This window comes from Cinclus cinclus, chromosome 5 (assembly GCF_963662255.1).
Source record: "Cinclus cinclus chromosome 5, bCinCin1.1, whole genome shotgun sequence".
NCBI lineage: Eukaryota > Metazoa > Chordata > Aves > Passeriformes > Cinclidae > Cinclus > Cinclus cinclus.
Window position 1 is genome coordinate 51,568,340 of NC_085050.1, and position 243,793 is coordinate 51,812,132.

A 243,793-nucleotide genomic window follows, 5' to 3' on the forward strand; every position below is an offset into this window, starting at 1 on the left:
AAGAACCTCCCTCCCCTTCTTCCCACCCCAGAAAGTGTCTCAAGTCCGAAATCTGCAGTTGTGATCTAAGACTTGTAGGAAATAGACAGTTCCAAACACCAGCACAAAGCACCTGAACTGGCAGTGGTTCAACGCAGCATTTTCTTCGAAGATGCACAACTGCCACACCTTCATTGCCAGAAATTTGGCTTTCTCCTCTTAAGTATCAAAACCCATCATGTTCTGATAATACTGGCAGGTAAGAAATCATTTATCAACATCAATGAAAATTATTATAAATTAGAGATACAGAACCCAGGAAGCACTAATCATGCTATCCAGTGCAATTCTTAGCCCATTACACAGTGACCAAAGCCAGAGAAATACCATGACCCTCATTAATAGAAATCACATACACAAAGACATTACATTCCAGAGTCTAAAAAACTATCAGCTTCAATTTCCTGCGCTTCTCCTAACAAAACTCCTCACCGTGTCACTGCAATAACAGTTTGAACAAAAACCTTAGCTTACAATAAAGCTTTAGAACTCAGATTGCCAGGTAGTAAAAGGTTTTCCCCCTTGAAACTTCACTGGTCCATGCCAACGCTGCTGCCACTGCACCATTACTTGTAACTCATGGTGATTTTCTGAACTCGGGGAATGTAAAATACAGAATTCGCACATCAGGATGCAAAGTCACACTCTGCATTAACCACAGAAACTCTCCACCAGTAGTCAGAATTAAAACCAGTTTCTCTCCCTGCATATATCCTCGCCTATGTCGAAACATGAAAATGAAATGACAAAGGACCTAATCTCACTTTCACAGAAGTCAGTAGCAAAGCTCCCGCTGACTTCAATAAGAGCAAAAGCCAGCACTAGATCTTGAAAAATCATTATTATTTCCTTCAGAGCACCAAATGTATTTCCTATCAGTCCCCTGCAGAAGTATGACAGTCTCTCAGCTTTCCAATAATATTGCCTCATATAGAAAAGAATCTCAGACTGACAGTGCTAATCTAATGTCTATGACCACCTGAGGAATACAGTTTGACTTCAGCATACAGCCCAAAGAAGAGGAAAGCATCAATCTCCCTATGGGAGAAGAAAGATGCATGCCTGCAGTAATGACTCAGTGTAAACTTTGGAACCAACAGGAAAAAAGTCTGCCATATTTTAAGGAGAGCTTGTATGAGTAGCTCTTCCTCTCCGCACAATAAACAGTTAAGATTCCAGGAATAATATTTATTTTTATATACACAAGACCTTCCTTAGCTATTTTACTGGAAAATACTATCAGAAGTGACATACAGAGAAGAACTTTGACCAGATGGAAAACTATATCCTGAAAGTAATGCAGAAATACACTTTTATCCTCTTTGAGTTCAAAAAAATGAATAAAGTGAAAACTCCATTGCATAATTAAAAACATTCTATGTTTAACTAAGCAGAGAAATTGCATGAGGTGTTTTTGGAACTACAGGAGAAACACACGACTCTGGCTTCTGAACTGAATACATTTATAAAAAAAGATTAAAAAGTAGTTATGTAGTTAATAGCCTTTTAACAAGAACTAACAAATGTAGCAAGACAAAATCTGTACTCTCCCAGTACCTTTTCTCTTGAGGTCACTTGGAAGTAGTCAAAGCAGGCATAAGTATTTAACTGACAAATACAGTGCAAAGGAAAAGCTAAAGATCATCTTCAGATCCTCAGGAACTGGAGTCTTGACCACAACATGTAGTTTGAAACCTATGCCATGGGAAATCCAACAAGAACCTATTAATTTTGCCCTCCTCTTAAGAGAGCTGCTAGCACACCTGCAACTACTTGATGGAACAAGCTCTGAGCAGAAAGCAACCACAGCTGTTTCATATTTTATAGGCTGGAATTAAGTTAAATTTGCCTTGCCAGCTACACAGGAGAGACCAGATTCACCTCATTAGTACTGCATTTTACAGGTGCTACTTACTGGTCTGGAGATGAAGGCATTTTTCTAGGAAGACACAGGTGGGACCTGAATCTGGGCTTTCTAATTCAATATTTCTTTGCAAAGAAATTAATAGAGCACAGAAGAATTATCAGCTGAAAAGGGAAGCTTTCTTCATGTTGCCTGTCATTCCCTGCCCACTACAAAATTCACAAATGAACCTGCATAGAAATGCAACAGATGTCCAATTCTATGTGCAACATGTTATATCATCTTTGGATCTCCATTTCAAAGCCAGTAACAGGTAGAAGTTCAGTTAAAAAAAAAAAAAAAAAAAAAAAGCACTGCTAAGAAGCAGAATTAATTCCACAGGACAAAAAACAATGGCTACTGACAATGATCAGAGTATGATTATACTGCAATATTGCACATATCCATTTCCTACTTTTCTCTATCAACAAAAGACCATCATAGCACTTTGGTGAAACATCCTTCTGCATTGATGTCTTGTTTGTCCTGAGCTCTTGCACATTTTACACGTATTTTAACTTAAACAACCTCAGTATAAGTGTCCCCCGCTTTCTTTCTTTGCTGAGTAAAATTGAAAAGATAAAACGCTTGCCCTTTCTTGAGGAGCTACTTCACTCAACACAAGCAGAAAGGTAATTTAGCTCATACAGTTTTATTATAAGTGAATTACTAAACGAGTTTTCCCTCCAAACATGAGATACGAAAAATCAAATGAAAGGGAATCCACAAGTAATTTACAAGTATTGTATCGCCCTCTGCAGTCAATGGGTAAGTTCTGCAAAATGAACCTGGGCACATTCCTTGCAAAGGAAAAAAAAAATCTACGAGTAGAAACCCAGCAAAACCAGCTTTTTTTTTAATGATAATGTCTTACATGTTGGAATCATAGGAACGCAATGCAAAAAAGTTTTAGTTCTTGACATAAATGCTCCACCAGTTAAGGATATGGAAAAGTATGTTCTGCTGCTGCTTCACAAAGGGTCAGATTCCTCAATGATACTTCTAGCATTTACTCTCTTGGAATGTGAAAGAAGTTTGCCATAGCTATTTCATATTTCTTTTTCTGTTTGCTTCTAATAAACATCTAAACCACACTTTTTAAAAATTACATTAGCTGATCCATCAATGACAGAGCAGTATATTTCACTACTTTAACACAACTTACAACTTTAATAAATAGGGCATTTTACTGAGATTTTTACAGCACTATACTCGTTTCACCCTAGCTGAATGCTAGGTGCCCCCCCAAAGTCGATTTTCTATCACTCCTACTTTTGAACTGGAGAAGGGAAAAAATCCACAGCGGGTGAGAGCAGGAAGATCATTAACCTATTACTGTCACAGGCAAAATAGACTTGCCTTGGAGAAACAGACCAAATCCTTTACCAATGAAATCAGAATAGGATAATGGGAAATAAGACCAAATCTTTAAAGAATGTGGTATATGAACACTGTTGCAAACAAAAGTTAACTCACATTATGGCCACCTGTCTTTTTAATTCTTCACATTCTCAGCCTGTGACAGGACTCAAGGAAACAGCATGAACCTGAGTCAGGAGACGTTTAGGTCAGATATCAATAAAAGGTTTTCCACCCAGAGGGTGTTTGGACACTGGAACAAGCTCCTTAGGGAAGCAGTCACAGCACCCAATCTGTCTGAGTTTACAAAGCTCAGGGCACATGGTGTCACCCTTGGGGTGTCCTGCGCAGGGCCAAGAGTTGGATTACATGATCCTCATGCATCACTTCCAAATCAGCAGATTCTACAATTCTCTTATTAATAATGATTGCACTGCACGATAAAACTGCTTTCTATCCAACCACCTTCATTCCAGCTTACAACTGCTTGGGATTTTTTGCCCTTGGATTCATGAACAGGGTCTTTTAAAGCAAATATCAGGTTTTACAGTATTTTCCTTCTCTTAAAAGAAAAACCTTTGTACTTTATGAACAGCATATCACCACAAAAACCCACATGAAAGCAATGAAGGCAAATTACCAACCTTTTAAAACAAGATTAAACTTCTGAGGACCCACTCTTTTGGCCTCAGCAGACGGCTGAAAGACTCATACCACAAATGTTTAAGGGAAAATATTAGCAGCATTTTATGACTTCAGAGACCAGGACTGGTTTGGAAGGGACATCAGACATCACCTGCTTCTCACCTAATGCCTTGAGCAGGGACGCCATTCACTAGACCAAGTTAGTCAGGACTCCGCACAAACCAGCCTCAGCTACCTCCCTTGCACTATCACCGCAGGGACCCCGCGGGCACTAACAAAGGGCTTGAAAGCCCCTCTGGAGAGGGGAGTGGCAGCTGGGGCGGGTCGCTGGGGCTGCCCTCCCTGCCCGCGGCCGCGTTCCCCCGGTGACGCCCCGCCCGCTGCCGCCGTCGCTGCTGAGGAGCCGCGCGGTGTCCCCGGGCCGGGCCGGGCCGCGGGCCGGGCCGCACGCCGGGCCCCCAGCGAGCCCCCGCCCCGGGCAGGAGCGAGCCCGCCTGTGCTCCGGACACAGCCGCCACGCTGCTCACCCGCCCCAGCCGGGCCCCGGGCAGCCGCTCTCTGAGACCCTCATCAGCCTCAGGGCTTCGGAACCGGGAGCGCCTCCCTGGGAATACCTGCCGATAAGGCGGGGGTCTGAGCAGCCACGAGGACTGAGGAAAAGCGTCTGTCAGCCGCACCGGGACCCCCACCGAGCACAGGACCAAAGGGGAAGTGTCGGCCACACCCGTGCGGTAGGATAAACACGGTGTCGGTCACGGTGCCCAGCCGAACCCCTCGGCCCGCCACGGCCGGCAGCGCAAGCCGCTGACCTGCTGCAGGTGCCACAAGGAAACATTAGCCAGAGACGTGCCGGGACCAGGCACAGCATGGATCAATCACCGGGATTAGACATTTCACAGGAACCAGAAAGTGCCGACCCACAAGATGCCTATGAACGTGGGCATGGCCCTTATCAGCCACACGAACCGGGTTATGGTCTTGACCAGCCCGGATACAGCCCATACGAGGATGAGATTCCCGATCCCCAAACCCGGATGCTGGCAGTCAAGAATGCAAAAGCCTATTTACTGAAGACCAGCACAAAATCTGGCCTGAACTTGTAAGTCTGAAAAATAGTCACAATCATATAGAGTAGGAAGTATGAGTGTAGAGAAAGGTAAAAGGACAGAGGGAGGTACATATAGAATGGGATAATACTATACACCCAGTATTTCATGTCTAGTGATACTTGCACGTGTCCAACGTCTTTCAGAACCAAAATTCCTAATGGAATTTTATAGAGAGTTCAAAAATAAGTTGATATGATTGAGAGTAAGTTTAAATTCAGATTCTGCTCATAGGTAGGTGGAGTATATACTAGAAATGGAAGATGGAAATGCTCTGAAGTATAATCAGACTAGTTTTAACACTAATTTGCCTTAATGCTCCATGATCCCCTTTCTTCTAACTATTCCAATGATTTCTACAAAGATCAGATTATTAGCCTTTACTTTTTTTTTTTTTTACTAAAAGCATAATATTCTCAGACTTCTGTATAGTAAGCCAACAATATTTACATTTATATGACAGATATGATCATTTTGCTAATATACTAACAAAGATCCTGGATGAACAGCCCACAAATACGGTAGACATAATTGAAAATATCAGCAAGGATGTGAAGTGGGCTCAGTTTCGGAAAAAAATGGACACTCTTCGAGATGAACATTTGATTCTTCCAACATTTGAAGCTGCAGAAAAGTATAAAGCTTTGTTCATCAAGGAAGATGGAGAAGAAGAACATGAAGAATTAGAAGAAGAGATGGTGAGTTATTAGCGGAGTGAAACAGGTACCAAATATACCAGGGAAGGAGCGGGCGGATGGTGGGAAGGGAAAAGAGAAAAGGAGGAAGTTGTGGTTTCTTCTGTAGTGCTGCCTCTCCTGACCATACAAATAATTGCAGTCACTGCACCATGTACTCTCTTCGCAGCTGAGCTCGTCCCATGTCTAGTTCCGAAGAAAAAACCCATCTGGTTACTTAGTTGAGTTTTTTTTTCCTGTAATAAATCTAATACCCTGAGCCTTTATAATCAGGGATGTTCTAAAGGTGATAAACAGGAAGTAAGGTTTATAACATCTTCCATATGCCAGTTAGCACAGAATATTGCAATATTGCATATTGCAAGTTTATTTTCTTTATATAAAAGGGATGTTTCTTTACCTGAAGTGACCATAATTCTTGATACCAGTTAGACAATATTGTGCACAGCTGCTACTGTAAAATAGCAGAATGCAGCATTTTGTGATTCTTCCAGCTCCTGGTGTGGTTCCAGTACGTCCTTCTCCAATTGAAACAAAATATGGTTTTAATGAAGAACTATTATGATTGAAAAGCCACTTCTTAAAACAGGATTTTTCATTATTCAGTTGCTTATATATAGAAGCATTTGTACCCAAGGAAAAATGATAATTCTTATAATGAGAAATATAAATGAGAATTATAACAGCCAAGGCAAATCATTCAACAAGACATTGATTTTCCTATGAAGTTAACCAGTATATATTCAAATTAATTGCCATTGCAGAGTACAAATACCAACCACAGAAGAGACTGTCCTTCATCTTTTCCATAGACAGTTATGTATCTTACATTAACAGTATAGGATGCTGAAAATGGAAAAAATGTAGGGTATTTCAGAAAGGAATTCTGAATTTTTCATTCTCCTGTCAGTTTTGCTTTGATACAAGAAACCTGTCAGATCCAAAGAAATTCCGTATAAAACTAGCACTAATTCTTCACAATTCCCTACCCTGTCACGTCAAACTTCTAATAACTGTGTTATATGATCACCTACCCCCCATTAAATCAGAGATGGGTGGTAGAGCAACTGGAAATACTTAATTATTGGCCTAGTTCTGCTTCTGCTGAAACCAGATGGAGTCTTGCAATGGACTTTGTTAAGAGCAGGGGTCAATATTTTAAAAACTGCAGGGAGCTGTATGCCAAGCAACATTCACCTCAGAGAAATGTTATTGGTCTGATGCCTAAATATATAAAATCTATATATAAAAAAAAGTAGTGAATGAATGTCTGCAAAGCACTTTGAGATAATGAGTGGCACTACAGGAAAGTGAAGTATAATGTTCAGCAGATAACATGTTCAATGTTTAAAATAGATAATTATCCTATTCTTTAGTTCTAACTCTGAATCTTCTTTCTTAGGGACAGCCCTCTCTACCAAACGTGATGGAAACAGCCTTTTACTTTGAACAGGCTGGAATTGGCCTGAACAAAGATGAATCCTATTACATATTCCTTGCCCTTAAAAACCTAATTAATGTTCAGCCAATCCAGACCTGTCGCTTCTGGGGCAAAATTTTGGGCCTGGAAATGAACTATATTATAGCTGAAGTACAGTTACAGGAAGGGGAAGAGGAGGAAGAAATAGGAGAGGAAGGAGAGGAAACTGTTGATGAAGGACAGAAAGAGGTGGGTGAGGCTGAAGAAGAAAATGAGCAGAAAGCAAAAGAAGCTGAACCACCAAAGTCCACCTATAAACCACCACCTGAGATCCCAAAAGAAGCAAATGGGACTGGGACTAATAAATATGTCTACTTTGTCTGTAACGAGCCAGGCACACCCTGGGTGAAGTTGCCTCCAGTGACACCAGCCCAGATTGTCTGTGCCAGGAAGATCAAGAAGTTCTTCACTGGTCGGCTGGATGCTCCTGTTGTGAGCTTTCCTCCTTTTCCTGGAAATGAGGCCAATTACCTGCGCGCTCAGATAGCTCGAATCTCAGCAGGAACCCATGTCTCTCCCACTGGATTTTACCAGTTTGCAAATGAGGACGAAGAAGAAGATGAAGGAGCAGACACATATGAAGAAAACCCTGAGTTTGAGCCTCCTCCTGTGGCTGAAATGGTGGAGTCCCTCGCCACGTGGGCACACCATGTCAAGGGCATTCTAAGTCAGGTGTGTGACAGCACAGCTCACATGGACCTTGGATACCACTCACACTGCAGTGCTTATAGGGTTACAGAATGTGAATGACACTCCTCACCTGCACATGCAAACTATTCAGCAGAAATGGCATTGGATTGAAAGATTGTTATATAGAAAATACATTTTATATCATATATAATGCCAAAATATCTTACACATAAAACATGTATTTTATATGGCATATAATATGTCAATATCTTGCATGTATTCACATATACCATCTATTTTTATATGTGTATATATATATTATATATTTAGGACTCCCCTAAGTTTAGTGCATTTTCCAATGATGTGTTCTTGAAATTGAAACCTGTCTTTAAATAACAGTATGGAGCTAGGCCCTGATAGATAACAATCATTTCTTGCATTCTTTTGTATTAGGTTTTCTGCTTTGAGATCCTTATTTGACAAAACTGTTAAAAATTCTCTTTTCTTGGGTAGGATGCTAAAAAGCAGATAGTTTATGGTTGTATGCTAAGTGGAATTTACTTGGTGTTTTCTTCTGGTTAATTTTTTGTTTTATATTTTCTGCTGTGAAACATTCAAATGAAAAAAACTTAAAAACATGTTCTATCAGACTAGTGCTAGAAAGAGGTATTACTAATTTGGTTTTCATTCCTAGATGCTTTGATGGCCAGTCTACCACTTCAAAAATGCTACTGTAGAATAACAGCAAATGCTAGGAAATAAGGTTTAAACTTACTAGCAGCAAAATAATAGTTGTAAAAAATAAAATGTATGTGCATTAGAATCCTCAGAACATTCTGTTTGTTATGATCCTCTAACTGGTTGCCGAATAACTAGGCAGATTTTAAAAATAAGGGATAGTTTGCAGTAACTGGTAAACTAGCAAGGTTACAAACCAAACTGGCCAGGAACTGAAGAATACAAAATGACAAAGGGCTGATGACAGAGGTATAGGGTTATTCTCAAACAGTAAGCAGGAATGAATGAGGGGAACATTCTGCCAAGAGAATACAATATTCTGTTAACAATAAGCCAGTTATGGAATATGTATTTTTCTTCTCCTCATCCCTTAAATGTGTGTGGGTCTGAGCTAATTGTTTTAACTAGTTTTAATTTGCATTCTTTCAATATTGTTACAATGCATTTATTACTTTTCCTCATCAATTATAGGGTCGCTGCGTTTGGATTAATCCTTCTCAAAAATCAGAGGAAAATGAAGAAGAAGATGAAGAGGAGGAAGAGGAGGAGGGAGACGAGCAACAGGAAGAAAGAGGACCACCCCTTCTTACTCTAATCTCTGAAGATGAAGGTATTCTTCATGGAATATGAAGTTTTTGATAAAGAGTCACTAGGAATGTTGTCATTTAGCAGTAAATGTGTGAAGTTATAGAACTCTGATACTTCTTGGAGCAATATACTTTGCCTCTGTAGGGGAAACACATTTTACAAAATTAATCAAAAGCAAAATGCTTAATAATATTGACATTAAAACTGAAATAATCAGGTTTACTAGATAACCATCTTGTTGAGATAAAAAGGAAAAATAACTTTGATTTGTTGTTGCAAGTTCAAAACATCTCCTTACATGAAATACATTCGACTATTTTTATCTCATCTTTTTTAAAAAAAAGAAAAGTATGTGCAAATATATGTATGTGTAAATACAATAATTAATATGTACACACATGCACTGATATATATTATTTATATAAGAATTTAGATCTTTTAGCATATCACTGCAGCAAATCATGGGAATAAGGGAGCCTGAATATTAGATTACATCAGTAATTTGTTTATTTTCCTACATTCCATTTTTTAATCAAGGTGAAGTATAGCTATACAATTTATCCATAAGTGATAAAAATTCCTTGACAAAAGAACCAGGGATGAATGGTACCAATTTTTTTTTCTGTATGTTGGGGGTCTTTCAGCATTCCTGTGCTACCTATGCATACATGCTAACCACCTGTTTGAAAACAGTGCCTACCCTTACTGTTTCTGACTTCTGGCTCTTCTGTTGTGCAACTTAGTATAAACCTTGCTTGAATTCTGTGCAAGTCCTGTAGCTCAGTCTTAAATGTTTTGTAGAGGCTGGTCAAGTCTGTTTACTCATAGACAGTGTGTGTTTGGCTGTCTCCAGGCATGAAAGACATCCCTGCTTGGACAGCTCAGGCTTCTACAGACCTGATCCCACAATATTCTGTTGCAATCCTGCAGTCTAACCGGTGGCCTGGAGCTTATGCTTTTGCATCTGGCAGGTGAGAGTCCACCTGACATGGTTACAGCACGGACTGTATGTGCTTCACACAGGTGCCTCTTTAATGCAGGCAGAGTTACTTTATTATTAATTCATTGACTGAATTCTAACTATTCCAGAGACTGATGGAGAAGGCCGTTTAAATGTGCACAGCAACAGTAAATATGTATTTAAGACTGAAAAAAAATTATCATTGGAAAGGCTGGCATTAAGTTAATGGATGTAAATGCCAAGTTAGTGTTTGAGCACAGTCCTTGATTTAAAACACATATTCTTGTGTCTGTGGGACTTTTTACAAAACCAGCTACATTCTGTGATTCTAATGTAGTAATAACTACACATGGTTCTTACCTCTGTGTATATTTCCTCTACACATTCATTCCTCGACACTGTACTGCAATGCAGTGCAGTGACACTTCATCATTTTAAATAGAAGATGTATTAATAACCATTAGAGCAGTTTAAAGAGGCGCCATGTTTAGAATTCTTCTGCTATAGGATATCTGTGCCACAGTGACTTCTTGCACAGCAGAGTAAGGATTCCTGACAGTGTCTCTGCTAATATTTTGTCAGGGGATGAGTGTGTGATCTTTCACTTCTCTTTCTTAGGAAATTTGAGAACATCTACTTTGGCTGGGGTCACAAATACAGTCCAGAAAGCCTCACTCCTGCACTACCCCCGCCAGCACAAGCAGAATTCCCCAGCGGGCCAGGAATCACTGAGACTGTGGACCCCACTGTGGAAGAGGAAATGGCTTTCAAGGTTGCACAGGAAGAAGCCTTAGCCGAAGCTGGGGAAGGGGAAGATGAGGAAGGGGAGGATGATTAAAATATGGAAGAAAACAGATTATTTTAAAAGTTTTAATATAAACAGCATTTTCATAACATAGTCATTTATTTGCTGACCTCAAAAGAAATGCATTTGGAGCATGCCTTCTTTTTTGATTTCAATAGACTTTTCTTTGCAGCTATCTTCCTCTCCTCAAACCTACCTGCACTGGCATGAAGGCTTTTTCTGTTTGTTTGACTAAGCAAACATGGTTTGCATCCTAAAATTATTCTGCTTTGAACTAAGAGCTACCTCCCACCAGATGTTCACACTGTTTTTCTAGCCCTCGCTTTAATACATATATACATTTTACTTAAATAAATTTTTTTTTAAATCCCACGACCGTGTCACTTTTACGTGTAAAAGCATACTATTCGGATTCAGTAGGCAGCTTATTGAGGTACAGGCTCAGTGCAGGGCAGTGTAAGAACTGCTCATCATTGGCACTCGGGGGCTGCACCTCCAATCCTGTGCTCAGTTCTGGACCCCTCACTGCAAGAGACTTAGAGACGCTCGAGCGCATCCAGAGAAGGGCAATGGAGCTGGGGAAGGGTCTGGAACACAAGTGCTCCAGTGAGGAGCGGCTGAGGGAGCTGGGGGCATTCAGCCCGGAGGAAAGGAGGTTCAGGGGAGACCTTATGGCTCACTACAACCCCCTAAACAGGAGGGTGTAGCCAGGTGGGGCTCGGCCTCTTCCTACCCAGTTGCAGGCTCCATGACAAGAGGAAGCAGCCTCAAAAAAAAATAAAGTTTAACAAATAATAAATTAATTTTAAAAATAACTGAAAGAGTTGTCAGCCTTGGAACGGCGGCGCAGGGAAGTGGTCGAGGCACCACTCCCCGAGGTGTTTAAAGACCTGCGGGTGTGGTTGTGAGGACACCGTAGGATTCTCGGACCGGTGCCATCTGGGCGCTGCCGGCAGGCGGGGGGGGGGGGGAAGGTGTCGCGGGAGAGTCAGAGGTTGCTCAGCCGTCTGTTCCTGACCGCCCGCCCCCCCCACACCTCCCCGCCAGCTTGTGCGAGTGGTGCGCTCCACGCACGGCGTGCGTTCCTCGCGGGCCAATAGGGAGCGGCTGCGGGCGCAGTTCAAACTGCGGCGGCGGTTGGGGCGGCGCTCCCCGGTCCCCAGCAGGTCCCGTCCCTTGTCCCTGTTCGTTCCTCCTGTCCCGGGCGGGCATGGCGGACGAGGGTGCCGTCACAGTGTGCGTGCGTGTGCGGCCACTCATTGCCAGGTGAGCCGCCGGGCTGGCGGCAGGGGGAGGCTCCCTCCGCGCCCCTGGGTGCAGCCGTGACCCCGCGCCTGGGGCGGGGAGGCGATGGAGGGATCCGGAGCGAGGGGCTGGCGAGAGCCGGGGAAAGGGGGTCTCGGTAAGGGGCCCGCGTTTTGGGAGCAGAGTCCTCGCCCAGTAGAGGTAACAGAGTGTCTCTTCTTTTAGAGAAAATGCCTCGGGAGATAAAGTGTCCCTGCACTGGAGAAGTGAGAATAATACTGTTTCTGACGTGAATGGTACCAAAATATTTAGTTACGGTAAGAATGTGAAAGCAATTGCTTTGCTTAGATGCTTACGCGGTACTTTGCTACTGTACTCTTGAACGTGTCTGTGGTGAATGCCCTGAGCCTCTGGAAATGTCTCCCAGCCTTCCCAGCTTTGTAATTCCGAAAGAGTGTCACTGGGGTACACAGGATTTCTGGTGTAGGCAGTACTGGGATGTGCTTTTGTGGTCAGCTTCCTAACGGATGTTGCTTTCTCTGTTCTGGTTCATGCTGTAGTGGTGTAGTGGCTCTGGAAGGTATTTTTTTGATCTGAAATCCAGCCACAAATGGACTAAACAAGGGCCAGTCCAGAGCATTTGGGGAGGAGGGTATGGGAGAACACAATCCCAAAAGTCACAGATGTGAATGTTGGATCCTCATAACTAACTGGCTCCCTTTGAGTCTTTTCCTGCTGATCGACTCTACTTGTTAATATGAACGTAGCCACTACAAAAATTTCTCCCAAAATATAGATTCAGTAAAAGAAAAAAAACTTCTCTGCCTCAGCTAGCCAGAAACTAACCAAGAGCAGAGGAGGGCTCTCCTGCTGCCCTTCAGACAACACAGTCTGTGTGAAGGATGCGGGGGAGCAAATGCAGTCTCTGATAACAAACTCTGCACCTTTTCTGCCCCCCTTCACTCCTGGAACCAGTCTTAAAGCTGCAGAACTCAATATCCAACACCAACAGAACAGACGACTGGGGATGCAAGCATCATAAAGTCACCCCAGGACAATTAGCCAAAACTTTTATAGGATTAAATGGGATGACCATTTAACTGTGTTCATCATTCTTAGGCTTTTTTTTTTTACTTGTCTGTCTGTGCATTGTGTCTTTCTTGATTTTGTGTTTAATACTTATTTTAAAGCAAAATTTTAAAAGCATTAGTGGTGCTGCAATATTTATATTTGACTTACAAATAATTATTTAAATTTACTGTATTTGAAGTCAGCAATACTGAATGACGGCTTGTTTTGGCTTGCAATAGAGTGGATTCACATGCTTTATTTTCTTTTGTTTAAGATCGTGTCTTTCACTCGAGTGACAACACTCAGCAGTTGTATGATGGTGTAGCTGTTCCAATTATACAGTCAGCTGTGCAAGGCTATAATGGTAATTTTTAAAACTGCATTTAAATCCCTTTTGTAATGTATTTCAGAGATAGTTGGTAAAACTTACCTATCTTTCTAGGCACAATTTTTGCTTATGGACAGACTGCTTCAGGGAAGACTTACACAATGATGGGGAATGAAGATTCCATGGGCATTATCCCTAAGGCAATTCAACATGTGTTCAAAATTATTTGTGAGGTGAGCAATTCTACTAAATTGAAGAGACTGAAAGTACTAGTAATATATGTGATGTTACATAAAAGTTAATTTCAATATCAAGAGGCTTAGGAAGGAAATTATTTTATATTGGATTATATGTTGCAGTTACTTTGCTAGCCTGGTAAAGATGAGTATTTCAAACAAAGAGCTAATGGGATTCTATTAGTTGAAATCAAATCAGAACAAAACTGAGGAGGATTCTTAACCTTCCACATATGCTAAACTGATTACAAATAAAAATAGCCACTCACTTGTTAATGTGGTAGATAAGATAATGTGAAACTTTGTGTTTATTCTGCTATTTTAAAAGTCCAAAAAGTTAACAATCAATTTTTTTTTTAAGTGGGAAGAATATGGCACTATATTTACTTGCTTCAGGCTTACAAAAAATTGCTAATTGCTCAATATTAATAAAAGTAAGGAGAAAGTGTACATTAAAACAGTGATTCCCTAAACATGATTTGCAGAGTGTTTGCTTCTGCCTTGAGGGCTTCAGGTAATTATTACCAGTTAAGTGAAATGGTCACTGCTCTTATAAGAAGGTGCAGAGTACCCTTAGAGGGTTTATAGAAGTAACTGAAGACAAGAATATTTTCCTTGAGTCCATTGTGCAGCCTTTCCTCACCCCAACATTCTATACCAAGGAGGCAGGGGAAGAAGCAGCAGCCACAAACTAAATCCAAGCAAGCAAAGAGAGAAGACAAGGTATACAAAAAGGAAAGAGCCTAAGCAGGAGGAAATTGGTTTTGGAAATGGCATTTAAGTAGGAGAACTATTGTTATGCTTCTGTAGGGCAGTTATCTTAATTTTATAACCTCTTAGAAGTGGTATACCATTAATGCAGCTGGAAAGAGGTGGGATAGAAGAAAAATTATTCTGTGTTGGTAGATGCTAATGTACAGAAAGGATGAAGGGAAAGAAATCTGTGGAACAATATACAAACCTTTATCTCCAATTAATAAATAGTTGCATTAAAAAATGTCCATCAGTTAGTCTGTTTGTTGTTCGTTTTTGTTTTTGTTTTTTTTTTTCCTTTTCAACATTAGATTCCAGATAGAGAATTCCTGTTAAGGGTTTCTTACATGGAAATCTACAACGAAACGATTACCGACTTGCTTTGCGATAATAGGAAAAAGAAACCTCTGGGAATTCGTGAGGATGTTAATGTAAGTGGATGTTATATATAAGTGTTGCATCTACTTGGAGTAAAAGATGTTGGGGGAAAAAATGCCTTCAGAAGCATCCAGTGAAAAGCTTTTCTGGGACAAACTCTGTAATTGTATCTTCAGCATTAGCAGAAGGACACTTAATGTAGTAGGATAACAACAGTGACTTTGGGCTTCCTATTTCTAGTTCACATTTCTAAATCTTTGTAAAAGTAGACTTAACCCTCAAGTTTTGTAGGATAGTGTATTTTATTTAACTTTCTTAGTAAAGACTCAAGAATTGTTTAGTTAAAAACACTTCTACAAACCTGACCTTAAGCTCCAAGTGTTACAAGTTTGTGACAGATATACAGAGTTGCTGTAATATGATCTTCATATAATCTACCAAGTAGATACACTTTTCTTCTACTGTGATCATAGAATAATCATGACACTATTCAGTAAGATGATCACTATAGAAAAATAAATCTGTATTAGCACCATCTTTAGTTTCTTTATATTAAGTATTGTAGGAAATAATAAAAATTGTTGTTTTGGGTTTTGGGGTGGTTTTTTTCCTTTGGTTGCCTTAAATGATTATGGGTTTGGAACACAGGAAGAAAGGAAATTTACCATTTGTATGACTATGTCCATGTAAGAGTTACTGAGAAATAGACTCTTAAATTCTCTGAGAAGATGTCAAGAAGGATACTTCACTCAGCAGTTCTGTTTTCAGGAAACTTTCTAAATCTGTTGTTTGATTGTTGTGCCCTTAGGCCACAATTTTGGTCAAAGTCTAAACTTTACCCGTCCCTAGTGTTTGCATTAAAAAGGCATTTGGCTGCTGAATAAATATCATAATAATTGCTGGTAATGTTAACTTTATGTATTGAAGTGTGTTTTGGAGTTCGGTAAAATTTATTACAGTGTTTATTCTATAGAGGAATACATATGTAGAAGATCTGATGGAAGAAGTGGTGGTTTCCCCAGAACAAGTTATGGAATGGATCAGAAAAGGAGAAAGTAAGTATTTAGATGATGTCAGCTGATAGCTTAAAAAAAGTTTTGGTTAATCAGGTATCTTTAGAAACATGAGGTATCCCTTTGGGCTTCTATTCATAAACCAAAGTTTTTCAGAAAGTTTTAGAATTGTGATTTTTGTCCGTTTATCTCCAGTTTATCAGATTACAAGAAGTATTCTAATAATGTTTTTTGACAGGAAATCGGCATTATGGAGAAACAAAAATGAATGAACACAGCAGCCGTTCTCACACCATCTTCAGAATGGTAAAAACGGTTTCACTACTGGGAGTGGTTTTATTGTTTTCAGAGTGACAAAAATGTCATTGCACTTCATTGCATTTCTAGATCATTGAAAGCAGAGAACGAAGTGACCCTGCAAATGCAAACTGTGATGGAGCAGTCATGGTTTCCCACTTGGTAAATATCTATTTAATAACTTCTTGGAGTACAGGTTAACTAGACAATTTACTGTTACTGCTTGTTTGAGACGTTAATGATACTTCATAATTACTTACAAGAATTCTTTGTTGTTAGCTTAGTATAGAGGGAGACTCCTGTGGCATTATCTAGAGAAGATGTTCCCACCAGAGGGGATTCTACATGAGAATTATTCATGCTAGATTGGGGACTGTTATGACCTTCTAGGAGCATAAGGGACTATATCAGAGTGCTCTTGCATTTTGCTAAATGTGCTAAATTCTTCCCTACAATTATTTCTGACTACTGACAATAACTTGAAAATAACTTGTAAAATGGGTAACCTTAAGACCTGTCTTATCTTCAAATTTAGTTGTTGTTAAAATAATGTGTGGCCTACATCTGCAGTGGCCAAAATGTTCATGTTTTTTCAGAAGTAACCCCACTTAGCATCTCTTTGGTGGATTACTGGTATATGAAATACCATAAACTGAGGGGAATACCACTGAACCTCTCTAGGGAAATATTAAGATTTCAGAAGCTTTTTCTACAGCCTTTTCTTGATTCTCAGAAAATGATCTGAAACAACTGCAGGAATGGAACCAATGTGAAACTGTTTGATTCTGCTAAAATCTGATGAGCCCTCTTACTCAGAATTTGAAATAGCATTGAGTTAATCATATGCATTATGGGAAGAGCTTTCTGTTCTGGCTTCATGTGAAAAAGCTCTGGGTCTGAATGTAAACACTGCTCATGCAGTATCTCAACAAACTAATCACCCACTTTCTGTGCTTACCATAACTTAGAGTATCCGCTCTTCCTACACCACCCCCTCTGCCCCATCTCAGTTCCAACTGACTTCAGAGTAACCACAAGTAGCAAGGATGAGGGGAGAGGGGTTTTGGCCCTCTTGGTCTGTTTCTGCTTGGTGGTTTAGTACAGGATTTTACTCTTCTGAAGCAAAAATCAACTATAGCGAGGGCTACTTGCTCAGGCAAATAATTATGGGATTCCTTAGTTCTAGTTGGCTTTGAAGCAGGTTCAGAGTGAGGCTTTTCCTCTGGTAGTTAATTTCTTTCCCTTATCGCCACAATAATAGGCAAGGAGATTCATACAGCCAGTTTAGGAGAGGACACTAGATAATCTCACCTAGGCTCTTTCCCATGAAGGATTCCTACAGCTGGAATTTTAGTAATTAACACTTATGTACTGAGAAACTGTGTTTATCTTTTTGTGACCAAGGGTAGAGGTTGCATTGCAAGTTTGAAACACTATTTGGGGTGGAATATTATAGTTCATACAAACTTACTCCATGCACTTATGTATCTTTGAAAGTATTGGTTGTATTTAGTAGCTATGCGTTAATTCCAGTAATGACAGACTCCTTGCTTTTTGTTTTTGAAGCTCAACTTTAGTTTATTAAATTCTTAGTAGAGATTTAGAATTATGAGGACTTAAAGTAAATTGCCTCAGAACTAACCTGTGAAATATTTAATGAATTTGCAGAATTTGGTAGATCTGGCAGGCAGTGAAAGAGCTAGTCAAACAGGATCTGAAGGTGAGTGTTAAATGCGGCTCCACTGGCAACAACGTCTGTTAATTAACCCTTATGAGAAACTGTGATAGAAGGGAAATTATTTGAACCATGTGCTGTTGTGTTATTCATTGTTTATAAATAAGGCTTTTTCCCCTGGGTAGGACTGGATCTACTCAGAAAAATACTGTAAATGCTGTGAAGAGCAAATAATTAAGCAGTAGTATGCTGTTTCTAGAACTGCTGGCCCAGCAACAGTCCTGCACTCAACTAGTAGAATGGAGATGACTCAGTGAAGATGCACCTGTAGTAACAAAATCACAAGAAGCTTTTTAGGAACTTGTGTGTAAAGGTGAAGAGTGAATAGATGGCTTACTCTTTAGTTCAGAGGAAGCTTGTCTGTTAACAGTGACAGCATGACGCTGCACAGAAGTGCCTTGATCAGAAAAAAGTGATCTGAGAGGGACACAAGTAATAGTCTCTCTTACAAAGAATGACTAACTTGAAGCTTGTATCTAAGACTGGTTTGTTGTATGTGTAAATATGGGCATTTGCAAAATTTAAACAGGAAGCAAAACTGTAGTTCTTATGGCTCCAAATGCTTATGATGTAAAGGTTCTAAATGTTTATTTTTGATTACTGTTTTATTTCAATGCATTTTGGCTATCATAAAGGATTGGGTACTGCCTGCTGATGGGTCAATAGTGCATTGTGGCACTCAAGGTTTAACTCTTGGACAATCAATGCCTCTGAGCGTTACATAGCACAAAAGCTTGACATGTTGAAAATGTATCTTAATATTGTTTTAAAATTAATAATAATAAAATGTGTGGTACCTAGGTGTTCGACTGAAAGAAGGCTGCAATATAAATCGGAGCTTGTTCATTCTGAGTCAAGTTATCAAAAAACTTTGTGATGACCCTTCTGGGTAAGCAACTGTTTGTATACCTGTTATAAGACAAGACAGTGCTAAACTAAGAAATTAAAATCCTTTATTTATGAGGTCATGTAGGTAACTGTTTCAAATAACCTATTACCTCTAGAAAATATATTCACTGTTTATGCAGAAATCTGAATATTTTTGTTGTTTTTTCCTCTTTTTTATTAGATTCATAAATTACAGAGACAGCAAGCTGACTCGAATTCTGCAGAACTCCCTTGGAGGAAATGCTAAAACAGTTATTATTTGTACAATTACTCCTGTTTCTTTTGATGAGACACTCAGCACTCTTCAGGTAAAGCTTCTCACATCTTCTCCAGCACTAGTCATTGCAGATAGGTTTGAGGGGTGGAAAATGTAATCTTCTGCATCTTTAATGATCTGGCTTTTCTGAGGGGTTTCTGTAAACTCAGAACTTGAGATATATTTTTTGTACACAGCATCTTTTCCCAGTCATCGTGTGCTAGGTTGTCTATGTAGAGCTTTTTGGAAGTTGCAACAAGGCTCCTTCTCTCACTTTGCAGGCATGAGATAACCACTCTTGCCTCAGTTGCCTTTTCCAAATGTAATTACAGAAGTCTTTGCTAGCACAAGATGCTAGGCACTACAGGAATTAAAATGTTAATGAACACTATGCATCCTTTAGGTAGGATTGTCTCCCTTTTCAATGATCTTTTGATGATCTTTTATTAAATAAAAAATAACTTGGACACTCTTAAATGTTATGCTTCATGTTTTAGGTATTCCTATCAAGCAAGCAAAGGAAAGCTTCACCTTTTCCAAGCTTAGAATACATTAAAAATAAGCTAATTCAAATATTTGTGTCCTATTATATGCTGTTCTTTATCTAATAAAGATAGATAAATCTTTAATTCTCCCTTTAAATCTGTTGGGAAATATGGGACAAAGTAAGTCTCTTTAGATATTTGTTCTTCAACTATTGCCCATGAAAGACTGTTCTTCCAGTTTGCCAATACAGCCAAAGGAATGAAGAATACACCAAAAGTCAATGAAGTACTTGATGATGATGCCCTCCTGAAGAGATACCGCAAAGAAATTCTGGATTTGAAAAAGCAGCTGGAGGAAGTATGTAATAAACTCAAAATAAATCAATTATTAGTACTGATAGCTATTTGGAGACTACCTGTTTTAAACCAAAAGCAGTTAAATTTGGAGGGGGAGGTGAACTCTTTAAAGTGATATCTGCCATTATTATTGAGAGAATAGAAATTGGTGATGAATAGTCTTGAGCAACTAATGATAGTCAATATCTCTGTGTGCAGACTGAGGCTGAATGTGATAAACTGACAGACTTGTTAATTGGTGACACCTAATCAGTAGGTTAACATAATTAAGAAATAGAAATTTGGGATGCCTTATAGCATCCTTTAACTGATCAAAAGAAACAATTCATATAATTAATGTAAGAAGTGACTGAGTGTCTCTTAAAGATACCAACTGCATATTATTTCCTCTCTTACTGTTGTCTAACTTCAGTTTGAGTTGCAGGAAGTTGCAGCTGCATGAATATCACTGGCAAAACTTAGGTTATGTGAACATGGAAATTGCATTTTGAAAATGAACAATAGTAACTTCTCACCAAACAATGTAGTCTGACGTTTTTCCTTCTCTAAAAATCAATGGGGCTGTGGAACAAACAGTCTTGCAAGTCTTGTTAGACCACAGACAATAAAACATAAAGCATAGGAAAATAACAATGCTGAACAAGTGCATTAAATCAAAGAATGCACGTTTTTTATTGCAAATTATAAATATTCTTAGAGAAAATTTTTAGAAAAATTATTTCTTATTTTTAATGATAGTGAATTTCTAATGTGAACTTGGAGTATGTTTCCTATCTTCTGTGATAGCAGGCAGTGAGTTATATTTGAAAGAAGGCTTTTTTTTTTTTTTTTTTTTTTTTTTAACCCGAAAAATCAGAGGCTGTATTTTTTCTGGCAGTTTTGGGCACTCTTAAATACTAAATCTGCAGTCAAATTGTAGACTAAATTGTTAGTTTCATTATTAAAGACTAAATTTTTCTCTTTCAGACTTGAGAGGGTGTGTGGGTAGTTGTTTTTAAGTATCAGTAATTGTGTATCTTCTATAGGAGTGGTTTCTGCTCTTAAAATGTCAGTTTGATTAATATTCTGTTTATGGAAGGTGTCTTCAAAAACTCAGATTCATGCAATGGAAAAGGACCAATTGGCCCAGCTCTTGGAAGAAAAAAATTCCCTTCAAAAAGTACAAGAGGATAGAATACGAAACTTGACTGAGATGCTGGTGACTTCTGCTTCCTTTTCCTCAAAACAGGATGTTAAAGTAAGCACCTGTTCCAAATCTTACCTAATAATTCTGAAATGCTTTAAAAAGGTAACATTAAATACATAGGTTTGTATTGATAATGACGACTAATGATGGGCAATTTTCACTTTTTTCATCATCTTTTCAAAGGACTAACTTTTAAATTAACTTTTGACTGTCAATTCAGTATTGCTTTGTGGTGAACAGACTGCAGGGACTTTTTTATTTTCCAGCTAATTTTGAGGAAACTGCAAAATACTGTCTAGTTGACTGCTGATACAAGTTCTGATACAGAACTAACCTGAGGCAACATTTACTGTCTACCTAGTGGTTTTGTTTTATCACTTTTTTTCTAAATACTCTTAAAGGCCAAGAGAAGAAGAAGAAGAGTTACTTGGGCTCCTGGTAAAATAAACCAGGCAAACATGAGCTTTTTTGAAGACTTTGAAAATGCAATGCCAACTGAAACAAAAAAAATGAAGTTGTCTCTGCCAGCAGTACCAGATGTGGAGGACTGTAAGTAACCAGATGGTCTTTGAGGTCCTTTCCAACCCAGACCATTCTGTGGTCTATTTAGTTTTCTGTGAAATTCTCGATAAATATCTTTGCATGCATTGCATTACATTTCCCAAAGGGAATAAGTTGATCCTTTGATAATACAAATGAAAAAACAAATTAACAAGACTACAAGTGTTCTTGTACACACTTTTCAATGAAAAGTGCTTCTACCACCTCAGCTTCCCTGGATATTGAGCTTTTGATTTCTTAAAACTAAAGGGGAGAATTGTGAGGCAAATGGCAGGGTCTACAAACACTTGCCATACAGCCTACCCACATCCCCTATTTTTTGGGAAAGTGTTCTTTAACACAGACTATCCATTTCAACCCATGTTCTCTTCCCAAAAAATGGAGAGGTGTGTATGTAAAATCCCCAAGTCCTGAACAAGAATAGGAAGTCATTACTCAAAGAACAGATTGAGACAGAGAAATTCAAGATTCGTAAGAGGAGTGAACTGAAAATTGAAAAAGAAAATTTCTAAGGCAATTGAACTGAAGGCAAGTGGAAAATTTAGCAGTATTGTTGCTGAATTGTATCTTATATCCTTATTATCTCTCCTGTCAAACATATTTGCTTGTACATGGATTGTTTCTGGGCTTTTTTCCTGTTTGGGGGTGGGGTGCTTTTTTTTCCTTAGATCTTGCAGGTTGCTGTTGAGTGGTTCTTTCCTTGATACTCAAACTTTTCCTAGTCTGTAGTTAAGTATATATTCTGGATTTGGTTTTTGGTTTTGTTTTTGTTTTTTTTTTACTTCATTAACTTGTGATGATGGTCAACATAAGTAGAGGGACTTCAGTGGTGTTCCCTACAATAACAGAAAATCATGAGAGTCAGAAGTCTGACTCAGTGTACTGTCTTTTTGCCATTGAATGATTGTTTTCAATGTGGTAAAATTATTTCATCAGAAAATTCTTAATGTTTAGTTTAAAATCTACTGGTGCTTTTTTTAATATACCTTTCTTTTCAGCTACCTTAGAGAATTCTGAGTATGAAAGCACTTGCCTGCTGGCTCCTGATCAAATTTCAGAAGCAGAATGGATTGCTGGTCCTAATATGAATTGGGTAACATCATAATCTGTTTTGACTTTCTGGTACTGTGCATATGCGTAACACGCTTCTCAGTAAGATCAGCATTATTCTTCTGTAGAACACCAGTAGTCTGTGTCTGCAGAATTATTGAAACTGGTTAGAAAGTCTCTTGGACATCTCTGTGAAGGTGTGGTATGGTTCTGTGCTTCTGTGGGTTTGTGGCAAATGATCCAGTCAACTTTGGTCTTTAAACAGGACTAGCTATGAAAAGAAAAGCAACAAGGAATATTATACTGAACTTGTTAGATCTTACAGATCTGCTGAGAGTGTTTCTTTTTCTAGACCCAGAAAGACTTTGAAGAATCTGTGCAACTCTGTGAAGCATTAGCACTAGAAAAGGTAGGACTGTTCTGGATTTTCTAGAAATAAGGCTGACGTTGCAGCAACAGCTTCTTAAGTTCCTTGTTCCACTTCTTCAGGATATCGCTGTAAATGAGGTCAATGCCCTGCAAGCTAACTTCAATAACTTAGTGCTGGAAAATGAGCAGTTGAAGTCAGAAATAAATGAAATGAAAGAGAAACTGAAGGAAAAAACAGAAATAGATGAATTTGAAGCCCTGGAAAAGCAAGCACAAAAAGATCATGAGGTATGGTGCATTGAAATAGAGAGATATGAATTCTCTATGCTCAAATGCTTCCTAGAGTTTATTCAGTGTGCATAGCCTTGAATATTGATTCAGAAATAGATGGTGTTGTAAGCTACATTCAGCAAAAGAAGGAGTGAACCCAGGATTTAAACTGGATTGACTTGGAGTGTAGAATTCAGACAAGTTTTCAGAGAGTTGCATACTGAAGCCTGGTTAAACATGTATTTATGTATATATATGTATATGTATGTTATTTTTATAAATGTGTGATCTGAATTTCATTCTAGACTTCTGTGAGGCAGTTGTTTTGCTGTATAAATACATTTTAGAACTGTTTTGAAGTTAAAGTATGGTTGCTAATCCATATTTCCCATTTTTCTTGGGCAAAGCATCTTGTCTTATATTCCAAGATAGATAGTTAATGCTCATTTTGGTAATCCATGGACTATATGATCATTAACTTTTAACATATTATTTAACTTAGTCATGAAACTCTTTTAAAATAATAGAGTAGCAATAGGAAAATCAAAACAGTATTTTGTGCCAGGAAGTCACAAAATATGTGAGGTTATCTACTGGGTAATTTAGAATATAGGAAATGCTGACTTTCAGTTCAGCGCTTTGTGTAGTTGCTGGAGATGCTCCTTGTTTGTCCAAATGTTTATGCTCTGATTCTGTAGTGGAAAATACTTACTGCTTATATTAGGTTCTACCTGCCTGAAGTCTGGACTGTGAAATGAGTTATGGCAAAAAGAAGCAAACAATTTTTTAAAAAAGTAACTTGAGGTATTGAGACATGGATGTATTATTCCATTTCTTTCCCAGTACCTTTGCTGGACATTACTTGTGCCCATTAGTCTGTATAATATCTTCTGATCATGACACTAATGTTGAAGTTTGTTACAACCATTTGCCTATTTCAGGTTACAAAATAACAATGTCACTGCTTATTTGCATTGTGTTCCCTGCAATGATTTATGGATCTTAAAGAAAATGGTTCCATAACATTACCATTTAGCTTAGTATTCTTTTTAGAAGACCCCTTCAATGCTAGGCTGAATGTACTGTCTTCCTTAGCTAATGTTTAACAAATCCTAAGTTACAGTGCTCCCTGCAAAGCTTTTGGGTATCTAATAACAGATGTAATGTCTAAAGTAGTTTCCATTGCAAGAATTGGTTTTTTTTGAATGGATTTGTTTTCAGATGTCTGAAGACAGTCCATAAAATGTAAGCATTTATTGATACCCATGTAGTAGATTAATTATAGCAATACTGAAAGGTCACATAGTTCACCAAATACATTAGATGAAATATATCAGGTTATACAGATAAACTACATAGGAATACTCACAGGAGAGTGCTTTTTTAAAGCTTTAAGCTGGTCTTAAATTTGTGGATTGCATTTTCTTACCTTTGCTTGTGACTATACATAAGTACTTGTAGGTGAGTGCTTATTGTAGAACTTTTCTAAAAAAGACCAAAAGAAAGAAATTGAAAAAGCTCCTATCTGGTCTTCTACTTGTGACTTCTTTCAGAGAATGTCACTGAATGTGTTCATGGCTTGTTTTACTTCCATTTTGGCTTCTCATTCCTGTTAGTGAATATATTAAATCATAAATATCTGCATGTGTCATAAAAAGCTGCTTTACATGACTAGAATTTGAAGTGTTGTATCTGTACAATTTCTGCATTAATTGCTTTGATCATGTTGCTCTTGCTTGTCAAACTATTGCAGATTAAATTGCACTTGAATTCATTCTAATCACTGGGAAGCTAAAACAGAGTGTTGCGTCTCATGTATGCATTTTGAAAGAATATGTAGCATCTTGCTTTGTAGCTGTTTAAGTAGATGTGTGAGTATATACTAATAAAAAAGAAAACACAAGATAGACATGGCTTGTTTTCATGTTTTTGGCAACTAAAACTACTGGTGTGGGTGCTTTCTAACATCCTCTGCAATTATGCTTTAATTTGCTCCACAGATTCAACTAATGCATGAAATTGCCAACTTAAAGAATCTAGTTTCAAATGCTGAAATGTACAATGAGGAACTTGAGGTGAGCCTCTCTATGAATTAACAGGTAGTAAGACTTGTATGAAATATGCTTGGTTTGTTTAGCTTGAAATACCATACATGCTGAGGACAAGCTAGGCATCACTGTGCTTGGGTTAATCTTACCAGCTATGAGGAGGATATGTCTAAAAACCATGAATGCTTTCTGTGTAGGTTTTGATAAATTCTGACCTGAAAAACCAGACAGCACTAGAATCTTCTTTCCCCCCTTTTTTTTCCTCCAACTTTTAGGCAGAAATAAATTCCAAACTGGAACAGCTAAAAGAGAAAGAGAACAAAATAAAAATATTACAGAATCGTGTGGAAGAATTGCAAAAAGGAGGAGTGGGGAAAAAGGAGACATCTTTTTCAATGGTAAACTTGATTTTTCTGCTGGGTTGAGAGATGACTTTGTTTTTTCTGAGTTGGGTTAAATTTGGGTATAGCCTTGGTATGATGAACTTCTGCTTCCCTACAGATCTTAGGAAATTTTGTTTTACAAAGCTTAAAATGCTAATTGCTACATATCATACAGCAGTACTCTGGGGAAGTCTACTCCTCCTCTGAAGAGTAAAGCTATTGAGTTTTCTAGGCCTTCATTTACATTTTAACCACGTTAAAATGAACACATTTGCCTTATTATCGCTCTATAGGCTTGTGCTTCTTTGAGTGTTGTCTTTTTCAGGGAGATTCTGATAAACTAATAGAAGAAATTCAGCAGCTGAATAAATCCCTCTTAGACAGTGAAACCATAGCCTTGGATGCCAAAAAGGAATCTGCTTTTCTCAGAAGTGAAAATTTGGAATTGAAGGAGAAGATGGCAAGTACTTGTTGAACTGCATTTATAGCTGTACAAAACGCTGTTAAGGGCCTGTCTGTTTTCAGACTAGTGAAGAAGACCATCAGTGTGGTGGACCACTCATCCTTAGCTTTCTCCAAATACTCCAAGTAATACTTTTATTATAAAAAGAAAGTAAAGGCTTTTTCTACAGGAGTGGATGGTTAGTTTTAGATTTACGAGGAGAGACAGCAAGCAAAGAAGCAGTCTTAAGGGCGTTATTAGTACATACAACTTCAGACCTAATTTTACCAGAAAATGAAAGAGAGTAAGAGATGTGGACTCAGAAGTGGGATGGAACTTACTTTGAGCTTTGAAGGAGTGAAAACAAAATAGTAGCAGCAGTTATGGCCCTGACCTCTAAGGCATGTTTTGTTAGAGGACTCTGACAGGAATGCAGTTGTTAAGATGGGCATTATTCTCCCATATTTATCAAGGTCAGAGTGACCACAGAAATTGTACCGGATTCATTATTTAAATGTAAAGTACATAGACTTTTATTTTGTGTGTGACTTGCCTGTTGTATTGTTTTCTTGAAGAATGACATCCTAAACAACCACAACAAAATGCAAAAGGATGTTCAATTATATCAAAGCCAAATAGAAGCGGGAAAAGCCAGTTACCGAAAAATGCAAGCTGACTTGCAGAGAGAGCTGCAATCTTTGTTTCAAGAAAATACAAGACTAACTTCACTGATGGAGGGTAAAGTTCCAAAAGGTACTGTTCCAGGTGGTGCTTTTTCCCTGCTCCATCTCTACTCCCTTTTCCCTGTAGTGGTGGGAGGATAGGCAAGGCTCTTGTCTTCCTCAATACATGGAGACTCTGTTGGCATAAAACAACCAGAGTATCTGGTATTACTGGCATGGAGTAACTACTTGAGCACTTCCTTGAACATTCTGGAAAATTGAAGCTTACGGAATATTTTGCATTTTGCACAGTCAAGTTAATGCAGATTGTTGGAGAGAATCTAAAGTAAACTGGATATCAACCTAATGAGCGCTGAGAAAATTCCAGACTAGGAACTTAGTCTTTTAACGGTGGGCAACAGTAAAATGTACTTTTCTGGAATTATAATGATTCGACGTCCAGAATGCATTTTAAATCTTGTGCTTAATTTAAAATATGTTTTTTTTTCTCTTGCACCCACTTACTGGTCTAAACTTAATTTTCTAGATTTGCTTTCTCATGTGGAACTGGAGAAAAAGGCAGCTGACTTAAAAGGAGAACTAGAAAGTGCTTTGAAAGAGAATGCGCTTCTACAAAAACAAGTAAATGAGCTATCAGAATTTCAATCTCTGCAAAATACTGTTGAGATGCAAAAGAAAGAGGTAAAAAGAAAATATATAACCTTTTTTCTTGGCTTTGTATTGTACTTCATTGGTTATGTACTAATGAAGGTCTGTTGGATATGAGGTTTCTAAAGTCAAAAATTGTTGCGTCAACCTGAGATTTTACAGTTAGGTTTGTTAAATTATTGATTCTTAAATATTTAATATTTGTACCTAGGAGTAAGTTTGTTTAGTTTAATATGTTTAGTCACTGATTACTACACTTAATCATGATTTTCTACATTTGCATGTTTATTTGCTATGACAAATACTACAACTGAATGTATTGATAGAATGGTGTTTGATCCTGGACACTATTCTAAAACTGATTTTTTTTTATCTGAGCAAAGAGAAAATGTTAAGATGTCTTAGCAGAAATTCTGCTTGAGAATTGAGAGATTTACTTTGCAAATTCTGGAAAACTTGCTAGGAAACTTCTTTATATCCTGGCAGGTAAGGGTAGACTGAGTATGCTGAAAATTTTTAGAGGGCTTTTTGCAGATACTTTCTAGCTTACTTTGTTCTAAGAACCACTTGCTACAAAGTATGTGCAGTGAAAATTATTCAGGGCAAGTAGTCTACAAAGTCATTAATGCTTTGCAAAGTTCCAAACCCTCCAAGGGTCTATTTCCACGAATCAGCAAAATGTAATTAGATGTTAACTTAATCTCTGTGCTCATGTCCTTTACTGCATTAGTGTATAACTCTGAACTCTGTATCAAATGCTGGTTAGCTTTCTTCACATTTTGGTCAAGCTAAACAATCCTTCTGGACCTGGGAACCAAGGTCACGCCATTTGCCTCAGGCCCTGGAAAGAATAAACAAAAGTAGATTGGGGAAGGAAGAGAAGCAAACCGGGGGAACGTGACTTCATTACTTGAAGCTATAATTGGACAATTAACCTCTGATATGCAAACTTACATCTGTCTGAGAAAACTTGTGACTGTTTTCCATCTTGGGTTTAGCCTCTGCCAGGCTTTTGCAGTGCCCAAGGTGTATCCTTTGAAGGCCTTTAATAAATACTTTATTCTCCAACTCTGTCTAGCCTCTGTTCTAGGTAGCCAGTCCAAGGCATCAATATAATGAAAGTATTGATACAAGTAAATATCCAGTTTAGGAGTCCAGTCTTCGCTCAAACACAGGAAATAGGAAGTACTGAAGAACATCTAGAGTGAGAAGAGAGATTTCAGGACTTGGGAAAGGGGCTTGACTTGTCTTCCTTATCCTTTAAGGATTGTTTGCTAGACAGTTCCCTACCAACAGAGCAAAACCCAATGTATTGTGCTGTATGTTTGCCTGTACTTTATTTCCTGTATCTTCACATGGATCTGGTTTTTGTTATGTAGTTCTGACAATTAGTGATTTAGAAACCACCATATATTAATATTGTTTTTCTGTTGGCAGATTCTTGAAAAATGTGAGGAGTTACGCTTATTAAAATTGGAAAATGAAAAACTGCTTTCTGAAGTAGCTGATAATGAAATTAGACTTAAACATATGTCTGAAGAAATTGAAAAATCAAAAGACAGTCTCACAGATGCACAACTGAAATATGTGAAGTCTAATGAGGAATATGTAGCACTTAAACAGCTCCATGAAGAAATAGAACAAAAATATATAGCTGTATCAGAAACCAGTGAACTAATGAAGCTCCAAATAGAATGCCTATCTAAAGAAGCACAAGAGTCTAAAACAATTTTGGATGAAGTGAAATTAGAGGTCAGTGTCAGCTTGCTCCTTTTTATATATGAGACTTAAGAAATTAATTGATAATACTAAAAAAAAGGTTTTGGAGAAATACTCTTAAAGGTATAAATGACAATTATCACTGACTTCCTCTGGCATGAGTGGGTACTACTTATTCTGTGACAGGAGTATATCGAAGGATTAGTCAGCTCAGTGGTCTCTTTTTGTAGGCAAAGAAATATGTGTTGCTCCAGATTCTTCTGTAACTGACCTTTTAATTCTTCTTTTCCCATTCTCAAGTAATGTCTTTATTATGTAAAGTTTTTTTTCTATCTCACCTACTCTGTATAAAGTCATAGAAACAAAGCTTGCTCATTGGGAACTGGAGATCTTTTAGAACACAAATTTGTTCAAACCAGAAAGAATCACCATGGAAATTTGCCATTGGAATGGAAAAATAAAAATAAAAAAATTTAAAAGAGAGCAAGTTAAACATGCATATTTTTGACCAAGCTTTGGGCACTGCTCTGGCTGTCCTATTTCAGCTGTGGTTTTGATAATTCCTAAGCTATGCTACATTTTCATGTGTATGTTTTAGTAAGACTTTTGCTGCTAGGGAGCCATCACAGGAAGTTTCCATAATCAAATGCGTATTTATTGTAGGCAAGAGTATAAGCAGTGACTTAAAGAGAAATTATAACCTTTCTAAGCTCGTAAAAGAACATGTATATATAATGGAGTTCTGCATTACAGTCAAAGTGTCTGTCCTTTTCCTTTGCAACCTAAAGCTCTCTAGCAAAGTGAAAGAACTGGAAGAAAAAACAGCAGAACAAAAACAATTTCTTGAGCTAAGAGAAGATCTTATTCGAACTCAACAGAAGTTAAATGAAATGGAGCAATTAAAAGAGGAAGAAAGGATTAGTGAAATGAGACGGGAGGCTGAAGATTTGGAGATCCAGGCGGTCTTGCAGCAGCTTACAGAATGCCAGGAGGAAATAAAAACTCTAACCCAAGAAAGAGATGACCTGAAACAAAAAGAGAAATCTCTCCAAGCTGAGACAGAACAACTCAGAGAGGATATAAAGGACACTGTTTCAATGGTAGGGATTTTGCATTTTTAGAAACAGATCATACATGTTAGGAGAAAGACTTAGACTTATAAATTATATTCAGCTATTTAGGAGAAGGAGTTTGTGTGGTTGCTTATAATCAAGAAATGCTTACTAATGTTGCAAAATATATGTGTTTTCTTTGTGGATTTTTCTCTCTTGTATTCTAAAGAACATCTTGGCACATGAAGATTTGAGAAATACGCAGAATTCTCTGAAGGAATCCCAGAACACTATCAAGAAGTTAGAAAAAAATATTTCTGAAAAAGAGTCTCAGATTCTGAGTGTTGAAGAGGCACTAGGGAAAACCATTAAAGAACTCCAAATACGGGTAAAACTTTATGCAATAATTGAAACAAGTGCAGTTAATCTGCTTGTAGTGTCTTCTGTGTGTCCTTGAACACTCTGTAGGCTCTCAGTAGCAAGTGAGCAAGAAAACAGGACTGCTTAATTCAAGTCTTTGCCAGCTGCTGATGTTTGTGTAGAGCTTCAGGGTTCAATGTACAGTCTAATAAACCTTTGCTTAACTTATGTGCCCAATGGTTGTGGATTTGAGTGGTGGCACTGGATGGGATATGGAAGGGGACAAGAGGGTTACTTAAGTATAGAAATTAGGTTGATTTATATTTAAAATATAAATAATTTCATGTTTATAAGTCCCAATGAGAGGTGTAGCAAATGATTGTCAATGGCAGCTTAGATCCCAACATATTGCAAAAGACTGTTAAAAATACCATAGGAGAGTGAATCAAACAAAATTTGGCATTTAATTTTGAATTGATGAAAACGCTGTTTTACATATTTTTAAATAGATCTCACAAATGACTGAAGAAATTAGAATCATCACATCAGAGAAAGATCAGCTTGCTGAGGAGAGATCAGAAAGTAATAGATCTCAACAAAGTGATCAGCTTCAGGTGCAAAAGGAACAAATCAATTTCCTTACTCAAGAGAACCGTTCATTGCAGGAGAAGCTGGACAGTCTGCTTTTGCAAAAAGAAGAGTTTGGGGAAGGAACTTTGGTAATTATATTAAAGCTGTAATGGGAAGCTTGCTTATTAAAACTTAGACTTCAGTGAAGTAATTTCAGAACACACAGCAGAAAAGGGTTCTGGGTAATAGACTGCACCTCATTGAATTCCAAGTTCATTATGGTTTACTTGAGATGTAGGCCACCCATATTGTTTATATAAGATAGAGAAGTATCTAGTAGGATAATGAATATACATGGAATATTAACATGATGCAGGGTAGTAATGATCTCTACTGATCTGCACAGGAATGTTCTATAATTAAATCGATAAAACTAATAACGGCTCATCTGAAAAGGGTGATTCAGCTCTTTTATAACATAGCTGAAACCAAATTTTTCCTGGCCCTGAAAGGGACACTGCACCCAACATTCCTGTATTTGGATGTGCTGATTGCACTTCTGTGTGTGTATTTTTATAGCAGTGTTGATGTCTGTTATACAGTGGTCCACCTGTCAAAGGTGTCAGGTAAGTTTTTCCTACAGCTGCTTCCTGAATATGTTTGCTTGAATCTCTTACAAAATAGATACCACAGGTTCAAGCACAATCTACGGAGCAAGAGTTACTCCTTCTGAGAGAAGAGCTGAGCCAGGCACAAAGGAAATTGCATGAAATGGAGGGCGCAAAGGCCAGTGAATATCAAGAAGAATCTGAAAAAATAGAAAGAACAGATGCTATTCCAAAACCACATGACTCGCAGGAAGTCGGCACCCAGACGAAAAGAGGAGATGATGAAGATTTTAAAATGCAACTGGAAAATCTCCAGGATGAGAGAGACCAGCTAAGAGAAACTCTGCAGGAGACAATTAGCAAGGTAATAAAAGTAGTCCTATTCCTGTAGGGGAACAGATTTAGTAGATTTCTGTCTTGGAATTTGGAAGAGGTGTTCAGGTGTTAAACGTACTTTAATTGTGTCCAAAGAACTCGGAGATGCAGGAGGAGTTGAGATGTGCTCATGAATCTCTTGGACAACGTCAGGAGACAATTGTGGCGCTGAAGGGAAGTATTTCAGAGAAAGAAAATCAGCTCTCAAAACTTCAAGAGGCATTGGAGGAAAAAACTGATGAACTGCAGCAGAAGGTCAGAAGCATTTTTGGCAAGAAAACCAGAAGTTCTCTTGGGTTTTGCTGCTTGTGTCTACAGCCAACTTCAGTTTGTAGGGCCCCAGTAGATGTAATGAACAAACCCATTTTTTGTAACTAAGTAGGTGTTGTTGCTGAATGACTGAACTTTATTTGGAATCAACAATGCACTTTTGAGTTCTGTGCATTTGCCCAGTCTGGAAGTTTTTTACAGTCCTGTAATGGAATGTAGCTATGTAATTCTGAAGATCCTTGAGCAGCTTTAAGACAGCTAAGCTCATTCTTTACTTTATTTCACTATTATGAATTTGTTCTCCACTTTTTGTTTTTGTGCCTGAAGCCAGTGTGGATTGTAGGCTTCATTGTAGCATATCGTAATGTCTCCTGTCTGCTGTGGATACAGCAACTGAGGCATTTTTATGGCTTTAGGATGTCTTGCATGCTTTTCCACGTTTACTTTTGCCTACCGCTGAGGCAGAAGTGCTGACATCTGATTGGCTTGAAGAAAAATTGTTATATCGTTTTTGACTTAGTAGAATGGGAAACCATTGGGGATGTCTCCTTGAAGCAATCCATCTACAACAACCCATGTGTACAGGCAGTGCTTCTGAGTGATGATCCAAGAACAGTCTTCAATCCAAACCTCATTGGTGGGACAAGAAAATTTAGGAACTTAGAATGTTACTGGTTGTGTTTTTCTCCAAAGTGTCAAATCATTTTTGCCCGTGAAGAAGGTGATTATAAATACTAATCCGGGTTTGGATTTGTTCTTTCCAGCTCACTGAAGTCACTGAAAACCTGACTCGTGTCTCAGCCGAGTATGGCAACCTCCTGGCAGAAAAGGAACAAACTGAAAGGGCAATGAATGAGCAAGTGTGTCAGCAGCTTGAGAGAATCACTTTACTTAACAAGGAGAAAGATGAGCTACAGCAAATGGTACAGACGTGTAAAGAAAGGGAAGAACGTTTGTTGAAGGTTCAGAGGCAGTCAGAGATTTTGACGGACAGCCTAACAAACAAGGTGAGGAGCTTTGGTGTTTCGTCACTGTATTTGTATTCTGACGTTTTGTCACTGATGTGTCAAATTCTTGCTCAACATAAATCCCATTGAAGTTTTCATTCTCAGCGCATCATTTTTATGGTTGGCAAACAATCATGAATATGGGCAAAGGATTTTGTCCTAAGGTTCCTTTACCGATATTTAGCCGTGACATCCTCAACCTGTCTCAGCCTTGTAACCCGCTGGATTGGTCCAGATGTGGAATGAATGTGATTTTATGATATGTGTGTATGTTTAATATAATGATCAGTACCTGAACATGTATTCCAGCTTTTTTCAAAGGCACCGCGTAGACAGCATGAATTTAGCTGGGTTTTGAATCCTTGGTGCTTTTCACATTTTGTGAACAACAGGTTTGTCTTGGAAGATTTACTACTTTGGTTATATTATTTTGATGTTAAGAACACTGTAGGAGAGTGAATCAAACACAACTAGGCCTTCAATTTTGTTTTGAATGGATGAAAACACTGTCTCTACATATTTTTAAATAGATCTCAGAAATGACTGAAGAAATTAGAATCATCACATCAGAGAGAGATCAGCTTGCTGAGGAGAGATCAGAAAGTAATAGCTCTCAACAAAGTGATCAGCTTCAGGTGCAAAAGGAGCAAATCAATTTCCTTACCCAAGAGAACCATTCATTGCAGGAGAAGCTGGACAGTCTGCTTTTGCAAAAAGAAGAGTCTGGGGAAACAACTTCGGTAATTATGCTAAAGCTGAAATGGGAAGCTTGCTTGTTTAAACTTATGCTTGAGTGAAATAATTGGCAAAGGACACTGCAGAAAAGTTGCGTACTTGACTGCAGACCATTAAACACCGGATTTATTGTTTACTTGAGATATAACACCCCATATTCATATATATATATATATATATATATATATAGATATAGATATATATATATATATATATGAACATCTGGTACCAGAATGTGACGGGTGCTTTTCTGTAAGTAAAATACTGACTTGATACAGGATGGTGATTTTCTGCATCTGTCTGCACATGGATGTGGTTCTTAGAATCAAGTAAGTAGAAGCTACAAGTTGCTCATCTGGAAAGGGTAATTGTGCTTTATTTAACTATATGTAGAACTGACTTTTTCCTGGCAGTGAAAGGGACATCGCAATCAACACTTTCTAGAACTGCATGTGCTGGTTGTACCTCTGCGTGTAGGTATGCATACATGAGCATATAAAATGTGAACTTCAAAAGAAAAGTAATGTATGAGCATTTATTGCAGTATTGAAGGGGCACTGGACAAATGTCAAGTAAATTATTTTCTGGACCTACCTAGCATTATATAATGCTGAGCCTTAAAATTGAGATAAGGTCTCGAGTTTTGAGACAGGAGAGGTTTATTGTTGGGCTTTTTTGTTGCTGATTTTCCCCGCTCCAGGCTTAAACTATGACAGTGGAATTCTGCTTTTGGTACTGTCTTTCAGAAGTTTTTGCTTCAAGTTTTGTTTTTACGTGTCTATTATTTCAAGAAACTTAAATTGAATATGGTGGTTGGTCCAATTTTAATATTCTGAAAAATTACAAATCTCTCTAAAGTAGTGTTGCTGTCTGTTGTACAATGGTCCACCTGTCAAAGGTGTCAGGTAAGTTTTTCCTACAGCTGCTTCCTGAATATGTTTACTTGAATCTCTTACAAAATAGATACCACAGGTTCAAGCACAATCTACGGAGCAAGAGTTACTCCTTCTGAGAGAAGAGCTGAGCCAGGCACAAAGGAAATTGCATGAAATGGAGGGAGCAAAGGCCAGTGAATATCAAGAAGAATCTGAAAAAATAGAAAGAACAGATGCTATTCCAAAACCACATGACTCGCAGGAAGTCGGCACCCAGACGAAAAGAGGAGATGATGAAGATTTTAAAATGCAACTGGGAAATCTCCAGGATGAGAGAGACCAGCTAAGAGAAACTCTGCAGGAGACAATTAGCAAGGTAATAAAAGTAGTCCTATTCCTGTAGGGGAACAGATTTAGTAGATTTCTGTCTTGGAATTTGGAAGAGGTGTTCAGGTGTTAAACATACTTTAATTGTGTCCAAAGAACTCGGAGATGCAGGAGGAGTTGAGATGTGCTCATGAATCTCTTGGACAACGTCAGAAGACAATTGTGGCGCTGAAGGGAAGTATTTCAGAGAAAGAAAATCAGCTCTCAAAACTTCAAGAGGCATTGGAGGAAAAAACTGATGAACTGCAGCAGAAGGTCAGAAGCATTTTTGGCAAGAAAACCAGAAGTTCTCTTGGGTTTTGCTGCTTGTGTCTACAGCCAACTTCAGTTTGTAGGGCCCCAGTAGATGTAATGAACAAACCCATTTTTTGTAACTAAGTAGGTGTTGTTGCTGAATGACTGAACTTTATTTGGAATCAACAATGCACTTTTGAGTTCTGTGCATTTGCCCAGTCTGGAAGTTTTTTACAGTCCTGTAATGGAATGTAGCTATGTAATTCTGAAGATCCTTGAGCAGCTTTAAGACAGCTAAGCTCATTCTTTACTTTATTTCACTATTATGAATTTGTTCTCCACTTTTTGTTTTTGTGCCTGAAGCCAGTGTGGATTGTAGGCTTCATTGTAGCATATCGTAATGTCTCCTGTCTGCTGTGGATACAGCAACTGAGGCATTTTTATGGCTTTAGGATGTCTTGCATGCTTTTCCACGTTTACTTTTGCCTACCGCTGAGGCAGAAGTGCTGACATCTGATTGGCTTGAAGAAAAATTGTTATATCGTTTTTGACTTAGTAGAATGGGAAACCATTGGGGATGTCTCCTTGAAGCAATCCATCTACAACAACCCATGTGTACAGGCAGTGCTTCTGAGTGATGATCCAAGAACAGTCTTCAATCCAAACCTCATTGGTGGGACAAGAAAATTTAGGAACTTAGAATGTTACTGGTTGTGTTTTTCTCCAAAGTGTCAAATCATTTTTGCCCGTGAAGAAGGTGATTATAAATACTAATCTGGGTTTGGATTTGTTCTTTCCAGCTCACTGAAGTCACTGAAAACCTGACTCGTGTCTCAGCCGAGTATGGCAACCTCCTGGCAGAAAAGGAACAAACTGAAAGGGCAATGAATGAGCAAGTGTGTCAGCAGCTTGAGAGAATCACTTTACTTAACAAGGAGAAAGATGAGCTACAGCAAATGGTACAGACGTGTAAAGAAAGGGAAGAACGTTTGTTGAAGGTTCAGAGGCAGTCAGAGATTTTGACGGACAGCCTAACAAACAAGGTGAGGAGCTTTGGTGTTTCGTCACTGTATTTGTATTCTGACGTTTTGTCACTGATGTGTCAAATTCTTGCTCAACATAAATCCCATTGAAGTTTTCATTCTCAGCGCATCATTTTTATGGTTGGCAAACAATCATGAATATGGGCAAAGGATTTTGTCCTAAGGTTTCTTTACCGATATTTAGCTATGACATCCTCAACCTGTCTCAGCCTTGTAACCCGCTGGATTGGTCCAGATGTGGAATGAATGTGATTTTATGATATGTGTGTATGTTTAATATAATGATCAGTACCTGAACATGTATTCCAGCTTTTTTCAAAGGCACCGTGTAGACAGCATGAATTTAGCTGGGTTTTGAATCCTTGGTGCTTTTCACATTTTGTGAACAACAGGTTTGTCTTGGAAGATTTACTACTTTGGTTATATTATTTTGATGTTAAGAAGACTGTAGGAGAGTGAATCAAACACAACTGGGCCTTCAATTTTGTTTTGAATGGATGAAAACACTGTCTCTACATATTTTTAAATAGATCTCAGAAATGACTGAAGAAATTAGAATCATCACATCAGAGAGAGATCAGCTTGCTGAGGAGAGATCAGAAAGTAATAGCTCTCAACAAAGTGATCAGCTTCAGGTGCAAAAGGAGCAAATCAATTTCCTTACCCAAGAGAACCGTTCATTGCAGGAGAAGCTGGACAGTCTGCTTTTGCAAAAAGAAGAGTCTGGGGAAACAACTTCGGTAATTATGCTAAAGCTGAAATGGGAAGCTTGCTTGTTTAAACTTATGCTTGAGTGAAATAATTGGCAAAGGACACTGCAGAAAAGTTGCGTACTTGACTGCAGACCATTAAACACCGGATTTATTGTTTACTTGAGATATAACACCCCATATTCATATATATATATATATATATATATATATATATATATATATATATGAACATCTGGTACCAGAATGTGACGGGTGCTTTTCTGTAAGTAAAATACTGACTTGATACAGGATGGTGATTTTCTGCATCTGTCTGCACATGGATGTGGTTCTTAGAATCAAGTAAGTAGAAGCTACAAGTTGCTCATCTGGAAAGGGTAATTGTGCTTTATTTAACTATATGTAGAACTGACTTTTTCCTGGCAGTGAAAGGGACATCGCAATCAACACTTTCTAGAACTGCATGTGCTGGTTGTACCTCTGCGTGTAGGTATGCATACATGAGCATATAAAATGTGAACTTCAAAAGAAAAGTAATGTATGAGCATTTATTGCAGTATTGAAGGGGCACTGGACAAATGTCAAGTAAATTATTTTCTGGACCTACCTAGCATTATATAATGCTGAGCCTTAAAATTGAGATAAGGTCTCGAGTTTTGAGACAGGAGAGGTTTATTGTTGGGCTTTTTTGTTGCTGATTTTCCCCGCTCCAGGCTTAAACTATGACAGTGGAATTCTGCTTTTGGTACTGTCTTTCAGAAGTTTTTGCTTCAAGTTTTGTTTTTACGTGTCTATTATTTCAAGAAACTTAAATTGAATATGGTGGTTGGTCCAATTTTAATATTCTGAAAAATTACAAATCTCTCTAAAGTAGTGTTGCTGTCTGTTGTACAATGGTCCACCTGTCAAAGGTGTCAGGTAAGTTTTTCCTACAGCTGCTTCCTGAATATGTTTACTTGAATCTCTTACAAAATAGATACCACAGGTTCAAGCACAATCTACGGAGCAAGAGTTACTCCTTCTGAGAGAAGAGCTGAGCCAGGCACAAAGGAAATTGCATGAAATGGAGGGAGCAAAGGCCAGTGAATATCAAGAAGAATCTGAAAAAATAGAAAGAACAGATGCTATTCCAAAACCACATGACTCGCAGGAAGTCGGCACCCAGACGAAAAGAGGAGATGATGAAGATTTTAAAATGCAACTGGAAAATCTCCAGGATGAGAGAGACCAGCTAAGAGAAACTCTGCAGGAGACAATTAGCAAGGTAATAAAAGTAGTCCTATTCCTGTAGGGGAACAGATTTAGTAGATTTCTGTCTTGGAATTTGGAAGAGGTGTTCAGGTGTTAAACATACTTTAATTGTGTCCAAAGAACTCGGAGATGCAGGAGGAGTTGAGATGTGCTCATGAATCTCTTGGACAACGTCAGGAGACAATTGTGGCGCTGAAGGGAAGTATTTCAGAGAAAGAAAATCAGCTCTCAAAACTTCAAGAGGCATTGGAGGAAAAAACTGATGAACTGCAGCAGAAGGTCAGAAGCATTTTTGGCAAGAAAACCAGAAGTTCTCTTGGGTTTTGCTGCTTGTGTCTACGGCCAACTTCAGTTTGTAGGGCCCCAGTAGATGTAATGAACAAACCCATTTTTTGTAACTAAGTAGGTGTTGTTGCTGAATGACTGAACTTTATTTGGAATCAACAATGCACTTTTGAGTTCTGTGCATTTGCCCAGTCTGGAAGTTTTTTACAGTCCTGTAATGGAATGTAGCTATGTAATTCTGAAGATCCTTGAGCAGCTTTAAGACAGCTAAGCTCATTCTTTACTTTATTTCACTATTATGAATTTGTTCTCCACTTTTTGTTTTTGTGCCTGAAGCCAGTGTGGATTGTAGGCTTCATTGTAGCATATCGTAATGTCTCCTGTCTGCTGTGGATACAGCAACTGAGGCATTTTTATGGCTTTAGGATGTCTTGCATGCTTTTCCACGTTTACTTTTGCCTACCGCTGAGGCAGAAGTGCTGACATCTGATTGGCTTGAAGAAAAATTGTTATATCGTTTTTGACTTAGTAGAATGGGAAACCATTGGGGATGTCTCCTTGAAGCAATCCATCTACAACAACCCATGTGTACAGGCAGTGCTTCTGAGTGATGATCCAAGAACAGTCTTCAATCCAAACCTCATTGGTGGGACAAGAAAATTTAGGAACTTAGAATGTTACTGGTTGTGTTTTTCTCCAAAGTGTCAAATCATTTTTGCCCGTGAAGAAGGTGATTATAAATACTAATCTGGGTTTGGATTTGTTCTTTCCAGCTCACTGAAGTCACTGAAAACCTGACTCGTGTCTCAGCCGAGTATGGCAACCTCCTGGCAGAAAAGGAACAAACTGAAAGGGCAATGAATGAGCAAGTGTGTCAGCAGCTTGAGAGAATCACTTTACTTAACAAGGAGAAAGATGAGCTACAGCAAATGGTACAGACGTGTAAAGAAAGGGAAGAACATTTGTTGAAGGTTCAGAGGCAGTCAGAGATTTTGACGGACAGCCTAACAAACAAGGTGAGGAGCTTTGGTGTTTCGTCACTGTATTTGTATTCTGACGTTTTGTCACTGATGTGTCAAATTCTTGCTCAACATAAATCCCATTGAAGTTTTCATTCTCAGCGCATCATTTTTATGGTTGGCAAACAATCATGAATATGGGCAAAGGATTTTGTCCTAAGGTTCCTTTACCGATATTTAGCTATGACATCCTCAACCTGTCTCAGCCTTGTAACCCGCTGGATTGGTCCAGATGTGGAATGAATGTGATTTTATGATATGTGTGTATGTTTAATATAATGATCAGTACCTGAACATGTATTCCAGCTTTTTTCAAAGGCACCGTGTAGACAGCATGAATTTAGCTGGGTTTTGAATCCTTGGTGCTTTTTACACTTTGGGCATACCAGTCAACATTTCTAAGTGTTCTTTGTTCTCACCAACTTATTCTTGTCATGGTGTTTGCTTTTGAGCTTTTCACTTGTTGGTTTCTTTTCTAGATCAAAGAGTGTAATTGAGTATTGCTTCTCTTTAGGAAATATTACTCTTTAGTAGAGGAATTATAATATTTTTGTCTTATTTTTTATGCTCATTTTCTTTTTGTCTTACTTTTCTTGTTTTACTGACATAGGTTGATTGGCTTTTCCTTTGATTTTTCTTGCTTTATAGAAGACCAGAATTGACTGCTGTTGACTTTTTTGGGTGTCATGCTCTTCTTCTTCCTTGTAAATTTTTTTTGTATGTTATTAGAACACAAAAATTATTTTTCAACTTTTTTTTCTTCAAGTGTGAATTTTGGTAATTAAGAATTGTGATATTTGTATTTTACACAACCGATTGTGTACTTCATAGTGTGTATAAAGGCCATGACCCCCAAATTTTGATTTGCTTTTTTTTCCATTGTTCACTGTAGATTCAGGAGTTAACTGATACACTAAATAGTTTATCATGTGAGAAGGACAAGTTATTAGCTGAAAGAACTAGTCAGTCTTTACAATTTAAGGAACACATCTCTTTGGTTAATCGAGAAAAAGATGAGCTCCAAAAACTTCTTCAGGATGTCAGGTCTGAGCGGGACCAGCTCAAGACAGAATTGTATATAAATTCTAATATGGTGAGTTTCAATTTGCATACCTGAGTTACTCGTAATTTCTCATGTTGAGTGTTACTTAAATATGTCTGCTTTTACTTTAGTGTGTTGAAACAAAGACACGACTGGAAGATGCTTTACAACCACAGAAGTCTAGAAACCTGAATAATATATCCATTGAGGTAAACCCAGTGGATATTGCAAAGCCGGTGGCTGATGACAGCTTGAAAGAAAAAGCATTGAAGATTAAGGTGGGCTTATTTTTCTGCTTGTTTTAAGGATGCACATAGGAACTTATGGACACTTGTCATGGAGCCTAAGCCTTTTTTGCATTATATGTAGAATGGTTTGCACATCTTGCTAAGATGCTGCATACCATAGGATCAGTTGATTTGCTGTTGTTGTTCTGTGATTGCACATCTTGTGTTAACTGAGAAGTTCAAATTTAATGTTCACAGAACTTCTCACTTGCTTTCATTACTGTCCAGCCACCCCAATGAAAATAACTAGGCCATGTAGGATCATAGAATCGTTAAGGTTTGAAAAGACATCTTAGATTTCAACCCTTAAACCAGTACTGCCTTGATCGCTGCTTCACTGTGTCCCTAAGTGCCAGATGTACACATCTTTGAAGTGGCTACAGGGATGGTGATTCCACCACTTCCCTGGGCAACCTGTTCCAGTACTTGACAACCTTTACAATTGAGAAGTTTTTCCTAATAACCAGTCTAACCCTCCCCCAGTGCAACTTACTACATGTTACTGGAGAGAAGAGGCCGATCCCCACCTGGCTACACGCTCCTGTCAGGGTTGCAGAGCAGTGCGGTGCCCCCTGAGCTGTCTCTTCTCCAGGCTAAACAGCCCCGCTCCATCAGCTGCTCCTCACAGGACTTGTGCTCCAGACCCTTCCCAGCTCCACTGCCCTTCTCTGGACACGCTCCAGCACCTCAATATCCTTCTTGCAGAGAGGGGCTCAGAGCTGAACACAGAATTTGTGGTGTGGCCTTGCTACTGCCCATCTGTTTCCTAGTCCTGCTGGCCACACTATTCCTGGCACAAGCTAGAATGCCATTGGCCTTCTTGGCCACCGAGGCACATGCTGGCTCACCTTCTGCCAGCTGTTGACCAGCACCCTGAGATCCTTTCCTGCTGGGAAGCTTTCCAGACACTATTCCTCCAGTCTGTAGCACCACATGGGGGTGTTGTGACCCTGCAGTTCCCCTTTTTGAACTTCAAACAGAAGCACTTTGCCACTTTGGTTTTGTAAAATCCCCCAAATCCTTTATATTATTCTCCATCAAATATTAAATGGTGTAAAATTAATTTCATTAAAGCGCTTCTCCCCTCAAACTAGGAATTCCTCAGACTTTGTTAGTTAGCTATCCTGAGTATATTTTCACACAAATATGAGCAGTACTAGCAACTTACCAAAAGCCAAAATAAACAGGATTTAACAATGTGTATTGCTGCATGTAGGTAAAACCTTACTTCAAAAGGGCCTTATTACCCCTGTAAAATCATGGCTCAGGCCTGCTGCTTTGGCTAAAGTAGAAGGGAACAGTGGGAGAGTGACTCAGCTGGAACAGGGGTAGGGAGATGAGAGATGTGCTGCATGACTGCCTCATGTCCGTGTTGTGGTGTTTGGTGGTTGGTTGGCTTGGGTTTGTTGTGCCTTAAAAGGCCGTGTAAAAACCACCTAACTGCCTCAAGAGGCCTGGATTTTGCAATAAATGGCTATCCTTTGTACTGTCTGGGGACTCTGCATCATCACATCTGGTGCCCAAACAACAAGAAATGAAAAAGTAAACTACAACCAACAACAGAGCCCCGCAATCCCAAAATACCGAATTACAATGAAGAAATAAACTACCATTCAACAAAATAAATCCTTACAACCCTAAAACTACAGAGCAGAGCTCAAACTCTACTACAACAACATAGAACTTTCTTTACGAACCACAATCCAATGGAAAACAAAATACCAGCACAACTGATAAAATAAAATCATAATGAAGTAAACATCAGCTGATCCCTTTTAAGAGCACTCTCCACTTCTGACTTCTGTAATTGATAGGATCTTGTTTGCCTCTTCCCAGTGTTCCAGAGTTTGTACTGTGAGGTGAAGAGTTAAGAAAACTGGTGAATCTTGGTTCTTTCAAGCAAGAACCAGTGCTGGAGGGAGTATGTCAGGGGAGTTTTATACTTATTTTAAAATGTATAACATAGACATAATTAAACATGATAATGGAGTTGCAGTTTACTGGGTCTTCAAGCCTGTAGCACTACTGAGCCTGCTTACTGCTTGTTTCCTTCAGGAAAGAAGCAGATAAACCTAAAAGTCCATCTTGAGGGGAAGGCCAGCTGGCAAGCTTGTGAACAGGCAAGAATATTTTTTCATGCCTGATTTACAAGTCTTGGTGTGGCCAGGCAACCTAAACCCTAAAAACAATTTGAGTTTGTAAATTTACTTTTTGGAAAACTAAGAAATTGTCTGGGTTTGTGCCTGGATTAGTTTTTTGTCATATCCCTGTGTCAAGTCAAAACTGAAGTCTTAATCATAATATAACCTTTCCTCTTGTAAAACCAGTATATACTGTAGGGGTTAGTCCTGAAGTCAGGTAGTGTATTTTATGTTTCTGTTTATAGCTAATCACACTTTTCCTTATTGTGAACTAAATAATTTGTTTCACTTGCATTTAGGAGCTTCTTGATAAATTCCCAACCATAGGGAAGAGATATGAATGTCTCTCTACAGTGTCTCTTAAGCTAAAGAGTGAACTGAATAGTCAGAAAGCACTGACAGCTGTGATACTGCCTCAGCTTACATTGGAGCAGAGAAAACAAGTCAAAACACTGCAAACTAAAAATGAGGAAATGAACACTCGTCTCCAGAAGTTATTGACCAAATTGAAGGTACCAACTTAAAATGCTGAATATGTTAGATGCTTCATATTGCTTTGATTTGGATTTGGGTTTTTTTTAATGAGCTCTCAATGGTAACAGCTAGGATTTTATATACCCTAGCTTTGGATTTTGAGAATCCATACATTGGAGAAAATAAGTTGATAATTGTAGTAGCCTGGATAGCTGTTGAGATGGTAGAGGTGAAGAAGCAGGAAGGGCTTTTGTAAGGGTTCCACAGAGATGTTTATTTCAGCCGCACGCGTGGGTAGTCCAGGGTTTGGAGCAAGGGCAAAAGGCCACTCCTGGTGAGGGTCCAGGTCTAAGTACATGGGATGAACAGGGTGGGGGGAGCATCAGAGACCAATTATGTGGGGACATGGGGGTGTCACAAGGGTGGGGTTAGGGCATGGGAGCCAACAGGGACACAGGGTGGGAGTGACCGAAAGACTGAGGGACAGGGAGAGGGCACAGGGGCCGACCCAGGCAACAGAACAGGTGTGCATTGGTATTTGCTGTGAGAGAAGTCTCTCCTGTCTCCCTAACTAGGGAATGCCTTTCAGGGTTTCCACAGATAATGACTGCTTTACAGTCTTAGAAAACTGGAACTACTTATGTATGTTATGTAAATCAAACTTAAACTGTAGTTCAGCTGCTTTGCACAGAATTATTTCATTAATAATCCATTTTAATTGGAAATGAAATTTTCTTTCTGTACTCTGTAAATCAAATAATAGATGACTAAGTATGTATTTCTCTATGGGGGAAAAGAGACATGCAAGATGGTTTGGAGATGCATGTTTACTCTGCAAAACTACCCAAGTAATTTGATGGTTTTACAGCCTTGCAGATCTTCCCTAGTATGGAATCAGTTTCTCCACTGAACTAAAATTATCAGCAAAATGGTTAAGGGTAGTTGGGAAAGAATTCCTGTTAACATATGCAGAAGTACAGTAAACAATAAAGTTTTTTCTCTTTCTTTATTTACCATTAAATATTAAGGCCTGGGCTTGTTTTTGGTTGGAGCACAGAAACATGCACAGGCCTGGAGGGAGGGATGAGGTGTTCTTGAGAGGCAGTCATGTCTATAATAATCCATTAACTTGGAAGTTCAACTAATATTCCAAAGAGCCTCATTTTACAACTTAATGCAGCCATTTTAGGTTTAGTTTTTTCCATAGATGGCTTTTAACTTTCATGGTTAAAGATGTTTAAGATCCAACTAGCAAGCTCTGCTAGAATAAAGTTTTAAATCAGCATGGATCACAGATCATCTGCACCTTTCAGAACTCCAAGAGAAAATAAATATAACAAAGAACAATTTACTTTATTTTTCAAAGTTTAGATTTGTGAAAGGCTGTCTAGAGCCTCTTAGAGTTCTTGGCTTTTTTTGGAGTCTGCAAAAAATAGGATACTGAAAAAGTGCTGTCTCAGCTAAAAGGCTTACATGCCATTACTATAATGCACATATGAACCTGGTTTTCTTGGTCATGTGTTGGTGATCCTGTACGTTTAGAGGCTCAGAGAATAAATAGATTGAATTGTAAAATACTGTATTTTAGCTGGATGCAGGGTACCATTTTAAAACAAGGCTTACTGATACATCCTGTGCTTCTGCAACAGCTTCTGTTCAGTTCTGTTTGCAACAAGAAAAGAGAATATCACACTGCTGTTCACAAGTATGAAATGGAGTTGCTTGAGGAAAAGAGAAAACAAGATCACCTACAATCCCAGATACAATGTCTCAGGAAGATTAATTTGAAGCAGAATGAAGTGTCATCTCAGGAGTTAAACAGCAGTGAAGGGCTGCAGAGTTTCCACTTGGATGCAGAGGTAATATCTGGGAAAAAAAATAGACATAAAGATCCATTCCAAAGGCATGGGGTCATGTGGTGGTGGGAATCTAATGGCATTGGGTTTATCTGTTAAAACTTCACTTAAGGAGGGGTGAGAAATAGAGTTATTTTTGTATGCTACTCATTCTATAATAAGAGGATTTTGTTTTGTAAAGCAGCTAAAAATAAGATTAATGGGTTAGAAAATAGTGGGAATGTTATTTACTGATTTGCCCTCCACAATACATACTATCCAATACCAAGATGACTTGTTCTAAAACAATGGAATAAACTTTGGCTAATAAGTACTTTTTTTTCCTCCTTTCCACCTGCCCCATGAATGTAGATTGTTGTCTTATTTTCCCAATAGGGTGTAATTTTAAGTCTAGCAAAACTTCTTTTGTATGATAATTAGATGCTAAAAGAGACTTCCTGCTATACTGATAACTGAGAGGACAGAAGGTATATTTAGACTTGTGATAATCAAAACAGTGTTTACATTTTAATTCCCTTTTTTTAAGAGCATTCTCAAAGATGTATCAGAAATGGAACATGAACTTCTCTGCATAGAAGCAGAGTTACAGCAGGAAGAAAGTGCTAGAAAAGAAACAATACAGTTCTGGGAAGCTTGTTCAGGAGCTCACTGGCATGTAGAGGAACTGAAAGAAGAACTTGAGAAAGATAATGAAAGACTCTTGCAAGTCTTTAAATTCTGGACTCCTAAAGTAAAGGTAAAATTAAATGCTATAGAATAAGAAATGTATTTTGTGTAAGCAGTCTGCAAATGCCTATGATTGAAAACAAAACACAAAAAAGTCTCTTCAATGATCATTTATTATCAGCATTTACTCATATTCTAACTGTAAGACATAGGAGTAATTAAAAGACTTCTAAAGATTGCTCGTGCATCCAAACTTGGAAACTGGCTTTCTAAAAGACTCTCTAGATAATAAATGGGAGAGGGGTGTGGAGTTGTTTATTTGGGGTTTTATCAGTTTGAATTCTGGAAAATGTTGCTTTTCTTGCCAAACTTTATCAAAACTACTGTAGCCATTTTTAAAACTCAGTTAAATTTATATTTGCACTCTTTTCTTATGCTTAGCTCTTGCCCCGTTTGGAAACCTGGACAGCATTTTTCAGGGTTTAGTGCATCATGAACAGGATTTCATGAGATTTCATCTTTCTGATTGAATCTTAAGTTTAGCCTATTTTAAAGTTTCTTCTGTGAAGTCAATAGTCAGTCTTGTCTTCTTTGGGATTTCACAGTGTTGGCAAGGTTTTTGGAATAATTCCCTGACCCTAATATTATGTGGATCAAAGCTTTAACAAACAAACAAAAATCTAGTAAACATTGTCATTTCCTGACAATTGTGAAGTTTTTATTTATCTGACATGTCAAACGTGGGTTTCTAGAATAGTCTAATGTGTAAGTTTCATTTTCTTTTAGTCAGTGAATACCTTCTAGTAAAGAAATCTGTGAATAAATGTTTTTCTGAGGCTGACATTCAAGAAGCCTTCCCATATAGTTCCTATGTTTCTCTAATATTCGAGTTTGAGTTAATGCAGAAATACTGGTAAACCTGCAGTACACTATCATCTTCTCTTGTGCCCCTTCCTGCCTCCCTCTCTTCTGGAAATGAAACTGTTCTTTTGAGTAATAATGATACCATTTCTGACAGCAAGCATTTTCAAATGGGGCATTGAAACAAGAATATGAAAATAAAACAGGCTAAGGTACTTCCTGTTTATTCCCTTGCCATGTTTCTAGTAGATTAAAAAATTATTTAGAATTATTCTGTATGATGCTATTCATTTTCAGATACTCCTTGAACTTTCTTCAGAGTTAAATGCCAGAACTGCCAATTACAGTAAAAATGCTGATGTTGAATTAAAACAGAGGAAAGAGAAAAATCAAGAGCTGCTTCAAGATCTAAACACTCTAAAAGAAAAACTGGCCCCTGGTGGCTCTGCCAGTCTGGCATTAGAAGAAGAAAATTATAGGCTTCATGATAAATTAAAGGCTGCAGAACAAGATAAAAAGGTACCAGTACTTGTTTTTAAGGAAAACTTCTTTCATGCTTGCTTTCTGAGGGAGAGTACTCCAAGCTGCAAGTAAGGATTGATGGCAACCATGTAAAATCTATTTACTATGTAAATCTATGCCACCACAATACCAATAGAGTACACTTTATTTTAGTAGTTCTTTTATTTCCAAAGTGGAATTTTGAGCTCTTGCCTGTAATGTGATTATTTAATTGCCTGATTTCTGTACACAAATAGATGTTCAATTTAGAAATTAATATTAAATGTTTTCATTTGCTTTGGAAGTATTGATTTTAATAGAGTGATACTCTTTGACACTTTCTGTAAATATATGGTATTCACTATGTCAGACATGAAGCTAGAGAAGAATTCTCTGTTTAATCACAGGAATTGAGAACTCGTTTTCTCTCTCCTGTTTATGTTACAGTTACCTTTCTCTATAGCACTTTTTTTCTTTTCTTAGACTTGAATGTTCTAGACTATTAAAAGGTGACACAAAACAGTGACCTGGACATGAAGAGTTGCCATAGAGCCTGTAGTGTTGGATTTTTTTTGTGTGATTTGGGGTTTTGCTAGTTCTTGCTAAGAATATGACCTTGTGCTGTTACTGTTACTACCTGTTGACATAACTGCTCCGAACTGATTGATTGATGTATCTCAATAGGCTATGGAAGTGAAAATTCAGAAGTTAGAAAATGTAATAAATGAGGTAGGAGAAAGTGCCAGAGAGAAAGATGACAGGATAAGCAAGTTACAAGCACAGATACGAATAAGAACAGAGACAAGTGAGCTCACCCAACTGCATGCCAAACTGAATGAGATGGATAGTTGCCTCAGAACTGCCTTAACAGAGAAGCAGAGTCTTCAGGTATGAGCAAAATACTTCACTCCTCTCTTTTTCCTTTGCTGAAAGACACAAAGAATGCTTGACAACAGTTGTAGGTGAAATGTAGCTCTCTATATTCAGTGTATTTATTGTGTATGGCATTCCTAGAGTAAAACACTCCACTTGCCTGTTTAGCAGGCAGTTTCACATTTTACCAGTGCAGCCTTCAGTGGCAACATTTAGAACTTGTATTACAATACTAGAAACTAAATGTGTCGCTTGTATGTAATGCACTTCTGGAACATTCTAAACTTTTTAAAACCTTTAAACTGAAGCATGAGCTGTTTACTCACTGTGATATATTTGCACGCTACTTTAAAATTCCCAGATTTATATCTGCACAGAAGTCAGCAAACTTGCTAAAATAGGATTATATGTGATATACCAGAGTGGGATACCAACTGCTACCATAGTGCTAGTTGGTAATGTGAGCCACCTTAGTGAAAAATGATTTCCTGCTCCTGGTCTTGTACAGCAAAATCTAGCAGATCATAGTGAAGATACAAGATAAACAACTCTTTATTTCATTGCTAAGTAAATTTATTTGTACTAAATATTTTATTTTCAGGCAAAATTAGATAAAGGTGCTGAGCTGTACAAAGAAGAAATTGACCATCTCAAAACACAATTGGTAAAATGTGATCTGGAAAGAATGAAACAATCAAACTCCTTTGAAGTGAAGTAAGTTCAAATTTTATCTTCTTAAAATTCTCAACCACTTCATTCTTGGCTTCTGCTTCCCTCTTTATGTTTCCCACATAAGAAATAAGCTTTCAGCTTGAGATGTGGTAAGTTTTTATAGTGGTTAGGGAAAGTAAAATCTCTGTGTACCTTGGGTTGCTTACAAAACTTCTTCCCTATACACCCACCAAAATTTCTCAATCACGTTCAGCCATAAATTAAATAACTCTTCTGTCAAAAGAAGGCAAGGAGAAAGCAATAACTGGAAGCACTTTCTATTTCACTAGAGAGAAGGGATACACCAAAAATAATTACACCAATTTTTGGGTTCGCTTTACCTATAATCTAACTCACAACCAGGTTTATGTAGTTTTTCTTGTATAACATGGGTGTGTCTTGTATTTGATAGCTCGTTGGAATTCAACTGAAACTGTAATAACTATTAAACTGAGGTTTTTTCCGATTTTTTTTCCCCTTCCCTTCCTGCCTCTTACAGACTTGCTAATTATAAAGCCCTTGCAGAACATCGAGAACAACAGTTAACAAAGCTAAAAGAAGAACTGAGAAGAGCACACCAAGACCAAGATGTTACTGGTAAATTCAAGATAAATAGAACGGACTCTTTCATGTTAAACATTGAGTTTTGAGGTCATTTGACTAAAGACCAGATTGAGGTGCAGGCCTTGTATTCAGAGGGTATGAGGAGAATTGGATGCACTGGAACATGAGATGGAAAGTAGATTACATTAGCTGCATATGAACTGTGTTAGAATCACAGCAGTTCTTGTGTTTTTCTCCAGCCACGTTCGCCCTTGTGGAGGGATAATCTGCAGTGGTGGTAGCTCATGTTTCCACTTCTTCCTTGACATACAAATGCCTACTTCTAATCAAAGCTATGACATAACTGGAGCAATAACTATTTTACCTCTAAATGGACCAGTGAAGAATCTGTCACGTTTCTTAATATCTCCCTAGTAGTATGGATACTGAGAGGTGTGTTTTGTGTAGAAAAACGAGTAACTGTTGTAATGGCATTTGTAACCCAGTGAGGTTTCACATATAAGGCCACAAGAAAGAATAGGCTTAAAAATGTTTTGGCTTGGTTTTAAGCACTCTCCAAATAATGCACACACACATGCGTACAAATCTGTTTTCTAGTGCTGAAAGAAGCAGATCCTCGGCAATCCCAAATACCCCTTACTTGTGGTGGTGGCAGTGGTATTGTACAGAGCACACAGATACTTGTTCTAAAATCTGAACAAGCTAAGCTACAGAAAGAGATCTTGCAGCTGAAGAAACAAAATGACCTTCTACTGAGGTAAGTGGACAGGTGACAAGCAACATATCAAATCATTTGTTTGGCATAATCAGTATTAATGTGCATCATTAGTGTTTCTTTCTGGGAGACCATGGAAGTGAGTAACCATTAATTTTAGATTTCACATCATAAGCTTGTATTTAAAGCTAGTTTTATGGCTCATAAAGACCTTTAAATTGCTTGCTTTCTTAAGAATCTTGTACGTGCTGGAAGACACACTCGAATTGTGTATTGGAAGGAATTTCATCTTAAAAAATCCTCTGAAACCAAGATACACAGCTATTATATTGCCATGTCTGATACATTATCTAAAAACACAGGAACTGTCTGTTCTTCAGGAATTTTTCCTTAAAGAAACTGCTTTAAACTTTTCTTAATTAAATGCTGGGGTTCTTTTCTTTGCAGTGATGAAATTCAACTCAAAGAGGAACTCAGGAAATGGAAAGAAAGGGCACTAAAATGGAAAGAACGATCCTCAAGAGAAACTACTCGAGAGACAATACCAAAGTCTCCTAAGAAGGCAGTGTCATATTTCTTTAAAGAGCAAATGCCTTCACCCTCCAAGGAAACTGCTTCTCAGGAAATAGTGACTCAGGACCTGCCAAAGCCTCTGCCTCTAACTTGTCCAACGAATTTCTTTGATAATTCCAACTTGGGTGTGCTAACAGGTATGTAGCACAGTGTAGTATCCTATAAGATTTGAAGATACAAAATATAAGGAATGGTCTGAGATCTGAAACATGCATGATAACAGTTTTCCTGAGTGATTTGTCATCTAACTGTTGAAAAGCTAACCATCTGAGCTGTGAGGCTTCTGTATGCTCTACAGAATCAAAATACCAGAATGAATCCTTCACCTGCTGAAGAATATACAAGCTTTTTTTTCCTTTTCTGCAGTGGAAGTGTTGATGAGTGACTTTTAAAAGTGAATCAGCAAAATGTTGTTATTAGATAGCTGGTGCTCTAAAATATTTTGCTTTTTAACTTTACATTGTTAAGCACAGATTTCTGGTAAAACTATATAAAGTTAACTGCTGGTTAACTTTTTTCTGAGGTTTTTCAAGATGGTAGACTTTAGTCCTTGATGTTGCATCTGCTACTCTGCCTGGCTCCAGCTGCAGTAATAGCTGTTTTGATGACAACTTCTGTTCCTCAGTCTTACTTCAAATTTCTTATATCTGGCCTGCTGACTTTTAGTGACTTCTGCCTTCATGCTTCTCACAGCTTTTGGAAGGCCCCAGCAGACATGTTGAAGAGTAGACAATTTTTGAGGTATTAGTAGCAGACTTCCAGAAAGAACTTGACTCGTTGCTGGCTTTGTGATGGCCAACTTGGTAATAGCACAGCTTTCCTCACAACACAGAGGTCCTCAGAGGGAAGCTTTCATAGCTGATGTACAAAACAATAATCAAGAATAAATCACTGTATATCTGAGAAAGGCTTTAATGTTCTTGTCTTCTGTACAGATACACAGCCTGCAGGCACAGAGTCCACAGAAGAACACCTTAAGCACTTGTTTGGGACTTCAGACAAAGATAAAGCCCCTGACTGCAGCACGCAGTAAAGATGGTCTGTCATAAACTGCCCTTACAGTAGCTACAGCCAGGATCTGCATATACAAAAGAAAACTGCTTCAGGTTAAAAACCATCAGCCTCTTCCATCTTTGCTGTCTTGGAGTTTCTACTTCTCACAGCTGGGAAAGCTAGAATAGGAGGACAAAAATGGAAAACCAGATGTTGCCCCAGGACCTGCTAATCTGCTGATGTTCTACTTTGGTGGTTTTGGTGTTTTTTGATGGCAAAGAGAAGCTAATGTATTAAAAAAAAAATGGGAACATGAACAGGTCACAAACTAACATACTGTGAAACTTCTCAGTCTCAAACTTTTCATTATGTCATTCCTAAAACAGCCCTTTTCTGGGGTGTTGATATTTATATCTTCAGAGTGCTGATAACTTTGCAAGAAATATTTTTTCTGTTTCTATTTCTTTGTTTCTATTATTTCTTAGCATGTGTTTTTATACCATGATTTCTTTAAACTAACAGAAGCTGCATTTTCACCACAATCTTGATCTCTTTGGAAGCTGCAACCAAAATTACTGATCTTCTGTTTGTATAGTACACAATCAAGGGCTCCTCTTAAACTCCTTAAAAGTTTCTGCAGCTCAGCCAATTAAGGTACCATGAGTAACTTTGAATTTTGCATTATTTTTCAATATACCTGAATATTCAGACCATTTCAATGTGTCTGAAGTTGTATATAGGCTTTTTTTTTTAATAGTAAGCAATGGACTTAACACTCTTCTGCTTCTCTAGTGAAGAGAAAACACACCAGATCACTGGAGCAATATGGGCTCTTTTATTAACCTACTTGTCTGTATTGTGAGACCTACATTTTGTATCTTTTATGTAAGACACTTTTGTTTGACAATAAAATATAATATGTTAAATATGTAAAAATGGTTTACTGTTCACTTGTGCTGTGATCCAAGGATGCTGATTACAACATTGTCTGTTACCAAATTACTATCTTTTACATTGATTTAATCACTTATATCATAATTATCCATCTTTTCTCTATCCTCTATAATCTTCTGCAGCAATTACTTGTGCAAAAGTTTACTGGTGTTAGAGTTATTAAATTCTTTGACTCTGTCAGAAAATGAAGTCTAAAACATAGATCCTCCTCCCTTTCTTCCCCTCCATGCCCTCCATTGCCAACAAAACAGGAATTGGGCACTCAGAACCTGAGATCAACTCCATAAGGATGAAATCATCATCATGAGCTGAGAAAGTCATGCCTAAGAAAGATACCTGCATCAAAAGCATCATCCTTATTTTATAGGAATAAATTTCTCAGTGATGCTGGGTCCTGTTTGGGTCACCCAAACTGACAAGCAAATGGCTACACTGACATGTTCCTGAGCATTCATCAGTTACTGGAACTCAGGGAGTCACACAAGGATTATTTACCTGATGGAGGTAATTCTTTAATAAAGAACAAACCTTTATTTATTTTGAATGGCTGAAAACTACTGAAGGGCTGAAAAATGGCTGCCAACTACTATACCTACTAAGAAGTTGCAAGGATTTATCTCAGTCTCTGGCCTTGAATGTGTTTTGGGAATCTTAAAGGCATGATGAGCCAAAAATATACAGGTAGTTAGGGAGTTGGGCACTGCAATGTCATCTTTCTCACCACAGCCACAGGTATTTATTTTCTGACATGAATAAATGCAAAGTGCTGGTGTGTTTGTGGTGGTTTTTGTTTTTGCTTTTGGAGTTTTATGAGGTTGGTTGGAAGTTTTCTGGGTTTGTTTTAGGTTGTTTTTTTGTTTGGTTTGGTTTATTACTTTTATTTCCCACTATGATGAGATTTCCTTTGGTTAACAGCATTTTGGTGATTAAGTGAATTAGACTGACTTTTTTCTTCCAGAATCAGGAAGGGTGGTGTATATATAGATCTACCTCTTCCATATACAGTTTCCAGTGGGTTTTTTTTGTTTTGTTAATTATTACTTGATTGGAATAACTAGATTTAGTGATTTTTCTGGTGATTGAACTAAAAAAAGCAGAAACTTATTGCAACAGGTCTGTGGCTAAATTCAGGTGGCAAAATCTTAGGAGGCAGAAGGATAGATGCTTTTAGCAAATTAAGATTTTGTTAACTGGAGAGCTGATCTAGAAAGCCTTAAAAGCTATCATGGTTTAGCAGAAAGACAGAATAAACTGAACTTTTGTGTATGTGTGTCCTAGTTTATCCACAGAAGTGGCTTTGCTGAGAACAAATTAACTGAAATTTAGGCAGGACACCAAATTCCTTAATAATGCTATCAGGTAGCTATAAGTCTGGTGTGAGCTTATAGCTAAATTAGTCTGTCCTACAATTTTTCAGTTTAATGATAATTAATTCTGCTTTAACATACGCAAGTTAAACTGCTAGAAACAAAAGATACACTGGTATATCACCAGTTTACCAACAGCAACAACAAAAAAATCATTTAAATTTTGTCCTGGTTTGGAATTTGATAGTTTATATTGCAAAAAGACATTGCTTGGAAAAACATGTTTGTGGCCTTTTGGTCGGAATCCTACCGACCTCTTGAATTCCCATTGTAAGAGAGTCAGCTAATGCTTGTGATAGTTTTGTGTCCTTTCCTGCGCAGGAGAAAAATGCTTTTTAAAAATCCTGAGTTTCACTAGATGGCAGCATCTCAAATGTTTCAACAGGAAATTACGTTCATATAGAGAAACTTAGCAGTTGGACTACAAATCCCAACAAGCACAGTAAAACAAAAAATCTTTAGAACTTCCTTTTGTACAAGGGTCGGTAAATATAACAAAGCTGTTTGAGATCTCTTGGTGAGTGACTATATTAACATTTATTTGTAAATGCTTCATAGAATCACTGTGGCAAATGTTCATAAAACTTGTTTGGTAGATTGAAAAATGTATTTATAATGTATTTTGCTTCCCATGTGTTAAGGTGATTTAGGGAAGTACTTGAACTGATCCAGGTGGCTTTTGGAAAAAAATTTTCCATTACATTGCTTCAGAAGTCTGATTTGTTGAGTCTGTAACCTTCAGGAAAACAGTTTTACTTCAACTTGTGTCAGGAAAAACATCTAACAAAACAGAATTTCGGATCAAAATAAGAGAAATGAGTAACTGATTCAAGAAGAAGGACACGAAATTTGATTTAGTAATCTGAGTCACTGCATGGATTTGAGCATCTCTAGAGGACAGCATTGGCTGCTGACATAGGGAAGATTATGGCACCTTTATCCTAATTTCCCAGTGAAGTACCTGGTGTGCTGGGTTTATGTGTATATTCAAAAACTGTGTTCTTATGGCACCTTTCTACATTCATGTCTACACAGACAAAGTTGATTGGAGGATTATGAAAATGCAGGAGTTTTGCTTATGGGGAACGCAATTAACAAACTCCAGATACCACACTGTGACTGGAACACAGTCACCTCACTTTTTAGGAACTTCTTTGAGACTTGGATTTGGTTTTACTTGTTTGTCTGCATTTTTGCATGCTGTATTTGGTTAAACCCAACACAGCACGTTGAACAGGGCTTTATATTTGCCTTTTGGCTGCTCCATCCAGACTGAGGTAGCAGCTCCTAGAGATTCCCTACTGCCCCAAGCACTGTCAGTGTTCCCTGAGAACAGGAGACAAGAGGCAAGACTGGCAGCTTCATTCCCCACACACACACCTTCCTGCTTCACTGGGGCTGAGAGCCTGCTGTGCTGGAAGATTCCTAAGACAACTGAGGGTAGATAGCAAGGCCAGGGCATTGTGTGTATTGTGGTATAGGACATTGAAAAATTTGTAGAGAAACAGAAGACAGACCTGTTTTCCGGGAATACCATGGACAGTGGAAAAGCTAGATTACAAATTATTGTACTGCTGTTTCATCCTGGGGGTTTAAGAAAAAATAAAGTCTAATTTCTGTTATAATGAAGCTTGACTTCTGAGCTCAAATGCCTTTTGACTTCTTAAGGACTGTTATAGCTAAAAATAATAAAAAAAAAAAAAAGAAGTGGGGCAGCCCTGCCTCTCAGAGCCCTGGATAACTGAGGGTCACACAGCAGCCAAACAGGACAGCTGTGATAGCAAAGGTACACCTGGATCATGTCTAGTTTTGGGAATGTATTTGCATCTGATTTCTGGGGGTGGTGTTGGCTTCTCTTTGTTACATTTCTGTGCCATTCCCGTGCCTGCACAGGTCAGCACCATGGGGCGGCTGGATGGGAAGATCATCCTGTTGTCTGCAGCAGCACAGGGCATTGGCCGAGCAGCTGCTCTTGTAAGTTGGAAAGTGTTTGTTCTGCTGTACCTGTGCAAGGTCTCTCATTCTGGCTTGTCCAACGACACCTGCACCAAACCAATTCTTGAATTAACAAAACGTAGGATGAGGCCAGAACTACACAGTTAAAAAATCAGGGAATAATATAGCCACTATGCTGTATCATGCAGGCTTTGTGCTGTTTCAATTTATGGAAATCTTCAACTCTGAGTGGAGATGTGAGATAAGGATAAGAGCAAGATTTGAGGACAGCTGCAACTGCTTTTCTAACAATATATGGTTGGTACTCTTATCCAATATCTCTGTTGCTTTGTTCTGGGAGAAAACAGAGATAATAGAGGGAATATTTCCTGGTCTTAGGCTGGATACTGTGAGGATCCCCTACAGTAAAGCCGAGGTATTTTATCTATATTCATGATCAACATAACCAAGTTCACATGATACTAGCACATTGTTCACGATGAGCACCTGTGAGAAGCCCTTTACAAATTTTGTTTGATTACTGTTAAACAGAATTCAAGGTACATATTAACTTTCCAGTTAGCTTCTAACTCCTTTTGACCAGCTCTTCTGCTACTTCCTTTTTCCATGGCAAATAAAAAACCCAATTTTCTTGTTATCTCTGTGATGTAATCAACAACTCAGGAAAAGCTCCTGTAGCATTTTTGCCAGACTGATTAGTTTCTCGTTCATGTGGTTAAGAACACAGAAGGCTGCTGATCTTGACTCTTACATAGATCATTCAGTCCAAGGAGCAGATAAACTTCCTGATGGTTTCATTTTGTAAATACCCAACAAGCCACGGAAGGCTGGTATGTTTAATGTCACTGTCCTCTTAAGCTGCACTTGGAAAACTTACTTTGAAGATTAGGGGCTACAGTCCAAGATGTTAGAATACATTTGACACACTTGATTTTGTTAGCTCTTGATTTATCAGTAATCACAATAAAAAAACAGAGGCTTTTGAGGAGACTGTCAAGAATGAAGCAATGTCTCTGCTTAATTATCAAAAGTCATGTGGCTTTTATATATTGTTCTATTTCCATTATTAGGATACAAAGGATTTTATTAAAAATAAAAAAATCCTGGTTTATGGCTTCTTCCTTTGCCTGTCATATTTCTCATAACTTCATTTAAATCTAACAATACAGACAATTCTAGCCCTATTGCTTACTAGTGCAGCTAATAAGTACAACAATAATAATAATTATCTTAGTCTAGTCATTGTTCTTATACTTTATTTATGGATTCCTTCCTTCAGGGAAAATGCCTTAAATCTATTTTATAGCACAAGGTTACATAGTTGTGTGCAACTCCCTGATATGCCCAGAATGAAAACTGAGATATCAGATGCCTTCAGCTTAGCTTGGCTTCTATTTCAAGCTGAAAAGCACCTGAAAATAGAACAGATTTTATTTCTGGTACGATCTGAAATATGTAAATATAAACTGCTTCTCTTTTGTTCTCCAGGCTTTTGCTAAAGAAGGAGCCAAAGTCATTGCTACAGACATCAATGAGTCTAAATTGCAAGAACTGGGGAAATATCCAGGTAAATGGCCATACAGCAGGCATTAGTTCAGCTCTTACAAGTTTTGTGTAGGCTGAGATACATTTTGAGGATAGGACAGCTTGAAAAAGACAGAAAAAAATACCTAGACTAGTTCTTTTGATGTTTGCATCACTTTATTCTGTGGTGTGAAATAGCAGAGGCTTAGCATGTAAAACATTGCAACATCAGCATATCATAGTATTATTCCAGATACATGGAATAACTGATTTTCTTGTGTCACAGAAGTTGATATTTTTTTGCTAGAATACCACCCATGGAAAGGGTGGAATGCTTTTCTCTGATAAGACAACGTCCTACTGTACAAAAAGGTAGACCTTGTGTTTTTGCATTTCTGTGCTCTATACTTGGCTTATGTTTTTAATGCATTCTTTACTGTCTTGTAGAATCCGTATGTCTTCAGAAATTTAATTCTAGCAACACTAGATACACCTATTCTGTTTGTACAAATGTTCAGGAATATTGTTTTTCTATTGATACCACAGGGACGTGCTTCAAGGAGCAGGTTTTGCACAGATGTGTTTCTAATCACAGGTGATACAAGTGTGACATTACATTAAAAAGTATTTTTTCAATATTGACATAAAAAATAAGACTTCCATATCAGCTGAAAATCCTTCTAACTTGATTTGAGAGAAAAAAGTGGGTTTAATGAATTCCTACTGCAGGCTGACAGTAAAATACACAAAACCACAGCTGGCACAGCTTTTAGCATGAGTATCAGTCTGCCAACTGGAGTTCACCACAAGCTTTGTAATTGTTTGGGAACTTGAGAGCTTTTCAGGTTCCTTCTGAGGGTGTTTTGAGAAAGTGTTACATTTTTTCCCTCTGCCAATATGCTCACAAGGAAAGAAATAATTTCCCATATACTCAAAGCCATTTCCATCCTTTAGACATATGATTAGCCAATCTATAATTCATCAACACTTGGCACGTTGAGGTCTTTGAATTTTATCCAGGAGAGGTAATTCCAATGTGATGTTGATCACCAGCCTGTAGTCTGGTCTTATACACAAATCTCTTCAAAAATATTTCTATCATTTAACTAAGGCATAGAAAGCCTATTCAGGGCCTTGTTGCTTGGGTTTAAAAAAAAAAAAAACCACTCCAGGTTTTTGTCCATTGCAAATCAAATTCTCCTTTAAGGTAGACAACACTTAGATGCTTTACAGACAGCTTTACAGAATTTCATGGAATCATATCTGCTGGGTGAGATTTCTGGAGGCCATGGAGTTCCATCTAGTCCTCAAAGTAGCACTGGTTAGAGTGCTAACACTGGTTAGTGTTAGAGTTACTCAGGGCTGTGTTTAATCGAGTTCTGAACAATCTCTAAGGATGGAATTTTCTCAATAACCTCTGCAGGGCCCTGTTCCAGTGTGACTGCCCTCATAATTCTAAAATTTAATGCAAAATCATTTTTCCTTATTAATTAATTTTATATAAAGCTCATTCATAATATCATCAACTACATATGAGAATTTGGCATGAAATGACACTGTAAGACACATGTAACTAGTTCCAAGTGTTATTCTATGATAACGAGCCTGAAAATTCATGATCATTATATAGGTTCTATAATTCTTCTTTGTGAGAGTATAGTGGAATTCCAATTTATTTTGAATGTTTTTATGGTAAATTAAGCTAGCTCATCTGCTTGTGTCATGCTGCATAACAATTAAAATAGTTGATCATTTTAATTCTCTCCTGAAATTTTAAATGGCATGATAGGCTGTCCCAGATTAACCGCTGCACTTAATCATTGAGTGAATTGAATTGGAAGCGCTACCCTCAGAAAAATAATCAACTAATCCTTAGTCAAATACATTGAAACAAATGCCATGTTTTTTCTAGGCATTGAAATACGAGTTCTGGATGTCACGAAAAAGGAGCAGATAGAAAATCTGGCCAAGGAGATTGAAAAGATTGATGTCCTCTGTAACATTGCAGGGTAACTGGATTCTCTTTGCTAGTACTATTTTTTCAGTTTTCCCTGTCCTCCAGAACTATTTTCTATTACTTCAATGCATATTATTTGTTATGTTTTAATGGATTAATACTAACTTTCATTTGTTTTCATCAAAACTGAACTTTTTGTGCACAGCCACATAAACCAGGCCAAGATAGAACAGCTCTGGAACTTATGTTTTCCCTATTCTATGTGTACCCTGTACTGATGGCTTTGGCCCTCCTAGCACAACAGTGAACAAATCTGACAGTCTACTAGTGCTCTACTTTTTTTATTATTATTTCTTCTACTGTCAATCATTTTGTTGCACATATTGAGTCTGCTATGTGTCCTTGATTCTTACCAGAAGAGCTATACTGCTTGTATTCTGCAAAAGAGCTCTTATCCCCTCCATTTCAAGCTTAGAAAAAAAAAATAGAAGTGGAAAAAAGGCCATAGAAATGTAAGCCACAGACAGTAATCCACTTCATGCACCCATTCTAGGTTTGTTCATCATGGAACCATTCTGGAGTGTGAGGAGCAAGACTGGGACTTCACAATGAACCTCAATGTTCGCAGCATGTATCTAATGATCAAGATGTTCCTTCCAAAGGCAAGGCTTGGCTGCCCATGACTTTTAGTATCTGCTGCGTTTTTTGAGGTGTGAGAGATCAGAATTGTTGCCACTGTGAAAACACACAAAACACAAGCATGCTGCTTTCGATACGGGAGACCTTAGATTACAGGGATCGTACTGTAAAACATTCTCTGCATTGCGTACTATTTCAAGTAGACAATTTATCTAAAGGATGTGGTAGAGAAGATTTATTTGGGGAGTTATTATATGTAAACTAGCTAAAAGACTCCAGACTTTATGCAGGGCAGTGAGGGAGCCATTGTAATAGAATGCTAGTGTATTACACTACAGCACACACCTGCACAATACCACTGCTTCAAAATATTTATAAATCATGTACATTAACATGAATTTTATTCAGCTCTGGAGACTACCTTGTGAAGAAATTCAGGGATGCTGGTGCTAACGTGCTGATTAGAGCACAACAATTCAATGAACTAGCAGCTTGAAGATGCTTCTTGGTTTTACATAATTGCTCAGTTTGGGTCTGCAAAAATTTGTGGACTTAATATAAGTGTTCGCATTCCCATAAATGCAAAAGCTGGATTTGAAAGCTGTGACCATGACTGGATGACAACTACTCTTTTCAGTATTGTTCCAGTTCTTTTTGCTTGGTTGGTTGGTTTGGTTTTCAGTTTGTTTGGGGGTGGGTTTTTTCTTAGCTGAACTTAATTTTCAAAGTTTGGGGTTTTTTAACAACTTCAGGTGTATCAAGTTTTAGGATGCCTGAAAAGGTTATAACTTAAAGAAAATTAGCTACAATTCATAGATGCTAGAGTGTTATGCTTTAGTCTTCTCCAAAATGAGAAGAGTTTGAGTGGGATCAGTGAGTTGCTGCATTGGTAGATGGTATCAGCATATGTCTGTGTTGTGTAACTTACTGACAAGAGGGCAATGACTGAGAGGTGGTGACCTAGCAAAAAAAGTCCTTTCCTGGCACAGTTTTCAATCCTGGATCAATCAACTCAGGGGAACTGAGTGAGAATTTCAAACTCTGCTTTACTGTTTCAGTCAATGGCATCTGCCCATGGCAATTAAGCTTTGTTGCCCTGTGTATCAAGTGCATGTAGGGCTGTTCTGCAAGTTGCTATGGGCTATTTTGCTGAACCTGAAGATGAAAAAAAAGTTTGCATTTGAGTGACATAAGTACTCTTTTGCAGATGCTTAAACAGAAATCTGGAAATATTATAAATATGTCTTCTGTGGCATCCAGCATCAAAGGTCAGTAGCTTGCGAGAGTTCCTTATATAAATATTTAAGGTGATGGATATACAATATAAATATCATGCAATTTTGAACTTAAAGGACATTCTAAATTCAAAGCTATTTCTAAATCCTCTGGAGGAATTGGGGGGGGGGGAAGCAAACATATTCAACTCAAACATAAATGCAAGGACACAGATGGAAAATTGTAGAAACTCCAAGATCCTTTGAGCTTTTTCAATGTTTTATAGCATCCTTTTTACCAGTATTTATTAGCTAAAAAGAAGTTACTTCCAGTGATATCTTGATACATTTGTTCTTCAGAGATATAATGAAGAAATGACAATTACATAAGTGTTGTAACTATGCTTTCATCAAAAGAAGCCTGATCATGATTAACAGATGGATTTCTGCTGTTCCTAAATTTTTGCTGCTTGTTACATTTTCTAGACTAGTCCCCAGGCTTACATTATTGAAAGACTGTGTGCTTTCCTCTGGTGTATACCTCTGTAGAATTCTGGCAGTTGGCATTTTAGCTAGCCTGCCCTTATGGAGAGGCTACAGCTGCTACAGGAAATCTGCTGGAGTCCAGAAGCAGGTGCATATTGAACAATCCTGGCTCTTTTTTTTTTTTCTTTTTTTCCTTTTTAACTGTGTTTCTGTGCTGCCTTAACACGGCCCTTCTGTTAGGAGTTGTGAACAGGTGTGTCTACAGTACTTCAAAGGCAGCAGTTATTGGGCTAACAAAGGCTGTGGCTGCTGATTTCATTGAACAAGGCATCAGATGCAACTGCATATGTCCTGGTAAGTGTTCTTACATTATTCTGTGAACTAGGAGCAGATTCTGGAAGGCCAGATTGAGTTTGGCTTTTTAAACAAATAATAGACTTGCAAGTGGTAACTAAAGTTACCAGCAGTCTACAAGAAGAGAGTGGGCTTAATATAGGAAAGTTGTTATTCTGTGGTTAAACTGGATGTTCAGTCTGATTAACCTGTTATCTGCACTTTATACATACATTACATAGTGTTTGAATGGCTGTTTTCAAAGATGCAGTCTAGGAAGTTAGAAGCAGGCAAGAGCTAGCTAATGGTCTGACCATTGTTTAACCATCTGAAAAGTACTGAATCTAATTCTCAAAACTCTTGCCTTCTACTAAAATTTAAAACTCTGTGCTTTATTGGTAGCTTTGCAGTCTTTCTCCCAAATTATATTACAAAGTTACACATAGGTGTTAAGACATACAAATAGAACAAATAAACTTCTGTCATGATTGCTGATGCAGTTGATTTTTAACACTGAATTTAAAATTTTGCTTAGGAACTGTTGACACACCATCTTTACAGGAGAGAATCCAAGCCCGACCAAACCCAGAACAGGTGAGAAAGCAATTATTAGCTTGGTCACATGTGTATATATGTTTAACTCTCTTTAAAAAAAGAATATATAGCTGCACTTCTCCCCATATTCAAGAATGTCCTCAATTTCAGAGTATTGTGGATAACTTAACATTGCTGTCTCCTTTGAAAGCGTGGTCAGCTTGACCTCAAGACAGAAGACTTAAGGACTGACCAGAACTGAAGCCTCTAGTACTTCTTAGTGAATGCAGAGTGTCTTTCAACCATGGAAGCAACTCCAGGTGTTGGTTACAGGACCCAGTGCAAAAGCAGAGGACATTTTCTATTGTGGCAGCCACAAGGTAGTGCAAAAGCAATACAGACAGGGCATTCTGGCCTATATATTTCAATGTTATTTGGAAAGCCTAACCATCCTTACTAGATAATGGCAAGTTCTCATTTGAAGGACAGGGAAAAATCTACCACCAAAGGAATATGATTTTATGTTGGCTTTATTCTGGAACCAGAGATTGAGGTGCTTTCCAAAAGCCTCCTAATTTTTTTTTTTCACCCTGAAAGTCACATCCAGATTTAATTCCCTACCTTAGTGGAAGGGAATAAAATAACTTCCCTAAAGGAAATTATGACTAGAGGCCTGTTTCCAATATTGCTTTGTACATGCCAATAGGTTAAAATAATTGCTTTTCTATTTTTGATATACCAAATGCTCTTGTATATCCAGGCATTGAAAGACTTTCTAGCCAGACAGAAGACTGGCAGGATGGCTACTGCTGAAGAAGTGGCCCATCTCTTTGTGTACTTGGCCTCTGATGAAGTAAGTATTTTAATAAAATAAAATGTCCTGTCACAGAATTCCATGCTACTCTGCTGCTTCACAGTAGAGAGGGTATTTGTTTCAGAACAATTTATATTGTCTTTGAGCTGCATTATTACAAAAATAAAAACCAAACTATGTTCTTTTTCTGAGTTCATCCTGCAATTCAAAAGTATTCTGAATGTTGACAGTGATTGCAAGGCATTATGTATTTGGTGCCATAGCCTGGTGGTTTCATGACTGAGCAAATTGACTAACCCCAGGTCATCCTGAATGGTGAAGAGAAATGAGCTTGTCAGCTTTACCAAGCTTGCACCATGGTTAGATCATGTTTTAAGGAGGCAGAATTAGTAGAGCTGCTGGAGATTTTAGCTAATGCTCAGGGTGAATCTGCCATTCTAGCATAAGGAAAACAACAGACCCGCTGTGGTTGTTGCACACCAGACTCTTGATGACTGCTGCAAACAGCAGCATTAATGAGCACATACCAATGTAATTTCAGCTGCTATAAATTTACTGAGACTAAAAACTGGATTGGATTTGTCTGGACACATCCAGCAGTACTAATGTCCATGTCAAAAATACTTCAGTGGATTTAGTTCAGTATTAATGTTGTTATCTATCAGAAGTCCTCAAGTTGAGGACTTGATTGAGAAGTATCTCAATCTTGGTTTTAGTATTTCCATAATACTAAGAATTTTTTCCAGTCTGCTCACAGGGTTTTCAATCATGTGTAAACAGAATTCCATTTTTTCAATATATTCAGCATGTTTCAGCACTGACATAGGGAAGAATTTCAACAGCTCAGCTGCTTACCCCACTATCCATATAATCTAAGTTTTTAGTTAGGTCCCATTATAATTATTGGCTGACCTGGTCAGATTCTGCTCAGCTGGACAGACCTAATAACATCACAGTGTGAGGTATTTATTCCTGCAGGTAAGATATCTGAAGTCTAGCTTTTGTAAATTTGTACTCTCGGGATGCATTCTCATCTTAATGCCTCTAATAATACTTCTGCCACACTTCCTTGAATTAAGTAAAAGGCTTTAATTTCTATGTTTGTTTCTATTTAGATATTATATTATTAGGTATTTTTGTAAAACATAAAAAACATGTACAAAAAGAAAGCAGATTTTTTTTTAATTTAAAGGAAAAGTGTTATTCTGTTATTAATAGCCATGAAAAATTACTTGAAATCCTTGTTTATTTTATGTAATTTCAGTCTGCCTATGTGACTGGTAATGAACTAATCATCGATGGAGGATGGAGCTTGTGATTGACTCTACCTGCAAATGGAAATTCATACTATGATGGGCAAAAAAATAAGGATGGTGTTTCTTGCAAAGATTGAGATCATGCATGTAATGTCTTCCCAAACAAATTTGCTGCTCTCTCTCTCTAGGTTGATCTTGCTGATTAACTTTTCCTTAAATAGAGAAACACTGAAGTAAAACATACTTCATGTGGCTTAAATTTATCACAACTCCAAAAACATGAAAGAACAGCAGTTTAATGTTTAGGATTTCAGGAGGCCAAAAATATTATTCAAGTTACAAAATCTGAGTTGTTTTTTAAACAAAATCTGAGTGGAAGGAATTTACTATTATCTTTATTCTCATCTTACAAGTTATTTGCAAAATAAATACAATTAGATTTTCATGTACAGGAACCACTATGCAAGGGCAGTACTCTAGCAGGTATGGATGGGGATATATGTGAGAGGAGTATTCTTAAATACATTGCTGGATCTTCATTAATATGCTTGACTTGTAGCACAAAAGCAAAAGGAGTGGAACTTACCACTCCAGGAAGAGTCAATATATTCCTCTCCAAAATGATGTACTAATATTGGACAAATTCAGTAAAATTTGTTGCTAGGTGCTACACTTTGGTACACTATGCCTTATTCTCATGTACCAATACAATTCACACTAAAGCACCAGGCAAAAATTCTCAGAAAAGGACTGTTTCTACATGAATATGTGCTGATGTTTCTATTGTGATAGCACATGGTAGCTTTGATTCATGAACTAGAAACCTATTATTGTCAAGTTTCATACTCTGGGAAAAAACAAAGGTCCTGACCCAGAGATCTAAGGCAATGAATAACCTGAATTCACAAAGCAATTTTTTTGCTGACATGTTGCTTAAAACCAACATGAATTACATGGTCTAATTGGCTATAAATATGGTCACCTTTAACACAGCTCCATTTATCTAGTTCATAAATGAAACTCCATGTAATTTAATACATATCTTCATATAAATTATATACATATATATGTGAGGGAGGAATTAAGGATTAAATGCTACTGAATATGATTCATCAGTAATCAAAGCACAGAAAAAATATACAATATTTTGTGTGTGTTTCTGTAACAACAACTGCTGTGTCTATAAAATTATTGCTTAAGCCTTTCAATATCAGATGAAGCATTAAAATAAATGATTTGATTTCAGAGATAATGAAACACATCCAGATAAAATCTGGCCTCTTATTTTAAAATAACTGTATGTAAATGTAAATTTTACAAATGAGAAAAGTGCTGTGGATATTGACTTCCTTGGGCTCATTATGGGTTTAACATTTACCTTTAATCACAGTTGGATCATTCTAACCTTGTGTAGTTTGTTTATAGGGTTTTAGAGAACCTAGTATTTCAATCAAGTGATCTTGGCAGCCAAGCAGGATCAAGTTGGGGCACAAACCCAAAGTTCTCCAAAATGGCTCCAAAAATGTTCGCTGACATAAATTCAAATACTAAAAATTGAGGCAGGCAGGACATGGTTTCTATAGTTTCAGAGTTTAATACAAAGGCCAAAGTCCTTCCTTTTTAGTAGGTGCTGAAGGCTTACCTTGAAAGGAGAAAATTTCCCCACTGCAGTAAGACATAGAACATGTATTGTGTATTCTGAAAATAAAGAACCTGAGAGAAAATTCATTATACTTACTGCATATTGACCATCATTACTTAAAAGTTTCTAAGCTCTCTTAGAAGTGATTGTAGGAGATTGTAGTATACAGTATACACAAAATGGCTGCATGCCACTTTGACAAGTGCTTGTCAAAGCACTCGTGCAAGAAAATAAGTACCACCTGCCTTTAAATTGCACTAAAGGCACAAAGGGTGTTTTTAGTGGTAGGCCAAGAATCTGGTGGACCAGACAAGTGAAAATCAGCAGAGCTCGCTGCTGCCTCTTGGCTTATTAGCAGGGCTTTTCATGGAGGTGTTAACTGTTGCAATTCTGAAATGTGTTCCAATGTCATGAGGTTTTTCAGCAGATTTGCAGGAATAATTAAAGGAAAATGCTTCTTAATGCTCTTGCGACCTAATTCCCTGGTGTGTTTTTAATGAAACTGGGTAATTCTCTTTGTTTTCCTTCTACTGCAGTGATAATATAAAGAGGCTTTTTGACTTTTCAGATTCTGGGTCAAACTTTTCTCTTGTGAGGGAGGGAGGAATGGACTTCCCTGATTCTGAGTCCTTCTGGAAAATTTAATCTGATCAAAAAATGCTTTCATTTTCTCTTGGATTTGTAGTCAGCCTAGTTCTGTGTGATGATACCAGGAGCAAAGTAGCAACATGTGGCATTTGACTCTGCTTTCACATGCACTCAGTGCAGCTTGCAAATTTAGGGTTAAGGAAAAGAGAAGGTCTGTCTCATTACCTCATGCACACGTACAAATGAGGTGGATGAACTTGCTTTTTATCTTTAAGAAGTCTAAATGCCAGGATGAGAACAACATAAATACGCAAGTTGTGTTTGTTTGGGGTGGTTTTGGGGATTGGTTGGTTGGGTTTTGTTGTTTTGTTATTTTTTTAATTGTCCTGCCTGCCCCAGTGCATTTTGTCTGTGAGCACCCAGAGCAGAATGAAGCAACAGCTCCTTAGCCTTTCCTTGGCCCAGATCTCCAGCTCCTGCCGTGCTGGAGTCCGGGTCCAAGGATTGCCCGTAGCTTCCCCGTGCATCTTCCCACAGCCGTGGGACAGGCAGCACAGAAAGCCTTTTCCGTGAGGACCGGATCCAGTGAATGCCACGGGGTGGGGGCTGGCTACGAAAAGACACAAAAATCTTCCTCCAGGGTGCCCGGCCGGGTATCCCGAGCCTTGGATGGGCTCGGGTCCGGTCCATCGCTCCCACCACGGCCCGTCTCCTGCCGCCTTTCCCGCGGTGACCAACTCCGCGAGGCATGCGGGAAGCCCTCGGGCTCATCCCCAGCGGCAGCTGCCGGCCTGGGGAAGCTGTGGCTGTGGAGGAGGGCCTGTTCCTCCAGCAGCAGCAGCAGCAGCAGCGGAGGAGGAGCCGGAGCCGTTCCAGCTCCGTGCCGGCGGCTCGGGAGAGCTGCCCGGGAGCGGGTCCCTGTCTGGGGCCCCGCCGTGCCCAGGTGAGTGCTCCGCATCTCCTGGCTCCTTGCATCCCGGTCCCTGCAGCGGGAAGGGTGACGGGGCTGGGAACTGAGAGCAGGCTGGGCGAGCAGGGGGCTGCTCCCGCGTTCACTTAGCGCCTTGTGGTGGATAATGATGGCTTGGGTGTTTTTAATCGTTATTTATCCGGAGTGCCGGTTGCTCTGGCGGCGTTTGTGGAATTTCGTGTGCGTTGCTTTCTGCGCCTCCTGCGTGCACAGCGGAATGCCGAGAGTCACCGGGGCGGCAGAGCTCCTGCCGTAGGCATGCACGTGCTGTCCCTGCCGGGCAGCTCTCCCTCAGTGCCCCTTCAAAAACAACTGAAACGAGAGCATCTCATACGAACCTTTCTGCTTTCAAAACGGGAAAAGTGTATTTTACAGGGAGGTACTAAAATAGGTCTGTTCTTGGCTGTTTTCCACGGGATAGGCCTTAACCCTGAGCTGTAAATGTCGCTCAGTGATTTCCCAATCCTGATTTTTGTTGGCATAGGAGGTGAAATTGAAAAACCAAAATAGCCCCACCCCCCCAAAAAAAAAGAAAATAACAAAACAAAAAAACCGCTGTGAACTTCCAAAAGACCCCTGCTGGCATAAGTACATTAAACTACTCACTTTGGTCCCGTTGATCCAAAGGACAGTCCTGAAAGAGGGTTCTTGATCCTGCCAACAGAGTGAAGACCTGCCACCAAACAGTCAAGCACAGCATTATTGGATTCCTCGTGCACTCCCTGAGAGCACTCCCTGAAACCATCCCTGTTAAACAGAACACTGAATATCCCTGCTTAGTCGATCTTTCCTGTCCCACACGCTGCTGTGAACTGCACTTTCAGGGGCTGAAGCTGTGGCGAGGTGGACTTGCCTTCCTCAGAAGTATTAATGTATTTTGTGTCAAGAGCTACGTGACTGATCTGGGATGTTGTCCGTGCAAAGCTGGATGGAGAACAATATCCTTCTGTTCTTTGCTTCCACATAAACCAAGTGCAAAAATAAATACAGAAATCCACCCTGGCAAAGTGGTCAGTGAAGGGAAGGAGGGAGGCACTGGTAAGTTGCTGATACTTTATGTTCCAGTTAGGAGGACTGGCATTTGTGGATTCCCAGCCCCATGAAAGGATTTAAAAAACCAAACCAAAAATATCACTGATGTCATTAAAAAAACCCTAAAACCACAACTATTTGTTTCTGCGACTACTAATTAAAAATACAGAAAAGTACTGAAAATCGAGTAAATAAACACTTTACCTTTAAAAAGGAAGGGACAAAAGCAAAACTATTAACTTAGAACACACCGAAGGTGTTTGCCTATGGCTCTGTGTTCTCCTTCTCCTGAGGTCATGTCTCAGGCCAGTTTGATATCAGAACATCTCAAACAAAACCTCGTAGGTGTTAGAATGGCCCTTGTCTTTATGGTATCAGCCATTCCCAAATATCAAATATTTAATTTTAAACTTGAGGCTTGACAACTGTGAGAATCACAATTCTGACTTACTTCCAACCATCTAGCAAGGAAGGAATTTCTTGGCTCAGAAGTTCTGGCTTAACTTCAGTGGTGTTTTATATGGCCAGAGCAATGTAAAAGACTTGAAAGAAATTTAGCTGATGGAGAATATATGCCAGCCTTTGCTGAAAGAGAGAACACTATCAAGCCTTGTCTCCAGATATGTGTCTGCCCCCCTTGATGGGTCTCACTTCTGAAACTACAGTAAATATGTGCACCAAAAAATATCTGACATACAAAACAGTGCACTGCCGTATTTCCTGTTAGAATCTATGGGACAAAAAGTGGACCAGTTAGAGTGAGAAAATACAGTGATAATTATCCACAAATTATTTGGATCTTATTTCCCACTTTGAGAAGTATCTCCATGGGATGTAATCAGTAAAAAAGAGCCTTGTTTAATCAGGCTGCAAGCTGTGAAAAGTCCTTATTCAAACAGGAATCTTCACTTTCTGAGATAATCAATCAATGTGTCTGCAACTAGTAGCATCTACAGAAACACATTCTTAAAATTCCTCTGAAAATCAATCTGGATCAAGTCAGGCTTAAGTTAGGCGGGAAATGTCCCCTCCTGAAGCTTTAGAAACCTCTTAGAGTTTTAGAAACTATGGTTGTTCTAACTTTTTTAAATGGTCACTTGCACTGACATATACACAGGACCTGGTAACACTTTCAGAAATAATGGCCCTGCTAAGCGGTATGGACAGCAAATAACCTTTATTATGTGCTGAGAGGAGGCACATATGGATAAAGATGTATTACAATCATACTTTTAAGAAGGAATGAAGAGGTCAGCACAGATAATTGTGATTCTAAAACTCAGATTTTGGTTTTGGTTTTTATTGTGCTTGAATTTCTAAACTTAATACCGTTTTTTGGTTAGTTTCTGACTCTTGTTCTTAGGTACAGCATATAGAGGGACACAAAAAACACTGAACTTGAAATTGGGCTGAGAGGATATTTCCACCTGCTCTGTGGGGAATAGACAACATCACTGAGAAGTCATCCATTTGGAAAACAGTGATTATTTGCTTCTCTTAAACTTTTTCTTAATCCTCTTAAACTTCTCTTAAACCTTTATTTCTTTCTTTAGGTTTGCAACAATGGTAAAGGAAGATGTAAATGACAGTGAAGATTTTGAACCATCAGTATGTGAGAGAAGTGGCATGATTCCCATGCATGAGCAAAGTGAGGTAATTAACTAGGATCTCAAAGTATCATTCTAGTCAGAGACAACCCTCCTTTTCCTTCTTTCCTTTTTTAAGAATAAAATTCTTAATGTAAAAGGCACTTTAAAGTAAGCATACAGTGTTGGGAGTTGACATCTCATATAGATGTCTGTGTGGCACATCTTTATGGATATGGTGATCACGGAATCATGGGGTAAACAAGTAACTCCATGCTGAAAGTTCACGAGATTTGTGTTCCAGTCATGACTCTGAGTAAGGAATATATATATATATATATATAGAGAGAGAGAGAGAGAGAGAGAGGGAAGATACAGAAAAATAATCAGAAATGTGGAACTATTACTGGAGAAGGGCCAAACCACATTATAAGCAGAATTCCATGTCTACAGTATGACAATATGCTGACATGAATAATCATACAGGAAGGTGGATGATTAACTTGTCAAAAATAATGCTAAGATTAAGTGAGACATAGCCAAAAATGGTCAAAAAGTGCTTTGGTTATGAATATGGATAAGTAGGTGTACCAGTATAAGAGATCAGCTTCAAGGAACTTCAAGGGAATAACTCCCAGGATAGCATTTCTCCATCTCTACTTTGACTTACCAGCTTGAGCCTTCCAGCAATGGATCATGTGAGTAAAGATTATGCTGGCCAGCTGTGCTGTTTCTTTCATCTTTGTTTTGTTATTTTGGTTCAAGGGTTTGCAACAGAAGTTATTTAGGAGTTACAGTAATAGCACCATCTCACTGGAATGGTGCAACTGTATTGTGAAATCCAGTCTGAAAGCAGGAGCTTATTGAATTGTAGAAAATACTAATAAATGTTTAGTTTTGTACACAAGATAAGCTGAGCCTGGCCTGCTATTATTTTTCCTTCATCAAATATGCAAATATTGTTACTGCACAGGTGCAATATCTGTTAGGACAGGAGCCCTGTCAGTTGCAGATAAAAGGCAAATGTCCTGCAATTTCTCACGTGCAGTTGTTTGTGCCACGCAAAAAAACAAACACTGGGCCAGAGATGCCAAAAATACCTCCAAGCTGAACATTCCTGTAGTTGTTATTTAGTTAACATAGTCGTCTGCAGCCCATGTGGATCCAGTGCATCTCAGCTGACTTCAGGTGTTGCACACTACAAGTACATACAGCACCACTTCTGAGGGAGTCTCCTTGTTTGCATTCAGCAGGGACCAACAGCAGATGCCAAAGGTACTGATGGGAATGTACAAACAGAAGAAACTGCTCTCTTGAACCACTGCACTCAGCAACCTCCAGAACCAACAGCAGGGTCTTCATCACCTGCAGGAACATGGAGGCAAATATTTGCTTGTCCTCCTCAGGGTTTACTGGCCCAAACAGTGACAAATGGTAGGTAAAAGAGACAGAGTTTAATTAAAATGAGAAATGGCAAATGAAGTGCTTGTTTCTCTGAATGGGATGGTATCTGTCCACTGTCCTTAAAAATAATGAATGGAAATAGCTGTGTTTTACGTATCATACTGTTGTTTGAATGTTTTAGCCAGAAGGGAAAAAAAAAAAAAAGATGAAACAAAGGTTTGAATTAACAGCTTTTGTTTCTCCAGAGTCATGTGTTTACTATGGTTGGTATGTATGGTAGGTGTGGTAGGCACTGCAAACTATTTTTATCAGAAGAAAGACCTAATTTTTTTCTTGATAGTTTGTCCCTAATACCACAGGCTTGCAAGGCCAAAAGTCCCCACTACAAGACAAACTGATCTATTTTGTTTAGAATTTGTCCTAAACTGAAAACTCCTAAAAGAGATGCCTGGCTAGCCAATTACTTAAGATTTTTCCTAACAAGAGACATTTCATGTGTCTTTGATTGCTTCCACAGCCACTTGGAATTCTTAGGCTTTTGTGTTTGGAAATCTACTGGTCACCTTTGTCACCTCAAGTAAGATGCAGAACATTTATTCAACACACTTTTTTCTTCTCCTTCAGTCTTCTGTTTTGTATGTATGCATGCCTGTTCTCATTGGACAACTGTTGGAACAGATTTGTGAATCTTGAAAGAGCATAATGTTTTCACATATTTTATAATGTTTTCATACACTGTTCTCACAATATTTTTCAGGATTTTTCTCCCCTCTGTATTGTCCTGCTTTGATTGCTGTATCATTGCTGTATTTGTGCTCCAGATGTCCAAAGGCATGATCCTCTTCAGAATTTTTTTCCCAGGGATAACAATGTATTGCACAAACACATTCAGCCAAAAAATGATGCTTCAATTCTTTTAAAAATTAGGCTGGAGCTGAATTCATCAGCTTGAAGACATGCCAGGCTGTTCAGCAGTAGATTTTTCTGTGATTCTGAAGTAGCTGAAGAAAGATAAGCAAATACAAGATAGTTGGTGAAAGTCTTCGTTTTAAGTTTGGAACCTGTGAAGTGCTTTCTACAGCAGACCAAGGCTCATTAAATTTATTTTGATATTTAATTATGTTCCTGTTACCAATTTTTAAGTATTTTAGCATCTATAAAATCAGAACATCAGTTTAGGGACCATCAAAGATTAACTGCATTGTTATGACTAAACTAATTTTTAAGGTAAGCAATTTCATTTCTACAAGTCATGGTTAACTTTTTTCTTTCATAGCAAAACAAATGTGATCTAACAGCAAAGTTGTTTCTGAGAGATTATTAAATAGCAATTATTTTTTATTTTGTTCCAGTTGCATTTGTGGTCCTGATTTGGGCTGTGGTTTGGTCCATAACTGGGGCTGAGTGTCTCCCAGGTGGAAATCTCTTTGGAATTCTGTTTCTTTATTTCTTTGCTGTCATCGGAGGTAAAATTTTTGGATTAATTAAAATACGAACGCTACCCCCTCTTCCTGCTCTTCTGGGTAAGATATCCTTCCTTCTTTTCTTCCTGCATATTTTGTGTCATTCAAATCATCAAGTAGTATCTGTAGGGTGGACGTGTTTGGATTGGGAACAAATAAACTGCCACATTCAAAATCTGTAGCTTTTCCAAATGACTTTTTCTGATCCTCTCTGAAAAAGTGCAAAATCCCCCAGACTGGCTCAGGTGAAGTTAACCAAGGCTCTCTTCTTAATTCTTTGTGGGTCAGTGAACTGTATGCCTACAGACTCAATGTTTATTTCCTTCAGACCCTTCTGTCACAGTTACTTAAAACTTGGGTTTAATAATACCAAACAAGAGTCTTAATCCAGACATCATTTTAGTAGATGTTGAATAGTAATCTCTTTGCAAAATTATTGCAGAGTTGTTTCTTTAGTATCTCACACAATGAATGTGTTTTCCAAAGAAGACATTACAGCAATTCCCTACTACTGTTACTCCAAAGGATTTCTTTCTTCTCCTTCCTTTATCTCAAGATAATTGAAAACTGATAAAATAAATTCACAACAAGGAATAAATCTGTTGCAGATAGGTATTCTGATTCAATCATAACTTTTTTTCACATCAATATCCTATTTTATTTTACATAGAAATGCGAAATAGAAATGACAGATGAAAATAATGTTAATTCTGACACCTTTAAAATCTGTTCAGGTTTCTTTCCTAGAGATGGTTCTATACTTGCTTAGATTAGTGCAATATTTTGAAGCGCTGTGATGTCAGTGAAGCTGGAAATGAGGCTTCAGGTTCTTCTCACCAGCTGTATCATGTCCCCTTGCTATGTTTAGTGCATAAATGAGTAAAGCTGGTGACACACAGTAAAACTCCTCGGCAAAGTGGGCCTGCAGTGCCCAGGTGTGATGCTGCAGCCTGCAGAGCTGGTGCTGTGCCTCCCACAGGAGCTCTACACCCAGCTCTGTCCAGGCAGCGTGTGCACTCCTGTGCTGCTCAGTTTCACCAGAGAAAGGAAATTCAAATGACAGGGAGGGAGGTTTTGCATATGGCATGCATGCCTGCAGTATGAACCCGGAATGTCACACGCAGGGAGACTGCCCTTTCTAAGTAAACACCCCTCTTAAACAAATAAAAGTACTTCTGACCATTTGGATTCTGCTTGTTTGGGAGTTTTTAAATTACATCTGTATCCAAAAGTTATGAGTTGAGCATGAAGCTGCTTGTCAGACAGGTAATACTGGACAACAGAAACTTCAGCATGACAGCACATGTCTCTTGAGTTGTTTAGGACAGAGTTCATTGTTCCAATCCCCAGTCTTTGAGGAAAATTGGAGAAATCTATTACTCAAAAGACAAGATAGAAAACGTCTGTGAATATTCTGTTTTTACATTAAAAATACAAACCTTGTGCTCTTACATGCCTAAAACCCACTTTTGCTAGGTCCAGCAGAGAGTAAGGTGACTGGCTGAGCACTTAAGCACCTTATTGTGAGCCTCTCTCACAGGAAGAAAGGACTGAAATTGGTACTGAAACAACCATATATTTTAGGTACATGTTGCAGAGAGGTTTCTGCAGCAAGGAAACATGGAGCAAATCAGTTAAGGTATCCTTTGAGGTGGAGATTTTTGCTTTGTTAAGTAGATTTCCAGATCAGGGTAGCTCCAGTGACTTGGACCTCATACAAGCATTGCAAAGAGCATGTGATCACAGTGCCATCCTGATATCATTGTCATAAGGTACCACAGATTAATTATGACACTGTTTTTTTCCAGGAGGTGGTAGAAACAGTGTCTGAAAGTTTAGTGTCCCAGGACAAATCAAGTTCACAGTCAAGGCTCACACCGAGCTGGGACCAACCTGAGCAGACTGATTTGTTTATTTTTTGTCTTTTTATAGTTTCCCATTCCTAAACATGACTAATATAAAATTAGGCCACAAAAATGTAACTTTGAATCATCAGGACTCACAATCAATCTCTGTAGATCCATATTTATAATCAACTTTTCCTGTACTTTTCCATATCCTTCCAGAGCTGTGCCTTTGATAGCTTTGCAGTAAGTCTCTGATTGGACAATTTTAGTAATATTTGTAAAAGGTTGTATCTTGCAAGTAGCTCAAATAGAGGATAAGACAAAGTTTCTGATTTCCTTTGTCCCTTCTTTAAGTAAGAGTCTCATTGCCAGATCACTTAAAAATGTTTTAAGTTAGTCCATGATGAGCAGGTGTAGATTATATTCCTAATGAATGCACCATTATGGTTCCAGTGATACCTGCATTTCTTACACCTAAGAGGATTTTTAACAATTCCCAGTTTCTGAGGTAAATACACTATAGTAGATAATTTTCCTATTTTTGCATTAAAACAAGCTAACAGGAAAAAAATGTAGAGGTGTCTTTGCTTATGGTAAGTATGACCTGCACCTGGTAAACAAAGCTGAATTCTTCTGACTCAGACTAAAGCTGTGTATCAGCATCCTGCTGATCTATTCATTGTTGACCTGCTGTGTTCTTAGGCCACTTTCACTGCTTCAAAGGTGTTCATCTCTTCTCATGCCTCAGTCCCATTGTTAAAACATGGCCAATAATTCGGGATACAAATAGTTTCTTTTTCCCTCATAAAAACATGGTATGGTGTCTATTTTAAAGAGGGCTGTGCAAACTTTTCTTGTGCAATAAAAACCCATAATTTGACAAGAGCTTATTTGCTTTGACTTAAGGGATGCTACTTGCTGGTTTCCTAATCCGAAATACCCCGTTCATCAGTGACTTTGTGCAGATAAACCTACGCTGGTCTGCAGCACTGAGGAATATTGCTCTTTCCATTATCTTGACCCGAGCAGGACTTGGCCTGGATCCAAAGGTAGGGTACCATCCATTTCTGTGTGGCAGACTATACAACAGCCATCCAAAAGAACTGAATATTTAGTTCCATTAAAAGTATTGAACTGCTCAGACTTGGAGCATCTGCAGATTAGATCATTACAGAAAGCATAGTTTCTGTTGTATAATTATATACATGTATATGTACAATGTTAATATTGGCAGCTGGATTTGTAGGCAAGCAATAAAAAAAAAAAAACTGAAGAAAACTGATTTTACTATTATTTTCATTTCCTGAATTTTGTGAGCAGAACAAATTGAGGATCTGTGTGCCATCACAGTCTGTCAGGAAGAGTTTACACTCTCTGACAAACTCCCTGTTACTTTATACTGAAAATTTGAAGTAATGGAAGGGATCCCCAGTCCTTGAAAGAGAATGTTTCTGTATGACCATAAATCCAAAAAATGCAACCAACCACAAAAGTGTAAACCCAATGCGACTTTTTTAACTTTTTTTTTAATCATTGCCATTTTAATGCAAATATGTTAATTGCAAAGATGAATCCTGCTGCACTACTGAAACAATGATTCTCATCAACAATGAAGCCCCTAACAGTCCTGTGAACAAAAAATAGTCTCTGCACCCTAGGAAATAGAGTATTTCATAAGTTGATGAAGACATGGCTATGCTTATTCAAGATGAGCTGGCTGAAGTAAAGCTGTACCATATTGACCCCTGCCTGTTCAAGGAACCACTCAGAATTTATATGAAACTTAGCTAAAGTATGGGTAGTTTACCCATACTGATTTTTCTTAACCAAGAAAAAACAGAGAGTTGCCAATGCTTCAGTTATTTAGGAAAATAAGGTTTTGTCAACACTGAAAAATACCTGTTTTCCTGTATTATCATCATCTTGTTTTCCAAGACACTGAGGCTTGTATGAGCATGAACTGTGTGGTGTTAGACACGGCTTGGATGCCCAGTTCTGCGAGACTGCATTTCTTTCTATTTCATGACAACTTTTCTTGCTGAGGGATCTTCATTTTTGACTCCTTTTTCTTCCATGTGGTAACAAAACTGTCACTTGGACACTGTGTGTGGCAATGCTTTGATGCAGTTACAATTGTTCCTCATGTAAATGAAATTGCAGAGACAAAGAAGTCAGTTTCTTTTCTCAGCCTGGATTATGCTGGGATAAACTGAACTGGTGAAAAGTGGAATTCACTGATTTTTTTTCTTTCTTTTTTTTTTTTCACCCCATGTCAAAATTAGTGATCCCTCCTAGCAGACTAATGTTTGTGACTAACTATTAAAGACAGCTCTTAGAAGCAAGTATGCCCATTCAGAGAACATTTTTTAAAAGCTGCTATGCCAAAAGGAGCTTAATTTCTGAATATCAAGTGAGAGACAGCTGAAGGATGTTTGGCTCCTTGTGCCAAGTTTATGTAGTTCTACAACTTTTCATTATTTGTTCATATATTTTGGGGTAATTTTTGGGGATGCTCATTCAACTTCTGGGATTATAGCAAAATCTTTTGTGGATGGAGTAAATGACAAGAAACCAGACAGAATTTTCTGTCACTCCTTCCCATGACATTCAGAAACCTTGTCAAACCTAGATTCACTGCCACACTTGAAATTTTATATCCAAATCTGTTTGGGCTTGGGTTTACCTCTAGTTTACACCATGTCATATCCTATAGTGCAGCTCAGACAGGATTCTTTAACAAGCCATATCAGATTGTAAATGTTTTTCCTCTCTCTAAAGCCAAGGGTACTGACACTTGCACCTGTATGATTGCAGGCTCTTAAGAAGCTCAAAGCTGTCTGTTTACGGCTTGCTTTTGGACCGTGCCTCTCAGAAACAGGCACAGCTGCTGTCCTTGCCTACTTGTTCCTGCACTTGCCATGGCAATGGGGATTTATATTAGGGTAATGTACTGCCTTTTCTTCTGTATGTCAACAGTGCCAGTTTTCAGGCTGCAGCTAAATGATCCAAGTGTTGTTAGTTCTCTGTGCCAAGCAGAGACCTCAGTTCAATGCCATTTGGGAAGCTGTGCTTAACCCCTGTGGTCTTTTGCTTACCATTTATGTCTGGCTCTGTGGCTACTTTAAAGGTCATATTTTCAGGCTGCGGAGGAGTACTTGCATCATTAGTCTTCTGTGTTTGTGACCTGAGTACTTGAAGAAGGAAGAAGGATAGTGCAATCCCTGAGTCTTGAACCACAACACAGAGGGCTTTTTAGGGACAGAAAATTATACCACAGTTTGGAAAATTTTCATACTGGAATTCAGAACTTCCACACCGAGAGATGCACATAGGACAGCCTTCCTGTCATAAGTCAAAGATAAGGAAATGGCATGGTATATTCTAGAGTAACATGCTTGAACAGAAGACCTTTTCCATCTAGTCCTATGTCAATTGGTGGACTTGGGCCAGATCCATACATACAGTAGAACAAAATGGATGAACTCTTTCTCTGACACACACTGAATTTTATGAGAAGGAACTGGGCTACTGAGTGACAAGCATGTCTACACAAGGTTTCCAAATGGGACAATCAAGGCATCTATCAGGGAGCATTACTGGCCTGCAGTGGAGACTCCAGTTTTAGTCTGTAGAGCCCTTTACTTTTAATGTTACTGAGTTGGGTAGAAAGTAAGAGCTGATTGCAGATCTGTATAGAAATATCCCTGCTTGTAATTAGAGGGGAAAGGTTAGGAAAATACTTTACATAAAAGTCTAGTTATTTGTACTTCAGAAGAATTAAGGTCAGAACATTTTCAAGTTTTTTTAGTTCAGTGCTTTCTTTTTGAGATGCTAAACCTATGTGTTTTCAGTTTTGTTCTAGGTGCAGTCTCCCCTGCTGTGGTGGTTCCCTCCATGCTGATTTTACAAGCTGGGGGATACGGGGTGGAGAAAGGTGTCCCAACTTTGCTAATGGCAGCCGGCAGCATCGATGACATTCTGGCTATCACAGGCTTCAACACCTGCCTTGGGATGGCTTTCTCTTCTGGTACGCTGGTTAATCCGGACATGATGAAATACAGAACAATGATCTTTTGGAGAACATGTGCTCTGTTATGGCTCTCTGGTTTGTAACTTAATGGCATCTCGTTATAAAATTCACATATAGCCTTAATACTGAGATGGAAATAACCCATGTTCAGAAGTTAGTGTAACATTGTCAGCTCTGAGCTGTGGGTCACACTGACTTTCAGAGAACATTTTTCCCTCAGTGCTCTCTTAGCTGCCAAATCTGGGTCCTACATGGTACTTTGAAATTTCACTGGGTTTGCCAGTGTTCTTACAGTGGCACTTTCTCTGACTTCTCTTGCACGCTTTCTTGGCATGAACTTTCAGAGAAAGAAAGTTGCACCATCCAGTTCCTTCAGTCCCATATGTTCCCTCCTGAACTCCTTTGCCCCAAGTAAGTTAAAGCAGACACTGTCCTGGAATCACCCTCATAGTTCTAGAGCATGGTTTGAATGAAGGTCTGTGTCTGGCTTACTGAACATGTTTTTCTTTTGCAAAATAGGTTCTACTCTCTACAATGTGCTCCGTGGCGTGCTCGAGGTCGCTCTTGGCATAGCAGCTGGGGGAATTCTGGGAGTGTTTATTCGATATTTCCCAAGCCATGACCAGGTAAAAACCTAGTTTAAAAAAAATTACAATAAAGTGATTCTTTGCTAAGGGATTGTTTTCTTTAGTTATTAGTTTTCAAGCTTCCTGTGAAGCTGGTTTTGGGGAAAGCTTTTTACAGTGCTAGCCACTTCCAGATTGCAAAACTTATCAAGTAAGGTTATGTTTTAAAGGAGACCACTTATTTACTAGACAAATAATAATTTATGATCTCACAGTCCTTCCTGATGGAAGTTCAGAATCCAGCTCACCATGCTGTTCCCATTGAAGGTAGTGGAAATGGAGGAAGGGTCTGATACCCATTTCAGACAGTAAAATAATAATTTACTAGATAGATACAGGACACATTCACATCTTTAAGATGTATCCGGTAGGCCTAAGATTAAAAATTAATAAAGCAGATGTATTAGAGGTTTTAAGTGATCATATCATTAGTATTAATTATATGTGCTACTTTCCATTAAAGTTACATTTATAGAAAGTGGTAGATGAATTTTCTGTCGAGGGGTAATTAAATGAACAGAAAATTATGGAAGAATGCAGATATGCTTTGGACTACCAAAGTCAGTATTCAGAGCATCTATTGCCCTCAGTGGCATCAATTTTTCTTTTTAAATAATGTAAGAAGTGTGATAAAAGAGCTAAACAGTTAGAAATGAGGAACAATGGTAGATAACTGCTGTGAGGCTGAATGAAATGAAACTAGATTATTCCTAGCAAATGTTTGACTTGTCCTTAAAAACATCTGGTGGCAAAGATTTCACATTTCCTTGGATAAACTGTTGTAATACTTGACTACACAGGTAGAAAATCCTGCTATTGCAGAGTTGAGGCAGAGCTGGTGGAACTGAGCATCATGTTCCTTGTGATAAAAATAGCCTAGTGGCAATGAGAATTTGGATGGACAGAGGAAAAAAAAATACATGTTCAAAATTTGTGTTCTTAGGAAAGAAAGTCTGAAAAAAATTCTCAAGTTTCAAATGAGTTAACTTGAAAGCTTTGATTTCTTCAAAATTATTAATTTTAATTTTTTTTCAAGTTCTTATTTTCAAAATTAACAGTAGTAACTTTTTCCCCCCATTTCTGAAAGAAATTCACTTTTTTTGTTTGTCTCTTTCCTTGGCTGCAGGCATCTTTGGCATGGAAGAGATCATATTTTGTACTTGGACTGTCCATGTTTGCTGTTTTTGGCAGCATCTACTTTGGCTTCCCTGGATCAGGAGGTCTCTGCACATTAGTCTTAGCTTTTGTTGCAGGTGTGGGATGGTCTGATGAAAAGGTGAATGTTTATGTAAGAACCATACCATATCCCAAGTCTGGTGAATGTACAGCCTGACAGGAGCTTGAATTTCTGTCAGGAGTGGTAATGGTATATTTGTGAAGCATTAGAAGGTGTACAGATTCAAGAAACAAACAAACAAGAAAAAAATCAAAACTACCCCACCAAACCAAGCAGCACATTCTACATTTGTTTTGGAGGTCTTTAGCATTTCCCTTGCCAGAAAGTTACCATGTATGTCAGTAGAGCAGTATGTATGCCAATACAAAGCCTGGCATACTGATGGAGAAACGCTCAGCTTTTCTTAGACATCTTAAGCCATATGAAGGAGACAGTTGTGAAGGCACTTGACAGTAGCAATCCAAAGCTTTAATTACCAGCTCTGTGAGTGTTTATAGACAGTCACTTTGTGGTAAAATTTACAAATGGGTGTCCAAGATCCAGTTGTGGACATGGCCTGAATATCCTGAGGGTTTGTTCCCTGTGGTTTGGAGGGGGTGAAATGAAAAGCTGTGATTAACTGTCCTCTCTCAACTTTCCCAAACCCCAGCCAGTGTAATTTGGATAACTTGGAAAGCAGGGTGCACACAAATAATGATGATGTAAGGCCATAAAAACCCATACAAAAGACTGATTTTTAGACACTTTTTCTTAGGTACTAGCCTACTTCATCTTAGTGGTGCTGTCCTACTGCCTTTCTGTACCTTGCTATGTCTGACTGCCTCTTTTGCTTGATACCATCTACATTTAATCTTTTGAGGGCATCTTTCTCTCCACAGCTATAGTTTTGTGACATTCAGTAGGAGAAGGGGAAGAAAAAGGGAAGGGGATTACATATAGTAGAGTCCATGGTATTATCCCCATCTTGACCCTGACTTTAGTAAGATCTCAAGGTTTGTTATAGCAATGAAAAGAAATTAAGATTGTCCAGTTTTAAGGATGAAAAACTCTTCTTGAGGGGACTTAGCTAGCCAAGTATATCACAACTGATCAAGCTCTCTACTGAAAAGCTTTTAAACCATTTCAGGAGGAAGGACCTTAAAAGAGTATATGCAGTCTATATAGGCTTAATTTAAATTCTTTTGATCTGTGAATGAAGCTTCATGGCCTGAAGTGTATTGATGTCAAATGCCTTAGCTCTTTTTTTCTCAGATAGAGATAGAGGTGTCTGTGTACTCAATATATTACCAAGATTTTCCTGCTGAGCTTCTCAAAGGCCACTGCCTCCCACTGTCCATGGTGGAAGGCGCTTGACAAACACTGTCTACAGAGAACAATGAACATTGAACCTATTCCTGGAACAGTCAAATGGGCAGTAAATAGGCTGAAATCTGTAAAGAGGGGATTTCTGGGGTCTTTGTTTTGTTTTGGTTTTTTTTTTTTTTATTTTTGCCAGAACTGAAAAGGGTAAAATAACAAGGAGAAATGAGGCCAAAATGTTTAGATCTCTATATCTTATATAATCTATATCTATCTATCTATCTACATTTCCACCTCATTTTCTTTAAAGTTACAGAAGTTTTTGTATGACTGTAACCTACCATTCCATTGACAAAAGAGCAAGAGCTGTTCCAGGATCAGTCCCAAAGAGAAAATCAAGGATGGGACATGTCTAGGCCCTGGATTGAGTATTAAGTGACAGAACACTGCACTTATATTTTCCACACACTCCAGCCTGAAGGTTCATTTGCTATTGCAGAACCCTCTTAATTAAAAGACAAGTGCTATTTTATATGCTATGTATACCTTTTCATGCAAGTGGAAGATTCCTGTTTACCCTGGCAGCAGGTTTTTAGGAAAATTGTGTAAAGTTCAAACGTGAGGAGAAAATAAGATTTTGCCTTTATACACTATATATTCAGCACTTGTTCCTGGTACATGATTTCATACTTTGCTCAGACTGACTTTGCCCCTGCTGCTGACATGGAGAGAGGCCTCTGACTGAGTGCAGAACTAACAGAGTTAGGTCATGACTGAAATTTGGGAGAGTCTGACACTGCTCAGCTACAAATGGAAGAGCATGTTTAGACACGCAGTTCCCAAAGGCTCAGAAACTTCATGGCAAAGCTGAAATTGAAGTTGAAATTACATGTCTCTAAATAGCAAAAATCAACAAAGCTTTATTCTCCTCCTCTTGTCTGCAAACTGCTCTGTTACTGTTCAAACACTGGTGGTTTTTATTTCTCCTCTCAAGACATACAGCTTTTATTTACTAGGACAGCTAGATGCCGTCTGAACCTTCAAAAGGTCTGCAACTGATTTTGAATGTTTTAGTATTAGGTCAAAGAAAGAGGAGCAATTCTGGACAACCTTTATGAAACATTTTCACTTTGTCCTATGATTACTTAACTGTTGTGTCTGCTTTGCCATCTTTTTGTGAATTTACAGATTAGTTCTCTTTCTATTGCAGAGGGAAATAGAAAAAATTGTGGCAGTTGCATGGAATATCTTTCAACCTTTTCTTTTTGGTTTAATTGGAGCAGAAGTATCTGTTACATCTCTTAGGCCTGAAACCGTTGGTAAGTTCATTCACAAATTATCCAGCTTTCATTACTGGCTTTGAAAGAATCTCTATAAAGAAATCTAAATCAAAGCAGACTATAGCTGACCCCCAAAAAATAAAACTAAAAACAAAACAAAACAAAACAAAAAAAAACCAGAAAGAAGCACCTATGCACAAAAGTACTGAGAAGTGTTTGTCTGTTGCAGGGCTCTGTGTTGCTATATTAGGCATTGCCCTAGTTGTGCGAATCATAGCAACGTTCCTGATGGTATCTTTTGCTGGGTTTAATTTCAAGGAGAAGGTATTTGTCTCATTGGCATGGATTCCCAAAGCCACTGTCCAGGTAAGCCATCCAACATCACTTTCATTCCAGGCTAAATCTACTTTGTTTAGCAGAGCTCTATGTAACTAGCACAGCAGTAAGCAGGGAAAGGTTCAGGCTCACTGGCAACTGAGTGTAGTATATTGACTGTTCATACTCTAAAATACTCGTAAGTGCTTGAAAAGTGTGTGGAGAACCTTCTATGTGCAGGTGTTTTACTTGCATCATAGGTTTACTCTTAATGATGACAGTGATTTGTTCATATACCACAGGAAGTTTAACAATTTCTCAGCCATTGCTGATTATTGTGCCTTCACATATAGATTCTGAGAACTCTCAAAGGTAAAAGCATTTCCTTCTTACACATGAAGTGTCTGCAAGAACAGTCACATCAGAACTCAGAATTGGTTTCAGTCTGGGATTATTTTGGTAAGGAGTAGTCTGAGAGCCATATTAATAGAGATGCTCAGGCTGGCTACATTCCTGCTCCTTTATTTCAGTAATTGTCAAGTCATTTAGACTTTACCTCAATAACATGATTACTTGCGAACAAAAGTTAATAATCAAAACAGGAAAGGCCTATTATACGATTAGTGAATTACATTTTCAGAAGCTGCCATTAGTTGACTATTGTCAGGATACATTCTCCAAGTGTGGCATCTTAACAGCTGCCATATACAATATACTGTCCTATTTCATTAATCACATATTCTCCAGAAATGTGGATAAAATGGCAGCTAAGCAATGTTCTTCTCAGGAGGAAACCACACAGATAAACTCATTAGCTTAGGAAAATCCAAGCACAGTCAAGTGAAAATTGTTCTCTTAGGTGTAATATAATGCTTACTTTTCTGTATACAGCCTAGAAACAAATGGGTGGAACGTACTAAAAATGTCAAATTTATGTGAAATGTTGACTAAAGATAGGCTCCCTTTTTTCCTCATTCAGTGCTAAAGATTTCTTGCTCCATCTCAGCAATGTTTTCTTCCCTGCAGGCTGCAATAGGTTCTCTTGCCCTGGATACAGCAAGACGACATCGAGATGAGCAACTGGAAAAGTACGGAATGGATGTACTGACAGTAGCATTCTTGGCTATCTTGATCACTGCTCCAATTGGAGCCCTGGTTATTGGCTTGGCAGGGCCCAGACTTTTGCAGAAGGCTCAAACAAATAGCAAGGAGGATGAGGAAGGTGCAGAGGTTGGAGAAGAAGCAGAGGCCTGTGAACCTTCATAAGACAGACAACTACAGCAGTCTGCTCCTTCAACCCTGACACTTTTGTTGAGTAAAGATGGCATGTCTCTAATCTTGCTGGAGGAACCTAAAAGTATCAGTTAGCCCTGCTATTTTTAAAGCAGCCCTGGTGGAGTTCTATAAAATATTTTTATGTGATGATAGTGCCTTGAGATGAAATAGCTGAACATACAGTGAATAAGATCACCTGGCAGTGAGTCACTGAGAAGTTAGCAGTCAAGAGTTACTTGAGATATGTGGGTGGTGAGGCCAGGGAGAGGGTCAGAATTGTTGAGGCATGGAGCAGAGCCATGAGGTAGAATATAAACAGAAAAAAATGGAGACTATTGTGAATAACTTCTTGATGGTTGAAACTGGGCTGTGAGATTATAAATTCCACAACTCAAGGAAAGCAACTTCCAAGTAAGAGATTGCTGACACATAGTGATTAAGTCCTGCCATGGGTTGGTGATTCTCTCTCCTTCCTCATTTGTGTTCCAAAACTTGCCTTTTCCTATTGCTGTTCTTCCTCATGGCTGAGACACTCCTTTGTGCCTCCAAGGAGTGTCAGCTCTGGTCACAGCAAGGAACAGCAAGTGGCACGTGCTCAAAGAGACAGTTGGGGCCATCATAGGCTGTGATTATAGAGATGAAAAGAGAGCGCCTGAAAATGAGATGAGGGTTGTGGGATGGCTATAAGGACTGGGGGAAGCTTGTATGGGATTGGGATGGCTGCTTCTTCACCTGTGTACCTCAGCTTTCACACAACATTGTGTCCTGTCCTACAGCCAGGAGTAACCTCTGTTGATCAAAATCCTGCTCTTGCATTTTAGGTTTGGTACCAGTTGACAGATAACAGTAAATCTATCTGCTATGTTTTGTGCAAGTAACTAGCTCCAAGTAAATTGTTAGTAATTCCTTTCTGAGGCATGGGGTCAGTACTGCTTCCCTCAGAAGCTGGAAGTTACTTTGTTACACATTTTCAGAAAGGCCATTAGGTTGTGCCTGTAACTGAGACGGACAACAGCCTCCAGCAGATTTCTACACTACAGTTCACTGAACTCATTTTACAGGATACTGAGTAGAATACATTTGACGATGTCTAGATTTTGGCACTAGTAAGAACTAATCATTTATATTTTACCTTTTAAATTTTTAATATGCAAAACAAAAAATGCACAAAAATACTTTTAACTACTTAAATATTTCTAATGTTGACACTACTATTTGCAGAGAGTTCTATGTCGTACAGATGAGCTGTATACAGCTCAATATGCATGCCTTTGTATCAGCTTTACTCTCTGAGCAAAAAGAAAGTTTCCTGAGAAATACTTAAATTTCATAGCCTACAGTACACAATTATAAAAATACCAGGAAATTCTTTGTAAGTTTTCCCTTAACAGTTATCAGTTACATTATATTTTTCTAACTGTGCACACTGCTGTTCTCTCTGCTTCCTTGGGAATGTACCATCTTTAGCCCAGTTCATCTCCTGACCTGAAAGGAAGATGCTTTCAAACAGCACCTCAAACAGAGAGCAGGAAGGCTCTGCAGGGGATCTGGGCAGGCTGGATCATGGGCCAAGGCCAGTTGTGTGATGTTCAACAAGGCCAAGTGCCGAGTCCTGCCCTTGGGTCACAGCAGCCCCAGGCAGTGCCTCAGGCAGGGGACAGAGTGGCTGGGAAGCTGTCCAGGGAAAAGGACCTGGGGGTGCCAGTCAGCAGGGGCTGAACAGGAGCCAGCTGTGCCCAGGGGAACAAGAAGGCCAATGGCACCCTGGCTTGGCTCAGTTACAGTGTGGCCAGCAGGAGCAGGGCAGGGATTGTCCGTCCCCCTGTACTCGGCACAGGTGAGGGCACACCTTGAGAGCTGTGTCCAGTTCTGGGTCCTTCACTGCAAGAAGGACACTGAGGTGCTGGAGCGTGTCCAGAGAAGGGCAGTGGAGCTGGGAAGGGTCTGGAGCACAAGTCCTGTGAGGAGCAGCTGATGGAGCGGGGCTGTTTAGCCTGGAGAAGAGACAGCTCAGGGGGCACCGCACTGCTCTGCAACCCTGACAGGAGCGTGTAGCCAGGTGAGGATCGGCCTCTTCTCCCAGACAACCAGTGACAGGATGAGAGGACTTAAGCTTTACCAGGGGAGGTTTAAGTTTGACATAAGGAGGAATTTCTTCACAGAAGGGATTGTTGAACAGTGGAATGGACTGCCCAGGAAGGTGGTGGAATCATCTTCCCTGGAGGCGTTTAAACAAAGACTGGACATGGCACTGAGAGTCATGTTCTGGTTGACATGGTGGTTATAGGTTGAATTCACTTCAGAGGTCTTTTCCAATCTCACTGATTCTATGATTTTGTGAAGTATGTGTCATTTTAATAGGAGGTTAAGCATTTGGAAATTGTAATGTTGGTAAAGCTAACTGACAAGATGAGGAAACACAGTGTTCAGTTCATCAGTAACTGTCTATAAAATAATTCTACTTAAGTAAAACTTAGAGGAGTTCACTTTTTTGTGAAGTTTTATAAAAAGTAGAATCCTCCCACAGGGATTACTATGCTAAATTTGCAATGTGTTCAATAAAACAGAAATGTGATGTTGTAAGGATTACAGTCCTTTATATTTGGACACAACCTTAAGTACAAAAGCAAACATACAATGAAGAGATTCCTTTTGTGATAGCCTCTAATACTTCCTCACCAGCAAAACATCATCTCATAAATGGGATTTGCCTATTCCCTTAACCTCAGTGCCCCCTCAGTTATACATTATACCACTTTCACAATTCTGAGTGGCTGAATAAGCTATACCAATGAAAACTTGCCATCTTTTTTGCTAACCTAACCTGAGATTTAATAATTTTTTCTTTCCCTGCCATTTTTTGTGGGTATTTCTTATGAGACCCCTTTCCCTCAGCTTTTATTACATCTTCAAAAAAAAATATCAGGTTGGAGCTATTACATAGACCTGCAGATCTAAAATTAAGAGCTTTAATGCTTTATAATGTTCCCTCTCCTCGTCTTCCAGAAAGGAAGAAAACTCTTGCATCTTTTCATTAAACAATGTATCAGGACTAAGAAATTAAGAGACTGGGTTTTTTAGTAGGTATCATGACATTTTCAGCTATTTTAAAATAGCAACTAACTTTGAGAGATTCAGTTTTTATGAGAGTGCAGGTGAAGCATGACATTTAAAGACCACCTCACTTTTTTAAAAAATGCCATGAAAATCATTACTGAATAAGGAAAAAATTCAAGCCAATAAAATCATTTATGCCATGGTAGGAAATAAAATTAGAGCACGATGTGCAGTAACTGATAACCAGAGTCCTGCTGTCATGCAGACATAATGTGGAGGAACTCTGAGCATGCTGTTCCAGAAGGTTCACAAGAACCTCTACAGCAGAAAGGTCTGACAGCAGAAAGTGTTCCCAGCAGCCAGCATGTGCAAGTTACAGCAGGCAGCATATGGGAAAAGACAAAAATTTTCTATCTACAAGCAGGGAGTTGCACAGGCCAGGGGATGTGGTGATGATGATGATGTGATTATAATCACAGCTTACTCTCTTTCAGCCAAACTGAGTCTTTTATGGAGTTTAAACTCAAGTCTAAAATTAACTGTGAAACAGTCATGGTGTAATACAGCCACAAAATGGATGATAGTTTCTGCATCTTGCTTTTTATATAGAATGCAAGAGATCAAATTTTTGGTCAATTGCACTTCAATTACATTTATTTTGTCTAGTAGTTGCCCCAAGTCAGACACCTTTCTAAACCTGTTTTACAAGTTTATTTGTAGTCTATTGCCCAACCATGTCCAAATTAATTATGAAAAGAAAGGGAAAACATTGCTGTTTTTGTAGAGTAAATTGGTGTCACAATATGTGGATTTCAGTTTCTCCAGATTTTCCATCAGGACTGAAGACTTGGTCCTACAACCTCAGTTCTGGTCTTTATTAGCATTTAGGGCAAATTTATTCCTGTGTATGGAGCTTCCCAATTAGATTACAAAAGTTAGGCAATTTGTTCACCTTCTCAGTAGCTGATGATACAGAGCTCTACAGGCACTTCAGCATTTAGCTATCTCTAAATTTTAGATAGAACAAATTATTTTGAGATTTTCTTTATAAAGTTCTGCAGATATGAGACAATATTACCTTGACAGGTTTTGAAATGCAAGGACATGATGATTTAGCTTGCTTGTGATTCTTTTGTTGTGGAAGTTACTAAAGTGTCCTTTCTACAAAAGAACTGTGACTTGTTCTTGCAACACTACAAATTTATTCCATTCTGTTACAGACATAAGCACAAATAACAAAAACTGTCCCTCTTTATCCTATAGCGATGTTTGTACATTGCTGCTAAACTATCTCATCTAAGAGCAAGTAGGGAGAAAAAATAATTAATTAATCACACTGTGTTACAAGATGGAGTGAAGAGATTAAACCTTACACTGTTCTCTTCAAGGAGCTTTTTGGGAGAAACAAAACCATGCTGCTGTATTACTTTAACAAGGTTTGTCTTAATTCAACAGGTTTGGTTATGATTTCAGAGGAAACCAAACTGTTTGAATACATAATTATCCTTATAAAAGCTGGAAGCACGTATGCACCTGTGTATAAGAAGTCTTCTACAGCAAACTGTGGTTTTTAAAGCCTGAAAAAAAATGTCAAAGACAGGGCTTTACATTTCACAGTAATTTCTTCACCAAATCAAAGGATTGGGACTTGGTATTCTATATACATCTGTAAGTGAAAACTCAGTATAAGACACTTAACTTTGTATTTTTTTTCTATTATAAATGTTTATATTCTAATGCATTCATGGTTTGCTCATCCATTAAGGTAAGACAACCATGAAGCATTTAAACAATAAACATTACATCATAGTTCTGTTACACACTTTGTAAAGGTAGCCATTCAACACACAGTGACATCCTTATCTGCCATCTTTTGCTGCAAGGCAAGAGGTTTTGGAACTTAGAACTACAACTGTCACAAATGGAGGAGGAATGATCTACCTTAATTCTGCTGCTGCAAGAGCCCTTATGTGAGAACAGCTTCCTGACTTGCTTTCTGCTTCAGCACTGTGGTGATCACCTTTGGCAGTAGCTCTGTGGCTTCCCACCTAATATATGCTGTTAAGGAATGGGTGAGATGTGCCATGGTACCATTGTCAAAAACCGTAGCATGGACCATATTTTTATTTTTGAACTGATGGATACACTATGTCATGAAGAAATGAAGAGAGAATGAAGCACTTAAGAATAATTAATCAGAAATCTAGCAGTTAGGTAAGTAGTAATTATCTGCATCTGAAATTAAGCCTCACCACAGCAACATTCTGACTTGCATAAATAATAATTCTGAGTGGGTAACAAGCCAAGAGAACAGCTCAGCTCAGCATCCTCACTTCTGTCTCTTAACCCTTTCATCCCCTGAAAATTCCCATTGCAAAAAGTAGTGACTGTAGTGCAAATGAACTTGCAGGAGGCAAATTTGTGAAATTTGTGTTTCCTTGCCATCAACACAGGGCCCAAAATAAAGGGGTGATATTGGTGGCTGACTTGCTCAATAGTTTGGTTTATATATGGCCTGGAACTGCCAGCACTCCACCTGGGATGCTGTGTGAAACCTTCCAGCAGTGTGGGGTTTGTCTGAGCTGGGCTGCTTTGTGTAAGTCCAGCAAACTGCCCACTTAGGCACCATGCAGGCCAGAACTTCAGCTTGCATGATTTAACACTAATTGCTGCCTGAACATATATTCACAAAGGAGGAAGTTGGTATCTTTTTCTCCCCCACTTAAGTACACTTAAATTTGTTCCTGAAAAGCAAAGTAAAGCATGATTTCTCAGCAGAACAAACTCAACAGAAAAGTGCATTTACATCACTTGAAATAGTGAGAGTTTTATAATTGTATGTTCATACAAGAAAGGCTTAGTTGTAGAAAGTCAATTTATTATTGAAATAAACGACTTATTTACAGAGACAGGTACTTTACAGTTTTACAAAGCAGGCAAAATTCTTCTCAGAATACCAAAACAGTGACAAATTCACCACTGCCTAATGCAGTTTATTCCAAAAAGAAATCTACAGCAATCATGAAACTAAATCATACCTATCACATAATAAAATGCTGTCCCTTGCAACTGCAACAGTATAAAAGACTTTTCATCAGTCATGATCTAGATTAAGCATCTGCTATACTTCTTTCTTCTTGAGTATTAGCGGACCTACATTATCTCCTGTTAATTCATTGTGCTTGTTGTGGGAGCCATCACAGACAGGGAACTGGAAAAAAAAAAAACCACAAAAAATTAACATAATTCTGTACAGCAGTTGCACGGTGATTTCTGTATTTCTTCCTATGCCCTGAGTGCTCTGATAATGTTGGTAGTTCGTCCTGTGATGTCCTGGTTCAACGTCAAACTCCCTGCCTCCTATCAGACACAGGATACTAAGGAAAACAAACACAGTTAATGGGTAACTAAGTTTGTGAGATCCTAAAATAGCTGTTCTTAGACACAATGTCAAGGACAAAGCATTTTCCATGAAAGAACAGCAAACAAAGCAGCCATCACAGCTATGAATTGATTTATTGTGGAACTAGTAAGAGTGCTCTTAACAGATTTAGTCATTTGCAACCAGAAAGTATGTACTGACCCAAGCTGAAGTCCTTGGCTGAAGTGATTAGTCCAAAGTGAGAATAGCTGAGTAAGCTTCTTCAGTTCAAGATAGACTTTTTTGTTTTCATTGAAGAAGGAAAGCATTTGGTCCAGAGAGCAAAACCAGAATGTGGTCAGGACATCCAAAACTGAATCAGGAAATGAAGATTGAGGCTAGATGAAATACACTCATTTACATCTAGTTGCTTTGGGGGATATGGAATATCCCAACCAGTCATCTCACTGCTCTGGACCAGATGGCAGTCTCCCTCATCAACACAGGCCCTGCCTTATTTTCATTCTACTATGAACAACCTTCTAAGCATTGTTTTTTGCAAAATAAGAGTACTTATCTTCTAATTAGTTGCAATGCATTTCCTAATAGTAAAACAGGTTTGCTTGGTTTTATTTTACTCACATGTAGTCATTCTCTAAACATTTCTAGAAAAACCCTACTATGCTTCTTTCGAGTTCCTACAGTTGCTTTCTTTGCGTAGATAAGTTTGTGCCACTCTACAAAGTTCAGGAACGTGTTCCAACTCCAGACAAAGGCAACAGCTCAACACAGCAATCCACCACCAAAGCACTGATAAAATATGCAAGTTTCAATCTCTAATCAATCCTACAGCAGCACAATGTCTTACCGTCTTTGAACGCCAACACCTGCAGTAAGCTTTAGTGAGGCACAGATCTTCAATGTTTATCTCATTCACTACTTTGGGGTTTTCCTTCTGGATCTTGAGGTTAATCAAGCTATCCTTCTGCTGTTTCTTCTTGGGGAGGAAGGGACGAACAGCAAGGTAACCAAGCAAGGCCAGCACGCCCAGGAAAGGCAGTAACCGCAGCCATTCTGAAACTAAAGATAAGGTGGGATTTAGGGTGGCTCTTGACACCACTCCAGGATGGTGCAGCATCAGCTACTTTCAAATGGCTTAGGCTGAGGGTATGGAACAGAGCTGCTCAATGAGCAGGGCTCTTAGGGCAAACAAGACTCCATTGGTGATTCTCAAGGAAAAAAAAAAGACATAGATTAAGTCCTAGGATTTACTCCAGCCAAAGTAAAAATCTGACTCCTAGAATTTCATCTGAAATTGAATTTTATCACTCTAGGTGGAAGATAACAAACACAAAACAAATAAAAGATTTACAGAAATAGGCAACCCTAAAGGACTGGCAAAACCTTCAATCTTTTTGGTTTTATTTTTTCAGACCTCTATTTGCTCAGGGATCTGCAACCAGTTTCTACAACACAGAGAAAGACAGACACCTAAGATCAGTAGGTCAAGTCACAGAAAATTGCTTTTCACCAAGGTAAGAAACTTCTTTCAAGTACAAGTGAAAAATAAAAGTATCCACTGCAGATGTGGCTGCCCTGCTCCATCATTATAAATCTTCTAGGCATACTGGTGAGAGAAGACTTACTGGACTTTTTAAGAAATGTATTAATGATTGGCACTTAGATAGATAGATAGATAGATAGATAGATAGATAGATAGATAGATAGATAATCAACATATATATAAGATGGATCCACTTTTCCAGCAAAACATGCTGTGGAATGTTTTATACTGTGGAATACTCCACTGTGATTTAAGTACCACAGTGCACTAAAGGTTTAGAGCATTTTCCTAAATTTCTGGAGAATATATTAAATCTAAGTACTCATACAGAAGGAAATTTAAAAATATTTTAGAAGATAAAGAAAAACGTTTAACAAGCTGGGGCACAAATAGCTGCACAAGCACTTTTGAAGACAAGACACTAATCAACTTACTCTTCCAAATTATTTAGGATCAGAATATAGCAAGATTTTGTTCTATAATTTCTTTTTTGAAATGAAGATATACAAGAAAAAAAAACAGAACAGAGCAGGCTAAGGCTGCCCGGTGGATTGTAGCCCTGAGAAAAGAAATTATACTGTATAGCTTGATTTTATTTGTACTAGTAAAATACATGTTTATGCTAATATTTCTCCAGTTAGAATCCAATGGATTTTTTCTTAAGGATTTGAATTTTCTGGAACCAGACCATGTAACGAAAATAATTTGTGGGATTAATTTTTTGTTCTTTGTTGCCCTTGATGTGACAGCCACATTAAATGCATTTATCTGGAAATGTATCACAGCTGCATAAATGCTAAAGGCACTGCAAGAAGTCTCAGTAATCATTTCCCAACTGCACCTGTAGCAGTCCCTACACAGCACAATTCACAACTTCCACTAAGACTCACTGCAATACATTAATGCTCTTCTCTTAGTTCCTCCAACAAGCTGCAAGGCCAAAATAATAATCAACACTGAGACACTTAAATGTTTTCAGCTACACAGAATCCTGACAGTTTGCCTTTTCTGTCATTACTTTTCCAGAACACTCCATCAGTTCCATCAGGAATCCAAATGCACTTTCTGACCTTCCCTGAAGGACTAATTTACGAATGTATTCCAAAAGAGAGGAAAAATATTTGGACACCAAAAAAATTTCCAAACTTTGTATTTAACTGTATTTAACTGTATTCCAAACTGTATTTAACTATTAATTGGCAAAAATGTGGATCTCTACAAAGCTACTCCTCTGAACTGCAAGACAGAACAGACACTCCAAGAGGCACAGCAGGACCAGGACATCTGTCAAGTCTGTGGTGAATAAAACTGGGCTAAGACTGACACACAAAAAGGACACGTCTCACACTCTGATACAGCATGGAAATCAGAACAGTGGTCATGTCTATGGATGACTCATGGGTTCATTCAAGTGAAAAAGGAACATGATAGATGTAACCTCCAAGAAAGGAAATCAGAAATAAACATGAATGGGATGTACAGGGCTACTATTTAGGATGGTTATTATATAATATTTGTACCAAGGTAACTGCTGATAAATAGTTTTTGTCATCACTAGCCAGTAAATTCTGTGCTTACTTCTGATGTGGGAGTCTCTGGAAAGCCCCCAGTTACATTCATGTATATACTAATCATACACTGGCTTGTTACAGCCAAAAGACTGCCTGAAGCTCCTATGTTTAAACTGAAAAAGCAGTATGATCATATTCTAAGGCATGACATACAAGACACCATCAGAAGTCTTTAGGCTGTGTGAGCAGGGATGGGAAAAACCCTTCATCCCAACTAAAGCATTGATGTGTAGACTGCTCTGGTTTTGAAGCCATCCATACCTTTCTGAAGCAGATGTAGTGCAATTCACAAGACTATTTTCACAGCTGACAACTCAGAATTCAGCCATTACACTGATTCTGGAGATTCTTTATCGGTTCGGCTGCAATGGGGAGTGGCAGACTTTGGAGACAGAAATGAAGAGTAGTGTATGGAACAGGTCAGTCTTCAGACTTTGGTTAGATAGAGACCAATCCCAAAGATAAGTCCTGGAAAGTATCAGAAACCAGAGAATTCCAAAACGCTTAAGCCACAAATATTTTCAAGGAGAGATTGTCTTAATTTTTAGTCCAACAGTAACACGTCTGAAAACAAAAGAAACACATACACTGTGAACAAAGGTACAGACCAGCCACTGAGAGGAAAGTCAAAGCAGGTATTCCCTGCTTTGTCATCCATCAACTATTCCTTTGCTATCTTTGACTTATGTTTCACCTACTTTTTGTGGAAATAACCCCACACAGACCCAAAAGCAGCTTCTTACAGTAACAGCTCAACTGCAAACCAAGATTTTAACAAGTATTAACTACCAGTCAAAAGGAATATTGGAACTGCGCTTGTATATTCTCTAAACTGATGAGATTCTTCATGCAAATCTGAAGTACTTACATTCTGTTCAGAACCAATAAGCAGATCTATCCTGGTTTTGTTTTTTTGCTATTTTGAGGTGAATGTCTATGCTATTTTAATTACATCTTCCAGGACAAAAAGCAACACGGGAAAGGGGCAACACTGTTCAATTCATTGAACTTGAGAAGAGAAGGCTAAAGAAGCAATGACAAGACACTGAAAGAGGTTTCTGAGCAGCACAGCGTGATAATTTAGATATCCACTTTCAAACCCAAGGTCAAACATTCTTTCCTTCCTCCCTCACCGCTTTTACCTTCAGGAGGTATGCAGTGGATGTTAACAGTCTTTCTCTTCAAACAAGCAGTTTTTCCTTCTGGTTTTATATGGTCACAACAGACAATAGGTGGATCTTTAACCAGCACACTATACAACATCCTATAAAATAAACAAGGCGCTCCATATACTTTTGGTCTCTTGTTTTTACAACAGATGCACTACAGGAACTGAAGTTGCATCTGTCTGCAAGCTAATGAGAGTTTACAGAAGCAATATAAGAGTTAAGTAAAGACTGCAATGTTGCAAATCTAGATTCTGGCCTGCATTTGCAAACAAGGTCTAAGTTGCCCAGTGTTTCACAGTGCTGGTTCCTGATTAAGTTCAATAGATGCCACCAAGGGCAAATATTAATGCACTTTAAATGTTTATAGACCAATGTTACTTCTCACTTTTCAAAAAGGAGCAAAGTATGCCATTTGCCAAAGAATATACTTGGTAATTTATAACAGTAGCAAACACAAAAGGAAACATTCATTTTCTCTATTGTTTGATAGTCTTTCCCTAATGATAATTCACTGGAAAATAACCCCAGGACCAGAAATCCCCTGCTCTTAGAAGATTGTAACTTTAGGACAGGACAAAGACCACAACAACACAGAAGAGGCAGCACTGGCTCAAGCAATCATTTTCTCAAATGAAACTTAAGACTGACAGCAGCTCTGCATGCAAGTAACACGACTCTTCAATGGGCAATGACATTTCAATTACTTTCAATAACCTTTATGCATTAAGAGATTATATTTTTTTAATTTAGGTGCTTAGGATGCAGTGTCCTACAATAGCCTTCTCAGAAGTTTCACTGTGTTGCATTTACCCTGTGCCATAACTAGAAGCATCTTGTAGAGTCTTGCTTTTTTTCCTCCACTTTCATTCATATTCACCCTGGAAGGAAGACGTATAAACATAGCAGCAACTAGTCTAGCTTACTACTGAAAAAAAAATATTTAAACTGTAAAAATGTTCTGTCTACAGCCATGTATTTTAAAATATACCTTTGTCTCCAGTTTTTAGAGTCCATCAAAAAATCGCTAAGAACTAGAGGCAGTGGATTTTTCAGGTATTCTCATTAAGTTTTACCAGTTCCCAAAGCAGTTTCTGACTCAGCTCCTTCTTCTACTTTTGTTTAATATTTTGGGACTGACATTTCACATGTTTGGTCTACACTTAAGAAGTCAGATGTTTACTTCTTGCCCTCCCCCCAAATTCAATGAAGTACCTTGAAGTCAATGGGGTAAACAATGTGACAACAAAACGGTTCTCCCCTACTGACCACACTACATAAAAACCCCAAAGTCCTGATTTGGGTCTACAGACCAAACCTTCCAGAGGTTTTTAGAATAAATTGTTATTACTACTATGCATTGAGAATACAGAGATTGGACAAGTAATCCTGTTACAGGAAGACATGGTAAGACAAGTGAAGCAATAAGATACTAAAATATTACTAATTTTAAGTCAACTTGTGGTTACAAGGGCAATGGCTGCATTAGGAAACAGCCAAATACTAGAAATAGGAGAAGCTGCATTGTTCTGTAGTTTGTTTTATCCCCTACCTCCCAACTTTGTAGCAGCTGAATTTCTCTATTTCGTCAATATAAATAACAGCTTTTTCATATGAGAGTGTAGTTGTAGAAGTTAATTTAAAAGAGATTTGCTTGTTCCTGAGGAAGATAATGAGGCTTGCAGCTCACAAGCAGCATAAACATTCTCGGGGAAAAAAAAAAGTGCTCAAAGCCAGCTTAAATAAACTGTGTCTATTGTAAATTTAACAATTTTCTGACACTATTACAGTCACGGTGTTAGTGCTGAAAGATATAAGGTTGATTCTGCACTTTGATAACTTTTTCTCCTTCTACTTTCTGTGGAGAGCATTTCTTCCTTCTTGTCACCGAACTAATCCTGTCACTTGACACGGCCTGGGGCTCGCCTGTGTTCTCACCGCCGAGCCCCAGCGTGCAAAGCACTGAGCACCCACAGCAGTCACCACTCACTTCTCCTTCTGGTTCACTCTGCCACAGGGCCACAATCAATGAACTGGTGTTTCTACTCCCTCACGCAGCGAATACCAACGAAACTTACTAAATTAAAAAAACGACCCTAACTTTGTGTATGTGGCAGGTTCCCAAAAAGGTATTTTTTTGTTTAACTCGGTACAGACGCTGTCTTTGACCTGTGAAGAAGAGGAAGAGGCCGTGCTTTAGGCCTCCGGCTAAATCCCAATCCATCTCGGCGCACGGCCCCTTGCTCACCGGCGCTGGTTCCCAGAGGAATTTCCGACGCCAAGATTTTACTCTGTCCCTGCATTTCATCCTGACAGCTCCCCCTGCCCCACAGGGCACCTACACCTCCTGCCGGGTCATCCTCCTGCTGCAACAGTTCAAGCTTTGGGGTTCCCCGTTCTGTGACGCGGCCGGGACAGCGAGCGGTGCCCGGAGCGAGAGGGGAGACCCGGATCCCAGGCAGGACCGGCCGCGCCGCCGGGGGAGGGGGGGGGGGGGGGGGGAAGGGGATCCCGCTCCCCCCGCCTACCTGTCAGGCGGATGAAGCCGCCGACGCTCTCGGGCAGCGGCAGGCGCTTGAGGTACGCGGGCAGCTGGACCTTGACGATGCGGGCCAGAGTCTCCAGCACCATCGCCAGCCTCTCCCGCCGTGCCCCGGCGCGCCGACCCGGGATGCGCCCGCCGCGCACGCGCCGCGGGTGGGGCCGCGCACGCGCCGCGGGTGGGGCCGCGCACGCGCTCAGGCAGCCGGGCCCGTGCCCCCTCGCGCGCCACCCGGGCCGCGCTTCCGGCCGGCACCGCTAGGGGGCGCTGCCGCCGGCGCGGGGGGGGGCGGGGGGGGGGCGTCGGGAGCGCTCCCGCCGCCAGGGGGCGCGCGGGCGGGTAAGGGAAGGGAAGGGAAGGGAAGGGAAGGGAAGGGAAGGGAAGGGAAGGGAAGGGAAGGGAAGGGAAGGGAAGGGAAGGGAAGGGAAGGGAAGGGAAGGGAAGGGAAGGGAAGGGGACTGTATTTAATAATAAGTGGCTTATGCTTTACAGGTTTTATGTAATTTCCTGTCTTCACCCTGCTGCATTCAAGTTGTAGTCCATGTTGATGGTCTTATAAATATTGAAGTAAAAAGATTGAAAGTTTTTCTTCATGTGAATGAGGTAGGATAACGTGAGTGCTGAGAGGTATAAAGTTACATGGAGCGGCATAAATTTATTGTTATGTCTAGGAGACTGGTCATTTTTTGGCAAAGAAAATCCTCCCTGTATAGGCAGATGAAAAAGTGGGAAGCATGTAGCTGTTCTGGGTCAATTTAGAAAATCCATCCAGACCTAAAGACTCTAACATTAATCCCTTGGTCATAAAAACACCATTTGGTTCAAGACACTTTGCTACCACAAGTGAATCTGTCAAGTGCTAGTAGCATATAGCACAGAGCATGAGCAGGAAAGCTGAAGCGGCACAATTCTACAAGACCTATCTCCTTCTTTACATGATCCTGACTGAAGCACAATTCTCTCTCCTCCTTCAATGTACTGAAATCCCACCATATCTGCCCATATCAACTGTGCACTTTTCCTCCTGGAAAATACTGGGAGCTAAATTTAGGATAAATACAATTTATTTGTGCTTCTGGCCTATTACTTTTCTACCTGTGACCCCACATTAACATTTCCTGATGAATCATCATCTCCAGCTAGTGGGAATATTCCTGTGATCTCAGAGTATTTAAATTCCCTACCTCACCTAAATTTATCCATGTAATGACTGTGTCTGATGTCCTAAGATGATTCCTTCTTATCTAGGCAGATGCCGGCTATTGGACAGGCAATGAAAGAGTTTTACTTGATTAGTTGATTTACTTTTCACTTGATTATTCCTGTAAAAATTATACATCAGATGTCGTGATGTGACCTCATTTGTGAGACTTTCCAAGGGAAGAATACATAAGGTAAATACTCCAGTCTTAAATCGAACAGCTTCACACTGAAGTTGAGAACCTCTGTCCTACCCTCCTCCTCCCCACATTCTTCTTCTCTTCCAGCCTTCTCTGGATGCTGGGAGCACAGCTGACATTTTGGGGAAGCTCTTGAGCCCTGCTGTGCTGCCTTTGATCAGTGTTGCACTCAGCACACTGCAAGTCCATCTGCACATGTTGCAGAGAGGAATTGCTCTGCCTGTGACCCTCCTGTTGTGTAGGGATCAGCTGACACGAGTCATGGATGGGTCTGGTATATCAAAGTCTGAAAGTCATAGATTACGGCAAACCTATAAAGAAAATGAAACCTGAATGAGATTCTTAACCAAAGCAGAAGCGAAAAGTGGTCTTTAAAAATCCAGTTTGAACCGGAGCACAGGAGATGCATGCATTTTGGCTGCAGACTTCCTGTTTGCTTTAAGGTAGAAAATGTAAGCTTCAGCCTTGCTCAGTCCTGTAGGAAAGAACAGGGTTTTACACAGTAATCTGTTTTCAGGGACCATATTATGAGTTCAGATAAGATTAATCAACATCAGGAGATTTAGCAGGCAGGTGTGACATCTTCCCTCTATTTCACATCTAACACCCTATGTGGATATCCTTCTTCCAGAGGCAGATTTCTCCTTCAGGATTTTATCAGCATATTTTTCTACTTAAATATCAATATTGTTCCATATCTGGAAAATTCTCTCACATTTTTGTGGGGAGAGTAACATGCAACAATTCATTCTTGTATGTTTAGTTTCAGTCTGTGAGCTGTTAAAAAGTAGAGATTGCCGCTGCTTGTGTGTTTAATGCTAAATTTGGCCACTGGAACTCTGGTATTGGGAGGATATGGAGAAGTTGCTGTAATAAAAGAACAGCACAAAAAAACCAAACATGGAACTAGGTCACCTGTATGGAAAGATGAATACTGCTTTCAGCACTAGGTATCCTTTATCACTGGGATTTTTCATCTAGCAAGAGCATTACAGATAAAATGGAGCATGGAGCCACACAGAGAGATCTCCATCATTAGGGCTAGCTCAGGTCTTTGACATGGAATTCTCCAAACATCACCCAAATCAGAACCAGCCCATGCTTTGATAAGAATGGTAGAAAAGTTCGTGGTGCAGATGATGTTTCACAGAATTTGTTCTTGTCACTACAACATAGCTGCACTGGTCCAGCTCACAGCAGAAATAAGAGCTGCCTTCAGTATCCACAAGCTGGTTGGTCCTGGTCCAAAGACTGAGGATAGATTTAAAGAATCTGTTTGTGTTCCTCCTTATGTTACCCTTTGAAAAATTGCTCTGTTTCCCTCTGCCCTCAATTCAGCTGTAAAGTGAGTTAATATTTACTGGTCTGTCTAGAACACGTGAGATTTGCAAAGGAGAAGAACATTTATAAATTACATATATTTATCTTATTTTGCCAAGTACACAACAGTAAGGATAAAAGATAAAAGGTTCTGAGGCAGCAGACACAGCTCTTACATCAGTAAAGCAAGCCTAAGTAGCACAGTAATTTGCTCAGTACTCTTTCATGGTAATGAGCTTTTCTATCAAGAGGATATCTGGTGTTGTTTCAACCATTTTCTTGGAATTGGTACTGCTATTTTCCAAATTGACCACCTGGAATAATCTCTGCAGCAGGCTAAAGTATTACTGCTAACTAAAAACTACACTGCTTCTGAAGAGCTGGCTTCTGTCATCAGCAAATACAAGTCACCTTGTGTTCTAGGAGGAAGCTAGATCTCTCAGTTTGTATTTGAATCATTCCACAGTGGGGTGGGATTAGCTGCTGTTCCTGCTGTGTGCAAAGATCTCTCTCTCTTCCACTTCCCCAAAAGCAAGCAAAATCGTTACACCCCAGAAGAGCTGTAGGAACTGTGATTCACTTCATGCAATGTCCCCATCAGCTAGCTATGCAGCACTGTCAATATCCAACTATTAAATAATTGAATTTTAAAAATTAAAGAGATTGGCTTAAAATTTAGGCTCGAAATTGGATATAAGACCACGTAGATATGATTACTTTCCTGTATTTTATGCACAAGAAAACATTGCAAGCAACTTGCAATTGCACTGCACACAGGTTAGGTTTTTATTTCATATTTTTACATTCAGAGGTTTAGTTGCCCAGAGAAGAAAGCTGAGAGTGTTGTGCTTTCACTTGACTCTCAGACCTGGCACCTTAAGTGGTTTCTGCTGGTGTTTATTGAAAATACCTCCCTCTTTATGGGGGGTAAAGTGTTTGAGAGAAAAATAAGTTAAGGAAACAAATCACATTTATAACAAAACCAGTGGGGTAAACCTGTGATAGCATAATGTTCATATTATAACATTACTACTAAATGAGCATGGTATTACTGTCTAATCTAGTTAATGTCCAAGAATTTTACAATGTAACCATTATGTTTTGAAAGGAGGTGCTTTATTTGCCTAAGTAACTGCAGCGTCCCACTAACATCATGTTTTATTGTTGAATTTTAAAAATCCCTGAAGCTTAGAATGGCACTTATTGTTGGAGATTGTAGGGAATTAATTTTGAAAATAATTAAAATAAGAATGTAAAGAAAAATTGTAAGATTTCTAAGAATTGCATTAGGTTCCAAATGGCAACTTTGTGCATGAGAGAACAGAACAGTAGACACTGTTTTTATTTATTCAAGAAAAATGCCATGCTTTGATCTCTCAGCCATGGGTTTGATACTTTAATTCCTTTCTCTGATTGCTACTGCTGGGGAATGGCTACTCTAACAGTTGCAGAAATAGCACAAGATGAAACTGTGAATATTCAGTCTGTTACCCTAAGCTGAAATTGCTTTCATTTAAAGCACAGAAAGCAACAAGTTGTATGACATGAAACTTGTAAAAAAAATCAGTCAAATAACACTAACAATGCACAAGAAACTACACAGTAAATTTAATATTGCAATGAGTTTTAATTTTTGATCAATTACACAAATCACCCAGTTTTTCCATCTGCACTAGGTAGCTGGTCCAGAATGTACTGCTCATGAGTGATCCCGAATAATCTGATTTCCGGTCACATATGGACTTGCATAGATTTGGAACTTCAGTGGCTTCCAGGGAGCTGCTATTTCACAAGTTTTACTCAAATCAGAACGAATATCCTTCAGATTCACTAATATGTTCATAAGAGACCAGATATGTTATTGATTTGTAGCAGGTTCTGCCTGGTTTGTTGCAATAAACCAGCCTGCAAAATCGCCAGATTGTCCTCTGGGAGGAAGCTGCAGTGATGGAAAACAGATACATCCTCCCCTTCACTAAAGGACCTACAGAGGACAAAGCTGACATAATCTGGGAAGTACACACTGTTAAATGAACAGATGTGAAGTAAAACTGCTATCAAAACACTACAAGCTGTGCTCATTCTGGGGACAAGAAGCTATATATATATATTTATATATATGTCAGTATATTCTCAGCAGAAGACCACTCACCTTTCCTTTTTAAACTACACTGATGAGTGAAGACGGTCTATTCTTGACCAGATGTCTGAGGATAATTTTTTCCCTTAGTACTTTACTCCCTTAGCATAAGAGCTGTCACTGAAAGATATTTCCTTAATTTTGGAAGGCAAAGGTAAGAGTGCCACAAGACTAATTCCTGTGACGTAATGTGCATTCTTTGGCACTGTCTAATTATAGCACAGAAAAACTACCAGCTTCCCTGCCGAGGACAGAGTAGATGATCTCTGCAGTAAGACTGCTCTCTGCTCTCAAGTTTTTCCTGTGTCACAATGCCCAGTGACACTGCAGTGAAATAGCAGTTTGTCATTCCTTCTCAGATGGCTGTGCAACAACAGTGCTGAGGAGATTTCTGAGCCTGGCTCCCCTTTTCAAGGTTAGCCAGGCCTGGCACTGACAGAGCCCATACTCATTCTCTGTCATCTCACAAGAATAAAGAGGAGCAAAAGAAAAACCTCAACCCCAAAACACCATGCCTCTTTAGTTTAGACAAGTGTATGGCCAACACATGGAGATGAAAGCAAGAAAAAAGTGGCTGTCTTGATTCCACGGCAATGACATGGAATAGTATTACAGTTGGTAAATAAGATTAATACAGCCTCACTTATGCCTATCTTACTAATGCTTTTTCTTTTATATTTTTTTCTACACATTCCCCATCCTCTGGACCATAATTCAGTTATAGGACAGTGCACTTCTAGATATACACAGTTGGCTATTCCCTGGATTTTTAAGTTGCTTCCTCATTTACTTTTCAAGATATTGTCAGAAATTTTTATGAATTCTGTACTCCACCCCACTGCACAGAACTGTAAGGTCAGTAATTTTTTTTTTTTTTAATAAGATGCTTTCTCTCCCGATTCAAAAGGGGAAAAAAGTAAATAACACAAAATGTAGAATATAAACATATCACCCCCAAATTTACAGAACTTACTTTATGGGAAATGTAATCCTAATGGCTGTGAAAGGTACATGATATTTAAGAGGCATTCATGTTGAACAACATGCTAGGAGAGTGTTTTTGGAAACTAGGAAGAGATCCTAGTGTCCCTTTTTAATAGAACAGAAAGTCTTTTATTGAAAGCTAATTTTGTGATAGTGTCTATAATTAATTTATTAAAACACTTGAGAATGTTTTAAACTGATTTTCTGAGAGGAATTAAATTATTTTTGTTTATGCTTATTTTGTTTTTACTTTTGTGTGAGCTATTTTGACAGTTTCAGGGATGGAAATGTTTTGATTATCCAGGAAACAGGTATAGTAGAAACCAGTGATGCACATAGTCCCTCAAATTACCAGTCCAACACGATTTGATACTGTCAAATATCCTGAATGATGAATGGGTAAGGGTATCATTTAGTCTCCAAGTGTCTGAGTCCTCCATTTCTATTGTAGCAGTGCTTTTATATGGGAGCTAAATGGAGATCATAAAATCATTTAAGATAAGCCACCAAGTAGTCAGGAAGGAAATTATCTTTTGCTGTTATTTTGAATTTAAATCACTATGACTGAGAAAATTCGCATCTTGGATTCCATTACCAATTCCTTAAGTGAGTATTTTTCAGGGGGTATTTTTTTTTAACAAGATGATATCCCATTTTCCAAAGCAAAAAATCCCACCAAAACATTTGCAGTTCTCATTGTCTTTATAAAAACAGATTCACATTTGTTGCTTGGAAAAGTGACAAATCCATGTAGTATTTCTTGAAAAACTGAAAAGCATGCTTGACCTTGAAGAATAAAAGTCCGGAGTACAGAAGCCAGGATGCATTCGCTTTGTGATTTGCAAAATTTTCAGCAACTGGCCAACACCTGGCCATATTTCATTACTACCATGTCTGTCACAACCCACCTTCTCAGAAATACTGCCCTGGTCCATCCTCCTAACTATGATGAAATATCTGGCTAATTTCAGTATTGGTGACTTAGAGTCATCAACAATATTTGCCAAATTACAATAAGAGAGCAAACAAGAATAATATGCCATCCTTCTAAGAGATAGATTTGGCTGTAATTACCTGGATATTTGAGGTCTAAGTAAGCTTTTGGATACCTTGTGGTTAACTGGAACATACCAAAGAAAAGATCAGGCAAATCTTTAAAGATGAGATTTCTCAAAAGGACAGGAAAAAAAAGAAAATTACTCCTCATTCCAATGATAGCTGGCTAGTTAAATCCCTTGCCTAAATAAACAGCAGATACTCCTGACAGTACAAAGACAAACAAACGAAACCAACAAACAAACAAAAACCCCTAAAGTATTTCTGTGGACTTTCTTATTTTCTTAAATCATTACATTTAGTCAATTCACCATCAGACAATTAAAACACAGCACTCTACAAGAGTCTGCAATAATTTCCCCAGAGAAACATAGCATTATTCTGTATAAAGCACAATTGGGGGGGGGGGGGGGGGACGACAGTGAGAAAGAATGTTCAAGAAAAAGAAAACCTCTAAATGAAGAGTGACAGCAAGTCAACCTGCTGCCTCTGCCGAAGCGTAATGCTTGTTTGGCTACAAATAAGCAAACAATTCACCAGCAGGACTGCCTCAGAAGAAGGAGACATGGCCAGGAGAAGTAGTTTGCTGCAGGCCATTTGGGACATCAGTGGTACTAGGGCTCCTAGCTCAGAGAGGCTCTCTGCCCCAGGTCTTCTGAAAACACTGGCTGATCTCTGCAGAGAAACCTACTGAGACAAAAGGCGGTTTATACTTCACAGTATGAAGTACACCATCAGTGTCCTGATTAGCTCAGGCTAATTCCCTGTACCTCTAGTCAAAGAGTGAAAACTCTATTTCACATGTAGCTGGGCAGGTGAATGGAAGCCTGCACTTCAATCAACACAGCCTGCTGTGACCCCAGAACAGCCGTGCCCATACTGGGGAGCCTGTGAAACACCTTAACTGGCCTTTTTGAGTAATTACCTTTAAGCATTAACATTTTATCTGAACTAGCAACTTTTAAAGCCTTTAAGTACGCTGGTCAAATCCTTGCTTAAACCCAAATACTCCTCAAAGGTTGTGGCTTGCTTAGTACATTTGCATTCTGGAACAGACACTGGAGTAGCAACCGAATTAGGATGGTCCAAATCTAGCTAGTAATAAATTACATCAAAGTAATAAAAATACACATATCTTGAAAGTGCTCCAGAGAATCCTTTGATGTCTCCTTTAGTAAACACAATAGGTCAAATTACCTACTGCTGAAAACTGCTGTTAAGAGCTTGGTCATTTTCAGTAACAGTGTAACCCGTACAGACTTAGCTTGCAGTCTGAAGGCAGCCTGAGGGGACGAAAAACAGGTATAACAAGGAAAAGCAACTACCTCCAAAGGTATAGGGTAAAGTAGGTCACCATTAAACACCTTTTTGACAAGGTCTCCAACTGATGTACCCTGTCCTCCTGAAATTGGTAAGACTCCCGAGTTGCTCCAGAGAGGGTCTTTGCCTGCGGAATTCAGCGTGGTACCTTATTTTAGCAACAGTGGGTGATTGCTTAGCCCTTCACACTCCTACTATTTTGCCATGTATGTTTGTATTATCCATGTTTATCCAGGCATGTAAAAAATTCATACAAAAGAAGGAAACACAGTTAGTAACTGCACAACAACAAAAATTTTTGCTTTTCAAATTTGGCATCATAATTACACCAGGCACATGCTCATCTGACTTTCATGCTTCAATATCCATAGAGCTGAATCAGCACAGAAAATGAACATTATTGTTGACAAAAACTGCTGGTGACTTGACAGGGATATATTTTCATCTAGATCAAATGGTAGTTTTGCTGGGGAAAAAAAAAAGGAATACTCTGTATGCATACTAATAAATAACTTGTAATAATTTTCAGAGATTCTGTTGCTTAGGTCTGTGAAAACAGTATAAAGAAGTTTATTTTGTCTTATGTTTATTTTTGTAAAACAGCTCTTATTTTCTGTAAGGATTTCAAGAGAAGAGAAAAGTCTTTAACTGAAAGAAAACTATGTTGTCACTATGAAGATAAAAAAGTGCCAATCAGTGAAATGCTAAACAAAATCCTGAAGACCAGAAGATTTTGTGAGGGACTTCAGTCTATTTATCTTGGTGTAGGTTACTGAAGTGTTCTATGCTCTTGTGAATCCTACATGACTGTGCAAACACTCCAGATTTTCACTGGGAGTCCTATGTAGACTTAAACGCTAACTAGGTTTTCTGACTTCCTCCACAAAGCTGCAACAACTTTACATTAAATGGATTAATGTAGGGATTCAGCATTTTGCTCCATGACCTAGAAGTGAGACAAAAAGCACTTCTAATTCAAAGGAAATATGGATTAGCTTGGGAATTTTTTCAGTGAAAATGTCAGAGAAACAATGGGAGATGAAGAATTGGCCAAGTTGGAATATCAAGGAGATTACCTTTTATCTGGTATTTCTTAAAAAGCTGACTTCTGCCTAACACACTGACTTTGGCTGTCACTCCAGATGTGAAAGGGGGTTGCTACCTCTTCTTCCTAACAGAAGGAGACACAATGGTCCCAGATGCAACAGCCAGGGAACTGAGCATGCACTAGAAAGTCTGTAACTGTGACCTAGTCATCCCTATTGAAGGGGAGAAGCCCCCAGCTACACAGAAAGGCCTGCTGATCTTTGGAATTTGAAACAGATCAAGTGGCATCCCCAAACCTGTTTTTTTCCACTGACTTGTAATGGTGTTTGGTAAATTCAGCTTTTGTTGTTGTTGTTGTTGTTGTGTCAAAAAAAAGGCCAATGGAACAATCTTATTTTATCAGCTTTTTTCTGTGATCTTATTCTCTGTGGTATCCACTGAATCAAAAAGGGTCCTCAATAAGGTGAGTTTTGTTCAGAATAAAGAAGGATTTGTCTGCAAGCTTGATTTACAGTAATTAAAGGAAAAACAAGTTGGACAGGATACTGAAGAGAAAATTGAGGCTTGGTAATACACGCAAACAGGCAGAAGCTGTTGTTGTTGTTGTTGATCTTAGCACTTTGTTTTCCAGCAGAATGAGCTGAAGTGTTCCAAACAGGCACAAATAGTAATCTATTGGATGGACTACATTGATATCTTGCTTTAGTTGAATTTTTTTTTCCTCTTCTAGAATGGAAGATCTTTTTTGGAAATGTTTGCATCTTGTTTCCCCCTTTCCTCTCAGATATATGAAGCATCTTGTATGGAATGTTGCTTGGTGTCCAGGATGCTTGGTTGCTCCTCCTTGTTTGAAGGCAAGAGGAATAGCATGCTCCAAATATAAAACTGGCTGGTCTCCGGCAAGCAGAAGTAAAAAACCAGCACTGATGTACAAGAAGCCTATGGTAACCTTAAAACTAAAAGGCTGAGCTGATTTTCCCTCAAGTTCCTGAGGGCCTGTGCTATAACAGACAAACAAGGCAACCTCCATTCATGGCTGGACCATCCATTCCTCTGTTGGACCATGAGGAAGCAGCTGAAACAGACTGATGAATCCAGCCTTTGGAGGCTGTTGATCACCTGGCCACACAGGCCTCTGGAACACCATACTTGAAAAAACAAAATTCAAGGGTTCAAGAGAGCTGGTTTGCTCTCAGTATTTTTGTGCAAACTCATTATTACCGGGACACATCTACTGAGCTATTTTGCATAATAAACCTCTAAAAGTCTAACCCGACTCCACTACTGTGGAGGATTAGACATGGTAATACCTCTCTACAGCCACTTCTGAGGATTAGCTTCTAAAATCAAATTAAAATGAAGTAAACACAAATAGTTCCACAATAAGTTGCAACACCCTTATTCAGTAACCATCATCTGGGCCTCTTGCATTTTATATTACCATATGAGGAATCTATGCAAACAAATACACATGCTGTGTCTGGAAAAGCTGAGAAACTCTCTGTATGGCACATCAATGTATTCAGGTCTTGAGGCCTTACTTGTCCAAATATTCCTAGTGAAGTAAAAAAACTGCTTGGTTTTATTTATTTCCAAATACTGGGGAGAAAACACATGATTTTTACCTCACAATTTGAGGAAAAGGAGGTGATAGTGAAAACTATAATGCTCTCCAAGCAGAACTGTGTGCTGTGACTTGCAGAACTGGTGACAGAACTGTGACTACATGTCTTGCTTTTCATTCCTACTCATGCCATAATTTTTAATTATTTTTCTCAAGTGCATTTAGAGGTCAGTATTGAAATAGGCAGATCTGGTTTTTTTAAATGACCATCAAGTGCAATAAAGTGTTTGCCTAAACAAGTATACTAAACTAAAATTTGCAAATCTGTTTCTGAGCAATGGCTATAAACAAGAGCTATCCAATAACTTTTATATTCTCTTTGCGGTCAAATGCTAATAGAGATATTGAATTTAACACGTAACAAAACTTGATTTACCAGATTAACAATTCCTGTTGTCTTAAATTAGCAGGGAAAATTACACACTGTCAACAGTATGTTTGTGCTGTTAATTTCTTTCATTATGTAGAAAATGTGAATCACAAGTCTGATCAAAAATGTTAATATAAAGTCATATTAGAGGTCATTAATCTCAAATAATAATTACAAAATATAGAACTGGAATACTGCCAAGTATCTAAATCTCCCAAGATGACAAACAGTAAGCTCAGAAAGTTTGTGAGCAATTTACAAGGCAGAGAAGGATGTCTGTGGTGCAAAGATAGACACGCTGGTGATTTGGAGCAGTTTAACAGCATCCCTAATCCAAAGGAGGAACAGCAAGGTGTTCTTCAGCAATATTATTGACTAAGATGATAAGAATGACAATCAAATAGTTTGGAATTACACTTCCTGAGCATGCCATTCTGAATCATTGAAAGAATATGCAGAAAATGAAGACTACATAAGGAAGTTGCTAGGATTGGTTTAGGAGAACATAGCAAGATAACAAGTACAAGGCATTGTTTTCTCTTTAGCATGTAAATATCAGTGTTAAAAAAAGTATGACAGTGTTAAAAAAAGTAAAAAAATAGCACTACAGTGCTATTTTTTAAAGTAACAAAAACGCCCCACTGCTCTCCTAATTGACTGCTGCCTATTGTCAAGCTTCATACTGAAAATGTTGTTACACAGTAAGCTTTTCTGAATATTCTGCCTTTTCCAGACCAATAATAATTCAAGTCCTAGACAGTAAGACGACTAACACTACGGCACTACACGAACACAAACTGAGTCCAGTGCAATTATGTGGACATCCCCCCTGGACAGCAAATGCCGTGTTCGTCACTCTAATACATCCCATTATTACAGAAGTGCAGTCAGGCAATCTTTCTATTCTTGTTTCAAAGAAATGGAGTATGAGTCCTTGCCCGTGTAGAGAACCTGCACAATTTATTACTGTGAGAAAAAAACACGCCTAGCTGAGAGTGATCTGCTGGCCTATGTTGCACAAAATAAAAAGCCGTCAAGGAGCTGGAAGCGTCACAGATAGTATCGCTGTAAATAAAATAATTATTCCTCATCACTCTCCAGAACTACCTAAAAGGTTGTCGTGAGGTGGGGTCAGTCTCTTCTAGACTGCCTGCTGTGAGGAACTGGGTTAAAGTGAGACAGGGTAGCTTCAAATTAGATACTAGAATAATTTTTTTTCATGTCCAGGTGGTCAGGCACTGGAATAGGTTGCCCAGGAAGGTGGTAGAGTCACCATTCCTGGAAATGCTTAAGAGGTGTCTGTAACTGGCACTGGCTGATATGGTTTAGGGGTTACACTGGTTATGCCACGTGATAAAAATTGGACTTTATGATTTTAAAGGTCACTTCCAATTTTGATGATTGTATGATTCTCTTTGATGGCCCTTGTACTGACAGTCCACACGACCCTATATTCCCCCCGGTGATGCTTTTTCCTCTATACTGAGACACTTGGTCCGGTATCCTCGTGTGCGCCAATATTCCACTAAAAGGAAGCGTCCAGGCCCGTTACTCTTCAGACCAGGCCTGCGCTCTTCCTGGGCAAGGGCACAGCTTTAGCTCCGTCACTCGCACCGCGGCGAACCGCGTCGGGGCTGCCGCCTTGCTCCGTGCCCTGGCGCTCCCGCGACGGCAGTGCCCGTGGGAGAGCCGGTTCCTCCCAGGCGCCAGGACGGCCGAGCCCCGCTCCAGCCACTCGGGCGCCGGGGCGGGCGGTGACCCCTCCGCGGCGCCGACAGACAGCTGAGGCGCGGAGGAACACCGCGCCGCCGCGCCAGCGGGCGACCTAGATCCGGCCGCTGCCGCCATTTCGCGGGGAGGCGGGCGGGGCGGGACCCGCCGTCAGCTGTGTGCGCCTGCCGCCGAGCTCCGGGGCCCGCCGCGACTCCCAAGAGCCGCGGGCAAGAAGAGCCGCACAGCCGTCCTGAGGCGGCCGCGCCCGCGGGCAGCCCCAGAACCTTCCTTCCTTCCTTCCCCTGCCCCGCCCGTTCGCCCTTGGCCCCGCCTCTCGCCCCTCGGCCCCGCCCCCGGGAGCCGTTGGCGGCGGCGTGCCGGGCCCGGCCCCGCCTTCCTCCCTCCCGCGGCGTCCGGGCCTGGCCAGCGGCGGCGGCGCGGGGCTCTCTCGCCCTTCCTCTATCGCTCTTCCCAGGGCGGGTGGCGCCTCTCGGCTCTCCCCGCACCCCGCACCTCGCACCCTCTCCCGGCCGTGACGGGCGGCGGCGGGCGGAGCGCTCTCCAGCAGCCTCGCGGCCCCGCTGCCCGCAGGCAGACAGGACTTCGGGCGGCCGGCCGGCCGGTCGGGCGCCCCCCCGGCTGTTTCCGGAGGAAGGAGAAGAGCAGCTGCCCCCTCCCCCCTCTCCGCCTTCCTCCCCGTTCTCCTCCTCCTCCTCCTCCTCCCTCCCGGCCCCCCGAGCGGAGCGCGGAGTCACCGCGGCGCGTAGACGGGCCCGGCACTCGCACACACACAATGGCGCTGAAACGCATCAACAAGGTGAGTGAGCACCGCGGCTCCTCCTCCGCCACCCCCCCCCCCCCCCCCCCCCTCTTCACCGTTTCGCCCTTCTTTTTATTGTTATTTTTTGTGTGTTTTTTCTTCCCCTTCCCCCATCGCCTGCCTTCTCTCCCCTTTCCCCCCCGCCCCCCCCCCCCTCCATAGCCCCTGTAGGAGACGAGCTGGTGGGGGAGAGGCGGAGGTTGGGGAGGCCGGGAAGCGGCGGCTCCTTCCGGCGGGGCCGCGGCCCGGCTGGGGCGGTGAGGCCGCTCTCTCTGGGCCCGAGCTCGGCCCCGGCTCCTTCCTGAGGGCGGCGGCCGGGGGGGGTTGGAGAGAGGCAGCTACCGGGGCTGCTCGGATGTCAGCGCAGCCCGGGGTCGCTACCTCTGCCCTTCCGCCGAAGCCGGCCCGGATGGCGCCGGCCCGTGTGTGCCGGGGGGTTTCGGCGCGATGGCGGCGCTGCCCGGGGCAGCCGCTGGGCCCCTCGGCCGGGTTCTCCCCTCTGCTGTGCAACTTCTCTCCCGCATTGTAAGATGGCGGCGGGTCCGCCTGGCCGGGGCGCTTTCCGGGATCCCTCGCGTTCCGCAATAACGCGACACGGACGCACGGAGCAGCCACCGTGGTGCTGCCCTCGCCCTGCAGTCGCCCCTCTCCGCCGCCCTGGGCCCTCCGGGCCGCCGGGAATCCGGCGCCCGTCCGGGAATCGCTTCCCCCCGCGCCGGGCGGGAGCGCGCTGCGCGCCGCCGCCTCCCCCCGTTGCACAATCGGAGCCGGGTGGAGCAATTTCGCGGCGGCTAACTCGGAAAAAATGCCGAGGTGATGAAAGTTTGTTGCTTTGGTTTTGGTTTTCTTTTTTTTCTTTTTTTCTTTTTTTTTTTTTTTTTAATCCGGTGGTGGTGGTTATTTTTTTATTAAACCTCTCCCGGGCAAGTAGGCTCCCGGCGTGAAGTTGCCTCTAGGTAGGTTTAGGTTTTCTCGGCAGGTTTGAGAATTGCTGGGATGTAATGGCAGAAAGCGATGGGAACGCAGCGGCGTTACCGGGAAGTCGCTGTTGGTCTGTGCTCCTTCTTACGCGAGCTACGTGGAGCATTTACGTGTTTCAAGAGCTCAGAGGAGTTTCTTGGTCATCTCATAGCCTGCCAAGATGGCAGAACGTCAGTGTGTCCTGAAATCGGTGAAATTCAAATTCGGTGCACAAAACACCTTTTGTAGACAGTGTGTAAACTTTATGCCGCCTCTTAATCTCTCTTTAATTTCACGCAGTGCTTGTGGTAATATTTTCAGACAAAATGGCTATTTTTTTATATGTTTTTAGTGAATGGATAATACTGTTATCCTTGGAAATTTTGAATCCATTCTGGGTAGCTAGCTGAATGGATTGTCTTTGAATTATGGCTATGCTCTGGCAAGAATTTCAAAACAATTCCTTTTGAATCTGCCATCAGAACTTGCTCCCTGTGTTAGTGGATGATATCACTTGAGTTGAAACACAGCTAGTATACTCCCTGGTATGCTTTGTCATCAACTCATGCTTATGAAACACATTCAGGCGCTTCAGGTAAGAATTTATTGTCAAATGTAAGCCAAGACAAACCCCCACTTAGTAATCTGGTGGTCAGTACCTGAAAACGATTCAGCGTGACTCTTGAACCAGTAAGTCATCTCTGACTTCAGCGTTTTGGCCTCTTGTGTACTGTCTCTTGTTCTGTATTGGTCCTTAGGCTCTATTGCACTGTGTAGTAGCAAAGTTCTTCCTCTATCCAGTGTGAGAGTTTAGGATTAGGAAGAAGTTGAGTTAGGGTTTTTTTCTTTTTGTCTTTTTTTGTGTGGGTATTTGTTTGGGTTTTTCTAATCAGTTTAATCACACCACACTACAAGATACACTTATAAGTTCACATGGAGTTTGTAGTTTTGATTTTTATATTTGCAAGCCTGGAAGTTGAACTTGATTTGTGGAATGAAACTATTCTCTGCACATTTCTTTCTTTCCTCTACTGGTTTCCAGTACAAATGTTTACAGGGTCTGATGCTGACATAAAAAAATAGCAGGGCCAGTTCTGTAACAGAATGGTTGTGAATTTAATTTTTAATCCTGTGGACCAGTAAAACCCAGAGGGAACTGCATTATAACCGGTAAGGTGGGATTCCCTGTCTTCAACTGTAAGATCACAGTTCAGACCTTGGAACTCTCTGCTTCCTTGTAGTATGTCTTTGGCAATAGATGAGAACAGGCTGAAGAGAAACCAGGACCTTAGAACATTGTAATCACACATAGCTTATTTAGTTTGTGTTACTACTTGTCTAGGACTAGAATTCATTGTCCCTGCAGCAGATGACATCCTGATTGTACCAGTGAAGATATTTTCAGTCTGTTTGGCTGACTCCCTCTTTGTGGACTTGACTTATCAAACAAAATAACATTCTTAATTATATTGAGTAAACTAGACTTTGAGACTCTGCTAGTATGTGTATATATCTGTGTACCTTTTATCTAAAGTCTGTCTGTTTGACATTCAGAATACAACCACTCTTGATGACATAACTGGCAAATTCTAATTCTAATTTGAAAATGAAAGTAAATGAGTGTTTATGTTCTTCTGGAACGCTCTATAAAGCACTCCCCAAACTGAAGTAGTAGTCAGGTACACAGCCAGTCCCAGAAAGATTATTGTTATGCTAGAGTTTGTCATGGCATCAGTGCCATCGGCTCTGGGGGCAGTTTGTGTTAAGTTGGCAGAACTGTCCTTGATATGGCTTGCTTTGCAGTTGTTTTATGATAACAAGCAAATCGTTTTCCCATGGCATAATGTGAACCTGTATCTTAAAATTGAGGGTTTCCTTTCCTGAGGATGAATTTTCCCCCAATTGTTTTTTCTTCCCTGAATTATCAAGAAACTTGTGTTGATTTATGAGCATGTATCCAAATGCTTGGTGCATGGTGTGGCACATTGTCTTGGTCTGAAGTGTCAGTGGTGCCTGCTAGAAACACATCCTGTAATTGCTGCAGCATGCTGGGGCTTCCGCTTCAAATGATGATGATCCGGTAGTAGGGAGACATTTGTGTAGGAGTAGAGAATCAGGAATGCATAAAATTTGGAAAACTTGGAAGTGTTACATCATTGGTACGCATTCATTTTATCACTGCTATAAGCATCCATTAAAGTGAGGTAATATAAATGGCCTAAGTGATCTTGATAGGCTAAAAATAGAATTAATACAGGAGATGTATGCATGAAATATCTCATTTGTGTAATCCTTAAGAAAGCTTGTTCCTGCTGTGTTTCATGGCCATTTGATTAAGCATAGCACAAGCCAGCATCATTATATTGGAATAATGTATTAGAAAATCTTAAGTGGAGTTGACATTCTGGAAGCTAAAGGCTGAAGGTGGCAAAAACCATTTATTGCTGCTTAAGTACAGTTAGAAGGTTTCCATTCACACTGGTGGAGTGGAGACTGAATAACTATTTTCCTCAGGCTATAGCCTCCAGCACTGTTTCTAGATGTATAATTAATTGCAGCTTTAACCCCCCTTCTCCAGATGCTCATAGTAAGAAATGCTGCTAACCCTGGAAACGCAGTATTTTTCAGAGGTGCAGTGTAATGTGCATCAATGAGGACTGCATGGAAACCTGCATTAGTTTAACCACAAGTTGAAGAGTTAAAAAGACTTCTTACTACCTTTTCAACTGCTGTTTTTTTCTTTTGTACTTGGTTTGAATTTAAAAAGCAATCAATAATAAAGCTGGTTGGAATTAAGTTTTCTTCTCTGGATGAAACCCACAACACTTTTGTGGGCAGTCTTGGATTGTGTTTGCTGGGCTTTTTCAAAATAGTTGAATAACTTGAAGTTATGTGATTGAACTCATGTTCTGAATGATTGTCTAGAAATAAATCTGGATTTTTGTGTTTAGGGGCTCAGGAAGTTAAGACTAGGTAGCTAGCGAAATTCTGTTTATGTAAACTTAGTTGAAATCTTTAAACCTTTGTAAATGCTCTGTGTATTGAATTATCTTTTTTACTGTAATGTCACCTTAACTATTGTGAACATCCAGGGCTAGGCTATGCCCTGCTTTGGGTAGGTAACTTAGCACAATATTGCACTTAGTGGTATGAAGGGTCACATTGAGCCAGAAGGCGGTGGTTGATTTTTAAATCATGATGCTGTAGTAATGGAGTTTGGGAGGTCTTGGTGTTGAAGAACTCAAATGTTTTTTAAAAGTCAGAATAAAATATTTAGCATTAGATGAAAGCTGTCATCACTTATTCTGTTTAAGATTTAGCTTATCTAAACGAATTACATTTTGGCTATGAAATTAATGTCATTAAAATGAAAATAATGTTTCTTAATTGGGTAGATTTGGTACTCTGTATTGAAGAATTGGTCGATTTTTTATGAGAGAGGAAAACCAATGGTTCCTTAGCTAGAATGTTTGGACTGTGATAACTTGAAGATTTCTCTTGTTAATTAAACACAGTTGCTTGTGAAGCAAGTTCCCAGTCAGCATAGAACTTTAAATGTGTGCACTGGAGTGGGAAGAGAATGAGGATTGTTGTCTAGCTTAAGTGATACACAGAACTTCAGATATCAGTATTCCATTAGATGGGTATTTCTTTGCATACTTAAAAAAGAGTCCTCCCGTATACCAAGGATTTAGGTGGGATAATGTGTACAGAGCAAAAACGTTGGCCAGCTTTTGCGATCTTTATGATCATTCCAGCTTTTAGAGATCTGATTTTGAAAATTAGCCTGTGCTTTTGCTGTTATTCCTAGCGTTTCTTACACAGAAGGCCTAATGAGTAACTCCACAGAATGAGCTCCCTTCAGCTTTCTGCCCAGTCTGTAACCAGTTCTGAGGCTTTTCTCTGAGCTCATGGTTAATGGGTAAGGGAGTGGAAAAGAATGTAAGCAGCAGCTGTCAGGTACTGAGCAGTGAACTGCCTCTTCCCAAAGGCATCTCTATTCCTTATGGAGCCCAGTTACAGCCTGGTGTTATCCCCTACCCCTGGATGTGTTCTCTGCATCCACTGGGTTGAACTGTTGGAGGAGAGAGAGGATGGAGGTTCTTAACCTTCTCTGAGATGTCGAGGGACAGCTGGTAAAGAGGAGTGGGAAAGGGTTGAGCTTTTGTGTCATTCGTATTAGGACATTGATACATCATCCCTGATAAATCTTTGTTGCAAATACAAAAGGTTTTGCCACTTTAACTGTCTGCCCTGTCCTCTTGTGTGGGTCCCTCCCCTGTGCATCAGAGCTGGCAGATGGGAACTTGTGGTCTGCACTTCAGCATTAGGTCTGATCTCTTTGAATAAGCTGACTTCTGTTGATGGTTTTAGGCTAAGATGCTATAGCTTGCATTAGAAGAACTGAGTTACAGACATTCTTTCCTGTGATTGATTTGATATAGTAACCTGACAGAATATGCAGAAAGAAAATAAGGAATGAAAGCAGCAGTGTGAATGTGGTGTGTGTGTGTGTATATATATTTACATATATATATATATAACTGCAGTCAGTAGTGCATTTTTAAATGTGGTTGCTTTTTGTCAAGTTGGTTTTATCAGAAGAGTCTTAAATTGTGTCGCTGTGCATGCTTGACAGTTTTGTAAACTTGGAATAGAAATGTAATGTCTTAAACTCTAAATGAAAAATGCAGGAGATTTAAAAAACCCCAAATTAGTTTCTCTTCACTGGTCTTCTGTAGGGCACTGATCTGATTAAATTTGGTAGTTGTGTTGGGGAAGCTTTGCAAAAACAAAGTTAAAATTACATTCATAAGTTTAAATTGGTGTTTATGCCTTTGGCAGCTCTCTAAAATGCTTGGATGTAGACAAGGTTTAATACTGGTAAATACAGCACTGCAGGATTCAGGACTGAAAGCTAAACTGATAGGGGAATTTTTACCAACAGTAAACTTCAGTATTAAGTTTTTATGTAAAGGAAGGCTTTGTTCTGAACATCATCCCTTTGAGATATGTGATACACTAGACGTCTTCAAGATCTCCTGCAGTTTTTTCCACTGTAATTGTGATGGGTTTTTATTATGGTCTTAAGAAAGCAAGATGAGAGAATTGTGGAGGGCTTTGCAAAGGTTGTGGCCCAGTAGAAAAAGGTGACCAACATTTAAACCTTTCCACAAGCATCTGGCACCGGAGTTGCAAGCTGATCTGAGTGTAGATGCCAAGATGCTTTAGGCCTTTCTGACGGGAAGGCAAGAATATTGTATTAAATGTTCGGTTAACTTTATAGTGAGCTTTCTCTGTAATCTAGAGCTAGGTTGGCCAGGTGTTCATCACCCCTGTGAGCTCTTCTAAGTTTCTAATACATCTAAATGCACTGCTCAAAGGCAGTACTTCTCAACCTTTGTTGGCCTATTTGAATAGTAATGCCAAAAAATTCTCTTAAATAAATGCAAAGTTTGTTTTTCCTTTTAGCCTTACTTTTAATTTTTTTCTTGCCTTGAATAATATAGGAGGATCTCCTGACTTACTATTTGCCACATGAGCAAGCCCCTTTCAGCTCCTCAACCTAAGGATGCAGTCTGCTTTATAAAGATGCTTTTAAACTTTTTTTTTGTAATTACCCTCTGTTTTTTGTTGTTTTTTTTTTAAGATCCTTCTTTATATCATTATTATCCAGATAGCTGAGGTGGAACTCAACTGTAAGAGCAGTTGTACTCCAGATAGTTTTGTGCTTTGGTGGTGGTTTGTTTAGTTTTTTACACTGTTGTCTTGGTGTGAGTTAATTTTGTGTGTAACTGTACCTAAACCTATAGATAGGCCCTTGGAACAATTATGAAAGGTGCTTACAGAAATAGCATAATATGATAGGATAATTGTACACTGTAGCTAAGGCAGGGTAGTCAATCCCACATAGTTGTGTCCAAAGAATACATTCCTATGGTATATTGTAGTAACTTTCACATGCGTCTTTGTATTCTTTCAAAATATGGACTGGTGAAAGTCAAGATGAGAAAGTCAAGTTTTTTAAAAGGAGAGCTGATTTTCAGAGTTTGTTAGGTTAATTAATGAATTTCAGAAAAATACATGAAGCTACTGCTAGGTAGTGAATTCACCATGCTGATTACAGACATGGTGTTACTTGTTAGAATACTAACCAGTATTAGAAATACTAACTATAGAAAGTTTGATAACTTTCTGTTGCACCATCCTTGTTTCTTTTTTTGAGAATATGGAGAATTCTTGCAGCTTTTCAGAAAGTGCAGACTGACTGATGTTGTGCCCCACTGAGGCCACTTGTCATTTCTACAAAGACTTGTTCCGCACGCTGCCAGTCTCCAGAGTAGCTGTTTATATAGTCTTGGAAAACACTGTGAGTCTTCTGTTACATGAAGCACAGGGTGTACAGGTGCTGCTTCTGGTTATGTGTCAAATACTGCTCTAAGTTACTGTGCCCTCAACAAGCTAAAGGGCAGCATGTTGGGAGGCTCTTGCATAATGCTGCCAAACTCCAATATCTAAGGAATATTAAGTCAGCGTTTGTGTGGAAATGTATAGCATAATGCCCAAATCTCGTTTCTGAGAGGTAGCCATCAGGACAGAGTGCCTTACTAGGAGTATAAACTTCTTTTCAACTGTGTCAGTTTACATTTGTCAGTACTGAATTTCATCAACCACTTAGTTTCCCAGTCATTGTTTCATTTAGCAAGGTGCATCTTGGTGCTTCTTGCGTGGCCTCTGTACCAGTTACTCTCTTCTTTGAGGGCTGCATTGTAGTCCTGGGTTACCGAACCAAAAATCACTGTGGTTCTTGCAGGAAAAAACTCCTAAGGGAGAAGGCACGCTAAGTTTTCAGTGTCCGATATTCAAAAGCTCAGAAATGGCAGAATTAAAAACCCCAGCTATCACTGAATGACTCTGTAGTTAACTAGTGCTTTGCTTCACACTTGCCTCTTCAATGTAATTTAGCCATTATATACAGTCCTCATTCTGCACTGAGCATAGGAGTGTTCTAATAAGTTCTGCTGTTTTCAGGGTATGGTAATTTATTATGTTAAAGTCAGATTTTCTTCATCTTGAGTAAGACAGCTTCTGTGGTTTTGCTTACTTTAGGGGAAACAAACTGTACTTTTGAGTTCAAAGCAGCTACAGGTGTGCAGTTGCCGCCTTTTTTATTTGTTCTGAAAACCTTTAAGGAGTGACCAGGTAAGCAAAGTCTGTAACTGCATTCCTTTTCCAGTTGGATCTGTCCAACTACTCTGCAAAACAATGGAATAAGTAGAGAGTAGTTTTAGTTACAGTAACTCTGAAATTTCCCAAAAACCATTACCTGCATTGTACACCTTCCAGATTTCAGAGCAGCTGTAGACAATACTCTCATTCACAAAGGGCTTGTGTACTGAAAGGTAGGTTCTTTGAAGAGATAGTAGGTAGTCACCTGAGTAGTTTGTATCACAGTCCAGGTACACCAAGTGATTTAATTACAGTGGCACAGCAGTCTGGCATTTCCTTCCTTGAGTGCGAGGCTTAAAAAATGAATATTCCAATGTTTGTCCTTTATTATGCCATGATGGTATTACAGCTAGACACTGTACAAACAGTATGTGGGGTGTAGGCTGAAAAATCCAGTACTAAGGACTGAAGGGACAACCATGAAAAATAGAAGCAGAATAATCAATGTAGGGAGAATCAACAACTGTTCTATTCCTAGTTGTGTTTTGGGTTTCTTAAAAACCTTTCTGTGCTCTTTGTCCTTGCTGTTTTCTGTGACTGCTTTTTGTGTTTTCTCTGCATACTTGTTCTAAAACCCTTTTTTAATCAAGAGTGACCTACATCTTTCTGTATCATGCACTGCCATTACACATTGCTTTTATCAATTTATTATTCACCAAAAGGCGAGCTTGTTTGAAACTGATAATTTTCTGCTGGTTATATTTGTTTCCTGATGTCTGTTAAGCCGTTGCTTTCTTGCTCAGTTTAGAAATCCACATTCAGTGTCCTTAAAACTGTTCTGCTTCCAGGTGTAATTAATCTTCATGCTGAAACAATGTTTCAAATGCAGGTGTGTGGGATGAGGCCGTAGTTCTTTGCTGCTTGACACTTCTTAATCTTCAAACAGGCTTAAATGTTCTTCTCCTCCCTTTATAGCTGCTTCCAATCCTTCCTTCTTTTTTAAAGCTGTTTTCAGCTGTGAGCTTATGAGTAAGACTAATGCAGTGATGAATTTTTGGTTGCCTAGAGTTTGAAATACTCTGTTTGACACATCATTAGACAAACAGTCAAGGTAATAAATGTTGATTTTTTGATTGGCCTAAGTGTTCTTTTTTCTTTTTGTCCTTTTTTTGGTTGGATTGTGGTTTGTTTCTGTTGTGTTTTTTTGTTGTTTTTGTTTTGGTTTGTTTTTGTTGATGTTTTTTGGGGGTTTTTTTTGTTTGTTTTTTGGGTTTTTTTGGTGTGTACATTATGGGTTTTTCGGGGCTTTTTTGTGTTGTGGTTTGTTGATTTTTTTTTTTTTTAACTATGATTTAACTGCATATTATTTTTCATGCTCTCCAAGTTATTTTCTGGAAATGTAAAGCAAATTAACCCCTCTATGCTTTCTTGAGTCTAAACCAGAAAGTTGCAATATGTAATTTTAACAAATACCTGTATTATGAACTAATATTAAATATAACAGTGAGTTTAAGGCCTGTGGAGGACAATCTTCAGTCATTCTGGTAGGAGTGATCTTCTGTCATTGTGTCTAAGTCAGCTGTTAATACCATTAAAAGTAAGGCCTGGCTATTTCCAGCTTAAACTAAAAAAAATGTTGTAGTGTTACAGGGAGTAGGGAATCTAATAAATGGGAAGAAACTGGTGCAGATGCTGCATTACTTCATACCTTGGAAGAAGACAGCCTGATAGGTACCAGGCTGTCATTTACAGAATTTTCTGGGGCCTGAAAACTTATGTTTTCTTGTTCATTCATATTTGGATGGAATATTCTTTGTAAGTCTTTAAGGTTTCTTCATTCTTTAAGTGGCTTCTGTAATCTTTTAAATAGCTGGTAAAGTGGAGTTGTTTAAGGGATTTTTTTAGCAGCTTTTCTGTCAAGAAAAGAAAGATACTTCTGGTTTTATTGTAGGATCATAGTCCTGCATTCGCACGCACCTGTCAAAGTTTCGAATTCTCACTTGAAGCTTAGGCTGTATTTTCTATGTTAGTTATCATTACACTGCTGCAAAGCAAGTGGGTTAGTTAGATTTTTTTATAAGCATTTTTTCTTTCTTGAAAGTACTGCTTTGGGGTTTTTTTGTTAGCTTTCAGATAAATGTATAGTGAAAGAGAAGGGAGGAGATAAAAAATGGGGCTGTTTCACCAGTGAAACTGAATCTTGGTAGAAACCTAATGTGAAACTGGCAGAGGACAAGGATGCTGAATTTGTGTTAGAGCAGATCTGTCTGTTGCAGTGATGGGTACTGCTGCTCTATTTCTATTAATCTCTGTTTTCCAAAACTGTGTTGCAGAATTGTACATGTATTGCTTCTCACCTGTGTTACATTGCTGTTGTCCTCTAACAGTATCATCAGTGCTTACTCTTTTAACAGTGTTCTAGTCTGTAAAATGTTCGAGTGTTCTAGTCTGTAAAATGTTGAGTGACTAATCATCCTTGTGGAGAGGTAGGAACTATCCCACTTTATATTTGGAAACTGGGACACAGAAACAGTAACATGCTGGAGCTGCACCGGAAACCTCTGGCAGTGACAGAGACTGCTGGTCACGGTTGTAATTCAAGACTAATCCTTTCTGATAGGTGCATAGCGTGTCACTCCTCACCAAATTTGGTTTATTGTTTCTATGTAAAGTCTTTCACATTTGCTGCTTGGGAGTTTTGTTTTGGTTTTTCTTTTAAGCCACCTCTAAAGTGAAAAACTGTAACAACCGATTCCAGGAAAATGTGGGTTCTACTTAGGGGCTTTTTAAGACAATTTGGAATGTAGCTTAATACCTGTTGAGAAAGGAAAGGCGTTTCTGAAACCATGTTAACAAAAAGAAGAAAAGTTGGAGAAGTAGGTATTGTAGGAGGACTATGAGAAATAGAAAGCTCTTATACGCAAAAATACTAGTTTCAATATTTACTTGTTATAAAGTCGCTAGTCTTGATTGCTAAGCTGAGAAAGAAAGTAGGTTTGTATTTATATTGCTGAATGGGAAGCTTTAAAGAAAAAAAAAAACAACTCCTTCCTTTCCTTGAACAAAATGCTTCAACTGCACTCCAGATCTCACAGCCCACGTGCCTGTGCTTGTTCAATTTCCAGTTTTTCCAGTTTGCCTGTTGTGTTCAGTAGAGTTGTAGCTTTCAGAAGGAGGTACTTTTTAAGGTTACTCACAACTTTCCACTCCCTTCTTGCAAATAGCCTTCCCCTCTTTGTGTAGATGTGAAGTGTCTCTCAGCAGAGGGATGAAGTAGTGTGGCATTACTGTGAACCAGGGTTTGCTTCACGTTTGCCCAAGTTCTTTGAAGCCCTTCACACTCTGCTGAAGCAAACAGCTTTACTAGACTTTTCTGACTAGTACCCTGGAGAAGCAAATACAAGTGTGTGCCACCTTTTTGTCCCCAAATTTAGTGGGTGAATTACTTGCTCTGTGGCTGACATGCCAGCTGGTGTATCATTTGTTACCAGAATTATCTGTATACTGAACTGCTTTGATTAGCAAAATTAGGGTGAGATTTTTTTTTACTCAAGTGTTTTATATGAGACAAAACTTTAGTCCTTTCATTAATGAAGGTCACTGCTACTTTGTTACCTTGAGCAGTTCAAGTAGCTGGAAAGGAGAATAGACATAAATTTTGTAATTACTGGTGTCTGGAATATTGGAAGTTCATTTCTTTCAACGTTTAAATTATTTTTAGTATTACCAAAGGGTTTTTTGCACAAATGTTTCACTGGAACTTACTAAATTTAATTTATGTCTTACATCTGCAGTTACTTTTCCTGGTTGAATTATTGATGTTGAATTACTGATTTTCCTGCTGTGCTAGAATACCTATTTTTATCTTGAGTACTGAATTCTTGTTTCTCTGAAAATAGTTTCTTTGGAAGACCTCTCTAGACCAATGCACATATCTCTTAATGGTCCACTTTATGCTGATGTTTTCTCATCCTTGTCTTCATGCTACTGAATTTTGCAATTTTCGTAACTACTTTTCATAGTTCTTGGTCCCTGTGATAGTTTTAAAAAAACCCTAGAGGATCTAAATGTACTTCCACTATTAAATCCAGTAATAACTGTACTACTGCATTAAAATATTTGTGTCTTTCTCTTATTCTGTTGCTACAGCTTACTTCAGGGGACATGATGTCTTTTTTCCTCTTAGAGTTTGGAAATGATTGATCATTCTTAGAACTGGAAGATACATTTTGATGAGAAAAAAAGCCTTAACAGAACCTGCTGTATTTGTTAAATGGAAAAGAAAATGTCCTGAAAATTCTTAAAAAAACCTTTCCATCAGAAGCTTCTTCTACATTTATTGTTTGGATATTGCGTGGATAACATAAATCTAAGTTAATAAATTTTTCTGGAGGATAATAAGCAACATATGAACCTAAGAAGTGATATTAAATGGCAGAAATAAGTCTATCATGGGGCCTCCCAGTAATATCTGGAGTGTGTAGCAAAATGCATTCTAAATGCACTTACTGTGATGATCTGGAAAGAGCTGTTGCCCACAATTCTACAAACAGCAGCCATGAAAGGAGCTGTATTATTAACTTCATTTTGCTATTGCTTATCAAAACTGGTGAGGTTTCATTTTGTAAAACACTCTGATGCCAGTGCAAAATGAAAATATTATTAATTGGAAAATTCATCAGAATTAACACATACAGGGAGGGGAAACCTGGGACTAAATTTTCTTGGTGTTTGGAGGGAACGGGATTGTTGTGGGCTTTGGGTGATGTGGTTTTGTTGTTTGGTGGGGGTGTTAGTTCATTTGTGATTGGGGTTTTTTTTTAAATATATGGACTGGAACATGTTGAAGTAGTGTTACTCTTTCTGTGTTTTGAGGAGCTATCATCTTACCAAAGAACAAGATGTTTATGTTACAAGAAACATACGTTGGTGGGTTTTTTCATCATTTCTGTTGGCTTATACTTAGTAAATTTTTATGAAGTGCAGAATTTGTGGAACTTGGAGGATGTGCATTAGGATCTTCCCAGGCAAGTGTTAGCTGTCTGGTCCAAATAGGCATGTGTTTACAGCATAATAGGTATGCCTGGCTTTCTTAAATGTCTGGCAGAGTTCTTGGTTGAATAGCTTGCATAGGCTTGCAGGAAAAAAAAAAAAAACAATTTGTGTGAAACTGTTAATGTATGAAAGAAGGGCTGAATATTTTGCCTTATAGATACCTTGACAAGTGCAGATTTATCTACAACAGCTCTTGAAGCCCTTTTTAGAGTCAAGGGAGAGCAGGGGAGAAAGGTGGTTGTTACATGCTTTAACTGAAAGTGTAAATTTAATTTTAAGACACTGTCCAAACAAATGACTTGTGGAGCATTAAAACAATTTAATGGTGAGCTTCTTTGTTTCTTCATAGCAGTTTTGTTACTGCACAAGGAATCTGTAATGGGGCATGGAGAGAACTATTTCTGCAGTTCAGTAATTCTTAATTTTAAAGGAATAATTCTCTTAAATGTAAAGTTTAAAATGAAGAAAATACAAGTATTTTGCCTGATTACAGCACTTGTAATTTTTCTGTTGGTTTTGATCTTTGCAAGGTACATCCCTGATGTGGGTAGTGGGTAAAGCAAAACCCAAGTTTCTGTGGGGTTTTTTCTTGCTTTTCTTAGTTCTAATGTCAGATGTTACATAGAGAGTGCTTCCTGTTTCAAGACTTCACCAACAGTTTTTTCTCCTTCCACTTCAGGTTTCTCTAGCCAAGACTGAGTTCTTGCATATGTTGATCTACAGTTGATTAGACTTTGCCATCTTACAGCTTTGTGTCCTGCTTCTTTCTTCAGTCCAGGAGTGTTTTCACAGTAGTGGCATACATGAATTTGTAAAGGCACAGTTGTTGTAGCTGTTTACCTTCATAGCTGGTTTTGGTGCTTCTTTGTCTATTATAGACATTTTTGATACTGAAACAGTGGTTGTTAAAGTTGTTAATTGCACATTCTGCTTTATTTGTATATAGGAAAACTGTTAAAGGTTTTTGCTAGACACGAAGTAAAAATTACTATTTTTTTGTTTGCTTTTGTTTTCTTAAAGGAACTTAGTGACTTAGCCCGTGATCCTCCAGCACAGTGTTCAGCAGGTCCCGTTGGAGATGACAGTAAGTAACTTTAAATTTTATGTTTTGTTCTGCTGACTCAAAGCATATCATGACTAGATAATAATGCGGAGTTTTTCTTTTGTAGTGTTTCATTGGCAAGCCACAATTATGGGACCTGTAAGTATTCTAATTCTTGTGATGTAATATTAAATGAGTAGTTCCTACTGAGGAGAAAACTGTGGGGTTTTGGTTTAATTAAGTTCTAGAGGTCTTCATTACAGCAAAAGAAAATGAGGTGGGGAAAAAACCCCATCATTTATTTTGTTGCAGTGTTTTGTATGAGGATATATATCCCAGAAATAATCTCTAGAGCAATGTTAGGTATTATTACTTAAAATCTAGAAACTTTGTTTGCATTTGACTTTGCCAGAGTTTTAATCTAGCATGAACTTTGTACTAGGACCTGGTACTACTGTCACAAATTAGTTGGGATGTTTTTGTGTGGATCTTAGAAGGGAATCCTTATTTGGTCTGTGTTGTAATGCTGAGACCTTGAATACTTGAAGGAATAGGAGGAATAATCACTGAAGTTTCATTTATGACTGGAGGAAAAAAAAGTGTTAAATGTTCAGTAAGCATCTGAAACCTGAATGGGTCTTTTTCCTCATCAAGGAGGCCAAATGTTTGCCTTTGTTGGAAACAACCAGGGAGCAATTCACATCTGGAGTTTTCTGGTTATTTGTATTGAAAATACAATACCTTCTTTAACTTGTGAAGGCAAGCCTTTGCTGAGGCTACAAAGTAGGAATCAAATATCAGTGATGCTGAATGACCCTGACTTTTATATATAGCTACAAGTGTATTATTAGGAGGTGGCTATTAGAGGTTCACTGCTCTGAAAATCTCTTCATCCTGAAGTACCTGGTCATCACTGATTGTAACTAGGTACCTCAGAAAAACAGAACTCTTCAACATCTATATTAATGTATAAATGGCAAGGAATGTTGTGCATTACACTGGGTATGATGATTCTTTGTGGCTGGTGTCTGCATGGTCATGAAGTATTAAGCATTGGTTGAATTTAAATTTGGATTATTATTTTTAGTTTTCCCTTGTGGTTTAATAATGTACAGCTCTTTTTTTTCCCATGTGGTTTTCGTGGTGTCAGAAGGTCTGCATTCCTGTTTCCAGATTGGGCAGTACCCTGACAGAAGTGTGTCAGTGTGATGTTAGTAGTTGTGGTGCTGCCTTTAATAACAGACAGGGATTGTAGAACCGATTGTTTGGTCTTCTGCCTCTTCAGTAGGATATTATGATTTTCCCAGACAGGTGTATGAGAGTGTGCTTTGGCTTAACACATTTTAAAGGGGAGTTTCTGTAACTGATAAAATGTATCCCCAGAATATGTCCAATGAAAGGGTTGGTATTTTTTGGCTCCTCAAGGCCTCATATGGTTTCTGTTGATAAAATACAAGGGATTATATCTTAATCACTAGGTTTCATCAGAGATAGGATAGGGCGTAACCTACGTGTTGAGGGTTTGAGTCCCCTGTCTTGTGTTGCAGATTTTAATTTTCTGGTATTAAGTAATACAGTTATTTCCTTACATTGGTGAAATGTTTTTGCAGTTAAGATAAGAATTCAATTTACAGATAATGCAGAAGTGTACTGTGTATGCCTCAAATTCATTTTTCCTGTCCCTGAGTTGAGAATTAACAGCAAAGTGGTCTTCAGGTTAAACAATGAAATTGTTAGCTGTACTTCAGAAATTTAGTTGTAATTTTGAGTTAAAAACCTTTTGCTTCTTTCTTCCTGTAACTATTAATTTATACAATCCCTATTTAGTTACTCCAGTTTTTTCTTCTTACTATCATTTGTTTTACTTGCACGTGTTGCTTTACTGCTTATAGTTGACACCTGAATTATCCCAGTAATTCTTTCCTTGGAGCAGAGAAGGATCTCATACTAGATTACAGTGAATTTCTAATACAGAAAGAGAGGGAGAAGTTCACTTGAATTATGATTATTCTTTTTTCTGTTTGGTTGTGCTGGTAGGATGGGTGGTGGAGGTTTTTTTGTTGGTGTCTTTTTGGTTGTGTTTTTTTTTTTTTTTTCAAGGAACAAGGATCTAGCTGTATACACATAGGTCTTCTGCAGGGCTGAAGCTAAGGACAGAATTTAGGAGGGAATGGGAGTCCATGGTCATTCTAAACTTGGGTAGTTGTAACAAATAAGCTCCAAACACAGAACTGGAGGATTTTGAATCTGATGGGTCCCCCACTCTGTTAACATTACTTCTTGGAGCCATCTTAAGCAGCATTTGAACGCTGTTGCCCTGTAGTCCTGAGTGGATTGTACAAGCTGCTGAGTTTTATGATGCATTAGCTTGGAGAGATCCACACAGAAAGTAACGTGTATGTGTTCTGCATTACTTACCTTAGGAAGTAAGAATTGAATTGTAATTACGTCTCACTTGTATTGGTGGATTCAAACTTTTGGTATAAACAAATTTCCTCTCAATTTATTTAAAAACAAGATTTTCAGTGATATTTAGTCCTAAAGATGATAACAGGAGAATTATTTGTTTGCTTTGACAGAACGACAGTCCATATCAGGGTGGTGTATTCTTCTTGACAATTCACTTTCCCACAGACTACCCGTTCAAACCACCTAAGGTAAGTATTGCTGTCTCATTTGTGAAGTTAGTGCTTTTTAAAGAACTGAGTATAGGACAGCAGTTGTCAGCATCTGTATTGTAGTATTGTCAAGTTCTCACTTATTTTCAGGCATTCTTATGTTCTCTTAGATATCTGGGTCCCATTCTGACCCACAGGAGTGGGTGTGTTAGCATATTCTTTATGAGCCAATCTATGTTGTGATTTCTGAATGTCTTGAAATACTTGGGTTCATTTCTGGTTTTCTGAATTGATAGGAAAACTTTTCATTAGCTTTGTGTTACTATAATAGAATTCTTGCCAAGGGGACTGTCAAGTATTAGTATTAGTGTAGCTGTTTGGATTGGTCTGTAGTGCTGTGATGCTGTGGGTAGGGATTTGCTTGCTGAATGCCTAAAATCAAGTGAAGATTTTTATTTGTTGGCAGTTTGGCAGTAATTGCAAAATACTTTCTTTTTTGGTAGTTTTATCAGCCACTAGCTTTGTCTTCCAATTTTCAGTCAATATGAAGGCGTATACCCTCAGAGTGACTGCAGTGTTGGAAGTTCCTTAGCTCTGTGACAGCAGTGTTACTCTGGTTTAGGCACTGCTGTTGTGTGTCAAAAGGCAGCTGGGATTAAAACACTCATGCTTTGCCTCTGTCTGTTTGAAATAGTACCTGGTAGTGGGAAACTCAGAACTTGTGGCTTGGGTGTGCTTCCCTGAATTTGATGCGGTTTAACTGCTTAATCCTTTTAGAGTAAATTGAATTGACGGGTAGCTTGACTAAGAAGAACGGGTGCAGTTACTGCCATAGACCCAAATGCACTCTTTGTTTCTTTGTTTTTTTGTTGCAGGTTGCATTTACAACAAGAATCTATCATCCAAATATTAACAGTAATGGCAGCATTTGTCTTGATATTTTAAGATCACAGTGGTCTCCTGCTTTAACTATTTCTAAAGGTAAAGCATTTTTGCTTTTTTTCTCCTTTTGTGAAGGAGGAATTTTTCCATCTTGTGCTGAATACTGTGCTTTAGCTTAGATTGTGTTAAGTTCTTGCCCCTTTTTTGATTTCCCTTAACTTCCCCTCCCTTCCTCATTCAAGCCTGTGTTTTGCCAGTTTGATGACACTGCATTTTTAATGGATTTTATTTTTCTCCTAACACTTTGTCCTATGCGGCTGTTTAAGGCTCCTATCTGGCCACTTACTTGCTCCAGTATTCTTAGCATTGTTTACCAGCTTGGGCCCTGAGGAATTTGCTGGTATTTGGACTGAAACAGGCCTGTGTTGGGGTGTTCATGCCAAGGCTGAGAAACTGCTTGTTTGGAGCTGCCCATGTAGATATATGTGCATATTAAATGAAAGATTAAATTAAAGTCAGCTTTTAGTACTGAAATTTGCATAATTTTTCATCCTACCTAGAGTTACATGCATAGTTCTATTGGCATATCTGCAGTAGATGAATAAATCTGTTATTGATACATACAGCTTTCTACCAAGGTGCACTGGCATTGCATTACATTACTTCATGAACTAAGTTTACTGATCCTACTTCATGATAAATTGATGTTGTGTTGCAAGAGATTTGTGGCTTTCCTCATTTTACTACAGTAAATAACATAATTCTCAAATATTTTCATGATGATCAGATTGTTTTGCCTCAAAGCCACTGGTCACTAGGGCTTCAAAAGATCCCTCAAAGCACCCTTTTATCTATAGAACTTGTAATTCCTGTCTGTCCAGACGGTCAGTTTGTTATTTGAATGTGGATTCCCTACATTTTAATGCTTTACTACTTTCTTCTAAAGCTTCTGTGAGAGTAGAAGATGAAGTCCTCATAGTTGCCTACAGCAGTGTTACTGAGTTTTTTACAGCATGTGCCAGTTTTATCAGTGTAGAGCAGGATATTTATGCCTTATGTACAGCAAATAAAGAATTCAGTCTCATTTAAAAACTAACAACTTAAATTTGAGGATTTTCTAGTTTTAGTGATAAGAACCATGCTGTTCATCAGAGTACATAATGTGCTTTTGTTGACTGCTGTGTTACATCATAGTGCAGGGGACAACACTGCTGTTTTTGTGTGTGTACTGACAGCTGTAAGTATTTGGGAAATAGGAAGCAAATCATTCTTACAAACCTTTAAGTTAGTTTAGGTTTTTTACTTAAGAGTGAGTTATGAATTTATATTGGCTGTTTACCTGGAAAATACTTTTTAAGTTCTATCTTGTGACAGCATTGTGCTAATGTAAAGAACTGTGCTCCATTGTTTCTGAGATTGCCATTCCTCTGTTGCTACTGAGTACCTTTTTTTTTTTTTTTTCCCTACAGTTCTCTTATCCATTTGTTCACTGCTATGTGATCCAAATCCGGATGACCCGCTAGTGCCAGAGATTGCACGTATCTATAAAACAGACAGAGACAAGTAAGTACAGAATTGCACAAGACTGGTATTTTAAGACAGTGAGAATGCATTGTCAGACAGCAGTTGTGTTCAGTGAATCTTTTGTGAAGATCTGAGATGGAGAAAAATTGTGTGTCAAAGAAGTGCGTAGTGCATAATTTAAAAACAAAGGATCTTAGCATCTTTGAAGTTGTGGGTGAAAGAGACTTAGCTTTTTCTCACATGCGTGGAAGTATTTTACAATATATATATTGCCTTTTTATTTTTTTTTGCTTGCCATGCGTAAATGTAGTTAGATCTGCATAATGAGGAAAAGACAGCTTTTTGTTGTTTTGATGCCTTCGTTTGGCAGCAGTTTGGCCTTAAATTTTGGGTCTTCCCTTGAAAATGGGCAGCAGGACTTTTTTCCACATCTGTGTTGCAACAACTTCATTTTCCTAAGGTATCTTTAACATTTTGCACAGATATAATTATATGAAGCAGATTTTTGGGGGTTTATATATATTAATGCTAAATATATTTATCCAATTAGGTACAATAGGTTAGCAAGAGAGTGGACAGAGAAATACGCTATGCTGTAGGGTAAGAATATTTGCAAATTATGGTGCATTTAACAAAATGGAAATTTGTCAGCACTTGGGTGCTGCATGCTCTAAGGCACTGAATCAACTAACAGATAACAGATGCACCAGTTACTGAACGTGGAAATTTTAACAGCTTGATCTGTGGTTAGTGTGTAATGTATTGGCTAGTCACTATTTCTCACAGATACTACTTCTTGCATGGCCAAACAAAAAAGTTAGTATGAAGTAATTACTGAGTTCTGAGCCAGGTTGTCAACTTGTTCTGGTAAGTATTTACCCAGATTTTGTCTGAATTTGGTTCAAAGTGATGCCCTGTAGTGAGACCTCATATATAGACATGAGTGAATTCAGACAATCCAAATTTCAGGTTTTTTTAATCAGCAGTGTCTGTCTTCCACATGTAAACTAGGAAAAGTATGTGGATTATATTCTGCTTGTATAGTTAATAACTTCTTACTGACAAGCATGGAGTTAAGCGTTAACTAAATGTCAGCTCAGATCCTGTGGAAATAGTGTACTTTAATGTCTTTTAATGTCTTTTTAAAATTTTGAGCAGTATATTTGTGTGAAAAGAATATTCAGTACAATGAAATGTTGAATGTTGTTTTTCTTTAAAATTGGAAATTTGGCATTTTGTATCCAGTGATATTATTAACCGAATAATCTTTACTTATGGCATGGGATATACTGTAATCTTAACTAAGAGCAATATCTATATAAAATACTTGCCTTGTTTACTCCATCCCAAATAGTCTCTATTCCTTGTCTTTCAGTCACTTTTTTCATAAGACTTCTACCGAATTTACTTGTCTTGAATTTAAAGCTTTTCTTAAAAACTAGAGAATATCTACCCTAATTGGTGTAGGGAAGGAATTGTTCAGTGTTTTGAGTTCAAGAGAATACAGACTTCTCACAGTGTAAAGAGAATAGAGATGGGAATAAAATCATATTTAATCATAAACTGTTTAGAACATTGTCATTTTCATGTTGATGTTAATTCAGTTCATGGTTTTGTCTGCAGGTACAACAGAATATCTCGGGAATGGACTCAGAAGTATGCCATGTGATGCTACCTTAAAGTCAGAATAACCTGCATTATAGCTGGAATAAACTTTAAATTACTGTTCCTTTTTTGATTTTCTTATCCGGCTGCTCCCCTGTCAGACCTCATCTTTTTTATTTTTTTGTTTACCTCCTTCCATTCATGCACATGCTCATCTGAGAAGACTTTAGTTCTTCCAGCTTTGGACAATAACTGCTTTTAGAATCTGTAAAGTAGTTACACAAGAACAATTGCCCAAGATTCAGAATTTTTTTTAATGGAGCATGTGTATTATGTGGCCAATATCTTCATTCTAACTTGGTTATGAGATTAGAAACAAACATTCCTCACTGCTCTAACAGATACTGAAGATACCACCTGAAGGGGGGAGGGGAGATGGATGTTCAGTTTTCTCCCCTCAAAGAAGTAACATTGCTGTAGCAGCATCCATCTTGTTCCAAACTTTCCAGTGTTAGAGAACTGAGGTTTTATTATATACTTTTGCTCATAACTGATGTGTCTGGAGAATTGGTACTGAATCTATAGCATCAGCAGAACAGAAAATGTGATGTATCTTATGCATGTCAATAAAGGAATGACCAGTTCTTGTTTTACAGAGAATGGAAATTGGAAGTCAAACATCCCTTGTATTCCAAAATAGGGTTTAAGAACATTTTTGTAATTCATTTAAATTTTGTTAGGAGGCTAGGAGCTATTAGTTAATCTGTCTTCCAAAACACTGTTTAATATAGCACTGAATAAATGATGCAAGTTGTCAATGGATGAGTGATCAACTAATAGCTCTACTAGTAACTGATTTATTTTCTTCAATAAAGTTGCATAAACCAATGAGTTAGCTGCCTGGATTAATCAATATGGGAAACAAAATCTTTTGTAAAAGCAAAGCTGGTTTTTGTATATACTGTTGGCATTTGCCTCGTTGTTTAACATCAAATAATGATGTAAAGTTCAATAGAGTGACTCTTCTGCCATTTTCAGTTCTAATGCTCAGTCTGTTGCAGGTTGGCACATTGCTCGGCCTGGTGGATGCAGAATTAATAAGCTAACATAGTTGTGTGGCCATAGTAGGGGGCTGCACTTGGTGCTGGGAGCTCAGCGTTCAAGAATGGACTTGGGACCCAGCAGATCTGAAGTGGTGTATTCTGGAGATACTTCCTGATGCATCTGTGTTTGCTGACTGAGAACCTTTTTCTTCACCTTGTACACTTGACAACTGAAAGATCTTAATGTGGGGGTAATGATGAGGCAAAAAAATTATAAAATAAAGTACTGTTTTGATGTGGGAATTGTCATGAGGCTGTGTTGAAGTGACTTTACTATGTGGGATGTTTGTTACCATTGAAAAGGACTTGTTCAGCCATGCTGCCATTTACATTGATGACTGTTTTAATGCAACAGACACTTTCTTCATGTCAGGTGACTTAACGTGAATAAAGACTCATTACTATTGGATTTTTGTTCTACAAGAACCATTGTCGTGTGCCATTAGTTTATCTTTAAGCAACAAGGGCATTATTAAACATCCAACTCTTTCCTCCCCTCTTCCTTCATATTTTTCCTTGTTTAATCTTTTTGGTCTCCATTCTTAACATCCATGGCTTCATTTTCTCTAGTCTTGTATTATCACTTTATTGTGCATCTGTGACTTCTCACTGGCACCACTTTTGCACTGCTTATAGTTATGTACATTCTGATTCCTTGTCCCCACATGGATGTGGAAAGCTAGATGTAAAATAAATGTTAAACCTTAATTTTTATAAAAATTTGAACATGTAGTTTGGACATGGTTTGTTCTGGTTCTAAACTATAAGAGTGAACTTGAAATTTTCAAGTTTAGTTGGAATTTGGAAACCTGGGCTCTGTAGCAGTGCATGCTTCAGCTTCCTGAAATGTATTGATGAAGTTGCAGTTCTGCTTTGCTAACCAGATTACACCGTTTTGCTGGAAAATTGGAATACAGCTGCCAGTAGCATTACAACTGAGGTAAAAATTTATATTTTTGAGCTTACAAATGTGCTGCTCTCAATTGTTTTTTATACTTGTGTTAATTTATGCTTATTTGTCCTGGGAGTCACACCCAGTAAAATCACATGATAAACTGGGACGATGTTCTGTGAGGTGTAAGTCAGCAAGTGTTAGAGAATACAAGGAGGTGTGCATTACGAAGGGTCAGGAAAGAAGAAAATAGTAGAACACTATATAGAAGATGAAAATCTTGTTTGGACCACCTTCTGTTTCTTTTTTACATCTGTCATGTTCCCACTGTAATATTTTCTTGTAATTAGCAACTGTATATTTTGATGAAAGAATGAAGATGGATTGTAGATGTTCTAGATGCATGCTGAAGGTCCAAAGTGGGAAATGGTGTTTGTCCTTTAAGCAGACTCAGTCCTATCTGGTGCAGATTTCTTGTACGTTTGGGCTTCCTGTTCCAAGCAGGGGAACAAAGGGAGGAGCTGGTAGACAGGAGCTAATGTGAACATGGTGAATAATTCTAAGATTTACAAAAAAAAAAAAAAAGAAAAAAAAGCTTAATTGGTAATTACCTTGATGAATACCTACCAAAACCATAGGTAGTCTAAAAACAATGTAGTGGATCTTGGTTCCTTTGGAACATAGGGTAGAAAAATGCCTATTTAAACTTAATGTAAAAAGTGAAGGTTTTGGAAATGTGAGTTGTCCTGTCCTACTGTGGTAAAATATTTTTTTGTCATGATAAATTCTGTAATAGCTTCGGAGGGGTCAGCTTCATACTAGAATTAAACAAACTCTATATTTTAATGAGTTTTATTTGAGAGTGAGTATAGAGAACAAAATGTCAAGCCAAGACGTGTAACAGGGGAAGAAACTACAGTATTCTCTCTGCAATAGTTTTTTAAAGATTGCTTGCTTTTTGTTTAATTGGGGTTTGAATTTTAACAACACAATTGCAGTAAGTTTGTTCAAGTTTCACTTGGAAAAATCTTCAGTGGTTTTAAGCACAAAAAAGTTTTTTTGGGATGCAGGAAAAACTTGATCTGTAGTATTGGCTATGGATTTTTCTGGTTTTTTGTGTCTTCTGATGCATGCATCATCTATATTTGTTGTAAAATGAGTATGCATACATTTCTGTGTGCTTGAGTAAAAGCATTTACTCAGTTGCACTGTGCCATAGTTTTATATTAGGATTACAGATGATAACTTTTTCTGAAAAGTCGGGCTTTAAGCAGACCACAGCAGCAAGCTTTGGTTGCTGTGGAGGCATGGAACTACAGTCTGGCAAACTAAAAGATAACCAGTTAGTAGATGGGTGTGCAGACAGTACCAGTCCTGTTAGATTGGATAGTTGCTTATGCAGAAAGGAGTTTGCATTAATCAGCAGATAATGTGAGGGTTTAAACATAGCCAGCAATGTTCTATATAATTCCGTTGTTTTTGCAGCCTTTTCCTTCAAGTTTTCTCTGGTAATTTTATTTCAAACTCCTTGTTGCTTTAAAAAGTGTTTTTAACAGGCATTATCATCTGAAGCATATAGATTAGGTCCATTAAATGTGGCTGGTGATTCAGAAGTCTTCAGTCTTCATATCCCTAGTAAAACTTAAAGCACTTGGAATTCAGATGAAGATTTACTGCTCTGTTTATAGCTGTACAAAAAAAAAAAAATGTTTTTCTCTGATTAATTTGTAGCTTCATACATGAAAATGAGGTGAAGACAAAGCCCTCTTTAGTTAAACAAATTAGCACTAGAATAGTGGAATCAATTAAGGATCTTAAGGTATGAAGGTTATTTTACTAAAACACAGACTATACTAATTCCTTCAAATGTGGGAAAAAAAAAAGTGCACCAGTTGGATTTACCTGGTTTTTGGTTCTTGGTGTCATTGAATAGATGGTATTTTACCCCAGTGCCTTCAGTATAAATGTGAAGTAAGTATAAATTGAGGAACAGTTGGATTCAGATCATGATAGGCAATCACATATTTTAAAAGGTAGATGGAATTACAGCTAAAATACTTTAAGTATTAGGCTGAGGACTTGCATTTTGGCAACAGTGCAGCACCAATGCAGAGACAGCATGAGAACATGGGAAATAAAACTGGGTAAATATGTCATGGGAAGGGAAGGTACAGAAGGGAAGATCCTGAATTACTGTGAAGTGAAAATGGCCTGCTGTCAATTCATGCATTCTAATATAAAAAGCAGCTGGTTTCAAAAAAATCTGGAATAAGATAGTTGATAAATTACAATTGTGTTTATCTTAGCTTGACAGAGAATACCAATTCATAATAACCCTTAACTGGAAAACCAGTTCAGAGTGCAGACAGACAAGGTCTTGCAGGTGTGTAGTGTAGAACAGTTCCTAAATTGGTGTTTGTGATGGTTTAGCTGATGCCCATAAAATGATTTGGCATTTTCGGTTAAAGCAACAGTAAATTCTGCAGTAACTTTGGTCTGCAGTGCATTTAGAAGCAAGAACTCAAGTCTTCTGTAGAGGTAGTTCAAAATTGTCAGTGTCTTTTTTCTGTACTGCAGTGGTTGGTTCAATGTCAATCAGTTGTGGGGGAGAGTTCAGTGGCTTCCAGATAAGCAGGAGTAAGGGCTGTAACTATTTCTAGAGCAGCTGTCTGCCTTGGGTAGGTTAGAAGAGGTGACAGGCATAATCTTCATAGTGATAGGTGCCAAAAGTGAAACTGAATTTAATAGGACAGCTCTGTGTAATGTAATACTTGAAAATTCCTCTGGTAAATATCCTTGTTTGCCCGAAATAGCTTTTGTTTGGGGTATTTTTGCCTATGCATTAGAAGTATTGGTGAGACTTCAGTGTCTTCTTTCAGCAGTGAAGGATTTCAATTCATTATGGGACAAAGCTTTATCAGGACAGACAGTTGATTAGAATATATTGGTTTTTAACAGCTTTTAATACTGATCTTTGATTTCTGTGCTCTTGAAGAGTAGGCCTCTCTCTTTGAATGGGTTCTGCTGAGTTCCCTTCAGGAGCTTCAAGCAGAAATACTGAAGCTCTGTACTTCGGAGTCCTAGGTTTGGCAGATTAGGTAATTCTGGATTTTACCTAAACTTCATTAATCTTCATGTTAACTGGGCATTGTCTCATCACAGACATAAGGTGCGGAGTATGAGCAATTGCTTAGAAGGTGGTGATACAATGTTATCCTCATGGGAGGAATGCTAGCTGGGAGCTGGCTTTGCTCCAGCTACTTTGGCAGACTAGAGTTGTGGAGACAGAATTTCGAAATGCCTTTACTTTTATCGGGGATGGGAATTCTGACTCACGTTTAGTCTCAGATGTGATCTCATGTTTCATCAGCGGGAATGCAAACATTAAGCTGTTACCTGTGTTTTGAAGAGCTGCCTCACAGGCGATGTTCTCTTAGAACTAGCATTTGGTGACACTGAGTATGGTGGTTTAATGTACGCTGAGGAGAAGAGAAGCCTTTGCTTATTTTTAAGTCAAGTCTGTTTTGTTTTTTCCCCCCCTTCTGGCCAGATAAGCCTCAGCATTCCTTAAGTTACACTCTGATGCAAGTCAAAAACGAAACTGTTCAGTCATGAGTCCTGGGTGTGGGGGGGGAGTTATTGGTTCCTTTGTTTTGTGGGGTATTGAGGTTCTCTTGAGAATGTTATGAAACCCAGCTTTCTACCAAATGTGCAACTCTAATCCTCTTGAGATCTAAAGGAGGAACTGCAGTTTGCAACCTTACATAGATAACTTAATGTGAGTATATAAGCCCTTCTTCCTGGCAAAGTTATGAAGGTAAATTGTGAAGATCTGTCATAGCTCTGGCAAAGATCACTGTTCAGTGTGAAGCTGTTAATTGTTTGGGGAAGGATACTCTTGCTAAAACAAGGTTTGCAGATTACTTGCCGTGGTATTAATCCTATTGTGACAGTGAATGCTGAAAATTAATTCACAAATGCCTCAGTAATTGAACGGTCTATTCAATATAACCATTATTTTATTATTTTTCCTTTTGAAAGGTTTGGGATGATGCTCTTTTTGGAGTAAGAGGTCCAGATCTCTTCGTAAAATTCTAGATTTTGTCTCTGTACTCATAAGAACATTGAGGAGAGCATCACTGTTAGTGATTGCAGGAGTTCTCAGGTAACAAACTTAGTGGAGCATGGTAGTGATATTTTTCTAGAATGGATTAGTGCTGGCTGAAGAATTGAATTTAGTATTTGAGAGTGGTGGTGTTCAATCTCTATGTCTGTGAAGAGGTAAAGTACTGCACCTCTCAAGCATGTCTGTCTGGTCTAAGCTCAGTAACAAGCTGCCAGAGCACAAGTGCAGATGATGAGTCTAACCAGCATTAAGAGGTAGAACTTTCATGTGTACACAAATCGTGATCTGTTTTTATTGGTTGGTTGTACTAACTGCTCTTACAGTTTGAGTTGTATTTCATGAGGATGTCTCAAGTTCTTGTTTACAGCATGATTTATGTTTCCTGAGAATCTGTTTCAAATTTACTGAAAGCAGCAATTCAGGGTATCATCCCACAATCACAAGAAATTGAAATAGAGACAAGGTAGCTAGATGGCTGCTACTCAACTTAGCTCTTTTTGTCCTTTCCTACTTTGTATATGCTGCACTTCACACTCAGAATTACTGTTCTGGTACAAAGGATGTGAATTTTCATAGCTTTAACTAGTTATTTATAAACTGAGAAGTAAAAAAGCATTCTTCTTTGGCTTAACTATAAATAATATGAGAAAAGCTTTGAGAAAATGTGGGTAACTGTGAATTGTATTTTTCCACATAATATTCTTTCAAATACTGGTAAGACTGATGTAGAAAAATGTTCCAAATTTTCAGAGTGGAAACATGAAAAATCAGCTTCCTGGAAAAACATTGAGCAGTTACCTTAAAATTTTTAGATGCAAAATTCAACTTGAATCAGCCTTTTTTTTTTCCCTTTTAATTTCTTTTTTTTTTTTTTTTATGTGACTGATGTGGCATCTTAATATCTTACACATGCATTATGCTGTGCTTTACGAGAGGTGGGAGGGGAGAAAAAAAAGAAGGTGAAAAGAGAAGTTGCACTTTGCTGTTCAACTGAAGCTACATCTCTGGTTCCCAGGGCAGGAGACCAGGTATGGAAATGGGTTATAGTTGACCAGTCAGCCCTCCTAAACTTGTTTTCTTCCCCACAGCCACCCTGCCATGTTTGTCTTTCTGCTTTAGAGACCTGAGCTTGTTTTTGCCACATACGATTGCACTGCTAGATAGGGCTTCTCTTTGCTGCCTTCCCTGATCTGATGGGGAATGTCTTTTATGTGATTTAGCTAGGCAGTACCTGGAGATTCTTTGAATAATCCCAGTGTATGAGCCAGTATTTTATACAACTGCTGGAGCAAGTAATGCCTCTTGAAGTGCAAAGCATGAAGAAAAGGGGAAGGGGTAGTAAAACCTTTTACTTTATCACTGCAGTAGTTCTAACTAGGAGGTGAGCTTGTAAAAGTACTGAAAAAAAATAGATTAAGAAACTTCCTTAAGGTCTTAAGTTACATGAGTACAGGTAAAACAAAGGTCATGTATGTATTAAGATTAGGAATCTAGAGTGCAGATATACAGAGACAGACTGAGGGTGAAAGCTCAATGTTGTACGTCTCAGGTTTTAAAAAGTTCCCATGAAGCATATGCTGACACATACCTCATGTATAATTTAGGGTGTGGACAGAGGAGAGGGCAGCCAGCTGTACTTTCTGAGCCAGCTGCAGCAAACTGATAAGGTCTTCTTAAAGAATTCTGCTAGGAGGAAGTAGCAGTAATAGTTGGTGGTTACAAGATTATGGGTCATTGCCGGGAAGCTGGAAGGATAAACAGTGGATCAGCATCCTTGGTAATGAGAGAACACAACAAAAGAGGTCTTGAAAAACCTCCAAGTTCAAACTACCACCAAGATGTTAACTAAACAATGAGTGACTTTCTAGTTATGCAGTGGCTTTCTTATGTCAGCATTAAGCTGTCCCCTGCTAACTGTGAAAGCAGGAGAGGGCAGGAGCAGCTTAGTTGTACCCTTATGTCCTCCAAGTAAACCTTCATGTGTCTGACCAGGTATGGATGACCCAAAGTGATTATTGTGGAAAAATTGTTGCTTGTCAACTTGCTAGGCATATTGAAGTACTTCATTAGACTGAATTGCCTAAAATATCTTTTTAAAATAGTTTTAAATATCTTTTTGGTGTGATTAAAATTACTAAGGGCATTTCTAGGCCTTTAAAACTGTGTTTGTCAATATGACCACTGTTGATAAACTACTGAAAATATGCTGAGAGAATCAACATAATAGAAACTTTATTGACAGGCAAGTACTGAAGATAATTTTGCATCTTGAACCTTCTAAGTGCTTAATAATATTCTGGAGTCATGATAGCTTCCTGTGATGAAGAAAACCTTTCATCAGAAAGCCATGCCCTTGGAAATGATTGTTTGCTGAATGCTGTTTATGTTGTTAATATGTAAAAAGTGCCAAAAGCTTAGGTGGCTGTTCACTCTTCAACTCACTAATTAAAACTTTAAATACCTTCAGAATATTGTGGCACTTCTGTGAAATATTCTGTAGACAGCAAAGTGTATGAGTGTGTAATACAAGGTTTAATTGAAGTTATATTGTATCTTTTGTCCTTTCATTAGATCTATATTAATTCAGACTAGCTGAAGATCTTTGCTCTTGCTGAAATAGTCTAGGAGGAGATTGATTGCAGGCAGTGATCTCTTGTGGTTTTTAGAACCTCTGTGTATACAGGCTGCTGTTGCCTTTGTGCTTATCTATAGTCCTTGTGGTGAGAAGAGTTCTTCCATGGAACAGTGACATTTGTAGAAGCAATCGAAGGCATAGGGCCTAATTTGAGCACCAGATTATTTGGATTCACTGGATGAGAATTTTGCTGTAAACAAAATGTGTGCGAGTAGTATTTTAGCCATGGCCATTCCCTGAAGGGATCCTTCTTTAACCAGGGACTGAGCTGAAAAGACAAGGTTCTTTTCAAATCCCTAAGGCTCATTTTTTAATGTTTCTAGCTGTAGAACTACTGCCTGCCTTCCCTTCTTCCAGTTCAAATATCAGAATATTAAAATACTGACTAGTACCAAAACAAGAGATCTAGTCCAGGAATTCGAGAAGACACAAGGAAATGGAATGAAGATGTGTCAAGGAAGTTCAAGTTGGACATTAGGAAAAAGGTTGTTCTTTACTGAGAGGGTGGTCAGTCGCTGGAACAAGTTCCCCTGGGAAATGGTCACAACATCAAGCCTGCCAGAGTTCAAAAAACACCTGGATGTTACTTTTGGTCATATGGTTAATTTTATTCAGTCCTGCAAGGAGAAGAGAGTTGGATTTTTGATGATCCTTATGACACTTTTCCAATTTGAGATATTCTTTTATCCTTCCAGTACTCTTTGTATGCTGCAGTAGTCTTTTCCTTTTTGTTGCCATGAGAATCAAGCACATAATGCCTTTTTTTTTTTAACAGATGGGTGTGTATATAAAGTATTTTTAGTGCTGTTGATGTATGAAGTCATTTGGGAAAAAAATACAGAGTCCATATTAAAGCATGCCTGTTTCATGAATGTGCATGTGTCAATTTCTGTAACTCTTACTCCTGAGACATTGGTACCAGTGCAGCAGGTGACAGGGCGCATAGCTTCCTGGACTGCATAAGGATGTAGCTGTTATGTAAAAGGGTTTTCACTGGAATAATTCACACAAGTGGATATTTTTTCCTGTGTAGCCATGTTCTTGGCTTATGCTGTTGCTGAAGTGGGGCTTGAGTTGATTCGGTGAGGACTTTGTTGATTAAAAATTCTGGAAATTCTTATAGGTGATGAAATAATCATTAATCTTTCAAGAGGCAAAAAAGTGTCTCTTGAGTACCCACAGTTTTCAGTGAAGTTATTCTGAATACTACCTGGTGCTTGCATTAGAATAATTATGGTAGAAGTGAAGGGACAGAATTTGTCCTAGTGCTGGAGCCAGGTGCGTTAGCCACAATGAAGGTCTGAGAAACAGAGGTCCTACCCTCCCCAATGGTTTGTTTGGAGTCACTTGAGTTAGAAAAAGAAATGCAGCTCCCAGCTGTTTCAGCAACTCCAAATGCATTTGCATTTACTCATCCAGTTTATCGGCTACAAACCTTTGTTGACATTCTCTTAATACTCACCTGCACAGAAAACATTCATTAAAACAGTAGGCTTGATGTATGCTTCATATTTAGTGTGATCCATCTGGTGTATCCTGCTCTCAGTTGGCAAAGTGCCAAGCACACTGGCTCAGTGAAGCCTCTCAAACTTCTGTCATGGGGGAAAGAGTTTGCTACCTACAGACGCCCACATTTTGAGGGGTTTCATTTCAAGCATTCAGGGGCAAGTTGTACTGTGGTCAAAGATGACAGTCCAGTTTTAAGTCTCTAAGAAAGGCTAAGCAACCTGTTTCATAATGTGTGCATTTGTGCTTTTTTCTGTAAGCGCCAAAGAATCAGTATGTTTTCAGTAAGTTTTAATGAGAAGTGAAGGGGAGCTTGGACAGCAACACAGCAACATACAAAACATTGGTTTTGCTTCTTATGAAACAAAGAGTAAATGGCAATGAGCAGCGTTACATAATTTTACAAATAGATTAGGATTGTTTAGAAATGATTTATAAAATGAATAAAAACTGTGGGAATTCCACCTTCTAAATAACATTTAGAAATCTGGCCATGCTGACTTTGAAGATCATTAGGCTTTTTTGTGCCTGTTCCATGGAAGGTGGTGACCTGACACCTAAATCCTTTGGTTTAAGTGCATCTCAAAGCAAGATGTTATGTAGAGATACAGGCTTTTGCCCCAGCATGCCTGATGAAGTTGAAGGTTATACTCAAGGCATCACCCATCTTTCTCCTTGAATTTTAAAATTATTATTACATATTTTTTGCCTTTTCCCTTCCATTACGGTGTTTGCCTGGAGCAGTAGCTTCTCTTCTACATACTTACTTTTAATTACTTGTGATAATGTTGGGTAATTTTGTTTGCTAAGGAAATCCCCTTGCAGTGACTTACAGACTTTGCCATAATTATGAAAGAAACTTCATTTGAATTGTCACTTCGTGTTTTGCTCATGATAACCTACTACAACATTCTCTTCTAGTGAGATACTAATATTATCCTCATCTAAAAGAAATCTTAATTTATTTCCTCATTTTTTAACTTCCTTTTGAATGGAGTTCAAGGTAAGTACCGAGTAATGTCCTTTAGAAATCCATAGCTGGAGAGCTCCCTGCATCCTATTGTCTTTACTCCAGCACAGAGTAACTGCTCTGCACAGTGGTTCTGTTCTGCAGATGCAGTCAGAAGACATAGGTCTGGTGTTATGCTGAGGAACTGTGAGGCTTTCTTATGGATATTCTGTGCTGCCTGAAGGTATTTACACTCATACAAACATGTATACACTGATAGTGCTGCATATGTAGAAAATTCCAATGGTCTGTGGTGGTGGTGGTATCCACAGGAGCCCAGTTACCAAGACAGAGCATGCCCTGATGTGGACTGCTGTGAACACAAGTCCTGTTTGGCTTCAGAGGTGTTTACCTTCAGCAGAAGAATGGTACAGGGTGGACAGGTGGGGGCAGTAATATCTTGGAAGTACTGCATCCAAATCTGTGAGAACCTCTTTGTTTAAAACCTTTACATGAACTCATTGGATGTGAATTTGAAAGAGAAAATAGCAGCAGTCTGTTGTAATGATAGAGATTGCATAGCATTTGGAAACAAAGGACTTCTGGATTAATGTGGCAGAGTTTGGGCAGCTACAGTGGAACTGCTCTGAATTTATTCTAATAGAGCCAAAGGCATGGTTTTGTCTTAATTGATAAAGAATATCTGCTTGCAGTATTGTAAAGCAAGAATTGTAATAACCTCCTAAATTTGTGGTATTTCAGAAAGGGGATTAATACATAGTACACAATAAAAGAAAGCACTTGGTTTATCTTTTGTGTCTTAATATCTGAAAAGATTAAACCACGTCCTTTAAAATTCATATCTTGAAACAGCAAAAATGTCATTTGTTTAAAAATACCCTCAAACAAACAAAAAACAAACTCTAAAACTGGGACATGAGAATGACACATGATTTAACTTAATTATAAGCCTTGAACAAGGAAATAGCATGTTCTCAGAATACTTAATTACAGCATTGTTTTTAGGTTGAGGTTTTTTGGTGTGAGTGTTGCTCCAGTCAGTCTTAAACAGAAAGAATAAATGGCAAAACAGTACAGTAGTAAAGATCTTGAAATGCAGTCTCCTTCTTAATGGGAATCTGTCATGTGACTTGTCAGCTTCCACAGTGTCTTGCTGGAAAAGATTTATGAAAAAAAAACTAACCCGTAGTTGTTTTTTGACAGCTGTAAATCTGCTTCTTGAGAAATAATATCCTGTAAGATCTCTCAAGCAGCATTGCAATGTTAAAACTGTTTTAGTGTTTTATCAGTGAATTTAAGGAAAGAACACTGAAATGTTTGCCCTGGAAACATTACTCATTGACAGATGAGGACAGAAACAGAGTAAGGCTTTCTACTGTTATTGTATAATAATTTAATAGTCCGCACTATTAAAGGTGAGAAGATACTAATTTTGACTGAATTCTACAGCATGCAAAGCCAGGTGAGGTAACTCAATCTAGGATGATAGCTTTTTTTGGCAATCTCACTAAAGGACAGCTGGGAGTTGAACTGAAATGGGACCAGCATGTCAGTAAGTCAGTATATTGAGTGTGACTTACTCTGTCTTAAATTTACACACACAGTAACTGTTCCAACAGCTATGTTTCTGCATGGCCTCCTGCTGCCCAACAGTGTGGGTCTCAGCTATCCCTTTTTGAGGTTGGCAGCAGAAATTTAAGAGAAAAAAAAAATCAGCCTCTTTCTGTTTGAGTTAGTATTTCTCAGAACTGCACCCCCTCTTGTGCTCTCACGGGTGAAAAAAATTACCTGTGGCTGGATTGTGTATGTTTTAATGTAGGTGAATGGAAGGACTGGCATTTTTATATTGTATTGAAATGAAGGGTTATCAGCTCTAAAGGATTTGGATCAAAATCATATAGGCATGTTGACCATGTTCAATCATCCTTAAAGATTATTTTGGGGTGGATTCTTACAGTATGCTGAAATAGGTGTGTGAAAGCCAGGAGCTAAAACAAAACTTTGGTGTTCCTGTTCTTGTCTTGCACGGCTTCAGCTGTGGGGGACTGGTGTGAATCGTTCCCAGTTCATGGAGGTGAGCTAGAAGCCCCTGCACCCCCTGGTCATTGGGAACAGAGCATGAAGTACCGTGGGTGTTACACCTGGAGAGTAGCTAAGGCCTTCCACGGAGCTGTTTAAAAACTCGGTGCCTTAATTCCTGCTTTTGGGCTGTGAATGAAGGGATTAACCTCTCAAGGGCACACAGGAAAGCTACAGCGTGATTTGAAAACCATACTTCTTGTATGTTCTTTCTTGGGAGCTGATGCTTCTGTCCTTTTGCAGATGAATTTACTGAACTTTTATAAACAAAATCACAGTCCCGCTTTATGAGGAAACCATCGTACTTTGAGATGTCCATGGCGTTTCTTATGGTTTTATATGCCTCTGTAATTTTATGGAAAAAAGGGCGTGGAAGTGTGAGGCCATATAAAAGCCTCACGATTCGAGGGAGCCGATATTGAGAGAACGCACTGGGGTTTTGTCACAGCTCTTTCTCATCCCTGCCCGCCTTCTTGCCGTTTTCTAGAGCACCGAGTGCATTTGCGGCACCCGAGAGACTCGTACCCGTATTACAGCGCCTCTCCTCGCTGTTCCACCGCGCCCGTTGGAGGAAAACAGAAAACCAAGCCGCCTTTTCGCCGACGCGCTGGGGCCGGGCCGAGCGCCGGGAGCCGCGGCCGCTCCCCCCCGGCTCAGGCCGGCCCAGAGCCGCCCGCAGGCCCCGCTCGCAGCCGCGCTGCACCGCCCTCGGCAGCCCCGAGGGCGTCCTGCCTCCCCTTCCCGCCCCTTCCCTCCCTTCCTTCCTCGCAAGCACCGCCCCAGGTCGCCGCTTTCTGCTCTCGGCGGCTCTGTCGCCATGGCTCCCGCCGCGCTGTTGCAGCTGGTGCTGCTGTTGCCGCTGGCGGTGGCCGCGGGCGGCCCGGAGGTGCTCAGCCTGCGGGGGAGCTGGCAGCTCCGCAGTGGGAATGGCTCGGTGTCGCTCCGAGCAGACGTGCCGGGCTGCGTTCACACCGCGCTGCTCTGCCGGGGCCTCATCCAGGTACGGTACTCCGAGAGCCGGGCCCCGGAGCGGCCCTTCCCGCCGCGGAGGAACCAGAACCCTGCAGCCCCCAAAACACAGCTCCGTCCCGGCAGCTGCCCGGCCACTGCAGGCTTGGTGGGCGTCGCCGGGCCGGCAGCCAGGCTTCCTTTGGTGGCTGCGGTGTACTCAGTCCCGCATAAGGCCGAGGATACAAATGGAAGCTTTGCAGTATGTGAGATTGTGGTTTTGACACGCAGCAAAGGTGCTGACACCAGATTCCTGAAATAGCCTCAGAGCGTGCAAGCCATGCTTGCCTGCAGTGGTACCTCAAAAGAATGAAAAGTTAAACCCACTGTCCTGAAGTTCGACTTGCTGATGCACTAAGTTTAGGGATTTCAGGCCGTTCAAATGCCCTTTTAAAACTTGCAGGTAATTTCAGAACAGTGGAGATGATAGACATCCATTCTGCCTAAGGAAAGTATAGTCTGAAACAGAAGAAGTTAAATTTAAAGGACTAACTCCTGTCTTAACACTTCGAATAAGCTTTTCTGCTTCTGTTTACACTTGTCTCTCTTAAATTTTTAAATTTATACAAACACAGCAACCACTATCTTGGACAAATTTTCAAAACTGCAGTTGGGTACCATAGTATTCTAATACTAGCATAAGGTGTCTGTGACTCAGACCTGATGAAATGTGGCACTAACTGGATCACTGTTGAAATAAGATGCCTTTCTAAAAGGAAACAAAGAAAATGAAATTTGTACCTGGAACAAGGAAAGAAAGAAAACACAGTGAAATTAACAAATTTATCTGTAAAGGTGATAAATACAGTTCTGTGCTGGAAAATGTGAAGTATGATCGTAAGCTGTGAATGTATTGTATTATCCCTCCTTTATTGTGGGCCCAGTAGTGCAGTTCTTTTGCATCATTTATTTAAAAAACACATTCCAGATGTATGCATTTTGTATTTTCTACTTCTTGGGTTTTATCCTTCAGCTTATTATACTCTTGATTTGACATGTGAAAGGAGAAAATTACACCCTTTAGGCAGGATAATTTTAGCATTTTCTATGTTGGCACAGTTTGGGAATCCCAGCACTAATTATAGATTCCAGAGAGTGTCACTGCCAGATACAAAGCATCAACGTTCCAAAAAGATGTTATGAAGGGATAGGCAGAGCTGTGATCTCTTGTTTTAACATCTGCGCGCTAAGTGATGTGACATCTTCGACATTGAGAGTTAAGGTTTCAGAAGCGCTTTTCTATAGTTTTCAAATGTGCAGGGGGCAGGAAGACTTTATATGGAGGTGCTGGTTTCTCTGATGCATGAGGAATACTGAACGTCTGGGATGTTTGGTTGTGCTGGCAAGGTGTTGCTGCAAGAAGTGTGAATAATCATCCAGGAGAAACTGTGACCAATGCACTGACTCAGGCATGCAGGACAGTGATGTAATGAATGACTCACATTTAACAATTCACACTAAGTACACTTACAAAGTGAGAAGATGTGATTGCTAATTTAAATGCATTGCTGCAAACTGACTTGTAATTTAGTAGTATATTTGGAAACGAGGATCATGAACTCTCATGTGCCTGGGCAGAATCCCAAGCCTGCACAGAGGCATGAGAGCTTAGTCAGCCAGCTGGGTAGCAGTGGGTGCTTGGCTAATTAAATCGATGATGGTTGGTTATGGTCATTTAGAACATGTTTACTTGAATACAAGTAAGAACTTGCTCCGAACACGTGCTGGTACAGCTGAGTATGAGCCTGCTGTGGACTGGGTGCTGTTGCCAAGTTGGTGGTGTTGCTGTCAAAGTGCTGAGTTAATCAGAATGGTTCACTGGTGTGGTTGCTTGACCTCTGGACTGGACCCAGCTGGTGTCTAGCTAGTTCCAAGAATGAGATAACCTGTTTTTATGTCTAGGTGTGTGCAGGTAACTCAAGGCCATCTTAAACCCATTCTTACTCAGTTTAGGCAAGCTCAGTTTACAGAAAGAAGCATTCACACAGATTTGCACCAAGATAACTAAATAGTTTCAAAATCGCATTTTTGTGCAAAAGATAGAATGCAGACCATGCCAAAACAAGGGAGCAACCTTAGCACATTTGAAATCTATTGCAGATGGTGTTAAATGTACTCAATCAGTGTCACCATAGTTGTTGCACTCTGCAAAGTAGCAGGCCTGGGTTGTTTGGAGGAAGTCAGTGACATCATTCATTAATGCAGTGTGAGGCTTTGTGCTCAGAGGGGGGCCCAGCTGTTTGTCCTGAGGTTTCTTTGCTGTGGTGAATGTGACCAAAGGTTTTCAAGTTCAGCTGCGTAAAATCATGTTCCTATATTCCTGTTTTTTACAAAAGCACGCACACTGCCCTAATTGTAGAGGCATAGAGCACTGGTTGCTCCATTTTTTCAGAGTTCATTATCTCTGGAAATCAGCCCTTTTTGGTGTTGTGTCAAGTGTGAAAGTAGGAGATTTATTATAGATGCCTAAATACGGGTTTTGGTCTCAAGTATTTTTTTTCATTTGTTCTTTTTGCTCTTTGCAATGGAATATAGGATCTTTATTCATAATCTTACAGAAGATATCACTAGATCAGTAACCCAACTTGTAATCAAAAGTGCAGATTGATCTGAAAAGCTGTACCAGGAAATAGAAGAACAAAGATAGTGGGAACAAAATCATTCTGGATAGTAGGACCCCTATGTTCAGCAACCTGGTGAAATCTAAATTTTTTTCTGTGTGATTTGCAAGTGGCAAATAGCTCTGCATCCTTCACTTTTGCATCTATGAGATTTTCAATGGGTTAGCACCCAAAAAAGAAGTTTAAAACAAAATTTGGAAGGGCCTACTTTAGCAATGTAGCTTAGTGGGCATCTCACAATGAGGGGAAGGAGGGCAGCAAGGGTAAGCTGATGAATATTAAGCCTTCAGAATGTGGCTTAGATTGCAAGACTAGGCTGCAAGCAATTTATTTATCATTGTGTGGTTCATTTCAAATTTAGGTCGACGCACAGTTTTTGCCCAGGGATGCTCTAGCTGATTGCGTGTCTGTAGCCTTACTTTAATCTGCTGTGCAGGCCATACACTTGAATTGAAAAACATCTCTCCGACACTGACAGTTCATTACTTATCTCTCTGGATCCTCTTAGCGTTTTTTTCTAGAGATGCCTTTACTTTGGCTTATAAAATTGATGTTGGAGGAACGTGTCTTTCTGAAAGCACCAAATATATGTGTCTCAAAAGATGCTCTTAGGGAAGACTGAAGTATTATTTTCTTTCACGTTCAATCAACATAGTTCAAATGCTGGATTAAGTATGATAAAATCTCCAGGAGATTGCATGTGTGTTTTTTACTTGGTTGTTTTAATAACATTTCATTAAGACACTGTAGCTCTTACTACTATTTACATGTAAAATCTAAAACAACACATGAGAAATGCACATAGACAAAGGTAATTGTCTCTTGCATAAAGTTAGAGCAAACCGTTGTTTTGAATGCAGACATTTTGCAAACTTGCAGTGAATCTGTTGCTAATCCTAGAGCTCTGGAAAGAGATTTGCCAAAACCATTTTGTCTGAACGTTTTGCTTTTGACTACTGCCAGTGTAGTATTTTCTTTCAGGCACTGTTCTGGTAAGCCATAGAGGTAAATTGCTTATTAAGTCTCTGTGCTGGAAAAGAGCATCCTCTACCACAGACTATCCACATTCTACACAATGCTGTTTCTTGCTGGCATGTGACTACTGTAAATTTTCAGTTCTGCAGAATATGGCTGTTGTAGCTGGATGTTTTCATATGCCAGCCATTTGCGTTTATACATAAGGCTGTTTTGTCTTATTAGTTGTCACTTAGACTTGTAGAGAGTGTTATGAGAAGTCTGCAAGTGTGATGCTGGTACAGGAGCTGGATAACACTGCATTTTCTGGCCTGTTAGACAAAGGCATGCACTTGACAAAGATGCTCTTGGTCATACTTGGATATCAGAATTTATTAGAAGAGACAGAAGTTTATGTACCCCAACTGATAGTTCTACATTTCTGGAAAGTAGTGTGGTTTTCTGTAGCTTGTTCTGCATTTGTATAAAATATGCTGTTGTTTATTTTCTGTCACTTTATCACAACTTAGGTTTTTTTTGGAACAAGCAAAGTTACAATTCCATTTGGTATTCTATGGTTCTGTTCAGGTTAGATGGCATTAATTGTTGGAATAGTTGATTATTATATTATTTTCCACTAAAATGCAGGTGCTTTGCTGAACTGTGAAAACATATGTGCAGACATTAAAAAGCTGTCGTAAAATTTCATATATATATTAAAGGACACTTAAGTTTTTCTTTCAAAAGCTTGTGATGTTAAAAGAGGTAAGATTTATAGTGGTCTGTTAAATATATTACAGTACTCAGGTAATATTAAGCAGTGGGTGTTACTATGTTAACTCTTTTGTCATATTTGGCCTAGTGTTCTGCTGTGACACATCTTGAACATTCTTGAACATTGACAGTGACATTCAGTTTACTGCTTTCTGAGAGCAGCTACTGAAATGGAATTACTTTAGGAGGAACTTCCCAAACTCGTGTTCTGAGAATATAATCCATTCATCACTACTGTTAGTTCAGCCTGACTTCAAGCTGTGAAAATTATATAAATGTCCTAACTGCTATTGCTTGTGATGTCAAGGAGCACATGGGTGTAGGTGAGTACATATTAACTATTTAGCTTTCTGTCTGAAAGTTGCCCAGAGCAGAACCATTAAAATGTAAATCATGAAATATCACTTGGAAATTTTATTTTGTTAATCTGTTATACCATCAGATTTTTTTTTTATGGTGTACATGATAAAATATCAGCAGAGTTAATTTATGGGAGAAGAGCAAAGTGACTTCAAATTAAACTGTAACAAAAGCAGGGTAAGGCAAAGGAATCTGTTTTTTGTTCTCTCACATGCCGATCTTCCACCTGGCTGCAGCTGACTGTGTCTGGTGTCATTCAGGTGCCATACCCCTCAGAACTCCTGGACCGTGGAGGGCCAGGAGGTGTTCCTTCATGGGGCCAGGGGGTGCCTGGCACTGCTGCTCATTTGGGCTTGGAGCTTCATTTCTCATGTGTTCATATCTCATCCTTTTCCTGCTTAACAGGTGAAGCTCTTGGCTTCAGCGTAGCTTTTCAGTATCCCCTTGTTATAAACATTCCCTGGTTGGGAATGAGTAAATAAAATTTAATTTGAACCTGTAGCAGTTAAAAAGTAAAGGGGAAACAGTGCTGGGAGCATAGCGAGACTCTCTGCTCACCAGAGGCTCAGATCACAAAATTGCGTTTTCGCCTTTTATACACTCAAGCCTTAAGCTTGTATCAGCCGCATTAATACACCTGAGCAGTCCTGATATGTCCTGCCGGTACCTCTCACAGTCCGTGGCTTTGCCCAGATATGTATATTTGGCTCCTCCTAGGGTCGGTGGCCTCATCCTTACAGGTAGATTTGGCTCTTCCCAAGGTCTGTCGGTCAGTTCTCCGTGCTTTTGGTTGGTGGAGCCCCTCTCGCATCTTGACTGGCGATGAGATGTTACCCTGCCAAGCCTCTCAGCAGCAAGTGTCCCTCCACTCTCTGTCGCTTCTTGCAAGGGGCAAGCATGCTCCCGTCCCCCAGAGCTGCAAGGCAGCAAGCACTCAGGGAAAGGGGAGAACTGAAGGGAGAACTCAAAAGGGTTTAAAACTAAACTGAAATCACAAGAGTACATGTCAAAAGAGCTCTAAACCTTTACAGAACTTCTTCCCACCATACATAATAAATCCTCCTCATTTCCATGAGCCAATCACTCTATTTATAACACCCTTAAAATCATTGTAAGGAGAAGCTTCCATCTGGGCGCTGGCAGTCCCTTCATTGTAGTGCTGCCAGTGCTTTTGAAGTCCTGCTGATGTCCTGTTAGCCGACCTGGAAATTGCTTCCTTTTGATGATCTGTAGCAGGGCTTTTAACCTCCTCTTAGTAGGAAGTGATTTGCTGCTTGCTTACAGCACTGAGATTGGGAGCAGGGAACAAACAGCAGGCAGCTTGAATGCTTCAGGTTTTTTCCCCAAATTGCAGGGAGCAGGAAAATGCAAAGTTATTATGTTTGATGGGATCTAAAAATAGCTATAGTTGACTCCACCCCTCTATGAATTGCTTCCAGGAACACACTGAGCTGTTGAGCTATTGAATACGAAGTGTATTTAATAGATGTTCAGCCTATTTCCTACCATCTTTCAGTTTCTCTGTGTGCCTTTAAGTGTCTTGTTTTTTTTTGCATGCACTTTTCAGAACTACGCCTTTCATTCTGATGTGAAATGATTTAATGTGGGATGAAATTCGGTTTCAGAGAAATCCAAACAATTTGACTTACATGGTTACATCTTCCAGCACTCAGAACTAGTTGTATTTAATAATGAAAAAGTTAATAACCTCACAAGTGTATTGGCGAAGTAATTCTGCTTTCTTAGAGGACTTCGTTGTGATTGTGCGTTTCTCCTGAACCTTGAAAATTGTCTTAAAAGCATTGCTTGAACGTTGCCACAACTTACTTTGCAACAATCAACATTTGCCATGGTTAAAGCAGCTGACCAGTTATTAGCATTTAACAGCTTTTCTGTGTGATTTATGAGCTGTCTTACTGGGTAGGTAGCAATGATATCAGTAAACTGTTAAGTTTTACATGAAGGTACATGGAACTGTGATCTTTCCATCTAAAAGGGTGGATGCCTGTGAGTCAGAAGGGCTAATTGGCACTTTCTATGACACCTGTTTCAGCAGCCACTGCATTTCTTGAAGTTTGAAGGCTTTAGACTAGTAAAGAAGAAAGCACCTTCAGGAAAAGGATCTTTAGTACCTTCTCAGGTTTAAATATGCCACTCTAATCTCCTGTAAGAGCCAATTTAGCAATGATTTCTGCTTCTGGTAAAATAGTCCTGCATTTCTGCTGCTAGACAACCAGTTTTGTGTTTTCCAGAAGTCAGGACTTCGTTCATGAACATCTCAGTATCTGTGCTTTGGTGGGAAGCCATTGACCAAATAGCTTTACACTCTGCTGTTGGTAGTGCTTTTGTAACTTTCCTCTCACGTCTTTTGTTAAATATTTCACACATACAAGTGGCAAAGATTGAAATTTAACATGAAGATTTTTCAAAGTATAATGTGAAATAAAATAATATGTAATGTTAAATACGAATATGTATGTATATGTAAATATATATAACATGGTATATAATGTTAAAACAAGACTGTTGATAAAAATGTGCTTTTAAAAGTACATATTGTGGGGTTTCACAGTCTCTGACATTGGATGCTTGCCTCTCATTATCTCAGTACAATGATCTCAGTGGAGTTTCTTTTATGAGCCTAAATTTTGTATATTAGTATGCATTTTTTGGCTTTAACTTTTGCATCTTAAGAAAAGTCTGAGATATATTCCCCAAAAGTAGTGGAGTGAATGTTTTAAAATTCAGTGATAGTCCTGTAAGCTCATGATAACTTAACTTTTAGAGAATACACTGTGTTATCATTAGAGAGCTCACAGTTTTACTCAGGTGACAAGATTTTTCCTTTTTGACTCTTTCCTTGTAGTAGGAAATTTGATTGATAGAGTGTAGTATGTAGAGGCACCTCTCCCTCTGTATGAGTGCAAGGAATGATTTTGGTATCACTGTAGGACTCCAGAATGGTCTGTGCTGCTGAGGAAGGGTCACTTAGATCTGATTTTGTTCCGCTATGTAAATAGGTTTGTGTGTTTATTACAGAGCCTGTAATAAGCCCTGTTAGTTGTTAAACAAATATAAGCTATAAGACAAGTTTTTTCAGAAGATTTCACATCCCATATGTGATTATTATGCCTACTGACTCCTGAAGTGGGGAGAAAAATTAAGTTACAGCAATTAGGGGAAAAAAAAAAGCTGGGCAGATTTTCTTCAGTGTGACTTAGGATATTCAGGGTGGGTGTGGGTAGTTAAGTGTGTTGGTGCTGTTAGAACACTCCTATCAAAGCAAACCTTAATGCAGCTCCCCTCTCTTTGAGCCGGGGTTCTGCAGGCCAGAAGAGATTGGCTTTTGTTTTGGGGCAGCAGCTCAGCCATGCAGCTGCTGCAAGGGCTGGAACGGGGGTCTGTCAGGCAGGGACCCGGGTACCTGCACTCTGACATGGGGTGGGACACCGTGCCCCTCTGCTACCTTTGTGTGAGGTGTGAGGCTGTGGGGTGCCAGATCCCTTAACCTGTGTGAGGGACATGGTGACCCACTGTAATAAATACAGCATGAGGCCAGAAAGGCTCAGGACACAGTTTAGACCAGCTGTGCCTTCTGTTCTGCCTACGTAGTGTGGTTAAAGGGAGGATGCATTTGGTGTAAATGCAGTACTAGTCTCAAGAACAGTCATTTAGTTTTTTTACCAAAATTGTGTTGCTTCTCCTCTCTCTTCATCCCTCCACATATAACAATTTCATTTATCCTTACTGCACCAAGTCCAGCTGACAAGGAGCAACGGGATTATTTGCAATAACTTTAAACTAGAGATTTGTTCACTGCTGTCCCTAGAGGTCTAAAATGCTCTTTCGTTGCCTCTTAAAATCTTATTAGTCTTACTTTCTCTGTAGTTATGAGGGTGATTGTGTTTCTGTTCCTCTCATTAAGTCACAAGCTTTCCGGGTTTATTGATTAATTTCCAGACTAGTAATTTCTTCTGTAAAAACAAACCCTGCTACTTCTAGTTTGAGTGATTGTAGCAGACAGGGTTTTGACCTGTATAAATAAAGTCAAATATTACTAAAGCTTTGCTTTCATGTAAAATTTCAAGGGTGAAAAGGAATATCAGGACTAACTAACTAAAGTGGATTTTGCATTTGCAGACCGACTGAAATAAGAAGTGTTCATCTAATGGATACTGTGATGCTTTTTATGTAGCAATACTATTATTAAGTAAATATTTTATTTTTCTTTTTGTTGGTCTGTTGCTAGGATCCATACTATAGGTTTAATGATGTGATGTACAGATGGATCTCACTAGATAACTGGACTTACAGCAGGACATTCAAAACTCCTTTTGACATCAGGTATGCAGTAAAGGTATATCTAAAATAGTCCTGTGCCTTCTTTCATGCAGACTTGCAAGTTAGTCCATTGGCTCAAAGTCTGCTTATTACATTTGTTTCTGATACAACAAATTATGCAATTGTGCAGCTACAAATCTCTTGTTGCAGAACACTTCAGTTGTTGATTTTTTATTTTTTTAAATTAACTGTTAACAATTATTTTTGAATTGTCAGCTGAGAAAAGATAATACTTAGGCAAGTTGAAAGCTATCCCATCTAATATCTGGTGGGTATATGAACCTGCTGTGTTCTTGAACATGCTGACTTGAGCTACTTCAGCTGTCATCTTAATTTGATTTATTTAAAGGTACAATTTAGCTACACTGAGTCAAATGTTCTTGCAGGTCGCTGAGGCAACTGCTGGTATAATAGTGATACACATTTTTACATTGTCTGTCTCCTGTGTGTTTTTAACTCTTAGGTATTCTGGCAGTTTTTCACAATTATGTTTTATTCTGTAGGAAGTGGCAGAAAGTGAATTTGGTTTTTGAGGGAGTGGATACAGTAGCACAGATCCTGCTCAACAATGTCACTCTTGGGAGTACAGACAACATGTTCAACAGATATGTAAGTAATGTGTTTATTTCTGAAGGTGCTTCTGTGTTTCTTCAAAGCCATTTTGTTCTGAGCACTTCCAGTACATTCAAGTACCCATAAAAGTAGGTGCTTGGATGCAGAAAGTGTTGACCTAAGGACTGCATGTGTAATATGGTAAATGTTAGAAAGGGAAGTGCACTTACCTTTCACTAGCAACAGGGTCATATCTAGAGGTCAATGTGCCTTGTCCTAAATGAGAGGACCAATGCAAGAAGATCAATTCAGCTAATAATATGTCTTGCTTCTTGGGATCTGTTCCAGCTCCAAGAAAACGTAAGCTTAAATCTGTTTTATTAGCTGTAAATCTACTTACTAATTGGTATTAGGATGGTTTACATGTCAATACTGCAATGAAAATGCATGTGTTGTAAAGCCTATGTGAGTGTTTCCATGCTTTTGGTTTTTGAAGAGGGTGGATTATTTTTAATATGGTACTTTGGATAACACTGTCTTGCATTTTTGAGCTTTGCTTATGTCAGCATGAGAGTATTTGTTATGGAATGATATTGAGAATGGCAAAAATACTTAAACTCATTTTATGGCTTTAAAATACAAAATTATTCTGGTATTAGCATAAGGAGCAATCCTTGCTTTTGTCTTAAAAGAATCAGAAAGTCTGAAAAATTAAAGGAAGAATGATAGTGGAATAACTGAATTACAAATGAAATCTGGTGTCTCCATGTCTCAGCGTTTACCATTCTGGCAGGTTTTACTGCAGAGGCACTGGACTGAGACATAAGACATTCTGCCACCTGGATCTATGTGACCTAGGACAAACCACTTATTTTCTCTTTGACTTAGTTTTACCATCAGCAAAATCAAAAATTTCATAGAGCTTTTATGAAAGTGTAATTATTTACTGATTGAAGAGTATCTACAGTAACATGCTCTGTAAAGTTAGGAAGTGGTATTATTTTGTCCATATTTCTGCAACTTCATTTTTTATCAGATTGTAACAATTCATGAAATGGCCTTCACTGTAAAAACAGAGTGTTCTGCGTTAAATTGAATTGGGGGTTACTGTGATCCAGGCTTGTACCTTGTTCACCTGTTCCACATGGCAATAACATCTGCAGGAAGGACTCTCTGAAGGCACTGAACTGGGGAATGCTATTTGCTTTCTAATTTCCTGCTGTATGCTACAGGAGTAAGTGATTCTAGCTGGGCTGCTCCCAAATTAGAAAAAAAATTGCCAAGGCTTGGCTTTTCACAAGTGTGCACTTTGAGGAGTAAATGGGTATTAACCATTGGAAACATATTGTCTTGATAGCACAGGATAATTCTGAAATGGAACATTTCTCCTTTTCTTCAGCCACACTGAAGGGGATTATGTGACCTGGTGAGGAAGTCCCCAGATACTTCATTTGGCGCTCACATAGAATGTGTGTCTGTACATTTGGGGGATGAGAATGCAGCTCATTTCATTTTGGGGAATGAACTAGGCAGCTCAGTGCCTTGTGGTAGATGAGCTGGCAGCACATTGTGAGCTGGAAGTGCTCCTATATGGAGCAGATTTCTGAGTTGGAATAAGGTGTTTTCCCAAAAATGCAGATGAGTTCTGAATAAGGAAGGAGGGTAAAGATTCTCTTGCTGACCTCGTCCTTCAAGCACTTCTGTGAGAAGCCTGCAATGAGACCTTGGTGTGAGGAAAGTGGTTTTCCCAGAAACATCTCCTTCTACCCAGAACATTCCTGTGGATTTTCTTTTTTTCAGTTTACAAAGTAGTTTTTCTTTTAAAACCAGAGTGTGCTGTGACTGTATTTCAAAAGCTTTTGAATAATATATGTATGGTCTTAAAATCCCCATGTAATAGTGGTTTTAAATGTCATACATAAATGTCAGCACTGTAATGGTTTTGTTCTGTGTTTTGTCCTAGAGCTTTGATATTACCAGCGTGATCCAGGAGGTCAATTCTGTTGAAGTCCGTTTCTTGTCAGCCATTTCCTATGCAGCAGAGCAGAGCAGGTGTCACAAAGCACACAGCATCCCCCCAGCGTGCCCTCCACCTGTGCAGAAAGGGGAGTGCCATGTTAATTTCATCAGAAAGGTATGGACAGAATTGTCTGTCTCTGACTTCAGGCTGGGAAAGAGGAAAAAACCTGTAGAAACCTGTCATCTTGAACGTTTACAATGCAAGAGGCATGAGAAGGCCAGACTTCATATCTAAGCAATAAGAATGTTTAAAAGGCTGTTTTCACCCAAGAGTCAGCAAGGAGACTTACTGCTGAGAGGGCAGGATAGCAATGGGAAATGTGTAATCATTGCATTTTGGTCCACTGGGTGGGTTTAGCAATGCATGCTGTCAGTAGAGTTCACTGTTGCAAACACCAGTGTGTATTGCCAAGGCTGTAAAAATCTCATCCAAGCTGCTTTGTGAGTGTTTGCTGTTGCTCATGTACTGTGCTATTTATACTGGGCAGCTCTGGCATGTCCCAAGAAGTGTTATCTAACAGGGGACCTGTTCTCATCTTATTAGTGTTGCAAAGTGTGACTTATATGTGCATCTTCAATGAAAACAGCAGTGTAATATAAATGAATGAAACTCAGAAACTTTGTTTTAAGATATGGCTTCTTTGCTGCTACACCTTAACTCAGAGCAAACTGTCATTTGAGTAGCATCTCATGTATTTCTGATAGCTTTGCAGCAGATAGAGGCAGTGTTTAGATGATCTTTCTAATTTCTCTTTTTGTGTGTTTTTACACATTTGTCTCCAATTAAATGCCTTTCTTGTTAATTATTTTCAAACTTTATTAGAAAGTCCTTCTAGAGTCTCCTCAAAAAATGACTAGGATCCTGTAAATTTTAACCTGGATATAATTTCCTTTAAAATTTATTAACGTAAACATGGACTCCATGTTGTCCTGGAAAGATCCTTTAGTGTTAGGATCCTAGGATTTCTGTTTGCTGCTACTTTTATTTTGTCTACATTTTAGAAAGTTTGTTAGTTCTTCCAAGTCTACTCTGTTTCTCAGAAATCAGTGCAAGGAGAGTCTTGGAAGGAATAAGGCACTTACTCAGTTGTAGTCTTATTTATAGAGCAAAAGAGACCTGGAATGATTTTATGCTTTGCTGAACTATACCTTTAAATTTGTAAGAAATACCCTAGTGCTTTTTCCTCAAATGAGTTTTTTGACTGTACTTGGAAGCTGCTCCAGAAATTTTCCAGAAATATTTTGAGTTCTGAGTATATGGCAACAACAGCAGCTATGTCACATTTAAAAGTAAACAAACATACTAGGACATTGCTATAAGCTGGCAGCTTCCCATCTGAAAGTAATGGAGAGCTGTTTACACATTTCAGGTGCAGTATTAAGTGCAGTAAATTTATCTAAATCTGAGTAGGAGTTTGTGGCAGAACACAAACCTGTCACTGCTAATGTACTCCAGTGATACAGGCGTATTGTTCTTGTGACATACTGTTTCTGATAGCAGTCTCTGCAGTATTTTTAGTGAAACCTGCCAATCTGTCAGTGATTCATTTGTTTATTTTTTATAAAGTGAAAGTGGCTTTCAGTTGGACATGTTTTCTAAGAACATGTTATCCCTAGTTTTCTGTTTGAAATAGGTGCAGTGTTTGCTTCCTGGAAGGCTCTTTTGCAATTTCATAGACAGGGAGGCTGGCTGGTAACTCAAGGGATAGGCCAGGCTTGTGCATTGTAGTTTGCCCAAATTAGTATGCCTTGGCTGTAAGTTATTAGTCTCTAAATTTAGAACTCTGTGTCACTGTACAAGACTTTAGGAGATGTATTGTATTTGCTTTGGGGGCTGGGGCTGTGTGAAACTTGGAGGGCAGCTGAATAGATGTTGTCAAGGGATTTGTTAAGTAGAGGTCTGACCAGGTTTGAAAACAGCTAAATGGAAATTAGTGTATATACTTCTCTGCCTGACCAGCATTTTATAATTCTGACAGTTATTCTGATGTTAGTACCAGGACTAAGCTACTTCTCAACCATGTTTTTGTTCCCTTTGTTTTTGTGTAAGAGAACCATAAAAAGGGGAGAAACAGTGAACATGACTGAACTACACAAATACACCAGACATATCCATTTCTTTCCTTGTATTGCTCTGTGGTGTTAAAACTAAAAATAGGAGAGAAACTATTTAATATATGATTTTTAATTTGATACTGTTCTTCTAGAATATTGTGACATTTCTAATTGTCACTTCTCTGCTTAGTTTATCTTTTAGGTATACAGTTAAATACTGACATTAGAAACTAAGATAATTCACAGCTGAATTGAGAGTAATCTCCTGGACTGTGTTTTGATCTTTACTGTTTGGGATTTTGTTGGCATTTTTTTAACTGGTACGTTAAGTGTTGTTTTGCTTTTTCAGTAATACAAAATTTCTCTGTACATGGATGTTCAATACAAAATTTAATTTTTTTTATATAATACAGGTAGTATCAGCAAAGTTCTGGTCGAGAAGTAAGAAAAAGATATTGTAGGGTCTTCTGAGTTTATGGAAACAGGAAAAATTCTTCCATTGCATGTCAATATTTTGTTCCCAGATAGCAAATGTCTTTTATTTCTGGCACAGCATCAATGTCTGTGTGAAAAACAGGCAATTGTAATATAATCATTCTGTTTTCCAGGAGCAATGTTCATTTAGTTGGGATTGGGGCCCTTCTTTTCCCACTCAAGGAATCTGGAAAGACGTTAGGATTGAGGCCTATAACCATTATCACCTGATTTACTTTTCTGTAACTCCTTTCTTTGGTAAGTCTCTTGTTTCTTCTTTTTATTGGTTTCACCTTCAGAATACAAACCATTCTATTGTTAAGCCACAGTTTAGGAGATGTTCTGTGGTGTTTTTTTATGTCTGTGTGTGTCGTTCTTTCTACAGCACGCCTTTATTAGGCATTGAAACTGTACTTCAGTACAAACAATAACTGTTAGAAGTGCTAGAATTCAGAATATTTTTTTGCTTAAAATCCCCAAATAACTGCTGAAATAAATGTAGTATAATTGAGATTAGCACCCGTTCTTTGGTTTTGAAAAATTTCCTTTCTATTGGCATGTGTTTTCACCAAGACTCCCTGTAAATATGTCTCACTTTCATTTAAAACAAAGGCAAAGCTGCTATGGGAATTTGGTTTTGTGTTGGAAGAACAAGTGAACAGTGAGCAGAGTCCAAAGACTGCTGATTTTCAGGACACAACATGAAGTCTGAGAGAGAAAAGCAGTTGTGCTATGCAAGGATAATTGTTAAAGCTGCAGTTGGAGAGGATAACCTCCTGCATTCCGGCTACCTAACTTACCAAACCGGTTTCCTCTCTTGCAGTGGTCTCTGATTTGCTTCTCCTTTGTCCTGAAGGTCATTGCAGCTGAGTGAAAGTAGTTAATTTTCCCTTTAAATTTTTTGGAAACGGTGATACACCCATTGTAGACCACCCACATGCTTTTTTTCACTGCCTGTTGAGCCCAGTCTTCAGTGGAGTAAAGGCTAGCACGTGGGTCCTGTGCACTGGGGTAAATTTCAACCCTTGGGAATAGATTTGTTGTGTATGAATAAAACAGGAAGACATCACTCCATGGCTGCTATTAAACCGTCCTGAAATAGCTGCAGGTCTTAGATAGAATTAACGTGACTGGAATTTCCATGGAAAGCCCCAGTACAGACTGTGCTTTCTGAAATTTCGTTACAGTAAAAAACCTTTTCTGATCCCTCCCACAATCCCACAACTCCACCTTCTGGTAGGTAAAGTCTTGCTCACTGGGTAAGTGGAGAGAGCAGATGTCTTTCATTCAGCAGAGTGGCTTGGGACCAGAGCAAGTGCTTATTATTATTCAAATATGGTAATGTTTTAAAGAGTCAATGAACAACCTGGATTTAAGCTGCATATGTACTTCTGTTGTTCATCAGATTCAGTGTGATAGCCTTTTGACCACTGAGTCTGTAAAAGATTCATTATTCTTGGTTTCTCTGCCTAGACCCCACAGTTCATGCAGTTAAGAATGGACAGGAATTTCTATATGCTTTTGTAAGGGAGGAAAAATGCACTGTAATGTCTGACCCTTGTAGGGTGGGTACTTTTTAACCTTTTCCACATTTCAGAAAATTGGTGTTCACTGGGTAATGCTGGGTGTAATATAAACTTTGGAACTCAGTCATTGCTTTTCATTCTATGAAAGACAGTGAAAATCACACCAGGACTGAATGAAACTCTTTGTTTTTTGGAGTGAGCTCTCTTTCTTTTGTGGAGGAAGGAGAGCTAGACTATATGAATGAAAAGAGAAAGTAAGTTATTAGTAGTTATTAGTAGTTTGGGTATACAAAATGTGTCTTAGTTCTAATTCTTGGTTTTTTTGTTTTATTTGCTTTTGCTTATATGTTAATCTGTAATGTTTGAAACATAGGATGAGCCAGGCTATGTTAGTAGCTAGGCTAGGCAATTCAATTGCTGAAATTAGTGGCAAATTTACACATAGATCTTGAGAACCCTTGACCCTGGCTCTCCTTATTCAGTAAGCTCTGTAGAAGAGAGGATGCTCTGTGGTCACTTCAGAGGGATCTCAGGGAAGTCATTAACTTGTTTCTTTCACGACACATGGGTGGGAGAAGGGACATAAAGATATAGCCCATCAAGTCTAGACACAGTGGGCCCAATTCATCCCCCCCATAGCTCCATTCATTTTGTCCAGTGAGTCTGGGATGAATTCAGCTCGTTTTCTGTTAATACTGTTTTTGTTTCATTGACAAAAGTGATTGTACTGGCTTGTGATTACAATCTTTCCCAAAGAGTATCATGTTCATATGAGTGCTGACTAAGAGCAAGTACAATGTCTATGGGAGTTGGTGGGAAAAAATTCCTTCCTAATGAAGTGACTGGTGTCAAGGTCTCTGACTTTTGTACAGACCTCTGGAGATAAAAAAAAAAAAGCCTGGATAGCTTTTGAATTAAAAAAAAAGTTAAGAAACATAAATCATATTGCATTGTTCTCTTCCACTGGACTCAGATGTCAAACACACTAAATAAGCAGATTAACCATGTAGGCTGGTTCAGACACAGCTTGAAAATTGTTACATTTAATCTTAGGTGTTTGAAGTTTTTCTTTAATGAAATGTCATGTTAATAGGTATATAAACATAACTCTTAAATTCCCATTTTTTTCTCTCCCTTCACTTAGTAAAGAGCGCTCAGCAGTGGTATCTTGAAGTCGAGTCTATTTTTGATGTAGTCAGCTCCAAGCCGATTGCAGGTCTTGTGACTGTGAACATTCCCAAGTTACAAACGCAGCAAATGTTCAGTGTGAAACTTCAACCTGGAGAAGGCAGCATTGTGCTGCTTGTAAACATCAACAAGGTAAGAAGGTGTGTGTGGAAAGCTGGTTTAGCTGCAAAATGTTTCCCCTGGTTTCCAATGTAACTTTCTGCCTCCATGCCAGTTTTAGGCCTGCCTCCGGTTCCTGACTCTGTTCCTGACCTTTAACAACAGTTCTGTATCGCTTACAGGGTAGGAGAGCAGTTCTTTTCCTTTCTAAAATCTGGTGTCTGTGGAGCTATGTAGCTCACTGCCAAAAAGGTGACGAAGCCTTAGGCAAAGATCACATAATCACTGGCCACTATTAAATAACCTTCTTTGAGTTATTTAGATAAATAAATAAATAAATGAATGAATAAATAACCTTTGCATACCCTGTGTCACTTCACTTCACTGGCAGCAGGTATTTCACATGCTACTGTTTACTGGACTGATTGGACCAGAATAAACTACAATATATATGATTCTCCAAGGAGAGAGATGAAACATTACTCAAACCTCTCAGTAGATACTCTTTCAGGTAAATAAAAGCAAAAGAAAATGTTGTGGAGTAAAACTCCTTACATTCACTTGTAGTCCTTTTGACAGGCAAATGTCAGGAGGAGTTTTTGACTGGTAGAAGGTGCTCTAATGAGGAGCAAACTCAATTAAAAAAATCAGGCTTCAGCCAGTGGCCAGAGTGGGAGCCCCGAAAGGTGCAGCAGGAGCCACACCTGATGGAATTCTCCACAGCAGCTTCACTGCTGCAGGACACATATTTGTGAGTGGGTGATGTGCTGTGGGCAGGAATTTGGGGCTTCTGACAGCACTGGCAGTTAATAGCATTAGAGGCCTGCCTTCAAGCTCTTTTGTATTTTACTGTCTCTGCTGACTTTCTGCATTGCTGTGTAACACTGCATCTGTTTTCCCAGTTTGACTGCATTGTCTGTGTATGTTCTTGAGTTCACTTGTCAGTTGTTTGCATGGAGAGGAAGCAAGCAGGGTGTTCATGTTCCAGTATGCACACTCTGTGACTTGTGTACTTAATGTGCTTTGTTTTATTTTGACACAGAAGCATAGAATCATACAGTTTTTGTTACTGTTGTCATCTGACAAGCAAGTTGCATGAGCAATTACCAGTATCCAGTTTCATTTAAAACAACGATTAGTCTCTGCTTAGCCTTTTAATGGATTATGTTAAACAGGGACTGCAAAGTGAAACTTAAAAACTTATTTTTGCTTATTTAGTTGTCCCACCCCCACCCTCAGAAGAGATCTGTTAGTATAGTGCAACTGCAAGTCTGGAAGGAAGCACTTCCTTCAGAGCAGAGGCAGCAGTGTTTCATTATTCTTTGTGCACAAAAGACCTTGCTGCATGAATTCACATCAGCTGATTTTATGAGAAGACCCAAAATGTGTTCTCATGTATTGATGAGGCTGACAGAGCCCTTACCCTGTACACAGACTTGCGTGGTGCATGTTAGATACTGAGATCTCACCAGAAATTTATTTCTCGTTGAGGATTTATTGCAGATTACAGTTGTGGAGTCAGTAGGTGTTGGAGTGGTGCATATCGCCGAGATGTGTATCAGCCTTCCTGCAGTTGCCATGCAAAGAGCTGTGCTGCCAACATGACAGCATTTTGCTTATCAGCTGGTGGCGAGCAGAGGGTGACATCATTAGTGGCCAATGAGACATCCAGTCGTTCCGGGCAGCTGCGCACACTCTCTTGTTGTCAAGGCACATGCTGAGTCTGTGCTTCCGTTTGTATCCATGCAGCACAGAGATCAGTACTTCCTCACAAGCACTTATGATAATTCTGTATCACAGAAGCTGAAAGATATGATATATTCATGGTTGTGTCCAAGTATAGCTACAGCAGAACACATTGTTGGGCTGCTTTCTGGCCTCGATTTGTTTGAAAAGACTGAGGCACTCCTTACATGACTCGCATGATATATTCAGTGCTGATCCCTCCATTGTTTGGTTGCACGCATTATTGCTTTCTTTCCACATTTTTTGTGTTGTGCACTCAACTGGCAAACGCTGGCAACAGGAATGAGCAGCAGAAGTAGGCTGCTAGAGTGAAGATAAATATTCTGTTATCTTAGAGATTGTATTTCATGTTTGTAAAAATTGTGGAGTACTAATGATGTGATTAGGAAGCAGAGAGAGACAAAGCAGAAAACCACTGAATGAATGAAAGAATTTGACTTAAAAGCTTGACATAAGTAAAGCAGTCAGTATGGTCACATATTACCACAGTTGAAAAGTTTACTGCTGTATATTAAATACTGCTTGGGATAGGTAAGAGGAGCAATGAGAGGAGGTATATGATACAGAACTCAGTAAACAATGGATGCTTCTGACACAGATATTTGGGGTTTGGAAGAATAGTGTGTCAATGTACCTCAGCTGAGGAGTAGCAGCTAGGTGTGTGCATGCACATCCCGGTGTGCTCATGGCCTGTTGTGGATACAAAATGAAGGGATGGCCTGGATTTCAGCAGAAGAAATCACACTTCTCTCTTTAAATGATTTTCACCTCAGAGCTTCAGCTGGAGAAAGCATTAGCAGATCTCAGCTGAAGCACAAAACCTTGTTAGGTTTCTGGTAATTCACTCAAAAATACCTGAGCCCCAGGTGCATTTGATACCTCTTGTTACACATGTTGCTCAGACTTTCTCCCTTTTATGTTCAAGAGTGCTACAGTGGAGGCTTGGTGGCCAAATGGGCATGGAAAGCAAACTGGATACAATATGACAACAACTTTTGTGATGGAGGCAGGATGCCAGATTGAGAAGTTTTCAAAGGTGAGCCCTAAAGTTTAATTACATCTGGCATTGCACCATTAGTGTTAGGACATCTGCTCTGCATAGCAGGTGTCTAGAGCTCTTAAAAGTTTTGCTGAGTTGTAATATGCGTGTGAAAATGCTAATGAGAAATGAGGTGTTTTTAGTGTCACAATGTATGGCTACCTGTTTTCTGGTAGTCTTAGCTTGTATGGATGCCTTTACTTATATTGTGGCTGCAAGGTGGCTTACAGTTAACCAGGAACCTCAGAAGAGAAAAGATATTTTCTTCTTAAGTTTTATAGCTTATGAGAAGGAAAAAGCACTTCTAAACTTGATATACCATGCTCTTGGTTTTGTATCATGCACTGAAAACCCCTATTAGATTTCTATATGATTTTGCAAATGTTTATTACTGAGATTTTTCTTGCTAATTCAGTTTGTAAAAAATTATGGGATAGACACATTCTTAAAATCCTAACATTTATTTATTAGAATGTGGTAGATGTGCTTCAGGCTTAAGAAAAGATAAGGTCTTAAATACAACCATAAAAGTTATATCCAGGGATTCTTGCATAAGGGTTCCACTAACACACTGGCTCTTTAATTATCTGTTTGGTTTTACCAAGAAGCCTAGAAGAGGTAATTTCCAATTGTCCATTAAAAAGAAGAATCCTAGGGATTAGACTGGCCTCCTTATGCCATGAACATGTGGAAACAACCACATAAATGTATGCATTTATTAGATGTTTCAGGAGTGTCTTGTCTTACTAAAAATTAATCTGGCCACCATGCATCTAAATTGCTATTTGCTGTAACATTTGTTCCTGTGGGAAAAAAGGTGTGAAAAACTAATAGCTTCTGGTGTTGCAGTCTTTATAGGACTAGCCCCTAGTTTGATTATGAAATCATTAGTGTTCTAATTCTGAAACAATTAAAAAACTCACACCAAGTAAACACAGCATATTATGCTTGGAAAAACTGGTTGTAGGAAATACAACTTTAAAAGCCTATAAAAAGTAAAATTCTGTTATTACTGTGTGAAAACTACACAATGTTAGGAAAGCTAATAATATCCATTTGGATGCATATGTCATCAGAATATTTCATAGAGCTCTGTGGCATATGATCATAGGGACTTCATGGTCTACAACAGAAGCCTCATTTTTTTTCCCCTTAAGGGGAAGGAGGGGATGAAAAAAAGCAAATGCACCATGTAGTGTGCATTGTGAATTAACCAGCATATGAAGCCTTCACAGCTTACAGTGTGAAGTCTGGTCATCCTTCCTGTGTGTTGGGAATCTTTGTATTAGATTCTGACACATGCACACATACACCATCATCCCCCAGTCAGAGCTGTATGAGTGGAAAAAGGCTCTGTATGCAGTTTTTTCATGTTGTAGCATAATTTTCTCTCATGTCAGCAGGACTGAATAGCAATATTCATATAGCTTAATATGAACTCTGAGTAGTTCATGAGATACAATCATGGATTAATGTTCCTGAAAGTTGATTTGTTGTTAGTTCTTTTGTCCATGTTGTAGTGATTGCATTCAGGAGGAATAAATTTCCTACTTCCTTCCCTTCCTCCTTCCTCCCCCCCCCCCCCAAAAAAAAAAAAAATAAAAAAAAGATGAGTGAGGCATTTAACAAATGGTTTGTGTCCATATGAGTATCTGCTTAACTTTGGACCAGAGAAAACTGAAGCATGAGAACTGTACATGTGAGAAAGCACAACTTGGTCTTATGTCAGATTTGGCTACTCCTGGCTTGAACTACTTTCTGGACATGCTAGAGTAGTCTTCAAACATTAACTAATTCTTTGGGAATATTTCTGGGTTGCCTTCAGTATGTACTTTCAGGAGCTCTACGTGCTCTAGCCAGCAGTGCTGGGAATCTCTTTGGCTCAGCGAAGTACTTATTCATTCCTGTTCAGAGTAGCAGAAAACCAAAGCAGAACAAAAGCCAACATCCAGGATGGGATGTGGTTTGGTTTTGGTTTGGTTTGCCATTTGAATATTTTGCTCTAGAGTTTGTTTCCCAGGACAATGTGAAACAAAGTCGTATCTCACAGTGACATTGGTTTTCTTGATGGAGAGTCCTGTTTTCCTGTTTGCTATTGGTAAGTTGCTTATTTCTTGCCATCCCATATCAAGGAATTTATGACCTCTTTCATTACCCTATGAATCCTTTGTTTGCTTTTCAGTTCTATTTCCCCATGTTTCTGTATGCTCATTTCTCCAGCACTGTATTCAAAGGTTTTTTTTTTTTTTTAAGGCTGTTTTTGTACTTTTAAGTTCTCGGCCTCTAGCTGTCTTTCCCTCCATCCCTTTATACACTCTTTCCCCCCCAGGCATTTTAACATGATTTCTAGAACTTTCTTTCTGGCTTTGTAGTTTTCACACCACTTTCATGCTGTGTGCTAATTTGTTATGTTGCTGGGTTGTTCTGTGATCTTATTTCAGCTCTAGGCATCTTCATCCTTATTACTTTTCCTACTGCTAAATACGGGAATTCCCAAATGTGATCCACAGGTCACTTAACTGTGTACAAACCCTTTGTATGTGCCTTTAAAAGACAGGTATCTGTTTCATAATTATGCCCAGAACCAGCTGATTGGTCTTTGGTGGCTAGAGAGCCTCTTGTGCGTACCCTGAGACTGAGAGCAAGGTTCAGCCTTCAGGCAGCAAGCTCTATCAGACAGATTTCAAGGTGGCCAAGGTCTTGGTAGAAGGGCACATAGCGAAGCATGCCAGATGCTGGTTGTCTTTTTACCCCCCAAAGCAGAAGGAAGCTGTAGTAGGAACAGGAAGATGTGCTGTTACCAGCTGGCCCCGGGGGAAGAATGGAGTTGCACTGAATCTTGAAGGCCAGGGAGTGTGAGCTGAGGCTAAGGAGCTTTTACTCTTGCTCCTACTGTCTGGGTGGTCCTGCCTGAGTGTTTCAGCCTCTCAGATTGCCTTGGGTTTGGCCAGTTGCATGAGTTCCACTTCAGCATGAATAAAGCAATATCACATTACTTCTGTTAGTGATATAAATACTCTATTACAAATGTACTCTGAGACAGTCCCAACCTGCCTGATGACATCCATTAAGATGACATGCCAAATACTTTGGCAGCTCCAACTGCAAGTCCCATTCCACTTTGTGCCATAAAAAAAGAGCTGCAATGGAGACTGAGGTGTTTTTCTCTGAGTAATTGAATTCTCTGTAGGAAGGTGAGAACTTTCTCGCAAGTGCAGTACTTGTACTAGTAGTTTTTCTTTTATAGCCTTCAGGAGTTAGAGTAACTGTGAAAGTTGTGTGAAACATTGGTTATTATTTAAATTCAACTTCTCATGTTTAACTATGTCTGCAAAATTCTAGGAATGGTCACTGCCACAATGCAGAGCTGTTTAGGTTGAGCTCAGCGATCTGCGACCTCCACTAATGCATCTGGTTTGTCACATGCATTGTCTCTAGCCAGGTATTTGGTTAATAATTGTCCAGTTAACTTAGAAGCACCAAAGAGGAAGCAAAAAGTTCTTTTCTTTTTCTTCCCTACTGCTAGAAATAGTTTTCTGTCTGTATGTGTGATTTTTGATAAGATGAATGTTCAGAAAATGCAGTTTCATAGTGGGATTAATAATTTGCCTTTTAAACTACAGCCATGTCTGGTGTGTGAAATAAAGAATTGCATTTTATCTTAAATACATGTGTATCATTTGCACTTAACTAGGTTAATTTTAGCCTGATTTACTGACAGATACTTGCCTCAGATGAAACTTATGGCAGAGAGAACAGTCTGTACTCTGCAAGCTGACCTTTTGAAAAGGTAAAGCAAATAGTCATCTGAGAGGAGTGGTTGCTATCTTAGAAGTAGTTTAGAAAAAATTAGGTTTCTGCCCTTCTGACCCAAACCTGTTTTGGCTAAAATTTACTATTAACTTTCCTTCCCTTTGTTTATTTTTCAGTTTTCTCCCTATGTTTATGAGCAACAGGTACAAGAAAGAAAAAGTGTTTTCTTTCTGACTTAAAGAAGTTGAACTGCAGCAAGGATACAGGCAAAAATGTTTAAAGTATCCCTGAAAGAGCTGTTTTCCGGAAGAGTTTGGAGGTGTGCAGGAGCTGATAGGGCAGGTGGGGAAGGCACCTGTAAAAATAAGGGATCAGTGCTGTTGCAGTGCATTAACTGCTCCCTCATGGTTGTTTGTGTCAGTGCAGTCAGGATACCCCTCAGAGCAGCATTGTTGCTTGTAGTGAAGCCACAGAAAATGCCTGGAACGATTTTCTGAGAGTTTTAATTCCACCTGCAAGGGGAAAAAGGAATTATTTTTTTCAGCATCACAATGCCATATATTAGGCTAAAAGAGCAACTCTGGAAGTTTGGCCTCTGCTTCTTCTTGAGATGTGCTTTATCTTTAATGTTTTCTCAGAGTAAGTGTTTATTTAGCTGAACTGGTCTCTGAAACATTATTGCTGATCATGCTGTTCCAGCACTGCTGTGGTGGCCAGAGGGCCCTTCAGTTACAAACTGGCCTTTGTATTTGCTTTTTTTTTTCTCTAAGTGTTAAACCTATTAAAAAGGTATCATTTCAGAGCAGTAAAAGGAGAAGATCTTGCTTGTACTACATGAATCTGTTGCTAGGCTTTCAGGGACAAGACTTAAATTTGAGCTGCTGCAGTTTCCTGGTAGAGAAAATTGCAGATTACATGGTGTTTCTGATCTAGTGCACTCACTGTATTCCTCTTTCTGGCCTTCAGCTGGATTTTTGACTGAATTCTGCAACAACCAAACTTCATCTGTCTTTTCCTTATGTACTTGTATGCACACATACAGTTGTTCGCTCATGCTTTCTCTTGCTCTCTCTTAATATGGTAGCAATTTAAAAGAGTGAACAGGCTTATTGAAAGAATTCTTTCTGGTACTTGTCACAGTGTGTTTTATGCAAGCAGGAGTTTATAGATGAGACCATGTCTTTTGACTCCTTGACAAATTCTAAGCTGTTACTGTTCAGTTCAATCCCTTTTCTATGGGTTTTCTTTATGCCATTTTAATTCCTTTTTTGTCAGCTTTAAATCTAAGTTTCATGTCTTCACAGGTTTATTTTCGGACAGTAGAACTTGTTCAGGAACCTATTCTTGGCTCACCAGGTCTGAGTTTCTACTTCAGAATCAATGGTCGACCCATTTTTTTTAAGGGCTCAAACTGGGTTCCAGCTGATTCTTTCCAGGACAGAGTGACCTATGACACGTAAGCCACATTTGATGTTTTCTAAGGATAAAGGATTATGTTTTACTCCTCCTGTTTCTCTCTACACCCTTTATGAAAGGTTTGCTTTAGTGGGTAAAACTTTAAAGGTAGAATACTTAATTGTTGTGGGCTGGAGGCTTCAAAATTAGGGCTTAATTAGCATGAATATATTTGAGTGATGCTCAAGGCATGTAGGTGCAATTGCTGGTGGGAAGGTGATTGTTTGCAGTTCCTAGTTACTGTCCTTTTGGGTATTTTTAGGGATGATCCTCAGGTTGTTTGACCTTATTGTCTCATCCATTGGTAGTCAGAGGATGTGCACTTCATCCATGTCCTAACCCACGTGATGCAGGGTTACATAGGTGCACAGGGCCTCTCCCCTTTTCTTGATCTCATCTAGGCTACTTGGATTTCAATGCACAGCACCCCAGAGATGCAGATGGGATGGGGGCTGTACTGTGCTTGGACTAAGCTTTGCTCTGGGTTATTAGGGAACCAGGACAACCGGGTGTGCTGCAGTGTGCATTCACATGCAATTTAGAGGCTGCCAGTATGATTTAATGAAAAATGACTGGAGACTAAAACCCTTAAAATGAGATTCCCAGTCTCAGTCTTTCTCCTCACCCCCTTGCTCTCCCATTCTCACAATGCATTATGGAACTCAGGAAGCGAATGTACATTCCTGATTGAGTTTAAAGAGAATTCAAATTCAAGTAATTGATATACAAAGCAAGTAATATCAGAGGAGAAAATACCAACATGATTAATAAAACATAGTATTTCTAAATCTGGTCCTTCCAATACTTCTGTAAAAGCACTTACACACATGTCACTCCATCTATTTTGTAAGTGTTAACAGGACCAAGCAATATTTTCTGCACAAAAAATTGCTTTTTGAGAGCTCTGTCCAGACATGGAGGTTTAGAAGTTAGAGTATTTTGATACTTTCTGTTAGACTTATAAGTCTTATATTGCCTGCTAATGATTTAGATTTTTTTTTTTTTGGTAGGGGTGTTTGTGTCTTCATTTTTTGTATAACCTTATAAATTCTTAAGTAATACAACTTCACTTATATATCTCCTTTTTGTATTTGACAGGCTAAGGCTACTCTTGAAGTCTGTGGCAGATGCTAACATGAATGCCCTTCGGGTTTGGGGAGGAGGAATATATGAACAAGATGAATTTTACGATATTTGTGATGAAATAGGAATAATGGTAAAAACAATAAACACAGAATACTTATTTAAAAACTTAAAAGAACTGGCAAATGAAAATCTACTTTAAATTTAAAAAAAATAAAAGAATTAATACATAAGTTCTAACCATCTTTCTAGAGGACATTGTAGAGTATCAACACGGGAGATGAGATTAACCTGATTTTTTGTTTGGCCCGTTGGGGTTCTTTAATTTCTTTTAAAATTGAATGGTTTCTAATTACAGAGGCTGTCTGTTGAATCTGGAAGTGATATTTTGGAGGCTTTATAGTAGGTCACCATTAGCTAGAAGGTAGCTATGCTTTTCTCAGTTTTGGAAATGGATTTTATTTATTTTAAAAGTGTTTTCTTCTTTTTATCAATAGCTGAAAAGGTTTGGGTGGTTTTGGTTTAAACTTTTCATTTGGCCCAAAGACAAACATGGAAGGCATTATCCAAAGGGCCATTTTGAACAAGCTATAATTGAATATAAATGTTGCTGTAAGGTGAACAGCTGCTGCAATCACTCATCCTAGATGAGTACCTTTGATTATATAAGCTTGGAGGCACGTGTTAATAAGTTCTGATGAAATAGTGACTAGATGAATGAAGGCTAAGTTGCATTCAGTATTAAAAATCTCGAGAAGTGTTGGTTGATCTTAGTGTACACCATAATAAGCAGGGAAACAGAATTCATACCTGGCTACTTTCAGATGTGTGTGTTTGCAAAAAAAAAAAAAAAAAAAGTTTACATCTATTTTAGTCATCTGAATGAGTGTCCTGATTTTCAAGGCTTCTGAGCACTTAGAGTTCTTTAATTTTTGACACTAGGCACCTTAAGTAGGCCATTTAGAGTTGTGTCTGTACAGTGCTCAGTGCAAGATTTAGATCCCATTTAACAGCCAAAATAGCAAGTAAATGCAGAAAATCAGACCCTTATTCTGGAGGGGGCAGTGGGGGAGGTTTTTGGTTTTGTTTCTTCTGATGGTCTTGCAAAGGCTTAAAAGTGCATTGGAGTCAAACTGTGCTTAAGGAATACCAGTGATAGCTCACTGAGTGAAATAGTGAGAAAAGTTTCTTTCAATAGGGAGTTTTGACACCAACAGTCAGTAAAGCAGTATCAGTGATTCTGCAGCAATAGCTTTGCTTTTTCTGTACAGTGTTAGGATTGTAACAATTACTAATGGCTCTGTTATCTCCCACTGTCTAATTTTTTGTCTTCAGTTTCCTTAGGGAATGTGTGCTGAAAAGAGCCACAGAAAAGCATATTCTCACTGCAATGAAAATGAAATTGTATGAGGAACTGGTCTCTGTCTCTCTCTATGTAGCATAGCATTCAGAGAAGTGGAGTCTCCTACAGACTCCTATGGGTTAAAGTGATCCTTCTAGAGATCTTTTCATTAACATTTCAGATAGACTAGAAGGAGCCTCAAGGTTATGGCAATTAAAAAAACAAAACAGGTAAACAAGAAATCTTATCTATCTCATTGGGCTTCCTTTCCCCTTTTTGTAATTCTCCTGCAAGGTACAAATTGAGTTCATTGTTCTTGAATTGAAAGGCTTTCTGTTCGCTAGTAGTACCTACTTGATCTTTCTTTGAAGAGAAAGATCATTGTGTTTTTAGAGCATCTAGTTTGTTTTTGCCCAAGATTTGCTGGTTTTAAGATAATTTTGTATGGAGGTGTTTTCTCAGCAAGTACACATTGAAATCTATGAAGTGTGCTCAGTACCACATCAGAAGAATTACTCTCTACTCATTAAGTAATGGGGATTTGGTGTTACAACTGCAAAGTAGTAAATAAATATGAAACTGTTCTGTTCAGCTGCAAATTGCTCCATATTCATGTTCCTGATTAGTCTGTTGAAACTCACACAACTTCATCTACTGAACAGTATTCCACTCCTCAGTGTAGACTGTCAGGGTTTGATTCCTAAGGGTAAATATTTTGTAACTCTGATATCGGGGATAACCACAGTGGAATATGCACATACTTGAGCCCCATGCTGAACGTGATTTGTTTTCTGTCTGAATGAAGGATTGTGCATCCCAATAGCCATATATTTTTCAAGTATGTATAGTAACTTGCTGACAGTTTTTTAAAATCTTTCCTTTCCTTGTAGATTTGGCAGGATTTTATGTTTGCATGTGCGCTATATCCAACCAACCAGAAGTATTTAGAATCCATAAGAGCAGAAGTTTCTCATCAGGTATTTTATCCATGTGTCAAAGCTCTATTTCACATTATCTATTTTTCATTGATGGACTGTATAAGTTTGCTTTCCAGAAATGGTTGTTTGGAAGTGTTTGTTAGTATACCTTTATGTAGCAGACACAAAATGTAACCTTGCTAATTCTTCTTGAACTCCTCTGACTGCTTGCAGGAATAGTCAGTCAAGCAGACTGCACAGAATTTATCTTCCACACATGGCTGAGTAGAGGTGAATGGCACACACATGCATAAGGCAGATGTATGTCAGCACATTAATTGTTTTCCCTTCTGAAAGTGTATATTACAAAACTTTGAGCCTGGTACCAAGCTATGGGAATAGTGAACCATGTGGCAAAAAATGGGAATTGTAGTCTTAGCATATGTAATATACATGTGGACTTGTGATTAAAATAAACAACAAATCATTAAGTAATTTTGTTTGACTTCAAAACTGTAAGGTTTTTTTTCAGGTACGACGTTTAAAATCTCATCCATCAATTATTCTGTGGAGTGGTAACAATGAAAACGAAGCAGCAATTGCAAGCAACTGGTTCTCTATACCTTATTCTGACATAGGAATCTATATCAAGGACTACGTGACCCTTTATGTGAAGAACATACGTGAAATAGTTCTTAGTGTAAGTAATCTCAAGAAACTGTAGGAGGATATGGCTTGGCAAAAGGTTTAATGTTCGAGCAAGTTGGGATTCCCTTTTTTGATTCTAATCCTTTTAAGACATGAGAAAGAGCACGTTGAGAAATCGCCCTTTCCAAGCTCCTCTAAACAACTCTCTAAACTCAAGAGTTAGTCTCAAAGTAAAAAAAAAAAGAAATTAATTACTTGTCTTTAACATTTGTGATGTGTAAAGTAAGACCTGAAAGTGTAGTAGATCTTGCTTCTTTTTTTCCTTCCTGCTTTTAGTATGTCCACAAATGCTTTCACTTCCAGTGGACAAAAATCAACTTGCCCATTAATTAATTAATCTAGATGATCAGCTTTCCTTTATGCTGATTTTGTTGAAGAATAGTGTGAAAAAAATTTAACAATCCTCAGGTCTTTTAATATCAATTGAAGAAATCTATACGGGTGTTATTTCTTCAGTATGTGACTGAATATTTTTGGTTCTGAGCAGGTAAAGCTAAAGTGATGCTAAAGATTGAACTCATGCTGTGTAGTCATTGTATTGATTTTGGAAACAAAATACTGGTATTCTACAGTATGTGAAGGCAAAGGAAAATATTTTGATATAAAATTGAGACTGTGGGTACGCAGTCCACAAACACCTGGAATCCTTCATGAAGCCTAGTGTGATTTGGAACTACCCATTTTGCACAGGTTTTGTAAGTTTATTTCTCCTCTTAGAAGAGGAGGTTCCAGATTTCTGTGCTGAGCTCTGTGTAAAGGTATGCTGTGGTGTTTTTGTGATTAGCTACATGAGTTGGGTGGCCAGTGTGTGTGCAGCAAAGTGAGGTGTTCTGGCTTGATATTTGTGCAGCAGTGCCATCCAAGACGGACCTATTTATATTTTAAATCCATAGAATAACTATTTTGAGGAGCAAAAAGGAGCCATGGAGGGAGATGGCTTGTATTACACAGGACCTCAAGTTATCTGAGGAAACCTGTAACTACTAGTAGTACTCGACTGGGTAGCTTGAAAAGACTTTGAGCTAAAGACTTCAGGGAATCCAGGATTTCCTGTAGTAAATTGTTTCAGTCAATTATTAATTACATCAAGATAAAAAGAAAGAAGAAGATGGGGAAACAGGACTGTTTCTTAAAATGAAGTACATGCCTGAGTGCATTGCTGCGTTCGAGCCAATTGCAGTAACTTGTTGCTGGTAGCTAACTCTATCTTGCTAGAAGTAGGGTGTTACATGAATTGTACCTGCAAAAGGATTCCTTCAGTACTTTGTAGGCAACTGTTAAAAGATTTAGTATTCTCAGTATTCTACTGAGGCTATAAATAAAGGCAGCTCTGAACAATTTGAACTGTTACCCTTCTTGTAGTCTCATCTATCTTAGCATGCAGAGCCAGCTAAAATGACAATAGCCTGTAATGATACCATGCAGGCATTAAAAGCAGAACACCTTGGATTTGTTAGGACTAAATTTAGGTGACTGTTTATTAAGAAAGGAGAAAATCATGGCCTTGTTCCTGCAAAAACACTGCAAAAATAATAATTTTCCATAAAGTCCCAGTACTCAAATATTAATGTTCCTTGAGTATATATTTCTCAAGGCACACTTTAAATAGCCTTCATTAAGAATTTAGAGGCATATAAAGATAGAAAATCTCTTGATGTGAGGAGAGAATCCCTCAGAACAGCAGAGCAAGCAGAATAATGCCCAGCTGTCCTCCAAGAACATAAGTAGGAAGTTAATTAAGCAAGTAAAGATGATGAATGTTAGGAGATAAAAAGGGAATGTTTGCTAGGTAGTCACTCAGAAATTTGGAAAAAGCATGGTCTCCCTGCCCCCAAACGCCTCTTTTCAGAAAATGGCCTATGTATTCAGATGATAAAAGTCAATTGCTTTGTAAGGTGGTTGTACTTTTGTTTTTTGTTTTAAATCCCAGGAAGATAAGAGTCGTCCTTTTGTTACATCCAGTCCCACCAATGGCTTGGAGTCAGTTAAAGAAGGCTGGCTCTCCCGGGATCCTTATGACACCCATTATGGTGACACACACTTTTATGACTACAGCAGTGACTGCTGGAACTGGACAGTGTATCCTAAAACTCGTTTTGCTTCAGAGTATGGCTTTCAATCCTGGCCTTCCTTCAGTACAATTGAAAAGGTAAGGCTGGTCTTCCACACCTTACTGTCCCCTTTGCTCTCATTTAGTGAGGGCGAAGAGTCTCTTCCTAGCAAACTTCTGCATCCAAACTGTAGTAATGTGTTGTTAGGTGTGATATGGCACAAGTTGGGATAGAGGTGTGTGCTGGTGGGGAAGGAGGGGATGAAGCCTTCTGTTTCCCTCCTCAGTGTTCAATATACTTACCTCAATGTTGGAAGATGAACCTGGTTTGGATGAGAGACTATTATGAAACTGTTATTTCTGGTGGTAACTATATTTAATGTAGAACTCAGTAATGATTGACTAACATCTGTTTACTTTTGTGGTGGCTATGGATGTATATTTGAGAAAGAGAAGAAACATGAGAAAAGTTGAATTGTGCAGGATTTTAAAATGTTTGGATTTTTATGTATTTACAAATTTCTTTCATTTAAATAATTTGTTTCTTAATGTATTGCGTGTAAGAGGATTTGGTTTTGTCTCCATTAAATTTAGGTATTATATGTTCTGTTATTTATCAAAGTGGAGCAGAGACATACCATGCTGTTTGTCCATTTGTGCCAGGAGAGATGTTGGTATCTGTGCATGCAACCAAAAGGAGTTCAGAATGTTCCTTTCAATTTGCTGGGCAAAGCACATTATCTCAAGCATAGTCAGAAGATTAATCTATATTAGTAACAATAAAAATTATTCAATCCAGCCTAAAAATAAATTTAAATAAGATTATTTAGAGAGAGCAATTACAATGAAAACTTGGCAATAATAACGTAATGAGTTATGTTGTTGTCTTTAGTTGAAAAAAGCTGTTTTATGATCATTTGTTATGAGAGGGAGGTTTTGAAAATATATATATAAATATTATTCGAATTTATAGCTCTGCTGACTTACATAACTTATACCTAAATGTGTTTGACTAGATTACATTCTTCCATATTAATCTAGGGTGTTTCTGATTTATTATGAATGCAAGCAAAACTCTGAGGTCCCTTGGCCATCCCAAACCTTAGGACAAAGAAGTTAAATGCCACTGAGCCAAAAGTTGCTCTTCTGAGTTCAACAGCAATGTGTATTTTTATTTATTTGTACAAGGAGTGTAAGCAAAGGGTGTTAGCGATTCAAATCCTTGCATGACTACATGAGGCACTATAGAAATATACTTCCAGTTTTAAGGTTTTGAATGATGTCAGTAGGCTGTAGTATATATCCTTTCCTCAATATCTTGGCTGTCATTAAATGTACTTTCTACTTTTTTATTCATTACATTTGTGTTTTTTAAAAGGTTTCCTCCCCTGAGGACTGGTCCTACACAAGCAATTTTTCTCTCCATCGGCAACACCATGAAGGTGGCAATATTCAGATGCTTCAAGAGATTGGGCGTCATTTCAAGCTTCCCCAGAGCCCAGATCCTGTAAAGAAGTTCAAAGACATGATTTACCTCACTCAGGTAACAGTGACATCTTCCATAGAAGTAGCTGTCAGTACTTGTTCCATTAAATTCTGTCTGCTGTTAGAACTGGACCTGGTCCCTTAGGGAGTGTTCTATCATACAAAAAGATTCCATACTGAGGAACTGGAGAGTCCAGTTAAATTTGGAGCTAGCTTGTTTCTCTTTTATTTTAAAGAGACTTCAATTTTCATGATAGAAGGGCTGGAATAATCAAGGAATTACTCAGAAACTGTCTGTCAGTATGTGCTGCCTTGGTACTTCTCCCCACCTGGGCTCATGTAGCTGGGGGAAGATGCAGGGATGTGCTGGGCTTCCTTGGTATCCAAGATTATTTCCAGTGCTGCATGTTACTCCCTGTTCTAGGGTGGGGATGTTTTGCTCTTCATGTGGCCCCTGTAGGCTCACTGCTTTGATTCTTGCCACATGGAACACATGAGCTTTGGAAGCAAGATTTTTTCCAAAGAATGTAATTCTCTATTAATTAGATTAGTGCAGTTTTTATTTTGTTATGGACTCAAAATACTGATATTTTAGAGAGTATATTTTGGGTTTTTTTCAAATGAGAAGGATATATTTTGCTCTTCATTCATAGTAGTTCTACATCATGGTTGCTGCTTTCTTTGTGATTTCTGTGAAACTTTTAAAAGATGCTAAGTAACTTTCTAATGCTACTAGGCAATTTGAAAGTGATGTTAATTTTTGTATTTCAAGAATTTCAGAAACTCTCTTGATGGAAATAACTGCACACTCACAAAGTTTCTAATGTTTGAGAGCTGCTGTCAGCAAGTTTTATATAAAAACAAAATAGCATGAGAATTTTTGGCACTCTTTGACAAGAGAACAAGGATAGATGATGCTGTGAAATTGAAACCAGGGATAAAGCTTGCACCATGAGGTCCTGACTCAAAAAAGCTGTGAGAGTTTCTGTAAGGCTAAGTCTGTCAAGGCTGTATTAACAGGTTAAACAATTTAATACCAAAATAAGGATAGCAAAAAGGATAAAGAAAGTAAACTTGCTTTAGTGGTTAACTAGAAGTATTATCTTTACCTTTTGGGCTGTCCTAAAGGCTTTTAACTTTATTTTAAGAATTTCTTTATATTTCCTCAGCCTAGTATTAAACTGTGTGAAGAGCATAGCAGTCTGTTTAGTATCCTTTGAGAACTTGGCCAATGAAAAATTCTGAAAACTGGTTTTTAGATGACATGGAGAAGGAGAAAAGGAGTGTGAGTGCAGCTGAAAAAAGGTTGCTTTTGTGATGCACAGTTTTGACTGTATAGTGAGAGTTTAAGTTCAGAGTGTAGGGGTTTAGACACCAAGGTGATGTATACTGAAGGTAATACAGCTTAACATAATTTTGTAACTCTGGAGGGGGTTATTTAAATTAATGGAAAATTGACAACTTATTTTAGATTTCATTATATTTTCCTTGTCTTTGATTTGCCTTTCAAAGACCATCTTCACTGAATGGAAGTAGCCCTATATGAGATTCTTGAAGGGTACTGCTTGCAAAGCTGTTGGGAGCTAATAGGAATAGATCTCCTTCCAGCAGAGATCCACTGCACTGCAGGTGGATACTCCTCAGGGCTCAAGTTTAAAGTTATGTTCTGTTGCTGTGAAGTCTGTGTTGTGAATCAATATATTCACACGTTTTGAACAGAAGTAAAATCCAGTATTCCAAAAATACTTTTTTATCTCTTTGTTGACCAAGGTGATGCAGGCTCAGTGTATAAAGACAGAAACTGAATTCTATCGTTTTAGTCAAAGTGAAATAATCAATGGAGAAGGACACACAATGGGAGCTCTGTACTGGCAACTCAATGACATTTGGCAGGCTCCTTCGTGGGCTTCCTTGGGTAAGTTTTATGACTGTCTGGTAAGAAGCACCTGCTACCAGTTGTGTTTTCCTCACTTGGAAGTATCAATAAGAAATATAACTCTGCTCTGTCTCTTCGGTAGCTTTGCAAACTTTGAATAGAATTCTGTCCCTCCTTTAGGAATGCTTTCCAGGTTAGGATTTATGATGTAGAAATTGAGCATCTAGATTTCTTCTGTTGTCAGCTGGGAGAGAGATGGTTATCTCCAAATGTGATTCATTGTGTCCTTAGCTGTCTCAGAACTGGGGTGAATTATCTTCTCCATGAGGAATTTGATTTTCATAGAACTTCTTAAGATCCCTCACCCAGTGTAGCTTATGAGAAGCTTTTTAAAGGAGATGACTGGCTGAGATGATGTCTAATTTGGTGTCAGATGAGGTGAATCACTCCTTGTGACTAAATTATTCTGCTAATAATCTTAGAACACAAAAATAACCAGACATATAAAGAGATAAGTCACTTAGGCAGTAAGTAGTAGAGGAGGAATGAGGAATGTGTGGCATGAGGGAAGTGGCTGTGTTTCATGTTCCAAACATTTTTGTCTAGAAGTCATTTTGAAATGGAGAAGCTGTGCTATGGCAGTTGTATAGATAAAGATTATCTTTAGTTATTTCTTACATATTTTGGTTTTAAAAATCTTTATTTAAGCATTTCACATGTGAAAAAATATGAGCAAACTAGAAAAAGCAAGACTGTCTGTGGACAGTCTTGATGTGTCCTTGGAACAAAATGCCATTTGGCCTGGGTTTGAGAAAAAATTAGCCCACACCATCCTCCATCCTCCCCGTTTGTTTTTTTGGTTTTTTTTTTTTTTTTTTTTAGTTAATCCAAGCAAAATAACTGCAACAACAAAGGAAAAACCAGTAGAAGAGGCTAATTTATTTAAATGTTAAGGCAGTGGTCCAGCTATGATGCTCTTCTTTCTCAACTTTCTAGACTTGTATTAGGAAACGGAATATCACAATGTTCATTCTTATTATTCTAGCAATGAGTGATGCTCTTAGGCTTTAAGTGCCTCAAGAGAAAAAGATGCTTGGAAAAGTGTCCCTTTGTAAAGACAAAGGGTGTATTGATAGATGTAATGGTCATGGAGACCATAAATGCCTTTTTGAGTACAGAGATGACATCACTGTAGAATATTTATCAAGTTCTTGAATTATTCATATGTTGTTGAAGTTGGTTTAGAAGAAAGCAGCTCAGCAGAGATACAGCTGTCCCTTTGTTTTGTTGTATTCCCTCAGTGAGATGAGGAAAGGTTTAATATTCATTTAATTAGGCAGTGTGGTAGAGGGATTTTGAAATGCTAATGGCTGAAATTATGCGAAACTTCTGAGAAATTAGTTTTATTTGCACTTCAAAAACAAGTTTCTGCATCTTCTTAGATGGCACAATAGTATCACCAATGAGTGCTTTTATTTAAATCTTTTACTTTGCAGAAAGTCATGGAGGAGTTTTAAATAATTTCCGGTACAAAACAGAAATGTTTCCACGTGGTGGGGAGGGAAGAAGATAACAAATGTCTCTCCTTTTAACTTTTACCTTTAAGATTGGGTTGAATGAAAGCACAGCACAGCACTTGCTCATAGTACTTCTGCCTTCAGCTCAGAAGTAAACAGCTTTTATCACAACTAGCTTCTGACTGTTAGCACCTAGGTGTGAAGCTGGCTGTGCCAATATTGCATGCTTTTAGCATCTCTGCAGTAAGTTTTGGTGGAGTGCTGTGTCACTCCCAGACAAATGTCACCTTGAGGTACCCAACTCAGTTGTCATGAGATTCCCCTGAACAGATAACTGGCTTTTATTGCAGGTTCAATATTTAGAGCCCCTGGTGAGCCTGGTGAGTACAGGCTGTTATGAGGAATAATTGGTCTGAATTCATGAGGCTGAGGTGAGGAAAGAGCTAGCAGCATGTTTCTCAGGTTGCATTTGATGGTGTGAAGGGATTAATTTAAAATCATTTCAGGGAGATCTGTTTATCTGCATTCCCACTATCAGTTTAGAAGGCTTTAGGGAAGAGTCAGAAAAAAGGGTACTGGGATCTCATTACAAACCTAATTTTAGTTTCCTGTTCTGAAGTTTAATGCCACAGAGGGTGCAAACCCCTTGTTATTGTCAGGAAAAATTGAGGAACTTGTATTTCTGTAAGAATTCGTTTAAATGTGGTGGGAGGAGGAGAAAACCACCCCAGGGCTATTTCAGATAACTTTTGACTGTTGCCTTTGGGCATGCATGTCTGTAGCACAGAAGTTTAAACCCAGAGATTTCTCATGGTAACTTCCTGACCTCCAGATTTTTTACATCCATTTTTGGGTGTGTGTGCATGGTGCATTTGATATGCAAGTTGCCTATTTTTAAATAAAGGAATGTAGCTCTGGTCCTGTGGAAATCAAGATGACAGAAGAACTGCAAAATACAAGCTTTTTAATTAGTTTCAGTTTTCCTTGCTGTCTGAAGTTAACTTTGACAAATGTATTATCAAGATCCGGTTGCTGGAAAAGCTGTCTTTGGAAAACACCTCCTGTGTGAAACTGCTAATGCAGTTGAGTTTTGATTCTTTAAAATGGCTCTAGATTTTTTGGGAGGGGAAATGCCAGTCTTAAAAGCTGATCTGAGTTAAGTGGACTAATGATGTTTCAAACATTACAAAACAATGGGTGTCAAAGTAGTAAAGTGGGTTTTGAAATGGTACAAACTTGTAAGTGTGTGGTTTTTTTGATTTTGTTTGTTGGCTGAAGGTTTTGTTTGCTTGGGTTTCCCTGTGGAATTTAATGCCATGTTCAGTCTGAGTGTGTCCTCTGCTGTAAAGGTTTTTTGAGGCTCTCTGCTACCTAGGTAGCAAACCTCCTCCCTTTCCCTCTGCAGTATGGCTGTATAATCCCGTTGGAAATCAAGGCACAGCACAGATTGAGAGAAGGACTTATTCAAAAAGAAACAGGATTTTATATTACACTAAGTAGCAGAAACTGCTCTACATCAATTGCATTATTTATTTCCATGTATAAGACAGTTGAAGCCTAGATTTTCATCATGTGAATTAAGCTCAGGAAAAAAATTGCAAGTCAACAGGCACTGGAACCTGAGATCAGGCTGAGTACCTTATCTGAGCTTGTGGTGGACCCTGCCTGGATTCTGCAGTGAGCAACATCTATTGCACTGGCAACTTTATTAATTGGCAATTGAAATTCCAGGAAGTCCTGTAGCAGTCCTGAGGGCTTTAGAAATTTCAACCCCTCCCAAACTCTCCCTGCCCATTTCTCATACAAGGCCCGTAGCTTTTGCTTGTTGGATCAACTACTGCCCCCCCCAGTTCACTCTCTTTCAGATAATCCATCCCCAGTCCAAATCTCCAGTCTTCTCAAGTTTAATGACTCAAGAGTAATTTGTTAGCACCCCCTGGTTTTGGTAGATATGTTCTTTAAACCACCAATGTTTTCTGTCAGGAAGTGTCTTTGGAATGCCAGAACATGCCTTTGTTCCTATCACCAGGGGATCAGACCCAGCCAGCACAGTTTTATGGAAGGCAGATCCTGCTTGACCAACCTGATCTCCTTCTGTGACAAGGTGATGCAGTTGGTGGATGAAGAAAGGCTGTGGTTGTTGTCTGCCTGGACTCTAGCAAAGCCTTAACGCCATTTCCCCACAACATTCTCCTGGAGAAACTGAGTGCTCATGATATGGATGGGTGCACTGTTCACCATGAAAACAAATTGGCTGGAGGGCCAGGCCGAGTGTGGTGGTAAACGGATTCACATCCAGCTGACAGTGGGTCACTGCTGGGTTTTCCCAAGGCTCAGTACTGGGGCCAACCCTGCTTAATGTCTTTAGCAAAGATCTGAACAAGGGGTTCAAGTGCACCCTCAGCCAGTTTGCAGTCAAAATAAGGTTGGGTGGGAGTGGCACTAAGGCTCTGCAGAAAGATCTGGGCAGGCTGGATTGATGGGCTGAGGCCATCAGTTTTGTGAGGTTCAACGAGGCCAAGTGCTGAGTCCTGCACTTGCTGCACAGCAGCCCCAGGCAGTGCTATGGGCTGGGGCAGAGTGGCTGGAAAGCTGCCCATTGGAAAAGGACCTAGAGATTCTGGTCAACAGTGGCTGAACATGAGCCAGCTGTGCCCAGGTGGCCAGGAAAGCCAATGGCATCCTGGCTTGTGTCTGTGGCCAGAAGGAGTAGAGAAGGGATTTGTCCCCCTGTACTCAGCACTTCTGAGGCTGCACCTCAAATTCTGTGTTCAGCTGTGGGCCCCTCACTACAAGAAGGACGTTGAGGTGCTGGAGCTTGTCCAGAGAAGGGCAATGGAGCAGGGGAAGGATCTGGAGCACAAGTCCTGTGAGAAGTGGCTGAGGGAGCTGGGAGTGTTTAGCCTGGAGAAAAAAAGGCAGGAGCACACAAACACACACACCCACACATTCCTTATCGATCTCTTCAACTACCTGAATGGACGTCATAGCAAGGTGGGGGTCAGCCCCTTTTCTCCATTAACAGGTTACAGGACAAGAAAAAATGGCATCAAGTTGTGCTTGGGCCAGTGGAAGTTTAAATTGGATCTTAGGAAAAAAAATTTTCACCAAAGATGTTGTCAAGTGTTGGAGTGGGCTGCCCAGGGAAGTGGTGGAATCACCATCCCTAGAGGTATTTACAAGATCTACACGTGTGGCATGGGAACTTAGGGACATAGTTTAATGGTGCACTTGCCAGGTGAACAGCTGAACTCAATCCTTGAGTTCAAATTCATAAATAATCCATAAATGGCTCTACAGTTCTATACTGAGAAGCACCAGTATACTGAGCATGTTCATCAGTTTACTGACTGTTTTGAAGAAATGCACCTGCCTCTCCTGAGGTTTTCCTCCAGTCTTATCCCTTTGGTTTGCTTCAGTGCAATTGATTTGAATGCCGGTGGTGTTTTTGCTGGCAACAGACTCATCTCATAGCACAGTTCAATCTTGTGTGGGTTTTCCAGGCTGATAGGAGCTTGTCTTGTTCTCCAAGCTAGCTGGTTGTGAACTTGCTGAGAACAAGGTGATGTGTAAGGTGCTAAGCTGGATCTAATGCACTTATTCTTCACAAAGTTCATTCATGTCTATGTGGAGTGCAGACAAAGCATGTTTACGTCCCCCTGGGAAAGCCACAACAACCCTTTAAAAATTACTCTGGATAAGTCTTTAATTATGAGATGTTTGAAAATGCTAAGAGCTTTGTAGAAACTAAGACAGTAATTACTAAGAGCATTACAAGAAAGACATCTCACTGAAAATATTTTTATATGTCATAAAGCCTACATCAGCTTTAAAGTTGCATATAATAAAGAGCCGGAAACAAGAATGAAACCAGTATCTAACTTTCCTTGTGAGATGGTGCAGTTGACTTGTTACTTCATTTTAGTGCCATTTCAATGACTGGATATTCGTTGAGCAAAGACAAACTTAAAATGCAGACAGTGGATGCAGCTTCTCTTTCAAAATGATTACATGGCAGTGTTGCAAAGCAAAAAAGCAAAATTGCTTTTATTGGAGAGGATGTAGAGTTTGATGGTTTTTCCAGTTTAATGGCTGACTTTCAAAGTATTAAAATAATGAGGTACAGCTTTCCATTAAAGAAGCAGTGTGAACTGTTTGTCACGTGTCTATCGTGAATACTAACTCCCATGGAGGAGGTATTGTCTCTAGATGTTGGCAAATTTGTTTTGCCAAGCTCAGAGTTGTCTTTGGTTTGGGAACTTATTTTTGTCTTTATTGCTATTGGTGTCCTCTGAGGAAGAACTGAAAGGAGGACTGAAAAAGGGGAAGAGAGCACTTTGTATAAGTACCTAGTCTTTTTTTATAGAAGTGTAGTTTGTGGCAATGCCAGTGTGTTTGTCTGGATTCTCAACAGCACAGATGGCTCCAGCTGCTTTGTTTATGTGTGGTATGCTGTGTCAGCCTTGTCACTTGTGTTTAAGGCTTCCTTTAACTGAATGGCAGTGTAGCAGTGATAGGATAGAGACATAGAAAAATGTAAGCTTTCAGGAAAGCTCAAAGCTTGACAGAACGTCAGATCTTTTCCAGGGCAGAGCCTTGCTTGTAGGGAAGCAAGAGTACCTTCAGTCATTCTTTACACTTGATAGAGGTGAAAAAGGGTAGAGGGGGATATTGCACTGCTGATAGCAGGACCAAAAAGCACATGGAGGGAATGTGTGACAAGGCAGTCTTGGATTCAGTTTCAATCCTTCTTTTTAACCATTTTTAGAGTATGGTGGTAAGTGGAAACTGCTCCATTATTTTGCCCAGAACTTCTTTGCACCACTGCTGCCTGTGGCCTATGAAGACAAAGGAATGTTGCACATTTATGGTGTCTCAGATCTTCATGAGGACCACAAGCTGACATTGAGGGTAAGTGATACCTACCTCACCACTCTTACGTGCCTCCTGCAAAAATGGGAGAAGCTGAAATGAACACATCTTTGTACAGGCCATGCTCAAACACCATGAGATGCAACTCTAGTGTCTAATCTTGGGGGTAACACTACTCTTTATTAGTGTATAGTGCTTCATAGAAGAAGGAATTGCTTTGCTTTTTGCCTGTAGGTATAAGGCTGAAATGAACTATTCTGTTGAAATCTTAAAGGGTTGGTGATTAAATAGAACAAAGCATGAAAAATGTACCTCACTACTTAACAAAACTGTTCCCTTGGTGTTAGAACTAGGTAACCTGATTAAATAGGGGGGTGAAAAAAGGGATTGTACCATTGCTTACCAGTACTCGAACTATAGGCTTTGGGAAAAAGGACTGGATTATTTTCTGAAATATGGACAGCACATCTTTAATTGGAAGGTCACCCGTGCATGTCACCATTTTGCAATTAACTGTTTTCTGATAATGCTGTAGAAAGCAATAGGATTTTTGATATCCAGTCTGATATTTGGACTGCTGTGTTTTCTTGTAGACAACAATCTTCCTTTTCCGCTTGTTACATTTTGTTGCTGTTAATCATATGACAGCTGGATCCCAGATGAATTTAGGGACTATTCTCCACTATGAGATACAACTCCTGACATGAAGTGTGTCCCATGTGAAAACAGTGTGAAGGATAGAAAAACAGACCTAGAGACCTGGAATAACTTACAAGTCACTACTAGTTCCAAAATAGTCATTTTGGAACTAGTAGTATGAGTATGTCAGCTCCTAGATCATTGCTCTGTCTGATGGGCTTCCATGAATTTTCAGACTTGTAAGGTTGCTTATATGGAATAATACATGGTACAGAAAACGGTTGCAATTTCTGGATAGTCAGTTCTTGGAGTAGGACTGCACTTAATGAATTTTTTCATTTCAGGTCTGAGTTACTCTAACAGACTTAAATTCAGATTTTTCTGATACCATCAGAGAAGTGCTGGCAGTAGGATAGTTCTGATGAATACTATATATTGCACTTCAAGAAGATTTGGAACTTAAATCTTGAAAGAAGTTAAGATCTGTTCCTGACTGCACACTCCTGTTAAAGCAAAACATAACTGAAACTTATGAAATAGAATGTTGTAATTCTCATTAAGTGCTTAATTTCCAAATTACGCCCTTTTTAAAAGGGTCTATTCATAATGCATGGTTGATGTCTGTGAATGTATTTTGCTGTGTTAATATGACCTTCATAATCCCTTTTAAAATGATGGAGCTTGCTTCTGTTTAAGAGTGATTATGCAGAAGCTCTGGCATACCCAGCTGGGTTACATCAGATAACGCTGAGCAATCTCAAGAAAATCCTTTGTTTGAGGTTTTTTTTTTTTAATCCAGGAAGGGAGGAAAAAGAATCAACAGATTAGTCACTCAATAATGCCATTTTCCAGCTCTCCCTTGGCAGGAATTGGCAATCTCCTCCTCTCAAGAAGTCTGGAGAAAGCAAAAAAAGTCTTGCAGATCAAGAGCAGCTCTGGACTGTTTGAAACAAACCTCTTGCTAGGTTTTTAGAATGATCTAATTTTTATGCTATATCTATTGTGTGGTTTCCTGCTAGGTGGAAATCAGATGGTGCTGTCAGAAAAACATCTACCGTAATGAGCAATCTGAAATCTAGGATGCTGCATTGTTTTCACAAATATAGCCTGTCTTCTAAGCTTTGTGCTCTCTCAATGTGTTTAATAGGTTGTCGTGCATGCCTGGAGCTCTTTGGAGCCTGTATGCACCCTTGCCAAAGAAGGTGTGACTGTCAAAGCCCAGAGTGCTGTCCCCATCTACAAGGAGCCCATCAGCAGCCTTCTGGAAAGATGCAGAAATTGTACCAGAAAAAGCTGTATTATTACTTTCTGTCTCATGGGAGAAGATGGGCTCCGGAGTCCTACAAACCACTACTTCCTTTCATCACTCAAGGATGCTGTGGGATTAGAAAAGACCCAGCTTAGTGTAAGCTTCAGTCATGCTAAATTACTGTATTTGGTTTTGCTAATCTTACTGTTTTGTTTGCCGGCCGTGCAGTGTCTGATTCCACTGAATGTTCTTACTCCTTAGTTGTTGCTATTCTGGCTTCCAGGTTGAGTTCAAAATCAGATTTTTTTTTTTTTTCTGGTGTCACTGTATGTGTATCCAAATTGGACTGGTGAGGTTTGTTTGCTTGTAGTTTTTTGTCAGGGCCTTGTTTTGTTTAAATTAACAAAGTCTCCCATTCATTTGTTTAGATTGTTTTCCACCTTGCAACATTGCTCCTTTCTTTCTCTTTGTCCCTAGACTACAAATAGCATCACGACAAGTGTTCTGACTTGCAGACAGAATTATGTATCAGGATTAGGTGATCCTACTTCAGTTGAGTGTGGAGTGCATTATTGTCAGCTGTATTTCCTCTGGAAGTGCTCGTGTTCTCAGATCAGTGTAACATTGCTAACATACAGTATTGCATATTCCTTTCCTCCTCCTTCAAATCCCTGCCCTCTAGTAAGGGTTCTGATTTGCAGAACAATGATGATTTCTTAATAACTGGCAAGTGTGTCAGTCTCCTAAACAGACACAAAAAGCATCAGTGTTATATAACACTGTTATTTAGTCGATTTGCTGCTTTTTCCTAGATTTCTTCTGCTCCTAGCAAGCTTGCTGTATATATAGAGAGTATGCATGCCCTGTGTGTGTACACACACGTTTTGTTAAGCCTCACTTCTTAGCATATACATCTTATTGGAAAATTCTTAATCATCAGATGGGCAGGATGGGGACCTTTGTGTTCTCACATTTGGCTTTCAAACTGCAGCTTTGCTCTTTAGTGCTAAACTAAACAAGGGGGGGGAATAGAGGTCTAATCTCTTTGAATCTGGACCAGCATAATTACTTTAGAAAAAGAAAATGGGCCAGGTTTTCCTTTCTTATCTCTGTCACCACAGCATAGCCTGCCTCTGGAATATACAGAGAAAAGAAATCAGCCTGTCTGAAATTTTTTTTCATCTGGTGGTACAATCTGGAGTCTGAGTCATGCTGTGAGGTGCTTTTTTGTTTGTTTTGGTTTAGGGATGATATCATCAATAAGAAAAGCTCTACAACTGGAGCATTTTTGGAAAATTTCATTCCTTTATCTTGTAACTGTGTTGTCTTTGCAATACTAACTAATAAGGATAGCTGGCAAGGATAAATGAAAAGTGGTCATTTTAAGAAATGCAGCTGTGATTAATAAAATGACTGTTTAGCAAGAGGCTGGTAGGTTTATACTTAGTTACTAATAAACTAACTAGACTTTCAGATACATTGCTAATCCAAGAGTTACTGTTTGTAACATTGCTATTAAAAAGCATCAAAAGAATAAGTATTTCTTCAGGAAAAAAAATGTGTAGAGGATGTGTGCTTTTTCTCAAAAATGAACAGTGTTGCTTTTCTTGTAGCGGGAGCGCAATGTCTGCACCGACTAATTTTTCCTCTTTTTATAGATGATTAATTGGTATTTGAAAGTTATGTAGCTTTATCTTTCATTTTGGTGTATGGAGAGTGCTGCATGAAAATGCATCTTGGTTGGGATTTTAAGTCTGTCTGAGATTTAAGTACTGATGGAATGTAATATAAAGCATTATACCTTGACCTGATATTTTATAATGATTTTTAAAATATTTTACTATAAGGTCTTCCCTGCTATGGTGCATTAAGATGAGATGATTTTCTGTCTTACTGGGATTTTTACCATCTTTTGCTGTTGTGTATTTCTATTATGTATGTAATTGAAATGCAAGCTCTTTTAGTAGATGTGAATTGGTAAGTTGAGTGAAGTGTTGGTGAAAGGACAAATCTCTTTCACTGCAGTAAGTATGGGATACCAGTACTATACAGAAGCCAGCTAGACTATGTATTATTCATTTGTTCAGTTATTCTCATAAGAAAACAGCAAAGTGATAACACTAATTGGCATTTTTTTTCACAATCTGTAGTATTCTGTAGGAAAGCTCTAGCAACATTTGCAATTTTTGCATGATTCTTACATATGAAGAATACTAATTTTGATCAAATGTAGTTGCTTAGCCTGTTTTGCTGACATGCAGGTCTTTCCCAGTTTGGGTGCTTGGGGTCTTCCTTAACACGTTTTGTTTTTTTTTTTTTAATAAGAGTTTTTTTATTTCTTTTTCAGGCCTCGGTATCCCAACAAGATGATACTTATATTTTTGTTCTTCAGACCACTGCAATTGCGCCTTTTGTTACTCTGGATGTAGGGAGTATAAAAGGCAGATTTAGTGATAATGGTTTCCTCATGACTGAAAAGAAGAAAGTGGTTGTGTTTTATCCTTGGGAACCTACCAGTGTTGAAGAACTAGAAAGTTCACTAATCGTGACCTCTCTGCTGGATGTTGTCTGAGAATACTTCATTTCCTTCTAGATAAAGAGTGAAACAGGAGGAGAAAAAAAATTAGAAGAATTTGACTGAAGTTGAAGTGACCTACGCTTTGAGCTGGCTAAAGAACATACTGTCTGTTCCTGCCATGTGAATTTTAACTGCTGGTTCAATGTAAAGATACCAACAGCAAAGCTTGCATATAATATATGTGGTGTATTGAAAGCACATCCATATTTTTTTTTCTAGTTTCACTATGCTATAAGTGGAAATTCATTTTAGGATAACAGCAAGGCATGCTGGGGGCATACCAAGGGTGAAGGACAGGGAGTGAAGCTGGGACTACCTCCATGGGCAGGTCACTAAACATTTGGCTTGTCTGTCAGACATGGTTTGAAATGTAGCTGGGATCTTGCTGGGGTTCCACAAGGATATTCTGTCCCCCCAAGCAAATAATCATTTTCTTGCAAAGCAGAATCAGCTCCACAGTAGAGTGGGGTTTGAGCGAGCTCTGCTGCTGATGTCCATCTGTAAAATCTGTAAAATCTGCACGTGGGTGATACCTGCTGGTGGTGTGGGGGGTTTGGAGCATGTGTGGGGGGAGCAGCTGTGTCTTCCATTGGAGAGCTCAGACTGGGAGTGGATTTCAGTTGTGACTGCAGTTTTAATGGGTAGAGAGATGAGCATGTTGACTGATACTTTGGTGTTAACCAAAACTGACATACTCCTGAACAAGAGGAAGAACTTAGAGATGAAAGGGGAATAATAAATGAGAGTTTATTATACATGCTTTATTGGGTTACCAAAACAACTAACTGCAGTTGCATTTGGTTCAAAACTAGTCCTAGTTAAAAGAAGACATAGAAACAATCAAAATATGGATGTGTATGTGCCAATGTTTATAGATTTTGTAAAATAAATAGGGAAAATGACAGTTATGAGTAAAACTTAACAAATGGAGGCATTGACAAAGGAAATTTAAAAGTTATTCTGAGAAGCATCATGGGCCAACAATACCAGAAAAATTCTTCAGATTTTTTTGTGTCCTGGAATCAAAGCAGCAGTAAAGTCAATATAAGGTAAGAATGAAAAAAATGTGGAAAAAATACGATTAATATGTACTGCTGAAGTGTATTAGGAAGAGGGCAAGTCTGTTGATGTCTTTCTCATACATTGATGGAAAAACATCTCATCCAGCAACATCTGGATAGAATTTCAAAATGACACCTGATAGTGTTAAATAAATAAAACTTTGGAGGAATCACTTGTATAAGACAATCAAGAAGCCTGTCTGGAGGTCAGTGATATTTGTTCATCTCAGCATATGCATGGAGTTTGAGATATGCAGAAAAGAGCTTTTGGATTGCTAGAAGCAAAACCCATTCATTCATTTGGTTAACTGTGACCTCGTCTAGCCTGTCACAATTTTTAGGCAGAAGTAATGAAAGAAATGATGTGGTACATGATTAATAAGTGATGAAATGGCTATGCAAATGAAGTCTACCAGCACAGTTATACATAAGAGCATTCTATTATTTATTGCCCTGTTGCTTTCTGCAATTACTAGATTGACATAGCAAGGTTTGGGCAATTTTTAAAATTACTGCTGTTTTTGAACGTCAGGAGCTCCCTAAGGAGTAGGTCCATTCTTTTTCACAGAAAATCTTTTAATTCAGCACTAGGTGCCATTATGAAAGATTAGCAATTGCTTAAGCCAAATGCTTCAACTCAAAACAGAATTTAAAGGGGAAGGTTGACTGCTATTATTGTTTTAATATCCTTGATTTGCTCTTTTGGCTTCTTGGTGTTGTAGTAGGTGTATATTTATAGAAGCTGTTCTCTCGCCATGCAGCAGTGTCTGTAAGGTGTGCTTTGGTTAACCATTTCCCCTTGGTACTTTCTCAGTGGCATTCTGTGCTATACTTGGTTACATTGCTCTGCCTTTGTCTCAGATCAGGGCAGAGATAGTAAGGCAGCACTCCTACCCCAGGCTCCTATCGACACATCCATCTTGCCAGCTGAGTGTTTTTACAGCTACAGCAGCACCTGTATTGGCAGTTCTGTCTGGTGGGGGTTTGGCAGCAGGAGCATTTAGTAAGTCTTAATGGTGCTTGTCCTCAGTGTCATTACATTATTTTTTGGTGGCAGCAGTAGAGGGGACTGGCCTTGTCAGTGTTCTTCCAGGGTGCTGCCTTGCAATGATGTCTTGTTAAGCACCAGTGAGTTTGTTCACTCCCAGGCCCATCAGGGCTGTTCTCCACTGATGGCAAAAGCAGCAGCCAGACTGCCCCACAGCCACAATACCCTTACAAAACAGAACTTGAGAGCAGGTTTGTGAAGAACACTGTATGGTGTTGGCTAATCTGTTGTCCTAAAACCATTCTCTGTCTGAGATTTGGCTGTGAGCACATTCTGGGCTTGCAGAGGCCATTTTGAGCTTTAGAGGGCACTTGTTGGTTCATACTTTCTGTCACACAAGGTGACTTATTTTGCTCCAGTTTACTGGAGCGTGTCCTTGGAAGCTTTTTCACATTCTGCATCTTCTTCAGGAAGGAAGCATGCAAATATATCCAAAAATTGCTCTCTTAAGTAAGTGTTCACAGTTCTCTGTCAGTCTTTCTTGTTACCTGCTGTTTGCATACCTTGTGGTCTAGACAAATTTTCTCCCTTAGAGGCACGTCTTTCTTCAGTACTTTTACTTCTATTAGTTCCATTTTGTTTTTGGAGATGTGTAGCAGAGACCATTTCAGTGACTTGAAGCAGTGTCAGGAACAGAGAAATGGGCCAATAAGTTTCTTGTCCTTGGTACAGGAGAGCTGGGTTTTGAAGCTTCCAAGACGGCCTTTTTATTGTCAGAATCACTGTTTTCTTTCTTACTTTCTTAGGGAACCAAGAACTCATGGTTTGAAATTTTTAGGACATGTTTCAATCTAAGAGTTGTGTTTACATAACTTTGCTTTCCAGTTAGATGTTACAAGGTGGCAAAACAAAAGCACCAAACTAATTTAATTAATGTGGAAAACAAAAACTTAGATGAAAAAAGGCCATCTCTGTAGGAAGTAGAGTCAGTCAATAGAGACCTCTAAGTACCTGAGCTGGTGCTCTTCTGTACTGTGCATATAGCAAGGGTGACTGGATGGTTGAAAAATCTTACAGCAGTTAAGTTTAAATGAGGCCATGGAAAACCTCTGAAGCCTTGTAGAAACCTCAGCAAAAATCTCTGCCACTCTCCTGAGTTGTGGTGGAAATTCTGTGGAAGCAGAAGGTGTGTTTTACTTGAACAGCAGCTCTCCTAGTGCTCAAAAAGCTCTTCTACTCCTGGAATATGAGAACCTTTGCCTCTTTCTATTAGAGCTGGAATACAAAGAGAACACTGGAGAGGAACATTAATTGAACAAAAATCTATATGCCTTAGACACTGCCTAGATGAGGGTTATACATACAAGAACTGAAAGAATGGCACTTCTACTATTACTCATCTTCTCTGGAAGTGATTAACATTCTCAGTAAGTCAGATGGATTATAAAATTAATTCAACAAGTTCTTTCATTACACATATTTTAATTCATTACAGCAACTACCACTCTAAATGTAACCGTTCTCAAGGTTTGTCTTGATTTATTTTCTCAGGAGTGACACCCAGGTTACTGAAGACCGAGCTGAGCCAAGAACTACCCTCCATCTTTGTACCACAGAAATTAGCAAAAAGTAAGTGACAATGGTAAAATGCCTCTCTTGCCTTTTTCACCATGAACTCTGATGCCTGTTCTGTTTACTTGGGCCAACATCAATAACAAGACACTCACCATCTCAGAACTGATGTCACAAGAAGAAACACTGCTTATGAGCACAGGTACTGCAGGAGATTCTAGACAGCCCAAAGGAGAGCTGTCCCCATCTGAGATTTGCTGAGACACTAAGTAGTTGGTTTCAGTGTAAATGATTCTTGGCTGCCATAATGCTGAGAACTAAAACAAGGCAGAGGCTTTAAACTCAAAGCACGGCTGTCGGTAGTAGCTGATGGTCCACTTTCCCTCCCTAAAAGATACTTTAGCTTTAAGACAAGTGCCTTTCAACCTTTCATTTATTTTAGTGCTTGGAAATCAGCATGATCTTGCATCAGTGTATAAAACTGAGGTACTAGATCGTCAGTACCTCTACTTGAAAAGTAATGTAAAAATCACAGCAGGTGCAGACAGGAGAATTAATTTTGGGGTTTTATTATAAAAGTAAAATAAAAATAAGCATTTAGAAAGCACATTTCCAAAAGGAACAGATATTAAAAAACTATTTACAAGTAGGAAAATGCCAAACTTGAAAAAAATTTTGAATAAGAGGCACCAAAGTTATGTTTAAATACATTATTTAAAATATACAGCATTATTTTAGGATTCTCTTTTTTCTCTTAAGTTGTCACTGTTGTGATTAAAGTAATGATTTTTCTTTGACAGCTATTTTTATAAGCTGTTTACCTGCAACTGTGCTGCAAAAATTATGAAGAGAGCAGCTAGAAACTACATCCTCTTTCTCATGTGCTTAACCTGTTTAGTAAGTTTGTATTATGCATTAACAACTTCTTTTGCATGTGTAAAAGAAAGTCACAGACCAGGAAAGCTCAGTCAGTATTCCATAGAGTCCAGAGTCCTGTGTATTAATGCAGCAGAGGAGCCCTGGTTACTGTAAATGGCTTGTAAATGAACACAATTAAAGGTACTTGAGGAAGGGAAGCAGTGGCTAGGAGTCACATGCTGCAGTTGCCATTTGTTCAGGTTCAGGTGGGAGTCTTCCAGTGCACTTTTGATTGTGAGTTCTCTTCCCTCGGGCCAGAATGACACTGATGTCATTTGAAATGTCCCGTTTGTTCCTGTAACTGCATATTGCTAATTGAAGATCACTAGTCAGCTATGTAATTGCTTCGCCCTGAACTTTCCTGTCCATAGCCCACGGCCATCTTGCCAAGTGTTAGTGAGGACTTGCTGTTCAGAGAGTCTGAGTAAGTGAAACTCAGCTTGCGGAAGGAGGTCTCCACACCACTGTCACATGTACTTTCAGTGTCTTGAAATCTGCTATTATCGAGCTCTCCTGAGGGACAGAGAAAAGGAAAACATCATGATTTGTGTGACTTGAGCAAGGCTGCTTTAAGAAAAACCTAAAGAATACAAACCAACAGGGTTATGCTCTTCTATAGGAAAACAACTTTTAACGTGAGGTATTATAATAGGAAAAACTGTGCTGAGTGTTTCCAGGCCACCGTAGCATGTGATCTGATGTACTGCTGGCAGAGATCAGCTTGCAGTTGGAGCGTGGATGGGATGAGAAGCCTGGTGATCTGCTGCCATTAATGCTGTCACTGCACTCGGGCCAGGACTCTGCCCAGCTGTGGTGGTCACATAGCAAAAGGTTCTCTAGTTCTCAGAGTCACATTCTGTACACTTGCACAGCTCCAAGGATTAGGCTTTTAATTCATGTTTTTTCAACTTACAGATTTCTTTTTGAGACAAACACTTGAAGAGCTTTCATCTAGTACGTCACCCTGAAATAGGAACAAGTCAGTAGCATCTATCACCTGTACAGGATCCACAGGAGTGCCTGACTGCAAGAGCTCAAACTGAAGGTAGAATGTGGGATTGGTGTGACTAAAACAATGGTGTTATCTTAAGAGTTCAGTCTTGTTTTTCTAAACTAACATCTTCAAATAAATGATGCCCTCCATTCATCCCTCTTTTACACTTCAAGATGAATCTAAAGAGGCAATATGTGTACAAGTGCATTTTTAGGTGGGTGTGAAGGTTTATTCCATGACTGACCGAACAGTTTTCTATAGAGAATAAACTGGCAATATTAGACTGGAAAGGACTGACTGTGGTGTTTCTTTTTTCTTACCAGACATACCTACAATATTTTTACACAGGGTGTAAGTTTCCACATTAGGCTACAGCCAGCACTACTGGCGTTTGTACAGGGGAAAAAAAAAAAAAAAAAAGGTTTTTGTTATTAAACACGGCCAGGCAGTGACAGAACAGGCTTGATGTCATACTTCTCACAACCTCTCTTTTTCTCTTAGTAGAGTTCCTTGGCCAAAACCACTGTAGGACCTCAATCACTGAAGATGCTCAGAATTCAACTGTACATAATAACATGGGCAACCTCATGTCATGTTCCACTGGCTCTGCTCTGAGCAGGTAGTTGGCCAGCAGGACTGCTTGAGGTCCTGTGTAACTTAAGCCAGCCCCATTTTCTTTGCCTACAGAACACTAGGCCACTTTGGAGTGCTACACATTGTGGAAGGAGAAATTTAACGAAGACTGAAGTCTTGCCGAGAAGTTTAGGAGCCCAAAACACTTCTGTCTATACAGCTATGAGGGGGGAAAAAAACTCAAAAGCTAATGGCACTTTTACACACCTTGGAGATAATTTCCTGTACTGCCAGTACATCCAAGGCATTACCATTAGCAAATGGCAGGTGTCTGGTTTCAGCAAAGGGCAACAGTATAATGAATACTGTGATGCAGGCATGCTGATTCAAGTGGTCCATTTTTCCTCTCTTTCCTATGTCTAACAGATATCTGTCATGAGAGGGACACACTGCAGTAGAATATTTCTGAAACCAGTAAGCAGGTAAAGCAGTGTGTGCAAGAAGGTGTGCAATCATCAGCAGTCCTAGATAGACTGGGGAGGGAGAACTGAAAAAAAATGTCTTAAATAAAGCTCTTCATATTTTGCTGTCAATTTTACCTGTCTCTCCATTTGCAAAGGTGAGTGGTGATGATGATGGAAGAGCTTTTGCTGTACTGTCCTCCAGGGCAGATGGTCTGCGTGAGATGGACAGTGCTTCTTGAATTATTTCTATGGCTTCTGTATGATCCATCTGTCTCAAAGCTGTGATCAGCTCTTGAACTGTACCACCAGAAACCTGAAAGAACAGACATCAGATGCTCAGCACCATCCAGGCTGGCTAAAACTGCAGGGCTGCACTATCTCACTCTATGGGAGGACAAGGTTCTGCACATGCTGAATGTTCTTAATAACCTGTTACAGCACATTACCTCATAGTTATCCAGCAGAGTTTTCGATGGGGAAGGGCTCAACCTGAAGGCATTATTAAGTATTCCAAGACCCAGTTTTTGTGCTAGGGTGGACCAGTTTTTGGTTGGATCAGGCAATTCCAATAGTTTGTAAAGCTGCATCTTGGAATTCTCATTCAGCTCTCTCAAATGTCCTGGGGAACAGAGAAATAAGTTAGTTTAGTATTTATACAAATCATGCATCAGTTCATTTTTAAGCAGAAACAAAGCCAAACTGAAGACTATTTGAGAGTCCAGTCCCTGCATTTGCAAATGTATTGCTGCAATACTGCAAGAGTACTCCTTGTCCTTGAGACCTCCTAAGGGAATCATGCTCATTCTTTGTGCAAGGGGGTGGGAGGGCACCTCTTCTCTCACCAGTTCAGTTACAAGCTCTTGCAGGGCAATGTCTCTGCCACGGCAATTTCAGTACTCAGTTATTAGAGGGATATTGTCAAGTCTTTATAGATGTTACCTTGTGTGAGTAAGTCCTCCAAAACCTCTGCTGACTCATAGGGTTTGCCATTTAATATATCATACACCTAAGAGAATACATTAAAGTCAGTATTTAGCAGAAATCTGGTTAGTGTCCATTAAGTTTCAGCAGTGTTGTATAAAGTTCCATTTGTAAATCAGCATTTTTTTTTTCCTCTCCCAGGCTCAGTATGACTGAGGATACTGTATAAAACCTGTGCTAAACTTAAAGGTGAAATCTTGAGAAATTAATCCCTATTTTAAGCGGTGTCATCTGGCAACTATTTTCAAGACACACAGGAAGTCTTGGCAGTAAATAAATGGCAGTAGCAGAGACTAAGCAAGGAGCTGCTGCCTGTCTGCAACTAGTCATTTAAAGCAAAGCCTGGGTTAGATTTTCAGCTAAGGCTGGTATCACTCTCCAGCTCCAGATGACGAGAGATGCTGACTGCTTATCCTTTATACTCACACCAAGCCAAATCCATAATCATCACCTTAATCACTGTTTGGGTAGAATAGAGGAGTGCATTTTCCCACCCCACACAGGCTGCAATTCTGAAAAACACCCAGCAAAGAAACCCACTGGAAAATGGGCCTTCAAACACAAGCTGCCCACCCAGATAAATACTGTAGTACAGCTACTTGAAGAACTGCCTGGTCATTTCTGCTCAGCAGCATTAGTCATATCAGTGGAGCCTTCTTCCTGTGTTGTGTCATCAGGGGAGTTTTATGGCTGAATTAACTTAATATTTGATGGCAAATTAGTTGAATTAATTGAAATAATTGTGGATGCAGTGAAAGGAGCTGGCTGAGAGAGCTGAACTGTCATTTATAATTAGAAAAACAAAAAACTAAAAGAAAAAACAGACCACAGACCTCACAGTTGGCCGCCATATCCAGTGGTGTTGTTCCAGGCACAATCCCTTCATCATCATCTTCACCATCTTTCACATCATCTAGATCAAACAATGGCTCGAAGTTCTCAATGTGAGGATTTGCACCTGAAAAACAAGTGTGTGTGTGTGGGGGGGATAAAGGGCTTCAAGTAGCTCTTTTTACCAATTACATTTAAATGCTGTCACATCTCTGTATAATGCTACTCGCCATTATAAAGAGGGAAAAAAAATAACAAGCAGAGTGTTAGGGCCCAAAGAAAGAGCTCTGGTTGTATCCACTGCCTTCCAGTCCCATCCTGCCTCATACAGCACAACATACATGTGATGAAGGGACAGTGTGGTGCTGCTTTTTAGAGTGTCACACAAAGTGGGGGTGCTTTTAAAAGACCGAGCAGACAGCCTCAGCAATGGGAGGCTTGGGTTTCTGTTTCAAAGGAGAAAAATCAGGCTTAAATACAATTGACAAAATGTTCCAATAAATACACACAACCTTATTCTTCCAAAGTGACAGCAAATAGGAGACCCTAAGATGCTTCAGTGAGAGGTGGTTTTTTTTGGCTTTTTGTTTCTAAAGCAGTCCAACAATTATCCCAGATACATAAAAAGGTCTAGAGTTCTCCACTTCTTCAGCTATAAAAGCCACAAAAGATAGTAAAAAAACTTCTAAAGTCCTCGAGATTTTTTTGACCAACATAATTTGCCTTTCTAGCCATTAGATGGTGCTGAAGAGTGCTTAGAATAGCACCTCAGAGCAGGACTTTCTGAGGAAATTCAGACCTTGCTTTTAACATCTGACTTCCTCCACCAATTAAACAATTTCACTGGCACATTCTTTTCTGCTTGAAGCTTTCCAACTTGAATTGTCACTGTGAAAGAAAAATCTTCAGCAAAGATCTATTTCCATACCTGCTGCTTTGAGAACTGCTGCCAATTTTGTTGAGCCCCTTCCAGCTGCTATGTGAAGTGGAGTTGTCCCATCATATGTAGTGCTGTCCACATCTGCATCACCCTATGTTTTTATTGAATGGCAAAAAAGAAAAATCTGTACAATGCAGAGGCTCATGTCAACATAAACACTGCTACTGTGCAAGTAAGCACCATTCCCTGCCTGGTTGCATAAAAACTCTTAATTGCTGCCTGAAAAGAAGGAATTATAAAATAACTACAACAGTTTGCATGCATATAGTTGGTAGTGTGCTCCCGTGTTAGAGCAGGAGGCACAGTGTATATTTCCAAATAGGTCAGGTAGATAAAAGTCACTTTGCATCCCCTGTAAACGTTCTGCCATCACATTGCCCGTGGCCTTTGAGTCTTGAGTGGTGTGGGCAAAATCCTGCCCTCCTGCTGCTCATCAGAAGAGCAGCCAGGCTGGTGGCACGTCCATGCATGAACACGGAGGAAAGCTACACAGCCAGCTGGGGGGTGTAGAATTAAGGATACCAGCATCAAGGTATTAGGATGAGACAAATATTTATAGATTACACAACTACATCTCTGTGCACATCTCCATACATGTTCTCCTTCACACAGAAGGGATGAACTTGTTCATGGTCACTTCAGTGCCTGCCAGGATTACTCAGTGTAAATTATACATGGCATGTGCAGTCAGGTTAGGGTCACCAACTCTAAATTCCTCCACTTGGGCAAAAGCTTCACCAGCAATGCTGAACAAAACAGTAACGTTACCAGTAACTTTGCCATTATACTAGTTCAAGTACTCCCCCCTTACTTCTATTTTTCTGAAGCACTCAAGGATTGTCAACAGCTTTTAAATACGTCATTGAAAAGACCTGGAAAAAATAAATTCTGCCCTTACCTCAAGCAAAAGGCAGCCTGCCAAGGGGATGTTCTCTTGTTCAACAGCCAAATGCAATGCAGTTCGTCCAGACTTTTGTTCCTGAGCATTGATGTTGACTCCAGAAGCAATCAGATGTTTGAGGCAGGACATGCTATTTGCCATCACCACCATATGAATTGCATTGAGACCTACACAAAACAAAACCCATCCATTATCTGCATTAATATTTGTAAAATTCAGAAATATCGGAGTAATGAATTTCAAAGTGAGAAAATTGTAAAATGAGTTACAGTCACTGTAGTTACCTGAGCAGAAGTAACATTTTGCCTGCTGATACACTAAAAGGTGATAGAATCAGAATTGTTTAGGTTGGAAAGGACCTCAATAGTCATCTAGTTCCACCTCAGTCCTGCCTTGGACAGGGACATCTTCCATCAGATCAAGCTGCTCAAAGACCTATCCAACCTGGCCTTGAACCTACTTTCAGGAATGAGGCATCCGCAACTTGTATGGGCAGCCTGTTCCAGTGCCTCATCATCCTCACAGTGATGCATTTCTGTCTTATATCTAATTTAAACCCACCCTCTGTCAGTTTAAAGTCCATTCACCCTTGTCCTATCCCTAGATGTCCTTGTAAAACACCTCTCTCCAGTTTTCCTGTAGGCCCCCTTTAGGTATTGGAAGTTGCTGTAAGGTCTCCTTGGAGCCTTTTCTCCTCCAGGCTGAACAGTCCCAGCTCTCCAGGCTATCTGCAGGGGAGATGTTAGAGCCCTGTGAGCATCTTCATGCCCTCCTCTGGCCCTGCCCCAACAAGCCCATGTCCTTCTTGTTTATGTTGGGGGCCACAGACCCTAAAGGAGTACTCCAGGTGGAGGCTCAGGACGAAGTTAATGGTTCTAATAAGTATGTTCTTTGTGCATAAATTGGAACTTGGAGAGTCAAAACCATGCAAGAAAAAAAATCAGATTACAAGGTAAAACAGAAGGCAGGAACTAGAGAGCTCACCTAGAGCATCTTTTTGCCTCAATAGAATAGCCTTTGAAAGAAAAGCTGCATCTTGGTACTAAACAAGTAGGTACTCCACACTGGCCCCATCTGCTACTGAACATGTCTTCTAGAAAATAGTCTGGAGAGTAACTGGTATATTTTAGTACCATCCTTCTGTAATACCACAGTGACCTGACACCTCAAGAATACCTGCACCAGAAAGATAATAATAAAGCCTTTTATTTAAAAACCAACCAACCAAAACTCAACCAAAAAATCCTATCTCTAAAGAACTGAACACAGTTTTTTCAATCCATAATGACAATTTTAGGTGAGACATTTTACAAAGTCATATGTGCGCTGAAAAATGGGAGAACTGTCTCTGTGGTTATTTTCCAGGCTCTAATTCTGTATGGTCCCCAGATAAGAAATTCTGTACTAGTCCAGAAACTTTTTCTGTAAGGGGATTTCATTCACTAGACAGGAGGACAGTTTCTTCTGGGGGTATTTTTTTTAAAAAACCAAAGGTGGTATAAGGAGCAAGACAAACACAGCGCTTGAGGTCCTGTGAGATTTAAGAAAATGTACAGTGACAAAAATTCTAATCCATACTGTGTCACGTGACCATTACCAATCTTTCTGTTCTGTAAAACCAGAAAACTGACACACCTGCGTTCTCTCATTTGTGCCTGCAGGCATATAAAAACCAAGGACAGCATATGCAAAATTGGGAAAGATGTTATTTTCAGGGTCTGTGTAGCAACACGGTGTTGGCAGGAATTGTGGTGTGTTTGTCTAGTAGGAAAGTGTAAAATACAGCCATTATCTTTCAATACCTTCACCATTGGGGAGGTTGACCATCGGAGATACCTTCTCATGCCTGAGGAGTAGACTCAAAATCTTGTCATCTCCTTCAGTAGCAGCTAAATGTAAGACAGAATTGCCGTGGCGATCCAGAAGGCTAACATCTGCTCCAGCCTTCAGCAAGTCTTCCACCACCCTTGCCTGCTTTGTGATTACTGCCAGGTGCAGGGGGGTCTGCAAGTGACAGAAGCAAGCCATGAGAAGATAAGCAACAGCTACATCACTTGAACAGAAATCTCTGAAACCCATAAAGGCTCCTAGGCTGAGAAGACTGTACACATATGCAAGCTTTCAGTTTGTTGGTTTTGGAGTGATGTAACTTCTTTTCTACTGAATACTACAAAGAGGGTTTCTACTTACTGGAAATAAAAGCTGCCTTGCCAGTGTCAGTAGTTGGACTTTGGGAGGAACAAAGATGTTTTCTACTCTGTAAGCCAGGGCACTGACCTGGCTATTTGAGCATTAGAGTGCAAGGGGCTTGGGAAATGAGATAATCCCTGTGCCCCCCACACACTGCAACCCTGCTTCCACAGCTGCCCCATCACCAAGCTCATGCCACAGTGGGAGCACATATGCTTTCCAGACCCTACTCAGATCCTTTAGCAATGGACCATCCTCTCATTTTTGCACCTGAATCAGAGATCATATGCAGCCATGGTCATAGGAGTTCCTTATCCCTCAAAATGTCTGCACAGAAAAGAAGAAAATCCTGCAGTTCTGGGCACTTGTCAAACTGCAGAACAATTGTGCATTTATACTGAGTGTGTTGAACTAGTTCATCCCATTTGCAGATTCCCCAATTCTGTGTGCCTGCAGCACTGAGCAATGCTCAGGCTGAGAGGTTTTGGGACCTTCCAAAGGTTGGTTGCATTCTGCATTCTTGTCAGTTCTGAGCAACATTACACTGAACATACATATGCATGTATTTAAACAGTAAGCATTCTAGTGAGGTCTGAGAAATGGTATTTCCAATACTAAAATAATTTAAAAATTGAATAAGATTACATATCTAGATTATATTGACAGAGGACTTAAAAAAAAAGACTAATTCCAGCTCTGCACAATAAGCTTGTGTTTGTTAACAGATCTGTCAACATATTTGCAATTAATTACTGCATCTATATGGAATATGTCATCTTTCAGAATATCTGTAGAGAAGGAAAATTCTAGCTCAAGCCTATATCCTATATTCTCTTCCATCAATGGCCTAAGGTCTACATTGAAGGTAGGAAGAGCTGTAAAGTTTCTGGTAGTCACAGATTTATTTCCTGTGTAGAACCCAGCTTTGCTTCCTGTTTCTGTTGAACACAGGACACAGAACTAAAATCAAAAACTTCTGCTTACTTTCAGCAGCCTCCACATTTAAAACTTGCTTTATAAGAACATAAAAATGTGAAAGAAAACAAAGAAGTCAAACCTTCTGGGACCACCTATATGGAATTAAAATCTGCCTTTACTGTTCATGGCAAAACAAATGACACAAGTGTCAGAGTGCTGCTCAATGGCATGCACAATCTCTTCAAAAGAGATTATTTTCCAGGCAGGTTCTCACAGCTCTCCTTAAAACTTGAGTTACATTTAGTTGAGGAGACAGAACTGTGCCTGCCAGCTCTTTCCCTCCTAGGTAGAAGACAAAGGGATGAGCTTTTCTCACTTACTGCAGAAATGAAAGGGAAATTGTGGTGCTCACCTGATAGGCACAAATACAATCTGGGCTGTAGGATGGGCATAGGTTATTATGGCTTCCACATGTGCCTACAGATAACTCATGATCCCAAGTTAGCCAGTGGCAGAAAGGTCAGAAGAGCCTGGAGCTGGCACACTGTAATCCATACCTCTGGTTTAGTAACAGACAGGCCGAATACTGAAGCCATGAACTGAAGAATTCATTCTTTTTAGCCTTTCCACAGTTAACCCATGGAGACTTATTTTACCATGAAGGAGGGTTATGGGCTAAACCAGTGAAAACTCTCTTCTTTCCTCCACTACACCTTACAATATATCCTTGTTTTTAAATTCGCGTGCATCCCTCTGATCTCTTCTCACAGATGGCAAACTGTGCAATTTCTTTTTTACTGGCTGAACAATCAGGAACACTTATATCCCCACAACTGCGCACCTGATAGAGGTCATTTCTCATGTTAATGATGTCATTGTAATTCAAATCGGGCATCACTTCCAAGAGGTTTTTCACCAGCTCAGCATGGAGGTGGATAATTGCTAAATGAAGGACACTGAAACAAACAAAAACCATATTAACAAATTCACACTGTTTTCAGCTTCATTTGAAAAGTTTCAAGGCTTTGCTGTAGATCTGACTGCATTCTGATACAAACACTTGACTATTAGAGATGATTCCAGCACTAAGTACCAACACCTAAAATGAATCCCAACACTAAAAAAAAGTAGATCAGAAGGTACTGTTTAACCCCTCAATCACAAAAGCAAACTCAGGATTGCTTTTGCTGGCCCTCAGCATTACTTTACTACTTAGGCTAATATACAAAATGTGGCACAAAAAATTGTTTCAGAATCTTCAGGTTCTCTGCTGGTTTGCTGTTCTTTCATATTTTGAACTATGCAGCAGATAAAACACTTCTTACTGTCAAAACCTTCCTGCAGAATTTCCACAAGCCTCTCTGCTACCAAAGCAGATTTTCCCTTGGGGGTTTCCCCCAGATCTGTGGGGTTTTCTTTATTTCGTTTTCAAACAGAAAAATTACTATGGACTTAGTGACTAACAACCACAGGATTTGCAGCAGTGGCCAGAGGCATCCTGCCAAAAAAGCACCTGTTTTGAGACATGAGTGACTGACTGCACAGCAAGACACTTTACTTCTACTGGGTTAATGCAACGGCCCTTCCTGTGCACTTCTCCAAAGGCAGGTTCCCTCACCACCAGCATGAGTGGCTGGACGTACAACATGGCACAAGGAAAAAGCAGGTTGTGAATCCCATCACCTCTGTCCCACAGAGCTCCATTTGCCTTGCTACCTTAGGACTTCATTGGAAAATCATGCCCTTTGTTTTGAAACGTATCCTGCCAAGCGCTTTGCTGGCAGATGATGGCCAATTTCTAGACTCATCTTTTTAGCACATTGCTGCTGACAAAATATAAACACAGGACATCTGGTGTGTCTGTTATGCCACTCCAGAAATACCTGAACAGTCTGAGATAAACACTTTTGTCAGAAAAATAAAAGGAAGTTCCATGTCACTCAGGGCAAGGAATCATCCTGAAATTGACACAGGAAGCAGTCAAAACCAGAAGATACTTTAAAAAAGAGAAAAAAAAGATAATTTGCAAATTAAACATATCCTTAAAGGGCATTTTTAATTGATTTTATATGCTGCCACTGGAAGTATCATGGCACCTTCCCTCCTTCAACTCCCCTGTGCTGTTCAAAGAGTCCCACCATTACTGGAAAAGTGTTGTTCCTCTGCTCTGATAGATGTTTTTTATTATGCTCTCTATCATGCTGACATCTTATTTCCAAATTTCACTACAGAAACACATTTGTTCTTCTACTGCTTTTAGTTCTTGTTTCAGCAGCAAGTATTTTAATTTTACCCTACCAACATATGTGGTGCTGCTGACAAGACCACAAAAGGTCAGTTCTGTTTCCTTCAACATTCCTAAATGAAAAAAAGCATTTGAGCACCACTGTAGAGCCATCAGATCTCTACAGAGCAGTGGTACTGGTATAAATACAGTCACAGCCATTTCTGAGTGTCCACTGTAAATATACACTAATCACAGGTTGCTGGGTTCTGTCTCAAAGCCATAAATTGTTGACAGCAAAGTTCTTTGAAATACTTAAAAACTTTTTAGTTGCCATATAATTTTAATGATTAAAGTGAAAATCAGGGCAATTTATTAATTAATTCTGACCTTTTTCTTCTCCCCCAAGACAGCTGGAAGACAATCACCAAAGTTTCACTTTGTTAAAAAGTTGTCAAGTAATTCAGATGTATATTATACTCACAGAATAAATTTATCTCAGGAGAAAGGCAATGTGAATTTGAGCCTCACATATTTGCAGGTGCTCCAGCAAGAAAACAACTATTAATCATCATTCTAAAAAGTATTTTAACTTAAGTTAAAATGCCCTGCAAATCCATATCTGACAAGCAGCATTTTGGCATTTAAATGCAGAGCCTGCTTGCTCAATAGTTCTCTAACTCCCCCCCTATGTTTTTTTAAACACAGGAGCTGTACTGTCCATAGCACTTGCAGATTTTTTTGCTAGCTCCCACCTTCTTCATATTCCTGCTTATCTCAAAGCAGACATTAGGTTTCCATTTGGAAAGCAAAGCTAGTAAAGTAGCTCTCTCTGATTGTGCAGTCCTCTGTCTGTAATCTGAGGCCTATTTTCACTGAAAATGGAGTGAAAGTGGTAACCTCTCTCAGAGTAATTGAATACAGGTCTCAGTCACTTGAAATTTTCCTTCTACCTTGAGGCTTATCTGGCTTCTACTGTTCAAAACACTACAGTTTAAGGAAATATAGGTGACTGCACAGGGACTGCCAGCTAAAATGTGAGGATGTGATAGTGTCACTTGGTTTTTTGAGAGATTATCTTTGCATTTGTTCACAGCACTTCTGCTGAATTTCAATTTAAGTAACTACTGATCATTAGTTCCTCACAGTACTTCACTCTTGAGTTCCACAGAATCTGCATGGCTGTAGAGGAACAAAGCGGATTTCCATTCCAGCTCACATTACTAAAGGACTGATAGGCAAATATTAGCAGCCAAGTCTGCCACAAACATCTATGCAATCCCTCAGAAGACAACAGTACAGTACAGATGTAAGCAAGAGCAAAATAATGTCCTCTGGAAAGAACTTGCAATATAGACCCTCCAGCTATTGTTTCTACATCTCCTGGTGAATCTCTTACTTGAAGCATCCTATGAAGACTTAAGGACTTGCATGGAATAAAAAGCAGGGCATTCTCCCTCAGCACCAAGCTGAGGACCCCCATACCCTGTGTATCATGATGCAAGTACAGCAATTCACGCTCAGTCAAGATTTTAGGTAAAAAAAGGGCGAAGAAACTGAAACTCACAGCATGCTCAATATACCCTCAATGACCAGATTACTTTCTGACAGGTACTGGATCAATGCAGTTTATGGTGTACATGACTTCTTTGCAAATGAAACAGAAGCGTCTAAATCACAGCTGTACCTATCCCAAACAGCAGAAAGGAGAAATGGTGCCATCAGTGATTAGGACCCATGAGGGACAAAAATGGACTACACCATTCTGCCCTCAAACCCATCGGTTTCAACCCAGCAAGTGCAGTGTGGTTAACTCACTTGTCCCCATTATCATCCTGGACAGCGGTGAGATGGCGCTGAGCTGCCAGCAGCATCTTCACATCTCCGGTTACGGCATAATCAAAGAGAGCATTGCAGTGGCGCCTGGCAAGCTGCATGGCCTTCTCCAGGAACAGAGCATCTGCAAAACAGAGTTTCCTCTTCATCAACTCAGCTGTTTTCCTTGGAACATCACTTACTTTTGACAGGCATTTGTGCTGTCACAGAAATACAAAGTGCAGACCACCAACCATTATTCACTGCTTCACTGAGATGGTTGCTAATTACTTCTGAGAGGTAAGGACGGAGACAAGGAAAACTAGGGGCATGCTGAGCATTCAGACAGCAGGAACTCTGAGAACAGTCAAATCTGGAAGCTCCCTCTGGTTTGACTGGCACTGAATTAATAGCAGTGATGTGAAGTTGTGTGCAATGAGACAAAAGGAGCAGAATTTGGATCTGGAACTTGCAGGTGTGAGTAGTTTTGCCTTGAGGAAGCTGAGGCACAGGAAGCCTAAGTGACCCATCAGATACTGCACAGAAGCTCAGAGAAAAGCTATTAAATAAATGCAGGGCTTTGCACTCCTTCTCCAACTCAAATCATGCAGTCTAGCCTGCTTTAGAGCAGCACGGAGAGTCTGTTCTTCTGTTTAAAACATTTTACTTTTTACAACACTTAGTATTTGTTTCCTGATTTTAGAATTATAAAATGGACAGCCACTGAAATTTCAAAAAGAAGAAGTTGTCATGGTGGGGAGGCAAAAGGGAGAAAAGAAACTCATTTGCGGAAAAAAGTAACTCTAGCTGCTCTGTCAATACTTTTGTGGTTCTGTATCAGCAAGAAACCAGTGAAAATGAAAACAGATGAGCTCTGAAATACAGCGTCATTCTGTGAAGCAGTATCATCTGAAACCAGCCTGTATTTTGAACACTTTCATGTTTCTATAAAACCATGTAAGGCTGCGAATTACAAAGTGCAAACAAGTACAACAGACTGTGTCATTTAAAGCATACATGGGAAGACAATAACCAGGATTTTCAGCTACACAAAACCAGGCATTTAGACTGGGTCAGAAACATATCCCTGATGAACACAAACATATCATTGCTGTAAGGTAAAGACTTACTCAGCTATCCATGAAGCTTATTGTTCTGGCCAGTACATCCCTTGGCTGCTGTACTATATGCCTGGGCTGATAGATTTATATTTGCTATTTACCTCTTAACACTAAATGTGCTATGTTCAGGGTAAAGGGTGTTAAGCAGTTCATTATTTTCTCATTATACACATTTTCAGAGATCAGGGAGCTAGATGTTGAAACCCCCTGATTTTCCATATCAAACACACAGGAAAGATACCGTTCAAAATATTACATGCATTTTTAGGCTAATATCCAAATGATCCAGCCTGCAGTAGCTATTTTATGGAGCCTATTCTTCTGCACCAATTCATTGTATAATCTGTAGTTAGAAATTGCCTCATGCCATTACAATGGAAAAAAAAAGTCAACTTCCTGCCTACAATATTAATTGCTTGGAAAACAGGTAAACAATTCAGACCCCTCCTTCACGACAGCTAGATGGACATTATTATTTCTTCATAACAGCACAAGATTTTGTTCTCTGAACCAGTCATGGGATTTATCACAACCAAAATGGCAAACAGCAGGTTCCTTCAGTTTTTCTCAAGAGCACCATCCATTCTCAGATCAAAGAAGCTACACTGTGGAGGTGTTTACAACTACAGCCCATCTCCTGTGCCACTTTGGATTCCCAAGCCACAGTTTCTAGTTCTGTTAATAGCAAGTGTCAGACAGGGCTGACACACACAAGGTAATGTGCTCTCTCCCTGATCCAGAGAATAACAAAAGTGGTCTAGCTATGTTGCATTTGGTAAAAACCAGAACCAAGACATTCCTTTGTACTGAATTCCTACCACTACCATGTCTCTCTAGTCCCACACTACTGTTTCTTTGTTTTTTGTTTTTTTTTTTTTATTTTATGCTAAGCATAATTACTCAAATCCTTTAAAAAACAGTCCAGAAAATGCATGTCTTGCTGTCTGGGAAAGGGTGGTTTGTAGTCCTTATATATTTTAGAACTCTGCTGCTAAACCAGTTCTGCTGACTATCCTTGCCTTCTTCCTCCTTTCATTTTGTTGCCTGAAATAAAAAGACAAAACCCCTTGCAACAGTATTAAAATAGCAAGATAAAAAAGCAGTTCTTTATTAGAAGCTTCCAGGTGTGTCCACAGTTATCGGCTATGGGCGTACCCAGTAACAGATTTCTACAGTTTTTGTAAGTTTAACAAATTATCCCATCTAACAAACGTTGTCCAATTAGGAGAGCAGTTGGTTCAGTAATTTTTCCCCAGGTACTGCCCCACTGGAGTTCATCCTGTGCTTATTTGCCCCACTTCTTGTTAATATCTTCTAAGACTGTGACTGGAAAAGAAAATGTTCTTTTTGTAGGTTCTCTACTTGAAAATAAGACTAAGCAGTATTTTAGGAGTGTGTTAAAAGGTTAGCTTGTTACTCTAAAATCCAAGAGAAAGGGTAGAGAAAAATACCATGAACTGTACAAGCACATATTAATGGTCTACAAAGCTACAAATATATGAGAAAAGCAGAAATTTTTGGGCATTAATTTGATGTGTAACACTTTGCTACAGCAGTTATTTTACTGTGTATTTGCCAAATGGTAACAGGTACCTTTATATTTTAAATTCAAACCTATAATGCTACTTTGCACACAATTCAGCAGTGTTGCAGGGAAGACCTACTGCAAGTCATACTAACATCCATTAATTCATCCACTGAAATCTCTCAAATATCAAAAGCCAAGTCAACTGCTGAGTAATATTGCCTGTGCCTTCACTGCTTGCAGCATTCCTTTATTTATATATATTTATATATATTTATATAATATATATTTATATAATATATATTTATATTTATATATATTCCTTTATTCAAAGGCAGTGTTAAACATGCCCAGCAGTCAAAGCTGTCTCATCTCCTTGCATGACAAGCAAATGCCCAGTGGCAGTACAAAGGTGGAAGGTTATCTACAGAACTAGGTATGGGGAGGGACCCTGGATCTTGGGGAATGGAATCCCTCCTGTTTTCTCCAAGAGGCATTACCATGTTCTGAAAACAGCAAGCAGACATTTTTGGAGTTTTCAAACCTTTAATGCTTGCTTTGCAGTACTGCAGTTTGATTTACCCTAAATACATTTACTTGCTCACTTACCCTGCCACCTGCAATCTGCTTTGCTTACTTCAGTTTTACAGGAAAAAACAGAATCCTCCTTTTTCTCATTATCAGCAGATGTTCTGCACTCAGTCCTCTCCACAGTTTCCACCTTCACATCACATTTCGTGTTCCATTCGTCACTTTGTTTATCACAGCTCCTTCTGTCTTCTTCAGCTGTGCAGTTTGATAGACCTTCTAACAAAAGGTAGAATTATTAATGTCCAGTACTGTTGCTTTTTTAAATACAGATGATAAAATTCAACTAGACAAAACCAAACCCTGAAAAATGAATACAAAAATTTACTTCAATGTAAAACTTATCACTAAATTAATGAATCATAATATTCCAGATGTCAGCACACATGGACAGACACAGTGATTTGACTTGCTCTAAAGTGATACTAAGTTTTGACTGCCTCTACTTTAGAAATAAACCTTTATACACTACAACACATTTACCTCTCTTTTCATGGTACAAGAATGCAAGTCTGAAATACACAAAATCTAGCAGAATTATTCAGACACTTCTTTTTTTTTCTAACACCAAATTCATCCCCGAGACTCTGGAAATAACTACGGAGTAATAATCTGAAATTACCTTCCTATTTTAGGCAGCCAAGAGTGTCCTTATTAACAACTTAATCTTTTCCATTGATTTCTCTGGGCTATGGGGTAGTACCAGACCATGGCAAAAAAAGGAAGATATATTTTCTGTGGTCTAGTCCTTGGGTCATCTGTAATCAGCGCATTCAAGCAAGCAAGATGGCTGTTGCTTGAAACACTGAATACAGAAACACATGGAGGGGTTTTGGTGACTGCTTCTCAGGACTGCACAGTAAGAAGGAACTACACTTGGAGAGGAAAAAAGAGAAGCAGGGCAGTATAAGCTACACAAACCCCTCTGCTGCTAGAGGTTTGAGAAGAGGCCCTCTCCAGCATGCTTAGCTAGAACTGCCTGATAATTTGGCTCATACTGTAGAAAAAAATACAGGTCAAACTCAATTCAACTGTTGGAAGAAAGACATGCTGTTACCGTGTTTCATGCCAGCATTGGACTTTGTTGTGCCAGGATGGAAATGCATCCCTCCAAAAGCAGAGTAGCCATATGAAGGAAAACTGAACTCTAAATAAAGGAAAAAAAGATTAAGAATTAATAACATTACATCCTAAAATTATGAGAACACCATCTAGAAGAACACTGAACCTAAAGAACTGAGTTTTTGTTCTTTGCATACCTTCTGCTTTATTCCATCCAATTAATTTTCCAGGCTAAAGGTGAGCTCTCCCCTACCCCTTCAAAATTGCAAAGAAATTCTAGATGGTTGGCTAGGACTCTCTGTCCCAACATCCATAACACCACACAAACATAGTATCACTATGTCTTTCCTCCAAAACTCAACTGAGACATCATAAGCTGCCTCTGTGTTTTTGAATCTTTGTGATCCAACGTATTTGTATTCTGGCGTTATGCTATACATGTGCTGCCAGCAGCACATGTAGCAATTTGAAAACTTCTGCTCTATTCCTTGCTCTAAAAATAGGGCTGTGGTTCAGGTGACATTTGCTGACCTATAGGTTTTTAATGCTCAGCTGCAAGAACCAAAGCAATGCTCTCATGATCCTGCATATCAGATATATTCTGACTTCAACAGATAGAGCACTGTAGTTACTAAAGAGGATCTCCAGTTTTTTAACAGTTCTTTGCACTAACAGGGTTAATTTGCCAAATTCCACTGATAGTCCAAGAAACAATTCAAAACCTGTTCAATTCTAGACACCCAAAATGATAGCTAACTGAGCTGTCTCATGAATTTCAGTGCCTCCAAGGCCTAGGAAGCAACAAAGCATCCAGAGTGGGAAGCTAAATTGGATGATGAAGTGTTTGGAATAAGGAGATGCTTGACTGACTTGAGTAAAGGCAACAGAGTCAGATCTTATATGCCTAGGAAACAAAATCATCTTTACATTTTAAAAATCAGCATAAACATCTGTCTGGCTCTCAAAGAAGAACCCGCTTCCCTCTTTGCCCAAAACTGCTGCCTTACCAGAGCCAGCACTGCCACCTGCCCCTCCATACATGCCACCACCTCCGGTGCCACTGCCTCCACCATAGCCATCAGAGAAGTTTGGCATGAGCTTCTGTCGTTTCCTTTGCACTTCTTCTTTATCTGGGATAGAAAGAACAGAGAATAGGGAGTCACTCCTGCTGGTGGCAGGCACAGCACAGAGTGTGCATACAGAAAGCATAACTACAGTTATTAGTTTATAAAGGAAAATGCAGAGTGTGGTAGAAAAGTCAACTTCCCTCAAGCTCTGAATACAGAAAGTCTTTGTATATATTGGAGCAGAGAGAATTCCTCTGAGAAACAGGTCAGTCCCAAGTCCCCAGTCAGACCAGCAGCATCACTTGGGCTTGCTTGGTCTCTTCAGCTGCATCACTGCCTTGTGTGCGGGGGACACATGCAGAGATGTCTTGGGGGGCTCAGAGCTTCCTTCAAAAGTATCTCATGTACTTAGAGCCCGCGAGATAAATGGACCCAAAATTCTTCAATGTCTAAGCCAAGTCATGAATCAGCACAAGTACTCCAAACCTTCAATTTGTTGAAGAAAATTTGCCTTTGGGAAGAGCACAGGTTCTTCTTCCAAGCAAATCTACTTCAGAAGTGGAGCCTTATCAGAGGATCACAAGGCACTTTTGAGTTTCAACAGTGCCGAGTACATGCAGTTCCCTTTGAACTGTTTATTGAGGGATGGCAAGAAATGGTGAAAACCGTGCTTGGTTGAAATGATTTACTTAAAAAACCATAACAGCCACTAGAACAAAGACAACTTATTTTCAGGCAGGGACATATTACTGTCAAACCATACTGAGTAGCAGGAGTAAAAAAAAAAAAAAAAAAAAAAAAAAAAGCCTAAACTTATTTTATAGTGTAAGTACAAAATAAGACTTAGTCTCCCTGGAAAGGAAAACACAAAGATTTAAAAGGACTATCCCAATGACTGGGGAAAGTGAAAATGTCATGACAAGAGCTACAAAAATACAGATACAAACATTACCTGGGTTAAAATCTAGTAGAACTGTTGAGAAAAGAACAAAATACCATTTGTTTATTAAATCATCTAGTAGTTTTCAACAGCCATATGACAAAAAGAAATTTCACGCACAGGCACATTAGTCAGTGCATCAGATGGGACAGCTGAATACATGAGACAGCACACTGACAAAGCCACGTGCATTGTTTCCAGGTAGACATGATGTGTAAGTATGTATGCATGCACACATCAGGTATACTCACACTGATAAGGAGAGAAAACTCTAGAGAGCAGTCTAGTCAGAGAAACACAAAAAATCCACATACATGTGTCTAAGTTTGTGGGAACATTTGCAACAAGGGAAAAAGTATAGCTCCTAAACTGTTAATATCAAGATGAGGTTTTACAGGGGATCTGAAAATGTACATAATGTTGAATTAATTTTACTCAATTAAGAGGCACATAAAGGAGGTTTGCTTCAAATCTGGCAACTTTGTTCTGCAGCTGATCACTTCCTTTAACACCTGTGCAAGAGGTTCCTGAAATCATTACCAAGAAGAAATCCTCTGGCAACTCTGGAAGCTTTTGTGAATTCATGCTTTCTGCTATTTGCTCTAACAGTTGTGAAGCAGGCTAACTTGGACCACCACCACTCCCTCCTCAGCTGTCCTGAATCTCTCACTACTAACGCACATTTATTTTAGAGACTTTGACAGGGAATTGATTTCTACACCTTAGGCACAGAAAGCATTCAAGATTAGAATTCAGTAGTGTAACCTGCAGGCAGGTAAATTGCTAAGCAGAAAGATAATACAATGAAACACCAATTATGACTTGGGCCTCGAGGCATTTCCATGTCAGCAACATTATTGGTGTTTAAAACCACGACTGCCAATGCCATTCCTGTCAAACATTTCAAATGCAGACTTCAAAGGGCACAGATCTACTGATTAAATTTATTTTCACTAGTAATTTAGAAGCAGGGCCAATACCAACTATTCTACTTCTGCTAAGCAACTAAAAGTTTAAATGACTGAAACAACACTTTCCCTGCTCTCACAAGAAATGCCTTTGCCTTATTTAACTAGTACAGGTAATTGAAAAATTCAGAAATATCAGTGACATTGGCACGATGGTAAAAGGTGAGAACTGCAAAATAGGTACCTTTTCTACCAGGCACCAAACAGGTTTTGGTTTAGTATTTAATCTGAAAATACTGACAGTAAAATCTCTTCAGGTATTATTTGGCAGAAACTCAGAGGAAGAGTGCCATCTACTGTATGGAAAGACATGTGTGCATATAGAGCATCTGCAAGAAATAATCCTCACTTGGAAAATACACATGGATTTACTGCCTACCTGTCCTACACCACGACCTACAAAACCCATTATAAACCTACCATACTGCATATTGACTCTGCCCAAAACAAAGAGGTAAAAATATTTTCTAAAAATAATGGCTAAAACCAAAAATTCCTCACTCAGCCAGTTCTGTCTTATTAAAAACATTCCTAGGGACCCTATGGTTTCTATTCCCAATCTATAAAACAGATTTAATGAGTTACCTTTGATTTCTGGATAGTAGAGAAAAGGCTTTGGTTCGCTTGTTTCTAGATCAGATTTCCTACGCAGTTGTACAAATACAGATGCTGGCTTTGTGATATTGACATCTCTGTACTTGGGTGTTTTGAACACAATAGCAAACTGTGAAGGAAACAAAGATAAGCGTATCTATCACAGAGCATGGCTTTTGACAACTTGGCTTTTACATTTGCACTATTTTGAAGGTGTTGGTTTAGGGCTTGGGAGGCAAAATTTCAGAGCAAAGGGTTGTTACAACAATAAAATCACGTTTCAGTTTCACTTCTGAGGTTGACTCCTAAAGCCTTTTGGAAAAGACAGAATTGCCACCTAAGTGGTGGCTAAGTGCCACCACCCATATGTCAGTACTGCACTGTTTGTCCCCTTATTCTTTAGCATTTCTTCTGTAGCTTTCTCAGTGTGTTCATAAGGAGCTCTCAGAGCTGTTTATATATCCTATCCCAATTTACAGGGGGTGCATGTTAAAGCAAAGGGACTTTCTCCTAATTTCCTTGCACTGTATTCCTAGTTACCTAACAGATGTCTTGAAAGAACTGTTTAAGTTTTTATTATTAATAGGAAGCAACATACCAAGGAAGAGGTCAGTACAGGAAACAGATGCTTTTACATAATTTACGAACTATAATATAATCCTAGCTTACAGAGATGTGAGAATCATTGACAAAGAACCAATGCTCTCTTACTTACCTGTCTATGTACATCTGTAGGAGAAAAATCTCCAAAGCCTTCCCACATACCACCACTCTCATCCTCTTCATAGAAACGTATTTGAATATCATCTGCAAAGAATGAAAGAAACATTCTGGAATGTTTGTGCATTTGTTTAACCTTTGGCTATAGTTATTTCAGATAAAAATCAATATGGTTACCTTTTGGCTGGATGAAAATACTACATCATACACCAATTACCTTTATCTGTTTTATGAAAATAGCAGAAATAACCCCTTTAAAACATCAAGTTTACATCAGCCTAATCCTAATGGCTTCACTGAAGTTGCTATTTACTGAGCTGTAAAAAGAGAACTAGGTTCACATCATCTTCCTATTCTAGGGTTATAAAACATTCCAGAGGAGCCTTATTTGGAACAAACATGTAAGGAGGGGAGAACTCAAAGTGTAAAATGTAGAAACCACCCTCTCTCCTCCAAGAGTTTCAGTTCAAAAAACTGTAGCAAAACCTGAAGTACCACACTTCAAGTTCCCCTTGCTGCTGGCACAGTGCCACGGTGGAGTTGGTGGTGGTGTGAGCAAGCAGTGTGTCAGCAGGGATCCTTCACCCTCCAAACGGCACAGGCCAGAAACATGGCATTTGGCTTCTGCTCCTCCAAACAATTTTTCTTTCATTCTCTTTGTATTTATTTATTTATAATTTTAGGAAAAGCACCCCTCTAGTAAATTCCTTCCATAGCACTCCCAGTGAGAAAAAGCTAGAAAAAGCCAATTGTGTTTTAGGGCGACTGATGCAGGACAGGTTTCTGTAGCAGACAGACTGCTTCCCCTGGTCCCCCACCTGCTAGTCTCAAGACTGTGAACCACCACTTCCAGTCCTGCTGTCCTGCATGCTCAAGTTCCTTCAGGCAGGAGGTTTCTGAAGGCAGTGAGGTCAGGGGAAACCCCAGTCTGGCTCAGGGGAAACCCCACCTCAGGGCTTCCACTGAGTCAGACATTTATTTATTTATTTATTTTGTGCGTAAGAGTTACGTTTTATCTCAGTCCTCCTGTGCAGATGCACTATTAAAGGAAAATAGTTCTTTCAAAGTCCCTAAGTACCCCCAAAGTTTTCTCTCTTCCCTAAGTGGTAGAAGGGCATTTACAAGAAAGAGATGGAAAAGGACAGCCAGCACCAAGAGAAAATGTCACTGTGGTTTTAACAACATGAGCAGGGACTGATTCCAAACAGATGAGAACAGGGCTCACCATGTGGGCAACATCCACTCTACCATGTAATCTACACCAGGGTGTCTCAAGTACCACCTGTAGCTGAAAAATACAAAGATCTCCCTCACTCCCATCTTTTTTTTTTTTTTACTTAGCCCACATATAACCAAGCACATTTAACCATTACCTTCCAATAAAAAAACAAAGCATCCTAATCCACATTGCTGAATCCGCACACATTCAAAGCCATAAGCAGAGATTGAAAATGAATCTTACTCTGTTTACACTAAGTAACCTCTACCATAAGTGTATACATAAATTGAAGTTATTACCAGCAGTGCTGAACACAGTAAGTTCCCATCCATGGTTAACAGAGAATACTCATACTTACTCTTTACAATCAGGAACTTAATAATAAATCATAAACTTCAGAATAATTCAGAGCAGGTGCTACTTAACATCACCCAGTACCCACCAGTCCCCAAAACTCCATGAACATAGGCAAGGGCAGAAACTTGAGAAGAACAAAGATAATCACATGGTCTCTGTGGAGGCAAGAGAAGCTGAATTTGCTTTGCAATAGATTATTTTGATTTATTAAATCTCTCAACTGCTGCCTTGATTTCCAGAATGGCTGAGTGCTTACAAATCCTGCTGCACTATTGGAGTGGGGTAACACTAAAGACAGCACAGCAGGCTTCTTGTGTACTCCAGGTGAACACCCTGGTGTGCCTTAAAATACTTGTGACTCTTACCTTTCTGAACCTTGTCACAGAGCAGGTAAATCTCTTCCCCTCCTGTCACACACCCTGCTGTTCTGTCCATTCTTACAATTTTTAGGTTGGAAGCATTGGGAGCTTCTATTGAAAGGGAAGATAAAAAAAAAAAAAAAACCTGCTTACTTTTGGAACAGATTTAGACTTAAAAAAACCCAACCAAGCACAACACACAGAAATGCAATAGAAAGATAAGCTTCCAATACAACCTATCTGAATTTGTCTGTGCTTTTTTCAAACATGTATACATCAAGAGCTTTTAATCTAAAAGACAATCTTGTATGTTCTAAGCTTTGACTGAACTGTGAACTAAAAAATAAGGTCCCAACCACTGCCTCACAATTACTGCACTAGCAAGGTAACCCAGCAGTGAACTGCATCCAGCACCCTGCACTAGTACTCATTTTATGATAACAGGGCCATACAAGAGAATGTAATTTTTTCCTCCCTGCTTTCTAGAGCTGTTTCCTGTTTCTCACTATCTACAAATCTTTGCTTTACACTGTGGCTTACTTGAAAGCATGCCAGTTTTTGGCCAGTGTACTGGACAGTGATAAAAAACCCCACCTACACAGATCGTAGTAGAGGCATCAATAGAGAACTATGGTCCTCAAAACCATCTGATAAGTGAAAGCAGCTGTGACAGGCAAGTTATGCTCTCACAAGTTATGTCTGTTCTGGAAAGGCTTGAATGGTGCCAATGAAGTATTGAAAAAAAAAAATAACAAAACCAAACAAAACCCAAAAAAAATCTCTGAAATTAGCAATCAAGAATTCACCTTGGGAGATCAGAAACTAGCGACTAACATCTGTGTAGCAACTTACAACAGCAGAAACATGCATACAAAATGTCCCCTTTGTTTGTCTCCTTAGTTTAGGAGAAAATTTTTGACATCACTACATTTCCCAGTTAACAGCAAGGCACAGACTATAGTAGAACAGTTGCATTTAATACCTTTTGATCTAGACTTTGTCCTTAAAAAGCAATAATATAGACATGACTGGTGCACAAGGAAAAAAAAGGTACTTTTTCTGAGTCATTGCAGAATGACTATCAAGAACATGGGAATCCACAGCTTCAGGAAGGAAAACTCAGGCAGCAGAAAGGGTTCAAGTAAGATGAGTCAATATAATTTAACAGCACAGGGGAAAACATGAAGTGAAAAAATTCTCTTAGAAAAAAAGACAAATAGAGGAATGCTCTAAAAAATACTGACAGATCTAAAGGAAACTGAGAACTCTGGTTGCGTTATTTTAAAATATGGACAAGCAAATGGTCTGCAAAACTGAGAAGTGTCAAATTTTCAACTAAGAAGCAAAATAATATTTTTTTCCTCATATCTTGCGAAACAAATGCGTTGTCACAGAAAGCAACTGAAGATTCTGCAAAATTCAAGCCCTTCTTATGGATATAAGAACTTACAAAATCCTCATAATAAAAGTAGTAGCATTAAACATGCTAACAGCAAAATTAAATCTTCTTCTATGGCTTACATCACCATCTATTAAAGCCAGAATGATACTCTATGTACTTGGGCAGACAAGGAGCTAATCATCCATGGGCTACTTACTTGTTATTCATAAAATACTGACTGGGCAGGCATGCCCAAATGAGTCCATGTACAGCCGTATCTACCTGTCATTTCTGTGTGTACAAAAGCCTGCCCCTTATTAAAAAGTAATTAAAGCCAAATATACTTACTGCTGTCATATATTGCATCTGATATAACGGGATCAAGTTTCCGTGTGAAGCTGCCATTGCTGTCAGGAAGAAAGGCTGTGAACATGAGCCGCACCACGCTGAGATCCATTTCCTTGGTCTGCTGCATGGCTGCCTGGCGGATGATTTCTCTCTCCCGTTCTGGAATTGACAGACACAGGAATTAACATGAAATATAGGGCATGCTTAACAAAACAGAGAGAGCAAACATCCAAAGGCATGGATAGTGAGGAAATATCTTCTTTTACATTTAGCATCCATTGGGTTTTCCCTTTCTAAGCAGAGTAGAACAGCTATTAAAACTATACTGCGTTCATCTTACAGTTTGTGCATCAGATCTTATTTAAGTTATAAAATTAAAATAAAATTACTATTTTCTGCTCTCAATTTATAAAGGTCAGAAAGAAGGCCACCACTAAGGACACCAGAATTCCTGGTGTTAGGAGTGATAAAAGACAGCTCTGTACAGTACCTGAAAGCAACGCAGACCACAGGTTTTACAGTGACACAGGTGAAATGCAGCTGAATGAAACAGTGTTCTCAAAAGGAGGTCCCTAAGTTAATTAACGGGTATAATGTCTTGCTGCAATAATGCAAAATTACTCTGAGAGCTTATTAAACAGCATAAGAGCAATGGAATACATGTGCAGAGGTTGGTACAGGCAGCTGTGGAAGGAAGTTTCTCCATTCTCATGTATGCGTTGACAGCAGACTCCTTTCAGATTCCCTAAAACATGGTAACAATGCACCATGCACCACCTCTTAAAAGCACATAGATATTGGCTGTTGTCCTACACAAGGTCTTTTTCTAGCTAGGAATCTATGTTTTCAGAAGCTCAGCCTGTTTTTAGTGAAAGACCAGGCCATCATTTCCACATACCAGTTAGCTGCCTGTCTCCGCATCCTTCTGCCTGCAGATAGCTGAGTTCTGGATGCACCAGGAGTCCTGGGTTGTATCCCTTCTTGCAAGCATCTATCATGCGTGTTTCCAGAGTTTCAAACACTTTCTTCTTCGTGACATGAAGTATTCCAAGATTTGCAAACCTGCCAAATTTTGATCAGGGGAAGTATTTTCTTAATGTTTTAGGCCAGACTTGCAGCAGGCAGCTTTTCTCTTACCAGAAGCAGCTACACAACCCAAGTCTACAAAAGGACTCTACAGGCATACTTAGGCAGTATTAGTGTTTGAGGGAGAATTTTCCATCAAGAAAAATACAGTCAAGATCACAAAATGTGTAAAATGTGCACTGTTATACAACAGCAATCATGTGGGTGCACTTTCCTATGGCATAAGTAGTAATCTGTCAGGTTTCAGACTTCCACTAGGAAAGCAATTTACAAAACACTGGAAAAATCTGATAGTCACACTTTGTTTGCTGGCTCTTGGCAATGACAGCATTCTGTATGTCTGTTAAGCAGAGCAACTGCTCAAAGTATGCTCCATCTGTTGAAAATGGTTTGGAAAGCAAGTTAAGAAGCTAAAAAGAGTGCAGTATTTTCCAAATAAAATGTTTTAAGCAAGGCTCTGGTCATTCTGCAAGACACTTTGAAATGAAAACTTCCATAATACAAGGTGTGCTTTTGTAAAAATCTCCTGGCACATTGAAAAATCAATTAGATCTGGGAGTATGAAAACAAGACAATAGCTCAGTTTTCATGTGGGTCAAGTGAGGACAGGAAAGCTGGTTCTAAACACCTGATGAAAAACAAGACAGGTTAGAAAATGAGCCAAACTTTTCAAGATGAAAAGGAGCATTTGAAATAAAGCTATTTAAATTGTTGTGCGCTGTAAAGTCAGTGCACTGGGCTTGGACATCAAAAGTTATAGTTTAAAAGAATCTCTCTCTCCCAGCCTTCTCAGCTTTTTAAACTTCATCATCTTCACCAACAAAGACATTCTTGAGATCACAGAACTAAAACTTGCAGCCAGCATGAAACCTGATCTAAGCCTCAAAACACAGTTGGGAGCTTCAGCTCCATTTGCCGATATAAACAATTATTCTTTCAAATTAAACAAGAACAGGCCAACTACAATTTCACTACAATCTTTCTGCTTTAAACTTTATAAGTTTTACTTATGCAGTTTTTTCATGTTTATACCTGTCCTGCATTAATTTCAAATTTACTAATCCTATTTTCTTAATGCTTTTCATTACATTTCTATTGACAGGTTTCAATAAAAGTAAAATATTGATCAAAGAGGTAACAAAATGATAACACTGATTTTAGTCCCTTCTCTGATCAAAACTACTTGCATTTTAAAGAATGGATTTACAATACAAATTTGGATTGCACACCAAGAGATTAAAACTGTACAAATGCCTAGTAAAATTTAGTTACTTAAATTTATTTAGCTAACTTCGGGCAAATTCTACAAAGGTGAACAAAAACCCCATTAAATTTTCTATTTATGATACAAAAAAACCCAGAGACCAGAGCGCAGAACAAGTGCTCCACAGAGCTGCCTCTTAGGGATATTTTTGTATTGCTTTTTACAGTGTTGATGCTTCCCCCACAGCTCAGGTTTCCAGAGGAGTCCCCAGACTTACCCTACAACCATGTCCTTGGGTCCTGCAGTAACCGTGCACACTCCATCTTCACAGAATTTACCCACCAAGCTGTGAGCGTGTAAGTGGACGTATTTCCCATTAGTTACTAACTGGACAATTACTTTCGCAGGTCCAACATAATTGCAGATCTGTAAATAAATATAAAAAGTGTGGGATAGTTTGCTTACTATTTTTAAAATGAAACGAGTAATGATTCCAGGTAAATATTTTCTGTCAGTTAAGTACAATCAAGTTTTCATAGGTGAAATGTGTATGCATTTCTTCAGGAAGTACAAATGGCAAACTAACTGTACCAGATCATCACTTTCTTTTGTAATTAAACTTGACATGCAAATGGCAGAAGTACTGACCAAAAAAGCTAAAAGAAAGCCTCATCTATTTAATAAAACATGAATCTCAGTTTTACATTCTGGCCATTTACTCCATATTGCTCTCCTTAAGTTTCAATCAGTACACTGAATTCACAATAAACACTGTTACCCACTAGAAAGCATACAGAAAATTAAACTAAAAACCCTGCATTGGTTTGCCCAATTTGTAAAGACTTAAAAATTATTTTTAGACATTATGATTGTTATAAAACATTTTGGCCACATTACAATGACTCCTCAGGTAGAGATTTTACAGTGAATAAATTCTATATTAATAGGCATTTTGTTAGTTCAATGTACTTCATCAACACATACTATCCAGTCCAGTAAATAGCTCCCTTAAATGTACACAAGGATATGTAATAAATTCCCACCTAGGATTTTGCTGGATTAGAACTATGATAAACTGTCTGCGTTCTTTTATATACCCAGCTCTGAAAGCCTACAAAGCTTTTTTCCCCCTTGCCAGTTTCTAATCACCATACATTTTTAACAGCTTTTAATAAAAAAACAATGCCTCAAAAACACATCTAAAATTACTAATAACATACCATACTGGTGAGTTATTTGCTTTACATATATTATTTAGAACTTTATTTTCTTTCCTCACTCCAAGGCAGTTATGGGTTATGCACCACTTTCAAATTATGCTGAACATAAAATTACCCACTTTTTAAAAAGCAAACATTACCTTCCCTTTCAATTCACTTAATTAACCCTTTTATCAATGTTGGGCTTTTCCCCCCTCCTCCTATGTTTTTTCTTCTGATTTACCTTGGGCCAAGTTCTTTGTATTACAGCAGCTTCTAGATCTAATCAAGCAAGGTATTAAAGGATCACGATAAACATTAAAGTGATGAATCAGTGATGAACGGAATATTTAAGGTTATATTGTTGATGAAATGCTGATAGCGAGGGATTGCCTCGATTTCACCACATTACTGAGTCCTGCTAGCTTCCTTCACTACTCCAGTTAACCCCTCTCTTGAACCCATTCCATCACAGCTGAAACACTTTGCATATGCACAGTGCATGCCCTCCCTGCCTACCTCTTCACTGCTGAAAGCAGAAAAAAAAATCCCAGCTATGAAAAAGTTGCTCCAGGAGGAGCAGGCATGCAAAACCCCTCTCATTATCCACTCCTGCTAGTTAACTGTATAATACTGCAGTAATGTGCATTTTACAAGTGGCAGTTTCTAAAAGACAAGACATAGGGTACTCATGCTTCCCTCCTGTTTCCACATGGAAATCTGGACTGAAACAGTACAGAAATGCAGGATAATCACTGCTGGACTATTTCTGTCATTTATCAGCAGGGAGAAAATTCCTATGTACCTTTCACAAAGTCATCTGAAAATAAAAACTACTGTGTTTAGTGCTACAGTATGTCACCACCACTGCTACAAATAACTTTTCAAAAAGGTAGCTTTAAAAAAATTCTTTTCATTTTACACTCAATTAACCCTTCCCTAGCACAAAGCTCCCAGCACAACTCTCGTGCTACGTTCACTATGAATAACATCAGTGTTCTAGTATCACATCAGGAAAGTTCAAGACAATCCTCCATCAGCTGTAGAAACCACAGTGAAACTGAAGGCAGGACTGCTGCACGTCAAGGACTTTCCAGCCTCTGAAAGCACAACACAGAACTGCAGTGGTAACCAGATTGCAATCTGTCCCTGTTATTCAGCTCAGCATGATCTTTGCAGTCTCTCTCTCTCTCAGGGGAAAAAACAAAAGGGCTCTTAAAATGTAACACCTTATGTAGGTCATAAGCCAAGAAAGGACTATTTTTGTTATCCCGTGTGATGTCCTGTGCAACAAAGGGGACAGAATGTCTCTGAATAGTCTTACACCTTTATGTCTTACAGACTTTCCTACTTGATTTTGAGTCATTCAGAGTAATTTGGTGCCCAGGAAAATAGTCTGAGTGGTTAAATACCTTTGTGTACCATAAATTAAGTCTGAAATAACTTTTCAATGTCCTTGAATCGTGCCACATTTTCAGAATAATTTAAAATTAATTCTGGCCACTCAGGTATACAAGTAACTGTCAGCTTTTGCATAGGAACTTAAGAAACACTGTCAAAGGCCTGAAAAGGTAGAATGTATGTTACAATGCAGAACAGGGATTATGGCTGTGACACAAAAACAGACTCAGCATGAGGGAGAGATAGCACGTGGATGCTGTATGGCTCAAAATCAGACCTGTGATCCAAAAAAATAGCTACTGAACTTCAAATTAAAGATGAGGGGAAAAAGGGAGTTCCTGGGTAGAATATAGCTATAACACTTGATTACATCCTGTACCTGAAGCAGCACTCAATTGATCTGATAAAGTTAAAAGGCTGCAGGCTTACATTTATCTGCTCTTTCTGTTTGGGAGATTTGTCTGAAAGATTAAAAGGGCGCTGTGAACTTGAAATTGAGTAAATTTCAAAATGAGTTCAAAGTTATTTCAGTTATTTCATGTTCCCTTGCAATCCAGATCCCAGACAATTTTTATAGGTTCCAAAACTTTACAAGAATATTTTCATACTTCAAAGATTTTTTTTTCCCAGTTACTCTTACAAGCAAGAAATGAAATCAATTGGTCAACAACAGGAGGAAATGATAGAAAAGACCATGTCAAACCTACAACGCCGGCATTACAAAAGCACCTATTTCTCTTTCCAATCCCTTTGTTAGAGCAACTGCAGCCCCAGTCCTGCCTATCCTTCAGAGTGTGACTACTGCTGTCCTCAATATGCATGTACAAGAAGTATTCCAAAGATGAGGCATCACTCACTCTTTATGAACAGCCTTTTTTTACAAAGCAGTATCTCTTTTTTTCAGTTGCTAATTAAATATAAAATATTTCTGATGTGGTATGGATCATGTAAGCAATTGAATACTTACTTAACAGACTTAAGAAAAAGCAATGTAAAGTAATTTAAACCAATGGCAGCTGAAGATCTGATCCTTTGACTGTGAGGTCACTCTAATGACAAAAATACGGAGCTAGGTGCTCTGCTTTACAAGCCCAGCTAAAGAGATTCAGTGCATCCTATTCAGCCAAATCAGCCTTACCAGCAAAAAGCTCAAATATCACTAAATTTAGCTTTGGCTGAATTTGATTCAGTATAGATTTTCAAGAGGGATAAAGATTTATACCAAAAAGTCCGCTTGTTCTTGTCTCATGTGTATGCCTTAATTCAGCTGTTAGGTGATTGTAATCAGCAATCTGTATCACTCTACACTTAATTCCTGTTGGGGGGGGGGGGTTAAGCAAATAAATATGCTCTTTTTGTCATCAAGGCTCATTAGCAAAGTAACTTGGCTAATTTATCATAAATTCTCTTTTTGAATACGAAGTAAATGTGCTGAAATCCCTGATTTCAAGAAGAACTCTTACCTCCAAATGGAGGTATAATTTGGGATAGCCCCAGGACACGATTGGCTGGGCAGTTTTGTCAGTGTGCCGGGCAGTCTGGTCAGTGCTGCATGCAGCTTCGAATCACAAGCCAAAGTGCTCCATGCCCAAATTCTTCTGCAGAGAGATGCTGCTCTTTAGCTCGGGCACACCTCTGAACTCTGGGCTGGAGCTCATTTACATCCAGCTCAAAAGAACCCTGAACTAGAGACTGCAGCCACCCACGTAGATTTGCCCCCAAGGAGATGAAAATTCAGGACATTTCCTTCACTTGCCTGTTTTCAGCAAGTTCTTGTCACACCTAACACTGGATCAAGCACTTCAGTCTAAAACACGAATCTGCCCACACTAACAGCAGTATGCAAGATCAGGACATACATGATAGACGTGTAAGGCCAGTGGAAATTGTCTGCATGAGTTTTCTCACATTTTTTCAAATATCTAAAAACCAAGCAAATTATAAATAATAAAAAAATTAGATAGTTAAGTATGCTGGTGATTAATATTAGACTTTGCTGTTTTATCTGTTCTTTTTATACTAATGATTGCTTTTTTCCCCGGACAAAAAAGTAATGATGAATGAGCAGTCCAGCAGCTTTGATTTCAAATGTCCTAGACAGTAAAATTTTCCAGAGTTGTGCTACTTACACTAAGTGGACGAAAATGAAATTTAAATGCAGAATTTTAGGTTGCAATCATGAAACATAACTTCATTTTAACATATTTATTATCTACAACTTCTCTCACTCTCCATAATGACATGCAAGGTTATATAGAATCCTCTGAATATGCAAGATGTTTTCTACATATTAGGATTACTGTTAGCAAAGACAGGGCTAAACAAAGAAACACATTTCAAGAAACACCTTTCCACAAATCATTAAAATAAATTAATCCCATTTTTCATATTGTAGAAAAATATACACTGACTATTTTTCTAGACTCATTAGTCAGGACTGTTCCATTAAACAAGAGGTTTTACATCAATTCCACCTTGCTGGCCAGTGCAGATTTGTTTCAAGTGTGAAGACTGGCTCTGCAGAACTGCTACATTAAGTCCTGACCTACACCATCTACTAATATACTATACAGGAAGAGGTTAAACATGTAATTAAATACTGAAGCATCTTGCTTACAGACATAGCAAAGTGTTCAACACTCCAGCCTTTGGGTGAGAGATATGTCTTGATGTGTTCCAGCTCAGCTACAAGTTAGTGACAGTGCAGGGAGGAAAAAAAAAAAAGGTTGAACAGTCCACATTATGCAAGAGGTCACATCCCATAAATGTGTTTTGTTTTTCTTTTGGCTTCCAATCCATATCCTATGAAAACAGAATAGGGAGACTGGAGTGGTTTTTTGTGCACTGAGGATGTCTATTTTCAGGCCATCCCACAGTAGCCACTAGTAAATTCTGAGAGAGCTGGCCAAGTACAAAGCTGATCCAAATTTGGGCTGCACTGATGACGCCATGACCAAGGGTTTAAACATCAGTCACAAAACCTCCCTTTTTTACAGTACAGCCAAAGCTCATGCTACTGTCCTTTTACTGCACTATGATCAACTAAAGTAGGTTATGTAGTGAAAACACTGGCACAAGAGTAAAAAAAAAATACAAAAACCTAAAAAAATCAAATCAAAACAAAAAAAAAAAACCAAAGAAACCCCAACACAACAAAAAAATTGCAGTTTTTAATTGTGCTCCCCTCAGTTATGACAAAGTGAGCACATTCTGACAAAACACAGAGAAGTCTTACAGGAAAAGGTGTGAAACACTTCTATCTTTACTGGCACCACTTCAATCAAAAACAGGCACTAACAAGAAATGGCCTTGAGGAATTTACTTGTGTTCCCTTGCCAGCCTCTCCCAGCAGGTGCTGCCATGTGGGGATTTGTACTAGAAAAAAAATCCCAGATGCACACAGTAGGATGGGAGGGAAAGGATGTGTGTGTGTGTGTGTGTGTGTGTGTGTGTGTGACCTCTAGATGAAATGAAAAACTGGTGATCAATGAAATTAGAAGGTCTGATGGAAAGCCAAAGAATATTCTGCTTTCTAGTTTACTCAAGGAGAAATTCCATTTCCTGTATAACTCCTTGTCATGCTATTGTGTGACCTACCACACCTTTATAAAGTATCACTTGGATTATTTTCATTACAGATTAGATTGGAATCCAAAGATCTAGCTCAACTGAAGCAAATTATTTTATATCTGAACATACCAGTGAAATTTCATTCATTGGTTCATCATTACTGTCAATATAGGAAAGAGAAAAGCAAGTAGATAATTTGCCTGGGCGAGTAATTTTTCTTAAGAGTTTTGCAAGGCTATATGAAATCAGCTTTCCTGGTTTCTTCTCAATTCACAAGACTAACCACCTAGGCTACCTCAGCCAATGCTGGTTATTTTCCATTATGTTATGCTTATACTGATTTGTTAGAGGAGATGCAACTGTTCCAAACTCCAGCCTTTCCCAAGAACTGCAGATGAACTACACACACAGTGAGAACGACCAGGAGTGGCACACGCCAAGGCAGAGGTTTACTGCTTGCCACTCTTCCTTCCCCTTCTTTCCCCATAAAGGAGTAAGAGAGCACCTGAATTAGAATACATTAAGAAATAACACCAGAGTCAGAATACATCAATCCTGCTCCTCATGAGAATTTGCAGTGCAACAGTTCAAAGATGTAGTGCAATAACAAGAATAATAATAACCAAAGCTGGCGTTTAAGTTAAAAAGAACACAGAAAAGACAAAGTGTAGCTTTTCCAGACTTCCACAGAAAAAAAATTTGCTGCAAGAACCATAGGCAAAGACAGTTCTACAATCCCAGAATGATTAATCACTTTTCTAATCTTCATACCGTGCCTCCAAAGAACATTCCTTTGATTAAAATATTTGAATTTTTTTCTGGAGGGGGGCAGGGGGAATAAAAACTGCCACAAAAAAGTTCAATGAACACCTGAACATAACACTGTCCCTATTAAAATGGAAAGTTCTATGTTGACTTTAAAGGAATTAAGTTCCTAAGAATGGAGTACCCTAGAGATATTGAATAAGGAGTAACATGAATAGAAAAAAAGGGAAAAGTTGGTAAATAGCATCCTAGAGTAAAGTGGAATAACTAAGCAGACTCATGCTTGGCAATGGAAATAGAGAAACCGAGCAGCTCAAGCCTTGCTAAAAGTGCACCTTAAGAAAGAGTTCCATTAGTGGAACAGTGGTAGTGAGGTAGTAGATGCAGATAAGTTACTGCTCAACTGTTGGCAGATAAAAAACAATGCCAAAACAAACCCACACATCTTAGGACAACTTTATTTTCAAAATCAATTTGAACGTTGGCATTGAAATGTAGTCTGCTTGAGCAACTTCATACAAATTCATGTTGCTATGCAATACAGTCCTATACACATACATACACACTCACACTGATTTCACAAAATTAATGCTTTATATCCTTACTTTGACCTGAGGGTATGATTTTTTGTTCTTTTCACTAGAAGCACCAGGAAGCCCACCATGCGAAGGCCCTTCACATACGTATCGGAAACGAAATCCCCTCTGTGGAATAAAGGAGAAGAAACTTGAAAGCTGTACAGAAACAAAACCAAAAGAGAAACAGCACACACAAAGATGAACACACACACCCACAAACAAGATTCACCCAAATGGAAAAGTTACAATTGTTTATCCGCGAAATGCTGAGTGCTGGTTAACAAAGCATCACTGAACTGTAGCCTTGGAGAACCTGTTCTATTCTCACTTTAACACACAGCAGCAATCTCACTTTTTTCTTTCAGTTAAGTGAAGATATTTTGAAACAGAGAACTATTTATACTTTTAAAATAAGATAAAATTTCACATTTAGAAAATGCAAGAGCAGATACTCTCTCCCAAGATTGCTGCTAGGTAGACAGAATTGAAACAAATAATAAGGAAGTCCAAAGCACCATAAAGGAAAGTACAGGGATGAAACAGAAACACTTCCTCCTTCTGGGAAAAATGTATGAAAGCTGTATCTCCAAGTGAAATCCAGAAACAGTAGGAAAGCTTCAGGGGACTCTGGCTGGTTTTCATTTCAGCTACATAAAACAGACATCTGAATATACTTTAGGGAACTGCAGGATATTGAAAACCACTCCAGAGCACAGCTCTCCATCGACTCCACTGATGAACATCCCCTTTATTTTACACGGCAATGCATAAAGCATGAAAGATGCAACTCTTAAGCAAAGGTGTCTGGTAACTCTACTTAGCAATATATTTCATGCGAACCCGAATTTTGCTTTCAGATCTACTCTCCAATCCTGCAATTTCTAGCAAAACCTCCATCTTATACAGGGCTCCCAGTGTCCAAATAGCACCAGTTAGTGTTGTAGCCTTTTCTAGGAATCATTCAGCTTCTTTCTAGTAGTAGACAACTCTGAATTCAAAGTCTGTATTAGCTGAAAGTGAGTAACATGCTTTAAAATTAATCCATAAGCAGTAGCTTCAATACCTATCCCACTAAAATCTTTTCAGGCTAAAAACTTGTTTACCGAGCAAATGTAAACTTCTATGACTTTTATCCAGACCTGACCAATTGCCTTCCTAACGTGAACTGAGTGACCCACAGTACTGCAAATGTAATGCCCAGCTATGATGAGCTTGAACTCAAGTTGATCAAAAGGCAAAGCAATCTCTGCAAAAGGCAAATCAACCTTTGCAGTCAGGACACACCAAGAGAAGGATGGGACAGCTTTTAGCCACTGCCTTCCCCTGTTTACTGAACAGCTCTGTAAGGTAGGATTTTATGCAATTCACTTGGACAGACAGGAAAGGCACTTCCTTACTGTAACAGCTTCAGGAGGAATCCTTGTAATTGCTGGTGCCACCAGCCAAAATGGGAACAATACCCAGGCACACTTCAGGGCAATTTTTACCCAGCAATTACTTTGTACATCAGTTGCATGAAAACTAACCAGTGCATTTAAATGACTTCTCTGCTATCAGAGGAGCACAGGTCAGTGTTTGCTACATAACAGAATAAAAGTTTCATTTGAATACTTGTCTTCATTTTTCTTTGATTATTCGAAACAGACAACCATAACAAAAAGAATCTCAAAACTACATTCCTTTAAAATAACAAAACACAAGTCAAAAGTTCCTGTAACTTGGGAATTGTTTTTATTTTTAACTTCTTGTGTTTCAAAAACTATGAAACAAATCCTAAAAATCTTCTACATTTGATCTACTAGCTTATGTTTCTAAATACTGGGGTACTGTAACAGTCACTTCTAAGATGACTTTAGTAAGGCATATTTTTAAAACCCTTAGGGTTTTTTGTATTATCACACTTCCAGAGAGAGATAAAGATGAAAACAGAACAAAACAGGAAATGCTTTAACTACAAAAGTTATAGTTAAAACTGCTCATGTTCAAGTGCCACATTTGTTCTGAGAGCTCACAGTTTTCTGTGGTCTTTATTCAAAGTTGAATGTAGTAATATAGCCACCACAGACATTTTCAAAATGTAGTCTTGTTCTTACCTGTTTTGGCTGTTCTATGATCTGAAGATATGGTCCATCTGCTAATATAAAAGAAAGAAATAAAAGTATTAATAGAAATTATTTTTTCTATTACTATAATTAATATATAAGTTGTAGGGGTAAGATTATGTCCTTGAATGACTTGAGATAAAGTTTTGAAAGCATCTAAGTCTCTTCAAAACTTAAATTTCAATAACTTATTTAATAATTTGGCAGTCTGTCACTCCCAGCTATAGACCAGTGGAATAAGAAGAGGAAGAATCAGTCAAAAAAGTTAATTTTAGCTCAGAGAGCCTGAACGGGCAACTGATCACTCAGTTAAAACTTGCAATGGTGAATAAGAACAACATTCTTCCCTTGCCACTGACAGCAGTCCAGCTTCTTGAGCTAAGGTTTACTTTTGTATTTAAACCCCTTGGGCTCTAGAGATTATACTCACCAGCTTTTGGCCCTAGGGCTTCCTACAGAATAGGTGCTTTTGAAAGACAAAGAGACAGCCAATGGGAAGCTCTGAGGCATGGGAATACAGGAGGAATTCAAGCTGCCTCAACATGCCTCAATAGTCAGAACTGATTTTAAAAAAATCCTGGAATTGAGAATCCTAAACGATTTACATTCTTTTAATAATTTCAGATACACTTTTAAATATAGTGTTCTGCTGAGCCTCTAAAAACACTGAATACATTCAATTTGACTACAAATACAGACTCTGTATAGAGATCCATCTTGGGCATGGTGCCAGTACATAAGATTATGTTCTACTAAAATTCTATTTGTGTCTTTGAAAGAAGGCTTCATTAAACATCTTTCAATCTTGTACAGTGGCTAACTTCGTACTGTAAACCTCATGCAAAATTCACCAGTGTGTATAGCTTTTGAGTAGGCCCTAAATCCAATGAGAATTCAGTGCCACTAGAGTTAAGCATTAATCACCTGATCAAAGCTCAGCTCTAACTCTGATCATTTAGATTATTTACATCAAGAAGGAAAGCTCTCTGGGTGGATGGCTGTGAAATACCTCTTAAAATTCAAGCCACTCATGAGTATCAAAATGATCATTCCAAAAGCTATTATGATTTCTTCCCTCTCTCTTCCTAAGCAGTCAAGATGATTTGTATTTCAACACTAAAAGATCAGTTGCTTTCAAAGTAGACTCCAAATGACAACTTCACTGGGAATACCTACATAATATTTTTCCAGCCATATTCCTCTTGGAATTCTGTATCATCACTTCTACTTTGTTAAAGGTATTAATGTTAAGGAATCAGGCACAGGTCTTAACTGAACAAGCTTCTCTTAACATGGAAGTTTTAATAAATACACAATAGATGAAATTAGTATTCTGCTGCTGCAGTTAGCTGACTCAGCAACTGAACTAACTTTATGTCAAAGTTATATTGCAAATGTCAGTTACAACAATTTCACATTTAAAGATCACTTATTTCCCAAGTCCATTAATTGTACTTTTCTTTAAAAGTAGACAGGGCTACTTGAACTCATGAAAAATGATTGTATACCACATACACATCATCTTGCATTACAAAGGAGGAAAACCAGTTTGGACTTCAGGAACTTTAAAAGATGTAGAGTAACATTTAGCTTTGGCCTTGTGTTTCAGTTTTTGTCTGTGATAGAATCAAGATAAGCTGAGTTTGGTTTAAGCAATACTCCAGCATTTAAATTTAAGACCTCTCTTCACAGACCTCTAATCCTCCTTGAGCTTTACAGCACCTGAAAATTTATATTTCAACAATAGAGAAGCCTTGTATTTTCTGGGCATTGGCAGCAGTAATGCACCTAAAATACAACAGTGTGTAGTTCAACTTTCAACCAAGCCTCCAGGGCATGATCTGCCAAGTAATTGTTCTTTGGCTCTTCTCCTCTTAGTAGTTCATTTTCAAGACATACATGTTGGGTTAGCACAAAATACTATTTCTTTCTCTGAAACATTAACCAGAAAAGGAAGTGCTGTTATCCAACGCCTAAATGGCTGCAGAAGTCCCCCAAGACACATCAGACCCAGGTTCCAGCTTTTGCCCAGCATAAGGAAATTCAGACTCCTAACAGAGGCATATACACTATCTTGACACATTGGAAAACTAAAGAAAATGCTTCATACCACTGAAATGGTTTGACCTTGCATGGCACTTGTGAAAACTCAGAAAAATTGAAAACTTAGGACTGTGGTTTTTCTGACCTCTTGGGAAAAAAAGCTTATAAAAAGCATACAAATATGCTAATAAAAAATAGTGTTTCATATACCAGCACTAGAAAAGTGCAAAAAAGATGCAGTGTAAATGTACAAATTCAAATTAGATGTCAGCTATCATTAACCTACATGATACAAATAACAAAACAATGTCTTTAAAACAGCTTTTTGAGATCTTATTTTAACCTTCGGGCTCCAAGACTAAAGATTTTTTTTTCCTTAACAGTGACTAAGCTATAGCATCTCAACCAGACACAGCACTACGGAGAAGGCATTCCGATGCAAAGCATTTAATCATGTCTGAAATGCTACTTAAAAATAAAACAGCAATGTTCAATGTTCAAGAAAACATCCAGGCATAAATGGCATATTATTTTCATTATAAAAAGGATTTTACTTAGTGAAAGGTCTCATATAGCTGAATTCTATACTTTACTGAATACTATACTTTACTGAACTCTGAATACTTCCCAGAGGCACATTACACAGCCTAACATTGCCTATGTGTGGTTCCTTCTTTCTTCACCCTTTCCCACAGGGAAAACACATTTAGTGTTTTTACACAGGGAGTTTTTAATAATTTGTTTCTATTAGTAGGCATGTCTTTGTCAAAGCAGACAAAGAGCAGGAACATGAAGATGCACATATTGTAAGAGGAAGGAATAATGGTGAGATTTGTGATGATCCTCCCTTCCAGCCTGGAAGGTGCTTGCTTTAAGTTCTTGTTTAAGGAGCAACCCCCTTTTAAATGCTAAACAGTCACAAGAAGGACTTAATGCATGGCTTATGTTCTACTTTTGTCCTCCAGAAAGCCTGAAGGACACAGTCACAGAGCTGCCTCTACACAGGCAGGGCTCCCATGGCTGCCAAGAGCCAGGTTTTCACAGGAGCACTCCTCGCGCTTTGCCTGGCACTGCTATGGCGGGGAGGCCAAGAACTGCAGCCACAACATGCAGTCCCCCAGCCTGGAGGGACTTTGGGGCAGACTGCCACATCCTGGCCATGCTTCAGGGTTTCTTCTTCTTCTGTCTTCTCACCTCAGTTGCCATAGACCAACTTGCATCCCACTCCAGTCTGAGTCACAGTCCCACTTCCCCATGTCTTCTTCAACTGCAAAGTTTCTTCATTTTCCTTCCTGCCTGAGTCAGCGGCCCTCCTGCCCCTTGCCACTCCCACCACTTGGCATTCTTTCTTCCTCTTGACAGGCCTCACCCTACACACACACACACTTCCAAGGAAGCACCCATCTTAGGCTCCCCTTTGATTGCTTCCCACAACAGTAAATTCAAGGAAAAGTGGGTCTGAGGTTGGTGGGATATCCCTGCAAGACTAGCAACTCTGTTGGACTAGTGGGGATCTGTATCTAACAGCTTTTCTAGTACCTAAAACCATTCAATTTAACCTGCAACAACCTGTGGATAAGTCTCTCTCACATCCTCTCTGTTGGTGGCAGAACAGGCATCTCACCCTTGTAATTGCTGTCTAGCTCTGTGGACATGGATGGAAATGCTCGTAGCCTGTAGGTTTTGATTGTTAAGTCCCACATCAGCTCTCTTGTGTCCATTGTGGCAGAGGTACTGTGATGCTAAAAGCTCAGACTGGAGACCTAGTGCCTTATCCTTCTTGAAGACATGCATTTGCATGTCCCACCCCTCAGGGATTCCCCTGCACGGGAATACTCTCTTGAATCCCAGCTCTTCAGTGTTCAAAGCATGATGTTTAAAGCAAATGGCATGTGAGACTTTGCTTAACTTCTTCCCTCGGTTCAGTCTTCCAAACACGAGCATAGAAGATCTAGAAAGAACATCAGAAACTGTATGCAAGACTGCCCAAGCTCCTGAGGATTAGGGCCACTGCTGTGGAACAGGGAAATATGAGCACTCATCTCATTTTTGGTGGTGGTCTGGTTTCCTTGAACAGATAACATTATCTCTCTCTGAAAAAATTTTAAAAAAACTTTCATCGCCTTCTTTTTCCCTCTATACCCTTTTCATTATTCACAGCAAGTGTCACACAGGGTTGGGCAGAGGAGGTTAAAGAAACAGCAGAGAATTATTGCCTCCAGGCAATACTGTTCAGGTCCTGATGGCTCTGCTTCAACATCAAAGTTTTGAAAACACACCACCTTAATGCCAAGAGCTAGTCAGACCAGAGCCTCTCAAAGCCAAAACAACTATGCAGTTCCCAAACCCACCTCTAACTGGGGCACATTACGTGGTTGTAAATGGCCTTGGATCATCATGAGGGAGTACAAAATATCCACAATTACAAAACATTTAGCTCAGAGCTCTGCCCATTTCCTCTCCAATGTAAGGCATCATTTTGTTTCTCCACTACCCAGTGGACATCCCACTGATGTGCACCTGCTTTTATTCTGCCTAAATACATGCTGCAGATAATGCTCCCTCCATCCCCAGTACCCCTAAGGATCAGTACCTAACCTACCTAATCAAAGGCAGGATACTTCCCAGCAAGCCAAAGAAGAGGCTCACTTCATGAGGTACTTTTCTGCTGGTAGAACTTGAACCATGTAACTACTACAGCTTTAGAGCCAAAGTAACAAAAATGCCTAATTTTTCTTTAAAACAGACATACAAGAGAAAAAAAGAAGCACACAAAGACATTTGAGCACTGACAATGATGTTGAGAAAATCCACGTCCCAACATCTGAAAGTTTTTCTACTATTACTGTAAATATTAATGTAACAGCAGAACATCCATCACCAGAAAGTCCCCAAATTCCCCAGCTACTTGTTGATTCAGCCACACTGGCACAACATGACAATCCAAAGTTATACATTAAACCTGTCTGCCAATGTAATGTCTGACATGGTGCATTTTTGGATGCACAGACTGAAAGATATATGCACAGCCAGATCATGAGGTTCTTTCTGTCTTAATCATCCATCTGTCCTTGAGAAAAATCCTTTTATTTCTCTCTCTCCATATCTCAGCTGGAAATACTTCTGGAAAATCCCACATGATTTTTTAAATTGACCTTGTTGAGTAGAAAGAAATACTTAGTCCCTGCTTGAAAACCATTAGAGTATAAAAATTATTATATTATCTTATAACTAAAGAGCCAGTCCATTGCAGCATCCAATGCAGCATATTTTCAAGAAGGGGAGGAAGTAAGGATTATTGAGATGCTGTTCAAGAAACAAACTAACTGTGGCATCATCAGATGCTGCTGAAATAACCAACCTTTTCTGATTTTTTTTAATTAACTTTTTGTTTATGATAACCTGTGAAATCCATGATCCTTTATTGAATCCCGTTTTGTGCAAAAGGAACTTTCCACCTATGGTGCAGCAGTAGACAAAAGCAGTGGTACTTCTTTTCAAAGCAATTTTGCAAATTAAGGACAGAGCTAGACTTAGCCCAGTAAGAGTTTTCTGTGGCAGCAAAACTCAGTGAATCCTTGACTCCCTGACATGGTTTTGAAAACAGCTGTTTTCTATTTCAAATGAGACATAGTTATCTGAAAATTAGTCTGATAGATCTGAATAATTTGCGTAGAATGAGTCTGGCAAGAAGAATACAGAGTAATCTTAAAAAGAACAAGAAAAATAGCTCATTACAGGGAAATTTCAATAACCTTATTTGTTCAACAGAAACTGTAAGGAAAAAAACTCCTTGGTCTACAATGCACAAGCCCTTTTAATACTACACAGATTAATCTTACTGAATAGTTTTATCAGCCTTAATAAAAATATACTGTAAACAAATGATTGCAACATTAATTTGCTGGATGTTTTTCCATATTTGTCAAGAGCTCTGCCCATGAGAACATTTTATTATGAAACAAAATTATCTGTACCATGTGTGTTTCTTGATCCTTTCTTGATACTACTCTTTTAAGAAAACAAGGAAACACTAAAACAGTAAGCCTGCTTTAATTTTTATTTTATAAGCAGCATTTATTTTTTACTTTAGCGTGGAATTTTACCTGTGAAGGAAAATGTTAAATGCTTATTTCATTTTACCCTGAACACCTTCACTGCTATGAAGCGTATCAAATACTGCAATCAGAAGTGGTTTGCACTTTCAATCAAAGAAAGTAATTTGCAATGCATAAAATACCAGCTACATCCTGATACAAGAGAGTCAAAGAGGTAACAAGAGAAAGCTGTAATGGTAAAAGACTTGAACAGCTATACTTGGGCTATATTTTGAGAAAAAAGTCCTAAGTTTAAATAAAAGTTTATTTCCTTCTTCCTTTTGTATCAGCTGTTCTAATAGACTAAGCAGGAGAAGAGAGTTTTCCAAATTCATGCAAAACGTAATATTTATAAAGAACTTTAATAAGCAAAATCAGACCAAGGTTGATTAAGCAGCTGATACTGACTGAACTATAAAAGACTTGTATTTGTTCTTACTGTTCTGGAAGAATACTGTAAAACTGCTTATCAAACCTTTGCAGAATACTATTTGCTATTTTCAGTGGTTTGTTGCAAAGTTTGTCTGAGCTTTTAAACTAGGGTCATTGTTCAGGAAATTGTCAGGTGCTTCTAATACCACACTGCCACTTCACAGGAAGCAGAGAAGTCACCGAGAAGGAAAAACACATTTGAATGGTACAGGAAGTTAATATTCTCTGCATTTTATTGCTGAAAAACAAGCACCTTTAGAAGTACTACAACAAATGCAACAGTATTCAAAAGGAAAAAAAAACACATGTTGCAGTCTGCAAACTGGCAACAGAAATATGCAACTCACTGAAGGTTCAAATTCAGAAAAAAAACTCAACAAAGTAATTTATAAAATCAGGTCACTCAAAGCTCTTTGGTCACTGTCCTGGTTTCACCTGGGAAACTGCTGAAACTTTCAGTTTCTGTACAAGCCACAGAAAATCTGAGTTGCCTCACTGCTGAAAGTTTCATGAGGGGAAGAAACATGCAAAAAGATGTAATAAAAAAAACAACTTCGCAATCTCCTATTACGACACACAAGTCGGTAAATAGAAAGAGGCTCTGAAAAGAACTGCTCAAAAGAAAATAAACAGGAAGAATCAGCAGGACAATAGCACCATCACACAGTAAGGGTTCCTACCTGTTCGTAGTGGTAAGTCTGAAGTGATGTAATTAGTACTGTTAAATAAAGCATTCATTCCCATGAACTGATCCACCGCAAACATCTATATTGAAAGAAAATAGTCTTCATTATTACATATAAACATAGTTGCATAAAACATCTATCAGCAAAGAACTTCAAAGTTCTCTGTAAATATTCACTGCAAACACCTCACTGAATTACATAAACGTTTTACAGCCATTTTATTTTTGCTGGCAACAGCACTGCAAGTCAAGTTGACAGCACCAACCCAAGTTTCACCAGAATCGTGAGACCGCACCAACCTCAGCAGTTTCTAAACACCCATTTTGTTTACACACACTAACAACTATAAATTCTTAAGAACTTATACAGTAAATTCTGAAAATCCAACCCTAGGTGTCTTGCCCAAGGCCTTGCTAAAGCACCTGTGAGTTTTCATTTCCACTTCTCTGATTAAACCCCACCAGACTACATTCCTTATGTAAATATATTTACAAGCTCTAATGCAAGAAAACAGTATATCCAAGGTTAATGTTTAATTTTATTTTTTTTAAACACTGACATGTCTTAACTTACTGTAATTGTTGTCAGGTATAAATCTATCTTCTTCCAAAGTGGAGCAAGCATAAAGGGGAAAACAGTTGCTTTTTTAAAACTAAGGTGAGTGGAAATGACCTGTTCTTCACTTAAACTTTTCACCCAAGCACCATTCTCACAGTTCAACTAATTTATGAAATTATCTAAGAAGATCAGGAAGAGCTCCTGAAGAGCTAGGCCTATGGATCCATGTGAACATCTGAAGGAACATTTTAGTCATCACTGTCAATGCAAACATGACAAAAATTTACACAAAAGGGCCTTTTAGGACATAAGCGGCTTTATTTTCAGAAAGACTTCAAAGTTCACCAGAGAAGAAATTTCAGAGCAAGTGTCACAGGTATGCAAGGCATAAAAATAAGCACTTTTTTCAACTGCTTAATTCAGCAGGCCTAGCTTTCCTTCTCATTTCAGCCATTTGACCAGTGGCAAGGCACTCTACAGGTGATCTGTAAAAACCAGCTTTGGGAAAAAAGCCCTGATTTCTGCCAATTCAGGATCATTTTCTATGCCCATATTCAGTCTAGGAAATGACAGGACAATATGAGAGGAGGCCTAAACAGGAGAGGATACAGAGATACTGAAAACACAGAAATTTACTTACTTGGGGATCAGATACTCCCATGATATAGGAATCTTCTGCTGCCATTTTAAGTCCTGAAACACAAAAACATGATTAGTACTTTTTTTTTTTTTCTTCCCCAATGTAGAGCAATAGAGAAGCCTGGAAAACATTCAGTTAAAAGCCCAATCTCTGACACTTTTTATTTTACTCGCAACACTAATGATTTCTAAAATACTTCCAAAATTCATCAGTTTTTGGAAAGATCAATGTAAGGACAAGATAGGCTACAGCTGGGATTTTCCACTGCCTATTGCCAAGAAATAAAAAATTACAGTCAAAGCCCAGAAGAATCCGTAATTGTTTCTGTCTTTGCTCTGACTATTCTGACTATTGA

General features: G+C 39.0%; 8 protein-coding genes across 18 annotated transcripts; 6 read left to right on the forward strand and 2 right to left on the reverse strand.

Annotated features, from left to right (window-relative positions):
• Nucleotides 1-4,812: 4,812 nt before the first annotated feature.
• LOC134044550 (radial spoke head protein 4 homolog A-like) lies at nt 4,813-10,982 on the forward strand. Its single transcript, XM_062493810.1, has 6 exons — nt 4,813-5,045; nt 5,516-5,750; nt 7,150-7,899; nt 9,067-9,205; nt 10,037-10,154; nt 10,763-10,982. The coding sequence occupies exons 1-6, from the start codon at nt 4,813-4,815 to the stop codon at nt 10,980-10,982; spliced, it is 1,695 nt and encodes a 564-aa protein (XP_062349794.1).
• A 1,177-nt stretch (nt 10,983-12,159) lies between these two features.
• Nucleotides 12,160-53,248, forward strand: CENPE (centromere protein E). Its single transcript, XM_062493811.1, has 45 exons — nt 12,160-12,215; nt 12,420-12,511; nt 13,540-13,629; nt 13,708-13,826; nt 14,894-15,013; nt 15,934-16,015; nt 16,212-16,279; nt 16,361-16,432; nt 17,939-17,990; nt 18,807-18,894; nt 19,075-19,201; nt 19,873-19,992; nt 21,070-21,228; nt 21,579-21,726; nt 22,737-22,831; nt 23,141-23,197; nt 23,278-23,445; nt 25,428-25,502; nt 25,751-25,873; nt 26,184-26,318; nt 26,876-27,053; nt 27,510-27,664; nt 29,069-29,383; nt 30,139-30,450; nt 30,632-30,790; nt 31,272-31,481; nt 32,017-32,304; nt 32,412-32,570; nt 33,350-33,592; nt 34,123-34,332; nt 38,553-38,840; nt 38,948-39,106; nt 39,886-40,128; nt 41,024-41,224; nt 41,305-41,451; nt 43,901-44,113; nt 45,725-45,934; nt 46,458-46,667; nt 47,756-47,977; nt 48,644-48,847; nt 49,434-49,546; nt 50,043-50,140; nt 50,705-50,864; nt 51,270-51,532; nt 52,331-53,248. The coding sequence occupies exons 1-45, from the start codon at nt 12,160-12,162 to the stop codon at nt 52,426-52,428; spliced, it is 7,104 nt and encodes a 2,367-aa protein (XP_062349795.1). The 3' UTR covers nt 52,429-53,248.
• Nucleotides 53,249-56,611: 3,363 nt separating this feature from the next.
• Nucleotides 56,612-65,484, forward strand: BDH2 (3-hydroxybutyrate dehydrogenase 2). The gene is made up of 9 exons (XM_062493812.1): nt 56,612-56,683; nt 58,154-58,232; nt 60,102-60,198; nt 60,700-60,808; nt 61,993-62,053; nt 62,726-62,839; nt 63,354-63,412; nt 64,113-64,205; nt 65,431-65,484. The coding sequence occupies exons 1-9, from the start codon at nt 56,612-56,614 to the stop codon at nt 65,482-65,484; spliced, it is 738 nt and encodes a 245-aa protein (XP_062349796.1).
• A 5,733-nt stretch (nt 65,485-71,217) lies between these two features.
• Nucleotides 71,218-85,947, forward strand: LOC134044553 (sodium/hydrogen exchanger 9B2-like). Its single transcript, XM_062493813.1, has 11 exons — nt 71,218-71,307; nt 72,491-72,674; nt 73,997-74,167; nt 76,861-77,003; nt 78,769-78,896; nt 79,806-79,981; nt 80,504-80,610; nt 81,737-81,886; nt 84,297-84,405; nt 84,596-84,732; nt 85,708-85,947. Exons 1-11 carry the CDS (start codon nt 71,218-71,220, stop codon nt 85,945-85,947), a joined length of 1,635 nt encoding a protein of 544 aa, XP_062349797.1.
• Nucleotides 85,948-91,855: 5,908 nt separating this feature from the next.
• Nucleotides 91,856-99,335, reverse strand: CISD2 (CDGSH iron sulfur domain 2). 2 transcript variants are annotated; one of them, XR_009933247.1, is made up of 4 exons: nt 99,204-99,335; nt 93,243-93,454; nt 92,597-92,747; nt 92,192-92,224 (listed from the first exon to the last, which is right to left on the reverse strand). XR_009933247.1 is itself a non-coding variant. In XM_062493814.1 (3 exons), exons 1-3 carry the CDS (start codon nt 99,304-99,306, stop codon nt 92,135-92,137), a joined length of 405 nt encoding a protein of 134 aa, XP_062349798.1. In that variant the 5' UTR covers nt 99,307-99,335; the 3' UTR covers nt 91,856-92,134. The 2 variants fall into 2 exon arrangements, 1 of the variants encoding a protein (XP_062349798.1); XM_062493814.1 differs by lacking the exon at nt 92,597-92,747 and having other exon boundaries at nt 91,856-92,224.
• A 13,308-nt stretch (nt 99,336-112,643) lies between these two features.
• Nucleotides 112,644-135,379, forward strand: UBE2D3 (ubiquitin conjugating enzyme E2 D3). 4 transcript variants are annotated; one of them, XM_062492977.1, is made up of 7 exons: nt 112,644-113,008; nt 127,217-127,280; nt 127,366-127,397; nt 129,818-129,895; nt 130,732-130,837; nt 132,208-132,301; nt 133,886-135,379. In XM_062492977.1, exons 1-7 carry the CDS (start codon nt 112,985-112,987, stop codon nt 133,929-133,931), a joined length of 444 nt encoding a protein of 147 aa, XP_062348961.1. In that variant the 5' UTR covers nt 112,644-112,984; the 3' UTR covers nt 133,932-135,379. The 4 variants fall into 4 exon arrangements, with proteins under 4 accessions (XP_062348961.1, XP_062348964.1, XP_062348965.1 ...); XM_062492980.1 differs by lacking the exon at nt 112,644-113,008 and adding an exon at nt 120,037-120,060; XM_062492981.1 differs by lacking the exons at nt 112,644-113,008; nt 133,886-135,379 and adding exons at nt 120,037-120,060; nt 132,813-133,877.
• A 4,074-nt stretch (nt 135,380-139,453) lies between these two features.
• On the forward strand, nt 139,454-193,656 carry MANBA (mannosidase beta). Of its 6 annotated transcripts, XM_062492985.1 has the most exons (18): nt 139,454-139,640; nt 139,904-140,027; nt 157,145-157,239; nt 157,740-157,845; nt 159,752-159,922; nt 162,471-162,594; nt 165,007-165,182; nt 167,821-167,931; nt 172,992-173,143; nt 174,241-174,358; nt 176,458-176,544; nt 177,017-177,184; nt 179,123-179,341; nt 180,621-180,785; nt 182,498-182,642; nt 188,889-189,031; nt 190,779-191,036; nt 193,228-193,656. In XM_062492985.1, the coding sequence occupies exons 3-18, from the start codon at nt 157,172-157,174 to the stop codon at nt 193,450-193,452; spliced, it is 2,436 nt and encodes an 811-aa protein (XP_062348969.1). In that variant the 5' UTR covers nt 139,454-139,640; nt 139,904-140,027; nt 157,145-157,171; the 3' UTR covers nt 193,453-193,656. The 6 variants fall into 6 exon arrangements, with proteins under 6 accessions (XP_062348969.1, XP_062348972.1, XP_062348971.1 ...); XM_062492988.1 differs by lacking the exon at nt 139,904-140,027; XM_062492987.1 differs by lacking the exons at nt 139,454-139,640; nt 139,904-140,027 and adding an exon at nt 140,034-141,980.
• Nucleotides 193,657-197,985: 4,329 nt separating this feature from the next.
• NFKB1 (nuclear factor kappa B subunit 1) lies at nt 197,986-243,486 on the reverse strand. 2 transcript variants are annotated; one of them, XM_062492983.1, is made up of 23 exons: nt 243,439-243,486; nt 242,235-242,319; nt 234,974-235,014; nt 232,908-233,006; nt 225,645-225,793; nt 223,976-224,139; nt 223,078-223,236; nt 221,355-221,459; nt 219,409-219,500; nt 218,685-218,823; nt 216,132-216,254; nt 215,120-215,209; nt 214,084-214,278; nt 210,832-210,973; nt 207,631-207,745; nt 205,484-205,685; nt 203,679-203,848; nt 202,769-202,871; nt 201,843-201,967; nt 200,968-201,034; nt 200,475-200,647; nt 200,164-200,341; nt 197,986-198,510 (listed from the first exon to the last, which is right to left on the reverse strand). In XM_062492983.1, the coding sequence occupies exons 1-23, from the start codon at nt 243,481-243,483 to the stop codon at nt 198,323-198,325; spliced, it is 2,949 nt and encodes a 982-aa protein (XP_062348967.1). In that variant the 5' UTR covers nt 243,484-243,486; the 3' UTR covers nt 197,986-198,322. The 2 variants fall into 2 exon arrangements, with proteins under 2 accessions (XP_062348967.1, XP_062348966.1); XM_062492982.1 differs by having other exon boundaries at nt 234,974-235,011; nt 243,439-243,483.
• Between the last annotated feature and the right edge of the window lie 307 nt (nt 243,487-243,793).

Excerpts from the sequence above, each read along its gene's own strand:
- LOC134044550 (XM_062493810.1), top strand. The coding sequence starts at position 4,813 with ATGGATCAATCACCGGGATTAGACATTTCACAGGAACCAGAAAGTGCC. Across the intron at positions 5,046-5,515 it reads ACAAAATCTGGCCTGAACTT|ATATGATCATTTTGCTAATA; the intron begins GTAAGTCTGAAA and ends TTTATATGACAG. Across the intron at positions 5,751-7,149 it reads AAGAATTAGAAGAAGAGATG|GGACAGCCCTCTCTACCAAA; the intron begins GTGAGTTATTAG and ends CTTCTTTCTTAG.
- CENPE (XM_062493811.1), top strand. The coding sequence starts at position 12,160 with ATGGCGGACGAGGGTGCCGTCACAGTGTGCGTGCGTGTGCGGCCACTC. Across the intron at positions 21,229-21,578 it reads CCTCAAAACAGGATGTTAAA|GCCAAGAGAAGAAGAAGAAG; the intron begins GTAAGCACCTGT and ends ATACTCTTAAAG. Across the intron at positions 50,865-51,269 it reads CAAAATGACCTTCTACTGAG|TGATGAAATTCAACTCAAAG; the intron begins GTAAGTGGACAG and ends TTTTCTTTGCAG.
- NFKB1 (XM_062492983.1), bottom strand. The coding sequence starts at position 243,483 with ATGGCAGCAGAAGATTCCTATATCATGGGAGTATCTGATCCCCAA. Across the intron at positions 223,237-223,975 it reads CGGAGACAGGCAGCTAACTG|AACGGGAGAGAGAAATCATC; the intron begins GTATGTGGAAAT and ends TGTCAATTCCAG. Across the intron at positions 203,849-205,483 it reads CAACCTCCCCAATGGTGAAG|GTCTCAATGCAATTCATATG; the intron begins GTATTGAAAGAT and ends TGTTTTGTGTAG.
- UBE2D3 (XM_062492978.1), top strand. The coding sequence starts at position 123,988 with ATGTTAACAAAAAGAAGAAAAGTTGGAGAA. Across the intron at positions 127,398-129,817 it reads AAGCCACAATTATGGGACCT|AACGACAGTCCATATCAGGG; the intron begins GTAAGTATTCTA and ends TTGCTTTGACAG. Across the intron at positions 129,896-130,731 it reads ACCCGTTCAAACCACCTAAG|GTTGCATTTACAACAAGAAT; the intron begins GTAAGTATTGCT and ends TTTTTGTTGCAG.
- BDH2 (XM_062493812.1), top strand. The coding sequence starts at position 56,612 with ATGGGGCGGCTGGATGGGAAGATCATCCTGTTGTCTGCAGCAGCACAG. Across the intron at positions 62,054-62,725 it reads TGTGGCATCCAGCATCAAAG|GAGTTGTGAACAGGTGTGTC; the intron begins GTCAGTAGCTTG and ends CCCTTCTGTTAG. Across the intron at positions 64,206-65,430 it reads TGTACTTGGCCTCTGATGAA|TCTGCCTATGTGACTGGTAA; the intron begins GTAAGTATTTTA and ends ATGTAATTTCAG.
- MANBA (XM_062492984.1), top strand. The coding sequence starts at position 147,996 with ATGGCTCCCGCCGCGCTGTTGCAGCTGGTGCTGCTGTTGCCGCTGGCG. Across the intron at positions 162,595-165,006 it reads TTCTGTAACTCCTTTCTTTG|TAAAGAGCGCTCAGCAGTGG; the intron begins GTAAGTCTCTTG and ends CCCTTCACTTAG. Across the intron at positions 167,932-172,991 it reads AGATTGAGAAGTTTTCAAAG|GTTTATTTTCGGACAGTAGA; the intron begins GTGAGCCCTAAA and ends ATGTCTTCACAG.
- CISD2 (XM_062493814.1), bottom strand. The coding sequence starts at position 99,306 with ATGGTGCTGGAGACTCTGGCCCGCATCGTCAAGGTCCAGCTGCCCGCG. Across the intron at positions 93,455-99,203 it reads CGGCTTCATCCGCCTGACAG|TTTCAGAATGGCTGCGGTTA; the intron begins GTAGGCGGGGGG and ends CCTTATCTTTAG. Across the intron at positions 92,225-93,242 it reads GGTGTTGGCGTTCAAAGACG|TTCCCTGTCTGTGATGGCTC; the intron begins GTAAGACATTGT and ends TTTTTTTTCCAG.
- LOC134044553 (XM_062493813.1), top strand. The coding sequence starts at position 71,218 with ATGGTAAAGGAAGATGTAAATGACAGTGAAGATTTTGAACCATCAGTA. Across the intron at positions 80,611-81,736 it reads ATTTCCCAAGCCATGACCAG|GCATCTTTGGCATGGAAGAG; the intron begins GTAAAAACCTAG and ends CCTTGGCTGCAG. Across the intron at positions 84,733-85,707 it reads TTCCCAAAGCCACTGTCCAG|GCTGCAATAGGTTCTCTTGC; the intron begins GTAAGCCATCCA and ends TCTTCCCTGCAG.